We start from the raw sequence: 233,227 nt of genomic DNA, 5'->3' as shown, positions 1-233,227 counted from the left end.
CGTCGTTTGGAAGATTTTTAGGGCTCCCCCTGAAGTATCAGCTGAATCTCTTTAGGGGAGCTCCTCTGCCTTTCAGTGGAGCCAAGCTACCCTTAGCTTCCATGTAATTTGAACACTGCATCCAACACGATCCAAGCTGGACCAGCTAGGACTCAACACCTAACTGTGCAACTGGTTGCTGGACTTCCTCAGTGAGAGGCCACAAGCAGTATGGGTTGGCCACAACACTTTGAGCACCATCACACTAAGCCAGGAGCCCCACAGGGATTTGTGCTCGACCCCCTACTCTTCACCCTGCTGACCCTGACTGCACACCAACATTCAGCACAACCACAGAGTGAAGTTTGCAGATGATACGACTGTGGTGGTCTCATCTCAAACAATGATGGGACAAACTACAGGAAGGTCAGCCATCTGTCCATGTGGTGCAGCAATAACAATCTCCTTTTAAATGTGGATGTTACGTTACAAGTTGTCTTCACCATGTCTACATGCTGCCCTGTGATTGGCTGGTTGTATATTAGTGTTAACAGGTAGTTGAACAGGTGGAGCTGGTGAAGTGGATGGCGAGTGTATGTTATTAGACTGAAGGATCCAAACCTCGGGTCTTTATGAGGAGGCTGATGATTTGGACTGGTTCTGCTGCCACTGGACCTACATTCCTTGCTGAATCAGAACTATTTAGAGTCCATCAAATTACAGTAGAATACATTGAAGACAGATGTCGGTCTTCTCAGGAGTGGACGTCCAGCAAGTTCTGGCCAGCATCAGACCCAAGAGCTGCATCGCAGACTCTTCAGGTCTCAGTTGGTTAAAGAGCAAGGCAAGGCAGTTTATTTGTATAGCACATTTCATTTACAGGACAATTCAAAGTGCTTTACATAAAACAAAGGCATTACAGATATTAAGAAATAGTAAAAGGCATCAACACATAATCACAATAAAATAATAAATTACAATAAAATGATTAAAAGCAAGATAAGTTAAAAAAGTTTCCGTGCAGATTTCATGCATAGACGCATGACAAAAGAAATGTTTTTAACCTGGATTTAAAAATGTCTACATTTGGTGAAAGTTTAATCTCCTCTGGCATCTCCACTTGTTTGCAGCATAACAGCTAAATGCTGCTTCTCTGTTTAGTCTGGACTCTGGTCTGGACTAGTTGACCAGAGTCTTTGGATCTAAGAGCTCTGCTAGGTTTATATTCTCTGAACATATCACATATGTATTCTGGGCCTAAACCATTCTGGGATTTGTAAACAATCAGAAGGGTTTTAAAATCTATTCTGTGACTGACTGGAAGCCAGTGTAAAGATTTCAAAACTGGTGTGATGTGTTCATATCTTTTAGACCTGGTTAAAACTCTAGCAACAGCGTTTTGGATGAGCTGCAGATGTTTAATACTGTTTTTAGGAAGTCCTGTTAAAAGACCTTTACAGTAATCCAGCCTACTGGAGATGAATGCATGGAGGAGTTTCTCTTGGTCTTTCTGGGAGACTAAACTTTTAATTCTGTTGATGTTTCTGAGCTGATAAAAAGCTTCTTAGTGACAGCTTTGATATGGCTGCTGAAAGTCAGGTCTAACTATCAACACTTCAAACTTGGTCGGTGATTTTAAGACCCCGAGTCTCCAGATGTTTACCAATGCTGACCCTCTTCTCTTTGCTACCAAACAGAATAATCTCAGTTTTGTCTTCATTTAATTGTAGAAAATTCTCCTTCATCCAGGTGTTTATTTGCTCCAGACACTGACACATTCAGTCTATTGGACTGCAGTCATCTGGTGACAGAGACACATAAAGTTGTGTATCATCAGCATAACTTTGATAATTAATGCTATAGTTCTGTAATATTTGACCCAAAGGGAGCATATACAAGTTGAACAGAAGAGGTCCAAGGACTGACCCCTGGGGGACTCCACAAGTCATGGCCACTCGCTCGGATTCATAGCTGCCGATCATAACAAAATAACTCCGGCCTTCTAAATAGGACCTGAACCAGTTAAGGACCGCTCCAGAAAGTCCAACCAAGTTTTCCAGCCTGTGCAACAGGATTCTGTCATCTACAGTGTCAAACGCAGCACTGAGATCCAACAGAACCAGGACTGATACTTGACCAGAATCAGTATTCAACCTAATGTCATTTAACACTTTGACCAGAGCTGTTTCAGTGCTGTGATGAGGTCGGAAGCCGGACTGAAATTTATCAAGATTTCCACTTTCATTTAAAAAGGCATGAAGCTGGTGAAATACAACTTTCTCAATAATCTTGGAAATAAAAGAGAGGTTAGAGACAGGTCTATCGTTGTCCATTATAGAGGCATCTAGAGTCCTTTTCTTGAGGAGTGGCTTAATAGCAGCTATCTTTAGTGACTTGGGAAAAATGCCTGATGCCAGTGAGCTGTTAACTATCAGTAGGAGATCACTTTCTACTGAGGTAAAAACTGTTTTTAAAAAGTCAGATGGTATCATGTTCAGAGTGGATGTTGTTGATTTCAAATGCCAAACTGTTTCTTGTAGTATTTTTAAATCAACCATTTTAAATTGCGACATAACATCATAATTATTTCCGGGTTTTAGACACAGACTAGTTTTCTTGTTTGACTGTGTGGAATTAATATTTTGCCTAATTGTTTTAATTTTTTGGCTAAAAAAGTTTGCAAATTGGTTGCATTTCTCAGTGGAAATGGGCTCTGGGCTCATCTGTAAAGGAGGATTTGTAAGTTTTTCAATCATAGCAAACAGAGTGCGAGAATTGTTGACATTCCTGCTAATCATTTCAGATAAATGCAGCTCTCTGGCCTTGCACAGCTCATTGTTATAGTTACGCAGGCTTTGTTTGTACAACTCATAGTGAATTTGAAGTTTATTTTTCCGCCATTTCCGCTCAGTTTTTCTGCATTCTCTTTTTAGGCTGGTAACCAAAGTGGTGTTTCTCCATGGTGTTTTCTGTTTGCTCAAGTTGCTCTTGATTCTTATCGGTGCAACAGCATCCATTACATTCAAGACTTTCAGGTTGAAATGATCCAGGAGTCCATCAACTGACTCTGCACTGGTTGTTGGTAGCATAGCTATGGCCTCCACAAACTTAGCACTTGTTCTTTAATTAATGTACCTCTTCCTAACCGAGGAGCAGGTTGGTTGGACATTCTGAATGATCAGTAAATCAAACAAAATACAAAAATGGTCAGACAAGGCCAAGTCAGTGACCACAACAGAAGAAATATCAACACCCTTTGAAATAACCAGGTCCAGAATGTGACCTTGAATGTGGGTTGGTTCTTTTACATGCTGCCACAAACCAAACATGTTCAATATGGAAGAAAATTCCTTGACATTACCATCCGTCATGTTATCTATGTGAATGTTAAAATCCCCAGTTAAGAGAAATGGTTAAAATCAGTACAGATAACCGACAGTAATTTAAAAAATTCATCAATAAAATTTACACAATGTCCTGGACGTCTGTAAATGATTAGAAATAGGATTTTAGGAATGCCCCTTAAAATAAAACTAAGATATCCAAAAGAAGTAAAATCACCAAAGGAAATTTCTTTACACTGGAATGAATCTTTAAATAAGGCAGCTTCTCCTGCCCCTTTCCTCCCGTTTCGACATTTATTCATAAAACTAAAATGAGGGTGTGCTGTTTCATTAAGAACTGTAGCACTTGTGTCTTCTGTTAACCATGTTTCTGTCAGAAAAAGAAAATCTAAACTGTGAGAAATGATGAAGTCATTAACTAACAGTGACTTGTTGGACAGAGATTTAACATTAAGTACAGCAGCTTTATGAAGTTTACACTGGTCTCTGCTGTATTCTGAGTTATACAAGGTATAGTTAACAGATTAGATCGATTCACCCCACAAGCTGACCGTGTTCGATTCCTTATTTTACTAACTAACACAGGAATCCTACTGGGTCCAGGCTTGATCTCAGAACAGCTGTCAGTAGTAGCAAAATTACAGCAAGGACCCTGAAGACATCATGGCATGTTATCTTTGTTGTGAATTCTGCTGCTGCTCTAGGAACCCCCTGCACACCCTCCCGTGCCCTGCTCTGCCAGGACAGATGATCTAAGAGGAGGATGAGGAGGGGGAGGAGGGGGAGCCCTGTATTTCTTGGTAGATGATGGTCGCTGGGGTTCAGACCGGGATAGAGACATCCTTTGAAGACCTTGGGTGATGTGGAGAAGAGGGTCTGGTGAGGGGGGAGAGCTGGGAGTTGATCGCTTCAACTCCCAACAGTAAAATGCAGGTGTGCACCAAGTAATCTGCATCCAGTTAGATTTGGATGCACACCATCAGGTCTGAATCGCTCCTTACAGTTCCAAAAGATATTGAAGTTATCAATGACCTTTATCCCATGGGTGATACATGCGTTTGATAACCATGTGTTCAAGCCAAGAAGTCTAAGTTTAATTCCTTTACCCGCTGTAGGAATGGGTCCTGCAATGTAAACATGGTGTGCTCCAAACTGACACAGTCTCTCCAACAGCAGAGAAAAGTCTTTCTTCAGGATCTCGGAGCCAGTTTCCTCCTCAGAATATCATAAGACCCCGTGTGGACAATAATCTTCATACCATCTGGATGTAAGGACAGAATTGTCAGCAAGATCTCTGTCAGTTCCCTGACTGATGTATCAAAAAGTGTTAGATTTTCTGTCTTTGCCATCCTCACATGCTGTGTTATAGAGTCCCCAATCAGAATTGTGTCTATTTGTTTTTGTGTGAAGGCGCCAATAGCTTCTCTAGTCCTCCTGTTTGTGGAATTTTGGCCTCTCCTCCTGGTCTGGTCTGGTCTGAGTTTTTATAGATCCTTGCATTACATTTATCAGCATTCATTTTAATATGACTCAACACATCATATTTATTATGCAGTGAGACTTCAGATGGTGGAGTGAGTGCTGGAGCTTTAAATTTCCTGCTGGATTTACCTCTGCGACGAACAACATCAGACCAGGTTCTGGCCGGGGTTGATGACTTTGGGCTGGCACCAACACTGTTCCAGTAGGAGAGATCAGTCTGATGGTCCGGTTTGGGATTTTCCCCAGCTATTCCAGTGTCATTTGAACACATCCAAGGAAGTGTATCAGCCAGGTCTGTAGCGGGAGGCTCCACATCCGACATGCCTTCGCGTATGAAGATTTAACTCAATCCATTTGACAACTCAGTAGCTTGTACAGAAGCTACAACAGAGTCAATAAATTCTTCATTCACACGAGTCTCTTGCAGTGTTTCAGTCCTCCTCTCCAGCTGTGTTATCCTCAAAGAACGTTGCTCACACTCAGTGCAGCTCACTGATACAGCAGGGTTAGGAGACATCATTCCACTGGTTCTCCAATGGCAATCAACTAAATTTATCAAAAATATTTTCGTTCCAGTGATTTATAAGTGACCAGGAGTCCTTGTTCCTAAATTTCTTGCCGGTAAAGATAAGAAAAAAGAAGAAAAAAAAAAAAAGAAGAAAATGCAAGCAGAAAGGAGAGCAAAGCAGGAAGTACTACTACTCATCAGGATGAGTCTGTTTGCTGCTAAGAAGACATCTTGCTGCACAGGGACACAGAAAGCAACCAGGTTTATAGACTTCTCTGAGTGTGTAAGACTATATTACATGTGTGATGTACAAGTGTTATTTGTGTCTGCTTTGCAGGTACATCATGTACAAGTACTACAGGGACTCTTATGGTCTCAGTCACTGAGTGGACCATGAACTCCTCCAAACACCAAAGTATTCTAGAGTTAAAGGTGAGGCCATCTTGGCTGAAACCGTCTCATGCAGCAGGACAATGATCCCAAACACAGCAGCAGATCTACACCACAACCAAGGTGTTGACCTGGTCCAGTCAGAGTCCAAACCTCTTCCAGACTTCTGAAACTGGACAGGCTGGAGGGAGAGAAGGTCACTGTGTGGTCCAGTTAGAGCCCAGACCTCTGGAACCAGACAGGCTGGAAGGAGAAGGAGGTCTCAATGTGGTCCAGCCAGAGACCTGATAGAAAAACTCTGGTGGGAACCTAGAAGAGCTGCAAACATCAATGAACTGAAGCAACATTGGACCAAAATCCAGGAAAAAAGAGAAATTAAATTACTTCAAGTTATTGGTGGTAAAAGAGGTTCTACAAGCCAATGAATCCATTGCTTGGTTTATGTTAGAGAACCTGATACATGGAGGATGTACGTTCTCCTTCACAGGCTGAATGAGATTAGTTGTGACTGATGTTTTTATGATTAAAATAAACAGACATCAGGTTTAATGCCATTTGCAGCATCTTCCCTTCAGAGTACAATGAAAGTGTCAGGGCTAAGGTTAGGGTGTCTAAGGAAGACATCTTCCTACACAGGGACACATAGATAGCTTTTACAACCAGTTTTCTTGACTTCTCAGAGATTGAAAGAGTACATCACATGTGTGACCTGAGTGTTAATAATATGCATGTGTTTATGTTTGCGGCTGCATGCAGATATACCATGACAGGGCTGTTATAGTCCCAGTAGATGGAACAGGAAAGAAGGGTATATTTATTAGTGCCCTCTCCTCGTTAACCACTTACATCGCCTTCTTAATCCTTTCTGACTAATAGCTCGACATGATTGACTGCCTGCTGTTTTAATCTGGACTCTGGAAGTAACTGTATCTCCTCAAGACCTGCAGTCACCAGGCTATCTCCCAGAAATAGCAAGCTAAATATGTCCTGTTTGTGTGGCTGGGTTTACAGTAGCCTAATTCTGCTTCACTCATCTCTTGGAGCAACCGGTAATACTGGGCAGGATAATGATAATAATTACACTTGAGCTACAGGGGGAAAAAAAGTTATTACTCGGGTTTTACTGTATTTCCTTACAGAAGCTTAACGTTCTTACAGAAGCAGAGAGCGGCCATGATTGAAAACATCTTTTAACATGATTATTTCGAGATAACCAGTTACCATCTTTTTATTTCAAGATATCAAGGATTGTTTTCTTAAAATAATCTTTTGATTATTTAAAATTTCCATAAAACAAAGCGGCCTTTCAGGAAAACCATTACCAGGTAGATAACATGCTTGCCTTAACTTTTCTTATAGATTCCAACTAATTGTGACAATATTCAGTGAAATCCCAATTATAGACTGTATATAAAAGATGGGCGGAGCCTCCGTGACATCACCGTAGGTTTCTGAAGAGCTGAATTGAAACTCATTGGCCGGTTCCCATCGTCGCCATTTTGGCAGCATGCTGTCGTTCCTGGAAACTCACAAAATGGGCAAAGAGGTGCAGCTAAGAGGGGGACCAAATTCCGAGCAGCCTGTAGCTAAGAGTTAACCAAGCTAACTCGGAGCTAACAGTAGCTAACCAGCTAAAAGAGATAGGCGGGCTAAAGCTAAGACGCGCTGCTAAAAACCCCATTTGTGCTGCACTCTCCCTTCTTGCCGCGGATATTGGATACCTGCCAATCAAAAGGGCACGCCCCTAATTATGCAGAATTTCAAGAAGTTGGTCTTTTTAACATGGGAGTCTATGGCAATTGACTCTGTTTTTGGAGCCAACCTCTAGTGCAGTGTTCCTCAATCCTGGTCCTCAGGGACCACTGCCCTGCTTGTTTTAGTTCTGTCCAACTCCAGTACACCTGATTCAGATTAACTGAACTGCTTGTCAAGTTCTTTGCAGGCCTGCTAAAGAGCCAATCATTTGAGTCAGGTGTCTTAAAGATGGACACCTCTAAAACATGCAGGGCAGTGGTCCCCGAGGACCAGGATTGAGAAACACTGCTCTAGTGGATGAGGGGTGAACTGCAATTTTTTTTGCACTTTCGCATAGGCTTCACATTCTACAGGCGGCGGTTGCCGCTTGGTGAAACTATGGCTGAGTTGTAGGGTTCCAAAGTGACCTGGATTTTTGGCACATTTAGGACAAATCCCATTCACTCCTATGAAACCAAAAATGGCAGTGTTTTGCAAGTAAGACTTTTGTAGAGAAAAAGTCACAGCACAACATTCCTGATTGAGATGCGCATTTTGACATAACTTTTGTGGGGATAGAGTCAAAACTATGATTTTTTTTTATCTGGACATTTCTAGGTATTATCATGCAGACTGTAATTTTCAGTTGATAGTCCTAGGTCCAGTAAATGTTAGGAAAGTCTGTTAGTAATAAATGAGACATCTTTGGATACATCTATATATACATAGGTGTATATATATATATATATATATATATATATATATATATATATATATATATATATATATATATGGAACTGTGGTGGGAACCTTGAAGAGCTATGCATCAATGAACTGAAGCAACATTGGACCAAAATCCAGGAAAAAAGAGAAATGAATTAAATTACTTCAAGTTATTGGTGGTAAAAGAGGTTCTACAAGCCAATGAATCCATTGCTTGGTTTATGTTAGAGAACCTGATACATGGAGGATGTACGTTCTCCTTCACAGGCTGAATGAGATTAGTTGTGACTGATATTTTTATGATTAAAATGAACAGACATCAGGTTTTGATGCCGTTTGCAGCATCTTCCCTTCAGAGTACAATGAAAGTGTCAGAATGAGTCTCTGCTAAGGAAGACATCTTCCTGCACAGGGACACATAGATAGCTTTTACAACCAGTTTTCTTGACCTCTCAGAGATTGAAAGAGTACATCACATGTGTGACCTGAGTGTTAATAATATGCATGTGTTTATGTTTGCGGCTGCATGCAGATATACCATGACAAGGCTGTTATAGTCCCAGTAGTTGTAACAGGAAAGAAGGGTATATTTATTAGTGCTCTCTCCTTGTTAATCACTTACATCGCCTTCTTAATCCTTTTTGACTAATAGCTCGACATGATTGACAGCCTGCTGTTTTAATCTGGACTCTGGAAGTAACTGTATCTCCTCAAGACCTGCAGTCACCAGGCTATCGCCCAGAAATAGCAAGCTAAATATGTCCTGTTTGTGTGGCTGGGTTTACAGTAGCCTAATTCTGCTTCACTCATCTCTTGGAGCAACCGGTAATACTGGGCAGGATAATGATAATAATTCAACCTGAGCTACAGGGGGAAAAAAAGTTATTACTCGGATTTACTGTATTTCACTACTTTCCCAGTTCTCTAAAATATTGGAAAAACTATTTATAAAGCGATTTGACAGTTTTGGGGAGAAACATCAGCTGCTTAGTGATAGTCAGTTTGGCTTTAGAAATAATAGATTAACATCCTGAGCACTGATTGAGATGGTGGAAGAAATCTCTAAATCTATTGATACAACGAGATATGCACTTGGAATATTTCTTGATCTGAAGAAAGTATTTGGCCCTGTCAATCACAACATATTGGTTAGAAAAATGGATAAATATGGTCTCCGGGGTGTTCTGGACTGGTTAAAGAGCTTTTTACATAACAGGCAAAGATTTGTACAAATAAATCAGTTTAAGTCTGGACTGAAGAATATTACATGTGGGGTACCTCAAGGATCAGTTTTAGGTCCAAAAATGTTTATTATGTATATTAATGATATTTGTAAAGTATCAGATATATTCAGGTTTGTGTTATTTGCAGATGACGCTAATATATTTTGTTCAGGTGTGGAACTGCAGCAACGCTTATAGGTGGTCACAAAGGAACTACACAGACTGAAAACGTAGTTTGATATAAATAAACTTATTAAATTTGAAGAAAACTAGTTTTATGTTGTTTGGAAACCATAAGAGAAATGTTGAAGTAAAATTAATCATTGATGATGCAGATATAGAAAGAGTTAATGAAACTAAATTTATCAGTGTGATCTTAGACCGCAAAATCTGTTGGAAACCACATTAATGATGTTTGGGGGACATTGACATGGAGTATTGCTGGTTGGGAAAAACAACGCACATACTAAACCTGATAGCTCTGCATACCTTACATTGTACATTCATTTTACCATATATGTGTTACTGTGTAGAGGTGTGGGGAAATACATAAATATTGTAAGTGAAAGAACATGTTTGCAATAAACTGAAATGAGTTCTGGTATTTTCTCTTACGTCCATCTGTACCTTGTGAGTCCTGAATTTAGGCTGTACCTCCTCCTCTCATTTCATGGATTCATGGATCCATGGCTGGATGTTAGAAGTAAGTAGAGAAAACTCTGCAAAGTAAAGAGAAACCGTAAATATTAGAGTCTAACAAATGCTGTCTTCTGCATAGGGTTGACTGTCCCAAATAACTGTCCTTAGAGTATGGAGTGGCCAAGAAAAAGCACAAGCCAATCAGACTGAGTGTAAATAGCTTATGTGCATATCCAGCTGAGTCCAGATCCAGACCCACAACTCTGCTACCATCATCAAACCCAATTCATGGCTTCCATGTCTGTTTGTGTGAAGGCTGTCTACGGTAAATTTAGTCCTCTACAGGGGTCTGCTGAGGTCTCCAGGACTCCTCTCTTTAGTGATAGTGTAGGCTTTGGCTGCTGTAGAGGAACCAACAATTAATGCGGCTGGATCAACGGAGTTGTAAATATATGCAGTCCATAACTAAGCAGAAGTACATATACCTTTGTAAAAGGTGCTTTGATAAAAGTCCTCCTGATTGTTAATTACTCAGAAAGTACTGACTTCTTAAATAAAGTATGATCCAGCATGAGTGGTTTGGTATTTACTTTTAATTGTGTGCTGCTTTGTTTTTTGGGGGGGGTTTAAATTCTTTTGACTACTGGGCCCTGGTTGATGCTCTGCCAAGCGCTGGTGAAATGGGAGTGGCCAGGATAATTGGAGTGGTAAGAAATGGCAGAATCCCTCTGCACATTTTAACCCCCACCCCTAGAGCCTGACAGTAGGCTCCTTGAAGCTTGGACGGCTTTATCAAATCGATTCTTCTGATGTGCACGGTCCTAATGATGTGAGCCTGTCTTTGGAGGAAGATGGCGTGGTGAGGTCCTATTACAGAAAGTGAGCAGTTTGGCTAACCGATCCGACTTGTCTGAGCAGCAGCAGGAACAACTTTTGTGCCCTACTGCAGAAATGGGAGAAGATACTTACAAAGCATGACAAGGATTTTGGCCAGACAAGTGCCGTATCACATTGCATCCACACCGGTGAATCTGCACCCATCCATGAGAGGTTTAGAATGCTTTCACGCTCACTTTACAAAGAGATGAAGTCCCTGCCAACAGTTATGTTGGAGAAAGTGGTAATAAAAGAAAGCAGTAGTCCGTGGGCAGCACCCATAGTTCTTGTATGAAAGAAGGATGGGACTTTACATTTCTCTATCGATTACAGAACGCTTTTCTTACCCAACACCTACTGGCACGTTGAGATGAACCCACAGGACCCGGAAAAAACTGTTTGGATGAAACAGATGAAATTGTGATCTTGTATTTAAACTAAGGACTTAAAAAAAATTATTATGCACTGCCTCTAGCACTGCATGACAGCACCTGGGTCCAACTGGACTCACAGCAGTCTGACTACAACTTAATTATGACATCCCATCCTGTTTGAATTCTTGCTTGTGCTGTTCTTACTCTCAGATGTGAGCTGTTTCGGATAAAAGCATCTGCTGAATGATTGTAAAATAGAATAGTAGAATACTCTCCTGGGACCTCATTTATCAACCTGTGCTTAGCAAAGCAAACTACAGGTGGCGTCTGCAGCGCACAAAAACTTTTAGATTTATCAAAGTGTGCGCACACATGTCCTACACCTGTTTCCGTTTATAAATTAGAATCAGCTCTAAAGAGGGCGCACGTATAGCCACATGGTGGCTATAAATGGTCAGGTGGATGCCTGTAATACATATTCATCACATCATTTGCATGATGGCTCAGGAGGGAAAAAGAGCTAAGAAGTGGAACTTTTTGGGGTGTGAGACAGAGATCCTGATGGATCACGTTGACAAACGTAAAAATGTTTAATTGGTAGGCACGGCGTCGGCATTATCTGTGTCAGAAAGGCAGAATAGTGGCAGCAGGTGGCAGATGCTGTCATCGCAATGTCAGAACACAAGACATGCCGGAGGCATCAGAATGTGTGGCTGGATATCTCAGCCGGTAGAGCATCCATCTGCCATCCGGGAGACCGAAGTTTGAATCCCACAGGGGTGAACAGTAACACTTTCCACTTGGGGCCTTAGGCAAGGCGCTACAGCCCACAGTAAATCATTTTGGAGAAAAGCGTCTAAGTGACAGTAATGATGCTGGTAATGTAGTCTTTTGTTTTAATTTATAAAACAAATATGTACAAATACATCTGAGATTGGTAGCAGTTTATTTATTGTTATATAATATCTCTTTATAGTTCCTGGGTGTTCCAGCTGGGTGGGCAGTGCTGCAGCTCTGATTGGAGAGGGTAAGGCCAGAGACTCCACCCAGCACTGCAGCAGCCGTGTCCTCAGAGGAAGTCCTGCAGGTGCAGAGGGATACAATCACCACTATTAACAATGTGGCCAAGGAGCTGCGGGAAATAGAGACCATCTGGACAGAAATTGGGATAACAATTACAAAAGGATTGTGTAAGAATAAATAAATAAAGGAAATCCACCTCTTGTGTGTTTCATAAGCGTTGCATCACTTCTAAATGCGCCAGTCTGTCCCACTCTGCTGGACCTCAGAATAAATGACCAAAGTTTACTTTTTGCATTTTCTTTTACTGACTGGTAAATGTTGGCAGCAGACTCTCCACCTCATCATTTCCTTGATTTTATTCTGGACCGTTGGTGTAGCAGTTACCAGTTTTTCTGAGTGCATGTGCCAGGGTCAGAGTTGCCGTGGAGGTATGAACATTTTCCCGCCAAGTTTGGTTTGTATAAATCCCAAAAGTTGACTTTATTTGGCGTACACCGGTTTTTCTACCTACCTACAGCAGCTTTATAAATGAGGCCCCTGGACTCTAATGTCTAAATCTATCATGACACCCAGGTTTCTTTCAGCCTTGGTTAAGAAGACAGATTTTTAATCTTGTCATGGATGCAGCTGACAAACCTGCAGGAACTGTGTGATGCTGTCATGTCAATATGGAAAAACACCTTTGAGAAAGGTTTCCACCACCTGCTTCCATCTATCACACCAGGATTAAAAAGGTCCGACCCGGTACTAGAAGGTGGTCCTGATGAAGAGGAAGACCCAGTACTAGAAGGTGGTCCTGGTAAAATGGATGAGTGCATATTGTCTCTGATTGGTTGAAGTTTTGGTTTGGCCACCAGGTTAATCTGGAAGCCGTTCAACTGAAGATGGAATTCCTTCATGTCAGACAAACCAGCTACATTCATGCAGAGATCATGGGTTCATCTGGCAGGAATGGCCGGTACTGATGGGTATCGTTTGCAAAGCAATGATGACTGCACCTGGGGAAGTGGTTTATATTGCAGAGAGAAATGACCACAGCATTTTGACACCCTTTTGGAGAAGCACTGGTGTGTGTGTGTGTGTGTGCGTGTGTGTGTGTGTGTGTGTGGCGAGGGTGGGGGGTGACATTTGTCCTTGCTATGGCACACTGAAAGAACACCCTGGGAGATGCTATTTCATAGCTAAGATTTTGAGAAGTATGTCTGTTTTCACTCATTTCAGTATTTGATTTAAACACATGAGACCAAACCTTGAAAATAAAGTTACAACATGTGTTTTTGGTAACTGAACATTGAAACTTGTAAAGATTGTACACTGTATGGGTAAACATGTTCAGCACAGTACAACAGAAATCTAGGGGTGACCACTGTTTCTCTGTGGGATTCTTCTCACCACTGAATTATGGGATGTCACTGGGTTGGACACTTGCATCCAGTCTTTGACATTAGTAGAGCAGAATTTCTTCCAGTGAGACTCAGGGTCATCTCTGGTTTCCTTTGCTGTGTCTACTGAATTACACTCCTGGCACAGTGTGAAGGGAGGATTTTGTTGCCTCCCAACAGCAAACATCCCAACCCACCTCAGAGATCTCCAACCCGCCTGGTGCAGAGTCCAGGATCCTTGCCAGCCAAACATCAGTATGCCCTGTTATTCATTCCACTTAGTGTACTCTCTGACTTTGGCTAGCACCACCTGCTCTAGTTAAAGTTGCTGTGATGATGCTAATCATTAAAAATTTTTTTTATGTCTCCTGCAATCCTGATAATGATGATGATGATATCTATTCATTTACTTCTTAAAAATTTTTTAGCTTCAACTATAAATATTGACACTGAGCATTTCTGCTTCAGTGCTACTCCACTAAACTAGTATAACTAGCATTTAGCAGCCCTGCTTATTTTGTCTAGCATAAGATACATGTTAATGTTAATGTGGTGGAACAAATTTAAATCTGAGGCTCTGAAATCTCATTGGACATGGTAGGTGCCACCTCAGGTGATTGACAGGTAACTGGAGGAAGAGGACAGAAACACCTGCATGGATCACCAGTATCAAAATTGTTTCCCAATTATTCATCATTTTAAAATATTGTCATGTGGCTGCACATTTCTAGAAAACAATTTGCTCTTGAGCAGGTACAACAACTGATGTTATGTAAGGCTATTAACCTGATGTTAGCATGAAGCTGTGTAGCAGTGCTAATCTAGTTCTGTGCTAGCACTGGATTAGTTTTAAGCTAATGTGGGGAAACCAGGACATATTTAGTTTCCAGTGAGTGTATTTAGGGACTACACATCAACTCAGTTCATTAGGATTTTCACATTAGAGCTTGGCTAAGCTAGTGCTACATCATCCAGGTTCATTTAATCATGAGGCTTAAAAATGTGGAGAAATAGATCTTGTAACCAGTGATTTAGTAGAGGAAGATATAAGAATGAAGAGAAAGGGGGCAATGTCTGACTTTTAGTAAAGACAAATGACATAGATCCAATGGAGCATTTTAGCTTAATGCTTTTAAAACTCTGAGCAGGAAATAATAAAGCAAAAATGTTTGACTGGTACACTGAATGTATACAATACTATTTCCAAAAAGGCTGACACTCTAAAATGTAAAAAGAAAACAGTTTATGATATGCAAATATCACAAAGAAAAATCAAAAGTGTGACATTTTACTGTTTTATGAGGAGTTCTAGCTCAGAGGATTGCTGAGGGCAACATATTAAATTTGGGATTTGAGCATCAAATGTCTGAATGTAAGTACTAAATATAAACAGATGGAGAAAAATTATGCAAGTGAATTGGCAAAAGGTCAGCAACACAATTAAGCATAAAAAAATAGCACGTTAAGAAGGGCATCTCTTAAAAGCAGAGGTTCCACAAATTATGGAATTATTCCATAAAAATGTCCCTAAATGTCAAATTTCCAATATTGCATCTTCTGCAGTACAATGTTAACAAGAATCAGATAATCTGATGAAATCTCTGTGTGTATGGGTCATGGCTTTAAATTAAATGCAGTCTTGATTCATGGAAACCGCTGCATGGGATCTGGAACATTTCCAGAAATCATCCTAGAGTCTCAAAAAGGAACCAGCACTTGTAGCTTTTCAGTATTGGTGAATTTTCCGTCATTCACCATGGTTCACCATCTTATCTGTTGTTACATTTTTCTTCCTGTTCAGTTAGACCCCAGACCTTTTTATTTGGGTATTACGACCCCAGCTCAGCTGGAGAAATGGAGGTAGTAACATCAAGATCAAACGATGTGTTTAAGGTCAGTCACTGATTAGTGAAACCCAAAAGAATGAAAAGCACAATCTGGAACCAGGAGTCAACAGAAGCAAACAAAATAAAATGACAAAGGTCAAGTCAACTAATGATGATGACCACAAAATGATGCTGTCACAATAAGACGTTTAAAATGTTAATGTGCTGCTTCCTGTAAAAGTTTTTTTCTGATATCCAGTCTTGGAAAGCCTTGGTTGCATCGTGTTTACAACTCTTCCTCCCAGAAGGAAACTGTGACCTACAAATGCTTTGGAAAACCAGTCATCTCCAAAAGGCCCCTGGTGGTCTCTGGACTCCAGACTGACCCCCTGGGAGTTTCAGTCGCCTCTTTAACAGCTGACATGTTGCTGCTGAGCTGTTCTCACTCGGCTGTTTATCTGCCATGTTGTCTTCATGTGTGGAGTCAGCCCACAGCCCTGCAAACATTCCTTCCTGACTAGCATAGCTCACCATTATTTTTAAAAACAGCCAGCAAGTCGTCCTCAGTGCTTCAGGCTGCGCCTGGAGATCTTTTTACAGGGTTACACATCACATTATTATTTACACTCAACATCATCTTTATTGTGTCTTTGCAGAGATTTTTGGGATATCCCTAGAAGGGAATTAATTCAGTTCAGATTTATATGTAAACTTAGTCTGCCTTTACACCCACCATCCACTTTATCACGTCCACCTTGCTAATGCCAGAGCTGCCTTGGTGGTTTAGATATTCAACAATGTGTTGGAAATGTTCCTCAAGGCAGGATAGATCCATGTTTTCATGATGTTTCCAGCAGATTCTGAGCCTAGCATCTGAATGTGGACTGGAGCTAAAATGGAGACTCATCAGACCAGCAATGTTTCTCCATCTTCTATTGTCCAGTGTTGGTGAGTCTGTGTGAATTGTAGCCTCAGCTTCCTGTTTTTAGCTGACAGGAGGCACCCGGTGTGGTCTTCTGCTGCATCCTGGTCCAGACAACTGCTTCTCGCAGGATATTTTCTCTTCTTCAGACCATTTTCTGGAAACCCTAGATGAAAGGTTGCGGATGAAAATCCCAGTAAATACTCAGACCAACAACCATGCCACGTCTCTTAAATCCCCTTTCTTCCTCTTCTGATGCTCATTTTGAACTTCAGCAAGTCTTTTTCATCATGTCTACATGACTACATGCTGCCGTGTGATTGGCTGGTTGGATATTTGTGTTAACAAGCAGGCGAACAGATGGGGCTGATGCAAAGTAAAAATCTGAATTTTGCAGAAAGGTCCTAACGACCCCTGATGGTCCGCGAACCTCAGCTTGAGAGTCATGTGTCCTAGACAGTACCAAGTAATGTCTCTGCACTTTTTTAAGATACCCGGCTCGAGACTTCACGTGCGGTGAGCTGGAATGTCTGGAGCGCCCCGGTGTCATCGGAGTCTGTCTCTTCGGACACGGAGCTCTGCTTGCCGCTCCATCTCTCTGCCTGGAAGTCGACGGACTCCCGGGTGGCTGCGTCTCTACCGATTCTTTTGTTTCAGACATCAAATGTGTGCTAAAAAGTCGCCAGCTCAGACATGAAAACAGAACCAAGCTGCGCGGAAACGGCGGCAGCGCGCCAGCAGGTGATGGATCTGCTCCGGAAAGCGGGAGAGCATTTCTTGGAAAAGCGAGACGAAACCAAATACGTTGAATTGGAGACAGAAAACGCGAAGACAAGCGGAGGAAAACCGGAGGACGAACTCCGCTTTTGTGGGAGAACCCAAATGTCCAACAGCGGTGGCGCTGGAGCTCTTTGCGCAACGGAGCCAACCAATGAGGTGGAAACGAACGAAGATAAACGTGGAGGAGACACCAAGAACAACGTTCCTCATCCATCCTCGTCATCTTTTCCTCCTTGCGTGAAAAAGCCTGAAGATTGCCTCAAACTGGGAGATAGGAATGCGCGCTCCACGACGCATCCGGACGTCTCCAAAAGAGATGAGGATAAAAACTCGCAAGCAGAGAATTTACAGGATGGAGGTAATTATCTGAGCAGGGGAAGTGAGTCAGATGATTACGAGGAAGAGGATGTTGTCAGTTTGGTGCTTTCTGATGACTCAGGCCCGTGCGTAACGGAGGACGAGTCCCATTACATTACCACGCACGAGATTCAGCTGTCCGAGCTCTCTGACCATGAGGGGGACTACGACCTCGGGGTCGCCTCCTCCTCTACCAGCTGGGATCTCGAGGATGACCACCAGGCATACTCATTTGTTGATTATGCGTTTGAGAGTGATGGAGCGGGGGAGAGGGGGGACGACCGGCCGCCTCCTGACACTCAGGGCGCAGCAGCAGCAGTCAGCACTCTGCATGAAAGTGATCCGGCCAAGTTCACCAGCTCAGATGAGAGCGCGTCAAAGTCCCAGCTGGAGCAGCAGTGTGGTGGCAACAGCGGGGGACAGATCCACCTGTCAATCAGAACCACTTCCAGAGCTATAAATGGCCCTAGCAACATTCAAGAACAGGAAAATATTCTTTATCATGCCAGGCGCTCCGGAGACATGAGCCGCTATGTGTTTAGAGGAGTTGATGGGAAGGCAGAGACATTGTGTGACACGGCGAAGTGCTTCATAGCCGCGCCCGGACGCTTGCACTTTGGCGGCAAATTCAGGGGAAAGGAGGTCACCGAGTATTCCAGTGGTACGTCCAGCGCTGTCAGCGAACTGGACGACGCTGACAAGGAGGTGCGCAACCTGACAGCCAGAGCCTTCAAGAGCCTGGCTTATCCTTACTTTGATGCCATCAATTTCAGCACCTCCAGTGAGTCCTCAGCCTCAGAGCATGGCATAGGCATTAACAGGTGGTCCACGTTTGTAGACCTGAAGTATGGGAAAGTGAATATGTCACAGGGATTAGACCAAAGTCTTGTTTCCTGTCAAAACTCATTTGAAATAGCGAAAAACATAGACAAAAGAGGTTATAAAGGAGTTGCACTGGCAAGCATCAAACCGCCCACCAGCAAGATCTTCACTCTGAATGGCAACCCAAACAAAATACAGCTGATGGGGCAGTTTGGTCAAGGCCCCAGTGGGGTGATCAGGCTCACTGAGACACTTAATTTTCGTTGCAATGTCAATTCGGGTACGTCTGGGAGAGAAAGAGGCACTAACTTTACACAAAACGCTGGGGGATCACGTTCCAGAGATGAAGTTACCAACAGTTTTCTAAGCAGCCAGAGGAGAGGGGTCAGCGAGTCGCCCTTTAAAACCATGGAAGGCACGCACAAGAAAGCCATATTCGCCTCGAGCCTGATCAAAAATGTCATTTCCAAGAAAATGCAGTTTGAACAGGAGCGCAAGATGGAGAGAGGGGAGATCATTGAGCCACATCGGACGTCTTCCTCGTGCTTTACGCACCAGGAGAGCGACGCGCACAGAGCGAAGGGCAGCAGAGAGCTGCAGAGGCAGAGCTCCAGGTTTTCTGAGAGTAGCTCGGACTACGCTATAATGTGCGTGGATGAATTAGGGGACATCGTGGACAGCGGCTCGTGTGATACCAAGAGCGACTCCCGGAGACGAGACGCGAGCGTTCCCGCACCAGAAACTAATTTACAGCCGGTGAATGAAGGTGGAATCGATACTAAAAAAGGCGCATTGGACGCGTCCAAAAGCACGCTGCTTCGGAGCCAAAATAGCGCGTTCAGATGTTGGAGGGACGAGGATCTAGGGTTTCAAAAGGATCATAAAAACGATAGAACTCTGGAGGACAAGCTGCTCTCAGCTCATGACAAAGAGGGAGAGGGGGATCAGTACTCAGCAGCCAGCAGCAAACTGACTAAAATGTCTCATTTGTTTGTGCCAAGTATCCAACTGCTGTCCAGCGACGGAGAAATCGGTCAACAGCTGCAGCGCACAGATTATTCCCAATCTAGAGACGAGAGCGGGATCAAACTGCGCTCTGACAACGCTTTATACATCACAGACTCCAGGCGTTTGGCAACATCGAAATCTCCGGAAATCAAAATAAACCTGAGGAGCGTTAGAGACTATAAAACTGAACCTGTCGGTGTCTCCAAACTGCGCTCTCCTAATTTGCGCCCTAGCGCTCCCAGCTGTATCAGAACAGATGACTTCAAATGCCAAGCGCTGGCTGCGGCCTTAAAGGGTGAGTCTTCGGATAAAGTCCCGCACTTCATGGTTAGAGACATCAGAGATAATAAAGGGAAACTGCAAACGCCGATTCACCAAGTTAGAGATGTGCGCAAGTTAGTTAAAAGTTCATATCACTTTGTTTCTTTGGATAACAACGAAAACAATTCCAACGTTGTCTCAGCTGACCGCCATCCAGAGCAAAAGAAACAAATGCACTACAGGAATCCTAATTCTGTCTCCCCCATAGTGATAAAATGTCAATCTGTGAACACTAACAATGCTGGGAAAGAGTGTGAAAACCTGGATTTAATCAAACAGGAGCCGTTTGACGCAGACAAGTCGTCTCCAGAGGGCGCCAGACTGGCTCCTTCTCAGAGGGGAACAGGGAGAGCCCCGTTAGTTCTGTCCAACAGTCCCTCTGAGGGAAGCAGTGGGGTGGGAACTGAAAGCAAAACAGACTCTAAGAAGCAGGATAAAGTATCAGATCTGACAGAAAAGAAGCCTGAATCAAAGATAACAAACCAAGTGGCTCTGGAGAAGCTCCAGGCTGCTGTGAAAACTATGGAGCAGCTTTATGTGTTTGAGAAAAATGAGTGGAAAAGGAAGCGTGAGCCCCGGCCCCTAGTGGACAGCCACGTGCTGTCGCTGATCTCCAGCGAGGAGCAGGGAGGGTCCGAGGAGGAAGAAGCGAGAGGGTCCAACATGGACAAGGTGGTTAGAAGAGACTCCTACCCAAACACAGACAAGACGCCACCAGCGATAGCAGCTTCTCCCGGCACGGAGAGCTTGCTGAGGCGGGAAGACAGAGAGCTGCTAAAGGCCCTGCAGGTTTCCAGCAGCCGTGATGACAGGCTTCCTGCCAAGTCCATGCAGGCCTTCAACACCACAGGAAGCAAAAACACCTCCAAACCCTCACCAGCTGCAAATATCCGCCAGCAGAACAGCGTCACACAGATGCCTCTCAGCAGCAAAAACTTTGTCCCCAAGTCTCCAAAGCTGCCGGTGTCTCTGAAAATCAGCCAGACCAGGTTAAACGGAAACGGAGGGGCTGAATTTAAAGATGTGGACAGATCTGAGCATCAGTTCTCCAGGTCATCAGCTGACAACGAGAACTACCTAACCATTCCGGTTAAATCACACCCCAGCAACTGCAAACAGCCTCCAGCTGCTGAGAAAACATCTGTGTACATGTTCACCACCCAGTCAGACCCAAACTCTCCTCCTGGACATGATGGGTCTGGCATCAGGGTCCAGGAGGACCAGAACCAGACAAAACGCTCCAGCATTGTGATGGAGACCCGTTCTCCAGAGATTCCCTCTGCTACCATCTATCACTCCTTACCACTGGGGCTGCACACCAGTCAGCCACAGGTGTACTGCTTTTCCCCAGCGATGACTCCAGCTCCCACTCTGGACCCCTTCCAGGCCACCCAGAGGAAGATGCTCTTGGATCCGACCACTGGAAACTACTACCTGGTGGACACTCCAGTGCAGCCAGCTACTAAACGCCTCTTTGACCCAGAGACAGGTCAATATGTTGACGTCCCCATGCCGCAGCCCCCCATGACCCCCGTACCCATGCCCATGTCACCGCTGGCCCTCAGCCCCGGAGCATACGGTCACACCTACATGATCTACCCAGGCTTCATGCCCACACCTTCAGTGATACCTGCCCGGACGCTGGTGCAGTCTCAGGTGTTGTTGGATGCAGATGGTGGTGAGAAGGCTTCTTCTCAGCAGACTGAGGGAATGTACATGGAGACCCCCTTCTACATGGCCACCGGAAAATCTCCCCAGGCTGCTCCAGGTCCTCAGCAGCAGTTTGGCATCAGCAGGCAGACACACGGCTTTTCCGGCATCAAGCAGCCGGTCATCAGCATCACTTCCCAGCAAGGGCCCCGGATCGTCGCCCCACCCTCATTCGATGGGACCACCATGAGCTTCGTGGTAGAGCACAGATGAAGGCCGGCGAACATTTGGACAGGTGAGTCACTCCGACTGTTTCTCTGTTGTCAAGAAAATATCAGCATAAAAATCTGGATAAACTGTTCTTGAGAAAACAAAAATCAGATATCTGGAATCTGACGGTTAATGTGTGACATCTTTGTTTCATTAAAGACATCAGGTCTGAATTTACTCCGTTTATAAATTTCATCATTTTGGGGTTGCATAGAAACCCTCATCTTTCTATTTACATTAAAAATGATCTAATTAAAAATTATTATATATTATCAGTATCACAAGAATTATAATAAACTAGACTGAATTAGATTTTTTCCTCATTGGACTCCAAAGCGTCCTTCAGTTCAATTCAGCTTAATTTATACAGCACTAGTTTACAACAAATTAATCTCAAATCACTTATACAGACAGTCCAGTTCAGTCCAATTCAATGTAGTCCAATTATAATCCAATTAAAATAAATCCATTATGAGCCACATTAGTCCAGTTTATACTAACTGTGTCCATATAATAATGACCCTGCAATGGAAACCAACAAATCAGATCAGATCTTCTCTTTGATTCAATCCTCCATCCTGAGCTGCTCGAGGAGACAGAGGAGAGAAAAACCTCAGAACCAGAACCAGGAAGGAAAACCTCCATCGGAACCAGGACCAGGAAGAACAGCCATTTTCCTGGTCTGGTTAGAGTCGAGGACAGAAAAGAGGGGTCAACAAGCAGCAGAACTCTAATCCAGGGATTCTTGCTGTGAAAGAAAAAGAGAAACACAAATGAATGACAGCAACAGCATCAGATATTTCTACATGGAGAGTAAAGAGAGCAGAGAGGAGCCCAGTTCTATATGTACATATGTGTGTATATATATGTGTGTGTGTGTGTGTGAGTGTGTAAATGCATTAACTAATTTGTGTAATTAATTAATTGTGTAATTAATTGTGTTAATATTTTTAACGCATGACAAGCCCCATACATGCGTCATTCCTGTTATGGCGGCGAGACATGGAGTAGCGTGATGTAAAAGATCAGCCACACCCGAACCCGAACTTTTCCTGCATTTTTTTCTTAAACTCATCCTGCGTTCTACACCAACATGGCTGCTCTCTCTGTTTGTGCAGGAGCTGCTTCCTTCCTCTTTTCTCATGTTGCTCCGTGAATCATGATGGCTGTCGATGATCACCTGATCAGCTTTTCTCTCTTGCTGCGTGTGTTTATGGATCAGCTGAGAAGGAGGAAACTGGCGGTTCATGGTTCCGTCACATTTTTACCCCAAAGTGTTGTTGTTGGTTTTCTTGTCCATTGCAGCACCACCTCTGAGGGAATACACTATTAAAATTAGCTCTTTTAACTAAGTGCAGTGTGAAGGCAAAGTAATCCACCAGAATGTTTCAACCCCCAACTGAACCAAGACCTGAACAGTACTGACTTGTTTTAGGCTAGGGGTGCTTACATAAGTCCGGTCCTGGAGATCTACTATCCTGCACCTTAGACGCATCCCTTTTCCAACACACCTGCATCCAATGAAAGGCTCATTACCAGCCTTTCAGAGCTGAATGGCATGCGGATGAGGGAATTCAGCCATTTGATTCAGGTGTGTTGGAAAAGGGACGCATCTAAAAGCTGCAAGATATTAGATGTCGACAAGCGGACTTGGGTGCTATTTTTACCATTAAAAACATAAAGACAAACAAATTTAGGTTAAAGCAATTGTATGAATTTTTAAATATTCTAGCAACTGTACAGTGCTATAAGAAAACGGTCATTTACTAGGATTTGCCAGACGTTATGAGAAAAAAAGACATAGTATGGTTGTAAAGTTTGCAGTTGACACCTGAGCAAGGGTTAGCACTTACAGGCAAACCAGATGTTTAGAGGGTAATATTGATATAAGATTCCTCATAGGCAAGGTGTTCCCATGTGTGTCTGTGTGAACATGTGTGTGTTGGAGATAAAGGTCAGGCGATGGCTGGTATCTATTATCTGTGTGCACAGAAAAGCTTCAGCTGACGCCGGTTGTCAAGCTTCTGGCTGGCAGGTCAGTATCAGCCAGCTTTTTATAGGAGCTGTCATTTAAAGCCGTTGAGGGTGAGAAGCCAGCTTCGTTACATAAACACAGTATGATGCACAGCAGTAAATAGCTGCAGCTGCACCATGGGCGAACGTTTGGACTTCCCCTTCTCATCTCACAACAAGACCCACATACTGGAGAGCTCAGTTATGTTCATAGAGTAAACAGATCGTGGAGATCATGGAGAAACATACTTTTAAATCGCACAGAGCAGACACAGTTGTCCATCCATCCATCCATCCATCCACCCATCCACCCACCAGTCAGTCAGTCAGTCAGTCAGTCAGTCAGTCAGTCAGTCAGTCAGTCAGTCAGTCAACTTCATCTGTACAGTATTTATATAAGAAACAGAGAGTAGCACAAAGTAAATTTAATGCTATGCAGATGACACCATGTTGTGTTTTTCCATTTCCACCAGACCAGCGTCATGCAGTTTTTCCCAAACTGGGGATCCTGAGATAATTTCAGGGGGTTGCCAGGTCATTGTTTAAAAAAAAAATACAGCTTAAATTTAGGAAATATTTTTGGGATTTTTATTGGTGCTATCAAAATGATTGTGTTAATACAATAATCTGTGGAATTCATCCCTTCATACTTAGTGCCGCAAATTTCCATCAAACTACTTCATGTCTTTGTTTATTATTTATTTATTTATATCTAGTTATTCTATTTTATTTATATATTTGATTTTATTCACTTTTATGTGTGTATTTATTTCTAAAATATTTATTTATTTATTATTACAATTAATTTATTTGTTGTTATTGATTAATCCAGTGTTTCCCTATCCAGGTCCTCCGGACCCCCTGCCCTGCATGTCTTAGACATGTTCCTACTCCAACACACCTGAATCAAATTAATGAACTTCTTCACCAAGTTCTTTGCAGCCTGTTAATGAGCTATTCATTTAATTCAGGTTTTAAAGTAGGGCTACATCTAAAACATGCAGGGCAGGGGGTCCCGAGGACCTGGACTGAGAAACACTGGATTAATCCAATGTTAAATTGTACATTATTCTGTTCCATTAATTTATGTCCTAATTTTTTCCTCTTTATTCATTTTTTTAATTGTAATGAAATTCAGGCATTAAAATGTTAATATGTTAACGCATTAATACATAAGCAACTAAGTTATAACTCATGCCATATTAAAAATCTGATTTGGCATTATCTTGGTAAGAGAAGCAGTTTTTAGGCATGTAGTTGCTTTGTTACACCGTTAACAGAATCCACCAAAAACCACTTTATCCTCCTTATTTATGTAGATTCTGACAGTTTTCCAGCCTTACATTTAGAGGGTGCTGCAGGACAACCCATCTGATATATCACACATTAACCACTCAGTCTTCGTGGGGTCGTGAACACCAGCACATGCTATCTGGGGGTCGTGCCTCAACAAACTTCACTGGCCTGGTGAGCATCTGGTTCTCTTCACATTTTCTTAAACTAAGCAGCATAAACACCAACTGTCTTCTTCTTCTACTGTGAACCAAATCTACGGGATAAATTAGTTTATTTAATTTTGGCACTATTTCACTTTTTTTTTTTTTTTTTTTTTTTTTCCATTAAATATTTTGATTTAATGTCCATTTCTCATTCATGTCAGTGATGTTATGCCTTGTTTGTTGGTATTGTTTAGGGTTTTGAAAGGTGCCTTGAAATAAAATAGATTGTTAATATAATCAAATACAAAAAAAATTAATAAAAAAATAAGCATGAGTATTATAAACAACCAATCTCTTTCACCCCAATTCTAAAATGCTGAAAGGATTGTATATTCTAGTCATTGGGGGATCGCGAAGGTGATAGACTATAAAAAAATTTGAAAAAAAAAGAAAATTGAATCAGGATGATTAAATGAAATAAAATATTAAGTTTAATAGATAATGACACAATGAAACTAGATTAAAATGTTAAAGTAAATTAATTTAGAAATAAAAACATATCTGTTTTTAATTAAAAATGTATTGGGTAAATTTCTGTAATGAATTAATAAATAAATAGATAATTAAATTAATATTTACATGATTCAATTTAATGATGAACAAATTAAAAAGAAGAAAATAGATTAAATTCAGCTAAAACAAGTCTAAGACGGTAGGTCTAAAGCAAACTCCGGTCCTCGAGGGCCGGTATCATGCAAGTTTTCATTGTTTTCATTAATCTAACACACCTGACTGAAATTAATGGGTTATTGTGAAGAAGCTGACAAGAAGCTGTTGGATCCATTTGATTTTATTCAGGTGTGTTAGATCATCGAAACAATGAAAACCTGCAGGATACTGGCCCCCGAAGACCAGAGTTTGACACCCCTGGTCTAAAGTTTGGTTTTAAAACATCAAAGGGGGAGTTCACCACAGGTTTCGTTCATACTTGAGTTATTAGAATACCTCTTCCAAATAAATAAAAATGACCATGTTGCAAACCTTAACAATGGCTTTTGCATGAGAAGGATTTCATAAGTGTAGATAGAAAATACAAAAACTTCCAGTTGGGATCCCAGAGGAACCTTTTTTCTTCCTCAAAGATGAGACAGCACAAGCAAACTCGGGGCCACCACTTTAAATGTCAAGATATGTTAATTTCAAGAAGAGAAACAAAATTAAATCACTGAATAATTTAAATTCTCTTATACAGTTTTGATCATGGTTGCATGTTGATTTAATCACGGTGCATGTGCAGTTTTTTCCACCATGGAACAATCTAAAATGTCTGAGGTTCACTAATGTAAGAAGTTAAAGACAAATCAGCTGTTTGTGTAGGAAGAATGGGTGTTTAGTCCAGTTAAACTTGGTTTCTTTACGCTAAATATCTGTCGATGTTTTCTTTTTATTTCAAATATAATTTCAGTAAGCTCAACATTTAAAAAAGGAAAAATTAATATCAGACCATTTGTCTGAATTTGCTACCACAGTGAGGTTAAAAACCATACTGGTATGAGTACCAGTATGGTCCCCAGTAATAGCTGAGTAGCAGTGGTGTTGTGGTGGTCGGGGGTCCTCCAGATAAAATTCAGCCCCATAAAAGCTTGGGCCAGCCCTGTCTTAGAGCTTTGCATGAACACAACTAAAGCAGCTGACACACCTTCACCGGAGTCCTGAAATGTTCTAGACATGTTCTGGAGCGGAGGCATGTGAGAACACACGTCAAGATAAAATGTCTGGAGCATCATTTCACAGCAAACATTCAGAAGTTCCAGGCACAGCAAGGACCAAACTGTTTCCAGTTTAATCAGTTTAGGATTGAATATGGATGGATGGATGGATGGATGGATGGATGGATGGATGGATGGATGGATGGATGGATATGTAATGAAATTATTCATTAAACTTGTAAAAATCAGCTCGTCCTACTTCATTTTTCAGTTAGAAGGTTTATCGTATGTTCATTTTTAGTAAAAGTTCATTTTCATCTTTGAACACTCAAAAGGTGAGTGTTCAAAGATACAACATATTTTATTAGGTTTGAAATCAATTTTTGTCACAAATCACATCTCTAAAAAATTACCTATTTTAAAAATATTTGACATAGGAAATATACAATGATAGACATGCTGAAATATATTTTTTAACAAATTAAAATAATCAGTCTAGAGATTAAAAAGTTTTTAAAATGCAACACACACAGAGCAAAATGACAAAGAAAGAAAAGAGAATGAAGATAATAAAATGATGGATGAATTTTTATTCAAGGCTAAGTAATAATTTCAAAATACTTAAACTAGTGCCAGTCAAATGTATTTATTAAACTGACGATTCTCTGACAGAGTTTGGTGAACCACAAAGTGGTGAGCAATAAGCCATTCTTACTCAGTCCTTTTATACCCAATTGTGACACCCTTGCCAGTAGTATTTTCTCTACTAATTGTAGAATCTGTCAGAATGTTATTACACATTTGCCAACTTTTTTTTTCTTTAAAGTGTATTACTGACACCCAGTTCTAAATTTGTTTGTATTTAGGTAAAGACTCATTTATTTTTCATTGTGTCTATTAAATATTTATATTAAAATACAGATTTACTTTGCATTTAATAGAACTTCTGGAAACAGGGACTGTAGACATTAAATGTGTTTATTACTAAATTGATGGAAACTCATTGGTCACCTGGTTTTGGTGTTTTAACTGTTGGTGTTGTTCACAAGATGTCTCTGTTTTGTTTTCTTGATTCCCAACAGGTGAGTTTTGAGAAGATCCTGGACTGCTTTGAGTTTCCGCCCCCTCGTCTTCACTGTTTTTCATATTTGTTCATTTGGATGGTGAATTTAATGGTTCAGGTATTTGTATGAAAGAGCTGCTTCACATATTTGAGTTTGTGCAATAATACATTTCTACTTTTGTCACTGGAATGTAAAAAATATTAATTGAATTTAAATGGAGAAAACTTTAGCCATAACTGGTGATTACAATTAGAAATGCAAATATTTCTTACCCAAATGATGTTGTTATTATGTCTTAATGTTTGCACAAATATAGCAAATTATTCGTACAACTAAAGAGTTTATTACCATTTCTGTTGTTATTGCTTTAAAGTAGACAAAAGTCAGTGTTGACAGCATTTGATTTATATGAATGAAAACATTAAAATCATACCATCAACATTTTAAATGAATTAACTCTGAAATGTAAAACGTATAATAAGATTTTGTAGTGTACCATTTTTTTCTACTTTTATCATCAAATCTCTCTGTCAACTTTAGCCTGAATTAAAAATACCAAATATTTAATTATTCAATTTTTAAACCCTTTAAAACGTTATATCACTGTTTTTAAGAAGAAAAATATTTTCCATTTAATAGATTATTAGATATATTTATTTAAATATACTAAAAATGAGTAACAACATTGACTATGAAGGTTATTTTACTTTATCTTTTTGCAGTGTTAGATTTATAATTTACAACCTTCTCGGTTTATTAGAGGACAAAAGAGCTGCTATAAAAACATTACAGATTTTTTTCTATTTTCCCCTATGATCTTTCATTGAAGTTCAGTCCTAATCAAACTAGCAAGTTCATTATTTCGTTTATTTCTACCCTCATTTTAACTGTGGCACCTAAAGGGTTAATCTGTACTGTTTTATAGCAGCATTTGGGAAAAGACTTTTTGTCCTCTAATGGCTCAATATGGTAGTAAATTATTCCCCCATGTCTTGTTGGCCTTTACCAAAAATGTAAATTGGAATTTTAAAGTCAGGTAAATAGAGAGCTGTGATATAAGCGCATAACCCACAGACTGATGTCTTTATGATTTTCCTTCTTTCTGACTAAGAAGTATTATTTTGACTGAGTTGTTTTGTACACTATTTATCTGAATGTGGAACTGCTGGACAGTCCATCCTTCTTTTATTTCATGCAGGTGTTTCTGAATTGTCGTTATGCCTCAGAAAGTATTATTCTCTGTTATATGCCGTAGCTAGTGGGGTACGGTTGGAGCTGTTATTGCAGACTTCTTCCTTTCTCATTGGATGGTGTTGGAAAAACTGCAAAAGTCCTTATGTAAGAATTTGTTTTTCGTTTGGTCTTGAAATGTTTTGCTCTGAAAACGCTCACATGTGGTGACTGTGTTATTTTTTTTAAACTGATTGGAGAATCTTGTGAACTGGCACTGAAAAAAGTCAAAATTCAAAAGTTGTATTAAAAAAAACATCAACATTGGTTGATACAGAAGAAAAATGTAAATGAAAACTTCCTTTTCATTTACATGAAACTTCCTTTCAGCAGGTTATTTGTGCTGGCAGGTCTATCGCTACTGTACCGTGACGGATCATACATCCATCGGCTGCATGCTCATGTTAGCGTGCAACTCAGCTGAATGAGGAGCGAACATGAAATAAATAAGGAATAAAGAATAAATAAAGAAACGTGTAGCAGGAATAACAGAAATGTGGTAAAAGGAGAAAGAAAGGAGGTAGAGGAGGATGTTGAGGTGAAAGCTGACGAGATCTGCAATGCAAACGCTAAGCTAAGCTCAGCTAAGCTAAGCTAAGCTAAGCTTACTGAGAATATTGAGGACGTGATGATGTGTCAACTGAAAGGATCTGGATGAGGTCTCATGAGGCAAAAGTTGCTTTATTCCTGTTGGATAAGAGAACTTAAACAGAATTTCATTGTTGGGCATTTTCATGAAAAAGCATCAAAACAATTTAAAGAAACATGTATGATTAAGTGCACTCAGTTGCTCCTATAGTCTGAATTATTTTCCCTAGCTAGTGGAAACTCTGCTTGGAATGTACCAGAAACACTGAGCGGTGATCACAAAAGTTCAGTAAACCCTGATCTCAGTTGCGTTTCCACAGCAACCGTACACTTAGCTGGTGGACGGCGTATCGGCTGGATCAGGGGTGTCAAACTCTGGTCCTCTAGGGCCGCTATGCTGCAGGTTTTTGTTATTTCCTTGCTCGAGCACACCTGAATAAAATCAAATGGATCCAACAGCTTCTTGTCAGCTTCTTCACAATAACCCCATTAATTTCAGTCAGATGTGTTAGATCAGGGAAACAATGAAACCTGCCCTCGAGGACCGGAGTTTGACACCCCTGGGCTGGATAATAGATAGCAGAGCGTCAAGCTTCAGGGTTGGATCGGTAAGATTGGGACCCCTAAGAAAGGGTACTGAAAAACAAGGGCGATTCGGATTGTTATTGAATAACAAGAAGAATTTAAACAGAAATCAAAAAGGTACTGAAATTTTGTGTGGATTTTTTCCTCCTTACAGGACATTACGTTTATTTCTTAGTCTCTTCTTTCATTGTTATCATCCTTGTTTCTTTCTTTTGTTGTAACCAGCCTTGTTCTTTACACCACATTTCTGTTTTCCTTCTATATGTCACTTTGTTTATATTTGTTCAGGCAGCAGCTCAGACACGATGCCACGCAGCCAATAGATGGAGGGTATGTTCGTGTTTATGGGTGGGTAGATCCATTCAAATATCCATAATATCAATGTCAACTTTGGGATTGATATTATTTAATCAAATGTTGATAATATTGAGATGGATGCCCCGTTTGTATCAATATTATGGACATTTAGATATTAGATAATATTATCTATATCAATAATATCTTATTATCGATATCATAATATTTATATCTGCGATATTGATAATATCGATACCAACATTGGTACAGACATCGATTTATATTTGTTTTATTAAGGCTTAAAAACTGTCAGAATCTTAATAAATAAGGAAGATAGAGTGGGTTTTTGGTGGATTTGGTTAGACATGGCACCTACATGCCGACAATCAGCTTCTCTCACTGAGATAACACAGTTTTTTATAAGTCATGAGTAAGTGACTACAGACCCCTTCTCTGCCAAATAAAACTGCAATAACTTCGTTTCTGCATTGAGAAATTAGTGCATTTGGTTTTCAGATTCATTTCTTTGCATTAAGGCATGAATGTTGACTGGTCTGTTAAAAGGTATCAGCACCGGTATCTACAATGCTAGCCCTTTGTTTACTTGGTGTCGGATCGATATTGTTGCAATATCGTACAGCTCTTACTACCAGGACAAATAACTGAAATGATTTTAATCATTCAACACCTGCTAAACTGGACAATAATTTTCCATTTATACACATGAAAATTAATTTTAACCTGCATGTGTTGGTGGGTTTCATTCGGTCCTCTAATGACGACATTATGGTGGGAACGAAGAGGAACAGGAGCTGATGGTAAAGAGCCACAAAGTCAACAACTGATCTAAATAATTACCACATTTATGGTATTTACATGAATGCCATGCTAGAAATAAACAATTCCCTTCAATTGATCTTCTTTATATCTATTTAATGTGAACCTGTTGTTAACTGACGGGGTGATAACACGTTCACATTTCCAGAACCTTCTTCTGGGGTTTTACAGAACAGTACAGTGGTTGAATGTGTGCAGATTTAGCTGTTTTTGTGTTTTCTTGGAAAATTAGGTAAATGTTTATACTTGTAAATATTTTTTCCACAGTAGGACCCGACGCTGGGACGCTCCGCTGTGTGATTCTGTGACTGTTTACAGAGATTTTTGCATGAACTTTCTGGACAGACAGTAAATATGATGCGAGGGTTGAAGGAAGTAGGGTTGCCATGGAGATGTGGATGTTTGAGGAAGAAAGTGGTGCAGTAGATGGGGACATGCAGGGGATTAAGGATGATGGGAAAATAAACCAATGAAAGCTCTACGTTGTGTTGTTCAAAGCAAAAACCATCACAGCTGAATGTGACTTTTTTATTGAAGGTTTTAGCTTTTTTACTTTGTTTAATGAGGAATGTTTAAGTTTCTCTCTGTGAAGTTGTCAGGTCCTGATCCTGCAATAACATTTACACACACTGTGGTTTGTTCTGTGCTTTACTTTGAATGGAAACCTGTTGTGCAAATGTACAGCGTCATATCAACGTGATGTCAGATGCTGTTAGTGGTTCACTGTGAAAATGAAATAAACTTGGAACAGTTCTGCAAACCTGTTTTATTTGTCCCATAAATTCAGAACAATCTATGGTGTTGATTTGATTTATATTTGCAGTAATTTGGGTTTGTGTACTTTAGTTTTTCTCATGTTTGTTTTACTCAAAGCCCTGCCAGGAAAAACCACAGTGCTGATGGTTGCTTGATGCTGGTTCCAAATATTTCTGGGTCTAATAAGACCTTGAAAAGCACACTTTCTTCATAACTTAAGTTGCTCATTAAGTTGCATTTTTCCCAATGCTGTCATTAACTTGATGCACTCCTTGTTATCAGTATACTTATTACAGAACCTGTCTGGTGTCACCCAAGAAAACCTATTCTATTACTAACACAGAGAAATGAGATTATAAAGTCTTGGCCGCGTGTTATTAATACGTCAACAACTTGCCCAATGTTTACATACTTTTAAAATTTCAAACCATGTGCCTTGAACATATGAATCTAGTGTCTCTTTCGAATTATAACTTGAGCTTTTTCAGTACAAGGAATGTTCCTCCAGGGTTACCATAGAGTAGGCAGACTGTCCCAGATAAAAGACTGAATCCAGGCTACTTTATGGCTCAGTTACTGCGCTGGCAATTATGGTGTGGGCCAGAACTCGTCCAGTCCAGTTCCCAGCTTGACTTGGCAGATATCAGTTGTTGGGTTGAATGTGAATTACAGCCAAGATGTGGTCCTAATACAGGAAGCTTGTCTGGACAAAGATGAACCAGCGTTTATGAAGTAAAATTACTCACTTAATTTTGTATTGTGGCATCTTCCTCGGTTAGGTAAAGCTTCAGAGTTTCATCTCTCACATGCTGCTTCAGATACGTTATGATGATGGATGGATGGTTTCTAACAGAAGCATCACTTTCCTGTTGATAGACGACCATCATCATCATCCTCTGGAGATAAATATTCCCTCCAGAACCAGAGATACTGATAGCTGAGAAAGTTCTTCATCAACAGTGAAAACTTGTGTTAACTTGAGCTGTGAGACATGATTTTGCTGCTTTCTCTGTAATCCTCTCAGCTACCTACGTGCCTGCCATCTAGTGGTGGAAAGTGGGAACAGGTTTAAGTTTTCTGTCTGGACTGGTCCTTCTTACAATTTTTCGACATTGGTGCTTAAAGGGTTAACATACCTACTGATGACATCTGGTGACAAGTAATCTGTAATTTAACGTAAGATTATTAATGAAGCATAATTTTCCACCTTTCTCCAAATGTTGTTTACTTATGGTCCCCCAACTGCTGGAGGTCAAAAACAAGCTTTCAGAATAGCAGTTTACAAATCCTGCACATGGTTTATGGTTGTACTAGTTTACTGGGACGATCAACCCTAGAATAAAACTGAAGCTAGCTCACAGATAGCTCAAAGGATGGTTGGACAATATTTTCCTCTGTTTGTGTGCTTTTCTTCTTCCACAACTCTTACTTCTATCCCTCCCTCCCACCAACTAACAGTTATGGGCTAGAATAAAATTATTATTATTATTATTATTAATAATAATAATAATAATAATAATAATAATAATAAAACAAAACAAGAAAGAAAAAAGAAAAACGTGTTTAGATTTAGAAAAACTTACAAAGTCAAGGACAGTGGTTGTACAATGTGACGCTACACCACCCAGACCCACAGAGGTTTAGAGTGGGTACTTAGTAAAAAAACGCTGTTTGACAATGAATAAATGTGTTGTGATATTAATGCAAAAGTCTTCATTTTCTTGTCTCTTAGCTAACGTTAGTTGCTGCTAGCCTTCATACTGTAGCTTCCAAAATCTGCCATCAGAATCAACATTTGTTGAACTTGATTTTTTATTTATTAAAGACCACTATGGACCACCTGTCTGATTTAAAGAAACAGGATTTATCACCTCACCCTTATGACTCCTGACAGATAACTTTAGCTAGGCTAGGCTCCTCACCCGCCAGAGAGCTGACGTCCTGCAGCAGAGAATTGGAACGCCAGGGTCCCCGCCTTCGATGCTGCCCAGCTTTCATTGCACCTGATGCCCATGGCCCTCCCACAGGCGGTGAATCCGAAAGAGGCGCCCATGTTTCCCTTTCGATCTGAGCCCAAACAGGCCCCATGGGCGAAGACTCGGCCACTTGCCTTCATGCCCCACCTCAAGGCCCGGATCCAGAGGGAAGTTCTGGTGACCAGCGTCCGGGTAAGGGAAACTTGGCTAAATTAAAAGTTTAGCCTCCCAGTGAGACCAGGAGAAACTCCTCCAAGCATCCATCTCCAATAGGCTGGATTACTGTACTGGTCTTTAACAGGACTTCCCAGTAAGACCAGTAAACATCTGCAGCTCATCCAGATGCTGCTGCTGCAATTTTAACCAGGACTAAGAGATGTGAACACATCACACCAGTTATAACATCTTTACACTGGTTTCCAGTTTATACTGGTTTCCAGTCAGTCCCAGAACGGTTTAGGCCCAGAATCCATCTGGGATATGTTCAGAGAATACAGACCTAGCAGAGCTCTGAGATCCACTTTGGTCCACTAGTCCAGGCCAGAGTCCAGACCAGGGTCCAGACCAGAGTCCTGTTGAGAGTCCAGGCCAAAGTCCAAACCAGAGTCCAGGCCAGAGTCCAAACCAGAGTCCGGGCCAGAGCCCAGACCAGAGCCCAGGCCACAGTCCAGACCAGAGTCCAGACCAGAGTCCAGACCAGAGTCTCTACCAGAGTCTCTGGTCTGGACTCTACTCCAGAGTCCAGGCCAGAGTCCAGACCAGTTTCCAGGCCAGAGTCCAGGCCAGCGTCCAGGCCAGAGTTCAGACTAGAGTCCAGACCAGAGTCCAGACCAGAGTCCTGTCGAGAGTCCAGACCAGAGTCCAGACCAGTGTCCAGACCAGAGTCCAGGCCAGAGTCTAGGCCAGAGTCCAGGGCAGAGTCCAGGCCAGAGTCCAGGCCAGCATCCAGACCAGAGTCTGGGCCAGCATCCAGGCCAGAGTCTAGACCAGAGTCCAGGCCAGCATCCAGGCCAGAGTCCAGACCAGAGTCTTGGCTAAACAGGGAGAAGCAGCATTTAAGTGGAACAAACTGGATCGTCGGGCTGTGCAGACTCCACCACGGTCAGGGACTGCAAATTTACCTCTAATATAAAACAACATGAAAAACTTGTAACTGTGAAAATACATTTAATTTCCATGTTTTTTAAAGGATTTAATTTAATTTCATATAAAAACTTTTTAAATACATTTTAAATTCTTTTTATGTTTTAAATTTATCATAACTTCAATTTAATTTAATTTTAAAAAAAAATGTCATACTGCTTAATTTAAGTTTAGTACTGTTATTATTCTGGTGTTTTAATGTATTAACAGAGATGGATTTAAAGCAGAGGAATAATTTTCTAAATGGAATCAGTAAAATATATTTTAAATAAGCTGTTTTATTGGTGATATATGGTTTTAATTACAATTTATACAACTGACTGAATACAAAAATCTTCCATTAAATGCATAATAAAACCAGTTAAAGCAATTTACCATTCTTTGACTTAACTTTTGTACTATTGTAGATTTTGATGATATTTATTGGTAATTTAACCCCTTGATGTCAAATGTCACAAATTTGCAACAAACCAAATAATTCTATCTTTTCATTTGTATTTATTTAATAAAGTTTTTATTCTTATTTATTTATTTTTTTATTTAATATTTAATTGATGTTTATATGAATCCAGTGATTTTCATTGTTGTATTTTTTTCTTTATGCTTGTTATTTTGCTTTTATATGATTGTAAATAAATTCAGACGTTAAATGGTTAATTAAACGTTTTACAAATCAAATCAAATTTTATTTATAAAACACGTTTCATACAAAAGCACCGTGATGTGATCTCCATAAAACACACCTGATCATAATCTTTTTGATATGCACACACACACACACACACTCCACCCCCACAAAGCGGTCTGGTCTGGTCACGTCGGGTCTGCAGAGCCTTCATCTGGCGACGCCTACAGCCGCAGGAGCTGCACCAACGTTGCGTTGTTCATTAAAGAGTAGCTCCAATTCTCATTTTGGCTGAAAAATAATTAATTAGAACTCTAATGTATTAGGGTGTGGATATTTGATAGTGTCTAAATTAGAAATTGGTCTGGACTAACAAAGAAGAGGGGGACGCTATGAGTCTGAAGATTTCAGAGTGTATGGTGTCGATGACTCCGCTGACATTAAGTCAATGCTTCCATCTTCTGATGCAAATCTCCCTCCGCACTAATTGCTTGCAGGGGCAGATTAGCGCTGCTGATGCTGGAATGCATGCTAAGTAAGCAGCCGGTGAGTGTTAAGGGTTTTCTCTGCTGGCCGCGGGCCCACACAGCAGCTGGGTTAAGAGGCGGGGGAGTGGATGCATGATCGTGTTGCAGGGCTCTAACTATATATCCTCACAGGCATTCAGCACATGCGTCTCGATGACGCATTCCATCACACCTCGAGCCATGCCGCTCGCTCACATTCCCCGGCTAATTTGCAGTGTTTCCTGTAAAAATTAACACCCTTTACACGGGTTTACACGCAGTTCCAGGTTGCATATAAATAAAACCCTATTTATCAACACAATCTTTCTTAGTAGATCCTTCATTAAGTATTAATCTCTCAGAGGATCGTAGAAACGTCTCCAGCCATCCTTGTTTATTTATACTTCGCTTCCAAGGCAACAGATTTTGGATCCTCCTCATTTTCATTTTCACTTACAAGAAAACTTGTCTGAAAATGGACTTGGTCATACCAAATACTGACTTTAGACCTCATTAGACTTTTATAAACTGTTCTGGCCTTATTTACTCCATCTCCATCATGGTCATCTTAACTGGGGATCTTAACATTTACATAGATAACATGACGAATGGTGATATCAAGGAAATTTCTTCCATATTGGACATGTTTGGTTTGTGGCAACATGTAAAAGAACCGACCCACATTCGAGGGCACATTCTGGACCTGGTTATTTCAAAGGGTGTTGATATTTCTTCTGTTGTGGTCACTGACTTGGCCTTGTCTGACCATTTTTGTATTTAGTTTGATTTACTGATCACTCAGAATGTCCAACCAACCTGCTCCTCGGTTAGAAAGAGGTGCATTAATGAAAAAACAAGTGTTAAGTTTGTGGAGGCCATAGCTATGCTACCAACAACCAGTGCAGAGTCAGTTGATGGACTCCTGGATCATTTCAATCTGAAGGTCTTGAATGTAATGGATGCTGTTGCACCAATGAGAATCAAGAGCACTTTGATCAAACAAAAAACACCATGGAGAAACACCACTGTGGTCACCAGCCTAAAAAGAGAATGCAGAAAAACTGAGCGGAAATGGCGGAAAAATAAACTTCAAATTCACTATGAGCTGTACAAACAAAGCCTGCGTACCTATAACAATGAGCTGTGCAATGCCAGAGAGCTGCATTTATCTGAAATGATTAGCAGGAATGTCAACAATTCTCGCACTCTGTTTGCTATGATTGAAAAACTTACAAATCCTCCTTTACAGATAAGCCCAGAGCTCATTTCCACTGAGAAATGCAACCAATTTGCCAACTTTTTTAGCCAAAAAATTAAAACAATTAGGCAAAATATTGATTCCACACAGTCACACAAGAAAACTAGTCTGTGTCTAAAACCCGGAAATAATTCGGATGTCATGTCGCAATTTAAAATGGTTGATTTAAAAATCCTACAAGAAACAGTTTGGCATTTGAAATCAACAACATGCACTCTGGACATGACACCATCTGACTTTTTAAAAACAGTTTTTACCTCAGTAGAAAGTGATCTCCTACTGATAGTTAACAGCTCACTGGCATCAGGCATTTTTCCCAAGTCACTAAAGATAGCTGCTATTAAGCCACTCCTAAAGAAAAGGACTCTAGATGCCTCTATAATTGAACAACTATAGACCTGTCTCTAACCTCTCTTTTATTTCCAAGATTATTGAGAAAGTTGTATTTCACCAGCTTAATGACTTTTTAAGTGAAAGTGGAAATCTTGGTAAATTTCAGTCCAGCCTCATCACAGCACTGAAACAGCTCTGGTCAAAGTGTTAAATGACATTAGGTTGAATACTGATTCTGGTCAAGTATCAGTCCTGGTTCTGTTGGATGTCAGTGCTGCGTTTGACACTGTAGATCACAGAATCCTGTCGCACAGGCTGGAAAACTGGGTTGGACTTTCTGGAGCGGTTCTTAACTGGTTCAGGTCCTATTTAGAAGGCCGGAGGTATTTTGTTACGATCGGCAGCTATGAATCTGAGCGAGTGGCCATGACTTGTGGAGTCCCCCAGGGGTCAGTCCTTGGACCTCTTCTGTTCAACTTGTATTTGGGTCAAATATTACAGAACTATAGCATTAATTATCAAAGTTATGCTGATGATATACAACTTTATGTGTCTCTGTCACCAGATGACTGTAGTCCAATAGACTTATTGTGTCAGTGTCTGGAGCAGATAAACACCTGGATGAAGGAGAATTTTCTACAATTAAATGAAGACAAAACTGAGATTATTCTGTTTGGTAGCAAAGAGAAGAGGGTCAGCATTGGTAAACATCTGGAGACTCGGACTCTTAAAATCACCGACCAAGTTCGTAACCTGGGAGTGTTGATAGACTCAGGTCTGACTTTCAGCAGCCACATCAAAGCTTCACTAAGAAGCTTTTTACCAGCTCAGAAACATCAACAGAATTAAAAGTTTAGTCTCCCAGAAAGACCAAGAAAAACTCATCCATGCATTCACCTCCAGTAGGTTGGATTACTGTAATGGTCTTTTAACAGGACTTCCTTAAAAGAGCACTAAACATCTGCAGCTCATCCAAAATGCTGCTGCTAGAGTTTTAACCAGGACTAAGAGATCTGAACACATCACACCAGTTTTGAAATCTTTACACTGGCTTCCAGTCAGTCAAAGAATAGATTTTAAAACCTTTCTGATTGTTTACAAATCCCAGAACGGTTTAGGCCCAGAACACATATGTGATATGTTCAGAAAATATAAACCTAGCAGAGCTCTTAGATCCAAAGACTCTGGTCAACTAGTCCAGACCAGAGTCCAGACTAAACATGGAGAAGCAGCATTTAGCTGTTATGCTGCAAACAAATGGAACAAACTGCCAGTGGAGATTAAACTTTCACCAAATGTAGAAATTTTTAAATCCAAGTTAAAAACATTTCTTTTCTCAAGCGCTTATGCATGAAATCTGCATGTTAACTTTTTAATTTATCTTGCTTTTAATAATTTTAATGTAATTTATTATTTTATTGTGATTATGTGTTGATGCCTTTTACTATTTTTTAATATCTGTAATGCCTTTGTTTTATGTAAAGCACTTTGAATTGTCTTGTACATGAAATGTGCTGTACAAATAAACTGTCTTGCCTTGCCTTGCCTTTGATCAAGTTTTAGGAAAATGCTGCAATCATCTCTGGTTTCCTGGAAACATCTAAAGAAATGAGAAGTGTTTACAGGTTAAAAGCATAGGCTAGGTTCATCTTTACTCCAATACCAGAACTAATGCAAAGCACTTCCACTGTTCCAGATCATTCTACATGTAGGATTTCAGCCAGTGAAACATTTAGGTTTTAGATTTATTGTGTCTGTTTAGACTGATAATCTCAAACATGTTTAATCTTTAATTGAGCTTAATTAAAGGGAAACTATTGAAGGTGCTTGTTCCACCTGGTTGAGACAGTTCCAGTTTCCCTGCAGGCTGGAGAAGAGAAGGATTTTTCTGCAAATGAAAAATAGTTCAGCAGTTTTTAAAAAAGGAATGAAAAGACTGGACATTTCAGAAAAACTTCAGCGAGATAATGGTGCTGTTAATAAATGAGTGATGCTGGTTCAGATAAGGGCAAAGGGAGGAAAGTCTCCGTCAGGAAAAAACAGACATCAGTTGATGAGCAGCAGGTTTTTAATGCAGGATCTGGACCTTCGTTAGCCAATGATCACTCAGAAGAACGTTTGCAGTGATTCAGAAATACGCAAAGACTCATTTTCTACCAGTTTTATTCTCTGATGAATGCTGTGATACATTGGATGGTCCGGATGGATGGAGGTGTGGATGGTCCAGATGGTCCGGATGGATGGAGGTGTGGATGGTCCAGATGGTCCAGGTGGATGGAATTCTGGATGGTACAAGTGGATGGAGTTAAAACCTTTTTTAACATTAATTTAATTTGAGTTTTTAATTTATTCTCAAATTAATATTTTTAGAAATTAAACCAAACTTTGTTTACATTTTTTGTAAATTCTCTCAAGTTAGTGGAGAATGACCCAGCTTTGAAGTAGTTTTCACTGCTGGGGAACTTTGTTGTGATTTAAATGCTTTTTATGTGCCCTGTGCATTTCATTATCTATTTATTTATTCATAATTGTATCCATTATTTAAGATAAATTAAGATCTATGATTTTTTTCAGCTCTGAAATTACATTATGATGTCTTGATTTTGATATATATATATATATGTATATATGTTTCTTTTTTCTGTTTTTTTTTTTTGTTTTGTTTTGTTTTTTGTTCCCTTTACGTGAAGGCTTTCGGCGCTCTTTAGTGACGTCACATATGCGCCAAACTACATCATGTGGAATAGCGGCGTGATGAGATAGTTAGTGTAGTTTTCGTGTGACTGGCTGTGTGCATATCCGGGCTGTTTAGTACAAAAAAAATCTTCTTTAAAAACAGAAAAGAAGTGTTTGTGGTCAGTAAATGCGGCTCGTGAACTCTGCTGAGCAAGCTAACATCACCCAGCTGACACAGCGACATCAGTCATCTATTCACAGATGGCTGATGACAGCGTGAAAAACGAGGCTTCTGCTCAGCAGGGGAATGAAAACGAAGATAAAAATGACGAAGGCGGTGATGGAGAAGTTGAAACCCTGTCCAAGAGGCAGAGGAAGAAGCTTCTGAAGCAGCAGAAGTGGGAGGAAGAGAGGGAGCAGCGAAAGTAAGTAGCGTGTCCCCACTGCTTACATAGGTTGGGTAAATAACAGTCATTTATAGTCCTTATCAGATGACATACAACAACACATTATGTCACACTTTAAGTTTTTATTAAACAATAACCATTTTCACAAGTGGTGTGAGAATCAAAATGTAGCTTCCTATGATAATAAGCGGGGAAGCTGCAGCTAGTCGCTGCTTTTCAAAGGCAGTTATTAACTGATGGTCATCAGGCCCATCACTTCTGTTAAAGCAGGATTGATGTGCGTGAAAGCACAAAGCCAAGGAGGAAAGACATCAGAAATGATCTAATCAATCTTAGAAGAGTGTTTAGTATACTATAAACTGTCTGGATTCCACTGTCCTACAGAGAGAAAGATTAATAAATCGTAAACATTCAAGACAGCTGTCCATCTTTCTAGGAGTGGACGTCCCAGCAGGATCAGCCCAAGACCTGACCCAGTAGCTCCACCTGAGACTCTCCAGGCCTCAGTTAGCATGCCAAATGTTAAAGTTCATGAAAGTCCAGTTAGAAAAAGACTGAACCACTATGTCTTGTTAGAAAAGGTTGCAGGGAAAAGCCTCTTCTCTCTAAAAAGCGAAAAGCTGCACCTGAACAAACCAGCAGACTTCTGGAACCAGGTCCTCTGGACAGACTAGTCCAGAGTGGACATGTTTGGTCCTTAAACGCCTCATAGCAGCTGTCAGCACGGTGGTGGAAGGAGGCACATCCTTCTTTAGCTAACTGTTCACAGATGGTTTGCATAAACCAGTGCTTGTCAGTATTTTTCCTCCGTTGTTTTTTTTTTTAAAATCAGGCGTGTTAGTCAGGAAACTTAAACACATCACGCAGACTGAGAAAAACTGGTAAATAGTATTCTCTAATCCCTGCTAGAGAAATGCCAGTTAACCCTTAAAACTCCAGACCATTTTCTGCTATCTTTATTCCACTCAAACCCTTCTAATCCCAGTATAAACCAGTCTGTAGCAGCTGAAGCTTTTAATTCCAGTATAAACCAGCCTGTAGCAGATGAAGCTTTTAATCCCAGTATAAACCAGTCTGTAGCAGCTGAAGCTTTTAATCCCAGTATAAACCAGTCTGTAGCAGCTGAAGCTTTTAATCCCAGTATAAACCAGTCTGTAGAAGCTGAAGCTTTTAATTCCAGTATAAACCAGTCTGTAGCAGCTGAAGCTTTTTATCCCAGTATAAACCAGCCTGTAGCTGCTGAAGCTTTTAATCCCAGTATAAACCAGTCTGTAGCAGCTGAAGCTTTTAATCCCAGTATAAACCAGTCTGTAGCAGCTGAAGCTTCTAATCTCAGTATAAACCAGTCTGTAGAAGCTGAAGCTTTTAATTCCAGTATAAACCAGTCTGTAGAAGCTGAAGCTTTTAATTCCAGTATAAACCAGTCTGTAGAAGCTGAAGCTTTTAATTCCAGTATAAACCAGTCTGTAGAAGCTGAAGCTTTTAATTCCAGTATAAACCAGTCTGTAGCAGCTGCTTTGTGGCGCCACCGTGCATCAGAAACATCTTCTTGGCTTTATTCCAGCCATAGAGGAGCATTATTTTTCTTCTTTTCAGACACACATAGAACTTTCTGCTCACTGGTTGATCTTTGGCTGCTCCTGATTGGATAGTACCGTCAATCTAAGCTCTCTGATTGGTGGAAAGTCTGTCAGGAAGTGGCTTCATCATCATGTCCAGGTCTAAATAGAGGTCTCTTAGCAACACAGTAGTGATAGTGATCTTTTTATGATGAAATGTGATAAATAATGCTGTTATCATGGATCATTGTGGATTTACCAGATAGAGTCTCTGAATAAAACTACATTTAGTGGCTGGATTGTAAACCTCCTGGACGGGATAGAAATGCTTGGAAAACTTCCGTAAATCACCTAAAGCAGGGCTACTCAATTCGGTCCTACGAGGGCCGCAATCCAGCAGGTTTTCCATGTATCCCTGCACCAACACACCTGAGTCAAATTAATGAGTCATTGTGTAGAACCTGATTGGCTGTTAGAGCCACCTAATTTGACTCAGGTGTGTTGTTGCAGGGATACATGGAAAACCTGCTGGATTGCGGCCCTCGTAGGACCGAATTGAGTAGCCCTGACCTAAAGGGTAGCTATCCATCACAGTTTATCCGCAGAGCTACACACCTACGCTGCTGGTGGTAGAAGATGGACCTTGGGGAGATCTGATGGAGGTTTAGAGTTAAATGAGTTTCCTGTGACATAAGTTCTCTATAAGGAACGTTTCTCCTCTGAACACTTCAAGACAAGTATAAACTAGATGTCTGTCCTGTCTTGACTGCAGGCAGAGAAGAAAGGAGAGGAAGCTGCAGCATCGACAGGAGAGGCAGAATCAGCGGGATCAGGAGGGAAGAGATGGCCAGAGTTCCAGGAAACGTCCACGTCGAGAGGTGACGCCCAGCGCTCTGCGGCTGGTGGTGGACTGCAGCTTCGATGACCTCATGCTTATCAAGGTAAACAACTGCAGGGCAACATGTGCGTTATGGTAGAGAGACTGAAAAAGGACTGGTCTTTTCCTGGTGCACGATGGGAGAAACATAACTCCTCTGCCTCCTCAGGATGTCCGGAAGCTTCACAAACAGATCCAGCGGTGCTATGCTGAGAACAGACGAGCCTCTCATCCGGTTCAGGTCGGTGGTAACACCTTTATGATCAGCATCGCACTCTGAGACCAGGTGTAGATGTGATGCGTGTCTGCTTCCAGTTTTATCTAACGAGCCTGGGAGGACAGCTGAGACAGAGCATGGACGAAAAGGACAGAGGATGGGTCAACTGGAAGGTAAACGACAACATACCCCGTCTTCTCCCGTCGTTTATTCAGCCGGGATGAAAATAAAATGAAGACGTTTACATCAGAGTAATTACAGGATCTGATCCTTAATCATAAGTTATGAGCTTGTAAAACAGACGTTTGGCTTCAGGGCAGCAAACTTTCTCTCAATGTTTAATTTATGATTTATGAAAATCAGACTGTTTTCTGTTCTAATAAAAAACCTGATGTAAAACAAATTAGTCCCAGAAGACATAAATCACGAGTCAGCTCTGCAGCGGAGGGTTACACTTTAGGTTGCAGCCATGTGATTGGCTGGTTAGCTAATGTGGTTGCCATAGTTTCATTTTCGGTAACTCTACCTGTTCTCTGATGCAGTGACTCAGAGAAGTTTGTTTCCAGGTAATAACACAGTGGTGATGCAGCAGGTTATGATGATGAAAAAGTTCCATGTTTTGGCCAATCATGGCATCAGAACAGTTTCAGTTATAAAGCAACGAAATAAAGTAAAAGTGGGATCTTGGGACCAGAGAACAGTGTACAGGTTGAGCAGCAGTGTGATGTGTTGTTTCTCTGCAGGACATCTTCATAAAAACAGAGCATTACAGCCAAGTTGTAGCCAAGGAGGAGCTGGTGTACCTGACCTCCGACTCCCCCAACGTGCTGCAGGAGCTGGACCAAAACAAGGCCTATGTGATCGGAGGCCTGGTGGACCACAACCACCACAAGGTCCGTCCGGCTGCCGCAACCCACTGGTTGCAACAGGTGCTGACTGGGTTGGTTTGAAGTTAACCTGCAGGGATTTTGGTTTGCAGGGAATTACGTTTGAGCGGGCGAAGGAGCTGGGAATCGAACATGCACAGCTTCCTCTGAGCAGCTTTGTCAAAATGAACAGTCGGAAGGTTCTGGCAGTCAACCATGGTGAGGAGCTTTCCATCTTTTTTTCCTTACACAGCCTTAAACCCTTCAGACAAGAGAAAAATGTTCCAAAAAGTAAATATTAAAGTAATATAAAATATTATATATTCATTTATTTACATTAAATCTTTTGACCAACTTCAGTTCTGATAACTAATGAAGAAATGTGCGTTTTTAAATGAATTTTTATTCCTTTAATGACATTTTGGGACTAAAAACTCATGTTTTGAATGATGAACACAAAATCTGAAATATGTTCCATGTATTAAGTGCAAAGTGGGATCTTTTTTTTTTTTTGAAGGATTATTACACTCCTGGATATGTTAATAACTGACAGTAACGTTGGTAGAGAGGTTCTTCAAGTCCTGCAAGATGGAAAGATGCAATTTCAGTAAACTGTTAAATTTAACTTCATTGTGATTTATTCTGAACCAGGAACCTGCTCTAAGAAACATAATTAAATCCAAACACCATATTAGAGCTTGGCCGTATGTAAAAGACTAAATGCTAAAATTTTAGTAGGATCATAAACATATAGTATAAAAATGGTGCATAAATGTCTGAAGGGTAAAAGGTTGCTGCAGAGTGCATTTCACCCCAAATCGCAGATCCATAGCTAAATATTGTCCCACTACCATTAATAAAAATAAAACTAAAGTGTATCAAGGGGTGCACAAGAGTAAAACATTAATAATACAGCGAAGAATGCAGGAGATTTGAGGTTTTGAAGGCCTGTTTTAATCTGTCCTGCAGTGTTTGAGATCATCCTGGCATATCTGGAGAAGGGCAGCTGGCAGGAGGCCTTCTTCACCGTCCTCCCGCAGAGAAAAGGAGCCATGGCCCTACACCAGGAAGGAGCAAACACTCAGGATAAACAAGGCTCCAGTTCTGACTCTGATCCCGAATCAACGGAGCAAACCGGAGCTGAAAACGCTGGACAAAAGGACAACTCCAAATGAAAATGTTGATTTTTCTTTCTTTTTTTATTCCAGCAGAAGTTTCTGTTAAATATTTGTTTTTTCTTCTAGATATTTATTCAAGTTTTATATTGCTCCAGTGGGGGTGTGTTATGGTTTACTGCAGGTTTTGATCTCAGCGTGATACCGTTTAATTTTTTATCCTTATTTTTGCTTTGGACCTGGAGGCTGAAGTTGTCAGAAGTGTGCCAAATGGAACGACCTAAAAGATTTCAAACAGCATAAAGGTGAAGCCTGAACGTGTTTATTCCCACATCCATGTGTTGATTTTATGAATATACAAAAACATTAATTCATGGATTCTTCAGAGAAAATTACAAGAAGTGTTTGTGGAAACAAGGAAGTTTTGTTGGTGAATAAAACTCTGTAAAAACAGCATGGAGGCGGTAAGAAAAAAATTAAAATAGAAATAAAAACTTTTTATAGGAAGTGTATAGATTAAACCGTAAGACTTGAGTTAACTGAGACATAGTGAAAAGATAAGTACTGAAATCCAGGAGTCTTTTTATTGTGGTGAGCTTAGTACAAAAGGTGGATTAGTGGATTCTTTTTCCCCTTTAAACCAAAACTTCTGAACTTTGGCAGATCTAACTGAGATCTCCCCTAACAACGGATAATCCGACATCGTCTTCATCCCGTGTCTTTTGTGAGATCTCTCCAGCCAGTAAAAGTCAGTCAGACGTTGACTCTTGTCTTTCAGCTTTATTTGTATAGCGCCACTTCACAACGTCATCTCATGCCATTGGAAAGGAAAAACTCCCTTTTAACAGGAAGTATAAACCTGTGGTAGAACCCGGCTCGACGAGGGCAGCCATCTGCCTCGACCTGTTCGGGTGGAGAGGAGAGAAAGACCAACAGACATGGCAACTTTTATCCCGGAAGACCTGCTGAAGGCTGTTATGTCCTCTGCGACAAGTGGCAACTTTTTTCCTGTTTTTGAGGCCACGAGAACCAAATGATGCCATTTCTAAGAAGTATTGTGTGATTGGTCGGACGTTTGAGGTGGGTGTGGTATACACACACACTGCTCAAAAAAATAAAGGGAACACGTAACACAAAGTAACTCAAAGTAACTCAAAGTCCATCATACTTTTGTGAAATCAAACTGTCCACTTAGGAAGCAACACTGACTGACAATCAGTTTCACTGCAGGCGGTGACCACAGACCACTTCTTAGTTTTTATGCTTTCTGGCTGATGTTTTGGTCACTTTTGAATGCTGGCGGTGCTTTCACTCTAGTAGTAGCATGAGACGGAGTCTACAACCCACACAAGTGGCTCAGGTAGTGCAGCTCATCCAGGATGGCACATCAATGTGAGTTGTGGCAGAAAGTTTGCTCTGTCCGTCAGCTTAGTGTCCAGAGCGTGGAGGCGCTACCAAGAGACAGGCCATTACATCAGGAGATGTGGAGGAGGCCGTAGGAGGCAACAACCCAGCAGCAGAAACGCTACCTCTTCCTTTGTGCAAGGAGGAACAGGAGGAGCACTGCCAGAGCCCTGCAACATGACCTCCAGCAGGCCACAAATGTGCATGTGTGTCTACTCAAACGGTCAGAAACAGACTCCATGAGGGTGGTATGAAGCCAGACGTCCACAGGTGGGGGTTGTGCTTACAGCCCAACACCGTGCAGGACGTTTGGCATTTGCCAGAGAACATCAAGATTGGCAGCTTCGCCACTGGCACCCTGTGCTCTTCACACATGAAAGCAGGTTCACACTGAGCACATGTGATAGACGTGACAGTGTGGAGACGCGGTGGAGAACGTTCTGCTGTCTGCAACATCCTCCAGCATGACCAATTTGGCAGTGGGTCAGTAATGGTGTGGGGTGGCATTTCTTTGGGGGGCTGCACAGCCCTCCATGTGCTCGCCAGAGGCAGCCTGACTGCCATTAGGTACCGAGATGAGATCCTCAGACCCCTCGTGAGACCATATGCTGGTGTGGTTGTGAGGGATCTAAGCATAGCATTTTTATGATACACACTCAAGTTTTACCATATAAGGTTCTCTGTCCTACAGACTGGATTCACACACGAACATGTCATCTATGCACACGAGCATCCTATATGCAAACTCTATGATTGGAGGACACAGGACTGAGGAATTTTCTTTGTTTAAACCCTATATAAGACAGAACTGTACATCAGGTCTTTAGGTCTTCATTCTGGTTTTGGGACCTCCAGATTTTTCTGCAGAAATCTGTTTTGATGTCTGAACTTTTGTAATAAACTTCTTTTTATTATTCAAGTCAGCATCCAGAGACATTTTTGCCTGAGGTTCAACTTTCCCACATCTCCTTATTCATCAGTTGGCCCTGGGTTCCTCCTAAAGCAAGACAACGCTAGACCTCATGTGGCTGGAGTGGGTCAGCAGTTCCTGCAAGACGAAGGCATTGATGCTATGGACTGGCCCGCCCGTTCCCCAGACCTGAATCCAACTGGGCACATCTGGGACATCATGTCTCACTCCATCCACCACTGACTGTCCAGGAGTTGGCGGATGCTTTAGTCCAGGTCTGGGAGGAGATGCCTCAGGAAACCATCCGCCCCCTCATCAGGAGCATACCCAGACGTTGTAGGAAGGCACATGGAGGCCACACACACTATTGAGCCTCATTTTGACTTGTTTTAAGGACATTACATCGAAGTTGGATCAGCCTGTAGTGTGTTTTTCCACTTTAATTTTGTATGTGACTCCAAATTAATAAATGAATAACTAAGTTAATAAATTTAAATTCCATTTATAATTTTTGTGCGATTTTGTTGTCAGCACAATCAACTATGTAAAGAACAAAGTGTTTAATAAGAATATTTAATTCCTTCAGATCTAGGATGTGTACTTTTAGTGTTCCCTTTATTTTTTGAGCAGTGTACATGATCCTATGTATTTCACTATTATATAGTGTACAATGGCATGAGGTTAGTCTTGGTTGCTCTAGCAACTAAACCCGGAAGTTGTTGTTTCCAAGGTAACGTGTAGACGACAGTAAACTAGAAGAGTTCGCTAGAGATCGTAATGTCTGGGAAAGCGCTGAAAGTGGTGGTTGAAATAAAGCTTCGAGCGGTAAAAAGAGTTTGTTTTTAACCACGAGCTTTTCTCTCGTATGAATTTATTTTTGGCTTCAGCTAAACTGGCATCTTTGCGAGCATGTGGAACAAACGCGCTTTGAGTGTCGCTAAAACTCGGAATGCACCTAATGCACCAAAATTACTTGAATTTAATACATAAATTTAGCCATTTTTGTTCGCCATTTCACCTTTTTCTTGGTCTAACAAGTTAATGTGTGCGGTTACTGGACAGCTGTTGGTCATTTTTAGGACATACACCTCTGGTTTACCGAATGTAATTAAAAGAAAACGAGGAAATAAATTAAGCTAAAAGTCATTTGTGCTACACACACACACACACACACATATCAGCCAGCAGGAGCAGCAGCCACTGAAATGCTGTTAGTGTGGTGAAGGAGAAACTTTGTAATGAGCCAATCAGAGGCAAGAATTATAAGAGCATTTTGCCTTTAAACAGTAGTTAATTAATTTTTAATCCATCAGTCAGGAATGTGGTACACAGCACCAGAAACCAAATCTGAGTCTAAATAATTCTGTACCAGACTGGATGTGACAGCACATCAATGAACCAGCCAGTAATTAATGGGAAAGTGTGTTTATGCCTATTGTCTTAGTGAAGGATGAAGATTTAGTAACTTTACTAGCTCCACCTGTTCAGCTTCTCCTTACCACAACTATCCAACCAGCCAATCACACGGCAGCCTGTAGTCATGCAGTCATGGTGAAGACGATGAAGTTCAAACTGAGCATCGGAATGAGGAAGAAAGGGGATTTAAGAGACTTTGAACATGGCAGGGCTGTTGCTCTTAGTATTTACTGGGATTTCCACCCACAACCATCTGTAGGGTTTCCAGAGAATGGTCTGAAGAAGAGAAAATATCCTGCGAGCAGCAGTTGTTTGGACCAGGATGCAGCAGAAGACCACACCGGGTGCCTCCTGTCAGCTAAGAACAGGAAATTGAGGCTACAATTCACACACACTCACCAACACTGGACAATAGAAGATGGAGAAACGTTGCTGGTCTGATGAGTCTCCATTTCAGCTCCGCATTCAGATGCTAGGCTCAGAATCTGCTGGAAACATCATGAAAACATGGATCCATCCATCTTCTTGGCCCACTTTGTTCCCCTTAGTACCAACATGGCCTGGTTTAACCAGCACAGCCTACCTGAGTATTGTTGCTGACCATGTCCATCCCTTTATGACCACAGTGGAGCATCTTCTGATGCTACTTCCAGCAGGATAATGCACCATGTCACAAAGCTCAGATCATCTTCAATGAGTTCACTGGAACGGCCTCCACAGCCACCAGATCTCAGTCCTACTAGAAGGCAGACCTGGTGAAGTGGTCTATGAGTGGATTTATTTCTGTTACTAAGATGTTTCAGGATGTAATCTGATGGTTCAATCACAAACAGCAGACATGAAAGTAAAACTTCTCTTGAGTCGTACTGAGCAATAACTGCACTCTGATGAGTCTTAACTTTTCTAAATAATAAGTTAAAAGAAAAAAAAAACAACAAACAAACAAGAAGTGGAGGAAAAGTTTCTTTTAAAGGACCACCTGAAAAATCTAAGACTGTTGTCTCTCTCTGCTGGTAGACTGGGGAAACGCAGCTCAACCACAGATCAGATCTGACCTCTACGCCTTCTTTAACTTATACATTCACGTTATGTTTTGCTCCTGTGTTCCAGGTTTCTTGTCCTGGAGTCCATCTGCCAGCCAGAGATGATATCTACATCAGCATGTGCTTCATGGGCCAGTACCGCCACTCTGAAAGTCTCCCCGCCGTCTTTCCTCTGCTGTTTCATGAGAAGATGACCTTTGAAAAGGCACGTTTACCCATTGTCCATGTGGGAGAAAGATAGCTGAGGGCCACATGTTATCACTCATCTCAGAAATTGTACCTGAGTACAGCAAGTCATACATTCATCAATGTTTTCTGTAGATTTTCAGACATGCATTCGATCCTGGAGACATCGCTGTGATGCTCGAGTGTAAGTCAAAGCATTATCACTCAGAAAATGTTTAGATTAAATTAAATTAAATTTAAAAGGTAAATTAATAAGAATTAAAATAAAGTAAAATATTATAAAGTAAATCATATGAAATTAAATGAGTTTGAATTAAAAAATAAAATGTTAAAATAGGTAGATAAATTGAAATAAAAATAAAGTAAAATACAATGTAAAAATAACTTAAAATAAATTAAATAAAATATCAGTAAATTAATGTGAAATAAAGTGAATTAAATTAAAAATAAAATAAATTAGAAAAATATAAAAATATATAATATAATATAATATAATATAATGTAAAATTGAATTTATTACAATTAAAAAAGCATTACAATAAATTAGATTAAATTAAATCAAATTAATTAAATGGAAATTAGATTAAGTTAAATAAAAAAATAAAATAGAATTAAATAAATTAATTAATATGAAATCAGATCAATTTTATTTAAAAATAAATAAATATAAAATTAAGTAAAATGAATTTAAATTCATTTAGAAATTAAATAACGTAAAATTATATAAAATAAATAACTGAAATCAAATACATTTTATTTAAATAATAAAATAAGTAATGTGAAAAAATAAAACAGAATTAAAATCAAATTCAAGTAAAAAGTAAATATATATGAAAGCAAAAGAAATAAAATTATGTAAAATATAAAGTGAAATAAAATAAATAAAATAATGAAGTTAAAAGTTTAGCGTCAGGACATTTACACATGACAATAATGTTAATCTGACTTTTAATCAGACTTAAAATTCACATAAACAGATAACATTTCAGACTGAAACCTTTTCAAATCCCATTCCTGAGATCACCAGTTAACACGGCCCTCACCACCACCACCAGCTTGTAGAACTTCCAGTTCATCGTGGTGCCAGGTCGCTCCGTCCTCAACTGAACTGTACAAACATATTACTAACCTAGTTCAGGTTTAAAGATGTAACGTGACTCTGGAGGCTTTACTGATCCTGTCTGCAGCGCTGTGCTGGATTTAGACTCCGTTAGAGAACTTGACTATAAACAGCCTCATTTTTCATCTGTGAACATGGTTTTTTGGGATGATATTTTTAGATCTGCCAGCTTGTTTCTTCTCCTCAGATGAAACTGTCAGAGCAGAACTGGTGCAGCTGATTCCTCCAGGTACGTTGGTTTAAGACTCCTGCTGTGCTGTGTGCACCTACAGATGTTTATGGCTTTCCATCTTTATACTGTTCTGTTCCGGCTTCTTTAAGACATGCTGCTGCCATGAAGTCTAGATGGCTGATAGTAGTGACTGCTCATGTTCACATCACTAGCATGAAGCAATGGTCAGCTTAGCCCATCATACACCAGAGTGTGTGTAGAAGGGGATTTCTGATGTACAGGAGTACATCTGATGAACCTCATTAGGGGAGATCTCAGAGAAGAGATGGTATGAAGACGATGAGCCGTTGGTAGGGGTTGCCAAAGTTTACTAGTGGGACTTAAAAGGTTTGTAAATCACTTTACTTCAGTTGTTTAGGCTCCTTCTCTGTCAGCTGATTATAGGGTAGGGGCTAAGTTAAGGCTCATGGGGAGGTAAAAGCTGTAGCTGTTTTCTTGTGTTACTTGTCAAGATTGTGGTTGCTAAGCAAGAAGACGACAACGACTTGACTTTTAACTTGAGCTAATTGTCATGACGTGTTTGTTTTGAAATGCCACGAGTTACTTTGAAAGGAAGTTCAGGGATTTTGGAACAGTAAGTACTTCATGCTAATCCACAGAGCATGCTGTGTACATGCCTTCTTAAAACGTTTTTGCCTTGAAGAAACATTGCTTGTGAGTATTGATGAGTAGACTGATCTTATAAGTCTCTTCTGTTTAACGTGTAAGCATGTTTATCTTGTTGTGTGTTTTTCTTGTTAGTTAATGTGGTTAAACTACACCATTTCTGGAGTGTATTTGCTGCATTTATCATAGAACGAGGATATATGCATTATTGATGGCAGCAAGTTTGTTCACTGAAGGTGACCGTATCTTTTTGTTCAGATATTTAGTAAATATTTAGATAAAAAACGTAAATTGCATTTTGTTTGTTTTCAGTTTTACAGAAGAAAATGTTCACTGGACAAAGGACAGAGTAAAGCCTTTGAAATCACTCTCTACGTCTGATGTTCATTGAAGCTGTTAGTTGTCTGTCAAGTTGAGCAAAGGAATGCACGATAAGGACAGAACAATAATGCTTTATCTTCTTCCACCAGGATGTCCCAGTAGTCTTTCAGATGAAGATGACATAGACTGGGCTCCTATTAAAAATCTCAGTCATGATAGAATATAACAGCTGATTGTGGTTTGTTTACACCAAACACATGTAGCAACAAACGTATGTTTCTTGCTTCCAGGAGCAGAATCATGATTTATCATGAAGGGTCTTAGTCTCAACTGCTGTCATCCATCCATACACCAGGAAGTTGTAGACTTCCAGGGTTTTCCGTGTTTTTGTCTGCGTGGCCCTTGTTTTCTTTTCCATACTTTACTCAAATGCCCAACTTTGTAGTTGTGGATTCTAAGAGATGTTTGTGTTTTAATTAAGTGTGACATCATATGTTGTTGCATATGAAGAAAAGAAAGTTTTTTGTATCTAAAGATGGCTTCACATTGTTAAAGACAATCTGTTTCCTCTGTCGTGTCATGTCCTAACAAGCTCACATAATGACATAAGGTAGTATTTTACAGTGGGCGACACTCTGGCCAGCTTTGAAGAAGATGCTCGAAGTTTTTTATTTCCGGAGCCCAAACTTGTTCCGCCGTTCTCTGGAGTGGACCGGGAGGTTCTGATGATGCGAGCGCCTCACTTTCATGTAGGTTAACACACCAAGTGCACAATAATATTTGTTATTCTTGGCAATGTGGATAAAGACAACTTATATGTAGGTTATCACCTTATAAATATACAGTTGCTCCTCCTTTGTTTAACATGTATTAAATTATTATAAAAAAAAAAACTCTGACGTCCTCAAAACAAGGACTTAGTCAAATATGAATTTATTAAAAACTGATGCTTCCTCTCCAGGGTATTGCTCCAAGGTTGGAGTTCTCCACCAAAACAACCATCGTTGAGTGCTCACCTGATGCAGAGGTCACCATTCACCCCAATAAACCCCTGGTAATAAAGAAATGGCTGGAACTGCATGGAGAAATGTTATAAATGGTCCAAACCCTGCAAAACCCCAAAATAGAAAGATGAACAAGCATTTTTCACCTCTCAGATAAAAATAAAGGAAGCCTCTAGTGCAGAAATAGACAGGTTTTTACATGTTTTACATTCTAGTTTTTACAGAAATGCTGTGATATTGCTCCGGTGGGCCTTGATGGGAGCAGAACTTCTGTATTAGGCCAGAACAAATAAATATAATAATAATAATAATAATAATAATAATATTCACAGCAGTCGTATTTTTAAAATTCATGATACTTTAAAAAAAACTGATATTCTGCTCCTCACCAACTGTTAATTTATTGTTTAATGTTGCTGAATTCCCCCGTAAATAATCATTTTCTTATACATGCATACCTACATATGAACAGGAATCCAGAGATAACCTGAATCCCCTGACTCCAGAACAATGCACCGCACATTCAACCCCACAGATCACACAGCGAGCATCCACAGCTGTCCCCGCACCCACGCTGTAACCTCCCACAGCTGTCCCCGCACCCACGCTGTAACCACCTGCAGCTGTCCCCTCACCCACTCTGTAACCACCCGCAGCTGTCCCCGCACCCACGCTGTAACCACCCGCAGCTGTCCCCGCACCCACGCTGTAACCACCTGCAGCTGTCCCCTCACCCACGCTGTAACCACCCGCAGCTGTCCCCGCACCCATGCTGTAACGACCTGCAGCTGTCCCCGCACCCACGCTATAACGACCTGCAGCTGTCCCCGCACCCACGCTGTAACCTCCCACAGCTGTCCCCACACCCACGCTGTAACCACTCGCAGCTGTCCCCGCACCCATGCTGTAACGACCTGCAGCTGTCCCCGCACCCACGCTGTAACCACTCACAGCTGTCCCCTCACCCACGCTGTAACCACCCGCAGCTGTCCCCGCACCCACGCTGTAACCACCTGCAGCTGTCCCCTCACCCACGCTGTAACCACCCGCAGCTGTCCCCGCACCCATGCTGTAACGACCTGCAGCTGTCCCCACACCCACGCTATAACGACCTGCAGCTGTCCCCGCACCCACGCTGTAACCTCCCACAGCTGTCCCCACACCCACGCTGTAACCACTCGCAGCTGTCCCCGCACCCATGCTGTAACGACCTGCAGCTGTCCCCGCACCCACGCTGTAACCACTCACAGCTGTCCCCTCACCCACGCTGTAACCTCCCACAGCTGTCCCCTCACCCACGCTGTAACCACTCGCAGCTGTCCCCGCACCCACGCTGTAACCACCCACAGCTGTCCCCACACCCATGCTGTAACCACCCGCAGCTGTCCCCGCACCCACGCTGTAACCACCCGCAGCTGTCCCCTCACCCACTCTGTAACCACCCGCAGCTGTCCCCGCACCCACGCTGTAACCACTCGCAGCTGTCCCCTCACCCACTCTGTAACCACCCGCAGCTGTCCCCGCACCCACGCTGTAACCACCCGCAGCTGTCCCCGCACCCACGCTGTAACCACCCGCAGCTGTCCCCTCACCCACTCTGTAACCACCCGCAGCTGTCCCCGCACCCACGCTGTAACCACTCGCAGCTGTCCCCGCACCCACGCTGTAACCACCCGCAGCTGTCCCCGCACCCAGGCTGTAACCACCCGCAGCTGTCCCCTCACCCACGCTGTAACCACCCGCAGCTGTCCCCGCACCCACGCTGTAACCACCCGCAGCTGTCCCCTCACCCACGCTGTAACCACCCGCAGCTGTCCCCGCACCCACGCTGTAACCACCCGCAGCTGTCCCCTTACCCACGCTGTAACCACCCGCAGCTGTCCCCTCACCCACGCTGTAACCACCCGCAGCTGTCCCCGCACCCAGGCTGTAACCACCCGCAGCTGTCCCCGCCCGCACCCACGCTGTAACCACCTGCAGCTGTCCCCTCACACACGCTGTAACCTCCCGCAGCTGTCCCCGCACCCACGCTGTAACCACCTGCAGCTGTCCCCTCACCCACGCTGTAACCTCCCGCAGCTGTCCCCGCCCGCACCCACGCTGTAACCACTCACAGCTGTCCCCTCACCCACGCTGTAACCTCCCACAGCTGTCCCCGCACCCACGCTGTAACCACCCGCAGCTGTCCCCGCACCCACGCTGTAACCACCCGCAGCTGTCCCCTCACCCACTCTGTAACCACCCGCAGCTGTCCCCGCACCCACGCTGTAACCACTCGCAGCTGTCCCCGCACCCACGCTGTAACCACCTGCAGCTGTCCCCTCACCCACTCTGTAACCACCCGCAGCTGTCCCCGCACCCACGCTGTAACCACCCGCAGCTGTCCCCTCACCCACGCTGTAACCACCCGCAGCTGTCCCCGCACCCAGGCTGTAACCACCCGCAGCTGTCCCCGCCCGCACCCACGCTGTAACCACCTGCAGCTGTCCCCTCACCCACGCTGTAACCTCCCGCAGCTGTCCCCGCACCCACGCTGTAACCACCTGCAGCTGTCCCCTCACCCACGCTGTAACCTCCCGCAGCTGTCCCCGCCCGCACCCACGCTGCAACCACTCACAGCTGTCCCCTCACCCACGCTGTAACCTCCCACAGCTGTTCCCGCACCCACGCTGTAACCACCCACAGCTGTCCCCTCACCCACGCTGTAACCACCCACAGCTGTCCCCGCACCCACGCTGTAACCATCTACAGCTGTCCCTGCCCACACCCTGTAACCACCTCACACTCAGGCTTTAGATACTTCAGCAAACAAACCGCTTTGATTGACAGGTTTGCTGTCTCTGACATGTTCACTGACACTCTGTAAATGTCAGAATTACAGTAACATATATTATTTTATCTGAGCTGAACTGATTCAGTGAAACACTGAACATGCGTGTAACACGCTACCCAGTCTGAACTATGCTAACAGAAACACTCCAAAACTAACATGATGATGATTAGAAGTAATGATTAGTGCATGTACCAATAAGTTTTATAGACAGACAACAGTGATGAGACTTTGCACAGACCTTTCTTTAATTCATAGTGGTGACAATTTAATGTTTAATTCATTTATTTCGTTTATTTATTTTGTGGCATTTTTAATGCAAAAGTAGTTCTATTAAGATGTGACTTTTTATCTTACAGCTGTACGGTGTGATTCACTGATACATCTGCTGATGACTGTAACTGAGAACGTTAAGAGAACATGAAACCTCCAGCATCTCTATGGGCATTTTGGTCCATTTAGGCTAATTTTTCCTGTCAATTTAGCCATCGTTTTAGCAGTGTTAGTGCACACGGCTTTACAAGGACGTCTCTCTTCACAATGTTAGAATCAAGCTTTAAATTTGCTAATAGCATTTTATGCATAGGCTTGTAAATGGGGCTGATGTAATGGTGATTTAAATATTCATATAAAAATTAACCGTTAACCTCGCATAATTATATTTTGTAATAGCTACTAGATTTTGAAAAAAATGGCTTTAATTTGATTTAATGGAACATTTTTCTTCCAAAGAATTAGGATAACATGAAGAAACCAAAACACCATTTAAAGGATTAAAATTCTTTGAAAAGTCTTGAGCAGGACTGAAGTTTTTAAAGAAAATTTTTGCAGGTAAAATATAAATCACAGGGATATGAAGATCAGTTGTGTTTAGGACAGCCAATGACTAGAGGTGGTTAGAGTCCTACTGCCATATTTCCTCTTCAGAATGTTTAAAGGCATCTGTCCTTTGTTTCCAGAGGCCGGTGATGAAGAAGAGCAAGAAGCGGTCCAGCAGACCCAGAACCAGCTCTCCTCAACAAAACACTTCCAGACCTCTGTCCTACAGTCTCAGATCCCGATCCCTGTCCCCGCTGAGAGCCAGGAACACCCAGGATCTGGCCCGGCTCAGCCTAGACTTCGCAGCTCCCCCACCAGCTGACTGGGACACCAGCATCTCTCAGCCAGTAAGGACACACAGCTTCATCAGACTTCCTATGTTTAAGGATTTGAGCATAATTTCCAGTCAGCAGGTGGCAGAGCAGAGCTGTCAGAGCGTCAGCACTGAGCTTTTCACCTCAGAAGTGATAACCTGATTGTTCTGCATATATAAAAATAAGTACATAGAAACTTTTAACCTTATCTGGACTCAACAAAGTGCTACTGGATATTTGGATTTCTCGGTCATGTTTAAAAGACTTTCATATTAAGCATTAAGTATCACTGATTCACAAAATGCTGAGCGAAAACAGTGTGGTATGTAATTATGTTCAGCTGCAGAAAACAGGGTGTAAAATATAAATGAATGAGAAAACAACAAACAACATCCAGGATTATTCAACAGTTCATGATAACAGAAACACTGCGGCTCCATGAGTTTTTTGGGAGCAGAAATTAACAACATTAACAAATGTGACCCATAGAAAGATTGGATGACAAATTCATAGTAATCCCTCTGTGGGGCAAAATCTGTTTAAATTAATGGAATAGAATTCACTTCAGCTCGGCTTTATTTGTATAAATAAAAATAATAAGTCATCTCAAGGCTCTTTTAAAGACACAGTCCAATTACAATCCAATTAAAACAAATTTATTATATGATCCACATTAGTCCAATTTAACCAGTTCATAAAATAATGACTTCGAAAGAGAGGAGTCCGGTGCAACATGGGACGTCCCCCAGCAGAGAGGAGCCCAGTGCATCATGGGACGTCCTCCAGCAGAGAGGAGCCCAGTGCATCATGGGACGTTCCCCAGCAGAGAGGAGCTCAGTGCATCATGGGACGTCCCCCAGCAGAGAGGAGCCCACTGCAACATGGGACGTCCCCCAGCAGAGAGGAGCCCACTGCAACATGGGACGTCCCCCAGCAGAGAGGAGCCCAGTGCATCATGGGACGTCCCCCAGCAGAGAGGAACCCAGTCCATCATGGGACGTCCCCCAGCAGAGAGGAGCCCACTGCAACATGGGACGTCCCCCAGCAGAGAGGAGCCCAGTGCACTTTATGCTTCTGTCAGTTTGACATTTGTGCTTATTTCTGAATTTCAGGTTTCTCATTGGTTCTAAGAATTGCGTAAGTAGTCTACCTCCTGTCTATGGTCCCACATGGTCCTACGTCATTCACACTATGCATGCTGACTCTGGCATGGAACATCATACAGTGAAAATGTGTCCTGTTGTCAGACCAAAGACCAAAAAGAGCCTCCAGCCTGTTTCTGTGATAGTATAGGGTCAGGCCCAGACTGGCTCATGGGAGGAGCAGGACAATTCGCAGTGACCTTGGCCCTCATCGGCCTGGACCCTCAGTGGCCTGGGTCCTACTTAAAAAGAGGGCTTTACCTTTCTGCTCAGCTCTTTTTTTACCACGACTGATTGAAGTCAACATAATAATCATAATAGATTAGATTTCTATAGCCCTTTTCAAGGCACCCAAAGCATTTTACGTTGTTTCTACTATTCATCCACTTCTCCTTCATACCTAGTGATGCTAAGCTACATGTGTAGCCACAGCTGATCAGGGGCAGACTGACGGAAACATGGTAGCCAATCTGCTCCTACAGCCTCTCCAACCACCACCATACTTTCATACTCATTCATACACCAGCGATGCCAACACTGGACGCAAGGAGGGTTAAGTGTCTTGCCCACTCTTCACTCATGAACAAGACCCCAAGATACTTGAACTCCTCCTCTTGGGGTAGCACCCCATTCCCGACCCGGAGAAAGCACTCCACCCTTTTCCAGCTGAGGATCATAGTCTCAGATTTGGAGGTCATGATTCTCATCCCAACCGCTTCACATTCAACTGCAAATCGCTTCAGTAAGGGCTGGAGATCATGGCCCATAGAAGCCAACAGAACCTCATTATCTACAAAGAGCAGAGACCCAATCCTCAGTCCACCAAACCGGATCCCATCAACACCTCGGCTGCGCCTAGAAATTCTGTCCATAAAAGTTATTAATAGAATTGGTGGTAAAAGGCAGCCTTGGTAGATTTCAACCCTCACTGGAAAATAATCAGACTTACTTCCGGCAATGTGGACCAAGCTCTGTCCCCGACCATACAGGGACTGGACAGCTCGTACAAGGAGGTCTGGTACTTCATACTCCTGGAACACCCCCCCACAGGACATCCTGGGGACATGGTTGAACGCTTTCTCCAAGTCCATAAAACACATGCAGACTGGTTGGGTGAACGCCCATACCCCCTCCAAGAGGGTGTAGAGCTGGTCCACAGCTGGGATCTGTAACGATGTCCACGCGATGCTGCAGAGGCGTGTCAGCCAAGACAGCCCTACAGCATCCAGAGCCTTACGGAACTCTGGGCAGCTCTCGTCACGTGCCGCTTTACATGCAGCCAGCTGCCTCCAGATATCCACAGGCCAAAAAGGCCCAAAAGGACTCCTTCTTCAGCTCAAAGGCATCCTTTGCCGCTGGTGTCCAGGGCCTGAAATTCGTTTTTGTAAAATGGGGGGTATTCCCCCCTTTGGCCACCATCCAGCTCACACTGCACCTGACACCTATTACCCCTCCTGCAGGGGCCCGGCCACCAGACTGACTTGATTGCGACTAGTTTTTGAATGAATGAGTAAAAGATTTATTATTTTTCTCCTGAGAAAAATTGTAACGTTGGGACCTGTAAATAACCAAAAGTTATCTGATAAAATAATTACTGTTTTTTTGTTTGTTTGTTTGTTTTTACAAGAACACATTTAAAAGCTCAAGGCAGATGTTTGAACACAAAATCTACCAAATATTAGATTTTACTACAGAAAAAAAAAGGTACTTGAAAAAAAATTATGGAGAAAGAATAAAATGATGCAGTGATAAAATACATTCAAAACAATAAAATGTTCAAGTAAACAAATTTATAGTTTATCTGAATAGTTCATTTCAAACATTTAAACAGTTTATTTAATAAACGCATAAATACTTCTTCATAATTTGGTTACAGGCTAGCAGCTAGCTGAGGGTCTTCTGCTTGTTGGAGTTTGTTGAACAACTCACTGACACATTACCGTCACCAAGTGGTGGGAAGCTGCATGGCTCTTCTCATGGTTATGGATAACTGATATCGCTTGTGTCTTCAGCTGATAAGTCATGTGGCCCTGCGGTCCTCTCAGTCCACAGGTGCAACCTGAAAGTTTTTTGTGGTTCTTTAGGAGGCAATCGCGGTCCAAGCGTGGTTAAGAATCACTGCTGTAGGTCCTTTGTGCCTGCAGCAATCAGATCATATAGCAGACCTGAAATACATGCAGCACTGTGATCAGTTACCAGCACATATACTTTTTAAAAGCTTTTTGTTACTTTTAACTGTATTGTATATTATTTTATTGTATTTTTTATCTTGTGTTTAGTCATATTTATGTATTATCCTTTTTTATGGTATAAATGTGTTCTATCTATAACAGTATATGATGTAAGACGTGCAATGACCACCTGAATTTGCCAAGGTGGGATAATAAAGTCTACAATGACCTTGTAAATGATGTGATTGCAGCTTTTAAAGCTTGCTGGTTAAATGTGTTTAATGTTGGAAGGTTTTCTTCACAGCATCATGAGGAGTGTGTGTTTGTTTACATGCTAATGACATTATTTTACTTATTTTACTGTGTAAACTGTTCGGAGGGTCCTGCTGAGCCAAACATACTCCCACAGATGGGCTGTTGCCTGAAATTTGGGAATCCCTCTTAAAGTCATACAGCCTTTTATCTGAGGTGAGATAAGGTGACTACATCTTGTTTTTACTGTTGCACTGAATGGTGGTGGTGTATTATACTTATCATGGTAAATTTGGATCTAAATGGTTTATTGACTAAATGGTGTTGTTGTGGAAATTATTTCCATAAACCTCCAGTTGTCTTGTATGTAATTTATTATGCTGCAGCAGGATAACAGGTTCAACAGAGTACAAGGATCTGAAGAAGTTAACAAGAGAGCGTTTTTACTCTACTCAAGGTATCAGCCCATACCCTTCTCAGCCAATCCCTGCGAGTGTTGATCTTGAAAACAGTTCGGAGTAATCTAAACTAACTCTGACTTCAGTAGGACTGCAGCTGGAGTTGGACTATAGCCTTGACCACTGGTTCCCAACTGGTTTTCTTTGAGGACCTCCTTCCTGTAAATACTAAAAAGCCCCCTGCTCCACCCCGTGCTGAAACCATACTGGTTTTAATGCTTTCATTAGTGAGTTTCTCACCATAAAAAATGTATTCTGGCTGAGTTAAAATAACAACATACAGGCTTACTTTTTTTCATTTTTAATAGGGACAAATCGTCTGCGTTGTGGTGATTCTTTGACAGGTTTGATTAATTAAATGTTGCAGGAAAAATCAAGGTTACCAGGATAAACATGAAGTGCTCCCCTGCTGTCGCTCCACCTGCTCACTGACCTCATGAAACCCCAGAACATGGATGAAAATTGACTGGAGACACAAGTTGTCGCCTCATAAGTGGCTTCTTCTTTTTTTGTGTTAAAATATTGTACAGCAGATTTTGATGAGTGCTCGCTCTCTGGTACCACTCTCAGATGAAAATTAACCTTGGAATTAATATGAATCATTGCATTAATATGTAGATAGATGCATATGAGAATAATAAGAAGTGAATTTCCCTGACACGCTTATTGTTGTTTAGCTCAACATAACACCATCCATCCATCCATCCATCCATCTTCTGCCGCTTATCCAGAGCTGGATCGCGGGGGCAGCTGCCTAAGCAGGGAAACCCAGACTGCCCTCTCCCCGGCCACATTCACCAGCTCATCCGGGGGGATCCTGAGGTGCTCCCAGTCCAGTTGAGAGATGTAGTCCGTCCAGCGTGTCCTGGGTCTTCCCCAGGGCCTCTTTCCGATGGGTTGTGCTCGGAACACCTCACCAGGGAGGCATCCAGGAGGCATCCTGACCAGATGCCCAAGCCACCTCATCTGTCTCCTTACGATGTGGAGGAGCAGTGACTCTGATCAGAGCCCCTTCCAGATCACCGAGCTTCTCAACCTATCTCTAAGGGAGAGTCCGGCCACCCTGCGGAGAAAACTCATTTTGGCCGCTTGTATTCGTGATCTTGTTCTTTCGGTCACTACCCACAGCTCATGACCATAGGTGAGGGTGGGAACGTAGATCGACTGGTAAATTGAGAGCCTTGCCTTTTGGTTCAGCTCCCTCTTCACCACGACAGACCGATGCAGAGTCCGCATCACTGCAGATGTGGCACCGATCCGCCTGTCGATCTCCCGCTCCATCCTTCCCTCACTCCTGAACAAGACCCCAAGATACATAAACTCCTCCACTTGGGGCAGGACCTTATTGCCAACCCGGAGAAGGCACTCCACCCTTTTCCGGCTGAGGACTATGGTCTCGGACTTAGAGGTGCTGATTCTAATCCCAGCCGCTTCACACTCGGCTGCGAATCGCTCCAGTGAGAGCTGAAGATCACAGCCCGATGAAGTCAACAGAACCACATCATCCTCAAAGAGCAGAGACCCAATTCTGAGGCCACCAAACCAGATCCCCTCAACACCCTGAACAGAATCGGTGACAAAGGGCAGCCTTGGCGGAGTTCAACCCTCACCGGAAACGACTCTGATTTACTGCCAGCGATGCGGACCAAGCTCTGACAATGGTCGTACAGGGACCAGACAGCTCGTACGAGGGGGTCCGGCACCCCATACTCCCGGAGTACCCCTACAGGAGTCCCTGGGTGACACTGTTGAATGCCTTCTCCAAGGCCACAAAGCAGATGTAGACTGGTTCAGCGAACTCCCATGCCCCTGAAGAGAGTGTAGAGCTGGTCCACTGTTCCACGAAAACCACGCTGCTCTTCCTCAAGCCGAAGTTCGACTATCCGACGGACCCTCCTCTCCAGCACCCCTGAATAGACCTTACCAGGGAGGCTGAGGAGTGTGATAACCCTGTAGTTGGAGCACACCCTCCGGTCCCACTTTTTGAAGAGGGGGACCACCACCCCAGTCTGCCAGTCCAAGGGAACTGTCCCTGATGTCCACGTGATGCCACAGAGGCATGTCAGCCAAGACAGCCCTACAGCATCCAGAGCCTTAAGGAACTCTGTGCGGACCTCATCCACCCCTGGGGCCTTGCCACCGAGGAGCTTTTTAACCACCTCAGTGACCTCAGCCCCAGAAATGGGAGAGCCAACACCAGGGTCCCCAGACTTTGCTTCTTCATCGGAAGGCGTGTTGGTGGGATTGAGAAGGTCTTCCTGTATTCCTTCCACTGCCTCACAATGTCCCGAGTCGAGGTCAGCCTGCTGATACCCATCAGCTGCCTCTGGAGTCCTACAGGCCAAAAAGGCCTGATAGGACTCCTCCTTTAGCTTGACGGCATCCCTCACTGCTGGTGTCCACCAACAAGTTCAGGGGTTACTGCCACGACAGGCACCGATGACCTTGCGGCCACAGCTGCGGCTGGCCGCCTCAACAATAGAGGCACAGAACACCCGGTACATGGTTGAAGCTCTGCCGAAGATGGGAGTTGAAACTCTTTCTGACAGGGGACTCTGCCAGACATTCCCAGCAGACCCTCACAACACCCTTGGGTTTACCAGGCCTGACCGGCATCCTCCCCCACCATCTGAGCCAACTCACCACCAGGTGGTGATCAGTTGACAGCTCCGCCCCTCCCTTCACCCAAATGTCCAAGACATGCGGCGCAAGTCCGTTGATACGACTACAAAGTCGATCACCGAACTGCGGCCTAGAGTGTTCTGGTGCCAAGTGCGCACGTGGGCACTCTTATGCCTGAACAATGTGTTCGTTATGGACAATCCATGACGAGCACAGAAGTCCAAAAACAAAACACCACTAGGATTCAGATCAGGGGGGCCATTCCTCCCAATCACGCCCTCATTAATAAACGAGTCCTGTTGAGTGTTTTGATGAGATAGAGCAAAGAAATGCACTGGACTGGTATGTAATTATGAGTTGAGGTGGCCTGGGCAAGTGTATGACTCCCGGTCTGACTTGCATTCCAGCTCTGCATGGGGGTCGTATCATTTCCATTTTCTGTGATGGCAGCATTAATGCAGAAAAGTTTACTGAGATTTTACAGCAACATGTGCTGTCTTCAAGACCACATCATGCATTTTACTTCAAGATGCAAAACCAGCTTCTGTTTTCATTACAAAGGCAGAACTGAGGAGGAAGGTAGAGGTATAGAAGTGGCATACTGCAGTCCTGACCTGTCCTCAGTGAAGGTTGTTGGAGAATTTTGAAAGGAAAAATGCAGCAACAACTTCCCCAAACTGTTGTACACTTTCAGACATGCTTTGCACAAAGGAAGGGACAGAATAACAATAGGAAAGTCTTATTTTTGGTGTCTTCAATGTTGTGAGAAGGACAACCAACCATGAAACTGTGTTGGAAAGAAAATTCTACTTAAACTTTACTGACAAATGGGAATTAAAGGATGTATTTGTTTTCCTTTTTTTTTTTTTTGTATTTATGTGTTACAAAGACAAAATTATTTGTTTTCTTCATAAAACCAGACAGTCGGATTTAAGGAAGCTGTTTTTCTCGTTTTGTTGTGGAGATCTGTAACAGTCACGTCCTTCCTGCATATGTTTGATCTTTGGGACAAGAGTCAGAGTAAATCCCCAAACCAAATTACCAGTCGAACTTGCACAAAAGTGATATTTTTAATGGTTGTAACTGTACTCAGATCAAATGTCATTGGTATTCCTGGTTAGAGTAAAGCAGAGCTCAGTTTTCAAATAAAATTAAATGTTATTTCTACAGCACTTTTTATACAACAAGTAGCACAAAGTTTTTTCCACCACAAAACAATTTGACAGGGAAAAACACACAAGCCATCGCCTACTCATGTTTATTACAGAACAATTTAGGAAACATACACATAAACATACTTTCCCTTTTTATACACACACACTAAGCACACCCCCCACCAGACCGCAACCAAAAGGCTGCAGTGCAGGGCCCCCAGCCACCCAGACAAGGATGGTCACCATGGCAACAACCATGTAGTCAGAGCAGGCCTGGCTCCCAAGGTGGAGGACCCTCAATAGACAAACACTGAAAATAAAATAAAATAAATAAATAAAATAAATTCAACCTTAAAACATTAACAACTAAAGCTACTTTTTATACTATACATGAAGAGTTCCTAGCAACCATTCACTTGGGTAAAATAGTAATTAAAATGAATAAATAAATGATTAAATACAAACAAATTGGTTTGAAAATAAATAAATACAATAAAAATTTGTCAAAGGCTAAGCAGGTGAAACAGGGCTGTTGTGCAGGCGAGGCTCGCAACTTTGAAACTGGGCCCTCACCTTATATTTTTAGTCAGTTAGTTACCTTCTAGTTTTGCGTCCTCCTTTTCCCAGATGCTGGCTTCGTGGCCTGGAGCCAGTCAGTCTACCTCGCCCTGCTACTCTGCACCGTTTACCAACCCCTCCTCACTTTTGACAAGGTCTTCCTTATCAGGTAAAAATCCCACTTACGTTTGCTGATGCTAATCACTCTTTACAACCAGATAGCATGCCATGACAGATGGTTTAATCTGAAGGTAGAGTTATACTGCTCTGTTGACATGACCCAGCTTAAGACACCTGCGTCACGCCAACCGAGTAGTATAACATTTCATCATTCTCATCGACATAATCCTTGCAGAAAGTGCTCTGTAACCTACAAAGGTTTAGATTTATGTTACCAAAGAGATGCTCATGCTTCTTTTTCTTCATTTTACTGATTTGCATGATGACATTCACCAGCTGACAGAAGAAAATCTGTTCCCAATGGTTTGGTAAGAACCTTTATTTCTCTCTACTTTTACTAAAAACTTGTTTAGTGTGTGGCAGTGCATTTTGCCCCCCTGGTATTTAGTTTATCTGTCATAATTCACTGTAGAACCCATTTGCCCCAACACTGGAAATGACATGGAAGGTTTTCCAGCTGCAAGTCAGAAAACAACCTAGCTGTTAGAATCAATACAACGAATACAATAACGATGGATTACACAGTAATTCATAAGATAAGATAAGATAAGATAAGATAAGATAAGATAAGACATAGTTCATTCATCCCCAACAGGGAATATTCAGGTGTCCAGCAGCATACAGTATTGGCCGTACATAATCGAGCACTCTCACTACCCTACAAAACCACATGACAACAGTAAATAAAATAAATTAAGGTTACTATCAGTAGTAATAAAGTGCACATTAACATGCTTTATTGTGGAGTCTTCTAGTGGCCAGATAAACATTTTCCTGAGCCTCTCGGTCCTGCAGTGTATGGAGAGGAATCACTCACAGCGGCTGCTTCTCTGGACGACCACAGTTCACAGTCCACAAGGTCTCCAACAGAGTCCGCCCTCCTCCCCATCAATAACACTCACTTCCTGACCAGTTTGTGGAGCTGTTTTCGCTCTCTGGTCGTCATGCAGTTCTTCAGCACACAACAGCATAAATACAGCACTGGCGACCACTGCTGATGGAAGAGGTGCAGCATTTTACTGCAGACTTCAAAGTATCTAGGTTTCCTGAGAAAGAAGAGTCTGCTCTGTCCTTTTTTGTATACTGCATCTGCATGCATCAGTCCAGCTTATGACCCAGATATTTGTGAGTCTGGACCACCTCTGTCATGCATACATTTTCCACAGCATGTTCAGCTCCCTCAGAGATGTGTCAAGAGCCCCGTACGCTACACGCTGTTCAGATAAAAATGCTCAGCTAAACATCCAGGCAGCCATCCTGTGAAATGTACAGTCATCGTACCAGCAGGAGGAGGATCTGGTGGACATGTGTGAGAAAACAACCTCATCATCATTGATGAAGGAGAGGCCCAAAGCCTTCCTCCAAAAGGGCCTACTGTTGTTTACATCTGTTATGTAAAAATTAAGTTATACATGATTTAAAAATAAACATACCTCTCAGACATTTGGACGCACATGCTCAGCTAATGAGGTGTGTCGGTTCTGTATATCCACAGAATCAACCTGTTCACTTGCCTTCCAGGTAATATGTTAAATGGACAAAATCACCAGGAAACAGCCTGGGATCCAAAGCTTAAATTATCTTAAAAACGACTAGAGAGGAGGTATTCTTCTTTAAGAGAAAGAGTTACTATTTATAAATCTAACTTGAATCTGACTTTGCTTCTTTAACCTTGGCAGAGGAAGAAGCTGTTGCAGAGGTGCAACTGCATGGAGGACATGTTATGTAACACCACAAACCTTTACCTGCTTTCTTTGGTAGGTTGGAGAATTATCAGAGGATGGTTCCAGCTCCTCAGAGACCCATGCTGGCCCTGTCCCTTCAGAGCTGTGGAGGTCCTACAGAGAACACACCAGGCAGAGCAGGTTTGGCTCTTCTCTGGTTCTGTCTGGAAAACTGATTCCTACCTGTAGTTTACTCTGAGTTTGACTGCTCAGGGCCGAGTCCAGTTCTCACAGAACATGGGAAGAGGTCCATGAACGTGTTCGAGGACTCCTCACGACTCCAAAAGCTGTGCGCCGACTAGTTTACGTAAGTAACACGTTAACGCCTGAAAAGTTATAGTTTGTGATAGGATAAAGGATCAGTAATGCTCGAGGTTAAAGTTACTTCTTCTCTGTGTTTCTAGCATGCAATTTATTAATTTTATGCCTTATGTTTGCTTTTTTTATTGAAATCTGTAATTTTTAAAATTAATTTCATACCTTATTTTAAAACACACCAAGAGATTGTTGGGAGAGAGGAAAAATTATGGGGAAAAAGGTTGAAAATTAAACCAGTAACAGCATCTGGAAGTTTCCACAATTAGCAAACAAACTGGTGACAGGTGAGGGTGTCAGGATTAGGTATAAAACAACTATAAGAGGCGTTATGATTCACCAATTCTTGCTAAACTCCATCAGATTGAAAGAAGTTTGGTATTTCAATATTGTGACTAGATTTGGGGCGTCTCAGTGAAGGAAACCATATTTCCAACCAATGTGTGGGACATCTGAGTTCTAATGCCATAGCGCATCAGAAACATGATCAATATGCCCATTTGAGCGAAGGAGGACCTTGGAAAACCACCTTCCCTCAACACAGTCCACAGCAACACCCAGAAATGGAACCTGAACTTGTTTTACACAAGGTGGGAGCCTTTTATGAACTCATAATACCAATAAAACCAAAACCATTTGTAGAAACCAAAGACAAAGGAAAAAGACCGTGTAGGCCAGGGATGGACAACTCTGGTCTTCAAGGGCCGCTGTCCTGCAGGTTTTAGATGTTTCCTGCTCCAACACACCTGATTCGAAATAGATATCCCCTCAGCAGGTTTGTGTCAAGTTCTGCCAAAACATGTTGATCTGATTCAGTGCAGCAGGAAACATCCAAATTCTGCAGGACTTCGTCCATCCCTGATCTAGGCTGTTATTTGGCATCTGTTGTCACAATCCATGGAGTTCAGACACAGGTGGATGGTGAAACTCAAGACTTTATTATAAAATAAACAAAAGGTGGGGCTAAGAACGGCTACATCAAAACTAGCGACAAACAAAAGTAATTTTTAAACACATGAAGCTCTGGAACATGCTGAGGAGCAAAGATAAACATCTAGAGATTCCAGATTTAAAGATGGCTGCACCCAGTACCACTTGTCCATTGTTGTCTTTAAATTTTTTCTCATATCTTTTGTGTCTGTTAAATTTTTCATGTAATGTTGTAGGAAAATGAATTACCAAGAGTCTGGTTGAGAGAAAGTGTAACAAAGTTTATTAAAGGGAAAATAAAAAAGACAGTTACTTGCCAGTAATGAGTGGTTGTCCTGACTCGTGCGGTCAGGAGAGACTCTACTGGACCAGGAAAAGACAAAAACTTTTATACCTTTCTGTTGACAGTTGGAGGTCATCCTGACCCGTTAAGGTCGAGACAAAGCGGAGCCCGTCTCCCGTCAGGCCTCAGAGCTTGGGCACATAAATCTGAAGTCTGGAATTGACTAAAGTCGTAAACAACCTGTGTTATCTTTGAGGAGTTAAACTATATCAAAGATGTCCATCAGAAAGTACCAGCCTGTACCCACTATCAGAGGTCTGAGGAAAGATGAGGGTCACCACGTTCTCTCAATGGATCTACACATGCTCAAATGGAGAAATGAACAACTGGATAAATGTAAAAAGTAATATAGGAACAATCAATGTGAATTTAATTAAAAGATGAATGAATAAATGTATATAATAAAGAAAGTGATTAATTATTGAGGAGGTAGTGACACAATGAATGAATTAAATATATCATTCAATAATTACTTAAACGTGTCATTAAAATTTTTAAATGATAATTAAATGAATTAATGTTTCATTAAATGTGTCATTAATTAATTAAAAGTGACACAATGAATTAATTAAATACACTGCTGTTCAAAAGTTTGGGGTCACTTCCCTATTGAATCCCATGGCAAAGTGACGCCAAACTTTTGAACGGTAGTGTATATAATTAAATAATTACTTAAATGTCATTAAATAATTAAAATTATAATTAAATACATAGATATGTTATTAAATGTATCATTAATTCATTAAAATACAAATGAATATATGTAATAACATATATAATTTTTTCGCTATTTCATGAATTATTTGACCATTTAATTAATTATTTCATTATTTACCAACTACCTGGTAATGACGTTGCATATTCCCAGCAACTTGGAATTCAGAGACAACTGGAACGCATCAACTCTGAACTCTACAACTCTATAACCACCCCCTCCTGCACCCCACTAAAAAAAATAATAAAATAAAAAAGAGGAAGTTAACTAGTTAAGCTAACAAAACGCTATCTACACCAGAACACGATGTTTCCAAAGCAAAGACAAAGGTCGATGGGTGCAGGCAACACCAAGACAAAAAGAGACAAATGCTCACAACTTGTTTCACAATCTTTATTTTTCAAAAAGAAAAAAATCTACTGAACATCCTGTTACATGTCACATGCGACATCACACACAGGCATGACATGACATGGATAACACACCTCTGCAGAAATTAAAGCAAGTGCAGCAAAATGTCTGCAAACAGGTATAAACACATAAAATGTTTCACTTCCTGGATGATGTTTAGATTAGATTAGATTAGATTAGATTAGATTAGATTAGATTAGATTAGATTAGATTAGATTAGACTTTATTATCTCACAGTGGAGAAATTCACTTGTTACAGCAGCTCTTGTTATAGAATAAAGTACAGAGAGGCAAAATAAGGTGAACATGCATCACAGCAAGAAAGTGCAATAGAAATTATTTACAAGTCTAAGAAAAGCAAAAATATGTACCGTTATAATATAAAGATATATATATATATATATATATGTACATATATATATATATATACATACATACATACATACACACATACATACATACATACATACACACATACATATATATATATATACATACACACACACACACTACATCCATACATAAAATAAAATAAAATATAACAACAACCTCACAGACTATATACATATTTACATGGTGATGGTGGGATATGAAGAATATGATGACATTGATAATGGGGGGTATTGCACAGTAAAATATAAATAAATATTGCACAGTATTATGACTATACAGACAAGTTGTACAGTCTGACAGCAGTGGGGATGAAGGACCTGCGGTAGCGCTCCCTCCTACACTGAGGGTGTCTCAGTCTGCTGCTGAAGGAGCTGCTCAGCCCCCCCACAGTCTGGTGCAGTGGGTGAGAGGTGTTGTCCATGATGGATGTGAGCTTGGCCAACATCCTCCTCTCACCCACCTCTTCCACAGAGTCCAGCCCGCAGCCCAGGACAGAGCTGGCCCTCCTGACCAGCTTGTTCAGTCTCTTCCTGTCCCGGTCGGTGCTGCTCGCTCCCCAGCAGACAACGGCGTAGAGGACAGCAGAGGCTACCACAGAGTCATGTTTATTACATGAACTTTAACCGTCGTCATATGATCTCAGGACTCTTAACTACCTGTGGGCTGGACAAAACTGAAACCAGTTGATCTCAAATTCATACTGAACTCTGTTTGTGTTGTGATTTGCCATTTTCTGTTACTTCACGACCTCCAGAGAATAAATATTTATGATTTTGTCGACCCTCTATTTTTGGTAGCACAGGATTTCTCCACATCTCACCTGCTAAAAGAGAAAGACGAAGCGTTTAAGTGCTCCTAAGTGCAGGATGATGATTTTACAGGAAAACGTTAAATACTGTGGTTGTTTGGTCTCCTATATAGAGGTCTGAGCACTCGTCGCTGTACTCTGTCACTCAGCTTGTAGCTGTGTCCCAGTTCAGGCTCTGAACACTTCGAAGTGCAGTGAAGTTCATCGGTTTTATACGTCACTGTGGCGCCAAGCATTGTTCCATGTGGAAGGAGCCTCCGAATCCACCCTACAAATGCGCACTTCGTTTGGCCTCAAACGAAGGTTGCTGGTGATCCATCCTTCCTGGCCTCTTTTCTCCCAGAATTCTTTGCACACAAGATGGTGGCGAATCAGCAACAAAGCTTCAGAGTATGTGTTTTTTTTTTTTTTTTGTTGTGTTTTTTAACTACACTTCAGTAGAAACGTGACAAAACCAAGTACATTAAAATCATGTTTTTTAAACGGAGGTGCAAAAATTCTGTAATATTTGATATTCGTGGACTTTTTTTGTTTTTGTTCCCCAGTGTTACTCGGTTGGTGTTAAAGTTCGCTAAAGTGTCCTATGATATGCAAACAGTCATTTAATTTTAGCGTTTAAGTGATTTAACGTCTAGTGATGCTGCTAATACTCGTCGGCTAGGTAGGCTGTCCCATTTCATGAACAATAAGCGGACTTCGGATCACGTGGGACTACGTAGTCTGCACACTTTGAAGTGTGTAGACCCTGAATTGGGCACAGATTGTGTTTACGTGAACTATGATGAACAAATGACTCAACATCATTATGTGTGTGTAATATATGATCTGTAAACTGTTTAAACTCATATGTGTGTAATTTTGGGTTCTTGTAAATGTGTTTAAATGTAGAAATTATTCACATAAAATAAATTTACACATCCACAAATTATAAAGATGCACAAAAATTCATATTTTACACACAAATTGGTTGGATGGATGGATGGATGGATAGATAGAAAGATAGATAGATAGCAGCTATAACAATTTCAACTCTACTGGGAAGGCGTTCCACAGGTAAGGAGTGTTTTTAGGAATTTCTGACCATTCCTCCAGAAGGCCTGGCTCTCAGCCTCCGCTCTAATTTATTCCAAAGGTCTTCTACCAGGTTGAGGTTAGGACTCTGTGCAGGCCCACCAGGTTCATCCACACCAGACTCCTCATCTAGGTCTTCATGGACCTGTCATTATGGAACAGGAAAAGGCCATTCCCAGACTGTTCCCACAAAGCTGGGACCATGGAATTGTCCAAAATCTCTCAGAGTTCGTTTCACTGGAACTAAGGGGCCAGCTCCTGAAAAACAACCTCAAACCATAATCCTTCCTCCACCAAACTTTACACTTGGAACAATGCAGTCAAACCAGTACCGTTGTCCTGGCAACCGCCAGACCCAGACTCCTCCATCAGATCACCAGATGGTGAAGCATGATTCGTTCCTCCAGAGAACGGGTCTCTACTGATCCAGAGTCCGGTGGCTGTGTTCTCTCCACTCCTGCATCCCACGCTCTGCATTGCTTCTGGTGATGTACGGCCTGGATGCAGCTGCTGCCGTGGAAACCGATCCATGAAGCTCTCTTCTGTTCCTGAGCTGGTCTGAAGGCCACATGAGGCCGATCTTTGCACCTCAGCATCCGCAGAACCCGCTCAGTCATTTTACGGGGTGACCACTGCATGGCCGAGTTGCTGTCGTTCCCACTCGCCTCCACTTTGTTATGATCCCACCGACAGCTGACTGTGAAATATTTAGGAGGGAGGAAATTTCACGACTGGAATTGTTGCACAGGTGGCATCCTATCACAGTACCCCGCTGGAATCCACTGACCCGTTCCTTCACAGATATTTGGAGAAACAGTCTCAGGGCTTGATTTTATGAACCTGTGGCCATGAAAGTGACTGGAACACCTGATTTAAATTATCTGGATGGGTGAGTGAATACTTTTGGAAATATAGTGAAGGAAGGAAGGAAGAGACTCCTCAGTCTTAGGGATCCTCCTTCCCTCTCTTAGAAAGAAAGTCCAGTAAAATCCAGATGACCCAGGTTTCCACCAGCACTTAAACGCACCACGGCAGTCTAATCCCCCAGTAAACTGATCCATGTGTAAATGTGTAGCCGGTGATTCGTGCACACGTACTGAATGATTTGTAAAATATTAATGTTTGTGCTCAATAATTTTATGGGCTCAATACAAAGCCATAAAGATTCTGTAGCTGTAAATGAAAAGTTTGTGTTTGTAAATGTACAGTGTGTGCAGAATTATTAGGCAAATGAGTATTTTGATCACATCATCCTCTTTATGCATGTTGTTCTACTCCAACTACCAATTAAGCATATCAGGTGATGTGCATCTCTGTAATGAGAAGGGGTGTGGTCTAATGACATCAACACCCTATATCAGGTGTGCATAATTATTAGGCAACTTCCATTCCTTTGGCAAAATGGGTCAGAAGAGAGATTTGACGGATTCTGAAAAGTCAAAAATAGTGAGATGTCTTGCCGAGGGATGCAGCACTCTTAAAATTGCCAAGCTTTTGAGACGTGATCATCGAACAATCAAGCGTTTCATTCAAAATAGTCAACAGGGTCGCAAGAACCGTGTTGAAAAAACAAGGTGCAAAATAACTGCCCATGAACTGAGGAAAATCAAGCGTGAAGCTGCCAAGATGCCATTGGCCACCAGTTTTGCCATATTTCAGAGCTGCAACATCACTGGAGTGCCAGGAAGCACAAGGTGTGCAATACTCAGGGACATGGCCAAGGTAAGGAAGGCTGAGAAACGACCACCACTGAACAAGACACACAAGATAAAACGTCAAGACTGGGCCAAGAAATATCATAAGACTGATTTTTCTAAGGTTTTATGGACTGATGAAATGAGAGTGAGTCTTGATGGGCCAGATGGATGGGCCCGTGGCTGAATCAGTACAGGGCAGAGAGCTCCACTCCGACTCAGACGCCAGCAAGGTGGAGGTGGGATTCTGGTATGGGCTGGTATCATCAAAGATGAGCTTGTGGGACCTTTTCGGGTTGAGGATGGAGTCAAGCTCAACTCCCAGTCCTACTGCCAGTTTCTGGAAGACACCTTCTTCAAGCAGTGGTACAGGAAGAAGTCAGCATCGTTCAAGAAAAACATGATTTTCATGCAGGACAATGCTCCATCACACGATTCCAAGTACTCCACTGCGTGGCTGGCCAGAAAAGGTCTAAAAGAAGAAAAAATAATGACATGGCCTCCTTGTTCACCTGATCTTAACCCCATAGAGAACCTGTGGTCCCTCATCAAATGTGAGATCTACAGGGAGGGAAAACAGTACACCTCTCTGAACAGTGTCTGGGAGGCTGTGGTTGCTGCTGCACGCAATGTTGATCGTTAACAGATCAAGACACTGACAGAATCTATGGATGGCAGGCTTTTGAGTGTCCTCGCAAAGAAAGGTGGTTATATTGGTCACTGATTTGTTTTTGTTTTGTTTTTGAATGCCAGAAATGTATATTTGTAAAATTTGAGTTGTTATATTGGTTTCCCTGGTGAAAATAAATAAGTGAAATGGGTATATATTTGGTTTTTGTTAAGTTGCCTAATAATTATGCACAGTAATAGTTACCTGCACACACAGATATCCTCCTAAGATACTAAAACTAAAAAGAGCCCCACTCCAACTTCCAAAAATATTCAGCTTTGATATTTATGAGTCTTTTGTGTTTATTGCGAACATAGTAGTTGTTCAATAATAAAAATTAATCCTCAAAAATACACCTTGCCTAATAATTCTGCACACCCTGTAATTTGTCATCCTGCAAAAAATCTGCCCGAAAAATTCAAGTTTTTGAAAGTGCAGAAAGGATCTGCATGGTAATAAAAAAGATTTGTATTTGTGGAAAATAATAGAAGTTCTTTTGCAAACATCCTGTCCACAGATGTGAAGCATAAAACTGCGTGCTAAACTCTGAAGTTGCGGTTGCGAAGTTTTATTTACCTCTGATCAGGTTATAGTTTTGTTAATCTATAGCTTTTGAGAACCTACACCAACATCATGCTTTATTCTGTGCGGGCCTTTTAAAATATGGTATCTTACAAACTACTGTATTAGTTAAACTACAAAATGACATAATAATTGCAAATGTTCAGTTTTCTTCTTTGTTACTGTTTGTGTGTCCCAGGGGGCCACCATGTCTGAGGTAGAGGAGGTTTTGGGGAGGAGGTCCACCATGATGAGCTGACATGGAACTGCTGATGAAGGATTGTATGTACATGATGCTATAAATTTCCTCAGTCAACAAACTTACTTAGTATAAAGCTGCATTAATCAGTATTTAACTCATCTGTACTCCTGTCTTCTCACCAACTTTGATGCCAACTTTGGGAAAAGGAAGTGTTATCTTCTCTGTGAAGTCCCCGGACTGTGCAGGTGTTGGGGCTAAAGACGGCTTTTTCCTTTGCAGTGCTTTGATAGGTGTGCACTGACTGTATTACTGACTGGAGCATTAGTATCATTCATATTCAGATAAAACTACTTGAGCTGAAACTCTGTTATATCTCTGTTAGAACACAGCTTGGAGGCAGCGTTGTGGGTTTAGTGTCATCATCTATCAAGCTGACATTGTGGAGTCCTCCGCTAAATCACCCAAAGCCCATTAAAAGCTAATTGGGTCCATGGCGATGCAGCTCTGTGTGAGTTGCTGCTGTATATTAAAGAAACAGCTGAGCTTTGTGACTACGAGGCATTAAACTACGGCTCCATGAGGAACATTGTGATCTGTTGGAGAACCTCTATCCCGGCATAATATAGTTTTTAAAAACAGACCTCAGCATTTCTGCAGACGGTGCAAGAGTTAAACCAGAATATAACAGAAACAGGAGCAAATATTTTACACCCGGAAATGTGTTTTTATATTGTCTAGAAAACAGGATGAGGTAAAACAAATGGATGGAAATACACTAAATGAGGCAAAAAAAAAAAAAAAGTCCCAATTGTAAGCAGCTTAAAATGAATATGTGGTTTGAACCCTCCCTCATGAAATAGCCTCGAGGAATATTTTTCCAGGATCCTTAAAGGACTTTTCAGGACTAGTTCTCCATGATCTTTGAAGGACTTTCCAAAGCTCTTCTTTGGACATCTCTGCCTTTAGTTCTATCCTCCGTCTTGTCAGAACAAGAGAAAAGCCAAGCCTGTGCACCATCAGAGATCAGCACTATGAATTTCATCAACATGACTGGATCCATCTCAGGAGTTTGCTGGACCTGAACCAGTTTACAGAATCATGATGAGTGTTGTTATGAATTCTTCAAGCTAAAAGTTAGAAATGTTCACATATTCATACTTTTTTATTTTGAAGACAGTTTATGCAGTTCCCCTTCCTTTAGATTAGATTAGATTAGATTAGATTAGATTAGATTAGACTTTATTATCTCACAGTGGAGAAATTCACTTGTTACAGCAGCTCTTGTTATAGAATAAAGTGCAGAAAGACAGAATAAGGTGAACATGCATCACAGCAAGAAGGTGCAATATAAATTATTTACAAGACAAAGTCTAAGAAAAGCAAAAATATGTACCATTATAAATATAAAAGATATATATATAGTGTTGTCTCGCTCCTGTGTATGTTTGCACTCTTTAAAATGTCCAATCGGGGTTTAGCATTGTTTAGCTCACTGAGTTTGTATGACTGTTAACCTTCAGATTATTTTCAGCTGACATGTGTACGCTGTATGACTAAGGGTTAAAGTAGCACTGATGAATACTACATGATTGATACTGATATAAATGCATTTTATTTACCATGAAGTGTTTCTTTAGGACACCGTATTTAATTTATACCAGTACACAGGAGCTGCTGGAGCTTATTACATCATTCCTACAGGAAGAAGTATTTGCAGTATTAGATGATGGAGCACAATGAACTGTGATATTACCAACACGAGTCTGATGCCCTCGCCCTATGAACTGTATGGACAGATGTCACATACCTCCAAGGCTTGAAGGTTAACTTCGAGATCTCCCCCAAAGGCAACCTCCAGGGAGGTGATAAGTCCAGGGAGCATTTACCACAGCAGGCTTAGATCTAGAAAACCTACCCTGTACAGATGCTTCAGAAACAATATTATCACTTGCGAGAAATAACACTGAAGTCATTCAACTCACATCTCGCACCTCATTATAGCCACAGAGCCAACCCACAGCAGATCCAATGGTGGACCCATAGCCATCCACATGACCCTAGGATAGACTCTGCAAGGAGCAGAGAGGTGTGTGCCAGAGTTAACATCACCTCATTCGCTAGCCCAGATGATCTCCTGTACAGAAATGTTGAGAGGTAATGGAAACTTGGTGTCTTACCTTTCCGAATTTAGAAAATGGTTGTTTGCTCCCGTGAGGACCAGGATGCTATAAATTTTCTGGAAACGAAAACACAGCAACTGGAAGTTGAAGGAGTCCATTGCTATGCAATCCCCCTCCTGGGGAAAGAGCGCCCAAGCTCAACACATTCAGTCATGGCTCATCTGAGGGCCACAAAGAAGCGACTCAAGAGGGACCCAGTGAAAGCGACAATCTACTCAGCTGAAACCAACAAACTCAAAGTGGGCGATGTCAGCAAGCTTCAACCGAAAGAGGTGGAGCAGTCTGCAGAAGCATGGTATCTTCCCCATCATCTTGTGTGCCACAACAACAAACTACACCTGGTCTTCAGTTGTTCATTTATGCACCAAAATGTCTTCCTACATTGGGGTCCATCGCTGGTAGGTGTTCTCATCCAGTTATGGCAGCACCAGATTGCAGTGAGCGGGGACATTCATACAGTGTTTAATCAAATCTGCCTGATGCCTGAAGACAGACCACTTCCTCACTTTATCTAAAGGGACATGGGCTGCAAAGACCCACCAGATGTGTATGAATGGCAGTCGGTACCATTCGTCACAACCAGCAGTCCATGCTGTGCTATCTTCGCTCTGCAGCAACATGCTCATAACCACCAAGGCAGCCATCCTAAAGTACTACAGTCAGTACAGCAGAGCTTCTACGTCCAAAACTGCTTCGAAAGTTTTCCCCCCATATATACAGCCAAGCAAAGGGTCGACCAGCTGTGTACCCTACTAGCAGAAGGAGGATTCAAACTTGCTGGCAGTGGGCCAGTAATCAATCAACGGTGGTGGCACATCTTCCCACCGAAGCCAGATCTTTAGCTCCAGTGCAGTGGCTGAGCTATACAGACCAACTTAAACCCACCTCAGGCCTGAGATTGAACTGGTAGCACCCTTGGCTATCGATATCAGATCATCAAGCACTTTACGCTGACAAGAAGGACAGCCTATCAAGTGTTAGCTAGTCACTATGACCCTCTAGGGTTCATGGTGCCATTCACAACTCATACCAAAGTGTTAATCCAGCAGCTTTGGTCCAAACAAAGGAGCTGGGATGATCCTGACCTGGCTCCTGCCTTTGAGAAGCCTGGGAAACCTGGGAATGCAAGCTGGAACATGTTAACAGTGTGTCCATCCACCGCTGTTGTTCGCCACGTCCTGCCTAAGAGCAGTAGCTGTGGGAATCAGTGATAATTACCTAATTTCTCAAGCTCAGAATGTATCTTGCAACAGAACAAACTTTTCTGCAGGAAAGGCATGGAGGGCACCTAGTTTAACTCTGTGAGTTCAGATTCATGAAGAAAAAAAGATAATGAACCCATTCTGCAAAGCTGGTCTTTTATTATACCTCCTATTTATTTATTTTTTTAAACCCTCAGAGACCCTCTAGTTTGGCTTGGATTTTAGGGGACTGATTTAACCGGGAATCTAACAGCCGAGCGACCCATTGCAGGCCGCCGTCTCCACTCAGGAGACCCATTTTACCGGGAATCTAACCGCCAAGTGGCAGGTTGGTTCCGTGAACCAAAACTGTGGCAGCCAGCTGCAGCATCATCGGTCTGGTCCTGTGGCTTTGTGACGTAAATCAAAGCCACTTCTTTCTGCTCCACCTTCTCTGTCTCTGGATCTCCGTCCCCTCTTTAGTGGGCAGCATTAAGCTGTTTATTAGAATAACAGAACTCCACATTTCTGAGGGTCAGGCTTCCTGTTAAATCCTTCACTTGCGTCCTCAGCAGACGTCTCCGTCCCTGTCCTCTCTGTCTCCATCCTTTCCATCCCTGTCCTCTCCGTCTCCATCCTCTCCATCCCTGTCCTCTTTGTCTCCATCCTCTCCATCCCTGTCCTCTTTGTCTCCATCCTCCATCCCTGTCCTCTCCGTCTCCATCCTCTCTGTTTCCATCCTCCATTCCTGACCTCTCTGTCTCCATCCTCCCCATCCCTGTCCTCTCTGTCTTCATCCTCGCCGTCCCTGTCCTCTCCGTCTCCCGATCTGGCTCCCAGGACTTTAAATAGTAAACACAAGCCTAAAAAATCAGGACAGCTCCAGACCCACTAAAATAGTCCCAACATGCCACCAGGCTAATGTATGTGTCCATGTTTTACGTTGCAGACAACCAGAAGTGTGACGTTCATGTATGTAGATGCTGGGTAGTAAAATGAAGCTAACACATCGTCCATAAGCTGTAATTCTATCACTTTTTCCAGTTAATGAAGACACCCTGCCTCCATAGACATGTCTGGGCTGATACAGGCCTAACAAAATGAACAAAAGGCTGTGGTTGGAGGTTATAGATTTATTGGGATTCAGTGAGTGAAAATGTCTCAGCAATGTTTTACGTTAACCTTCTGTTAACATCAAATCACTGTGATGCATTTACTTTAACCTTTCCAAGGTGTTCTAGCTTACTAATTCATACAGATGAAAGTCAGCAGAAATTAGTCATATCTGAGCATCCAAACTCATGAAAACACGTGTGTCTTATTGGGTCAAAGCCCTTGGAAAAACATAGATGACATAAATGACTCAAGCTTGTTTGAATTTGTACATTTTTGATTATATAATAAGATATAAGATTCCCCCACATCCCATAAACACACTTTATATCCTCTCATAGTTTGAAATACATCAATAAATGCCGGCGAATTGGCTCCATAAAACAGAAAAAGACATCTTGTTTCACAGTGTTCTTCAGCCTTCGTCTCTCAGGACTCCCCGCGGTAAAAACCAGCCACTAGCATCTCTAACACGTCGCTTCATGCAGCTCAGTGAAAAACTCGTTTGGCACAATTTAAACACACATGTAGATATACGGTGATATTAAAGTACAAGCAGTGCATTATGGGACGTAGATATTCAACAACAGCCACCCAGCAGTGTTACTGTCTAATCAAGAAGCAAATTTGGACTTTTATTAGTTTTTACTGATATTTTGTCTTTTTATTTGCACAATCCGGACCCACACACACTAAAAAGAATATCCACATGTGCACACATTCATTCAAACTAACACTGTTCACATGAGAAAAGGTCTTTTCTTAATCTTGGCACAGTTTGAGTGTCGTAAGGAAGCACTTGAATCTAGTGTTTGTTAGAAAGGTGATGATGATGATGTCTAAGCTGGATAAAGACTGCTATTGCTGATGTCTGAGCTTGGATGGGCTGGTTGGATAGTTTCCCTCCATCCTCCCGGTGCTGATGCATGATGGCAGCTTTTGCTCCTCTGAGCCGGTCCGGACTAGAACTGAGAGGTTTCTGTGAAGGAGATGGCATCTGTCTTGTCGACGGTGAAGCCTCCATTAACATAGGACTTCTTCTCGCATTCCTCGTCGTCCAAAGTTGCTTCCAGAGCGAAAGGGTTGGCGACGTCCACGTCTGATATAAGATCCATCCTCTCGAGTTCCCTATTGGAGAGTTTCTGAACGATGCCGGCTCCGTAAGCGTCGCCCAGAACGTTGATCACCGTACGGAAGCGGTCCCTGAAACAGAGCGGTTACAGTTAATCAGCTTTAAGGTTATTAGGAAAGCTTGGACAGGCAGTGCTGCACGATGCCGATGTGTGCACGTGCATCAGCAATGAGCCTAATTCTAATACAAACAACATCAGTTGCAAACTGGAATACTGAAAACTGGAATAAACTTTATTTCATCTGGGAGAAGTCACATGACCCGGAAGTGATCACATCATCATGAGAAAATCATCCAGAATGAAATGTTTCCAGACTTTGTTTCACATGTGGTTTCAGAAAATAAAAGATGATTTCATGCGTCAGAGAAGGTTTATGTTCCGACCCGTATCTCTAGATACCAAGAATGTTCGTATGAACGCAGTTATTATAAACTGGACTAATGTGGATTTATTTTAATTTTGTTGTGATAAAAAATAAACTGGCTTGAATTGATTATGACTGGAAAGTCCCCTGAGATGATTCTGCTGTGGATACAAATAAAGCTGAATTGAATTAAAGTTGAACTGATAGCTTATAGTTGGTCAACAATTTCCTTCATCTTCAAAAGCTCATTGCTCATTAAAATTAGTTAAACTGTTTACTATAACTACTATTTCTGACCCTAACCCTTTAATGTGCTCTATTTCATACGTAAAGTTTCTGAGACCTATTGGATCACTTTATGGTAAAAACTTGTTGTATAAACGTAATAAATGGTACATATATCCAAATTGTTGCTGTTGATTTTTTCCTTTTCTTTTTAAATTTTATCAAAGGACCAAATAAAAACTTAAAAAAAAGAATATAAATTTCCGCCCAGTATTTCTTGGGTGGGGCGTTCAGGGGTTCCCTGATGGGTGAACACCGAGCCTAACCAGACAAACTTGCATTCATTTACAGCCTTTCTTTTTATCACACTCGTACTTTTAGTGATTGTAGTGACTTCCACAGTCACTATTGAGGCAAAAGGATGGGTTCTGTCTATTTGTTTGACGCGCCGTCCATGTCCGAAATAAAAACGCTCTTCCTCCTGATGCGTTCCTTTATTGAGAATCTTTCTTTATTTGCAGGATGCAGCAATCCACTTGTTTGACTTAACATGTGATCTTTTATAGACTTTACATATACATTGGTCTATCCAGCTCAGCGTGTTAGCGTACAAGTTTTTCCAAATAAGTTTCAGCGGTCAACAAAAATTACGGCTACCCAGCCCTCCTCTCTCTGGCAAAACCACCTGTGACTGACTGACAACTCCATCTTAACCGTTCCTCCCATCACCTACCGCATCCACGTGACCCCATGCTGCGAATCACCATGACAACCAATGTAAACAAATCATCCCCCAGTGCTCATTACTTCAAACATATTTTATGGCTCCTACACACCAGCCCCTTATTATTGAGATATCTCATAATAATTACCTATATTAAACCAAGTTGGAGACATAAAATACATGCAAAAGACAAAGGTGTTCAACAAACCATCATGCAATAGCTCACAATAACCCCGGTAATATTCTAATTAACCTTAGAATCCATCTTCAAATCAAAGAAAAATAAAAGGAGAGAAAAGAAAACTTGTAAAAAGTCCAAAAATCTGCCAACAAAATCTGAACATTTCAAGTCCAAAAGTCTAACTGTGATCAGCCTCCTGCAGCAGACACAGTTTCGTGATAGGCCGATCCACGCAGCTAGTCCGAGTCTTGATACGGACTTGACGAACAAATCCTCTTCGATCCGAAAAAGTCTCCATCACTCGTCCCATTGGCCAAGAGTTTCTAGGTGCAGAACTGTCCATGATGAGAACAAGGTCTCCCACACTGAGGTTCCTCTTCACTCTAGTCCATCGCTGACGCTCCTGCTGTTGCAGTAAGTATTCCTTCACCCATCTTTTCCAAAATAAGTCAGACATATATTGGACTTGTTTCCATCTTCTACGTGTGTACACATCTGTAGGTTGGAATACTCCTGGTGGAAATGATGGTGAAGTCTTTAACAGAAGAAGGTGATTTGGAGTCAAAGCTTCCAGGTCGTTCGGATCCAAGGAGGCTTTAGTGATTGGACGGCTGTTAATGATGGCTTCAACCTCACAAAGTACTGTATGAAGGCCTTCTTCATCCAGGTTTTGTACCTTCATAATAGAATTGAGTACTTTGCGCACTGACCTTATCAGTCGCTCCCAAGTTCCTCCATGATGTGAGCCTGCAGGTGGATTAAAAGTCCATTTAACTCCTTTCTGCAGAAGAACATCATTAACTTTCACCTGATTCCACTGTTCAATAGCAGTTCTCAGCTCACGCTCTGCGCCCACAAAGTTGGTTCCATTGTCAGAGCGTAGCTCACGAATCTGTCCTCTTCTTGCAATGAAGCGTCGGAGTGCATTAATGAAGGAATCGGTATCCAGCGAAGGAGCGACCTCAATGTGAATGGCTCTGATGGCGAGGCAGGTAAAAATAACACCGTACCTCTTCACGAGGCTCCTCCTACTTTTCACTTGAAAAGGTCCAAAGTAGTCAACCCCCGCCCGAGTAAATGGAGGCTCGTCTGGTACAATTCTATCATTGGGCAAGTCTGCCATCTGTTGGTTCACTGGCAGAGCACTTAGACGTCGACATACAACACATTTGGACAGCACCTTCCTTATAGCTGTACTGACCCCAACCATCCAGTACCTTTCCCTCAGCTTAGACAGCATGTGGTTACGACCAGCATGTCCCACCTCTTGATGTACATGTCTAAGCAAAAGTTCTGAGATATGTTGGTCCTTTGCCAGTATTATAGGATGTTTGGTCTCAACAGGCATTGATGATCTACTGAGCCTTCCACCAACTCTCAGGATTCCATCTTGCAACTGTGGGCAGAGCTTACGAAGATGACTGGATTTCATAATGAGCTGTCTTTTCTCCAGGCTGGCTAGTTCCTCAGGAAATCTCTTTCTTTGACAGAACTTGATGATGGCAACCTCAGCCCTGTCCAGTTCTTCCACTGAAATACTCCTAAACACAGCAGTCCTCTTGATGTTGCTTAGCTCTTCTTCCACAAAAGATTTTGGTTGTTCTTTGCTGACCTCAGACTGTGATACGGTCAGTTGTAATTGTCTCCTCCTTCTTATACTGGACAGGAGCAGATCCTTGATCCTTAAAAGCCATGCAACCGATTTCTTAAGGCGTGTCCAGGAGGAAAAGTATTCAATCAGGCAAGTCAAAGGATCTTCTCTGACCGACACAGCAGCCACTGCTGCAACTGTTTTTACCTCAGGGTCATCAGGTGAAAGTTGACTGATATCATCTGGGTCAGCAGGCCACTCACTCACGGACTGTAGAAGATACTGAGGCCCTGACAGCCACATAGCATCCTTCAAAAAGGTGTCCACTTTCACCCCTCTTGAGGCTATATCCGCTGGATTTCTAGCAGTGTCCACATATTTCCATTGTGCCGAAGATGAAACCTTTAGAATCTGCGAGACACGGTTTGCCACGAAGACCTTAAACCGTGAAGTCTCATTCCTGATGTATTTGAGTACAGAAACACTGTCTGTCCAAAACACAGATTTCAGAAGTTCCATTTGCAGCTCCTTCCTGCAGAGCAGATCAACTCGGCTGGCCATGGTTGCAGCAATGAGTTCCATTCTGGGGATGGTTACAGATTTGAGAGGAGCAACACGTGCCTTTCCCATTATAAATGCACAGTATAGCTTTGAGCAGGTGTTTTCAGACAGCAAATAGGTCACTGTTCCATACCCATCTTCACTGGCATCACAGAAATGATGCAACTGGGCCCTCGTGACTTCTCCAAATCCTGCAGGTTTCAGGCATCTACTGACTTCCAGCCTGTCCAGCATATGAAGCTGCTGCAGCCATTTTTGCCATCTTTTGGAGAAGGGCTCTGGTACAATGTCATCCCATCCAAGTTCACTCCTGCATAAGTCTCTTAGGATTTTCTTGGCAGTTAAAACAACAGGGCTCAGCATTCCTAGGGGATCATAGATGGAACTGACTATTGAGAGAATTCCCCTTCTGGTGAGTGGTCTGTCTTTGAGTGCCATCTTGAACTTGAAAGAATCTGATTTTATGCTCCACTCCACACCCAGTACTCTCTCTATGACTGGTGACTCCAGCTCCATATTCAACCCCTCCATGCCTTTTGCTCTGCAACTGTCCGGGATGACTTTCAGCACGCCAGGCCTGTTGCTCATCCACTTTGTTAAAGTGAATCCTCCTTTAGAGCACAGAGAGACCAGTTCCTGATACAGTGAAATGGCTTCATCCTCAGTAGCTACTGACACAAGACAATCATCTACATAAAAACAGTGCAATAATTTGTTCACAGTTTCCTCATTGTAGAGATGTCCAAAGTCCTCTGCACACTTTCTGAGGGAGAAGTTGGCACAACTAGGTGATGATGTTGCCCCAAACAGATGTACTCGCATCCTATATTCAGATGGTGGCTGTTCCATATTACCTTTTGGCCACCAGAGGAACCTCAGCAGGTCTGTGTCATCATGCGGGACCAAAACTTGGTGGAACATGGACTCAATATCTCCCATGATTACAACAGGCTCCTTCCTGAATCGTGTGACCACTCCTATTAAAGAACTAGTAAGATCAGGTCCCTGTAGAAGCTGGGCATTCAAAGAGGTACCTTGATAACTAGCTCCACAGTCAAACACAACCCTGAGTTTTCCTTTGGTGGGATGGTAAACACCGTGGTGTGGTATATACCAAACTTTACCATCACTACGATCCAGCTCTTCTTCAGGCACCTTCTCTGCATACCCTTTAGCCAAAAGTTCATTCATGAATATTTTATATTCTGAATAAAATGGTGCATCCCTTTGAAACCTCCTTTTAAGAAGGCTTAAGCGTTGTTGGACAACCTTCTTGTTATTTGGCATGATGACACGGGCATTCCGTAAAGGTAATGCAATCTGGAAATGACCATCCACGTGTTTGGCAGAATTTGTGACCAATTCCAGAAACCTCTGATCCTCTCTTGACATTCCAGGCTGCTCATCAAATTTGTTTTCAGGAAAGTCATTTTTGAACTGTTGCTGCCAAAGTTCTTCCAGGTTTACAACCGAAACTCGGTTGACTGTTGCATGTGGCTGCTCCTCTCTAACGGTCTTTCCACAGTCTCCTGCAAGCGGTCCATTGACTGTCCAGCCCAGCCTTGTCCTAACGGCATATGGTCCACCATCGACACTGCACACCACTTCTAGTGGCTCCAGGGCCTTGGGAATATTAGTTCCTATCAGGAGTTCTATTCCTGCATTGATTTGAGGCAAGTCTATGTGGTTTAGATGTGGCCATTTCCTTATATCCTCTTCTGTTGTAATATTTCCTGTATGTACAGGCATGGACTCCTGTGTGTACACCTTTGGCAGCTCCAGAAATTCATCTCCTTCAAGTGCTGCAACCTCCAGTCCTAGGATTTGATTGCTGCTCACAACCCTTTCTTGTCCCATGGTTCTAAGGAGAATATTTCCTTTCCTTCCGACAAGGTGTAGTTTGTGCATCAGCCCTTCAGTGCAAAAAACTGCTGTGCTTCCCTGGTCCAAGAAAGCATATGTTGTTATAATTTTGCTTCCTTTCTTTGACTTTACTTGGACTGGCACAATAGGCAGTTTACATTCCTGATCTCCAGCCCCTGTAAGACCACTTGACATCAACATGTTGTCCACATGTGGCTGTGTATTCCTAGCAGTTTGTTCCAAGGGTACACATTCTTTGTGGAGGATAGTGGGATGTTTCCGGCCACACTTGGAACAGGAAATCCTTTTGCGACAATCTTTACTGATGTGTCCTATACACAAACAGCCAAAACAGATGCCATTTTCCTTTAAGAAGGTTATCTTCTTCTCGTGTGCCATTTTTCCCAGCTGTGCACATACATCCAGCAGGTGTCCTCCTCCACAACAAATACACATTTTTCTTCCAGGTTGATTGGTTTCGTTGTCCCTTTTCACAGACTGAAGTTTGTTTTCCACAGGTTGCACAGTGGTGGCGAAGCTAGTCCCTTTGGTTCCTGGTCGAATTTGGGATTTAGGTTTGTTCATTCCTTTAGTTTGTGGTGAAGGTGGAGAATCTTGTATATTACCAAATACAGGATCTGTCAGTATTCTTATTTGTTTTTCAATAAATTCAGCAATATCTGTAAATTTGACTCGTCGTTTGTGTCTTTCCTGCAGTTCACACACATGGCTCCTCCATCGGTCTCTGAATTTATATGGAAGTTTTTTAATGATGTTCACCATGTTGGAGGGCATGTCCAAATCATGCAGATACTGCACATCCTCCATAGCATTACAACACCCTCTAAGGAAGAGACTGTAGTTCTGAAGAGCCTTTACATCCTCTGTTTTTATCAGAGGCCATGAGAGGGCTTTGTCCATATAAGCAGCTGCGACCTTCTGTTCATTGCCGTAATGCTCCTTCAACAGCAATTTTGCTTTGAGATAGCCACGATCTGGGTTGATGTGTTGACAGCTTCTCACCAATTCCTTTGCATGGCCTTTAGTATGTTGCTCCAAAAAATATAAACGATCACAGTTATTGGTTGTGTTGCACTCAACTCCATTCTCAAACGCCTTAATAAAAGAGTGATACTGAAGTGCATCTCCATCAAAAATAGGAATTTCTCTCTTTGGGAGGACAGAGAGGCATTGCTGTTGGATCAAGAGAGCTGTTATTTCATTTTGTTTTCGCATTACTCCAACAACATCATTTTGTGGTTCCAGATCCAGCACATCATTTGCATGAGATGTACGCTGAGTATATTGATCGAGTGAGTTTGGAGGAAATGTTGAATATTGTTGGGGGTGATCACTTGGAGAAAGTTTAGTCCTTGCAGCTACATGCTTGCTTTTCTGCTTTGCTCCAAGTTGCATTTCAGCATTAGCTGCGGTATTTTCCTTTACAGAAAGGAGAGGGATAAATTCATTTGCATCAGCGTTTAGTGGCTGTTTAAACTGTTTCTTTTCTAGGTATGAATTCATTCCATCTGAAACTTTTGATGATCCTTTCCTGCTTATTGTGCTTTGAGTTTTGAGAACGTTGAGTGTTGCCATTTTTTCTGCTATTTCAGTGTCCAATTGTAGCCTTTCCTTTCTTTTACGCAGCCGCTCTTCCTCTTCTTCCAGTGCATGTTTTTCATCCAGTAATTTCTGCTTCATTGTTAAAGCTGCCAACTCAGCTTCAGCCATCAAACGCACAGAAGAAGTTGAAGATCTTGATGAAGAGGTGTTATGACTTCCAACATTTGAAACACTGTCACTTGGCTTAATATCGTCCTCCTTTTCCATAACGGTGTTTGATGAGATATTTGTTTTCTTGATTTCATTTCCTTCAATTAAATCCACTTGCTTTGGTGAAACAGCTGGGTTTTGTTCCCTCTCATTTATCCATTTTATTGTGTCCTTTAGAAATGTATTGCTGTATGTCATGATACTTGAAAACCATTCCTTTTGTTTTATGATTTCTTCCTCAGGTATCAGAGGCAGCAGATCATTGTGTAAATGAGAAGCCTTCTCACACAAGGCCTTTAAATCCACTGTGTACTGTTTTATTTCTCCAAGCTTTTCATTTTGTTTCATGAGTTCTTTAATTTTTGGTATCAGTCCTTTTATTTTGTTTACAACACTTTTGCGGTCATTTTGTAATTTTTCAATTTTATTCAGCAAGGCCTTTTCAGTGAGTTTGCTTTCTCTTTTTTCTCCAAAATCCATATCAGAAGTAAAGGCTGCACCACCTGTTTGACTCATGACTCTTTCTTTTTTCTTTATTGATTTATTTTTTATTATTTTCAATTTTTCATTGAATAATTGCATTCACTGTGTGCAACAACAAACAAAATTCCATTCCACAGAGCGGCATCTTAATTGTCCTTTTAAACATCATCCAAGCAGCACTTTAAAGAGAGAAAGTGCAGACGTCAAGGAACGGAGCCAGCACAAAACATCGAGCATAACCAGCATTCGTTCCATTCAATACCTCCCCAGAGGAACTTAAGCGAATATGAGATGTGGCTTGCTTTTCACACACAGACTTCTACAGGTATGGCTTACCTGCGCTCCTTATGACTGTGTCGGGTGTGGCCGCTTTGCGCGCGGTTTCATTCAGATCCACTGCACTTACTTGGCGTCTTCCTGGTTCCTTTGATATGACGCTGCCTGTGATGATTCTCTCGTTGAATGCCGTTTTTTGTTGACTAAAGATGTAGTGACTTCCACAGTCACTATTGAGGCAAAAGGATGGGTTCTGTCTATTTGTTTGACGCGCCGTCCATGTCCGAAATAAAAACGCTCTTCCTCCTGATGCGTTCCTTTATTGAGAATCTTTCTTTATTTGCAGGATGCAGCAATCCACTTGTTTGACTTAACATGTGATCTTTTATAGACTTTACATATACATTGGTCTATCCAGCTCAGCGTGTTAGCGTACAAGTTTTTCCAAATAAGTTTCAGCGGTCAACAAAAATTACGGCTACCCAGCCCTCCTCTCTCTGGCAAAACCACCTGTGACTGACTGACAACTCCATCTTAACCGTTCCTCCCATCACCTACCGCATCCACGTGACCCCATGCTGCGAATCACCATGACAACCAATGTAAACAAATCATCCCCCAGTGCTCATTACTTCAAACATATTTTATGGCTCCTACAGTGATCTTATCATCTTTCCATTTCTTAGTAACAGATAGTCCATAAAGAGTCCAGCATCAGTTACTGTGGTAATCAGCAGGTTCAAACAGAGCTAACGTCGTCACCCTGGAAACTGACTTCCAGCTTGCTAAGCCACTGATCTTGCTGACATTTCTCTGTCCTTGTGATAAATGACACTGAGAGTTTCTGTACGCTGTAATATCTGGGAGTTTCTACACACGCACGTAGAAACCGTCTCCAACCCATTTTTCATTTTATTAAAGCGAATGTGAAAAAGAGTCAGGAAATATTGCATTCTTATTGTTTTTATCATGAATACCTTCAGCGTCGCTCTGGACGTGTTGTCAGCACAGCAAAAACCAACCAGACGAAACTTCTGGGTCACATGAAACTTGTTAACCGTTTATTCTATTTTTTTCTGAGCAAGCAGAAATTAGGAACGGGATAACGGCTTGTTAGCCATTTTTTCTTTAGTTTAGGAAACAAAAAAAGAAAAAAACTGAACCGCAGACCACCTTTCCCAGTTATTCCAGGGGCTTTCTGATATCATGCAGCCCTTCTTTTATAGAAAAACTACACAACTCACAGCAGCCAATCAACGGCGACAATCAGAGTGACATCACTTGCAGGTAATCCGACCGCTGTTAAGACAATCACCATGGTGACAAGCCCCGCGTTGGGGACTCCTGCTGCTCCAATACTGGCGACTGTCGCTGTTATACTAAAACAAAAAAAGTGCAGAATTACACATACTTCTCAGGATAATTAAGAATAATGTTTATATAAAAATAAAGAAGAGTGAATGATCTGTCAGAGAAATGATCAATTAAATTATCCGCATTACATTGGGCCCGAAATTCCACATGTATTTTATTTTCATGTTTTTTCATTTTCAACACAGCCTCTCGCTACAGTCACAACTCTCCAGAAGTTGTGACTGTAGTGAGATAACTGCCCCTCCCACCACAGGGGTCGGGGGCAACGTCAGCTGGGCGGAGTTCGAAGGTGGAGACCTTCGAGGTTAGTCCTCAGTCTCCTTGGTAAGGTCTATTCAGGTGTCCTGGAGAGGAGGGTTCGTCGGATAGTCGAACCTCAGATTGAGGAGAAGTGTGGTTTTTGTCCTGATTGTGGAACAGTAGACCAGCTCTACACCCTCTTCAGAGTCCTGGAGGGGGCATGGAAGTTCACCCGACCAGCCTACATGTGTTTAGTGGACTTGGAGAAGGGGTTGGACCATGTCCCCCAGGGTATCCTGTGGGTGGTGCTCTGGCTGTATGGAGTGCCGGACCCCCTTGTACGAGGTGTCCGGTCCCTGTACGACCAGTGCCAGCGCTTGGTCCATATTACTGGTGTGTCAGACTGAAAAAATGTCTCTTTTCGTCAACAAGAAAGTAGAATTTTCTATTTTTGTGCTCTAGAGATGTGTAAAGGTGTTGTGTTGGTGGGTAACAGTGATGTACCTGATGGTGACAATCCGGCCCACATCCAGATCAAAGTTGTTCAGCTGGGCGATGAAGATTGCTGCCACCGCCTCGTAGAGTGCTGTGCCGTCCATGTTGATGGTGGCACCCACTGGTAGCACAAAACGGGTGATCCTCTTGTCTATTCGATTGTTCTCTTCGGCACATCGGAAGGTGACAGGTAGGGTAGCGGAGCTGAAGAACATCATCACGACCAGACATTAAACTCCACAAAAGTCCTGGACTTCTATGGTCCAACGTACAGTGGCTTTGATTGACAGTGAGAGGGAAAATGGCTTCATTACTGACCTGGAGGACATCATGAGTGCTGTCACCAGCGCCTGGGCCATTCCCAGTGTGAATGTATACGGGTTCTTTCTCACTATGATGAAGAAGATGAGTGGCAGACAGATGGCACCATGGATAGCTAGACTGGAGAAGGAAAAGATTGTTAGACTAAGTGTTGCAAGCCCTTCCAGATCCTAAAATCTGCCTGAAGTCTGTAAAAACATGACTGATAAAGGAAACAGTATCACAGTAGCACTATGGAAAGCTTTATTAGGCATAAAATCATCAGTGGAAATATAAGACCTAACATATGAGACCCTTTAACTCTTTAAAGCAAAGGAGCCACCCTTGGAGTCCTTATTTCTCTCATTTTATTTAATTTTATTCTAGCATTTTCTTTTTTTCTAGCATTGTCGTTATTTAAATTCTTTGATTTTTTTTTTGTTTGTTTTTAATGTAGTTTTTAATGCTTCTTCTGCACCCTGCTGTGAAGATTTTAAAATCTGACGTCTTTATTTAGCCCTTTGACAAAATGTAAAATATAAAACATGCATATTATTTGCATCTGTGTACCATTTATTACCACGCGAGTGTTGTTGTAGTGCAAAAGATATCCACTAGGGGGCAGAAGACAAGTATCAGACTGTCAACCACTGTTTTGCACAAAGCTTTTACCACTAAATGATGAAATAGGTCTCAGAAACTGTATTAAATATGATACACGTGTTATTAACAGGTTAATAAAAGGAGGTTTTAGACACCATCCCATTTAATCCAGTTTAAATAGAGGTCTTTCACTTACTAGTTATTAGTCCAACTTCTCTAAAGATTTTATGTATAAATTCATAGACGGTCCACAGATTTAGAGGTAAAACTAGACAAGGGTGAAAAAGTAGATTTGTTGTCTTGACCAAATAATTTAGGAGTAATGTCAGAAATACCACTTTAAAACCGAGTAGCTGTATTTTATATTTTATTTATATTTTTTATGTTCCAGGAGAAAAATCCAGACAAACGTCGGTAACCTGTTAGATTCCTGCAGTTTGAGTCTTTAAGCATGTCTGACTTATGTTGCATAGAACAGGGATCTCCAGCTCTAGTCCTTGAGGGCCACAGTCCTGCAGGTTTTAGATGTTTCCTGCTCAAACAGGCTAGTAGATTCACCTTCTAGTTTGCTAGCCAGGTATGTTAGCTGAGCTGTACATATTAGCTAGTCCGTGTGCAACAACACCTGACAGTTGATCGTTGTTGTTTAAGGAAATGGGTGTATTAGGAATTGGAGCCACAACATAAAATTCCAAGTAGCACTACGATCCCATTGCACATTATACAGCTGTACAACACTACACAGGAAAACATTAAGACAATACTAAAGGATTAGCATGCTCTAACCTTAGATGGATGGACAGCTTTAACCACATGTACTTGTTGGGTAGTCACATCTTACTGTATTTCAGGCTTATCCCTGGCAATCAAATACATTCAAAACAGTTCAATTGCATGTTAATAATTTCACATTTCAAATTAGTTTGAAGCTAATCTGTGAAAGAAATGACGCCACTAAGTGAAAAAAGGCTTCTGAGTCGTTGCAGACTTGTCAAAGACCATGAGGGGTTATGTCTGCTTTGAACGAAGGAAATAGGTTAAGAAATTTTAAAGTCGATCCAAAGATCGATCACAATCGTCTTGTTTCAGAAACTGTTTAAATGGAAGGTTCAAGTTCTTCTACAGACTACCAACAGCTTGTGGATGAGATTCAGGTCTGGACTGTTGCCAGATCTCCCCAAAATGATCATAGCAGACTCTTATATGACTACTGAACAAGTTTGGTCTCCATGGACTTATTTAATCACTTTAGCCACCCAAGGTTCAGACCTGAATTTGATCTTGAATCTGTGGAGTAAACTAAAGACCATACTGATAGCAGTGAATCTCATGGGGATATGCAAAGCACTTGTTAGCAATGATACTGTTTGCTGTAACTGCTAACTTTGGATGCTACTTTGCTGAGCTTCACAGAGCTGGAAGGTGACCATGTATATGAGGTCTGACCATGAGTTGTATCTGGTCAGGATGAGCTTAGTATTCTGTGAATAGCTATATTCAGCATTTTAACTTTGGTTTAACTTTGGCTTAGAATCTGCTGAGTTATGTTTCTTTAACACTCATTTAGCACTTCTTATTATGTTGAACTGAATATTTATTTTTCCTCTTCAATCACTTTTCAGTGAACATATGAGAAAAAGGGTGGCTGGGAATCAAACCACTGAAGTTGTGACAGTATTTTTCACATGGGAAGCCAACAGGTGATTCACAAGCTGACTCAAGCTTTTAGACTGAGAAACATGGTAAACTGTTACATGAGAAACAAAGAGTAAAAAAATTTAAGTACATAGTCAGATTGTTGTCTGTTTCTATTGTAAATTTATTTCTCTTGCAAAAGCAGCTAAAGTGACAAGACTTGGATCTACAAACAAATTTCTTGTTTCTTGTATTGCATCGTATTGTATCATAGTATTGTATCGCATCTTATCTTATTGCATCATGTCGTGTCGTGTCATGTTATATCGTATCATATCATATTGCATCACTTTGTATTGTATCCAATCATATCATATTGTATCACATCGTATTGTATCATATCCGATCATATCGTATTGTATCACATTGTATTGTATTACATCATATTGTATTACATTGTATTGTATTATATTGTATTGTATAACATCATATGGTATTTCACATCGTATTGTATTGCATCGTATCGGATCATATTACATGTTAAAGTTTCTAATAGCGTCATATTGTATCGCATTGTATCGCATCATATCACATATCACATCATATTGTATCGCATCACATCGAATCATATCCTGTCACGTTATATCATATTGGATATCACATTGTATGTCATGTCATATCGTATCAAATCCCATCGTGTCACATCATATTGTGTCATATCATATCATATTACATTGCATCGTATCATACTGCATCATACTCTGTCATATCGTATCGCACTATAACATATCACACTGCATCAGACTCTGTAAAGTATAATGTCCATTGCTGTGATTACTGTCTGAAGCTTCCTAATGACTGAATGACCCTCCAACCCTGACATCTGTGGAGGCGATTCTGTACCTTATTTCAGTTTAAAATGGATTAACAGAAATGCTTTTTCATTTTCAGAATATAGCTGCATTTTTTGACTCATAAATAAAATGAATAATAAATAATACAAACGGCATTTTCATTTTTTTCCACCAAGACTGCTCATTTGGTAACTTAATTAAATACAGCTGGCAGCAGCTGCTGCTCCAAGAAGACCACACTTCGTATAAGTGCTTTTGGACGGGGGAGGGGTCTGCGTAGCACCCGCTCCTTGTTGGGATGAGTAAACTACGTTCATTCACCTCAGTCTCTAAATGTCTCCAATAATACCAGAAAAAGTTGCTAGATTTGTCGTTAGTCGTTTTTTTAAGTCACTAGAGGGGTCTGAAAACTCTCTAAATATAGCAAGAAAGTCGCTAAGTTGGCAACATTGGCAGACTGGGGCAGAAGAATTAGAAGAAGAGCGGCCACAGACATGAAAATGAAAAAGCAATGTCCTTTACGTTTTCATTTTGGTTGTGTCATAAAAGGGGAGTTTTGAAGTTGAAAATAAAATGCAGTTTGGATGATCTATTATTAATTTTATTTATGAGTCAAATAATGCACCTATGACCTTGAAATGAAAAAAACCTGCATTTTAATTTTCAAATTTGACATTTCAAATTGAGTTTTGGTACCTTTGCTGGGGATATGTTTGGAAAATTAAATCTTAAATGTACTTTTCTTTATCATTTTTATGAAGTTAGAAAATTAGCAGTCTTGGAGAAGAAAATGAAAATGCAGTTTGTATTATTTATTATTCATTTTATTTATGAGTCAAAAAATGCAGCTATATTCTGAAAATGAAAAAGCATTTCTGTTAATCCATTTTAAATTGAAATAAGGTACAGAATCGCTGCCACAGACATCATTTGTGAAGTTACGTATAAGAATTAACAACAAAGGCACATATAAAGATAAAAGTTTTGATTTAAGGGGTAAAAGTCTAAATGTCAGCTGACATTTTGTTAGATTTAAGCTACCTTAGCACACAGTGGTATATCTTAAGTTTCAAATCCAACAAGCTTTTACTGTGATTTTACTCTGCATTAAGAATAGAACCAGAAAGTGTGAACGCTGTTTAAAATAACCTGAAGTTGTCACACAAACTGTTCGGAACCTTCATCTCACCCTTTGACCCAAGCTGAGGGGATTTACGATAAAGTCTAAAGGTGTCACTTAGATTTAGAGGTATAAGCAAAGCTTTCATTACTGCATCTGCAGGTTGAGCAGTTTTAAATGTCCTTGGCCCTTATCAGTGCCAACCCAGAACCCAGCTTTTACTGTACCACTGGAGGGAGAATCGGCCCAAATGTCAACCATAAATCCCAGTGTCTGGAGCAGGCGGATACAGAATAATGGGGCAGCTTACCCACTCAGCACAGTCACCATATAAAGACCCATCTTCTTGAAGATCTCCCAGTCTTCCACCTCAATGATCTTTGCAGCAATAAGGAACAGGATCCCGACAGGCATGTAGCTGAAAAATCAGAAGTCAGAACTGAAATGATAAGTCAGTTAACAAATAAACCATTTTAAAAGTCAGAATATGACTGCGTGTGTCTAAATTCAGACTTTTTCAAACTAACTATAAATGTTTTTTATGTCCGAGCTTTATGCTACATGACATGTTTTTAGTTTCCTACAAACTCACTTCAACTACAAAATTTCCTGCATTGATGGGAAACCTATTACCAAGAATTAAAGTTGTTTTTTCCTGGTAACAGGACATGATTTAGATCATATATTTTCAACCCTTATGTTTCCCAACAGGGAAGTGTTGCCAAACTAGTAGCAATGCTAAGTAATGCTGTATAAAGTGTTGTCACACCACAATTCTCGTTTATGCTCCCTTTATGTACTTAAATAGGTATGTCTGTGTTAAACATTGTTAACTATCCCATGCGCGCTTTACCTCGGCATGGTGGTTAGATAGCTCATCCAGTAGATGGCACTACAGAGTTCCAGAGTTCACATCCAAGTTGCAGTATCCATTTCAATAGTATACGCAACATGAATAAACATGGCAACAGTGGAGGAAGTCCTGAAAATGTTCAGAAACTCAATCCAATCAATCCTAAATTCTAGTTTATCTTCATAAGATATGATTAAAATTTCTGAATTGCTGAATTCCTTAGGTACCACGTATTTTTAGTTGTCTGCAGTTTATGCTGTGCTGTTTCTACTAACATATTCTTAGAACAGGAGCTCATAGGCTAGTGACCATCTACACTACAAGCCTTTTCATTATGCTGCATTGCATTATGAGTTGCTCTTGGTTAAAAGAAATAAACTTTGTTAAGGTCCATTTGTAGACTTCTTGTCACTGCTTAACATCAGGTGGAGTTCGGATCTGTAGCTCTACTTACCCAAGCGGTCTCAGTTAGTTTGGTTTAAGTCTAATTCATTTAGAAGAAATCACACTGGTCAAGTTAAAACTATAATGTGCTCAAAAAGTTGCATGTTAGTTAAAAATATCCTTACTGTGGTCATAACCTTTTTTAACAGCCTTTATCTGTAAGCCAATATTTCCTACATACCACATAATTATTTGGACCAGTTTCATTGTTGCTTCGTTAACGGCATCAAAGAATTCCAGGAGGATTCGACCCTTTTCTCCCATCTTCCCAATGACGAGGCCAAAAGCAATGCAGAACACGATCAGGCCCAACACGTTGATCCCATCTGAATACGCTCCAACGATTTGATAGTCCTTAGTGATGTTCTGCCAAGAGAAGAAACAAAGATGGGAGTCGGTCAGTTTACCAGGAAGTTGTTTACAACCTCACCAGCTGTCTCTAAAAGCTCCCCTGATGAGCTCAGCAAATATTCTTCACTGGTTTACAGGCATAAACCAGTAGCTGCATTTGACTGGTTGTTGCACACTTACCTCCACTGCTGCCATGATGGTAGTTGTGAGCGGTGCAGCTGTAGTTGTGGTGTTGTTAGCTGAAGCGTTCACCGCCTCCAGTTCTTTGCGATTAGTTTTGTACTAGAAAGAATCAAATCTGAATTACATTTACTTGGCTCCATGCTGCTTTCTCATCAAAGCCTAACATGGAAATAACCGGTCCATTAAGGACTAGAAAGAGAAGTGTTGGTCGTGTAAAATCTCCTACCTGCTGAAAACAGGCCTGCACCAGATTTTCTGGAAACATGTTTCTGTTGATATGAAAAAAACAGAAAGATTTGGGATCAGGACAGGATAATGATGTGCATCACAATCATTATTTTATCCTTTAAAGCCTGACCCAAGAATAAATGGGAAGGAAATTTTTTTATCTGAAGTCTTTAGTTTTCCCTTTAAAAAATGTACATGTATATTTACGGTATTTTACCATGTGATATGTCAAAATTATTGTTGTGCAAAAGGTCTCCACCAGAGTACAGAAACAGGGTTCTGAGCAAAGTTTTTACAATAAAGTAAAAAAGTTCTCAGAAACTCTATGATACGTCATTAAAGGGTAAAGGTTGGACATGGTGAAAATCTCAGAAGGAGCCATTTTTGTTTTTTGTATTGAAGGAGTACTTTGAATAAATCTGAGGAAACTGTCCTTTCGTTCTTATTTATAAGTTCTTATTAAACTGTAAGGGGTGTAGATGCCACTTCCTGTCCCTGTGCTGAGGGCTAAAGCCTCTTTAAGGCCTCCTTTTTATTAATCTGGTAGTTCAGGAAAGAGTGTTGTCAAATTTAATTCTGAATGAAGCCGTGAGAAATGTTAACATAATACTGATCCAAGTCTATATGTGACTTTATCTTTCACATGTCTATTTTAGAGCATCAGGAAGAATTAACACTGTAATATTCCTGAAAGGTTTTCAGTTTCACTTGGAGAAAGAATCACCTGAGTAGGTCTAAGAGTGTGTCTACTGTGGTAACATTGGGAGTTGTTCCAGTTCTGTCAATGTGCTCAGCTTCCTGTGAGACCCCCGGTTTGATAGTCATCACCAAAATAATTCCTGCAAAGAACAACAACACCACTTTATATCACTAAAATGACAATAAACAGCAGGTTTTATGCAGCTGCCTGGCTGGGTATCACCACTAATTTCCTGAATCAATTCAGTTAGATTCAAAACTTGAGAATTCAAGTCTGATTCGAATCAATATTGACTCTTTTTTACAAATATTTATGTAATTTTCTTAAATATTAAACACATTCTCAGTTAACTATTTTTTATAAAACACTGAGCCCGTTCACATGACCATCAAAATCAGATATCTGGGAGTAATCAAATTACTGTAATGATCTGATCTGATGCATCTACGTGCACTTCTGAAATACCATATTCCAAAAGTCGTCAACATTTACCATTTCATTTTCGGATTTATTTTGGAGTACGTAAGTACGCGGTGATGTCACTTCTTCTTATTTTCAAAACATTCTGTGTTTGTTAAACATGGCGGAGCCTACATTCTATGTGTTAGCTGCTAATGTGAAAGCCACGGTCTTAGCGTTAGCTGCTAATGTAAGAGCCCACAGTCTTAGTGTTAGCTTCTAGTGTGACAGCCAAGGTCTTAGCATTAGCTGCTAATGTAAGAGCCCACGGTCTTAGTGTTAGCTTCTAGTGTGACAGCCAAGGTCTTAGCGTTAGCTGCTAATGTGAGAGCCAAGGTCTTAGCGTTAGCTGCTAATGTGAGAGCACACAGTCTTAGCGTTAGCTGCTACTGTGAGATGCACGGGTCTTAGCGTTAGTTGCTAATGTGAGAGCCATGGTCTTAGTATTAGCTGCTAATGTGAGAGCTACGGTCTTAGCGATAGCTGCTAATGTGAAAGCCACGGTCTTAGCATTACCTGCTAATGTAAGAGCCCACGGTCTTAGCGTTAGCTGCTAATGTGAGAGCATCGGTCTTAGCGTTAGCTGCTAATGTAATATGTAATGAGCTGCTAAATAGTTTACAGGTGAATGTAGTTCGATGGTGAATGTAAACGTCTGAATGTGTCATTATCTCAGACGGAGAGGCTGATTTTGGACATAAGCTAAAGGAAATTTTTCAGTTGTGTCTAAATGCTAAAATCTTTTCGAGTATCGGTAAGTCATGAGAGAGGATGCTTACTGTTGACACCGGAAAATGAAATGTATAAAAAAAAAAATCCATCTCCACGTTTCATGAATCAAAATTGAATTAATTACATTTCAATCAATTAAAATCTATTAATCGTTTTCTTTTTCTTTTTTTTTTTAACCCAGCTCTACATTCACTAACATTCACTTTTTTTTACATGGCACCTTTAGACTGACTCCCAAATAATATAACAGCAGGAAAATTTTTGAGAAAAAAAAGATCAACTCACCCAGAATAACTGCGATGATGGTTGTTGAGAAGTAATAGATTACAGCTCTCAGACCAATCTTTCCAGACACTTCAGAGTCCAGGGATGCGACACCTAAAAAAAACAAATGTTAATTTACCCGGTTCAAGTCTAAACCAGTTCCTGTCATATTACTAATTTTTAATCCCCTCTAGTTTTTTTGGGTTAATAATTTCTTGCCTCTTCATACAAACATTCACATGATGGCCTTTCATGTTGTTACAGGTCGGTGTGCCAATCTCTGGATCTTATTATGGAAAATAACATATGAATGTGAGCTTGATACACATCATTAGCTACTACACAAAGCCATCGTATGTAGATCCCATGTGCTGCCACAATAGCTCCACCCAGAACAGGCACTATGAGGGGCCCCAGAGGGCACAAATCAGCCCCTTCCATACAAAAACTAGCCTTTTTATCGTAATTTATATACTTCTGAATATCATTTTCATTTATAATTATTTCACTATTGTTTTTTAACCTGGTACTGAATCATCATAATTAGAATGAGTACCTGTTTTTGATTTTTCTGACCTCTCGAGGTATTAACAAGTTGTATATGGGTGTACGTGTGCGTGTTCTTTAAGTTACTGTTGCTCAGTCTCAGTCTAGCTTCAGTGAATTATTAGTATATTAGTATATATATTCAGACAATAACACATCAGAAAATGGTTCAACAACAACATGAAGAAAGGAACATGTGTCAGGTGTCACCCTGCAAGAATCAACCCCTTCCACCAACTTGGATGATTCCAGCAGTGTGACGAGACCTAGCAAGATGGCAACCATAGCAACCACTGCAACAGCCACTGCAATATCCACAGCTCCATTGCAGCAACCGCTTCAATAACCACAGCTCCACTGCATCAACCACAGCAGCCGCTGCATCAACAACAGCAACCGATGTATCAACCACTGCTTCATGTGTCCCATCTTCTCTTCTGTCTCTGGAGACATGGTCTGCAGTTGGATTAAACTCACTCCGACTCTGATCCAACCCGACTAAGTGCAGTAAGTCACAGTTACATGTCTACTGACAGTATTTCAGTCTGTCAGACTCTTTTCTGCTGCAGATGTTTCCTAGATGTTTTACAGGGTTGAAGTACGTTGCACAAAATGAACCAGGATCAGTCTGGTCGAGCTCCAGGATCCTTTCTCTAAAATGTGAAGTACCTGTGCAGGTGAGTTACTGATGGTTCCTCTAAGGTTCCTCTCTGACTGGATGTAGAAGTTTAAGTGACCAATCATGATGAAAACATCTGTAATGCTCTGTGTGAAATATGATCCATGGTGCTGAACGTATCCTATAATATCTCTGCTTAGGTTCTTATATGAACTGATCTCAGCCTGTCATTTAATTATAAAGTCTGATTATTGGTAGACTACAGGACTAACTTTGCTATTTAGAATAAAAAATGTTGGATTTTCTGCTGATGTGATGGATCACATTTTAATTGTTAACTTAAGTGTTATTTCTCTTTTTTTAACAGTAGAGGAAAACACTTTATTTTGGTAGTATTCCAAACCTAATCTGCTTCGATATGGGCCAAATACTGAATTATTACACTGGAATTTGACCTCTTATAAAGTCAAAGTTTACTTGATAAATAGGGTCTCACAACAATAAATTGCCCATCCTGATACTGGTCCTGGTCTTGTCCTTAAACCGGCTCCACTACATCCACAAATGAAAGGAGGACCTCTTGCTCAGAACTGAACTACATCAGGTTGAGGGAACTTCAGACTACAGCCAGGAACAGTATACTGATGTCTGGAAGGGTGGATTCAGGTGATTTGAGGGGAGGAATTAAACTGTGACACAGAAGAAGGAAGAATAGTACGCTGATGGGAAATCTCAGGGGGAATGGCAGATGGGAAAACAAATCCCAGTTGTTTGGACAGCTTGGAAACTGGTCATGAACAAACAATGGAACAAGATGCCAAGATAGATTTTTATTAATTCTACTGAGATTTCAGAGAATTCAGAGATTTCTGTCAACCCTGTTTTTGTTATTTAAGATAGTGTTAATCTGACTACTTCAGTTTTTTATCAACAACCATTTTATCCTGACAAAAACAAGACAATAACTACATAAAAACTCATTCTCGAGGACAAAAGCTATTACAAAATACACCAACACTAATAAGGATAAGTCAAAATATTTGGCAGAGATCCAATCGGACCTAATTTAATTTTGTGTAAACACTGAATTTGAAGCTCTAATTAAACCACTGCAACAAACACAAACATCTCAGAGAAAGAAAAGAGCCGGCAGGTGGGCACATTTCCATTTTATCTAAAGCAAAACAAGAACTTTTCTAAATCATTTGGAATAATGGTCACTGGTGAAAATAACAGCAAATCTGAAGCAACATTTACCATCCGGAAATCTATGTAAGCATCAGCATGCTGAGGTTAACAGTATCATTAACTACTGATGTTTCTGTCCCCCAGTCATCATGTTAACTTTATTAACTGTAGAGAAAATTAACCATTAATCAGCTGATAACAGCTTAAGAAGTTGGTTGTGTGTGATGGCTGGATGGCAGGACAGCTGATTTTTTTCACTGCTGCTTTCTTTATCATGTCTATTTAGTTGTGGTGCAACATAAGCTATATGTTGATATGCAAATGATTAACTAGAGGGGATGTCTTATCTCCACTCATGGCTAAATGTTTGAGTAGAAATCAGGTCTGTGCGCGGTTTCAGTCAAGCTACATGGAGATTTATGCCTCTAGTCGTGGTGATTGATTGATTTTGTGTTCATACCTAACGCTTTGTAAGTTTCCAGTCATTATCTGGAAACGTCTTTTGTAATGCAGTTGTTGTGTTCACCTTACCTGTTATCATGCTGGAAATGATGAGTGGAAGGATGACCAGCTTCAGCATTCGCATCAGGATCTCTCCCGGGAAGCCAAAATACTGCTTGTCGAGGTGGGAGAGAGATGCATACTCTCTGACTACAACCCCTAAAGTGATCCCTGAAACATCAAGAGAAAGTCAGAAGAGTTTTTATTTATCAAATTTCTCACATAGAAACTGCAAAATAAACAGTCACCTACATTTATCCATAATCTGTGGAGTATTGCAGAATTCAGGTTTTATAGTTTTTTCTTCCAACCATTATTAATCACAATCCAGATATCAGACATGTTTGGCCCAGATCTGGGCTACTTCTGGCACCTATGGCTCAGTTATGACACTGGTAAGTGTTGTGTGACAGGTCTCCTGTGGGCCATATATGGTGGTTAAGTGGCTGAGTTCTGGTAGCCACACTCACATTAAGTCAACGCTATAAATCAAGGCCAAATTTGGGCCAAACATGAGTTCATTGTTAAGTGAGAAACGGAGCATCTCCCTCAGACTCTCCTGTTGCCACCATGGAGTACTTCATAGAAATCACCATCAACCAGGACCTACTTATAAACCTACCAACAACATACCTCCTAATGCTGAAAAAGTTTAAACTGCCAACAACTAATATTAGGTGCTTTCACACCTTTACCAACTTCATCTTCATCAACATTATTTCTTCTGCTGAGAAAATAAATGGCTGCAGAACCGTAATCCTCCCAGTCTGGACAAAAACATCTTAACATTTATAATCTGGATCACCAAGTGGAAATACTTGCAACAAGTTGAAAAAGGTCCATAGCAAAATAAGTTGGTTGTTTCAGGGTCACTGATACAACCAACAAAAAAAGATATCTCTTCATTCATATATCTTCCTCTACTAAACCAGACTGGTTCCAGGACCTACTTTTCCACATTTACATGCTGTAGCTACTTTAAAACCAGCTAACAGCCTTGCTAGCCTCCTGTTAAAATGAATCTGGATCATGTAGAGCTAGCTTAGTCAGCGCTAAGTAACTTGGATACTGAGTTTGTCTTTGAGCATCACATAGTTTATTTTCAGCTCCAATGTGAAAATCTTGATGAACTGAATTGATATGTAGTCCCTAAATACTCTCACTGAAAACTAAATATGACCTGGTGTCCTGGTTAGTTCAAAACTAATCTAGTGCTAGCATAGAAATAGAATAGCACTGCTATGTAGCTTCATGCTAACATCAGGTTAACAGTCACAGAACATTAGTAGTTGTTCTCACACAGTAAGAAAATCTCTTATAGAAATGTGCAGCCAGTTTACTTCAGACTGGTGTATTGATACTGGTGTAGTGATACTGGTGATCCATGCAGTTCTGGAAAGATGTTTCTGTCCTTCTCCAGTGACCTGTCATAAACCTGAGGTGGTACCTGGGGTGTCCAATAACATTTTAGAGCTGGTCATTGTCACCCTACAGCCCTTTGGTTACCCTGATCCATCCTTTAGTCCTACTGCTGTAGGCCAAGGCAGCTGGGGGACGTCCCATGGTGCACTGGGCTCCTCTCTGCTCTCTTTATTCTCCATGTAGAAAGATCTGAAGTTGTTCATTCATTTGTGTTTCTCTTTTTCTTCCTCAGCAGGAATCCCTGGATTAGAGTTTTGCTGCTATTTGACCCCTCTTTCCTGTCCTCTCCACCCCCAACCGGTCCAGGAAGATGGCTGTCCTTCATGGTTCTGGTTCTGATAAAGGTTTTTCTTCCTGGTACTGGTTCTGGTGGAGGTTTTCCTTCCTGGTCCTGGTTCTGATGGAGGTATTCCTTCCTGGTCCTGGTCTTGGACTGTACAGAGTTGATTTTGTGCTGTATAAATAAAGATTAATTGAATTGATAATAATAAAAAAAATAACTTTGTGAGTGGCATTACCACACACCGGTCCCATTTTTATGCTTCAGACTGTGAATAGCTACACTCTGTGATTCTCTGTTCCCAAATAAGAAGATTTAGCTAATTTTTTGCACCTCCAACCCTCTGGAAAAGGAAGTGAAGGATCATCGTCAGCCAAATATCCATCCTGGAATTAGCTGTTGAAACATCCTAGCTGAAGGCGCCATGACGCTGACATGGCCATCTTTTTCATTTTAAATGAGTGAACCTGGTGACCTTTGCTTTTCTTTTCTCTTTGTGTTGTGATCTCTGTCATTCTGTTTGCCTCTGTTGTTCTGATTTACAATTTAAACTACTTGGAAATAAAAATTTCATTATCCTGTGTCATCAGTTTTGATGGATCTGGAACCAAAGGTCATGCATGTTGGACTTTTTTTGTTGTCCACTGGAAGCAATTCCTCGCCACTAATAAAGGTTTTACTGCAGCAGTTCTGGCTGTTGTGTGGTTTTTCCACCGTACGATCCTGCAGCATAAAGATGACTCATTCTTTTTTATATAAGATGGTAAGTTATCAAAAGCACAGAAGACAACTTAAACTAAATGATACGAGGGAAATGGACTGACTAATGTCTCTGGTTTTCTAAAACATGAAAGGCTGCACATCTCTGCAGTTAGTAGGGGGGTTACAGTACATCCACACACATGGACACACAGATTCAAAGATCAACGATGTAAAAGCAGTAAACCAAAATAAAGCCTTGGCTTTCTGCACAGACTGAAAAAAGACTAAAACTAGCTGACTTATTTGTTTGTCTAACTTAAAGTTACCAAACAGATTTTCATGGAAAAAGTCAATTGTAAATAACAGAATTAAATTATTTATAAATATCATCATCTCATATTTTAACCCCAGTAGCAGATAACCAACATGTCAGATGATGAAACTGAGACATTTTATCATGTGATGGAAAATATGAGCTGATACTGAATCTGATGCAGCAACACGTCTGGAAAAAGTTGGAACAGGAGCAACAAAAGGCTGGAAAAGTAACTGGTACAAAGCAGAAACACCTGGAGGAGCATTGGACAACTAGGTTAACTGGCAACAGATCAGTAACATGACTGGGTATGAAAGGAGCATTTCAGAGATGCAGAGTCTCTCAGATGGAAAGATGGACAGAGGTTCACCAATCTGAGACAAACTGGATCTAAAACTGTGGAACAATTTCAGAAAAATGTTCCTCAGACTTTGAAGATCCACCATCTACAGTGTAGAATATAATCAGAAAATTCAGGAGGAATCTCTGTGTGCATGGGACAACGCTGAATGCTGGTGATCTTCTGCATTAAAAGCAGACATGATTCTCTACTGGAAACCACTGCATGGACTCAGGAAGACTCCCAGAAACCACTGTCTGTGAACACAGTTCACCCTGAAATCCACAAATGCAGGTTGTAGCTCCATCATGCAGAGAAGAAGCCAGATGTGAACACGATCCAGAACCAGCACCATCTTCTCTGGACCAAAGCTCATTTAAAATGATCTGAGGCAAAGTGGAAACCTGATTGAAAATGTGAACTAGTTTCTGGAAAGCATGGACAGCGTGTCCTGCAGACTAAAGAGGAGAGGGAGCATCCAGCTTATCAGTGGACAGGTGAAAAGTTGCATCTCTGATACTTCTTTAGGACCGGGGTTGTACAAGATACACCGATTCAATGACTAATGGATTTCTGGTCAGTCCTACAACATGCTGCCATTTTCTTCGTCTGTTCTAGTTTGAAGTCTCTGAGTTTCTCTGCGGAGCTTCCAGCCTGTTATCTTCCAGGCAGAAGGACTCAACAAAAACCACCAGACTGGTTTTCATGGACATGGACCAAAGCAACAGAGGAACATTTTGGCTTTGTGGTTTAAACTGGATATATTTATTTAAAATAGCGAGATGGAACCTGGTAACTGGTCTTTCTTCTTCTGTGGAGGTTTTGTGTCTCTTTATGGTGATTCTGCTTCTGTTTTTGACTGTTTTGCATCTTTGTGTTTGTGTTGCATCATTTATTGGTTGTTTTTAATCTCTGTGGCTCCTTTACTTTAATGTGTCCTTCGTTCTGCCCTCCTTTCTAGTGCATATTGCTTCCATTCGTATGTCAAACTGAGAAATCACACTTTGTTGAGGAAAACTTTTTGAAGGGAATGCAGTCGTATCTTAAAGGGTAAACTCTCTACTATGTTCAACTTAAAGGATTTCAGTGGTTGTTTCAGCAGGATTTATACAGAACTCCTCAAACCTATGATGCACAGCTGCCTGCAGGTCTGAGACGTACCAGGTCTGATTCAGGAAGCTTTGCATCGGTCCTGCTATGTCCATTCATTTAACAGCCTCCATTACCATTATGGTAACAATAACCATCAACCCCCTCACTTTACAGCAGACAACTTCCAGCAGCCCAGTTTTTATGACCAACCATGACATGAGCTGATTTCAAAACAACAGTGACCTGGAGAAGATTTGCTAGATATGAGGCAATCTAGGAAAAAAGCAGCAATGGATGACAGACTTTATGGGTGTAGGATGTAACCTCTGTCCTACACCTGCACTGGGAACAGCCCATTACACAACACTTCCAGGATAAATGAGCCCAACTCTACCACACCAGGACAAATAAATCCCTGAAGCTGAAATGTTTTCAGTCTGTAAAGTCCGAAGCTGGGAAGGAAGGATGTCCAATCAAACAGCTGAACACATAGTTAAATAAGTACTTTAAGCCACCTGTGCTGTACCATCTACATAAAAGGGTCGAGCCTGATCATAAAAATGTGATACTGAAGTTGATCAATTTCATTTCCTTTCATATCACGGCATGTGCTGTCAATTTTATTTAAGTCCATGAATCAGATTAGAGATGAGCTCTCTGTGTGCTGAAGCTGTCGCAGATATGGAGACACATCTTTCATCCTTCCAGCTAGTACAGAATAATGAAAAAAAAGACTGTGATCAGAAACTAAAGATGAACAACAGCTGGTCCCAACTGGTCCCCCTAAAACACAGGAGCAACATATTTTTGGTTTAACGCAACAAATTGATGTGAATCTGATTAAAACTTCATATGAATTATTGAACCTGAACTTCTGTTTGTGTAGGTGGAAGATTTGCTTTTATCGTCCTCTTCATCAGGACCACCTTCTAGCACTGGGTCATCCTCTTTATCAGGACCACCTTCTGGCACCGGGTCATCCTCTTCATCAGGACCACCTTCTAGTACCGGGTCATCCTCTTCATCAGGACCACCTTCTAGTACCGGGTCATCCTCTTCATCAGGACCACCTTCTAGTACCGGGTCGGACCTTTTTAATCCTGGTGTGATAGCTGGAAGCAGGTGGTGGAAACCTTCCTCAGAGGTTTTGCTCCATATTGACATGACAGCATCACACAGTTGCTGCAGGTTTGTCGGCTGCATCCATGATGAGAATCTCCTGTTCCACCACATCCCAAAGCTGCTCTACTGGACTGAGATCTGGTGGCTGTGGACTCTGTTGGAGTCCAGTGAACTCATTGTCATGTTCTAGAAAGCAGGTGGAGATGATCTGAGCTTTGTGACATGGTGCATTATCCTGCTGGAAGTAGCATCAGAAGATGCTCCACTGTGGTCATAAAGGAATGGACATGGTCAGCAACAATACTCAGGTAGGCTGTGGTGGTTAAACTAGACCACGTTGGTACTAAGGGGCCCAACGTGGACCAAGAAGATGGATGGATCCATGTTTTCATGATGTTTCCAGCAGATTCTGAGCCTAGCATCTGAATGTGGAGCTGAAATAGAGACTCATCAGACCAGCAACGTTTCTCCATCTTCTATTGTCCAGTGTTGGTGAGTGTGTGTGAATTGTAGCCTCAGTTTCATGTTCTTAGCTGACAGGAGGCACCCGGTGTGGTCTTCTGCTGCATTCTAGTCCAGACAACTGCTGCTCGATATTTTCTCTTCTTCAGACCATTCTCTGGAAACCCTAGAGATGGTTGTGGGTGAAAATCCCAGTAAATACTCAGACCAACAGCCATGCCACGTTCAAAGCCTCTTAAATCCCCTTTCTTCCTCATTCTGATGCTCAGTTTGAACTTCAGCAAGTCGTCTTCATCATGTCTACATGACTATGCTGCTGTGTGATTGGCTGGTTAACAGGAAGAAGAACAGGTTGAGCTGGTAAAGTGGATGCTGAGTGTAGATGAAAACTTAATAAAAAAAAATACAGATGTTCCTTCCAATCTTTGTGGTAAGCTAACCAGGTCTTGACTCCAGCTCTGTTCCTAACAAACACCTATGTTGACGTCCATCTTTCCATCTACAACATCCTTATTTTAATACACATGAAGAATAAAACACAAGCAGGAAATTTTAATTTAATTTATAAAAACAAAGTAAATATCCTGACAGATACACATATAACATGTATCTGAAGCACCTGTCTGAACCCTCTAGACGCACGAGACATACACACACACACACACACACACACACACACACACACACACACACACACACACACACACACGCACCACCATCAGCTTTCACCTCAGTCTGGTCACGTTTGACTGAGACAAATCCAGAGCCAGGACAGAGGCTTTCTCCATCACCGACCCACACTGACTGCTCAGCTGATGCAGAGCAGGACTGTTTCAGCTCAGACAGACGCAGAAAGCAGCACAGTCATGAATTCTGCAGAATAACGCATTTACATGCATGCGATGAAGGAGCGTGCACATACCGAGCAGCACTGACACAACAGTGGCGATCAGAAGCCAGTTCCTCCTCAGCAAGCCACGGAGGCTGACGCTGCGCCGCTCTTGGTTGCTCATCATCTCCATGCTGGTGTTCAGCTCCACCAAGACAGAAAATAAAAATACGGAACAACGACGTCCCCTGCGAAGAAAAGACTCCTGCGGACTGGATGTGACCAGAGGAGGAGGAGGAGGATGGAGGCTGCCACAGCGAGGGAGGAGGGAGAGCCGCGTTCTTCCTCCTCCTTCATACAAGGTGGAGCTGAAACATGATTTACAGCAGGTGGATGATCCAAGAGGCTTCCACTTCACCCTCTCACTCCTCGTCATTTATCACATCCAATCAAAATTTATTTATAAAGCACTCGTGATGCCAAAGGCAAGCACAAAGAGCTTCACATGGTCTCCATAAAATAATAACGTGCTAAAAAATAATACATTGAATAAAATTAATATAAAATAACCTAAAATAAAATTATATGAAATAAATTAAGTTAAAGTTAAGATAAAAAGGTCTTGAGCCTCTTTTCAAAGCATCATGTTCATTTATCTATTTACTTATTGATAAATCAATTTATTTATTTTGAATAAAAAATATTTATCTATTAATGCTATTAATTGACTTTTATATGTGTGTGTGTGTGTGTGTGTGTATATATATACACACACACTCAAAATATTAAAATAAAGAAAAAAATAAATATTAAAGTATTTATGTTAGGTATTTCTCCTAGGGTGTAACAAACCAATGGTTTGTAAAAAGATGTGATTTCAGGTCATATGAAACATCTGCAGAGGCTCAGAGCGACGCAGTGGGAGCAGTTTAATGCATAAATGTGCAACAGTAAACGTCGTCTCCATAGAGAATGGGGGTGTTTTAACACACACTCTTTTCCTGGTGAGAAGCTTCCACACTTTTTTAAACTTGTGACAGTCCAGCTGCGTCTGCACCAACATGGCTGCTCTAGAGGATCTCTGCTCGTCTCTGTTTGTGCAGCAGTGCTTCCTCCCTCCCCTCTCATGTTCTGTGAATCATGACGGCTGTTGGTGATCAGCTTATTGGCTTTTCTCTCTTGCTGCGTGTTTATGAATCCTCTGAGAAGGGACAAACTAGTAGTTCATTGTTCATACTGTCACATATTTACTCCCAAGTGTTGTTGTTGGCAGGACCTTCTCTAACACAGTAGCTGGCTGGTGGTAGGTAGGGTTTATACTTCAGCTATGCAGGGGCGGGTCTAGAAAAGTTCTGATGGGGGGCCGGGAGCACTGACCAGGCAAAAAGTCTAAAAAAGTGAAGAAAAACTAGTAAAATAAGGAGTTAACGATCTATTTTATCAGCAGGTGTTTACTTTGGGTGATGCTGCTGCAGTACTTTTATCTCTGCTGCACAAACACTCAAACTTCAATGATTAAAGGAAAAAGCTGTTTTTATCCAGATCAGCAGTTTTATCAGTTTTTTCATCAATGCTGGCTGCTTAACTTCAGTCGTCACATCTGCTGGTTTTAGGCCAGAAATTATTACCATGGAGACGGTTGGTAAGATGATGATATATGAAATCTGAATTATGATCTAGAACATGGTAGAGATGATTTAAAACAACATATAGAAGTACATTACATGCTGCATTTACTGACTCTTGGACATCTGAACATTTACCCAAGAGGTCAGTTAATGCTAAATATTTGTAGCATCGGCTCATTCTGGTGATATAATGCAGTAAAAACGGGCAGATTTCAGGCAGTCGTGAATAGTGATTAATTATGATTAATTTGTAAACTCTGATTAAAATTTTTAATCATTTGACAGCCCTAGTAATGATCTATTCTTTTTCCAGAGAATCACTCAGAACATCATTTTATCATCTGATTAATTACTTGAGAAATAATGAGAAAAACACATCTTTTTATAAAACCACTTTTATTTGAGCTGTGAGGTGTTTCATGAGCTGTGAAAAAGAGGTTTGTGCTGCAGACCTCCTGTTTGCTGTTTTTTTTAGTTTCCACTGCCACCTGCTGGTCATCTTTCTACTTCAGATAGCTATAGTCATGTTCTGTAAATAAATAAACATCTAACTAACTGATCGAGTAAATAAATAAATTATAATCAGCAAGCTAAAGTAATGGCTTAAAGTAACAGATTAATAGCTGCAGGTACTGAAGTTTATCACTAAAAATAATAAAAACCCACCAGGAGTTTTTATTTAAACTGGGCCTCTCTTCGCAACTTTATTAGTCTCTGCATATTTACAGGCATTAAAACCCATCCTCACAGTAACATAGAACAACCAACTTATAACAACCAATGACCTTCTTCTTTTATTGTTTATAGGTATGAAATAATACGTAAACCATCCACGGACGGATTTATCCATCCATCCAGGTTGAGAGGCAGCTGCCTGTTTCCAAGTCATTCAAGAGATGTAGTCCTTCCACCGTGTCCTGAGTCTTCCCTGGGCTCTCCTCCTGGTGGGACGTGCTCACTAGGGAAGATGCCTCCTTACCAGTGAGGCATCCTGACCAGCTGTCCGCATAAAACTGCATTGCAAAGCAGTCTACTGGTGACATACGCAGGGAAAACAGGAAATGCGGCACACAAAAACTTCCAGATTTATCAATGCGTGTGCACGCACGTCCCACGCCCGTTTCCTTTCATAAATCAGAATCAACTTTAAAGTTGGTGCACGTGAGGGAGTGCCTTGCCCCGCCCATATGGTGGCTATAAAAGGTCAGGTCAGGCCTGTAATAAATATTATTCATATAATTTCCAGGATGGCTCAGGAGGGGAAAAAAAAGAGGGAAGAAGAGGACTTCTTCGGAATGTGAGACTGAGATCCTGATTGACCATGTTGGAAAACTAGAACAGGTTTTTTCTATAAGGGGACGGCACAGTCATCACCAGGGTCAGAAAGGCAGAGGAAGGCAGCAGATGGAGATGCTGTCAACGCCATGTCAGAGGGAAGACATGCCAGAGAGGAGGATGCAGCTCACTTGTTTCTTTGTTTTCATCTAGAAAATTAACATGTACAGATACATCTGAGACTGGTAGCAGTTTATTTAGTGTTAAATAATATTTCTTTCTAGTTCCTGGGTGTTCCAGCTGGGTGGGCGAGGCTGCAGCTGTGGTTGGAGAGGGTGAGGCCAGAGACTCCACCCTAACTGCAGCAGCTTTGTCCTCAGAGGAAGTCCTGCAGGTGCAGAGGGACACCATCATCACTATTAACCAGGTAGACAAGGAGCTGCAGGAGATAAAGTCCGTCTGGAGGGAAACTGGGACAACACTAAAAAGCTTTGTGGATAAATAAAAACTCCCCCTCTACAAGCCTTTCCAGCACTTTTGTTGTACGCAGTTACTGAAACCGAGTGCTGTTCTGCTTCAGCATACCTGAATAAAACAAATTTGTTATTGACAGAAAATCATCTAAGCTATCAGTGGTTTCCAGCCTGTTTTCCTTGGGGACCCCCTTCATGCATATACTGAAAAGCCGTGGACCCCCTGCCCCACCCCGTGCTGAAGCCATGCTGGTTTTATGGTTTAAAAGGTCAAATTCTCACCATAAATAATGTATTCTGGCTGAGTCCTGTTCTTCCATAAAGCCAAAGTTAAATTGGACCTCAAAGACGCTCTGTGGGGCTTTGTGAATCTTACTTTGCATCTTTCCAGTGAGCTGAGCTGCTGTCTGTCAATCATTTCTGCCTGCGCATCCCGACCGCCCACTCTCCGCCCCCTGATCACCCCACACCTCCCACCCCAACCCTTTGCAGTTTCTGCCATTTTTCAGTTGGGCAGTGGGTGGAGTTACGCAAAAAGTAGGGGTGGAGCTACACTTTAATACCATCTCACTTTCTCTTGTAAATACTGTTTTTTTTTTTGTTTTGTTTTGTTTTTTTTTCCTGAGCACGCGCTCTTAGGAGTATTAATATCGAATGTATTAATATCGAATGTTTCTCTTTATTCATTTTTGCAAATAGCTTTAATATATAACATGTGGTGTATATTGGATTGTGTACAAATGTCTCACATTTCACATAATTTCCTTGATTTGATTCTGTAACATTGGTATCGCAGTTTCCCTTTTTTCCAGATTTTGTGCGTATGGGAGGGTCAGAGTTGTCCTGGAGGAAGGGACATTCTCTCGTCAAGTTTGGTTTTTATACATCCCAAAAGTTGACTATAATTGGCGTACACTGGTTTTTGGACCAGTTTTATAAATGAGGGCCCTGAGCTTTGTAGTTTTAGACTTTTCCGGTGTTCCGGTGCCACCTGCTGGTCAACTTTCTTCCTTCAATGCTTTATTTTGAAGGTTGATACCGGAAGTGCTAACCTCCATCCCACTTCCTGGCTTGACAGAACATGTCAGAGTGAGCCAGCCATTCAGGACTCGCCAGTTCAGTTCAGTCCGCGCCTCTTCTCCACCGATGTGGACATGAGAGGAAGTCTGATGCGCTAACCTGGTACTTCCCGGTGTACAGGCCGCAGCATCTGTCAGAGCGGGACTGTCCGACCGGACCGGAGGCTGCTGCCACCTCTAAACTGGTTTGCTAGCTAGCTAACCCCAACCCCGCTAACTTGACCAGTATAGGAGCCGACGACTGGGGCCTCCGGCTGGTACGACTCGGTTTACGGAGATAACCCCCAGTTTGTTTCCCGGTGTAACATCCTGCTGAGATGGGTGAGTAAACGGCTAACTAACCAAACCGATCTAAGCCCAGTTAGCAAACAAAAACGGTCTCTAACATTTAGCTAAAATACGCGATTCAAGATTTTCCTTCGATGTTTTTATTCCAGCGCCAGTCATACAAAAAGCTGACTGTAACTACATCGTGGAGACATGCGCGTGCATGCGCGTGGCCAGTTCTCGGGTGGGGTAGCCTCCCTGACTCCATCCACCGTCCTTACTCTTGGTTTTCCCTCTGCAATCATTTCGTGTTGTCGCTGGGACTGGTTGGAAGATCCCAGCTGGGGAATGAATGAACACCGCCTGAAATGCAGAGCTGCTGCTGCTGCTGCTGATGATGATGATGGTGAAGATGGCACTCCTCCATCTCCACAGCTGTTACGCAATAAGATCAAGAAGCCCACGTTATGATGCAGTCTATAATGCATGCACTCTCTGTTTCTACTGGTGAACACATACTGGTTACTGGCGCAGGCTGCATCCAGGACCAGTTCCAGTAAAACGTCTCTGAGGTGTTTCTAAGATCTGATCCCTGATGGGCTTATAGGAGGCACTCAGGGATTCAGGAGTGAGTGCATTGCTGACAGTATTAACCAGGTCACTGCAACACCGTCTGCAAACCAGTTTACCAGCACCTGCTCGGCTTAGATGGATCTGAACGCGATCGAGCTTTATGGATCTGGTATCTGTGGGCAGCAGATTGATAAGTAGTGCTTACAATGACGATAAAAGAGGTAAAACTAAACTGATAAAAACTGAAGCCTACTCACGGATTGCATAATATTTGTGTAAAATGTAATGTAAATAAAAACAGAATTTACTAATTTCACAAATAGATATTTTATTCCCAGTAGAAGATCAACAACATCAGAGGATGAAACTGAGAAATTTCACCATCTGATGGAAAATATGAGCTGATAGTGAATCTGATGCAGCAACACGTCTGGGAAAAAGTAGTTCCAGGGTGATGTTCATCATGGTGTAAAAAGTAGTTCCAGGGTGATGTTCGGCATGGTGTAAAAAGTAGTTCCAGGGTGATGTTCGGCACGGTGTAAAAAGTAGTTCCAGGGTGATGTTCGGCACGGTGTAAAAAGTAGTTCCAGGGTTCAGCATGGTGTAGCATCCCCTCTTCTTCTAACAACTGTCTGGAAACGTCTAGGAAGTGAGGAGGGCAGTTGCTGGAGTTTCAGGAGAGGAAAGTTGTCCCATTCTGGTCTGATGTAGGATTCTAGCTGCTCTGCAGTCCTGGACCTTGGTTGTGGATTTCTGCTTCCATGATGTTCCAGATGTTGTGTATTGGTGAAAGGTCTGGACTGCAGGCAGGCCAGTTCAGCCGGACTCTTCTCCAGTGAAGCCATGCTGCTGTGATGGATGCAGGATGTGGTTCAGCATCGTCTTGCTGAAATCTGCAATCCAATAAAGTTCATAGGTTCTATAATTGTCTACAGCTGATTTAGTTCTTATGTTATCAGTTTTAGCGTTAGCCTACCTGACATGTTTCGATGGTAGTCTGATGGTTAATGTATATCCGATGCAGCGTCCTTTACATGTAGTGAAGTATCAGCTTTTGTAGAATCGAAACAGAAACACAGAGTACGAGTTCATGCAAACAGTATCAGACCGATATCCAATACTAGTATCGTTGTCTGTGCATTAAACTACTAGATGAGAACCATACATTTAACTTGAAGTAATATGATTACTCTGATCGTTAGCTTTGGTTATGAGTGGACTTTCCAGAAGATGCAGCTGATGATGCTGTAGTCATGGAAACAGTGTGGCTGAGGATGTGTGCGATGGCCGTGCTTAACGTGATGAAACGTTTGTTTTCAGACAACCTGAGTGAAGCTCTGGAGAAGCTAAAGCTGGCGTCTACAGACAGCACCACCGACAGCACGGAGAGCTGCCTGGACTGCCTGCTCAAGGCGCTCGCCAACAACAGTGAGTACAACCGGGAGGTCTGTCTGGCTGTAGGGGGCGCTCTGGACCCACAAACCAGCTGACTTGTAGTTTGAGGTGGATAGGAGCTGGCATTAGGTGATATCCTGATTATTTTCAGACATTGACCTCATGTGAACAGATTTTTAGCTCGTAACTTATTTTATGGGAAAGGAGCGGACCCACTTCTCCCAGAGTCACCGCCCGGCTGACGGTAAAGGAGCGGACCCACTTCTCCCAGAGTCACCGCCCGGCTGACGGTAAAGGAGCGGACCCACTTCTCCCAGAGTCACCGCCCGGCTGACGGTAAAGGAGCGGACCCACTTCTCCCAGAGTCACCGCCCGGCTGACGTTAAAGGAGCGGACCCACTTCTCCCAGAGTCACCGCCCGGCTGACGTTAAAGGAGCGGACCCACTTCTCCTAGAGTCACCGCCCGGCTGACGTTAAAGGAGCGGACCCACTTCTCCCAGAGTCACCGCCCGGCTGACGTTAAAGGAGCGGACCCACTTCTCCCAGAGTCACCGCCCGGCTGACGGCAAAGGAGCGGACCCACTTCTCCCAGAGTCACCGCCCGGCTGACGGTAAAGGAGCGGACCCACTTCTCCCAGAGTCACCGCCCGGCTGACGTTAAAGGAGCGGACCCACTTCTCCCAGAGTCACCGCCCGGCTGACGGTAAAGGAGCGGACCCACTTCTCCCAGAGTCACCGCCCGGCTGACGTTAAAGGAGCGGACCCACTTCTCCCAGAGTCACCGCCCGGCTGACGGTAAAGGAGCGGACCCACTTCTCCTAGAGTCACCGCCCGGCTGACGGTAAAGGAGCGGACCCACTTCTCCCAGAGTCACCGCCCGGCTGACGGTAAAGGAGCGGACCCACTTCTCCCAGAGTCACCGCCCGGCTGACGTTAAAGGAGCGGACCCACTTCTCCTAGAGTCACCGCCCGGCTGACGGTAAAGGAGCGGACCCACTTCTCCCAGAGTCACCGCCCGGCTGACGGTAAAGGAGCGGACCCACTTCTCCCAGAGTCACCGCTCGGCTGACGGTAAAAGAGCGGACCCAGTCAGTCTCAACCAGGAGACACAGCAACAAGTCCAGAGAAACCAGAGGAAGAGTTTTAATCTGGAACCGCCACTTTTCCCTCAGTGATTAAAGACGAGAATATTCTGAAAAATGTTCATCATGACCAGAAACATTTGTTTCATGGTGGCTGGAAGCAGGTAGAACCAGGTGAAGCTCCTCCTGAGGAGGAGACGGAGACTCGACTTTCAGCAGCCTGAGATCAGAGTTCAAGTTTTTCCTGTTAGTAATTTATTTCACCAGGTTTCCATCCATCAATCAGATCAAATATTCCCTGTTATTAAGAATTAATGAGCATGCAGATGGATGTGAGATTTCATTAAAGGGAACATATTTGAACATTAGTAATTAATTATTTTTATAATGCTGTAACTCTGTTACTAACGCTGTTACTTTTTGCAAGAAGTAACTAGTAACTATAAGTAATTACTTTTGTAAAGTAACATGCCTCACACTGGTGGTGACACACCTGGCTGCTCTCCTAACTTTTTACCTTCCATTTATTAACATGCTGGTTTTTGGGGGACACAGTTTGCCCCTGCAAGGTGCTAAAAGCTAAAACAAAGCTAAACGCGTGGCTGAAAAACGCTGTTTTACTTCTCCTCCTCGGCTCATTTCCATCCGTCCAGTAACATGCATGAAAGGCTTGTCTTCATTGGTTAAGGACACAGTCAGCATTGGTTCCCAGGTCACGTGACTCGGTACTGTGCGCTCCACTGTTTTTATGGCATCAGATGTGACACATTGAACTGGATTTTTGTTTATTCCTTTTGCAGAAGTTTACTCATAGATCCAAAATTGTTTCATCTCAATGTTTTTTTATGACTTAAAAAAAAACCCGTTCCACATTTTCCACTCTCTTATTGGATTTCTGTTGGAGTATGTACGTACAAAATGACATAAAACACAAACTTCCCGTTACTGTTAAAACATCCAGTCTTCCTGAACATGCCGGCACCTGCAGCCTTAGCATTAGCTGCTAATGGGGAAGCTAATAAGCTAAATAGACTAAATGTGAATATTTTACTTTGTTTATACTCCGACTTCCCGCTGCAGCACATCATTGTGTTTTTCCTTTGTGTTCTGCTCACATTGCGACAACTGATGGTAATGACTGATGACGGTGGCTGTAGCAGCTGCTACTCTCTTTATTACAGTCACAGGGGAAGTGAGCCTGCAGCGCCTCCTGTTGGCCACACAATGAAATCCTGATGGTTTATGGAAACCAGTCTGATGAGCATTTTTATGTGTAAGAGTTGCTGCCGAGATTCAGAGCGAAACCCATAGTTTAACATTTCCTGATCAGTAAGTGTATTAGCAACATGGTTGGGAGGGATTTGGACCTTGTTGTATTGACTGTGTTTCCTCTTCCAGACACCGAGACCAGCATGAAAATCCAGGAGATGGGCATCCTTCCCCTGCTTCCTAGCCTGCTAAACCCCCAGTCTTCCTGCACCCCGAAAGTAGCCAACATCATAGCTGAGGTGGCAAAAACTGGTGAGGCAAAAACTGTCTTTCTACCTCTCATCTTTTTATTTTTCCCTCTGTTCTCAAACAGATTATTTTCATGGAAATGGTGAATTCAGATTCTAGTTGAGTCATTCAGACTCAAGCAGCAGCCGTCTGTCGGGGATGTAATTACAGAGACATTTTCCATAATTCCTCTGTGTGGGTGCAGGAAAAGCTTTTAAAGGAGGAAAAAAGCAGATGTGAACAGAAGTCGAGGCGAATAAAGGTTATGATAATGAATGGGTTCTTAGCTCCAACGCTAATGATCAGTCACCAGCAGTTTTCTGAGCCTGGCGTCGACCCGCTGTCATTTATGTGTCACTGCTTCCGGAAATGTCTGCAGGCAGCCAAGTGACACATCCTTGTTTCTGATTTAAAGCTGCATGATGCAACATTTCCATGTTAAACGTGAAGCTGCTGCTAATCACTTTGATGACATTGGATGATGCTGGAGGCTGTTGGTTGTTTTGGTGATGGGAATGTCATCTTGAAGATGATGGAGTTAATATCAGGGATGATGACTGGTTCACATTGAACAAAGTATCATAACTTCACCCATCAATAGTTCAGGTTATTTATGCACCAGTTCACAACAGAGTCATTTTCAAGAGACAATAAGTGAAATTTAAATCCAAGTCATTCTGATTATTATCCAACAAAGACTTTTTTGACGGATCAAAAGCTGCATTATCCCACGACAAATGGCTGGTTCATCATGGCCTCCACCAGCTCATTATAGAACAGAGTCTGTGTGCTGAACTGGTTCTTGATAGCTGGAAATACCTCACATCTGTGTTTTTTTGCGTATTTAACCCGTCCAAATCCTGAAACTGATGGAGGTTACCTCTTGATTCCTTGTAAAGTCGGACAAAAGGAGCAGCTGAGCAAAGGATTTTACAAGAACAGGGGGAGAAAAGTGGTGAACTTCTGGTTGGGATGGAAATAAGTCGCAGCATGACAGAGTTTATTATCCAGTCACTTCGGTGTTTCCTCTATCCAATCACCTTCTTTTGCTGAGATGATGTCACAGTCAGATGTTTTCATTCACCACAGGCTCCCGCAAGTTCTCACATTAGCAGCTAATGCTTAGACAGCGGGCTCTCACATTAGCAGCTAACGTTAAGACAGCGGGCTCTCACATTAGCAGCTAACGTTAAGACAGCGGGCTCTCACATTAGCAGCTAACGTTAAGACAGCGGGCTCTCACATTAGCAGCTAACGTTAAGACGGCGGGCTCTCACATTAGCAGCTAATGCTCAAACAGTGGGCTCTCACATTAGCAGCTAACGTTAAGACAGCGGGCTCTCACATTAGCAGCTAACGTTAAGACAGCGGGCTCTCACATTAGCAGCTAACGTTAAGACAGCGGGCTCTCACATTAGCTGCTAACGTTAAGACAGCGGGCTCTCACATTAGCAGCTAACGTTAAGACAGCGGGCTCTCACATTAGCAGCTAACGTTAAGACAGCGGGCTCTCACATTAGCAGATAACGTTAAGACAGCAAGCTCTCACATTAGCAGCCAACGTTAAGACAGCGGGCTCTCACATTAGCAGCTAATGTTAAGACAGCGGGCTCTCACATTAGCAGCTAACGTTAAGATAGTGGGCTCTCACATTAGCAGCTAACGTTAAGACAGCGGGCTCTCACATTAGCAGCTAACGTTAAGACAGTGGGCTCTCACATTAGCAGCTAACGTTAAGACCGCAAGCTCTCACATTAGCAGCTAACGCTAGGACAGCGGGCTCTCACATTAGCAGCTAACGCTAGGACAGCGGGCTCTCACATTAGCAGCTAACGCTAGGACAGCGGGCTCTCACATTAGCAGCTAACGCTAGGACAGCGGGCTCTCACATTAGCAGCTAATGCTAAGATTGTGGGCTCTCACATTAGCAGCTAACACCAAGACAGCGGGCTCTTACATTAGCAGCTAATGCTAAGACTGTGGGCTTTCACAATAGCAGCCAATTTTTTAGGGCCCATTGATACTCCCTTACGTGCGTAAATAGATACGTCAGTTTCAAACGTTTTCATGCGTTGCCGTCGTCATACTTCCATGCATACTGCCTCCACTAGTGGGCAGTGATGAGATCAGAGCTCACTCCTGCTACTCCATAGCTGATCTCATGTTCACACATGTTTCCGTCAGAGGACAGAGTGCACGTCTCGGGAAAACACGTTGTAAAACCTTTGTAGGTTTTATGAACATCAACACATTATCTGAGATCTGAACTTTCAGAATATTTAGGGCAACTCCGCTAAATGAAACGCTTTCATCTGGGAAACACTATATTGTTCTGGTACTTCAGAAGTGCATATAGATGTGTCAGATCAGGGGTGTTGAGTTTAATTGTTTCTACGATGCATCGCAATGCATACGTGGACGATTCTGCATCGATGCAGCAACGTAACATAATCATAGGATGTAAATATTCTGCTGCCGCTTGCGTGTGGCCTGATCTAGCTGCTGCAACAGCTCCGCAACCTACAAAGATGTAGAAAATACATCAGTATCTCACTGGAAATGCATTCATGGTCTCAGGGAAATCACATAACATTACACATGAAAATGTATAAAAGCCAGTAAGTTACCTCACCAATATTCTCTTTGTTCAGTTACAAATGGACTAGATAACTTACAGGAAAATGTTTTCTGACCATAAAGGTGAACACGATAAAAAATCTTCTTAACTTCCATATTCTGTCTGAATGACTACGGAAAGACTGAAGGGACAAAAGACACTGCTTCACTGGAAGAAATTTTGATAATGTCACATTGTAGTAATGTGTCTTGATTTTTTGGCAAAGGAAAAATAAAGTTTAATTAATAATGAAGTTGAAAATAACTTAATTGTTTACATGTTTATGATGTTTGTCAATATCAGGACATTCAGAGTTTATAATTATATATATTACTGTATTCATTAATGAATAATGTGAGGTAATAAAGAAAACTGAGGATGCAACACGTCGAATCGTTGACAAGATAATCATAACCAGGGAAGATGCTCAGCCCTGGCAAATGGACTCGTGGTTTATAAAGTTATCTAAGAATGACTTGAATATTCAAGAAAATAGGTGGTGTTACACAATTAGCTGTAAATGAATTGATATTGAATCGAATTGGAGTGAATCAAAATCGAATCGAAATAGGTTGTTGTGAATCAAATTGAATCGATTCAGGAAATTAGTGAATCATATGCAGCCCGAGCTAGTAATACATTCTGCTTTATTCTTCTGGTCGGCCTTTATGCTGCTATATCTATTGATACATTCATTTTTCATAATTTTAGCCTCAGAATCTGACAGTTGATCATCATAATAATGATGATGATGATGATGATGATTATAATAATAATCATGTATGCATGGTCACTGGGATTTAAAGGCTTCAACCTCTACAGATAGTTTTACAATATAAACCAGGCAGACCAGGAGCAGTAAAAGATGTCTTGAAGGTAAACGGAAGCTCTGGATTAAACTGGAAATGATGCTTAACATGAGGAAGGAAACAGTCATACGACTCAGGTGAGCCAAGCTGCAGCTCATGCTGACCTGTAACCCGATGCCTGCTCCTCTCTCCAGAGTTCATGCGGACCCCCTGCGTGGACGCCGGCCTCATCCCTCCTCTAATCCAGCTGTTAAACTCCACCGACCAGGAGGTGTTACTGCAGACCGGCCGAGCTCTAGGCAACATCTGTTACGACAGCCGTAAGTAGGAGTTTGCTCTGCTTGGAAAACGCTGAATCAGATGCTTTATCGTCACTATCACAGAGATAATAAAACTAATCTGGATGGGGAGTATTTCAGCTCTGGGCTTGTTAGAGGCGCTGAAGTGGCTGTATGAGTTCAGAATGTCTAAATGTTCATACTGTGCATCCCAACACAGCCGTGCACAAACCAAAAACAGAAGTATGAAAGTTTCTCTGCTTGTCTCAGAAATGGCTTCATGTCTGCTGTTTGAAGGCCGACCTCAGGGAGCAGCTAAAGCCTGATTTCACTGCCAGCTTCTGAGGTTTTAATCACAGCTGTCAGCTCTGCCGCATAGTTTGTCGTCTTGTTGGAAAGCCGGCTGTCTGAGGAATCTGGTGGGATGTGACATTTGTCAGAGTGGACGGGGGGGGCGGGGTCTCAGCAGGCCGGCATGGCTGAGTGTAGAGAAACAGCTGCTTATCTACCTTCAGGACAAGCACGTATGGGATATCTTAGACATAAAAGCTGAGCTTTGTCTAATTTCAGGCCCTCTTAGAGATACTTTAGTGCTTCAGATCATCAAACACATCTTAGTATCAGACAACATGATTAAATAAAAGATTTACTTTATTAAGGAAAACACCAACCTGGCCCTGTCTGAAAAGTTATTTCCCCATAACCTGAAAACTGGCAGTGTTTCCTTTGGCGGCAGCGACTGGGATTGGGCGTTGACCAGCAGGGAGCCTTTCACATAGCGGTGAGGAACGTTGGTCCAGTCTTCTTTGCAGAATTGTTTTAATTCAGCCACATTGGAGGGTTTTCAAGCATGAAAGCTTCGTTTGTGTTCTGGATGCAAGCACAGGTACCACTGGACAGGCTGCAGGGTGATGAACCGAAACCCTTCACTGATGTTTTGCTCCTTTAACCTCTAAAAATCCTGCAAGTTTAGCTAAAAACTGGTTTTAATAGATAGGTGTTGTGGACTAACTATTTACTGGAGCCTTCTTTGTCTTTTTCAAGCACAGTTTAACCATATTTGGACAGAATGTGACTTGGAAGCTTATTGGACAACATGCCATTATTTCCAGAATCACCTCCATATTGATCAGGAGTAGATCTGGCTAATTACAGCATGACCACTTATTGGTAAAGATTTACTGGCTCAGGAGATGTTGCACTTAAAGGTGCACAGATCCATCCCTTCCACACCAAGCGTCACCTCACCCTCAACTGAAGGAAGTAAAGAACGAAGGGAGCAGTCCAGGATGTAGCCGGGATTCTTCAGTGTTCTGTTTCCTAAGTGTTGTGAAGTTGTTGCCCCTCCTTTTAGAATGAATCAGCTGCAAAAAGTTAAGAGTCTGATGATCAATGATGCACCCCAGCACCACTGTCACATGGTTCAGTTCGTCCTTAACAACGTGCATTAGTCCGGGTGGTATACTGCTTCATATAACTGATTTTTAGTTTTTTTCTGATCAGGTTTGTTGGGTTAAACAGTCTAAAAAAGTATTGGGAAGGTTGTGCAGCAGGAAACTGTTTAGGGGGGGGACCTTTTTCACTGCTGCACCACTAAACCTGCAGCAGAAAACTGTGTGAAGGGGGACCTTTTTCACTGCTGCACCACTAAACCTGCAGCAGGAATGTGTTTAAGGGGGGACCTTTTTCACTGCTGCACCACTAAACCTGCAGCAGAAAACTGTGTGAAGGGGGACCTTTTTCACTGCTGCACCACTAAACCTGCAGCAGGAATGTGTTTAAGGGGGGACCTTTTTCACTGCTGCACCACTAAACCTGCAGCAGAAAACTGTGTGAAGGGGGACCTTTTTCACTGCTGCACCACTAAACCTGCAGCAGGAATGTGTTTAAGGGGGGACCTTTTTCACTGCTGCACCACTAAAACCTGCAGCAGGAATGTGTTTAAGGGGGGACCTTTTTCACTGCTGGTGAAAGATGAAAATGAAGCTGCAGCAGACATTGAGGTCGGTGGAGAAAGACGGATTCAGGACTGTTTAAGACACTAAATAACACAAATCCTTTTTTTTTGTACAATAAACATAGATTGTTCTCATCACATCTGCTGCAGTGAATCTTCTGTTAGTGGGAGACGTGGTTAACACCCAGTCATGGATGGATGAAAAGATATGATAAAATACTATAAAACCAGTATAATTTATAAATGCCATGGTTTATAATATTTTTAGTCCTACCACTCAGCACGAGAGGCTGGAACACCTGTGTTGTCCCATAAAACAGAGACGTCTGTCTTTTTTCTTGTAATTTAGTCGAACGTTTCCATGTCCTCAGTGTTTGAGCTGATTCCTCAGTTTTAATACATCCCTCTAGATTAGCCACTGATACCCCCCTGAGTCAGTCGGGTCTGACTAATCTGAGGCTGTCTGCAGGAAAATCCTGCCACTGCCTTCATTCGCTGAATCAGACGCGCTGCTGAGGTGCTGCTGAGGTGTTTCATGGCACCACAAATGAAAGAAATTAGTGGGAGAGCTGATTCTGACTCATGATGTCCTGCCAGACGAAGCCTCCCACAGAGGCAGCCATCATCACCGTGTTTGTTCTTCCTCTACAGAAACAAATTAAAGGGTAAAGCTGTCATGAATGCCAAAGAACGCCGCTCTTCTCAGGACTGTGAACTGCAAACAGAACTTAATAATGAACATTTACTTGTTCCAGCCTTCTTTCTTTTATTAAGCTTCTCATTTTGCTTTTGATTGAGATTTCATGGCTTCAGCAAAGTAATACGTGTCTGTGCAGGAATTTCTTTAGCTTTTTTATTTATTTCTGTTGCACTATTAGAGTAAAATAAAAGGCATGATCTTTAATAGATTTAGAAAATATCTGCTTATCATGTGGTCCGTTTGCCATCTTTGAACTCGGCTTATTGAGGGCTTCGGATCAGCATTGTTCCCATAGTTTATTGCTTTTAACTTATTTTATTCATCATTGGTTTACACATGGCATGCAAAGGTTTGGACACCGCTGGCTGAGATTTCTATTAATGTTAACAATTCATAAGTTAAAGATGGGATGTCCTCCATAAGGCATGAAGGTAAAGATGACAAAGTCTTTTCAACATTTTTAGAAACATCAGTGGGTTATTTATTGATTTATTTGAGTGACAAACAAAAGCAGAACCCTGCAAAAGAATGGGAAGCCCTGGAAATTTGAACTTTTGGGATAAATTTGACTGAGGTCTCACACCTGAACCTGTTACTGTGATGGTTTGTTCACAGAGGTCATTAGGAAAGGTCGGGTGATGCAAATTTTAAAGCTTTGTCCGAGCAATCAGCAGCCATGGGTTCCTCTATGCAACTCTCTGGAAATTAAGATTGAGAACCACAAATCAGGAGGTTCCAAAAACCCTCCACAAAAAGGAGGTTTCACGTAGCTAATTCCGCCGTTCAGAATGTAGATTAAGTACTTGAGAACTGTGGATGTCAGGATAATGTCTGAAAGACCAAGAAAGATTTTAAAAAGAACTGCTTGAAAGATTCCTGGAAAGGCAAATCAAAACCCTCGTAAGTGATTTAAAAAAACCAGTCCTAAACCTGATTCAGTGCAGCTGTAAGAAGTGAAGACACTTTTCGGATGTTTTCAGGCTGTGTAAAAATGACCACATACATTAAAACATTGACATTTTGACAAACTGACTCGTTAATGTAAGCGTAAATAAAAGTGGTCCAAGAATAGACCCAAGAGGGACCCCGACAGAACAATCAAATGAAGAAGATTTAGTGCCATTAATATATACACGCTGCTTTCTACTAGGTAAAACATTTAATCCAGAGAAGAACTTGAGAAAAATTAGAATGAGTTAATCAGGATAAAAGAATATGATGGACCATATCATACGCCTCCTTCTTTAAGTCTTAAAAGATTACACCAACACAGCTGAAACACACAGATTGCAGATTCTGTGGAATATGTTATGACCTTTATCCTGGCGCTTTTCTCCAACATTGGCCATAACTGGGAGGATACCAGTTGGCCGATAATTGTCTGTATTTGTGGTTTCACCAGCTTTATAAATCAGGGTAACAGATGGAACTACTCATTGCATAATTTACTAATAATTCAAATAAGTAATTGGAGAAACAAACATGTCTTCGTGTCATTTGAACAAATATTCATGAAAACACCCGTCCAGCTGTAAAGCACGGGGTCGGCTTAATCATGCTTTGGGGTTGTGTTGCAGCTAGTGGTGAAGGGAGCATTTCACAGGTAGAGGAAAGGATGGATTCAATAAAATTCAAGCACATTATGCACACAAACATAAAATCATCTGTAAAGAAGCTGTAGGTAAAAAGATAAAATGATCCCAAACTCTCTTCAAAATTCACCATGGACTATTTCAAGAGTTGAAAGTTTTACCACAAGCCTCGTCGTCTTCTAGCCCAAACATCACCTCGAATCTGGACAGACGTCAAAAGAGCAGGGCCGTCGAGGAATCTCACAGCCCTGAGAAAAAGCCCTTAAATAATAACAGAAATGCTCTTACTAGGATACTATGGGCTAATTAGAAGGGTTCCCAAACTTTTGCTTCAGGTCTTTTCCATTTCTGTCACAAAAAAATGTAAAAGATGAAAGTTTATTTGACTGAAAATAGAAAGGGAAGGTGTCATCTTCTACTTGCTGAACTGTTAAGAATAACAGAAATTTACCCCATGGTGCCCAAACTTTTGAATGCTACTGTAGTTTCATTAAATTGTTTGATATTTTACTGCTTGTTTAAGATTACTTTCATCTATCCTTTTCAGGTTATTTTGCTTTTTTTCCCCTATGTTTTGTGGTTGATTTGTGTCCTGGCCTCTTTGTTTTGCAGATGAGGGCAGGAGTGCAGTTGACCTGGCAGGAGGGGCTCAAATAGTAGCTGAACACATTAAATCCCTCTACCAAAATACTGAGCCGGAAAATCAGAAGCTCTTGACTGTCTTTTGTGGCATGCTGATGAACTATAGCAATGATAATGGTAATGACCATCTCCCCCCAAAGAAGCATTAACTCATGTCGACTAATCAGCGGATGTGTTTTCTCTGTGCACACATTGACAGGATGGTGCTTCCTGGTTTTAGGCTGATCTGTCTCCTCTTCTTTCTGTCACATTTATGTGCTTTTCCAACTTCACCTCTGAGGTAATCTGACATGATTAATATCTGCTTCCATCCTAGCAGCACTTTCCCCCCACTTGTGAGTGTGCAAATCCCCTCTGAGACTCAGTTGGCAGTCAGTGGGTTGTTAGCCTTTGTGTATACTCAGATATCCCTTTCGTGTACATATGTAGAGTCCCGATAGCTTGAATCCTGATTTTTTTTTTTTTTTTTTTTTGTCTGGAAGCACTAAGAGATTAGTATAAATGATTCAGGATTCGCTTTCTGTGGCTCCCAGTTTCTCCATCTAAATTATTTCGATGATCCATTAACTTTTTCTCTTGCTCTTCAACCCCAAATCAGAAGCTTGGAACTGCATGCAAAATTTAAAGATTGATTCTTACATTTAGTCAGCCAGAGTCAGCTTTATTGTCAGTTCTGCAGCAAGTTCAGGACAAACAGAGAATTGAAATTACGGTTCTCTCAAACCCTGGTGTGATGAAATACAAAAATGAAGCCAATAAACAAAACAAACAAAACAAGTTATATCACTGAGTAAATAAACGGGGGGGGGGCAGGGAGAGAGTTAAGAATCCTGACAGCCTGGTGGACCAAGCTGTCCCTCCAACTGCTGGTCCTGGTCTGCAGGCTCCTTTCTGATGGCAGCAGGCTGAAGAAGCTGTGTGACGGGTGGGTAGGGCCTCTCTCCATGCAGAGGGCTTTACGGGTGAGGAGAGGTGGAGATATTTGCAGGGATGGGAGGGAGGCACCAACGATCTTCTCAGCTGTTCTCACGATGTGTTGGAGGGTCTTCCTGCAGGATGTGGAGCAGGCGCCGTACCACACGGTGATGCCGCTGTTCAGGACGCTCTCCATGGTGCCTCTGTAGAAGGTGCACATGATGGGGGCGGGTCTCTAGCTTTCCTCAGGTTGTGGAGGAAGTAGAGGTGGACCAGTGATGTGGTGGTGATGGTCCAGGAGAGGTCCTCTGTGACGTGCACACCCAGGAACTTGGTGCTGCTCTCTCTCCACCGTAGCACCATTGATGGTCAGAGGTGCATGCCGGGGGCCGTTCTCCTGAAGTCCTCGACCATCTCCTTCGTCTTCTCCACGTTCAGAGAGAGATTGTTGTGTTTGCACCACAAGACCAGGCGGTTCACCTCGCTTCTGTAGTCTGGCTCATCCTGGTTGCTGCTGAGACCCACCACAGTCGTGTCATCTGCTAACTTGAGGAGGTTGGAGCTGTGCGATGGTGTGCAGTCGTGAGTCAGCAGAGTGAAGAGGAGGGGGCTCAGCATACATCCTTGAGGGACCCCGTGTTCAGTTTGGTGATGCTGGATGTGCTCCTGCCGACCTCTCCCGGTCCGGCAGGAAGTCCAGCAGCTAGTTGCACAGTGAGGTGTTAATTCCCAGCTGGTCCAGTTTCAACATGAGCTGTTGGAGGATGATTGTGTTGAACGCCGAACAGAAGTCTATGAACAGCATTTGGACGTAGGAGTCTTTGTGTCCAGACGTGTGAGGGCTGAGTGGAGGGCAGTGGAGACGGCATCGTCAGTCGAGCGGTTGGACCGATATGCAAACTGGAAGGGGTCCAGGGAGGGTGGGAGGACAGACATTCATTTTTCCAGTTGAGACACATGACCTCATTTATGCTCCCTTGATGTACGTAAATAGGTACATCCATTTCAAATGTTGTCAAACATCATTGCCCACACAATCCCATGTGTCCTTTACCTTGGCATGGTTGTTAGGCAAAACATCCAGTAGAGGGCAGTTCAGAGTTCACTCCTGAGTTCTGACCTCAGTTTAATGGGAAACATGGCGATGTCGGAGGAACTCATTACAATATACATTCTCGGAAAGAAACATGAGAAGAGGCAGCTCCGTAGAGAACTATCAGCTACACTGTGCCACTCGTGGTTTCCAGTGGTACTGCTCCATTTGCTACGTCTGGCTACGCATCTGCAAGCTCTCTGAAAATGGACTGAAATATTCATGTAAATGATGCAAAAGAAAGACAAGTCTCTGTCCATACGTGAATATGTATATTAAACATAAAGAGTAAATTAGGCTTTTGGTGTATTTGTAGGACAAATGGGGAAAAAATAGCACCAAAAATCCTTCATCACTCCTCAAGCAGAACCTTTTGATGTGTTGAAAATGTATGAACATCGAATGGATAAAAATGCAAACATTTATGTAAATTAACATATGAAATGATGTAAATGACACATTCTGGGTTCATTCTACCAGCAGTAAAATAAAAATGCAAGAATTTTTTTCCATTTTCCGTACTAGTTCAGCCTTTTCTGAGTTGGGGTTGTAGCATGAAGGCCCATTTCTGCTCTCTTACGTATGTAAATAGCGACGTCCGTTTCAAACATTGTCATGTGTCGCCGTCCTTCCATGCGCGTTTTGCATTGCCGTGGTTGTAAAGTCAATTCCTCCACTAGGGGGCAGTGCTGAGTTCAGAGTTCATTCCTGTGAGCCGATGTTGGTTTTAGACACCGGCTGGCAGCGTTAATGCGTCGCTTTGAAGTTGTTTCGAGCCGCCCAACACGCCCTAAACATTCGCATATAGTCTTTCTTCAAAAGCTAGGGTAACTTCTACAGTTGTGCTCGTCTTCAGTCTTCTTTTTTGCTTTAGTTCCCTTCCTGATTCTTTTCTTCTTCTCTGGTTTGTTTCTTTTGCTGGTCGCATGTCAGCTATTCTGCTTAGCACTGCCCCCACGATTTCCGGTGGTATTGCGCCGTCTTCTGTGTCAAGCGACGGATAGCTAAGCTTCCTGAAAACGGACCAAATTATGCGTAACTGACGCAGAAGATTTCTGTCTATCTGCGCATCCGTCTTCTGCGTCAAGCATAAATCGGACGTAACTCTGGACTGTTTTTGAAGAATGTGTTTAGTTTTGTATTACAAAATGTGAATAAATGCACTTTAGAAGAATTACCAGCTTTTTACCTTCAGACTCTTTATGCCAAACTAGACCAACCGTCCCCTTCGTACTCATTAACCTGCTTCTCTGTGCTTCACAACAGCAACCATAAACCTGTTTTTTAGAAAATATTGCAAACAAACATATCAACTTTGGGTTTATCCTGTCAGCTGCTTTGACATATTTTTTTTATATAAGGATGCAACTGTTTTAAGGTTGAAGTTCAGTGTTGCATAGTTCACATCTGTGTTGTATAGTGTGTCCTTGCAGTCGGGTCTATGTGATGAGGGTTGTTGATGGTTACCCCTAGGTTCCAGCAGAAGTGAAGCGTAGCGGCTGTTCTGCAGCTTTGCGGCTGATCACGGTAACTCTGATGCTGGATTTATGCTCGCGTGAGGTCTGCATACAGTAGAGTCGGCTCAGCTGACACCAGTAACGTGCTCTCGCACTCGAGCTTAAGGTTACGGCGTTCCGCTGCAGTTTCTCTTCCGTGATAACCGCGCAAATTCAGAAAGAAGTTCCACAAATCCGGAAATACATAATCGCAAACCGACCAATCACAAGGGAGTACTTCCTCGTAACTGTGCTACAAGCAGGGGTGCACGCCAGGTCTGGAATAAGCATGTCGAGCCTCCGCGGGGCTTACGTTCTGACGCCGTAACCGACCTTACGCAGATGCGAGTATAGATCCAGCGGAACCTATCGGAGTGTTCCCACCAGGCCTTGTTCAGTGTTTCTGAAGCATCCATGAAGCTTCACGTCCCAGAAATACACGTAAACGCAAAGTGTATCTGGTTGATTTTAAAAATATAACAGTATGTTCAGACTTATACGCCGAAACATCAACATTACTTCATAACCGGCGGGACGGGCGCCAAGCCATTAGATGAGAGAAGGTGTCACATGATTCACCACTGACAACGAAGTGTTTATCTTGGAGGTGGAAAGTCACCGTTATGTACGACACCACATCCTTATTGTAAAAACGTGACTATAAAGCTGGTGAGACACAGGTCGGACTGGCCAAATAACCTGTTGCTGGTTCATTGATCTTTTTAAGCCCATAAGCGCAGCAACTGTCACACCATGATGCAATGCTCGCGTGATGAACTGGAGAATGCAGCCATGACTCTGCAACGCTCCTGATGGGACAGGATGCTGGGTGGAAAGTTCGACGAGGCCGCTACGCTTCCGCCCTCGTTGGAGCCGAGGGGCTGGAGATGAGCTTCAGGGTGTCTGCTGGCACTGGGTGATGGTCGATACTGCTTGGCTTGGTGATGGGAGCTTTCTGGTTGAACTATCTGAATGGATAAGTTGGTGTTCCTCCGTGCTGCTTTCAGTTATGAGCTGATGCATTATAACCAGCAACTATGGGTTTAAAACAAGTTTCATATTTGCCAGTATCATCAATTCTGCCACGAAATGATTTTGATTGATTCAGTTTGTGGCCCAGTGATCAGGATGAGACAGTACCACATGCTGACAGTCATATGTGCCATAATATCAAAGGTAGGACAGTCATTTTGGAGGACTGTTGCATGATTGATGTACCGTTACATCCCTACTGGCTACTATTGCTAGCACCAAATAAAGGTCTCTGTTATGTTGTGAACTGGCACAACAGAAATGAATCAACCTGATTAAAGATAATCTAAATAAAGGCCACCTGCTGTTTGTAAAGGATGTGTCGACAGGCAGTCGTCTCTGTCCACCGTCCCTCATCCGGAGATCTTCGGCTTATTAACACATTACAGAGCTTTTTGTTTTGCTGGTGCCATGCAGAAAAACAGACATATCAGAGGTATTTTCATTTTTCTGATGTCTTCCAGGGTTCAGCTCTTATTTACATTCAGTGGTTTGTAAGTTGGCAGTTTCTCCTTTGTTCTGCTCGACTGCGCTCTCATGATTCTTGCTTCTCTTTTATCAAATGGAAATTATTAAAAATATTGTGCTTTGCTTTTTATGCGCTTCTAATAACTTCACCACAATCTGTCTATCTGTCTGTCTACAATCTTTTTTTTTACAGTCTGGGGAATCTGAAATGTTCGTTTTTACTTGGCTGATCTAATTCTGAATTTTCAAGCTTATTACTCTTTTGTTTTAGATTTCTTTCCTAATTATGTCCCTAAGAAAGGATTGGAATACAGTGTCAGTGTATAATTGAAAGCAAATGATCACAAATACACAGCACGGTAAGAAGGTTTGATCCAGCCCTTATTTCTTTATGTTTGACTTACCAGCAGCTCAAGTTTCTGTTAATATTTTAAAGTAGTCTTTATCAATAGTTCTCCGGCTTTCTGAAGATCTTTTTCTCTCATTTTCAGTCCAGTTCTTGTACCTGACTTAAGAATTTAACCATTAAAAGGCTCCTAACTCAGGGATGAACCAGACTTGTGCCGACACATAACGGACAACTTATCAAAGAACAGGTTTAAACTGGATCTTTGGGATCTTTGTCACAAAGATGCTTCATTTGTTCCCATTTCTTTAGTTTCATGTGTAAAACCAGCAAAGACCAGACAGAAAACAGGATTTCAGCAGCGAGAAGGTAATTCGTGTTAGCTGTTAGCTGGAAACTTGGCTTATCTCAGCATGGAGGCAGAACCTGGACACATGAAGGACAGACGAGTCAGGATTAAAAACTGTCTACAGCAGAGGAACAGGATCTGAAATCCAGCAAAGACCTGAACCAGGACCTAAGAGATGCACCCAGACCTTCAGTGATATACCTCAGCCTTTTCTCCCTGTTTCCCTTCCTTAAGAACGGCTTCTTGGCAGCCACGTTTCCTTGGAGACCATTTCTGATGAGACTCGGACCAACAGTAGATGAAAACGTGGCTGTCAGGAAGCCGTTCTTTAGGAAGGGAAACGAGGAGAAAAGGCTGACGTAGGTCACATGACCCAAGAACTGGACTTAAGATCAGTGGAAACGGGTCTGATGGAAGGACTGATCCTCCCCAGAACCTAGACCTCTACGGGTCTGATGGAAGGAGCTATTCCTGGAAAGTCCTTCAGGGATCCTGGAGAGTTATTCCTGAAAAGTCCTTCAAGGATCCTAGAGAGCTATTCCTGGAAAGTCCTTCAAGGATCCTGGAGGGCTAATTCTGGAAAGTCCTTCATGGATCCTGAAGAGCTATTCCTGGAAAGTCCTTCAAGGATCCTGGAGAGCTATTCTGGAAAGTCCTTCATGGATCCTGAAGAGCTATTCCTGGAAAGTCCTTCAAGGATCCTGGAGAGCTATTCCTGAAGACTACTACTAAAAAGTTGATTTTCAAGCTCATTAGAATTGTAAAAACTCTGTTTTAGCTGTATATGCTCCATTTCTATGTATTTTTCTATAAACCTTTGCCCTTCTTTTCTGTTTCCTGACAGTATATAAAGAAATAAGTGGTGATTCAATGTGCATAAATGATTTTAGCTGTGCCACATTCAGGTGAGACACAGCATGGTGAAAGTGCTGTTTTATACATTAAAAAGGTGCAGCATGATGTTTCTTTCAAACAGAAGAAGATGATTCCGATTCCTGCTGTCACCTGTAGCAACATGTTTTCTGTTTTTAATGGATCATTTATCAGCTCTGCTTTCACTTCATTCTCACTGACATGCTCTGTGTTGAGCATCAGATCCACCGCCTGTCTGCCTCTCTGTTTTATGTCTTTACAGATTCCTTACAAGCCCAGCTGATCAATATGGGAGTGATTCCCACTCTGGTGAAGCTGCTGGGCATCCATTCCCACAACACAGCCCTGACAGAAATGTGTCTAATTGCCTTTGGGAACTTGGCTGAACTGGGTAAGTAGCCAGCCAAAACCTTTCCACATCAGAAGTCTTCCGTCTCATTTTGGGCTGGGTTCAGGATGATGGAAATAAAGCTGTTAGCTTGGCTCCCGCCATGACTTCAGAGCAGGTTCCTGAGTGGTTCCTTTACACTCGGTTGTAGTTTGCTTTCATCAAAACACCATCAACGCTCACTCAACCAGTGTCCATGGTGTTAACGGCATGCTGTCTCCTCTTGCCTGGAGATGAGAACAGCTCTTCAGTACGGAGTGCAATTAGGCTCAAAATGTCCAAAAACTGTTCATGAGTAACTTTAGAAATGTGTGTTAGAATCCACACACAGATGTCAAGCAGTTTGTAACATAACTTTAAAAACATAATAAATAACACTGGAATCCAGTTAAAATCCAGATGTCCCAGCTTTCAACCAGCACTTAAACGCAGCATGTATCTGTGGATCTGTGAGGGAGTGAAAGTCGTGTCAAACTCTGCATGAACATTCTGGTCTAATCCATCCACGTCGAGCTGCGGGTGCTCGTTTAACTAATATGTGAAAGCTTTTTGTTCACGAAAATGATCAAAAAGTCTGCATTTGAAGTATTAATTAGAGCATTTTGTTTGATGGTTTTATTCCACTTTCTTTGTTTTCAGAGTCCAGCAAAGAGCAGTTTGCTACCACCAACATCGCAGAGGAGCTGGTTCGTCTTTTCCAGAAGCAAACGGAGCACGAGAAGAAGGAAATGATCTTCGAGGTTCTGGCTCCACTGGCTGAAAACGGTACTTTCATTCTCATCCTGTTGTTACAGACCGGCTGCAACAACAAAGCAAGGCTGGCAGAAGAGTGGTATTTTACAAAAATATTAATTTCTTAGAGAAAACCAGTAAAGCACGTAAGTAATATGGTAGTATAAGTGATGCATGGATGTAGGGAAATTTATGTGAGAACATAAATCAAAACCAACAGAACATGCTGCCTGCACCGAGCCCAGGTGATCTCCCGCCCAAGCCTGATAGAGTCCAGAGTCCAGGCTGGCGAGGCTTTAAGTAGGAGCCAGAGCACACCGGGCCCAGGTGTGGCTCACACCACTCATCACAAAACGGCCCCCATATAGTTTCCATTGGGAATCTTGTCAACACAAATCCTACATTATGTCTGAAATATTCTGCACTAGCCACCAACTCTACTCCGCAGCCCAGCTACCCGCCGCCTGGAGAAGCACTGTTAAGGATGGCAGGAAAAGGAGATGAGAGGATCACAAGGGGAAGAACCTCAGACAGCAAGGTGCTCCAGACAGAGTCCACCACAATGCTTGAGCCTTCAATGTGCGCCGTCAGTTTGGATCATCATTGGTTTTTCTCATGATTGCAGTCGTTAGCAACAGCTAACAAGCTAATTTTAACCTGAGCTAATGTTTCAGCTTCATCCACCAAGCAATCGTGTTGTAGCAATCTTTCTGATGAAGACCACATAGACTGGGCTCGTATAAAGAATCTAGACCAGAATCTAGACCATGATGGAGTAAAACAGCCAAGCACACGTAGTGGACGCTGTAAAAAAACCATAAAATCCCAACTGCTTTCATCCATCCACACACCACAGGGCTGTAGACTGTACATGCAAACAGGAAATTGTTCCAGATACCAGGAACTGGTCCAGATACCAGGAACCGGTCCAGAAGTTGGTCTGAAGCTGTGAATGGTTCCAGATACCGGGTACCAGTCCAGAAGCCAGTCTGAAGCAGCGGATAGTTCAAGATACCGGGAACCTTCCAGAAGCTGTTCTGTAGCAGCGAATGGTTCCAGATGCCGGGTACCAGTCCAGAAGCCGGTCTGAAGCAGCGGATGGTTCCAGATACTGGGAACCATCCAAAAGGCGGTCTGTAGCAGCGGATGGTCCCAGATACCGGGAACCATCCAGAAGGCGGTCTGTAGCAGCGGATGGTCCCAGATACCGGGAACCATCCACAAGGCGGTCTGTAGCAGCGGATGGTCCCAGATACCGGGAACAATCCAGAAGGCGGTCTGTAGCAGCGGATGGTTCCAGGTACCAGGAACTGAACTGACGGGTTTTTCTCTGACTCCAAGATGAAATCTTTCTTGGATAATGTAGAAGGGTCTCTGACACACATAGAGGAACTTTAAGGTATCTAATCTTGCATCTTCCTGTACATTAGCCATTTTGATTTACATGAACCTGCAACAGTCACGTGATTGAATACAACCAATACTAACATCTATTATTGTCCTCAAGTCTATCATTGTGCCCCCTAGTAGAGTCCTATGGTATTAGACATGGTAGAAAGGCAAGTGCCATGTGAGGGGTTGTGGCTCCGCCTCTCTTTTTACTGAAATGAGCTCATTAGGAAAACTGAGCGACTGCAGGTTAAAGGCTTCAATTACTCAAGTATGTCGGCAGCATCCATCTCTCAGCTGGTGAAGCTTTGCCACTAGGAGGGAGAGAGGAATCAGACTAAGGCAGGAGAATATGAGGAATCACAAGAAAAAAGATGATGTTTGTTCAATAAGATGCGAGGAGGAGAATAAGTAGAACCTGTTTGTTTCCCTGCTGCTTTTCTCTGTAGGTTACACAGAAACTGACACTTCTATGTATTTCTGGTGTTGTATACATCTAGAGACGTCTGGATATCCAGAAATTACACGATAAGATGCTTCAGTGTCGAGATGAAAGCACCTGCTGCAGAGCCTGTTGTTCTCTCGCTGAGTCATGCTTCCCGCTCTAACTGCACAGTCATGGCAGACGGCTCATTGCCGCATCTGCTCCGCTGCTCTTTTCCCAACATATCACTGTGTGTGTTGAGGCAGCATCTTACAGCATTATCACTCCAGGCACCCACAGTGCTGCCAGACTGACGGTCTCCAGGACGACGTCCTACTTAACGCTACTCCAGAGAAGCCTCTTCCTCTCTCTGCTGTTAGTCACACTGCAGGCTGTTCATTAGGCTTGCAGGGGAAAACAACTTCACACCTCCTCTCTGAACAGTTAAGTGTTAAAACGGTGAGAATGATGACGGGGCTGCAGCAGTACACCCGCTCAACCATCAATGCTCCAAATGGAGCTAGACTTTATAAAGAACGCGTGAAACATTTTCTTTCTTCAAACAACCAAAATGATAAAGTCAGACTTTATTTATTATAAGTAGTGAAAATATTTGGTATGAGAGTCTAAATAGGTGGAAGGTTGACAGTATATCCTGATTTAATGTCTGCACATGATTCAGCATCCAGAATATGGTCTTGTTTATAGAACAGATGTCATTTCAACATCTAATTGATCAGGAAGAAAATGTGATTATATGATGTCTTCCTGAATCCAGTCTGACATGGCAGAATTTAAGATATCGACAAACATTTAATCATCATCCACTGAATCAATATAATATAGTGTTGTCATTTGAAACATCCACCTTGGCTGACACAGAAAATAAACCCAAGAGGACATTATCGGAGGAAGAGAGGAGAAGAAAGAACGAAACAGGGCAAGAAATAAGACGAGTCAGCATCAGACTGACCTGTACAGAGAGAAGAGACGGGACGGAGATGATGAGCTGTCGTTAGGGGAGATCTCAGAAAAGAGACGGGATGAAGACGATGCTGGATTAGCATTATCTCTGACTATAGGGGGCGCCAAAGTACAAAAATCGGCCAAACTTCAGTAGTGTGGCTTTCCAGTACAGAAGATTAAACCATGTGCTGAAGTCTGCATCATGACTGTTTAGGATTGCATTTACAGAATAATACACAACATCAGACGTCCACTACTCCTTTATCCTAACTAGAAATATCCACAATAACAATACTGTTGTAACATTATCAAACTTATAGTTGAATAACCATCTAAATAGGAGATAATGAACATAAAATATTGCAAAAAATCCCCAGGATCCACTCCAGAAGATTCAGATTTTATTAGCTGAAATCAAATTATGACGTTTTCACAATGAGATGCCAACATTTCCTTCCTTCAGTATCACAACATTATCATCAATACACCTTACCCAGTCCTGTTCCAGGCTAACTTTAGTCTCATTTATTATTCTGATTAGCTGATCAGAAACCAAATTAGAGCCCACAGCTTCTGGGCATGCCTTCTCGGTGCCAGGTAATAAACGGAGGCAGTCGACTCCAACAGGAGTCCCAAAACCAAGGCACAAACAGGAGGAGCAAAGGATGCAGGATGCTGCTCTGGTTAATAAATAACTAAACTAGCTGGACATCAGCCTTTATCTGACAGTTTCTAAGGAAACAAACACACTAAGGTTCTCTGAATATCATGTGATTCTCAAAGCAGTTCAGTATTAAAATGGACAAAGCTTTATATTATCCATCAAGTGGTCACGGCTCTAATCCCAGAGATAAGATAAATATTCAGTTGGGAGCGGCTTTTAAAGCTGATCGGCAGCTGTTTCTGGTCCTTTTGGCTTAAAAAAACCTTCCTGACTGAGGGAAAAGTATCTGAGTAGCAGCCATGATGGGAGCTGGTCGAATGCTGCAGAAAACAGCTGTTCTGCCTGCTTTAGCACAGGAGCTTTGCTCTTATAGAGGGAAAGAAGCTTCTTTCCAAAACCCAGTTTCACTTCCTACAAGGTGTGTACATATCAGAATATCTGATATGGACCCGATGAAGAGGACGATGTGGACTTGACTGTGTTTTATGTCTCGGTTCTTGGTAAACAGAGCTGACCTTTATGCTGCCTCCACCACTGTGAAAACAGTTTTAAAGGTTGTGTTCAAATATTCTTCAAGCTTGTCCTGAAGTAAAAGTCTCGTGTGAGGGAAGAAGCTCACAGAGTCTGTCTCCATCCTTATAGATCACATCCTCCTCAGTTACAGTTCCAACCATACCACATCAGAAAGGTTTTTCTCAGGATCTTCAGTATTTAAAGGAGATATATAAAAATAAGTCAGATGTAGAAGGTAACAGTTGTTCATCCTCTGGTTGTGTTGAGGTGTACCTGAACATCCACTGTGGGTTTCCTCCTGACAGATGTGATCAAGCTGCAGCTGGTGGAGGCAGGCCTGGTGGAGTGTCTGCTGGAGGTGGTGGCTCAGACCGTGGACGGTGAGCGGGAGGAGGACATCGCCCAGCTCAAGACTGCCTCTGACCTCATGGTTCTCTTGCTTCTCGGAGGTAAACATTCATCCTGTTTAGTGGGATTAGATGAGTCAGCGCTGCAGTCCCAGTTTGTCAGTGTTGGGTTTTACATAACTCCACCGATTCAGAGCAACCTGTGTCCACAGGCACCACATTCACACTCATTTTTACTTGTGTAACATGAATTATAAATTCATTAGTTCTTGAAAAGGTTAGAATATTTTGCCGCTCAGACCCTGCAGCTTGTTGTAGACCACGACGTCATCCTGCACACAGATCAGCCACAGCATGAATGGGATCTACCATGATCGTTCCATCACAGAAAGGCTCCTAACTCACCAGAGTTGTGTCGACACCTAAAAGATAACTTAACATAAAGGCAGTTTAAACTGGATGTTTAGGCCTATTGCACAGACACATAATTTCTTCCCATTTCTTTAGTCTCATTTGTGTTTCCACTAAAGTTTTGTCCACGTAGAGCTAACGTTCTGGCTCCAAATGAAATGAATCACTCTCATTTCATTAACATGTTTCTAACCCATACGTATCTTTCCTGAGCTGATGATGCCGTAGCCCCGCCCTCTCCCTTATCCCACATGCACAAACCCCGCCCACAGCTCCGGGCTGCGTGGACACAGCAGGAGCTACTGAGCATGATACGAAAAAAACAGCAAAATATGGAAAATATGATCCAGTTCCATGGTAATGTCTCCTTTTTAGCTTGATTCTCCACCATCTTCGTCTTCATGTGTTTGTTTATATCGCACAGGTATCTGAGCATGCTCCATGTCGTCTTCTCTGTTTTTGCTGTAATTCTGCAGCAGGGTAACACTTACAGGCCAGGCTGATATAGGACAGGATTTTCACTGGTTTTGTGTGGACACACTCCTGGAAAGGCTTTGTAACAGTGTGATGTGATAGCGATGTGACACCTTCCTTGAATAATGAAGAAGACTATAGAGGACATCCAGCAGGTTGTCTTCTTTCTTCTTGTCATGTGACTTTAAACAACAATGTTTAAACATGAAGCTGTTCCTGCTTTGTTTTGATTGCTGAGTCACACAGAAAGTGATGATTCTTTCCACCAATCAACTGATCGCAGTGTGTCACCCGCCACCCTTTATGGTACGATCAGTAAGACTTGCACCCCAATGGGAGGATCCCCAAAAAGTAGGATGGTTCAGGTCGGATATTCTGATACCTGTTGCAGTTTTTGTTGGTGGAAGCTCATTACAATGCATACCAACCCGTACTGTACAGAACTGGACCCATTGGTAGAAATGTGGCTAAAATGATGTCCTGAAGAAATGGAAGTAAACTTGTCACAGGAAATGAAAGCCCCTGATGTTTTTAAACACCTAATTTAACATCTATGGAATAACTGTGTTTCTGGAAAGTTTCAGTCTGGATTAGATCACATCAGAAGCTGAAACGGCAGCAGTTAAAGCTATAATTGACCCCCTGGTTGGGTCTGACCCTGGTCTGGTCACTGTTGGTCCTCTTGGTTCAACCATAATATTAGTGGTGTGCATTTTTGCTGCCCTTATGATCAGCAGGCTAAATCTGCCGTTCTTGACTATGCTATAAGGCCTTAACGGCTTCACTATAAAAGCTCCTATGAACCGGATTTTCCTCTAGGCTGTCTTGGACGTGGGTGGCATCTTTCTTATGGAGTCTTTGATCTTTGGTTGAGCTGGGTCGGTAGTTTTCATGTTGCTGTGAGCCAAAATTAACGTTAGCTTAGTGCGCCATCAGCTAATACGGTTCCTCATATTAGTTGCACTACTGACATATTTAATCTTTGCTTGACAAGCTTTACAGATAGCGTGGGTCTTGTCCACGATGCTGTTTAAGAGCTTCACAACAGGAGTCATCACATACTGAAACCCAGTCGCTTTACACATATCGCCTGCTGGTGGATGAAGCCGTCGTAACGAGGACCTCACCGTGGTAACAAGGACCTCACCGTGGTAACGAGGACCTCACCGTGGTAACGAGGACCTCACTGTGGCAGTTTGTGACGAAGTCTGAATGACGGCCCTGTCTGTAGTCACCCATACCAGCTTTTCCAATGGCACCCTTTTCTCCTCTTTACAGAGTTTTTGATGTCAGCTCCTCATCGTTGTCTTAGGAACAGTAGTGTAAAGAGTTCTTCTTTGGTGGAGAATTCATCAAACACCATTCTGATGAACGTCATCAGCTGTGATCAGATGTGTCCACTGACCATAGGAAAAATGTGTCAAAAATTTTGACTGGTAGTGTATATATTTCATGTACATCCAATAGCAATACAACTAGACTAAATACATTTTACACATTGATGACATGCTATTTGTAGAACATAGCCCACCGGCATCTTGCGTTGTGGCCGTGGGCGACAGGACGCCTGCGGGCGCCGTGTTGGCTACCCCTGATGTAGACTATATTACTGCAATACTTCTCTAAGAAAGGAGGGGGTTGAAGACTTTTCCACAGTACTGTGTAAATGATTTGTCCAGCACTGAATAATAATTCGGCCTGTGTATAAATATTTAATTACAGCAGAAGCCCAGAACATGGTGAAGTGTAAATATGTGAGCAGGTTTATCTGTTTACTCTCTCGGCAGTTTATATTCCTGAGTTCACAAGCTTCATTAATATCTAATGAAAAAGAATTTAGTGCATCTTATTAACAACCCAGCAATGACTCGCTGTGATGTGGAGCTGCTGTAAACCATGCTCCTTCCTCTTTATAGATGAGTCCATGCAGAAATTGTTTGAGGGAGGAAAGGGAAGCGTCTTCCAGAGGGTTCTGTCCTGGATACCGTCTCACAACCACCAGCTGCAGCTGGCTGGAGCGCTGGCCATCGCCAACTTTGCTCGCAACGGTAAGCTTTGCTCTGCCATGACTGCTTTTTATTAACATGGTTAGATGAGAGACAGTGTTACACACAAAACTGCACCTGCTTGTTAATGTTGCTATGACGACAGAGGCGTTCTCTGCCATAGTCACTCAGAAACAAAGTCAGTTGCATCAGAAAAATTCTTGAACCGTGAGCAGCAGAAGAGTAACACAAAAATTAAATTGATATGGTGCTGCCGTCCTTCATGTAGTTTTTGAGCTAAAAACACTCCTTGTCTCATAAATTGTAGGAAAAAAACAAAAAAATGGGAAATAGAATAGAAATGAAATGAGCCAGCAGTGGGACAAACCTGCACTCTGAGAAAAAACCATGAGACTTATCACACTAATGGTTGTATTGGATGAAAGACAGAAAGAATGCCTACGTTTTAATGTATAACTTGTGTATGTGCAGAAGAAACTGTGGGCATGAAGAAAGTTTGAGAAATTATCTGAATAATTTTCAATGTGTGACATCACATGTATGAGTGTGGCAGCTCTAACGGAGATTTCCAAATTTTCATAAAACTTAAACCACCGTTTTATCAGATCCGTAAAGGATATGAAAGTTTCTTTCTAGATAGTATAAGTTTTATCTTTTGTGTCCCATTTAAACTTTGAATAAAGTTTCTACGTGAATGTTTGTCTTGAGTTATACGACTCCAAAATGGGCTCCATTTTTACTCTTTGGCAAAACCCCATTCATTTCAATGGAAGAAATTTAGCTGCTCTTTTTGAGATTTTCATAAAAACTGTAGTTTTTATGTTTTTATGTAGTCAAAGCACACTTCTCCCAGTCGAGATGCACGTTTTGATATAACTTTCGTTGTGGCTGAATTTAAGCTGTGCAACAAGTTAGACATAGGAAATCGTCACATAAACTGAAGAAGTTTAATATTGTGGAACAAACGCAACTGAATAGTGACACGTGTGCCTTAATGTTTACAGCAAATGTATCAATGCAGGGTGGAGTGAGGTTTATAGTATACTAGTTAAGTTCCTAGTAGAACAGAAAAGTTTATTACCTGTGTGATCAACCTCTGTGAATCTTGGACTGCATTTGCATCTCTGCAGATGGGAACTGCATCCATATGGTGGACACTGGTATCGTCCAGAAGCTTTTGGAGCTGCTGGATCGACATGTTGAGGAGGGCAACGTGACCGTACAGCATGCAGCACTGAGCGCTTTGAGGAACCTGGCTATACCTGGTGAGTCATTCACATCACTAAAGATGGATACCAGTAAAGATGAAGTTTCATCTTAGTGTGCTGCACAGCCCAGAAGAAAACTCTGTTTCAGGAACATGTGATTCGTGGTTGTGCAGCAGGTCTGCAGCTGGGATAATTCTCTCTGACAGTTGGCATTTTCAGACCATAGTGTTAAGGTCTTTATTGTGACATTCTGTCATACTGGTGACTCTATCATGAGCTTATTTCCAGAAGGTGTTTTCTGCGCCATGACAGGTTAAACTGGAGCTAACAAAGCTCCTCCTGACCCGATCCTCTGCCAAAGACATCTTCAATAACAGTATTCTAACATGAATTCCTCTGTAAACACACAAAATGTGGTGTGTCCTTCTGTGTCCGTCCCTGCAGTTGTGAACAAATCCAAGATGCTGTCGGCCGGTGTGGCAGATGTGGTGTTGAAGTTTCTGCAGTCTGAGATGCCTCCAGTTCAGTTTAAACTCCTGGGAACGTTACGCATGCTCATTGATACCCAAGGTAGAGATCTATTTTTGTTTGTAACAGTTCAACAAAATATTTCAATCTGACAGAAAACTTCATCCCGATATAACTAAATGGGCCTGCAGGAATGCTTGCATTCAGTCATGTGACGTTTGCAGGTTTACAACTAAAGTGGTGGTAAAATAAACCAGAATGGTCAATGTTGTTCATGTATCTCTAAAATATGTGGTTTTAATGGGAGACAGTGGGACATTTTTGTCCTCAAATGACTTATTGGGGTAGTAGATTTAAAATTTTATGCTACGCAAAAATTAATAATGCATCAAAGTCAGTACTTTGGGTCATTATTAACATGTCCATGAAAGAAAAAGAGAGACATCAAGTCATCAAGCTGGCATATAAATGGTTAAAATCCTCAGAATCTTTGAATGAAGGGTTGAAGTTGATCAAATTTATGCAGAAAAAAACATGAAATATTCTGTTAAATTATTAGAACATTTTTTTCAAAATGGACTTTTTTGCCCTTTAATGATAAATTAAACTGATTCCTGATGGTGGACTTTGAGTATGTCACAGAACCTCCATGAAAGATTAAATCTGAGAATCAGAGAAATTGCTGCCAGTTCAGTTCCTGGTATCTGGATCCATCTGCTGCTTCAGATCAGTTTCTGGACCAGGTCCTGGTATCTGGAACCATCCGCTGCTTCAGACCGGCTTCTGGACCGGGTCTTGGTATCTGGAACCATCCGCTGCTTCAGACCAGCTGCTGGACCGGGTCCTGATGTCTGGAACCATCTGCTGCTTCAGACCGGCTTCTGGACCGGGTCTTGGTATCTGGAACCATCTGCTGCTTCAGACCAGCTTCTGGACCGGGTCCTGGTTTCTGTCTATTATCTACATTTCTGGAGCTGCTGCTGTCCGGCAGCATCTCCAGGCTGAGAAACCTCTTCACATCTTTTTCTTCCAGCACATCGGCAACGTTGCAAACCAGTTCCACTTTACAGGTTAGGTTTAGGATTAGGTTTAGGGTTATGGTTGATGTATGCGTGATGCCCACTATCATCACGCTAGCTGACAGATATAAACATGCTGACCTTTCTGAACGTGCATCGTGGCTGATTCAGAGAGGACAGGAAGGGGAAAGGTGGTTTGCATTTTGGGGGTGACAAAGGGATGCGAAGTAGGACCACATGGTTGCAGTTTGATGGTGAAAACCTTGTTTCTGAGTCTTAGAGACACAAATATGGTGACAGCTGCTTTGAAAGAGCCGAGGGTCGTTGTTGCCAATAATCCCTCATGCCTGCTGTGTGTGGTTCAGCCGAAGCTGCAGACCAGCTGGGAACCAACGGGAAGCTGGTGGAGAGGCTGGTGGAGTGGTGTGAAGCCAAAGATCACGCCGGAGTGATGGGCGAGTCCAACAGGCTCCTGTCGGCCCTCATCCGACACAGCAAGTCCAAGGTAGGACATGAAGGTGGGGGTGTGGTGGGGGTCCGGAGTCTAAAATGAGGAGTTGAGGCTTGCATGGTCCACATTTGTTTCAGTTTGTTAAGTTTCTTCTTTTTCTGGGTTTTAGGAAGTCGTCAGAACTGTTATCCAAGGAGGAGGAGTCAAGCACTTAGTTACCATGGCAACCAGCGAGCATATGATCATGCAGAACGAAGCACTGGTGGCTTTGGGTCTCATTGCAGGCCTGGATCTGGGTAAGATCAGTGTTTACAGATTACTTTACCTGCAGCTCAGTCACACCTGAGATGCAGCGTGATGCTCGGCATCATTGGAAGGAGTCTGCGATCCAGATCAGTGTTTGAAATGCGTGACACTCTTCCCATGAGCCTCTCTGACATGCTGAAAGAGGGACAAATAGAGGGAGAAAACCATTTCCTCCATGTAAACTAGAACTTTGCCGGACCCCGTCCATGATTCGTCCCTCACGCTGTTTTCTGGTTTCAGTTGCAGCTGAGAAGGATTTTGTGGGAGCCAGCCTGGTGTCAGTGCTTCACAAGCTGCTGTCAGACGAGAGGAGCGCACCTGAGATTAAATACAACTCCATGATCCTCATCTGTGCGCTCATGGGCTCAGGTGAGACGATGATCATGGTTTTATCTCCAGCGTGCTCTTACCAAACGATTTCTGAAGGCTTCACATCTTGAAATCCTGCTTTTAAAGAATTTTCTGTTCTTTAACTGTGAGGTGTCTTTGAAGATGTTTGAAATGAAAATCTGAGACATATAGCCGGAGAAAGAGCAGTAAAGACCTGCAGACTGAAAGCCGGAGAAGTCGGCTCTTTGAAGAGACGAGTAATGAAGACAAAACTTTAATGGATTAGTCTCATTAGGACGGGATAGAAAAAAAAATGGACCTGTCCTTATTAAAATGAGGCAAATACAACATTAAATAAACAACACATGACATGATGGTCCAAGCTCAGGTCAGCCAGTGATTAACAGCTGTCAATCCTCCAGGCGTCCCAGCAAGTTCAGACCCCAGATCTCCATCTCACTCTCCAGGCCTCAGTTAAATGGTAAAGTTCATGGCATTCCAGTTAGAAATAGACTGAACCAGTATGGCTTGTCTGTCGGGGAATTTTTTTTTATACCCCTTTGTTTGAACTGTCTTTGTTTGGAGTGTTGTGTGGCCCTCACCCTTAGACCTTCCTATTCATCCAAAAGAGAAATGAGATAGCCCTTTCCCTAGCATGAACGCGTTTAAGGGGTAAAAATGGGACTCAGCCTTCAGTAAATGCACTGGTCACGCTGCTGTAAGCCCAACCAGTCAGACAGAATTACAGCAGGGAAACATTTAATGTCCATTAGTTAAACATCGGCATCATTAACCAGTTACTGAACGTTGCCTTTACTTCGTGCTGCAAGCTGCTGGTTCTTCTGCAGGAGGTGAAACATGCTGGATGAACTTCCTGTTTCATGAGACGTCCTCCACCATCACACCTGCCTCATGTTTCATCCCACCAGGAGGATTTAATCTGTTAGTTTGGAGAGAAAAAACTTTTCCTGTGCCGTATTTTCCATGAAAACACAGATTCTGATTTGATCACATGGTTCACACATGATCCCACATGGAGAGTCAGGATGACGAGGATCTTTAGGATTAATTAAGCGTAGCGTTTCATACCACGATTAATTGTGGAATTAAGTCATCATGACGTCCCCAATCTGAACAAACCACAAGACTTCTGGAACAATGTCCTCTGGACAGACCAGACCAATATGGACATGTCTGGTCACAAACAGGTCCTAGCAGCTGTCAGCATGGTGGTGGAGGCATGGTGGTCTGGGCTTGTTCTGCAGCCATTGAGTGGACCATGAACTCTGCATGATACCAAAGTATGCTAGAGTCCATCTGTGTGACAGCTGAAGCTCAGCTGGAACTGGATCAACTGACTCTTTCCTTTTCCTCCTTCAGAGCCGCTTCACAAAGAGGTGCAGAGCCTGGCGTTCATCGACGTGGTGGCCAAGCTGACGGCTCACGAAAACAAGGCGGTATCACAACAGGCGTCGCTCACAGAGCAGCGGCTAACCGCCCAGAGCTAAATGACTGTGTCCCCCCCACCCACAATCCTGCCTGACCGACACCTCATGACCGCTGACCCCTTTGTCCCATTGTCATGTGCCAAGGTACCACGTCGCGTTAACTGCCAGCCAGACATCCAGCCACCTCCATCCAACACCCCCGCCCCACGTCTGCTGGGCTTAGACTGATGTGCAATACTCAGCATCTTTTTTTGTCTGTATTCAGATTTTGGGTGTACAAGCCTCTGAAACTGTTCTAGACTCTCCTTTTTGAAAGCCATAAACATGAGATTTATCAGGCGGGTTAGCAGGCAGGCTTAAGTTCAGCCCAAATCCCTCAAAGAAGCGATTAGCAACCATGATCATATTAATATTTGAAGCTACATCAGTCTAAACCTGGTCTCCACCTCTGTTTGTGCATGTTTCCTCTGCCTGGCTCTCAGAGAGCCGAGGCGCCATAAACAGCCTGAGGCAATAGATTAAGAGACGACCATAGCTGTGACACCACCCACCGGTAACCCACCAGTGATAATGTGCACAAGACAACAAATGATTAAAAAAGACAAAAAAATGTTCATGTTGTGATTTTTCTTTATATTTTCTATGAAATAAACATCCATCCATGATGTGCCCAGCCGTGTCCCATGTAGCTGGAGTATAAATTTACTAGAAACTGTGCATGTTTTTGTCTTGTTGAAGCTGTGACACCTTCCCTCTTCTCTACTGACACCTCCAGTCTTGTACACTCCTTTTTTTCTTTTTTAAGACTTGGCTCTTTAGATTTTAACTTTTTTATTCTGCAGTCGTCCAAATAAACACACCCTTCCCCCTCTGATCCAGGACGTGTACAGTAAAAGAAGCCCCCAGCCTCCAGGAATTTCCGACTTATTTCCATCACTCAGAGGAAAAGCCTATTAGGCCGAGAATATACTTGTTTTTATTAAATTTACAAGCTGCAGTACTAGAGGAACCAGCAGGGGGCGGTGTAGGGACCAGTTTGACCAAATGTAAGGTAACAGTGTTGACAGTTAACCAGTAGGGGGCGGTGTAGGGACCAGTTTGACCAGATGGACGGTAACAGGGTCTACAGATAACCAGTAGAGGCAGCGTAGGGACCAGTTTGACCAGGGGGTAGGTTGCTGGGTGGACAGCTTACCAGTAGGGAGCAGTGTTGGGACCAGTTTTACCAGATGGAAGATCACAGGGTGGACAGCTAACCAACAGGGGGCAGCGTTGGGACTAGTTTGACCAGGTGGAAGGTCGCTGGTGTTGACAGAAAATGACAGAAAGTAACCAGGTCCATAATTACCCACACGTATCATTAATTTCTTGCTTTGGCGACTCAGCCGAGACTTACTCACCACTGACGCGGCGTGATTGGTTGAGGGTCCGTACGTAACCATCTACAATATCGCTGGGATCTCAAAATGAACCAACCACTAATCTCTATTTACTCCATGTTTATTTAGAATTTCCCCTACTGGGGACGAATAAAGGTCATATCTTGTTTACTTCCTAGAAATTCAGCATCTCTATGTGGTCTGATTTCTCTACTGCGCCCCCTGGTGGAACCCTCTGGTAACAGAGCCGGTCGGCTACGCTCAGAAAGCAGCTATTTTCCCCGCTTAGAGGCAGATGCAGCGGAAAAGAAGTCCAAAGCTTTTCAGGTTTGCTAGTTGATTTCAGGTCCAGGACTAGGTTGAGAAAAACTGTCTAAAACTGGAAGTGTGCCTTTCCAAAACCGGGATATCATGTTAGATACTGGATGTTTAACCATGAGGAGATGCAGCTTAGCCAGAGCTCTCAGCCTTGGTCCAGGACCACCATACTCCACATTGTGGTCTTGCATTGAGGTCTCCAGGTAGTTTCTCTGCAGACTTTACTGTATGAATGTTTAGAATACACACTTATCAGAATCGGCCAGTCTCCTGACTTCTTAAGAGGACGTTACTTATAATAATGAAACTGCACTGGATGGATCAAGCAGATGTTTCTTCTTCAGATTAAATCTGGTTGCAGCATTACAAGTTGACTGTAAACGTCCCCAAGTCTTTAAACTGTGGACACAGTTCAAGAAACATGAATCAGATGCTATTTTTATTCTTTTAGGTGGGCCTGTTTGTGCAGTAATGTAAAGAAAGAGGTGCCCTTCCAGCTGAAATTAGCACTCCAGTCTCAGAGGACAGGATTTGTCTTCATGTCGGGGACATGTCCGACACCGTTCCGATGCTTGCGGTGCTCCTCGGTCCATCCCGTACTTTGTCTTTTTAGGGATGAATGGTTATTTATCAGACTTGTGATCTACTTAAAGACACTTGCCAGTGGAGATGTATCCATAGTAACTGCGTAAAAATCCTATAAACATAAATGTTTGTTGTAAATGTCACGAATTGTACATTTGGAGGACTCAGCAGATAATTAAAAGATGATAGCTTGTGATGTTTGGTGTCTTTTCTTTCTTCCTGGGTGGGTTTCTGCAGGTTTTTCATCTCCTGCTTTTTACCCATTTTATGAGGTTTAAATCCAGTTCCTGGCAGTCCAGTTTCAGGTCTCTGCACTCTGGACCAGGTTTCTAAGGAAACCCGAAGAGGTAAAAACTGAAACGGTGGTCATGCATTTCATGCTTTAGCTTGTTGCCTTCATTGGGGGTATGATCCTATGAAGTTCTGCACAATAATTTGTTAAAGTGAGTCAGGGGTGTTGGAGCAGGGAAACATCTAAAACCTCATTAAGTAGCCCTGATTTAGACTGTTCCCCCCTCTATGCACTTGGGAAGGAGGTGAAAAAGCTCCTCAAAGAATCCACGTATGTTTACAATTTTAGTTTCAACAAATAAATTAAAAAAAAGGTAAAGATGAATAAAATATAAAAACAAGACATGTCACGTCGATTAGGGGAGACTTTTTATGTCTGGAGGCTGGAAACTGTCAGAATCTTCAGAAATAAGGAGGTCAGCACCCATATGCTGGGGTGCCGAAAAGGGGGGTAAAGGGGAAGGATTCTAGGGGCCCATGACTGACAAGGGGGCCCAGAAGGGCCCTCAATGCAATTGTAATACTAACAAAATTATCTGATACTCAATGATAAACTTAAAATCTTGCAAACATTTTAGTTACAATGCAATGGTTTCTTTGTTTTGGAAACATTTATGAACACCCACCCCCACCTCTATATTTCCCTTAAAAAGTTCAGTCCACCTGCTCCTTCAGCTGCAGAGTAGTGCAACAGACAGACAGCGAGTGGATGCTAAGACAGCAGGATGCCTAAAAAAATCGGGACGTTTAAAAAGAAAAGAAAAAGCTGAGACTGGAGAGAGAACAGAGGGGTCGTCACCCGGTTCTTTAAGAGGCGAAGTGGTCAGTTAGTTTGTCTGATTGTTGTGGAACATCAGCTTGTTTCTTCTAAACTTTGTTCATATAAGCTAGCTCACTTTGCTCCCATGTTAGCTCATATTTCTGAAGAAAACCCTGGATTTTATTAATTTCACAGTTTTAGTCAAATAATCAACACAGGCTAACGATTAGCAAGCTGCTCTGCTAAAAACATCGAACATGTCCAAGTGGCCCCTGAGGAAGGAGGTGAGCAGCTGAGTGTTGAATGAACTGATTTAGGGAGGAAAAAACATATAATAGAAACAATAGAAAATAGTTTGTATTTACTTTAGACTGATTTGAATGGTTCTGAAAATGTTCAGCTATCACTGTAATGTAGGTCAGGTCAGTAGTTTAAGACTCATCCTCCTGCTTTGCAGTAGGAACAGAGCACATTTCTAGTGCAGCAGACTGGGTGACTGTTTCAATCCAATCAGAGAAATATTTTCATTTTCTAAACATCAGAACATTAACTAGCAACAACCATATAGCATCATATATGTTTCCCCCACTAAGCTAATGCTTCACCTGTGAGTCTACAGATCTGGAGATGAATTAGATTTGCATGTGTTGCTACATGAGGGAGACAATGACGTGGAGTATTGGTAGTCAAATCAGTTTCCCTTTACATTGTTGGTGAAATCACTGAAAGCACTTTAAGTAAAACAAAATGGTGAGAGGCCACCAGAAATAACGATTGTGATGCTATTACAAATGACATTACATGATTGGAGATACTATATAATAGAATAGCTGGATAGAATAGAAAGCTGGACTTCAAGGACTTGATAAGTGATCTTGCAGGGAGAAAACTCCACGTTGGGCTCTTGGTGAAAAAGACTAAGCAAGGACAGTGATTGTGAATGAGATTGCAAGAGCTTAACTCAGCAATAGTGCACCTTTACCTCTCCTTGATATCTTATTACACAAAGTTCTACCTTTTAAAATGTGATTATTTAATTTTAAAGACGGCTCCCAGCCATTGTTTGACTGTAAATCTCCACAGTGGTTTGCTTGTGATCGTATTATATTCAGTTCATATAATACAACGTACCGTGAGGTCGCGCTAGTTTTTCTTTCTGCTCCTACCTAATTTATTTTACCATTTGCTTCTGCTTTTATTTGTTTTTATTTATTAATTTCTTTGTTGCCTCTTGTTCAGTGATAATGTTCAATGATAATTCTCACAATACTGTAAATCATAAAAAGTGAGCGGCCATTTTGTTTTTGATGGCGTTTTAGCTGAGATTTGATTTGTTTCTCCACAGATTGTAAATGCATTTCATTTTTGGAAGAGTTTTTTTTTTTTGTATTTAAGTTTTGTATTTCAAGAAATTGATCTTAAGATAATTAAGTATTTTAAAAAAGATGGGTTTTTAAATATAAAGTATCTGTCTTGCAGCAAGTAACTAAATCTAAATGACCTTCGTTGTAATTTTAGTGCTTCCCTACCAAGTAGCCTGACTCATGTCATGTGACTTTTCACAAATATAGATATGATGGTCAAAATATCATTAAAATTGCTAATTTATGTAGTACAGTATCAAAAGTTTCAGAGGGGGTGGGCACTTCAGTTTCTTTTCATGGGGCCCAAAATCTCTGGCAGCACCCCTGCCCATATACCTAAAATCCACTTCTCTCAGAGATGATGCCAAAATTCAGGATTTTTATACTACATGAGTAATAACTAAAAAAATTCCATAGATTAACCTCTTTACATCAATGATACTATTCCTTTATTTACTGTCGCCCACCCCTACGCCCAACTCATGTTCTAGAAAGCAGCTGGAGATGATCTGAGCTTTGTGACATGGTGTATTATCCTGCTGGAAGAGGCATCAGAAGATGCTACACTGTGGTCATAAAGGGATGGACATGGTCAGCAACAATACTCAGGTAGGCTGTGCTGGTTAAACCAGGCCACGTTGGTACTAAGGGGAACAAAGTGGGCCAAGAATATGGATGGATCCATGTTTTCATGATGTTTCCAGCAGATTCTGAGCCTAGCATCTGAATGTGGAGCTAAATGGAGACTCATCAGACCAGCAACGTTTCTCCATCTTCTATTGTCCAGTGTTGGTGAGCCTGTGTGAATTGTAGCCTCAGTTTCCTGTTCTTTGCTGACAGGAGGCACCCGGTGTGGTCTTCTGCTGCATCCTCGTCCAGACAACTGCTGCTCACTGGATATTTTCCTCAGACCATTCTGAAGCCTGAATATGATGTTTGCCAACATTAAAACTGTATTTAATGGGTCACTGACAAACTTGTTACATCACAGGAATAAATGAATACTTCAAATACTAAATGGAAACAAGCAAAAACACAATAAAATTAGCATATTTATTAATTTGACTTAACGTTAAATCCGATCATTTTAACAGGAAGTGACAGGAAATTAGGTGTTTGTGGAATAAAAGGTGATCAACTAAACGTTGGAGAGGCCTGCAGAGGCAGGTCAGAAAAATTAGTTTACAATCAACAGATTTAAAAAAAGTGACAAACTACTTTCGGAAGAACTGAATGTTTTACGGTTAGAAAACCAAATTAAATGTAGAATAAATATTTAGTTTAAAAAGCCAGTTGATCCCATTTTCAGCTCTCAGGTTCCAGACTGAGGAACAAGCTTTACAACAAACCACCGCTTGAAAAAAATACTGGAAATACTTACAAATGCACACTTTCAGCATATTTTCACTTTTTAAAAAACTATTGAAAGAAACATAAAAATCCTTCATGCAACACAAAATTTAACAATATTTCTTTCCGTGTTTATGGTGATCGTTTAGCATCAAAACACGAGTGACAGTTGTGGGAACAAGTGCATAAATGCTAAATATGAAGAACTGAACAGGGTACAAAAAAAAAGGCCCATTTCACCAAATAACCTCTGTTGACCCGTGTTCGAACTTTTCCTAAACTTCATTGAAGTCTTTCAATAAAAACATGAGCTCCTTGCAAACAGTTTGATGTGAAGGACGAGGGACGTACGGCTACATTTTTCTGGTCACTGGTGACTTGAGCACACTTTATGTACATATTTTAAAACAATGGGAAGTTAAGGGTGACTTTGAGGGCCATAATAACTCAAATATTACAACATATATGTAGTGCAATCAGGACTGAGTATACCTCAGGACCAGTGTTGGGTAGCAATGCGTTACTTTTGTCAGTAACTAATACTCTAAATCATTACTCTTTAAATAAAGTAATTCAGTTACGGTGCGTTACTAGCTAAATGACTCCATTTTGGTCAGCAGCTGTGAGCTTCCTGTTACCACGGTAATGAAGCACCACATGGACGATGCCAGAAAATAACTAAATATGTAAATAAAAATATAACAACTAGGAGAAAGATGGAGGCTCAACATGCAGCAAATTTAATTTTTAGATTTTGCTATATCACTTTTCAATTCTATTTTTTTTCCTTTTAGATAATCTGCCAGCCGAACTTAAGGTAGCGTTTAAACTTTACTTCGTGTTTCGTACAAAACTGTAATTGAGTTATAATGAAATTAATGGTAGAATTTTTAATAATGTTCTTTTACAACTAAAAAGTTACTTTTAGGTGTAAATAATTAACATAGTAGCTGAGTTACTTCTTGAATGAAGTAACTAGTAACTGCAACTAGTTGCTTTTTTCAGTAACTAGCACAACACTGCTCAGGACTGCCGTTTGCTTCCACATCTGTAACTGCAGTGAAGATGGCCATGATGACCTGTGCTGGCATGAAATAGGCATCAATGATCAAATCAAAGACTAAATGCTGATGTTTTCATATCAAGTGTGGCAGACATGCTGCAGTTGGTGCCGAGGATTTGTAGCGCAAAGTGGATCTACAGTACGGTGGTGAAATTTTAGCAACGCTAAACGGTCTACTCCATCTCATTATCCACCAACCCTTTCAGTCCATTAGTCCTATAAGTAACTCACCGCTTTCACTTCGGTGCTTGTTGTGTTACTAAATTGGATTAAACTGGATTACAATGAATTCGACTTTATCTAATCAGACAAATTAAACTTGTTTACTTCCTTTTTAAAGTGCCTTGAGATGACAAAAGATCAGGAAATGGTTGGTAGAATCTTTCTTTGTACCATTGGAGGACCTGTTTATTAGCCAATTTTTACAGAAAGTGAATCTGTGGGCTGAGCAGCAGGGCTGAGTCCTGTGACCTGCATATCAAACTGAATGTTATATCTGAGCCTGAACCTCAGAATGTCAACTGTGTCCATGGAAAGCTTTCCAAATCGAATGAGTTAATGGTAGAATCAGTTGTTTGGCAGTGGCAACAGTAAATTTGGCAGAACCCACATACTCAACTCTGCTGCTCGTCCCACGCATGCAGTTCCACCAGGATAAGATTTATTACCAAGAAGTATTTTTACAACAAAGAAATAATCCTCCAAACACTAAAAATGTTTCTTGGCAATAAACCGTAAACCACTGGAAAGCCTGTTTGCCAATTTTTTAAGGAAAATGCATGTGTGGGATGAGCAGCAGGGTTAAGCATGTGGGTGGTGTCCATTACAAACTTGCTAAATCTTTTCTTTCAATGCCAAACAGATGATTCTATTTACTCTTGTTTTGAGCTTTAAGTTTGGTTCATTTTAATGGGCACAACCTACATACTTAACAAAGCTGCTCATCCCACAGATGCATTTCCAGTGGTTCAAGATTTATTGCTAAGCATGTTTACTACAATGACATAATCCACCAAACTGATGATGCTGCTCGTTTTTGCGGGAAAATTGTGCTGCTGCTTGACAGACTAAAGGCTTAAAATTATTTTTTGTCTATTTTTTCGCTAGCAGTGGAAAGGTACTTAAAATCTAAGCAACGGATGCCTCATTTTTTTTTTTTTTCTCAATGGTCTTCGACGGTTTTAGGCAATGAGACATTATTTCATAGTGAAAAATACAGATCTAATATCAAAAAGATGTATCAAAACCCCTACTCTCTACACGCAACTATCAAAACTGGAGCACTGCAATGGTCTGCATGTTGTCCAGATTTAAACATCTTCAGCTTGTTTTAAAATACAGTAATCTCACACAGTGTTATATACAGATTATTTCACAGATTAGTGCCTTGAAGAAAGGTGCTGGTTCAGTGTAGGAAATGGTGACGTGGACAGCGACCTTCTCCCTGACGCTGTGTTCAAAAGAACTGATTTGAAAAGACAAAAGATAGTTATTAACCAAATCCAGTAAGATTCAGCCTTTAATCTTTAAAGACAGATTTCATTAAATGGTAGTTACCTGTTGAAACTGAAATGCAGCCTCAGAATTAAGTAAAGAAGCTGAAAGAGAAGACAGAAGTTTGTTAAACATGGCTCCAACGGTCCTGTGCTCTACGGCTTTACACAGGACAGAAAAAGGGAATCAGGTCATGGTAAATGTGAAATAGGAGCTTTCTGCTGAGGTCTAAACTAAAACAGAAAACAGAGCTGGACAGTGTGCAGGCAGAAAGGAGGAAGAAAAGGCCACAACAGACAGAGCTGTTAAAGTCACATGACTGAAGCTTGCTAATGCAAACCGCCCCAACGCTGCAGCTCTGAAGGAACTAGTGGGAGGATCGGTGACATGCAGTCACGCTGATTTCTGCTGGATCGCTTCATTTCAGTGGCTTCAATCCATTGTTTTACTTCAGAAGTACATTTCTGAGAACATGTTACACATTCAACATGAGGTCATGTTACATAGGAGTTGGCTGAGATGGGATTTTATTTGTTGATTCTACTGTATATCCGTAACGTTAGCATGCAGGGTCCTCAGAATAGTGCTGGGCAGTATTCATAACATTTATGGTGATTTTGGTCATGATGTGAGTTTTTTTTTTGTTCAAACAACATTGGGAACATGGTGCAGCAGGGAGCTGTTTGAAGGGGGATGTTTTTCCACTCCTGCACCACTAAACCTGCAGCAGGAAACAGTTCCAGGGGGACCCTTTTTACTTTTTAACTAATGTTAACAGGACTTTGCACCCAAATGTGCTTTGTATGCCATTGTCCTGCATATTAGCTTCAATGCCAGCTAGCTTAGCTGCTAATTGCTTGGATGTTGTCTGCATAACGGTTCAGTTAGCATGCTAAGGGAATTCCTTTGCGCAAGTTTGTGTTGTAAGATTTATAATTTATTTTTTTTTTTTTGTATACATTTGTGAAAGAACTTAAAACTGTTTACATTCTAACCTACAGCAAACTATTAGCTCTAATTAGCTACAGTAGCTAACACAAACACATGCTAAAACAATGAGAAATGCTGCAGGAAGAGCAAAGAAAGCCATTAGTCCTTGTTTTAAACCTTAATAATTTAGCCTTATGGGCTTTTTTGTGTTTAATTACAAGTGATTCGAACACTGATGAGCATGTAGCTTCTACTTGTTGGTGGCGGTTGCATAATAAGTCACAATGCTGGAATTTCTTGTGTGGCCATTTTAGTAGCTCATTCTTACAATTCTTTACCTCAACAGATATAATTATTGGGGATGTGACACCACATCAGATATCAGTCCACATAAATTTAATGAAAAATGATCCAAACTGAAAATATTAAACATTCTTATTTGGCTCTTTGGTTGGAATTTACATTTTCTTTACCATTTCTTGCTGTTTTTGTTTCATCTGTTATTTCTTTTTATTTCCAGCCTCAGCTGTCAGATTATGAGGCTAAAATGATGTAAAATGAAAGGAAAGTCTGACAGGAAGTGGCTTCATCATCATGTCCAGGTCTAAATAGAGGTCTCTTAGCAACATGGTAGTGATAGTGATCTTTTTATGATGAAATGTGATAAATAATGCTGTCATCATGGATCATTGTGGATTTGCCAGATAGAGTCTGAATAAAACTACATTTAGTGGCTGGATTGTAAACCTTCTGGACAGGATAGAAATGCCTGGGAAACTTCCTTAGATCACCTAAAGCAGGGGTTTTAAACTCCGGTCCTTGAGGGCCAGTATCCTGCAGGTTTTCATTGTTTCCCTGATTTAACACACCTGAATAAAATCAATTGGATCTGACAGCTTCTTGTCAACTTCTTCACAATAACCCATTAATTTCAGTCAGGTGTGTTAGATCAGGGAAACAATGAAAACCTGCAGGATACCGGCTCTCGAGGACCGGACTTTGACACCTGTGACCTAAAGAGTAGCTATCCATCACAGTTTACCCCATGGAGCTACACATTACTGCTCCTGGTAGACCTCGGGAAGATCTGATGGAGGTTTAAGGGCTTTTCGTACTAAAATAAATTTATTTCTCATTTTATGATGTGAAGATTTTAAAGCTGGATAACCAGCTGAAAGTGATTGTGCTCCATCAGCAGGTGATTTAGGCTCAAACTGGATCTGGATCCTGAATTAAATCAACACAAAATCAAATGCTTTGAATCAACATAATAAAATTAATTTGTGATTTTCACCCCAAATAATTATACACTGTGAACTTTTGGACACTTCAAAGTGGGATAAAAAGCCAACAGTTCCACAGCACAATGATCAATACATCACAGATGACCTAATCCATCACACCCACCAGCTACAAGCACACATACATTCTGCACGCGTGTCTCATGAGTGGTAAGCCGGTGGTTTCTTGCTGGAGTGAGGTGGGAGTCGGCGCATGAAGAGAGGGGGGGGCACCCTGATGAAGCATGGAGGAGGAAAAATGAGGGGTGAGGTGAGTTTGAGCACTGATACGGTGGATCAATAACCTTCAGTCCCAACCAGAAGGTGACTGCTAAAAGAAACCCAGACTCCTCGTCATCCTCAGCTTCTAACCAAGTAGGGGGTTTATCATCTAATGAGGCTGCTGCTGCAGCAGACCCACCAAGACTCAAAACAGGAGCAGAATTTGTCATTAATGAGCATGGAAGGAATTTAATCTTTGGCACAAACGTTTTAAGTTTTTAGGAAGTTTTATGATTATTATTGTTTCCTGAATTTAAACCCTGATTCCAGAAGAGTAGGGACACTGCATAAAACCAGAATCCCATCAGGTCATGTTTTATTCCCAGTAGAAGATAAACATCTCAGATGATGAAACTGGTGAAAATATGAGCTGATAGTGAATCTGATGGCAGCAACACATCTGGAAAAAGCCAGAACAGGAGCAAGAAAAGGACAGAGCTTCACCAAACGGTCTAGAGATTGTGTAAAAAAATGTTTCTGAAAGTAAAACTGTGACGACTTTGAAGATTCGCCATCTACAGTTTATAATATCATCTACAGATTCAGAGAATCAGAAGGAATCTCTGTATGCACAGGACAAAGTTGGATGCTGGTGGGCCGGTTGTTCAAAAACTTTAATCCAGATAAAAAAACTATCTGGATTTGGGAATCCCATTTTTTCAGAATGGAGGATCACGTAATCCAGCTTACTTTTATCCCGGTTGTTCAAAGCAACACTGGACTGGATCTCCCTGATCCAGAATCCTGTTTTTTAGGATCACCAAAATCGGGTTTCCAGCGTGTAATTTACGTGGGCTTCTAACTGCGTGAAGAACAGCAGGTAGAAGAGCCGGTATGGGATCACTTTAAGTATTTTTTCTGTTTGCAACAACACAGGAACCATGAACATCCACTTCTTCGTATAATTTTATAACTTCTCATCAGAGCCATAACAAATAAAAACTAATCCACTAACAACTACGTTGTGGATATTTAGGAATGTCTTAAATAAAAAAAAGCAGAATGTCCCTCTCCGTGCGGATGTTAATGATGACCTGAGCCCTGTAATGAGGCCCAACCCTCTGGCTTTCTGTCAAAACCCTAACCCCTAACCCTAACCTAACCTGATGGAATTACTGTATATATGTGTGTTATAGAATTTATTCCATGGGGACAAGACGATGTCATGTTTTATTCTTGTTGTACAATGCTGACTAGGATTAATAGGAGCCTCTGCCTATTCACCCACTTTATCCCTGTAACGGTTAAACAAGTCAGGTGCAAGATGCAAATATAAGCATCTGCACCAAATAAAAAGCTCAGCTGTTAGGTTTTACTGCATGTTCTTCCTGAAATCCACCTTGTAATTCTGCCCTCTGCTGGGACCAGGGTAATCCTGTTTTCTTGGATCAAAGTTATCCGGATCCGACTCAGAAGTTTTGAACAACCCGATCGGTTACGTTTGAACAACCGGGCCTGCATCTCAGTCAGTAACATGACTGGGTATACTAGGAGCATTTCAGAGAGGCAGAGTCTCTCAGAGGGAAAGATGGACGGAGGTTCACCAATCTGAGACAAACTGGATCTAAAAGTGCGGAACATAAAAATGTTCCTCAACATAAACCTGAGCAGAGTTGCTATTTACCCAGCATCCCAAGTCTTCATGGAACCAAGTTTGAATTATGTAATCAGGATCATTATCTGGTGGTCAAGGCCTCTCTTCTGATTGGCTCGACCCAATTAGTTATTTATTTAATAATTAATTTACACCTTTTTTTTTTGGTAATTAATTAGTAATTAATGTGTTAAAGTTCCACCCCTAATATTATATTAGCTATATTGACTATAATTATTAAATTAGGCTATATTATTAGTTTAAGCTATGTTATTATATTAGTATATATTAGCTATATTATTATATTATTAAATTAGCTATATTATTATATTAGCTATGTTATTATATTATTATATTGGCTTTATTATATATTAGCTAGATTAGCTATGTTATTATATTATTATATTGGCTTTATTATATATTACCTATATTAGCACCTGGACTCTGAGTAGGGCTATATTCATGTCACAACCTTCATGCATCACTCTGTTGTTTTTATTCCACTTCGTTTATCCATATGCTTCTTTTTTTCTTTCTTTTCTCAGTTTTTTATACAATATCTTTAAAAAAAACAGAGATATTACTGAAGGCCCGGTCTCTGCACAACATGCACCTTCCTGAGTCTGTAAACGTCCATCTGGGACAATGAGTGGATCTTCTAAAGCCAATCAAGCCACAAGATGAGTGTGTGTACCACACACAACTTGCAAGGAAAACAAGTATCATCCAGGGACCAGAAGGACGATGTTTCGTTACATGTATGATGCTGCTTCTTGAGACTTAATCTCAGAAACACGTACATCTATTTTCCCTGTATAAAATAACTTTGTGCATCAAGATGGTAGCTCTAATTCGTTAAGATGAAGAGAATGACTTATTCAGGCTGCTGACTTGTGAACATGAGGTCTTTTTATCAGGACTCTAGTTAAGCAGTCTCACTCGTGTGTAAATATCTTGCCTGGGATCAGGAATTGTAATATTCCTGTAGAGACGTATTTATTTTACTTATGTCCATCATAATCAAGTATGATGTGAAAACCTGGACAAAGGTTTTCTGAATGAGGATAGTTGTGAGAACAGTGCAAACTGAATAGTTTTTCTCACCAGCTCGCCCTAACAGCCTCGATGTCACTCACTAAATTTTGGGCTAAACAAATCCCAAAAATCTGTGGATGAAAGAAAAAAAAGCAGGGAATGAGATAAAAGACTTGACAATGCTTCCTGACTCGGGTGTTTTTCAGCAACACAAGGAAGGAACCCACCTGCAGGAGAGCCACTCCTATAAAGATCCCAGCCACCAAGGTGAGGTTGTCCTGGAGCCACTTCTCAAACTGTGGCTACGCAAGCCTTTCACATTGATGTAGTCTTTCTGCTCCGAGTCCTGTAACACCACAACCACCAGGTTTCCCTCAGAGTAGGTACACCCACACGGTTATAAACACACAAACCCAAAAGTCCTTCCACATGACTCGCTTTACAGAGGGTTCTGGACTACGTCTCATTACAGGATCCAGTCTGGGCCTTAACAGCATTGAAAAAGATTCTATTTAAAAAGTTAAAGCTCTAAAAGATCTAGAGAAGCAGTGAATAATTACTATCACACAGTAATAACTCATATTACACTGTAATAACTCATAGTAATAGGTACTATTACACAGTAATAACTCATAGTAATAGGTACTATTACACAGTAATAACTCCTATTACACTGTAATAACTCATAGTAATAGGTACTATTACACAATAATAACTCATATTACACAGTAATAGGTACTATTACACAGTAATAACTCACAGTAATAGGTACTATTACACAGTGATAACTCATATTACACTGTAATAACTCATAGTCATAGGTACTATTACACAATAATAACTCATATTACACAGTAATAGGTACTATTACACAGTGAGAACTCATATTACACAGTAATAGGTACTATTACACAGTAATAACTCATATTACACAGTAATAGGTACTATTACACAGTAATAACTCATATTACACAGTAATAAGGTACTATTACACAGTAATAACTCCGATTATATAGTAATAAGGACTATTACACAGTAATAACTCATATTATATAGTAATAGGTACTATTACACAGTAATAACTCATATTACGCTGTAATAAGTCATAGTAATAAGTACTATTACACAGTAATAACTCCTATTCCAGTGAAAGACGTTTTACTTACTGGTTTTGCTCGAACGTCATATCCACACTGAGTGTTGATCACATCCTCCTAGAGACACAAACAATCAGCTGTAAAAATGTTTTAGTTATTCTGACTTGTCATCAAATAAAAAACACGTATTAATCCATTAATCCGGATACAGATCTGTACCCACTTATTCCAGAACCAGATCAAGGCGAGCCGGAGTCCTTCTCATCTGCTACTAGACGAGATCCAGACTACCACCTGGAACTCAGCTGCTACTAGCCGAGATCCAGACCACCACCTGGAACTCAGCTGCTACTAGACGAGATCCAGACCACCACCTGGAACTCAGCTGCTACTAGAACGAGATCCAGACCACCACCTGGAACTCAGCTGCTACTAGCCGAGATCCAGACCACCACCTGGAACTCAGCTGCTACTAGCCGAGATCCAGACCACCACCTGGAACTCAGCTGCTAATAGACGAGATCCAGACCACCACCTGGAACTCAGCTGCTACTAGACGAGATCCAGACCACCACCTGGAGCATCGCCGTTACTTAATTTCTAATTGCTGTATTTTCAAAAGATCATTTCCAAACCGATTTAAGGGGATTTTTGGAGTTTTAGAAAAAAAAAGACCAAGGCGTCATTGAGGAGGACGGCTCACCAGCCTGTAGAGCAGGGGGGTCAAACTCTGGTCCTCGAGGGCCGCCACCCTGCAGGTTTTAGTTGTTGCCTGCTCCAACACAATTGACCAGGTGAATGGGTCCAACAGCATAATGTAAACTTCTCCACAATGATCCGTTCATTTCAGTCAGTGCTGGAGCAGCGACTAAATCCTGCAGGATGGGGGCCCTCGAGGACGAGAGTTTGATCCCCGAGCTGTAAAACATGACATAAAAGTTGCAGACTGTGATTTCTCTTTACTACCACCGTTATTCAGTACCATGACTTGAGCATTACCAGGTCCAGCCCAGGGCAGGACATGCCTCATCCTATTTTCTTGTCTTTATTTTTGCTAGTTGAAATCTGTTTTTGATTTATCACCGTTGGTACTTTCACAAATTTCTCCATGTTCTGCTGGCAGTGCAAACCTAACCCTAGCCCAGTTTGGGAACCACCAATCTAATGTAACACTGGCATTAAAAGTAATCTTATGACTAAGTCCGTCTCTGGTTGGACTTACAGCAGCGTGCAGCAGCATCACTGACCGTTACGTTATACAGACGAGAAAAACCTCAACAACTAGATTAAATGAAAAACTGACGCGGTAAGATCTGGTGCCAGCTGGAATATCTCTGCAGCAGATGAGCAAAACACTAAGAACGTGCATCAAAGTCAGTAAATTCAGATGATGAATCTGATCTGGAGCCATGATCACTGGTGCACCCCCGAAGTAGCTCTGGAAGAGTCTGGGAGAAGGGAATCATACCGCCGGGTCCTTGGTGCAACAGGAAAAGGGAACTCCACACTTTTCGCGGCTGGGATTCCCATCAGTACAGTTAAAATAGATGTTCAGGTTCCAGTCGTCTGCTCCAAATGCACCGCAGCACTCCCACTGAGGGAAGAAGAGGAGAAAAGCAGGTTAGAGAAGAAATCCCAGAAAGTAAGACGTCCCAAGTGGAACTGCCCCCCTCCATTAACACTTCGATTAACCTGATTTAGAGTTAATAATGATCTGATCTGTTTTTGACAGAACTACGTTTTGTTGAACTGAGCAGCAGCCTAGAAATGCTCTGATAGTAACCGTGGTTTACCACCTAGTTTTAATGGGATGTATTTACTAGGCCATCACCTTCAGTCCCCCCAGTACTACCAGTAGGCTACGGTATCCCACTGGTTGGTTTTCCTTAACTAGGCTGTTACTGATTATGAATTGGGTTGAACTCATTTGTCTGTAAAGCCCTGAGATGATGTTGTTGTGAAGTGGCAACATACAAATAAAGTTGAATTGAACTGAACTGAACAGTTATCCAAGAGCCTGAGCCAGGAAACAAAGGGCAGAAAATTCACTTCTTAAAAGTCTTTAGTTTTTATTTTGCCTTTTAACTAAAAGTAAAACATGAAACTATTTATTTAGTAAATTTATTAGTGTGATATGTCAGAATTATTGTACGTCAAAAGGTGTCCACAAGGGAAGAAAACAGGTGTCAGATTGTGAACAGGGTTTGTTTTTTTTCCAAGGTGTTGAAGGTGTTAAAAACATGAGTGGAATGATTCAGGAATTGTGATGAATTAGCTGCATGCTCCAGCTACAACCACAATTATGAAGGTAAACTTCAGACTGTATGTTAGCCATTAGCATGTTAGCTGATGCTAGCTCAACGATACAGTGTTTACTTCTATCACAGTTGCTAGCTACCACTCCAGCCAGTTTGGTCCGAGCTCACCTCCTATAACAGGGTTAGTAGCATCTGAGGGAAATGTATGAAAAGCAGGACAAACATTTTGGAGGCTAAAGCCAGCTGTGTTCCACGTTGGTTGTTGAGGGCCACAATCCTGCAGGTTTTCAAAGTTCCTGCTCCAACACACCTGGCTCAAATTCAGTTTCCTCCTGCAGCCCCCCCTTCCTCTACCACACCTAACCACCTCAGTAAAGCCAAGTTTTCCACCAACGGGACAGTTAGGGTGCGGATATGGTCCTGTAACCTGTAATCTGGTTGTGATTCCACAGCAACCGTTAACTCACCTGAGAGGCGGAGCATCAGCTGGATGCAATAGATGCCTCAGCTACGTAACAGCATGACGCCATCGCAAAATGAAGTAAATTTATTCATTATATATTTTTTAAATTAATCGGCCAATTAATCAGTATCAGAATTTTTTTCTGCCAAATATCGGAATCGGCCTTACTTCTGGACTTCTTGTTTATTTCCTGGATGCAGATGATTTGCTGGAGTCATGCCTCCATCCAGCAGCTCTGTCCTGCTTGTTTCAATGCTGCGCATCCTCCTCTCTGCCGTGTCAACCACGCACACATGCACATGCACGCTTCGCGCACGGCGGCGGCGGTTGAGGAGGCGGCGATGTGGAGAGAATGTAATGGAGCTTAAGTGAATAGTTTATAACTAAATAATAGATGGAGACAGGACATCCCATTCCCCGGGGACACAGTCTCTTATTAACTACAAATCCCAGCAGCCTGTGCAAGCTTTCCTCTCTACGGCAACCGAGAGGAGACATACTTCTTCCTCAACCATCTACTATGGCGCTAAAGCAGGTCCGGCCAGAACAGATCAGGTCTCTGCTGCAGCTGCAGGCTCTGCCTGACTGCTGCCGGGTGTTCTGTTTTACTTCAAACACAACAGATCGACTGATTCCGCTGTCAGAGTCTGTAAACGCAGATGGCGTACAAGATTATATTTTATAACATAGACCTGAGGAAAGCTAATTTACATGAGAACAGGTAGTTAATGAGGTGTTGATGATCCGCAGGGGACTGGCAACCACAGAGCAGAGAGCTAGCTAGCACTTTACAGGGACGACATCACCACTGCTGAGTCTACTGTCTATTTCAGACTCGCAACAAATAAAAGGAAAATTTACTGGAATGTCAAGCTACACATTATTATACACGTTAATGGTTTTTACTCACGTATTCCTGAGTGAAATCGATGAGGTTCTGTAAGTCGATGTCGTCCCTGTAGGCCCGGATGTTGTTGTTGATGAACAGGTTGAGCTGGTCTTTTATCCAGTCCTTAAAGACGAACGCCAGAATTCCCGTCGTCAGCTCCAAGAAGAAAGATGATTCCCAGAAACACGGGGAGAACTGCAGGAGGAGGAGGACAGAAGTCAGACCCTCCTTCAGATTATTCATCCCAGCCCAGCACTGAATGGAACGTACAAACTTCAGTAGAAATGTGTTTTCCCGCAGAGCTCCGATGCACCCAGCGAAGCCCAGGATGAACATCACCCCCCCAACCACCATGAAGAGCCAGACTGGGTCCAGACCCCCCAGATCTGTGATGGATGAGATGTTGGACAGAACCCCCTGGAGAGGAGAGGAAGAACACAAGTCAGGAAAATGCTGCATTATTAGTTTACACTAGAAATCTGGAGGAAAATGTACTGATTTAAGGTCTAGAAACTAGAAAGAAAAGAAATCCTTTTTGTGATTCAAGTTGGTCCTCCAGCCCCTTGTTACTTTAACCTGCTCATTGAGTCGTTCAGAGAGAGAATTCCTCACCTCATAAACCTAATAAATATAAAAAAAGTGCTCACCTTTTCACTCCATGCCCACAGTCCAACTCCAACTAAGGCCATGCCCAGCAGCTGCAAAACACCAGTCACTTCTTATTACTGGGAAGATGTCCAGATTACATGCTGTCAGTGTTCTTGAGAGGAAAACCTCTGGATGTTTAAAACAGGACGACTCTCCACATGCAAGCATTCATTAATCTTACAGCATAATTCCAGGTTTTATCAGAATCTAAGAAGCCACTAAGAAGAGGTCACCATGACCTAAACATCAAACAAGAACGAGTTAAAGAAAATGAATTATGAGTGTTTAAAAGGCTTCATATTAAACCTGCATATCATATGTAACCTTATCATTTATCTTGCTATATGAAGAATGAACAGCATTTTACAGCAGCATACCACGTTTCCACAGGTATGCTGCCTGGAGCCAGAGATGTAGCTGGGACAGAAGAGATGTAGCTGGGATAGAAGAGAGAATAGATGTTAGCTGGGACAGCAGAGATGGAGCTGGGATAGAATAGAGAAGAGATGTAGCTGGAATAGAAGAGATGGGGCTGGGACAGAAGAGATGGAGCTGAGACAGAAGAGATGGAGCTGGGATAGAATGTAGAAGAGATGTAGCTGGAACAGAAGAGATGGAGCTGGAATTAGAATGGAGAAGAGATGTAGCTGGAACAGAAGAGATGGAGCTGGGACAGAAGAGATTGAGCTGGAACTAGGGCTGGGCGATTAATCGATAAATCGATAAATCGAATTTTCCATTTCTGGAGATAATTTTTTTGAAAATCGGGATTTTTTTCATAGTTAGTTAGCAGCAGACTTAGCCCTCCTCCACACCAGAACGCTGTTTGTCTGACAGATTTTCAGTAAAGTGACCCTTCACTCACGCCTGGGATTTAGCTGTGCGTATAACTGCAGTGAGAAATGATGCTCTCTATGAGATGCAGAAATCAACTTAACCCACAAACCCTAGTTAAGAGACAACCTTCATCAGGGGAATTATTTCTGCAGTGGATCCTGTATGATAAGGATCCAGATGGAAAGAGATCACGGATGCATTGTGTCGCATATTTCAATGTAAGATATGAAATCGTTTATATGGTGGAAAAGCTATGACATTATGTGCTTTAGTTTTCCTAGCATTCATCTATATAAACAAATGAATGTTTTTAATAAGTTTATGTTTTGTAAAAGAAAAGGAAAAAAAATCGATTAAAATCGGAAATCGGATTTCGTTATAAAAAATCAGAGATTTTATTTTTTGGCCATATCGCCCAGCCCTAGCTGGAACAGAAGAAATATAGCTGGGATAGAAGAGAGAATAGATGTAGCTGGGACAGCAGAGATGAAGCTGGGATAGAACAGAGAAGAGATGTAGCTGGAATAGAAGAGATGGAGCTGGGACAGAAGAGATGGAGCTGGAATAGAATGGAGAAGAGATGTAGCTGGAACAGAAGAGATGGAGCTGGGACAGAAGAGATTGAGCTGGAACAGAAGAGATGTAGCTGGGATAGAAGAGAGAATAGATGTAGCTGGGACAGCAGAGTTGGAGCTGGGATAGAATAGAGAAGAGATGTAGCTGGAATAGAAGAGATGGAGCTGGGACAGAAGAGATGGAGCTGAGACAGAAGAGATGGAGCTGGGATAGAATGGAGAAGAGATGTAGCTGGAATAGAAGAGATGGAGCTGGGACAGAAGAGATGGAGCTGAGACAGAAGAGATGGAGCTGGGATAGAATGGAGAAGAGATGTAGCTGGAACAGAAGAGATGGAGCTGGGATAGAATGGAGAAGAGATGTGGCTGGAACAGAAGAGATGGAGCTGGGATAGAATGGAGAAGAGATGTAGCTGGAACAGAAGAGATGGAGCTGGAACAGAAGAGATAGAGCTGGGACAGAAGAGATGTAGCTGGAACAGAAGAGATGGACCCGGGACAGAAGGGATAAAGCTGGAACAGAAGAGATGGAGCTGGGACAGAAGAGATAAAGCTGGAACAAAAGAGATGGAACTGGGATAGAACAGAGAAGAGATGTAGCTGGAACAGAAGAGATGGTGCAGAGACAGAAGAGATGGAGCTGGGATAGAATAGAGAAGAGATGTAGCTGGAATAGAAGAGATGGAGCTGGGACAGAAGAGATGGAGCTGAGACAGAAGAGATGGAGCTGGGATAGAATGGAGAAGAGATGTAGCTGGAACAGAAGAGATGGAGCTGGGATAGAATGGAGAAGAGATGTGGCTGGAACAGAAGAGATGGAGCTGGGATAGAATGAAGAGATGGAGCTGGAACAGAAGAGATGGAGCTGGGATAGAAGAGAGAATAGATGTAGCTGGAACAGAAGAGATGGAGCTGGGATAGAATGGAGAAAAGATGGAGCTGGAACAGAAGAGATGGAGCTGGGATAGAAGAGATGGAGCTGGGATAGAAGAGAGAATAGATGTAGCTGGGACAGCAGAGATGGTGCTGGGATAGAATGGAGAAGACATGTAGCTGGAACAGAAGAGATGGAGCTGGGACAGAAGAGATGGAGCTGGGACCGAAGAGATGTAGCTGGAACAGATGAGATGGAGCTGGGACAGAACAGATGGAGCTGGGACAGAAGAGATGGAGCTGAGATAGAAGTTAGTGCGCCGGTTTTCTGTGACGCCAGAACGGAAAAAAAGGGATGTTCAAGTGTGACATCACAGTTTTCATCAGCTTATGTCATGATGGAGAGTGAAATAGAGATGATGGTGAAATCCATGAAAAGATGAAGGGTACGGTGTGTGTTATGATACTGGGTGTGGTGTGCGTTAAGATGGATGCAGGTACAGCGTGTGTTTATGATTGATACTGGGGACGGTGTGTGTTATACTGGGTACGGTGTGTGTTATGATACTGGGTACGGTGTGTGTTATGATGGAGGCTGGGTACGGCGTGTGTTATGATGCTGTGTATGGTGTGTGTTATGGTGCAGGGTATGATGTGTGTTATGATGCAGGGTACGGTGTGTGTTATGATACAGGTATGGTGTTGTGTTGTGATGCTGTGTATGGTGTGTGTTATGGTGCACGGTACGGTGTGTGTTATGATGCAGGGTACGGTGTGTGTTGTGGTGCTGCGTACGGTGTGTGTTATGATGCTGGGTACGGTGTGTGTTATGATGGAGGCTGGGGACGGCGGTGTTATGATGCTGTGTATGGTGTGTGTTATGGTGCAGGGTATGATGTGTGTTATGATGCAGGGTACGGTGTGTGTTATGGTGCAGGGTAAGGTGTGTATTATGATGCAGGGTAAGGTGTGTGTTATGCTGCTGGGTACGATGTGTGTATTATGGTGCAGGGCACCGTGTGTGTTATGATGCTGTGTATGGTGTGTGTTGTGGTGATGCGTACGGTGTGTGTTATGATGCTGGGTACGGTGTGTGTTATGATGCTGTGTATGGTGTGTGTTATGGTGCAGGGTAAGGTGTTGTATTATGATGCAGGGTAAGGTGTGTGTTATGATGCTGGGTACGATGTGGTGTATTATGGTGCAGGGCACCGTGGTGTGTTATGATGCTGTGTATGGTGTGTGTTGTGGTGATGCGTACGGTGTGTGTTATGATGCTGGGTACGGTGTGTTATGATGGAGGCTGGGTACGGTGTGTGTTATAATGCTGTGTATGGTGTGTGTTATGATGCAGAGTACGGTGTGTGTTATGATACTGGGTATGGTGTGTGTTATGATGCTGTGTACGGTGTGTGTTATGATGGATGCTGGGTACGGTGTGTGTTACGGTGTGTGTTATGATGCTGGGTACACTGTGTGGTGTGTGTTACGGTGTGTGTTATGATGCTGGGTACACTGTGTGGTGTTTGTTACGGTGTGTGTTATGATGAAGGGTACGCTGTGTAGTGTGTGTTACGTGTGTGTTCTGGATGTGTCAGCTGCATGAAGCCTGGCCTGAGCTGTCATTACACTGCAGCACAAAAAGCCGATTAGCTGTGCAGCGCGCTCCGCTGCAGCTGCTTTTATCCGGACATTACTGGACGCTAACAGCCGGAATGAAGCGATATGACCCGTCAGGAAGGTTGCAGATAACGGTCCGATGAAGATGATGATGATGATTGGGGCCTCCCTCCTGAACCTACACAATGAACCTAAGGGCTCCTAAAGAGAGCGCGCATAAAAAATAAGTAAACAAACCAAAAGCTCTTACCCAAAACAAGATGTTGAAACCGAAAATGAAGTATTTGATGCAGCAGCTGACTTCCTTGGCCTTTGTAATGATTCCCCGACATGTTTGAGCATCATCGGCGAGTCGGTGTGAGGAGAAACACGGCCTGCTTCAAAGGCTTTGTGCTGGGACCGGAAGGGAAACAGGTTCAGCGCTCCGGGGATGCATTTCTCTCGGTCCGCTCACACGGTTTCCGCTTCAGACCCGCGTCCTAACATGGTGGAAGACCGACGCTCGCGCTCACTGACACTGCGGTAAAAAGTACAGAAGCCTACATTAGCTGGGGCGTTAAAAATATCAAGGACGCTTCCTCCGCTACTCCGGGTAATTTGCGCCCATGAGAGGCGGTGACGCTGTTGGAGATGGTCGTCGATGATTGGCTGAAAGAACACTTGACTGACAGAGATGGGAACCAATCACATCACAAGATTTCCGCAGTACTTCCTGTGTTTTCACCGCAACAGTAATAATAGTGATTTTGAAAATTGTAATAAACAAATATTAATATTACTTAATTTTAATTGTCAAATAATAACACACACATATATATAGAATAGAATATAATAATAATAATAATAAAGTATTTCTATTCTATATATATATATATATATATATATATATATATATATATATATATATATATATATATATGTAGAGAGAGAGAGAGAGAGAGACATATTACCATTAAATTTAATGGGAAAAGGTGTATACTTACTCATTTGTGTATTTTAACTGTATCTACTTCCAGAATTCTAAACTAGTAAATAGATGTGAAAGTTGTATAATCTCTTCTTGGAGCACTCACACTGCACTAAGGTCTGACCAGCAGGCACTTCAGCGGGTGGTGAAAACAGCAGGAAGAATCATTGGGACGACTCTCCCAGAGATCAGCACCATCTATCCCACTCGCTGTTTGGGAAGAGCGCCGTAACATCCTGGGGGGACCAGCACCACCCTGCTCATCAGCTTTTCCACCTGCTGCCCTCAGGGAGAAGGTACAGGGCCATAAAGGCCCAGAACATCCAGACTGGCCAACAGCCTGTATCCTCAGGCTGTGAGATTACTGAACACTGCCCCCCCCCCCCCCCCCCCCCCCCCCCCCCCCCCAAGTGAATTGAATTGAATTGAATTGAATTGAAAACCCATTGTTGCGTCCCACCGGGTTGCAGTTATAGACTGGGTCCAGTAAGGGGCAGTCACCACTTACTGATGGAGAAACCTGTCCAGTCAGAGTCCAGACCTCATCCTGACCGCAGGAACCAGACAGGCTGGAGGGGGAGGAGGTCTCAGTGTGGTCCTGGTTTTTCTTATGAAAACACAAAAAAATGCGTACCCAGCCGGTACTTCATCCATTCTTTATTTACCTGTCCAGGTATAACAACAATAATAACGTCCATCTGATTATTAGTGGACTAGATAAAACTATCTGTGATGAATCGAGCGCTCAGTCTTCTTAATTGATTGATTCATCCTTTTTTTTTTTTTTTTTTTTTTGCTAATGAATATATATTAGCCGTTTTTATCAGTTAGATCCTCACTAACTACTTTTCTTTCTATTTCTGCTTGCACGCCAACTAAAACGTAGCACAAAAAATAAGAAAATTGGTGTTTGGTTGATTATTTCTCCCCTTTCCATTTCACATAACCTACAAATAATACTAACAACATGTGTGACTCTACAAGTAAATGAAATACCATTTATTTGGAAGACGTTTGTGGCCTGATTGACTTTAATTAGCCTACATCAGTGAGGTGTACAGATAAATCGGACCCCTCCTTCTTCCTCCCTTCTTCCAGCACAACCTCCATATGAGACTTGAAACACGCTGATGTGGAGGTGGAGGTGCACAGTGAAACCACATGGGAATGAGCTGGAGTCTGGTAAACTGGAAACTTTTTTTTACTAGTATTATTATCTTCATCCTTTCACTTGTGCACCTTAAAAGCCCATTCCTGCTATACGCCAAATACACATATAGAGCATTTCGTCCGGCTTCTGCGTCCTTTACGGAGGTAATTTAATCTGTTTTCGGGGCTTTGTGGTTGTGTACCATAACGGAGAAAAATTTGTTGTACCACTGAAAACCACAGGGGGAACAGTGTTGAGCTGTATAGCTCACATGTGACCCACCCAGAGAACAAGAAGAAGAAGATGACTTAGAAATTTTTCCTTTTAACTGTGGAAGCCTTCAATCATCCAATCCACCAGGAAACTGCGAACCAGACTGAACACCAACCAACACCAACAGGAGGATGGGGGGGTTGGTCATGTTTTTTGGGAGGTACTAATCATTCATTTAGCTTCTCATTCCACAGAAACATCATCACCAGTTCTACCTGGTTGCAAATATGACTAATCAGGCTTTAAACTGCGTCTAATACAACATCAGCTTGTATTACTGAGGAGAAAAAATAATCCATCAAACACAAAGATTTCTATATTAACATGTGTAGAAAGCAGCTGTAGATTTAGTTCTAATGATCCCAGCTTGGTGTTTTCTTTTTAACCTCATTGCTAGTCTTAACTTGGAACGTGTTGCAGGTCTGAAATGTTTATTTGTTAATGAAATGAAGCAGATGATTCTCAACATGAAATGTGTGTAGTTTACACCGTCTGCAATAAAATCCGTCAAAAGAAATGAAAGATTAGCGGCTGCATGCCCATATCATCCAAACTTTCTGGGAAGTAGAATTGCAATGAGGAAAAAGAGCAGAAAAACTAAAACAAGCTTCATGTGTGGTTTGAACTGAGCAGAGACATGTTAAAGCTGGAGAGGATTAGCCTGGTAAAACACCAGTAGAGGGTCACTTAGAGAGCTCCTGTCAAGGCAGTACAGACTCTGTGTCAGAGCCTCGTGCAGGACCAGACTCCCACTCTCGTCTGTATAGCGCAGCTGGAAGCCCAGCACCTCCAGAGGCTTCGCAGCCAGAACGCCGGACACGTCGAACACGTCGTACCCAGACGAGGGTCGCTGATCCAGAGTCAGCTGTCTCTCCTCCAGGGCCGGACTTTCTTTCAGACTTTCCTGCGACGCGATGACGCTGTGCAGGGTGACGGTCACGCTGAGGGGAAGGGGGTGGAGGGTTTTCCTGAACAGAACCAGCTCTGCGCCCAGCATAGACGGGTTCAGGCTGCTGATGTTAAACCAGATCCATCCTTGTGGGGCGGGACGTGGAGCTGAGTGATCCAAATAATAAAATACAGAATATGTTACAGTTTTCTGGCTCTCTGAATACTGGATTAATTTATTTTAGTTGGAGTGTTTGACTCTTATCAGTCACCTGACTTCCTATTCCCCTCCATGGGAAGGGGCTGGGGTCTCTTAAACCCTTAGAACAAGCTTTTCCACCAGTAACCAGGCCACTTTTAAACTTCACTCATGCTAGGTCTTTAAAATAAACACAGTGATCACTGCTTTTAAAAAGATACAACTGTTCTCAAATTCTTACCATCAACACTTCGAAAGCTTTGCACCAGCATCCCATCTGATCTTCCAAAGTCTTGAGCCTCCAGTGAGTCCAGATGCTGATAAATCCTCCTCATGTAAGGATGCGCTTTGGCCTGATGACTTGCTGACACTTTATTGATATGCAGCATTTCCAGAATAGCTTTGTTGAGCCCTTGGTCGTCCTCTGCATCTCTACGCTGATCCATCAGCAACAAGCCGCTTGCAGAGCATGCCATCAGAAAGAGCAGGGTTATGTCCAAAAACACCCCAAACACCCCTCGGACCATTCTGACCTGAAAATCTTTCCAACCCTGTTTGGTGTGACTGAGGGTCTGGACTTGGTTTCTGCTGCAGCCTCCACCTGGTAGGCTGGTGTGCTGGACTGAGATATGCAGGACCCCAGGGGCTGTCAGGACTTTGTGAACTGGTCCACGTCTGAAGCTGAGGAATGTTTCCTCTCTGACAAACACTCTGCCGTGCAGTGTGTGAGGCACAGCCATGCACCGCTGTGAACGAGCAACCACTGGGCCGACACTTTCACTCCACTATGACTTGAAACAAACAACTACAGACCTAGTATGTGCGATCAGGGTTTAAACTGGACCAGGGCCCCGGCATCTATGCTTTGTTGTTACAACATTTTACCAGGTTTACAGGCAACTCATCCAGATGAGATGAGTTTCAGCATTAAGTCTTTAGAACATTTCAGATTTAACCTCATCATCATCGTCTCTGCGTCACAGATGAAGCCTCATATCTGCAGAGGAAAAGATTTTAAAGAAAGATTCACTGTGTGCTAAGAAAATCCACCCCCCACCATTACACCAGCAGCCGCCTGAAGCGTTGACCCAAGGCAGGATGGATCCATGTTTTCTTTTTTTTTTTTTTTTTTTTTTTTAACTTGTCCTGTCCAGCATCATAGCAGCATAATAATCTGGTTGCTGTATCGTGCTGAACAAATTTGCTCTGCCAAGGGGAGGCCTATGGGTAAGGCTCCTCTTGATAATCTGATTCATTTAATTATTTATTTACTTTGAATCACGGAATCTATGTAATCTTGCTGGACCTGACCGGAGGGGACAGAAAAAGATGGAAAATAGCAAAAAGAGCAAAAGGGAAAGAAGAAAGGAGACAAAAAGATCACAGACAGAAGGAAACGACCCTTCAATCCACACCATCACCACACAATAAACTGTTACACCTGTACATGAACACACCAGAAAATTTCCTACAACTTTTACAAAAACAAAAACAGAAAAACACACAAAAAACAAAAAAAACAAAACAAACAAAAAAAAAAAAAAAACCCAGAGCTGCTAGTCATTAAGAGTTTTTAAATAATAACCAAATCAAAAAGACATATCATGAAAGTAGCATAACAGTGACCAGATACTAACTCACAGGAAAAATAAAAAAAAGAATTATCTCATAGTATATAAACCCACTGGACAACTCAGTGACTGTGACAGCATGCATAGCATGAGGAATAAGGAGTGATCAGTGATGAAGAGTGGTGAGTGAGATCGTGCAAATGTGACCACGCCTCTACGGAGGTCAGAGGCAGACCAGAGCAGCCCAGAGACCCGGGCCCTCAGCAGTAGCCTCGGAGCACCAACCCAAGCTACCCCACCATGAAGACGACTCCAGCCCCACCCGAATGGCGGCAGAGGAGAGCCCCAGCAAGAGCCCCCCACGGTCTTAGAGCACAGGTCCCAGTGGGCCAAGATCGGCAGCCGCCGGGCCTGGCAGGGACCGGCCACCCAGGACAGCCCAAGCGAAGGGCCCTGGGCCCCAGGAGCCCAGAGGTGGCTGCCCCACCCCCCAAAGGCAGAGGGCCCGCAACATGCCTAGGAGGACCAGGCCCCCCCAGACAGCCACCCGGCGTAGTCCAGCACACACCCCGATGTTCCAGCCGCACACCCCGGGAACCAGGGTGCCATCGACCCCCTCCCCCCACTCCCCACCTACTTCAATCTGCACCCCATATAACCCCACACTCACACCCTCCCCTGTGCCGTTCCCACAAGCACTCACCATCACACAGTCACGTCACACATAACCCACCCACCATGCCCCATGGGGGACACCCCAGGCGGACCAGAGGACAGCGAGCCCCAGCAGCCCACCAGCCATCCCGGGACCCAGCCCCTGGGGCAACCACCTCCCCTGCTCACCCCCGGCCACACCCACGGGGAACAGGGGTGTGAAAGGTCCCCAATACCCTCTCCCACCCCACTCCTGACTGTTTATGTTGTGTGTGTTGTTTGCAATTAAAATTGAGGGGCAGTGACCGCAATGAGCCGGGAGCCGGGCCATCTAAGTGGCCCCGCCCGATATGCACCGCATGACATGCCCCCCAGGTGTTGTTTGTGTGTTGTGTTGGTGTTTTGATGTCTTGTTTTCATGATGTTTCCAGCAGATTCTGAGCCTAGCACCTGAATGTGGAGCTGAAATGGAGACTCATCAGACCAGCAACGTTTCTCCATCTTCTATTGTCCAGTGTTGGTGAGTGTGTGTGAATTGTAGCCTCAGTTTCATGTTCTTAGCTGACAGGAGGCACCCGGTGTGGTTTTCTGCTGCATCCTGGTCCAGATAAGTCCCCTTTCTTCCTGATTCTGATGCTCAGATTGAACTTCAGCAAGTCATCTTCACGACGTCTACATGACTACATGCTGCCGTGTGATTGGCTGGTTGGGTATTTAAGTTAACAAGCAGGTGAACAGATGAAGCTGATTGTGGTTGCTGAGTAAACATTGATGTGGATATTGTTTTAGACTTAAGGCCCATTTACTCTCGACACAGAAGACGGATACTCACCAAGTGATCCCAGTGAAGTTCAAGGCCTTGCTCTTCAAGTTCCTGATTGTAGGGCTCGATCGCACCTGAAGCTCGGATTGATGTAAGTGATGGACATCCAAAGCTGGTTTGGATGTCCAACAGCTGATTGGCAGAGAAGAGACAAACAGAAGGAAGGATTGCCACTGCATTGTAGTGGAGTTGGAGCACCCCCACAATTTTGAAGCCTGTGTTGATGGAGGCATTCGCCCCTATTAAGGCCTCAGGGGAAGAACAAGTTATTTATTAAATTATAAATAACACAAAGAGCAAGTTATTTAAATTGTAAATAACATAAAAAGCAAGTCTGTCTGAGCCCGGGCTTTTACCATTTTTCAGCCCTTGATTGTCTCCATTATTTCTTCTCTTGTAATGGGTCGACGTAGAGCCTCAGAGTCGTCCTCTGTCAATTTTGGTAAATTAATTTTCTCCAAATAGACATTTATTGTTTCAGTATCTGTGCATGTGTCGGTATTCAAGTATAACCCTCTATAGAAAGGTGCAAAGCTCCTGATATATGATCAGCTTTATGTGGGAACGGTTTCTCTGGGTCGTTCTCTTTGATTTTTGGTTTATTTGTCTTTTAATCTGAAATGCTAACAGTTTGCTAGCTGTACTCCCATGTTCATAGTAGCGCTGCTTTAAAAATCTTACATTTCTCTGGATATTTTCTGTGAGCACGTCTCCCAGGGCCCTCCTGGCTTCGTTAAGCTGAGTTAAATCATTCGTAGATAATTGCCTCTTATGCTTTAAAGTTCCATCCGTTTGGCTTCTCCAAGTCTCTTTTTGTCCCATGCAAAGGAGATTATCCTTCCCCTCAAAACAACTTTGGCTGCCTCCCACAAAGTCACTGGTGATTAATCATTTGTATCAATAAAGTTAAGATACTGAGCCAGTTCTGTCTTTATATAATCCTGAAAAGTATTATTTAGCAGTGAGACATTGAAACGTCAGCGACCTGCATAAATACACCTCTCTATGTCCTATACCAAACTAATTGGAGCATGATCATTTAAGGTTAAGTTATGTATTTTACCATCCAAAACTCTGTAGGTCTAACTTTTAGGGACAAAAAAATAATCAATCGTCTAATACGAGGAGTGTGGACTTGAGTAAAATGTATGAACCCGGCCTCTTGGATGCATATGCCTCCACATGTCAGCGAGCCTCATATCCCACATCTAGCTGGGCCCCAAAAGTGTGAAGATGATGGTTGTTTTTTATCCATATGGACACAACACAGTTAAAGTCCCCTCCAATCAGAATCTTTCACTTATCTTTATGAACAAAATAGGACTGCTTTTGTTTGAAACGTAAATAAAGACAGGCACACCACAGATGAACAAATCTTCCCTTCAGCGGTTTATGGATGTAAATAAAAGTGTGAGAGCAGAATGGCCAGAAGTACATGCATGATCCTTTCAGCTTCACATGTCCTGAGTCTGGCCGGTGGCTGGCTTGTATGAAGGCTACTGCACATTTAAGATGTTTAAGTTCATTTAGAATTTTTTTTTCCTTTTTATGGGGCTATGTGACATAATGACTAATTACTTTAATCCCTTCCGTTGATACTTATGTGCAAGTTGTCGAACCACATATCTTTAGATCTATGCAGAGATTGTAGCCCTATGGGACCCTGAGATGTGTTGCTATACATGACCCATGTCTTAAAACAGAACATTAACACAAACATATATATACACATATATAAACGTATATGTATACGTTATGTATTTAAATTATAAATTTAATAGAATTTATTCTATAATAAAATAACACAGGTATCGGATCGGTACTCAGAATCGGTAGAAACATAAACTCAGGTATCAGAATCGGTAGAAGATGGTATCGGAACATCCCAAGTTTAAATGAGAGTGAGGGAGTCTGCATTTACATCTTCCAACAATTTCCCTGCAAAGCTCTTGCAGCACCTTTAATGAAAAAAAACAAAACAAAAAACAACAAAACAAAAAAAAAAATCACAACCAGAAGTTGCTTCTTCTTCTGGAAAAACTGCTGAGGACAAAACTTTCCACTTGATCTCGTCTGGTGACGTAGAATTCTACATTAGCTCACGTTCAGGGACAGAAGGTGCCTATTCTGCCTAACGCCCAGCGGCTTTCCCCCATTCATGTGGACGGAGCGAGTACTATTATGAAGTGTTTACTTGAACGAACCACAAAGTCCTCATTAGGAGGAAGGAGGAGGAGCAGATGGCACCAGTACACGGGGCTTTCAGTCATGGGAATTCACTTTCAGACAATTAAACAACTGGATTTTCTTCCTTGTTAAATTAACCAGATTGAACACGAAACTTTCCTTTTATTATTAAACACTTTCTTAGATAAATGGAACAAAGTGCAAATAATAAAAAATAAACAAAAACCACAACCTGAATTTGACTCACTGCAAACCAAGGACCAGACAGGAAATAAAACAAGGCTACAAACAGAAATCTAACAAAAACTGAACTTAACAGAACCAAAACTCTTATGCAATGACATTTTTTAGCAAACTTCAACTTCCTGTTATTCAGCCAATCACACGGCAGCATGTAGTCACATAGGCGTGATGAAGACGACTTGCTGAAGTTCAAACTGAGCATCAGAATTAGAAAGAAAGGGGACTGAAGAGACTTTGAATGTGGCATGGTTGTTGGTCTGAGAATTTACGGGGATTTCCATCCACAACCATCTGTAGGGTTTCCAGAGAATGGTCTGAAGAAGAGAAAATATCCAGAGAGCAGCAGTTGTCTGGACCAGGATGCAGCAGAAGACCACACCGGGTGCCTCCTGTCAGCTAAGAACATGAAACTGAGGCTACAATTCACACACACTCACCAACACTGGACAATAGAAGATGGAGAAACATTGCTGGTCTGATGAGTCTCCATTTCAGCTCCACATTCAGATGCTAAGCTTAGAATCTATTGGAAACATCATGAAAACATCCATCCATCTTCTTGGTCCACTTTGGCCACTTAGTACCAACGTGGTCTGGTTTAACCAGCACAGCCTACCTGAATATTGTTGCTGACCATGTCCATCCCTTTATGACCACAGTGTAGCATCTTCTGAAGCTACTTCCAGCAGGATAATGCACCATGTCACAAAGCTCAGATCATCTCCAGCTGCTTTCTAGAACATGATGATGAGTTCACTGGACTCCAACGGCCTCCACAGCCACCAGATCTCAGTCCAGTAGAGCAGCTTTGGGATGTGGTGGAACAGGAGATTCTCATCATGGATGCAGCCGACAAACCTGCAGCAACTGTGTGATGTTGTCATGTCAATATGGAGCAAAACCTCTGAGGAAGGTTTCCACCACCTGCTTCCATCTATCACACCAGGATTAAAAGGGTCCGACCCGGTACTAAAAGGTGGACCGAAAGAAGAGGACGACCCAGTACTAAAAGGTGGACCTGATGAAGAGGATGCTGAGTTTCTGGGGTTCTGCCCTTTGATGGGAAACTACAGCATGTAATAAACACAGTTTTTGTCTTTTCTGCACTTGTGATGCACAAAGACACAAAACATAATTCTCTCCCTGTAGGTCCTTGTTACATTAACACCATGTCAAGCCTCTTATCTTTGGCGACTTCTGTTCAGTAATGACAAACCTGTCGATAGTTTGGACAAGACTTTGTTCTCAGAATTCTTCCAGGCTGATTACTTATCCACAGCAGCTACAAGGGGAGGCAGGCGTCCTCGGTCTCTGTCCCTCCCTCCTCACTCTCAGAGGTGGAGTTTGAGACTAAGAAGTCGGCCAGAATGTCAATGAGGCAGTCGCTGCTGAAAACAGAGGACAGGACACAGATAGTGGAAGAGGGGAGAGCCAGATGTTCAGGTAGGAACATGTTTCATCTGCACAGATCTTTGCTGGGAACCTTTTTGTCCTACGACATGAAAAGATGTTAACCTGTTTAGTTATTTGTATTTGTACCAACATGTCTTCTATTCACACTACCAACTTCTATTCCTTCTACATCATATGAATCTGTTTCTCCAGGTTTTCAGTTATTGTAGATCCAAAGAAAACAGTCATCTGTCTTCCAAGCGTAGCTACGATAATAGCCTGATACACATTTAAAGAGAAAATTGTCCTAAAACAAGACAAACTTTATTTTCTGCTGCTCTGCAACCTAAACTCTGAACTTCACCCGTTCAACCCTCACTTACATCCTTATTGCTGCAGTCTACAGATATCTGGAAGCATGTTTGAGTCTTTCTGTTGCATATTCTGCTCTCCGCTACTGGATGGCAGCCAAATGTTGGCTAGAAAGCCTTCTTCTTTCTCCCTCTGATGGCTCGTCTTTCTTAGAAAATTGCTGAGTGCTAAGGACCCTGTTATTATTAAGATTAGAAGATGCTGTAACTGGATGCATTCCCAGCTGTGGAGCAGAGGTATTTATTACATGACGCATTGTATTCTCACACAGCTGCATGTTTTGGGTTCATCAAGGGAGGAAGGGTTAGTAACTGTACGTTGTGGGGGAGGAAGGCGGCTATATTATGCTTCAGAAACTCTGATGTTTAGTTTATAGTTGTGGTATGTTATCTATAAGAGCACAGAATTGGTTTTTACCTTTTAACATTAAACTTACCTATTCAGTGTAGCTAACAGCTATGTACTGTATAAAACATAATTCAGAGTGAGCATAAAAAGGCTAATTTGGTTCACAGTACAACCACTAACTGGCTTCTCCTCTACCTAATGGTGTCACAAGGATGCCACTTCCATAAAATTAGCATCACGTGTACTTATTAGAGAAAAAATATGGTTAAAATAAGAGATAGCTTTACTTTTACTACATAATGTAAGTTCACATTTCCCATAATACAATGCAGTGACTTTCACCATGGGCATAAGACTGGCTTTTATCTGCAAGGGGTAAGGGTACAACACAAACTCTGTTAACTGATCATAAAATCTTATGGATGCTCTGAAAGAGGTCCAAGCTGTGGAGATGGATCAGTTTCACCGGCCTGGACAGCAGCTGATGGCATGAACTTTCAGTCCTGTTGTGTACAGCTATGTCCTGCAGTCAAGGCAAAGCCCATTATCTTAATCAGAAACTGCAGTCCACCACAATCTGCAGGACACAAGGATGCAGCACAGTCCAGTTTCTTCCTTTAAATATTAAAAGGTTGCACTGCAGTTTGAAGTAGCTATAGCTTATTTCACATGCCTTAGGCCACTGACAATAACTCCTCCGATCCTTATGGGAAATTATTAAATTGGATTTTATTAGCTTTTAAATTGGCTACATGGTGGTTAGCACCACGGCCTCACAGCAAGAAGGTCGCTGGTTCAAGTCTTGGCTGGGGGTGGAGGTTGGAACAACAGCCTTTCTGTGTGGAGTTTGCATGTTCTCCCCATGTATGCGTGGGTTCTCTCCGGGTTCTCCGGCTTCCTCCCACACAAAGACACAAGGTTAGTTTAACTGGTCACTCTAAATTCAACCTAGGAGTGAATGGTTGTTTGTCTCTCTGTGTTGGCCCTGCCACGGACTGGTTACCTGTCCAGGTGTACCTGCCTCTCACCTGCTAAATGCTGATAGGCTCCAGTTTTCCCGTGACCTGTAATTTGATTAAACAGCACAGAAAATGAATGAACAGCATTTAAACCCCAATTTAAACACACACATACAAAACAAAGTATGTATGTTAGTTCTAGGCCAAGCGACAACCTCCGGCTGTAAAATGTAAAACCTATGCGGAAGTGCAAAAAATTGCAGTTCAACCCTCATCCACTAGGGGCTGGCTCCAAAACAGAGTCAGTCCCCATAGACTCCCATGTTAAAAAGACCAACTTCACAACAGAAATAAACATGTTTAAAGCCTGGTACAAAAATCCATTTTAAGATTAAAAGGTCAAGTTTACCTTCATGACAACTGTGAGGGGGTGAATATTTTTTTTTAAAAATTTGGCATAATTAGGGGCGTGTCCTTTTGATTGACAGGTATCCAATATCTGCGGCAAGAAGGGAGAGTGCAGCACAAACGCGGTTTTTAGCGGGTTAACAATGCACCTTAGCTTTAGCCCACCTACCTCCGTTAGCTGGTTAGCTACTGTTAGCTCCAGGTTAGCTCTTAGCTACAGGCAGCTCGGAGTTTGATGGGTGTCAATCATCCACCCCCACCTTCACAGCCCCTTCTCAGCTCCACCTCTTTGCGCATTTTTGGATTTTCTGGGAATGACGACACGCGTGACTCTGCCAAGATGGCGACGGGGGAACCGCCCAACCACCTTCAATTCAGCTCTTCAGAAAGCTCTTCATGGGTAAACATGGAGGCTCCATCCATCTTTTACATACAGTCTATGGTCTAGGCATAATTTTTTTTCATTATAACCAAGTGATGTTCAACTAAAGCAGCTGGCAAAATTGTCTCCATGACGATGGGTTGCAGTGCAGAAAGAATGTAGTATAAGCCTTAATCCTTTCGAACATTAAACAAATAATCTCAGTACTTACACCCAACCAGGACATAATCAAATATATTTGGGAAAGTGAAAGAACGTTACCATGTGTTGGTGTCCCGGGTACATTGAAAGTTTGATGACTTTGTGGCTTGTTAACGACAACACGTTTGCTCTGACAGGAAAAGATTAATTCAAGTTGGATTTCCCTTGTGCCCAGTTTTTGGGTGATGCTTTGGAGGACATATGTGGGTTGATATGGACAGTCAACATATTTGGTGGTTTTGATTTGATTTGAGGAATAAAGGCAAAATTTTACCCGTCTTGCTTGGTAGATGTCCTGACTTGTAAAATATTTTGTTTCCAGTTTATCATTACAGGCTTAATTGAGATAATCTAAATGGCATCGAGATTAATCTGAAAGTACAAAAAATTATTTTCTCCTGTGTTTTGTTACAACAGCCACAGTTAATACAGTAGCTGGAGAAAGCTAATTAGTGATAAAATTAAAGATAGAGAGAAGGGTGTTAACATTGTTTAATTCACTGATTTGATTTATTTTCTCTATTTGTGCTTATATGCTGCAAAATGTTAAATTACAACATTTAGCATTGTCCCTAATGGCTGCTACGAACGTAGTAGCTAACATCTGCTTGTCTATTAAAGGTGTCATCACCTGGTCTTTTCATGTATTCACTGTCCACAAAGTTTGCTGAAAGGACTCATCATAAAACTATATGTAAAAAAACCAAAGGCTATAAGCTAGCTGTTCACAAATTAGCCACTAGCCAGGGTTCCTAGCCAATTGTGCTGTAATACAGCTAGTAGGCTACAATAGCTAGATTTATGTTCTATTCCCGTTAAAGTCGGCAGATTTTTTATCTGTTCTGAAGATTTCATGGCTCATCAATGCTGTAGCCTACTTGATTGAAAGGACTTGTACACATGGATCCAATGACTAAAGCAAACACATCAAGATCAACTGACTCTGAAATGTCTCTGAAGAGTAAAACGGGTGCGAATCAACTGCAGAGATTGTCGCTACATACCATCCGACACTAATGTTTTGTTTAAGTTTGGATTAGGGAGTGCATTTTGTGCTGCCATGAGTTTACCTTGGGAATGTAAATGTAGTCTGTCATTAGACCTGCTGGCTTTGACATTTAGCAGATGCTCAGCCTTCTCCTGATTGACATGCCAGTAGAAAAAACAGAGACTTATTGGTGAAAGGTAAAGTTGGTGATCTATAACCTACTCTGTGATCCTAACTTTGGGATGTAAAGTCTTGATATACAAAATGACAGGAAACATGTAGGCTTAACTGAATGCGTCTTTCTAATATACCGTATAGCTGCTGTAACATGAGTCTTTACAAAAACAGGAAAAGGGATCAACTGCAAACAGGGACAGGACCCTCAGAGTGCTCCAGGCAGCTTAACATTGGGACCTTTCCCAGCGCTCCCACTTCTCATCTGTAGCCACCCCACTGGGACTCACATCAGTCACTGGGTTATATCCAGATCGTTAAAGGGACACATCACTGGACCCTTTTATGTTTTTACACTGAGAGTAGATACAGGCAATGTGCAGTCATTTAATGTAACACAGTGCTTATCTGCTAAAATGTGGTCTTCTGTGGGCCTTAGCAGGCTGGTCAGCTTTGTTCTGCTCTGCATTTCAAAGACAGAGCTGATGCTGGGAGATAACCTCTGGCTCTGGTTCCAGCTCATCTAAGAGGAGCTGGGTGGTCAGGGCTCCGTCCAGACTAGTAAAGCTCTTCCTTACTAAACCAGATGCAGGATCGTTGCATGGAGCTGGCTTTGAAGCAGTCACCTAAACCCACAGAGGAACACGTCAATCAGCTGATTCCAGCTTAAACACAATATTAGAACCCGGTTACAAGTTTGTAATTTTTGGTGAAGAAGAAAATCACAGACCTTCCTGGTTCTGGTTCTGATGGAAGTTTAGTTTGAGGTCAACAGAAACACAAACAAATAAATAAATACATAAAAATAAATAATGAATGCAGGTACTATAGAGAAGTTATTGTAAATAGACCCAGAAAATCGGATCCCTTGGTTTTCTAAGCTAGGCTATTAGGTTTATATATATGCAGTTCTTCTAAATTGGAGGTGTCTAAGGTAGTCTAAGGTGGACCATATAATGGATTTATTTTTATCGGATTATAACTGGACAAAGCGGTACAGAAAAGGCATGAATGAATTGGACTACACTGAGCTGAACTGAACTGTTTCTGAGTGCCTTAAGATAGCTTTGTTGTGAGCTTTTACTCAACTATCCTGTTTTAAAAGTAGGATCATTGCAGATTTGCTATGAAACTCTTCTGTGGAAGTTGAAAATGGCTGGTTAAATGAAAGATTGTTTGAAGACAAACTACAGTTTAATGAGATGTTGGGTGCAGTTTGTGACTATTTGAAGTCTTGTTTTTGGCACACACGTCCTCGAAAATGATCTTTTTAGTGCCCTAAAACAAGCATTGTTCATGGGAGCAGGCTATAACATGTCCTCAGTCTAGAGGCTGATTATAAGGCGTTTTCTGTGTGGGGTCTGGGGAAGGTGTCCTGGGCAAGTGTTGAAGGAATGTGGCAGGATGACATCTGAAGCCTGCTTTCAGATGCAAAACAGTGAGTGAGATAAGCTAAAACCCTAATGATCCCAGTGGATCAGAAAGATTTAGGGTTTTTAAAGAATACGTTACATATGTTTTTACCTCTTTATTGACTATGAATGAATGTCAGGGGTCACTGACAACATGGTGTCTTTACAAAGATGAATGTTCAGCCTCAGGGAGAGGCCAACACTTGCTCATTATGAACATATTTCCTGGTAAACAGAAGAGTTTTCAGTCAGAGATCTAGAACATGCCTGAAGCTCACCAAAAACTTCCATTACTGCTGTTGTTGGCTTATTACAAAAACAATGAAGACAACTTCATGATCCGGTTTCATAAAACAGCAGTGCTGGTCTATTCCTGTGTTAGGGGGTGTGTTTACCCTGGAAACTATTCATGCCTGTGCATGTAGACACTGTGGTCTAATCTAATGTCTCCTGGTAGAAACAGCAACATGACTGCTGATGGCTGAAATAACCTTTATAAGGCTACACAGTCAAAAACAAATCACAGTTAAAATCCATTAAAATGGACTGGTTTTACAGCTGGGCCAAGGATATGAGGAAATAAGGTTTGAGTCACAGTAAATGTGGATTTTTTAAATGTGTTAAACGGGGAAAGTTTATATATATATATATATAAATAACAGCCAGATGTAGATGGAAATCCATTTTTCTCCTGCTCAATGTTCATATAGGAATTTACACATGTATGTAGTATAAATAGGATTAAGATGAATTTTATTAAGTCACTTGTTCACCTGCTGTTACATAAATATCTAAGCAGCCAAGCATATGGCAGCATGTAGTCATGTAGACATGGTGAAGACTTGCTGGCTGGTGTAGAAATATTTGGTGGTGGTCGGAGAGGCCGTAGGCTCTGATTGGTTGCCATGTTTCTGTCAGTCTGCCCCAGATCAGCTGTGGCTACACATGCAGCTTAGCATCACCAGGTATGAAGGAGGAATGGATGAACAACGGATACAAAGTAAAGCATTTTGGGTGTCTTAAAAAGCGCTGTATAAATCTAATCCATTATTATTATTATTATAAGTTCAGACTGAGCATCAGAATGAGGAAGGAAGGGGATTTAAGAGACTTGTGGCATGGTTGTTGGTCTGAGTATTTACTGGGTTTTCCACCCACAACCATCTGTAGGGTTTCCAGAGAATGGTCTGAAGAAGAGAAAATATCCAGCGAGCAGCAGTTGTCTGGACCAGGATGCAGCAGAAGACCACACCGGGTGCCTCCTGTCAGCTAAGAACAGGAAACTGAGGCTACAATTCACACACACTCACCAACACTGGACAATAGAAGATGGAGAAACGTTGCTGGTCTGATGAGTCTCCATTTCAGCTCCACATTCAGATGCTAAGCTTAGAATCTATTGGAAACATCATGAAAACATCCATCCATCTTCTTGGTCCACTTTGGCCACTTAGTACCAACGTGGCCTGGTTTAACCAGCACAGCCTACCTGAGTATTGTTGCTGACCATGTCCATCCCTTTATGACCACAGTGTAGCATCTTCTGATGCTACTTCCAGCAGGATAATGCACCATGTCACAAAGCTCAGATCATCTCCACCTGCTTTCCAGAACATGACAATGAGTTCACTGGACACCAACGGCCTCCACAGCCACCAGATCTCAGTCCAGTAGAGCAGCTTTGGGATGTGGTGGAACGGGAGATTCTCATCATGGATGCAGCCGACAAACCTGCAGCAACTGTGTGATGCTGTCATGTCAATGTGGCCCAAAACCTCTGAGGAAGGTTTCCACCACCTGCTTCCATCTATCACACCAGGATTAAAAAGGTCCGACCCGGTACTAGAAGGTGGTCCTGATGAAGAGGACGACCAGGTACTAGAAGGCGGTCCTGATGAAGAGGACGATGAGTGTATATATAATCATTTAATTGTAAATAAATGGTTAGGTGATTGCCATGGGATTCAATAAGGAATCCCATGGCAAAGTGACCCCAAACTTTTGAACGGTAGTATATATATATATATATATATGTATATATATATATATATATATATATAGTATGTCAGTACTTTTGTTTGAAGACTTTATAGCAGGAGTATCCAAATGTGGTTTTACATGTTTCCCTACTCCAATACCCCAGATTCAAATTAAATGGCTCTCCTCAGCAGCATGGTGTCAAGTTCCACCCCTACATGTTGACCAATACATCAGTCAATAGTCTGATTCAGGTGTGCTGAAGAAGGAAACATCTAAAACCTGCAGGACAGCAGCCCTGAGGGATCGACTGTAGACACCCCTGCTTTAGGGGTCAACCCCAAAAAATGCTCAATACTAAAATGATGAAAGGAGGGGTACTGATTCCATTAGTAGTTGAGTTGGACATGCATTGGTCCATAAATGGTAGTCCAAGAGTTTTCTGCTTAAATAGCTAAGTCTGACTATAATGCTTGACTTAACCCTACATGGAAACAGTCATGCTGTGGAATTACATGAGCTTATGTTGGCTAATCATACCTGCAAACTCAGAAGTGAGAAACAAACGTAATACAAACATGTAAGTGAAGCATTCTGGTGTACTCTGAGAGGAAAATAAGAAAAAAAAACTATTTCCTTCAGATAAAAAAGAACCTTTACGAAATTTGGATCTGGAAATCCTCACTTTATGGATCTTTATAAAATGCACTGACACCAGGCAGAACCCCCTTTACCTCCGTCCTGACCTCCATCTTTAACCATGTCCATTTACGCCTCAGCCCTGAGTCAAGATGCACCACATAAACCGGGTCTTCTTCCTTAAACATTACTTGACTGTTCCTTTTTTCATCATTGAATTATTGTTAAGGTAGTGAAGATCACGAGTCCGTTTAGGAATGGAAACAAGGTCTTTAGGGGGTCTTTGGCAGGTGCACTTATTTCAGCACAACATCAGCCATGTTAGATGATCATCCAGAGGGTACTGCAATCACTCATTAAAGCAGACACTGATGTGTTTTCATTTCCTTCTTATTTTGCAACAATAACATAAATTAAAATCAGATAATGATACGCTAGTGGTGGAGAGAGCCTTCCCAAAACTGTGGGACACTGTAGGCTTACGTCACCCATCCAGTGATGTTAACTAACACTCTGACAAGCAGACAGAAGTTTCCGTTATAAAGATGTTTTGTTGTAAAGACAATAGCGTGTTTTTTCTGTAAGTCCTGACCCTGAGGAAGATTACCAGTAGCTTATGACCCCTTTATTAACAATAAAAGCTGTTATCAGTGCAAAGTACACACCAAATCAAACACTCTTTGAAGCGATACGAATCACATGCCAGATAACGCACCAAGACTGCCCCCTAGTGGCAGCAAATGCTGCCAAATAAAAAAAAAATGTAGATGTGTCTTCATGTATGCCCAAAATTTGAGTCATTCTGTGTATGATTTTAGTGAAATGAAGGTAACTCACTGTATTCTTATGGTCTGTATGAGGAAGGCTTTTAGTCTGAATGCAGGATGTTAAATATCCTTACTTATCTTGCACCGTATGCTAGTAAAACCGTTTATGGTACAACGACTTCCGCTGCTTTATGTAGCTTCAAATTTGTTTCTAATAAATTTAATCTGTTTTAGGTTTGTTGAGTTGCTTTTTCTGTGATTTTAACAACCATGATGTGCTGCCTGGGTTGTTGATATGACACCCTTTTAAAATTCTTTAACCTGAAATGTTTTTTTTTGTTCACAGTTCCTGACTGATCATGTGATCAACTCATTATGCAAGCAGAAGAAAGACGTCCTTCGCTCTCCTAAAGTCTCTGTCTTGAGGCCCAGCTTCTGTTTGTGCCTGATAATGACGGGCTCACCTGCTCAAACGCTGGCCTTGACGGTGCTTCCGGTGCTTCTGTTGGGATTTACCTGCTCATCTCAAGCTTCCCTTGTGAAAGTCAATAGGGGTTTAAAGGTGAAACGAGGTCATTCAGCCTACCTTCAGGAGGGTGACCTGCAGTTCCATATTCCCATTCAGAAGGATGCGTGCAAGGTGGAAGTAGTGTTAAATGAGCCCATAACTCAAAGAGTGGGAAAACTCGTGCCTCAGGTAATGGAACAACCCACCCACCCACTGAAAACCCATGTATGCTTCAGGCACTTCACCATGGTAGTAAAACAGAGTTGTATAGTCTAAAGGCCAGGATTACACTGTCTGACAGTTAACATGAAGGAAACCATGCAGCATATCCTTAGAGCCGTAGAAATGAGGAGAATTTTTTTAAATAACTGCATTTGAAGAACACAACAAAGAGTTCAAAGGTGAAGTTTTCCTCATAGTTTTAGAGATCCAAGTCCCACCAACCATCTGTGGGAGCGCTGGAGAAAACAAATCAGATCTATTAAGCCCCACATCACAACCTACATGACATAAAAGAATCTGAAGCATCTTGGACACGTTTAGAGGTTTAGTCCACGCCTCGACAAGTCAGAGCTGTTTTGCTGGAGCTACATATTAGGCAGGTAGTTTTAATGATGTGGCTGGTGTGTTTGTTTTGAACACGAAAGCCTTCACGTCAAGTAAAGCGGGGCATTTAGGGGAAGAGGAGTGATGTCTCAATGCTTTGTTTCCCAGGGTAGACAGCCTGTCTCCTCTCTAACAAGCCTCTGCTGACAGATACAGCCAACCGCTCAGGAGTTGCTTTAAAAGTTTACCATTAAAACTTTAACAATTAAACATTCACTTTGCTGGGAGGGAACCCACAAGACATTTTTCCCTCTGCTCATCATTAGTAATAAAGACAGCTGTGGATGAGTTGGTGGTAGCTCAGCCATTTAAACTTCTCATTTCAATTTATTTAGTGTTGGTCGTGTTGTTTCTCATCATGTGAAGATGGTGTTTTATTTAAAGATTCATATTCAGTGATTCAGCTTTATTTGAACCCAACAAAATATGAACTTATTCATTTATTAACTAACTCCACCTAATTTTTCCTTGTTCAGAGTTTATAGATTGTACAATCACTGTAGTAGCTTGACAGATATATGGAGAAAAATGTAAATAGTAGATCTGGGGCCGTGTTTATCAAACTTCTTAGAATTACTCCTAAGAACACCGTTAAGAGTTGACTTACAAGTAAAAAAAATCATCGCTAAAAGCTGCACTTAAAAGTTACTTGTCAGGTGTCTAACTCACACTTTTGGTGAAGTGTAGGACTCAATCTTAAGCGTCGTTCTCAGAGTGGGGTTGTGACGGTTCTAGGTACACGGTTCACTGACGTGACGAATCGCTGATTGGAACCATTTGTCTAAGAATATCGAAATATCTTAGCGAGACATCTCAGCGAATCATTAAATGGACAATGAGAGTGTATATTTTGACAATAACAAAGTTATATCAGGGAAATTTAATTATTTTAGCAAAACGCTGGCAAGCCAATGATAAAAGAAAAGAAAGGGAGGAACTTGCAAACCAACTAAGGCTAGGTTCACACTGCAGGGCATAATGCTCAATTCAGATTTTTTTTTTGTGAAATCAGATCCTTTTGAAAGTCTGTTTACACCTCCAATTAAATGCGACTTGTATGTGATCTCCTGTATGAAGCTTATGTGCACTGAAAGCGTAGAAGACACGACGACGTGACAGTGAGCTTGCGTGTGACATCTTGCAGTAACAGCAGAGTGTTATGTTGCAATTTTAAAGTTATTGTCCAACCATAGCCAGCACATTTTCAATTGCATCGTTTTAAGGAGGAGATTACAAAAGAGGAGAGCCCAATTTTTGGGCATGGCATTTTGTGGAGCAGTGACAGCAACGTCTGTACAGAGAAATGTGGGTACGGAGTTGCAGCCAGGACTGGTGGGAGAGTGATGCGAGCGCCTTTACAAGTAAGGAGTTTATAAACAATGTTGTGTATGACGTGTAGGTCGGATTAATGCGACCTGGCCATTTAGACTGAGGTCGCATGGTAAAAGATCCGATACGTATCAGATTTAGGACCACTTATCCAAGTGGCCTGGGTCACATTTGAAAAAATCGAATCTGTGTCATTCAGACTGTTATGAGGAGATCAGATACAGGTTGCATAGGGGCAAAAAAAATCGGATTTGGGTCATTTCTGCCTGCAGTGTGAACCTAGACTAAATGCATCTAAATTCTGCTATAACTCACCTGACTCAGATTAAATGAATCCAATGAATATTTGCTCTACGGGCAGCTCCTAACCACTTATGACACCTCTGGAGGGCTCTTAAATATTGTGAGGAGTAGGAGTGATTCTTTCCCCCAGTTTCATTATTAACATTAACATTATTAATTTTTTTTTTATTTTGATTTTGATTTAAGGTATTTGATTGCAATTATCTGGCTGATGAAGTAAAGTATGTCCACAATGGCTGCCCTCTTTTAAATGAAGACACAGTCAAGCTTCGCTTATACAGGTAAAACTACAGTAACTAACATCAAATTAATGGATTGTTTTTAAGGGAATGCAATATATTCCACACAAGAAAAATAAATGTTGGGAAAGTGCATGAGTGTAATCTTTGTTTTATATATTATAGGTACTTATTTGATGTGTTTTGACCAGGTTCAGTGAGACAGAGACATACATGGAGGTGTTTTCTCTCCATGTGGACATTATGGAGCCTGAATGCAACATCATAAAGCTGGGACCCAAATCTTTGGAGGTCTCTGAGTTCTACAGCCTCTCTGATCCTGTTGATGGCAACGTGGTGTCTTTCCACTATGAAAGAAAGTCAACTCTGGAATGTAGCATCCACATTGATCGCCATGACAACCAGTTGCCTGCTCATGGCCAGTTGGTCACCGGAGAGCCAGAGAAAGCTACAAAGCGAGGGGACGAGCCAGAGAGCTTCATTCACCTGCGTCAGCAGCTTGGTAACTTATTAAACTCAGAGTTTATTGCTCTACTGGTTGGACCACTGATGCAGGACCAGTCGAGCCTTACATTTAATTCCACCAGAGTTTGCACATACTTATACAGTATCTAAAACTTAGGGAGAGACAACACTAATTTTCCTGATAAATGTTTAACTTTGTAAGTAGCTTATTGGTACCATTTGTTAAAGGTGGAAACAGGAAGACAAATTCTTGTACTTCGTTTCCCTTGTCTGCAGCTGGGCGGCCAGGCTGCTGACAGGCCATTGAGTCATGTGACATTCACGTGTTTAACAGGCCCAAATGGTTAAAACATGTACCGCACAACATATTTAGCAGTTAAAATGAGACACTCATCGAGAACTCATGCTGGAAGGTCCGTAAAAATAAGACCAATTGTCCTTTAACATTTAAGACTTTTCTGTTTGAACTAATTGTAGAAGTTTTACCGTATTTTATTTTATTCTTTTAATTTGTGCATTGCATCTTGGGAACAAGAACTTCTTCTCAAACTTAAACATACCTTAAGTCCTGTGTCCAGAGGCCTGTACGATGAAACGTGGTCAACATACCTGGATATCTCTGCTACCTGAGCTGACTTACCCAGACATTCCTGATAAGAGGTACGATGAAGCTGGTTATCAACTCGGTAATTCAACCCAGGTTTTCCATCTTGATCAGTGCGCGCTCACATAAAAGGGGCGGAGTCTGCAGCATCTTACCAATCACAGACATGGAGAACCCTGCAGAGCAGCGACCTCACCGTGGAGGAGCAGATGGTTATTCTTCACAGATATGAAGAGTTAAACACATCATCCAGACCAGAAGCAACATTGTTGCCGTAGCAACAGCCAGGAAGAAACGCTGACAGAAAAATGCCGACTGCATGAATTCGTCAGATTATACAACATTAATGCGTTGGACAACATAAACTCTATTTCACTTAAATATGGCGCAGACGTTTCGGGCAGAGAGCTGACTTTCCTTTTTATTGAATCCATACAATTAACAATTATTTTTATGGACGTTTTTCTTAGAGTGATCTGTCACATATCGGTTTAGGTTTTTAGCAGGTAACACACAGACCTGTTGTTCATATGTCCAACTTTTTTCCCATGTTTGTTTTTGTAATGCTCTCACCAGCGATGTTCTGATGGCATTAACGGTCGGGAAAATGTACATTTTGACTTCCAAATGGTAAACTGACTAGGTAAAAACTTGATAGACATAGCTTATATATGTGGACCCAGAATAGGTCCTTGTGGCACCTAATGAAAAGAGGACTTTTTATTATCTTCCTTTAAAATAAAAACAGAATCAAATGCATGTGAAATAATCTGATTACGTAATAATTACACGACAAAAAGTGATCAACAATGTGTTCTGTTTCCTCTATTATTTAGATAATAAAGCCAGAGCAATGTGTAAATCCGAAGATTGTCTGAAAGGTTTGAAGCTAGTGAAGTTCACCAAAATACCCTGTGATGCCTTTCTGGTGATGGGGCTGAAGTATCAGCACATAGACCCGCCTTCTCCAGACGTAGACTACATCGCCATCAGACTGGACCTCAAGGACACCAGGAGTGGCAGTATATATCAGGTAATTTAGCAGCTAAGTAATGAACCACGGTGTCTAGGGAAAGATTTAGGCCAATTCTAATGTTATGGAGTAAAAAAAATTAAACACTTATGAATTCCAGTTGGATGGTGGACAGCATGGATGTGTAAAAAGGTAGCTCCCTCACACCAGCTAGAAAAATAAAGAAAAATCTCCACCTTAATCTTGAGAGACTGAGGTGAAATAAGATCCAGAACATTAGAATATGAGTGGGGGCTTGGCTAAAATGAAAAGGAACCCAACGAGCCCACCACGCTTTAAGTCCAAAGCCTAAAGCAAGTCAACCACCAAGGTCTACGGTCACGTTTCCAGCAGTTTACTGTGAAAAAAATGATACTGGGAGAAGAAAACAGTCAAGTATGGAGAACAAAGGATTTTCTTTGACCACGATTATTTGGAGAGGATGCTGTAGCAATGTAAAGTGTATGTAAACATCAAGAAGGCATTAAAGAGAGAAGGAATCCAGTTCCCAACTCCCTTCAACAAGATGCGTGTACACTGGCCAGGCGGAGTGAAGACTGTGTACACGGACGCCATTGATGAGGAAGAAGGTGGGGCCACATCAGGGACTCTGCTCTTGTAGAAAGCTGCTGTCAGCTGAATCACGACGTGGAAATCCAGCAGGAAGGAGACCAGGGAAGGTTGCCAGGCAAGCATGGGCACCGCAGGGGTTTCAGGATGACTGATGACGCACGCTGTGTTTAAACAAATGTGACAGAGATTTACAAACTCCAGTTACAACTAGAAAATACATCTTGCTTTGAAGGGTTACAAACTAGAAATGTTAGTTGTAAGGGAATAGGACATATCTGTGAGGACTATGATGGGTATGGTAACCCTGAGTGGGTCGACTCATCACTAAAAGGGGGCCCTCTCTTTCTGCAAGGGTTTTCCCCTCAAAACAAGAAAGGATGCAGCATAAAAGATGTCATATCGGCTCCTTTTCAAGGAAACCACTGTTCAAATACATAGTTAAAATGTGTTCTAACATTTCTTTTTGTGATGTTACTGGTTTGGGAATGTTAGTCCGGAAGCCTGTGGGTGAGATAATACTGTTGAAGACATTACAGTCATTTATGGATAACAAAACAAAGGAATATAGCTTTTTGTCTTTAATAAGTAAATGGTTTAGGAAAATAGTAACACAAACCCATCTGTTCTCTGGGATGAACTAAAAGCAGTACCAGGGAGATTAATTGCATAGTTCCATAGTTGGAAGTAAACTAAAAAAGAACGAGCAAAGCAAAACAAGCTAATCATATCAGAACAGAAATATAAAGCCGACCAAGCAACAAGACAACAAATCAACGAGACAAAAATGATGATTACTGACCTTCAATATGAGAAACAAGACCAAGATACTTAAAACAAAATTATTATGAATCAGGTCCCAAAGCCATGAGATTGTTAGCTAGACGAATACAAAAACAACAGGTGGAACTCACAGTTACCCAACTAATTGTTTTCAGAGACTACAAGGATTTGTATGCTCAAACAGGGCCCCCAAACCAAGAGGAAATCAAAACATTGATTCATTAGATCTACCCTCAATAGGTACAAAACAAAATGAAAGCAACTGGTAAGTTGAAACCAAATAAGGCACCTGGTAGCGATGGCTTCCAGTCTACACTATTTTTTTCTACATTCAACTGGACTATGGAAAATGAACATATCCCCCCTTCTTGGGGAAGCAGTCATTACAGAACGCCCTAAACCACACAGGGATAAGGAATATTGCAGACCAATGGTTACAGACCAATTTCACTTTTAAATGTTGATTACAAGATTTAAACCTCTATCATTTCAGAAAGACTCCAAACTTCAGACCTGATAGATGAGGACCAAAGTGGGTTGTTAGGGGCAGACAAACACGACAAGATAAAGAGAACACTTCACATCAATTAGTTAATTAGTTCAGATGCACAAAGGCAATTGACAGCGTCAACTGGGAATTTTATATTCAACAAAAGAGAAATTTCTATTCAGCGGAAAATCAATTCAGTGCATTAGGTCTCTTTATTGTAAACCCAAACCAAAGTTCAAATCAATGGATGGCTCACAGAGAGGTTCATTTTGGAGAGAAGGAGGGGACTATTTGCTCTTTATATTGAGCCGTTTGCTGAAATGGTGAGACAAGACGCTCTAATATTAGGAATAAACATCAATGACCAGGTACATACCATCTATTACCAGTCTATTCGCAGATGATGTTATGATATACTTATCTAATCCAGTGGAGTCGTTTGGACATCTAATGCAGATTTTTGGTAGATTTGGTCTGTATTCTGGTTATAGAACAAATATAAAGAAAACTCAAACTTTTATGTTTAACTGTGCTCTGAATCAAGGACTGAAAGAATAAAGAATAAAGTGAAAAGCAAATCCCTCATATACTTAAGATTAATATAACTAAAAAAAACAAAAAACAAAACTACATCGAATGTTATGAATGCAGAAAGCAGTATAAGGACAGACACTGAAGGTGGCCAACCTTTCCGTTAGGATTAAGTGAGAGATTAGGTGTTGTAAAAATGAATATACTGCTACGTCTGTTGTGTTTATTTCTATCTCTGCCAGTAGGTGTTCCACAAACCCAGTTTTATAAATGGGATAAACTTATATCAAAATTTATATGGGAAAGAAATTGACTAGGAATACGTTGTACTAACGTACAGCTACTGAGGACAAAAGGGGGAATGGCACTACCACATTTAAAAGAATACTTTAATGCTGCCCAAATTCCTCGTCTAGAGTATACTGACTATGTTGCCCAGTGGAAAGATGTAGAAATTTCTGCACTTAAATTTCCAATTCAATCAAGTATCGGGGAACTGAGATCCCAGTCTGTGTTAAAGAGGATGTGGACCTAAACCCAATGACATTATTTAACCAGCTAAAACTGTGAAAAGAACTGAGATTACTGAAATGGATAGCTCTATAATGAAAAGCATATTAAGACAAGTGAAGACAAAATACATCCCATAATAAAGACATTCATACTACAGTAATGTTATACCCAAGAGTGTGTCAATTATATAATATAATTGTCTCTTGGAGTCAAACAAAGAGTCATCTCTGTCAGGGCAAAATGGGAATGAGAGCTGGGATTAAGACATCCCAGGGATGTGGTATGATACGTGGGAATCACACTACAACGCCATCACAGAGGTAGTGAGAACCTGCCTGGAAGAACCAGATCAAATGCTTCACTCCAAAATAAAAATAAACCAACAGAAATCACCACCCATGCTGGAGACTCCGTAATAACATGGATTCAGACCAAACACACATTTTCTGGAACTCTGAGAAAATAAAACCATTCTGGAAACTATTCACTCAGCTGTCTATGTACACGAAAACCCCATAGGGTCTTCTATTATATCTGAGATAACCAAAAGAAACTGTGCATGTAAAAGACAGAAATCGATTCTCCTTGTGGCTGCAAAGACAGAACTGGCTCAAGGCTGAAGCACCAGCATACGGACAACGGCTGTGTTGTAGAACATGTCCTAACAACGAAAAGACTTTCAAGCTAAAAAATGAAATAACACTTGGTTCGTACAGAAAACAGGTAAAGGTTATAATTAACTTGGATCTTTGGAAATCTCATTACCACAGGCTTCATTCTTGTTCCATGTCCTTATTTTTCATTTTTATTTGTTACATTTCTGCCAGTTTTCTGTTGTCAAAGTGCAGTTCATACATTTATACTATAATAAAGAGATATAAACAAAACAGTTAACAGTTAAACAGTTAGGTATGGGATTTAATGTATGTGTAATGTACAAGTATCTCATTTTTAAATATTAAAGTTTTACAGGAAATGGCTCTTTTTTCCAAACCATGTAGTCTGAACTTACCTAACAGCAACTTTCTTGTCACTCATGATTTTTAATTATTTTTACACATATATTTTTTATTTTCTTAGGAACAATATATTGATGTGCAACTAAGAAAACCTTTTAAAAATCTTTTAATCACAGTCCGAGCAGTCCTGGATTCCAGTGAGGATAGCTGGTGCGATGCCCAACCAGCCTCCCAAACCGTCCTTCATGTCCATGTTCATCCTGGAAGTCGACCAGTTCATCCTCACGCCGCTCTCCACTGCCACAGTAGACGCTGAAGATGAGGAAACTCCGAAACAGAGACTGGTTTTTAACATCACCAAACCCCCTGCTGACGGCTTCATCACACATCTGTCCGATCATACTCGACCAATCTCCTCCTTTACTTGGCTTGATCTCAATGGTATGCTCATTGGCTACCAGCCTCCCAACTCCTCACACACCCAGCGAAGGAACTATGAGGTAGCATAAGGTCTCTTTTTCTTATGTCTTTGCAGTAAGTAAAGCCAACATTCAGTAAAAATACATTTTCCTTACAGGTGGAACTCGAGGTTCATGATTACTTCTTTGAGAAGAGCCCATCAATGACTGTCCACATGTCAGTAAGGAATGCAGACACCAATGCACCCAGAGTGTCCTGGAACATGGGTAGGCCACAATGCTCACTCTGTAAACACCGTTCAGTTCATGGCTTAGATTTGGTCTTTTTTTCTTCTTCTTTATTTAGAAAAAAATAAAAACAAAGTAAATATTTGTTACAAAAAAAAAAAAAAAAAAAAAACAAGCTTTCAAAGTTCGAAAAGGGTTTTGGAAGAAGTTGAGCATCTAGTCCAAAACCCTTTTTCAATAACAACTTAAATACTGACACTTTCACAGCAGCTCTGCATAATATTACACATTATGTCATATTACAATATGACTTACACAACACACAACGGTACTGCTTACAATAAATCATAACATACAAAGCTTTCAACAGATATCATCATTAGCTTCATATCCTTTAAATATCTCATCTTTTATTGTTTGTTTAAATTTTCCTATTGATCGACATGTTTTTATATCCTTACTACAGCTGGTTTTTTGAACATGTATGTTCCTCTCAGGCTGAATTTACTCTCTCTTACCTGGAAAAGCTTTTTGGATGCTGTTAGGCAACTGATCATTTTTAACTTTTTACATAATTGGAAGAATCTTGCATTTTAACAAGTCTTCAGATTTCAATATTCTCAATTTGATGACCATAGCATTAGGTGGTTTTGTAAGGGTAGAGTTTGTAATTATTCTTATGGCATTTTTTTTTATTATAATTTTTTGTTGTCTTGTATGTGTTCCCTCACACTTCAACACAACAGGTCATGTATGGTATGAAGGAGCAATACAAGGTGAACAATGATGGCTTATTTAAAAAATATTTAACTTTATAAAGACAAATTGTTTCACATATTTTTGAATTAATATAGGTTATATGTTTCTTCCAACTTATTCTTTCATCTATAAATACACCAACTCACTGACTCTCTTTCAAGTTCTATTTCATTTATCACACGTTTCTTATTATTGTTGGTTGGTCTATTCCCATATATCATGTATTTTGTTTTATTTAAATTTAATGTTAATTTATTTACATCAAACTAACTCTTTAGTTTATTGCATTTTACCTAGTCATTTGCGAGTTTTTGGTCTGTAAAACTCCAACGACTAGGCAACTTTTTCACTTTTAAAAATTAATAATAACCTCCAAAAAGCTATAGGTTTGTTATATTATATGATACTGACATGCCAGCAGATTACAAAGAATAATGTGCTGAATGAACATCAGCATGGGTTTAAACCCAGAAGATCTACAACACATGCATTACATGAGTTTATTTACACCAACAACTGAAAATAAGGACTATGTAATAGGTGTTCTAAGACTCAAAGAAAAGCTTTTGACAATGATGTGACATAAATGACATAAATATGAAATTATAGGGGCTAAAATGGTTTAATGTGAGACGAATACAGGAAATATAACCATTACAATTTATAAAATAAAAAAAAAATCAATATTTAAATTTTTTAGATTCAAAACTTCCAGGTCCAATAAATATTACTAACCCTTGTAAAGCATAAACAGATGCAGTTAAACCAGCTGTTCTAGTGGGTCTGATGGTTTACTGGTCCCAGTTTAACATTCTGGCCCACACCAGCAGACAGTAGATCGGACAGAGGATATCATGAAGAAAACATTAAAAATAAAATGTTCACAAGTCTCAAATCGTGAGTCTGAAATCACAGTACACATGACTTATTCGATCTCTGTATACAACTCGTTTATAATGAAGTTTTTACCATAAAGTGATTAAATAGGTCACAGAAACTGTATGAATCAAATATCACACAGAGCTTTTGTTTCTTCTTTTAAATTGTACAGGATGACAAACATGACCTCTTTTTACAAGTTTATTCCTCTTAACACCGCTCTATTTTCCAGGTCTTAGCCTGTTAGAGGGTCAGTCCCGTCCGATAACGTGGGACCAACTCCAGGTCGTGGATAACGACAACCTGAATGCTGTTCGTATGATCACAGTTGATGGTCTGCAGCATGGACGTCTAACTGTCAGAGGTACTGATGGTTTTATATATATATATATGTATATATATCTATATATATTCCATGATGTCACTAAAAAAATGAAAGTAACACATCATCATCAGCATGTAACTGAAAGTCAGTCCCACTTCTAGGACATCATTCTGTCCAGTTAGGAAGTAAAACTGAATGTGAATCTGTTTCAGTTGCTGTTGTACAAATGGTACAGACAACAGGTAGACAAAGGCAGTTAGCAAGACACCCATATAAAGCAATGGTCTTGCAGGTCGAGGCCACAGACCATTTCCCTGTCTTCATCCTTTCTGGTTGGTTTTTGCTCAAGTTAGCATTTAGCCAGTGTCCTCACCAATAGAGGGAACATGAGACGTCTCTGCAGCCCACACAAGATGCTCAGGTAGTGCAGCTCATCCAGGATGGAACATCAATGCTGCTGTTGGTAGAAGGTTTGCTGTGTCTCCCAGCACAGTGTATAGCGCATAGAGGAGATACCAGGAGATGGGCCAGTATACCAGGAGGCGGGCCAGTATAACAGGAAACGGACCAGGATACCAGGAGACGTGGAGGGGGCTGTAGGAGGACAATAATCCAGCAGCAGGACCATTATCTGCTCCTTTGTGCAGGAGCAGCTCTGCATTCCTACTAAATGACCTCCAGCGGCCACTAATGTTCATGATTCTGCTCAGATTGTCAGAAACGGACTTCATGTGGGAGGTATGAGAGCCTCATGTCCACTAATGGAGCCTGTGCTCACAGCCTCGCAGCAGACATCATGTCTCCTTCCATCCATCACACATCCACCACAGACTGTCCAGGGGTTGACCGATAACTGGTCCAGGTCTGGGAGGAGATCCCTCAGGAGAGCATCTGTGGTCTCACTAGGAGTCCTGACGTTGTAGGGAGTGCATTAAGGCTGCCAAGATTAGTCGATTAGTCATGATTATGTTGACTATCAACATAGTTGCTGACTAGTTTTAATAATCAACATAATTTTTTATTTGTTGATGCTTTGTTTTTCTCAGTTTTGTTTGTATCTTCCCCTACCTTGTCTTCCTTTCTGTCCTTGATGCACATGAGCAGTAGTGGCAGTCTGGAAACGTTATACTCAAACTACAGTTTCATGGCAAGCTGGCATTAAAGCTTGAGAGTTTGGGAGGATTTCATGAAAAATTCAAGAGAAGTATGTACAAAACAAAATCTGCAAGGTAGAAAATGCCTCCCATGAAGGTATGATGATGATGCACTAGCAGCTTAAAAGAAGGCATGTTGTGGCTGATTCAGTTTCTGACGAAGAGGGACAGTTGTCTTGGTAAGCTAATTGGCTAGTTACCTGCTAATAATACCATCAACAGTGAGCTACTTACTTGTATTGATAGCTGTAACATTAGCTGTAATGATGGCGATTTCATTACCCTTAGCACACGTATGTCACTTGTTTGCTGTAACATTATAACAACAATGTCATGTTTCTGTAGGAAATGTGATAACGCTATGTTAGTGTTAAAAAAACATTTCTCTGCAATGGACAACTTAAAATAAGTGCCAAAATAATTAGTGATTAGTCGATTATCAAAGTAATTGTTTGTGACAGCCCTGGAGAGCGTACAGGCAGATGGAGGCCATGCCCACTACTGAACCTCATTCATCAGGAGGAATTTCCACAGAAGCTGGGTCAGACTGGGATCTGATCTTTCCACTTTTATTTAGTCTTAACCCAGACCTCTATGGGTAAATGATTCTCATTCTGATGTTATTTTGTTCTCAACATGTAATGAATAAAGATTTTTAACTTGAATATTTCATTCATCAGGATCTAAGTCTTGTCTTTATTGGTTTGAGCAGTTTCACTTAAAAAAACAGGCAAAACAGACTGGAACAAAAGAAATGTAAACATTTTAAGGTTAAATTTGACTTAAAATCTTATTTTAAAAACATTTGCAATCCTACAATTCATTATATTATTAATTTGTAATTTTTTGTTGTAAACTGTAGGAGGAAAGGGCTTCATGTTTACCGTCAATGACATAAAAGCCGGGGTGGTCAGTTATCACCATGACGACAGTGACTCCACCAAGGACTTCATCATCTTCCGCATTACCGACGGCCACCATCAGACCCGACACAAATTCCCCATCAAGATCCTCCCTAAAGACGACAGCCCTCCGTTCCTCATCACTAACATGCTGCTGGAGGTCTCTGAAGGCCGCACAGCCCTGCTGAGGGGCTCCACCCTACAGGCTTCAGACATGGACTCCAGTGATGACTACATCCTCTTTAACCTCACACGTCTCCCACAGGCTGGAGAGGTTATAAAAATCCCAGGGCCAGGACTGATGGGTATGAGGGATTTCTTCTTCTTTTTCTTTTTAGGTCATCATGCTAATAAGAAGCATGCTGTGTTGTGCTGGTTTTACTTCAGGCTATCCGGTCACACACTTTCTCCAGCGGGACCTTACTCAGTCCAAGGTTTATTATAGACACATTGGGAATGAGGTGTTTGATGATTCCTTTGAGGTGGTGCTGTCTGATTTCCACGACCCTCCCAACCTGTCAGAGCCTCAGGTAACAGTAACACACCTTTAAAACACATCCTTTAAGTTCTGATGCTTTATTCCAGATGTCGGATGGATGGATGGATGATGGATGGATGATGGATGAATGGATGGATGGATGGATGGATGGATGGATGGATGGATGGATGGATGGATGATGGATGGATGGATAGATGGATGGATGGATGGATGGATGGATGGATGGATGGATGGATGGATAGATGGATAGATGGATGGATGATGGATATGGATGGATGGACGGATGATGGGTGATGGATGAATGGATGAATGGATGGATGGATGGATGGATGGATGATGGATATGGATGGATGGATGGATGATGGATATGGATGGATGGACGGATGATGGGTGATGGATGGATGGATTATGGATGAATGGATGGATGGATGGATGGATGGATGGATGGATGGATGGATGGATGGATGGATGGATGGATGGATCCAGGTCATGGTATTCCTGTAGGTGCTGACTTCCTGTTTTGGGCACTTCAGAATCCAAAGGTTGCCTTCTACTTCAGTAACCAGGATAAAAGAATTGATATTTGCCTTCTATATTAAAAACATGACAAGTTGGTAGCCTTTGGTCTGTGGAATGTGCTACAGATGCTATAATTTGGTTTATAGTTGGACAAACATTGCTAACTTGGTAAACTGAGTTAATGAAATAACAAGTCCAGCTTTGTCTTCCTCCACGGCCTTAAATCTAGACCATACTGTACCAGTCGATCATTCATGTTTCTGTTTATTAATTGATTCACTGATGTATGTCTATATATTTAGGTTGTGATGGTTCACATTGAACCCGTTCCTGACCAACCCCCAAAGGAGGTTCCTGGATCTAGTCGCTGTCTCGTGGTGAAGGAGACGGAGGTGGTCCATATCACTCGACAGCAGCTCCACTTTGTTGACCAGGTGTCACCGGACAATGAGCTGACATACACGGTTACAACTCCACCTTTCTCCACCAGTCCTCGCAGGTAAGTTTATAACCACCCCCTACACCCTCAGAAAGCATCCTGTCTGATGTTTGTGTTGTTGTCTAAATAATGAGCAGCTCGGATGCAGGACGGTTATTCCTGGTCGACAGCATACCCAGATTCACCAAAGACTCCAACGCACCAGTGCTGAGGCTCTTCACACAAGTAAATCCTCTTCAGTTTTCAGTTAGGGGTGTTGTAAATACACAAGCTGTCTGCTTCACTCATCCAGGTTGTTTCTGTTCTGCTCTCGTTAGCATGCAGTGAACTTCTTGAAAGTAGCCTACATGCCTCCAGTCCTGGACATTGGTCCTTACCCTCAGTATGTCCAGTTTGTTCTCTCTGTAAGCAACCGCCTGGGGAAAACCGTGTCTGGGATCTGCTTTAACATCACTGTGATGCCAGTGGACAACCAGCCACCACAGGTGGAGTACACTTTCTTTCATTCCTGTTGCTTGTATGCAGATACAGAAAGATGACATGCATGCTGTTTCAGGTCATCACCACCCCCCTGACAGTAGACGAGGGAGGGGAGTGCTGGCTGGGCCCTGAACAAATTCTGCTGTCAGATGTGGACTCTGTAGAAGAAGTCTTGCAGGTGGAGCTTCAGAGGGAACCAGAGCATGGAGCTCTGCAGCTTGGTGGCCTTCCACTTAAACCAGGACAGACCCTGATTCTACAAGACCTGAAAAGCCTTAAAGTTAGGTCAGATGTCCTGCCTCATTCCTGATTTCAGATCAAATTTGAAGAATCTACTCAGGCATTTGTTTTTATTCATTCATTAGTTATGTTGGCAGTTTTTATTGATTTTTCTTTTTTTTTTTTATATTGTTTCTGTTTTTACTTAGGAGACCATGTTTTCAGTGCATTAGCAAGAATGTGTTACAACTACATTACCCAATTAGCTTCACATGTTTAACTTCCTGTTAACGCTAATATCCAATCAACCAATCACGCGGTAGCATGTAGTCATGGTGAAGACGACTTGCTGAAGTTCAAACTGAGCATCAGAATGAGGAAGAAAGGGATTTATCTGGACCAGAATGCAGCAGAAGACCACCCCGGGTGCCTCCTGTCAGCTAAGAACAGGAAACTGAGGCTACAGTTCACACAGACTCACCAACACTGGACAATAGAAGACGGAGAAACGTTGCTGGTCTGATGAGTCTCCATTTCAGCTCCACATTCAGATGCTATGCTCAGAATCTGCTGGAAACATCATGAAAACATGGATCCATCCATCTTCTTGGCCCACTTTGGGCCCCTTAGTACCACCGTGGTCTGGTTTAACCAGCACAGCCTACCTGAATATTGTTGCTGACCATGTCCATCCTGTTATGACCACAGTGTAGCATCTTCTGATGCTACTTCCAGCAGGATAATGCACCATGTCACAGAGCTCAGATCATCTCCACCTGCTTTCTAGAAGGCAGTCCTGATGAAGAGGAGGACCCGGTACTAGAAGGCGGTCCTGATGAAGAGGACAACCCAGTATTAGAAGGCGGCCCTGATGAAGAGGAGGACTCGGTACTAGAAGGTGGACCTAGTGAAGAGGGTGACCCAGTATTAGAAGGTGAACCTGATGAAGAGGATGACCCGGTACTAGAAGGCGGTCCTGATGAAGAGGAGGACCCGGTACTAGAAGGTGGACCCTAATGAAGAGGAGGACTCTGTACTAGAAGGTGGTTCTGGTGAAGTGTAACCAGTGTGTGAACATCATGTGGTGAAAATTTCTTGACGCGTTTTAATAATTGCTGTTTTTGTTTTGTGAGCTTAAGGAATCAAAACATCCATGAGTACTTGAACTGAACCGTCTCTTGATGGTTAAGTTGAATTATTTTGTTCCTGCAGGTACAGCCATGACAGCTCAGAAACTACAGAGGACAGCATTGAATTCACTGCGACAGACGGCACCAATTCAATCAGCTTCACTCTAATAGTGAAGGTAGCTGTGGATTGTTGAATTTATAACCAATGAAAATTGGGAATGGGGAATTTACTCTCCTTGCTTTGCCTTTTTCCAGGTCACGCCCGTCAATGATGAGATCCCAGTGATGGGCTCAGGTTTGAAACCACTTCTCAGGTGTGCAGAGGGACAAGAAATGCTAATCACAGCAGAGTATATCTATGCTACTGATGCTGACAGCGACAACAGCAGCCTGGTATTCCTGATCGCCCGGCAGCCTTATCATGGCGTGGTGCAGCGCAACGGTGTTGTAGTTGATCGCTTCATCCAGGCAGACGTCACTGCCGGGATCATCTCCTACAGGCACACAGGTGAAAACCTGGATGGTGTGGATTTATAAGGGTTAAGTAGGAGACTGTAAGTTAGCCTCTCTGATTGGCATAACAAGTTATTAAATTAGGTTTCTTTACTGTTGTTTGAGAGAGGAAATGTTTTTAATGGTGGTCTAAATTCTGCCTGCTGGTAATTCATGTGTCTACTCGTGGATTATCTGTTATCGCAGATGTGAGTGAACACAGGAGAGGGTAACGATTAGCATCTCAAAGCTGGTGATTCACTGGGTTAGCCACTACCTTGGGTGGCCATTAGTGTGGACAAGCAGGACCTTTGCATAAAGAGGCTTAAGTTACTAGCACGTCAAAGATGAATGGATCAGTTGTTTGACTTCCTTTTTAATTAGTGGCAGAATGGGCCATACTCTGCGGCCACCTACTTTAGGATGATGACTCATAATGTTTGTAAAACTAAAAGCCAGTAAACAACCAGGGGCGTGACTTCCAGTCTGAACGAAGGTCTTACCGTGGTAGAATTCAGTCGTGCATGGTGATGGAGTCCAATTCAAAACAGTGAAGAATGACTTCTTTTTGTCTGCTTGTGGTTTTAGGACTGGAGATCGGACTAACTCCTCGCCATGACACCATCACCTTTGTCATTTCTGATGGGGAGACGGAGAGCTCTGCTTTGTGCTGCAGTGGAGGGAATCTGATCCGGAACAGAGGCTCAGCCCGGCTACGGGACAGCCTGCCGCTATACGACCTCCACGTCACAGTGTTTCCTGTTGACAACCAACCACCTTCACTCACAACAGGTCAGTAAACAATTTAGATCTAGAAAAATTAGGAGATGATGGCCACTTTTACCCATATCCTCCAATTCACCAGAACCACCCCCTAGTATCAGGTGGTCGTCTTCATCAGGACCACCTTCTAGTACCAGGTGGTCCACTTCATCAGGACCACCTTCTAGCACCAGGTGGTCCTCTTCATCAGGACCATCTTCTAGCACCAGGTGGTCCACTTCATCAGGTCCACCTTCTGTGCTGATTAAACCTGGCCATGTTGCTACTAAGGGGTCCAAAGTGGGCCAAGAAGATGGATGGATCCATGTTTTCATGATGTTTCCAGCAGATTCTGAGCCTAGCATCTGAATGTTGAGCTGCAGTGGAGACTCATCAGACCAGCAACGTTTTTCCATCTTCTATTGTTCAGTGTTGGTGAGTCTGTGTGAATTGTAGCCTCATTTTCCAGTTCTTAGTTGACAGGAGGCACCCGGTGTTGTCTTCTGCTGCATCCTGGTCTAGATAAATCCTTTTTCTTTCTTCATTCTGGTGCTCATTTTGAATTTCAGCAAGTCGTCTTCACCACGTCTACATGACTACATGCTGCCATGTGATTGGCTGCTTAGATATTAGCATAAACAAACAGGTGGAGCTGATGAAGTCAATGTAAAGAGCATTGCAATTTAAAAATAGTTTCCTACATTTTGAATATTCAAAATGATTTTAAAAAACATTATAGTGTAATGTTTTGGCTTGTTTATAGGGGACATGTTTACGGTGGATGAAGGTGGGTCTGCACCAATAACCAGGTCTCATTTGAAACCCTCTGACGTGGACACAGCCCTCTTCGAGCTGGTGTTCAGTCTCATTTCTCCTCCCCAGTTTGGCTACATAGAAAATATCCTTCCGACTCCTGGGTTTGAGAAAAGCAACACTGGCATTAGCATCGGTGAGTGTTATGATCAACTTTTATCCTCAAACGAGTGAAACAGAAGGTGGCTTCATGTTTGCTTCCTTTCCCCACAGCTTCTTTCTCATACAGAGACATCATTGAGGGTCATGTTAACTATGTCCAGTCCCAACACCAGAGGATGGAGCCCACAGCCGACCAGTTCATGCTCCGCGTGTCTGATGGCAAGCACAGCTCAGCCCACGTCCCCTTCTACATCATTATTAACCCAACAAATGATGAAATCCCAGAGTTTGTGGCTCGCAACATCACAGTGAGTTTTTACCGTCTCAGTCCCACTGATGAAAACCATGATGACGAGACGTTCCCTTCAGATTTGGTTCCAGGATGTGGTCATAAACTTACTGCCTTCCCTGTGTGATGAGGTACGTGAAGGAGAAACCAAGCAGCTGGACTCCTCGGTGTTGAACGCGTTGGATCTGGACGTCCCCAAGAATGACCTTCGTTTCACAGTGGTCCAACCTCCTCAGCACGGGAGGATTGTTGACCACAGAGGTGGAAACCTGATCACTAAGAGACAAGAAGTCAGTGTGGGGTCTCCAGTGGTCCACTTCACCGTGACAGACCTCATGAACGGTATGTTTTACACCAATAAAGCATCATTTAACTTCTGTAGAAATTGGCTCAGGTGATTCACGTTAGCTGTTAGCTGGAAACTTGGCTTATCTCAGCATGGAGACAGAAACTGGACACATACAGAAGAGTCAGGACTACAAACTGTCTACAGAGAAACAGGATCTTAGATCCAGCAAAGACCTGAACCAAAACCTGAGAGATGCATCTGGACCTTCAGTCTACTGTTGGTCAAAGCCTCATCAGAAATGGTCTCTATGGACAAGTGGCTGTCAAGAAGCCATTCTTCAGGAAGAGAAACAAAGGAGAAAAGGCTGAGGTATGTCACATGACCCAAGAACTGGATCCTCCCCAGAACCCGGAACTCTAAGGGTCTGATGGAGGGATGTATCCCCCCCCCCCCCCCCCCCCCCCCCCTAGAACCTGGACCTCAACATTATTGAAGCAGTGTGGGATCATCTGAACAGAAAACGGAACAAAAGATAGAAACATTCAAAGAAGAGTTTTGGAAAGTCCTTCAAGGATCCTGGAGAACTGTTCCTGGAATATCCGTCATGGATTTAACTCTGTTGAAAAGTGTGGGTGGTGTTAGGAATCAGGAATGAAGATGTCTGAGATGAAATAGTATTAAAAGTGTTGGACAAGCAACAAAACATGATCCATGTGATTAAATGAATGACTTTTCTTTTAAATCAAATGAAGATTTAAAGTATAAACATGATCTTTGTGCACCAGGTATGGACCTGATGTACATGCATGACGACTCTGAGAACATGGAGGATAGTTTTACCCTCCAGCTGACTGATGGCAGACATCAGCTCCACAGACAGGTGATGGTTAAAGTGCTGCCGGTGAATGATGAAGAGCCACGCGTCATCAGGTTAGACAGACATCTTTCAGTCATCAAGCAACCGAGTGTTGAACAGACAAGTGACTCGTGTTGTTGCGTTGGCCTTCAGGAACAACGGATTGGAGGTGGATCCAGGAGAATCAAGGATTATATCCAGTGTTACACTGTTCACACAGGACACAGATACACCCTCCTCTCAGATCGTGTACATATTCCAGAATGTTCCCACCCAAGGACTGCTTCAGATAAAGGTTGGTCAGAACATTTTCTCTTGATTCAACTTACTACACTGTCAGTTCATTAGAGGTCAGAAAAATCCCCTTCCACAAACAGCTAGAAAAGGATTTTAGATGAATATTTTTTCACTTTTTTTTCAAATTGCGTGATCACCTGGATGTAAGAGATGTCTGCAGCCGCTCAGTCAGCGACAACAGTCTGCCCTAGAACTTGTGTGGACTTTTGACTTGTGTATGTTTGATGTTACCATAGTTAGCTTAGGTTAGCTTTGATAGCTTAGTTCTTTTGTTTGTACTGTGGAGTTCCAGCAGTATTGAAATTACTTGGTTTTGTGTTCATTTTCTGACTGTTAGTCTTCTTGTTTAGTAGAGATTTTGTAAATCCCTAGTGGCTTCTCCTTTAGTTGATTTAGTTTGTCTGGTTAGTATGGAGTTGTGATAGAGCAGGGGTGTCCAGCTCCGGTCCTCGAGGGCCGCAATCCTGCAGGTTTTTGATGTGTCCCTGCTCCAAAACCACCTGACTCAAATTAACAAGTAATTGTGCAAAACATAATTGGCTGTTGGATCCATTTCATTTGAGTCAGGTGTTTTGAAGCAAGAAACATTGAAAACCTGCAGGATAGCGGACCTCGAGGACAGACTTTGGACACCCCGGTGATAGAGAGTGTTATTGTTGTAGTGTTTGATTAGGTTTTGTATTCATCTTTACAGAGCTAAGACATTAAGTTTTTGGTGCTCCTTCATTTTCTTTGTACGTACCTCCAGCTCTGAAGGCCAGCTTCGTTTCTGTGGTATCGCAGTTAGGGCCTGACCAATATGGATTTTTTAAGGCCGATACAGATTCCGATATTTGGCAGAAAAAATTTCCGTTTACTGATTAATCAGCCGATTAAATAAATAAATAAATAAATAAAAAATATATATATATAAAATTATATATATATATAATGAATAAATTAACTTCATTTTCGGTTCATTAACGCTTACACCACCACTTTAAAACAGAAGAATTTCCAAAAACATGCAACAAAGCATTACATAACTGGGAAATTAAAATACATAACCTTAAAAAAGTCAATCAATAAATTAATTGTATTAATGAATGATGAATTAATTAAATATGTCTTGTTTTGAAATATATCATGGCATATGTCATATATGAACCAAAATAAAAACCAGATATACTTTTATCAAATGTCAAAAAAATATCATCTTTGATAGAATTGTATTTTATATATAATGGTCACAAATGGTCTGGCACTAATTGTAACACATAGTCGTTCTGACAAAGTAAAACTAAGGGAGACGTGACATCATGACTGTGGCTGAAGACAGACTGTAATATTGATAATGTTAAGTTTTCGGTGCTGCAGTGAATAAACCTCCTCCTGCATTCATATCTCTCCTCCTAAAATATGCCTCAACCTGCAGCTGACGGACTAGTGAACGCTCATTCTGTACTCTCAGATATTTTGTACACTTACGTTATTTGTGCAGTTGCTGGCTACTTAGCTAATGCTATGCTAGGTTGGGATAATAGTGATGTTATTGCTAACATAGATGGATGGTATGACGGGCCATTTTTTAGGAATAACTTAACCACACGATATGTGTGAACTGCCAACATCAGCTGGTTCTTTATTGCATTTTCTTGGTGTGCTAATACGGCTACAAGTCAACGTTAATATGCTCTAACATTTTACATGCACATCCTGTTCCGGTGCTTCACACTTAACAATAAGAGTACCGCTTACAGCAGTTAGTCAAAACATTACAACGGGGAGCTCCTTAAGCTAATTTAGCTCAACTTTAGCAATGCAGCGTAAATAAAAAGCTGACTGGCACAACGAAGCATGCGTCACTCGTCATTACACACAGCAAACAGAGTTAAACTGAAACTAGAGACATGCTGAGTCATTAATTGTACAGCATTATTATAAAGTTACCTGTCAGCAAGCTTCACTCAGCCCACTGCTTCAATGTAACCTGGCTAGCTATTATTGTGTTGCAGTACCTATGAGTCCAGTAGAGGGCAGACCATTTACGTTACTGGATTGCCTGTTTTAGGTAGAGGAAGTCTGACAGTGACTTGTGTGTAAATGTGCTGCAAATGGTTCAGTAAAAGAGGTCATTAAACACAGTCCACACGTGGACCTTGGATTTGTATGAGGATGCAACAGTTTTGTTCCTTTTAACTGGCTGTTTTTGAGTTGCCTAGGCAAATATTTAGTTGTTTCCATGCTACAGCTAGCTTCAGGTTTAGCTCCCTTCACTTTACAAAGCAGCTAGCAGCAGTTAGATTCAGGTTTAGCCCCCTTCACTTTACCCTGCAGCTAGCAGCAACCAGCTTCGGACTTAACCCTGCTCACTTTACATAGCAGCTTGCAGCAGTCAGCTTCATGTTTAGCTCCCTTCGCTTTACCAAGCAGCTAGCAGCAACTAGCTTCAGGGTTAGCTCCCTTCACTTTACCCAGTAGCTAGCAGCAGCTAGCTTCAGGTGTAGCTCCCTTCACTTTACCCAGCAGCTAACAGCAGCTAGCTTTAGATTTAACTCCCTTCACTTTACATAGCAGCTAGCAGCAGGTAGCTTCAGGCTTGGCTCCCTCCAGTTTACATAGCAGCTAGCAGCAGTTAGCTTCAGGTTTAGCTCCCTTCTCTTTACCCAGTAGCTAGCATCAGCTAGCTTCAGATTAAACTCCCTTCACTTTACATAGCAGCTAGCAGCAGTTAGCTTCATGCTTGGCTTCCTTTACTTTACCCAGCAGCTAGCTTCAGGCTTAGCCTCCTTCATTTTTCCCAGCAGCTAGCTGTAGCTAGCTTCATGGTTAGCTCCCTTCACTTTACCCAGCAGCTAACAGCAGCTAGCTTTAGATTTAACTCCCTTCACTTTACATAGCAGCTAGCAGCAGGTAGCTTCAGGCTTGGCTCCCTCCAGTTTACATAGCAGCTAGCAGCAGCTAGCTTTAGGATTATTGCCCTTCATTTTACCCAGCAGCTAGCTGCAGCTAACTTTGGGTTTAGCTCCCTTCACTTTACCCAGCAGTGGTGAAGCAGACATGGGACTCTGCTGGAACTATCAGAGCTGTGCAGTGTTTATTGCTAAAGCTGCCAAAAACGTTCACCGCTAAACAGGAAGTTCCTCACAGCGACTTCCTCTGTTCTGACATTCCCCACTTCCTTCCCTCCCTGTCTGACTCCTGCTCTGTATGTCTCTCTCTCTCTAGCTTGACCATTCTTACAGAAGCTGCATTGTTCTTTTACCACACCATGCAGAGACCACCATGTCTCTGCACAATGACACATAACTCCTCCAAACAAAACATTGACTTTTAAAAAAAAGCTGTCGACTTTGCACGCCGTTTCGACTAATCAATTAGTCATGCACATCCCTAACCTTTACTTTTGTTGTTTCCTACTTTAGAGGCTACTCTTTCAGCCTCTGTGTGGATGGCAAGTGTTCTCAATGTCTTCCAAAAACTGTATTGTCCAAGCCTTAGTTTTTTTTAGTTGATGTTTCTGTTTATTAGAAAATTCAAAAATCATAAAAGCTGGGTCTTGCTGGATAATATCCATACATTTTAATGGCAGGTGAACTAAAAAGGCTTTTACTGTATAAAATGCTGGTTTTTCAGTGGATTTCATACAGCTATAGTAAGTACTGTGCAGCCACCTACTTATTAAGATCACCTGTAGTTCATTACTCTCTCAGCTCATTACTCCAAAGGTTAACATAAATGGTTCCCACACATACCCCACATAGCTAAACCCAGTATAAGGATGGTTAAGACATCTAATTACCTGAAAGCTAATTTCTTAGAACTGAACCATCTGTAATTAGTAGTTAATTTGTCCTGCTATAATTTAAAGACTGAAATGATATAAAGCTGGTGCTTCCAACTGTGGCTAAATATGTCTCAGGAAGGCCAGAAGTGGGTGTCACTGACAGCCGGGAGGAATTGTACCCAGGAAACGGTGGACATGAACCTCCTGCGCTACGTTCATACCGACCTCCATGCTGCTAAGACACAGGACTTCTTCGTCTTCCACGTGATGGATGGAAAGAATCGATCACCTCCACAACACTTTCACATCTCTGTCCGAGAGCTGAATAAAGGTACTGTTTTTCATTCAGTCTGAAGTTCCTCATGTGGCAGGTTTGTCCTACTGGATAAACATCATGCTCGCCAGGTCACATAACCTGGTTAATCACATGATTAGCAGCGCTGCATCTGGGACATGTAAACTGGTAAAGTCAGCACATATAATCAACACGCTGGTGACAGAAGATTTGCTTTTAAAGGGCCAGATGATGGTGGCTACATGAGAACTGGGTAATGACCTGGGACAGGTTCATAAACACTGACTCTGAGTCAGTCTAGGAATTCTTTCACTCTCAGGACGTACGAGCTCAGGCCTCAGGGTGTCCTCATGTGTTTCCAGTCACAGTGTGAACTTTCATTTCTCTGTGGTTTCCAGGAAACATTGCTCTCTTTGTGAAGCCAGTGAACATCAGCCGTGGGGATCGCGTGGTTCTCACCACCGATGTGCTGCTGGCCACAGACGGCACAGACAAACCGGAGGAACTTCTGTACATCATCACCCACCCACCGGCTCACGGACACGTAGAATACGTCAAACATCCTGGGCTGGTCATCTCCACCTTCAGCCAGATGGACATAGCAGCTAACCTTGTAGCTTACGTTCATGACAACCGAGCGAGTACAGAAATGGAGACCTTTCAGTGAGTCCAACAGCCTGTCCAAGACACATTAATTCATGGTTTTATTCTTACTGTTAAGTTGTTGTCTCCTTAGATACAACCTGGACACGAAGTGGGTTTTAGACCTGAACAAAGACCTCCTGCAGCACAGTGTGTTTAATGTTCCAACTATATGGAGCTAAACTGGGATCAAAATGAATCTCCCCAATTTTAGTTTGGACTGCATTTCAGGGCATCAGAAAACACGGATGTTGAGGGCTGAAGGAACGTTTTTAATCACTGCCTTAAAAAAAAATAGTCAGAACCACCATGTATGAGAAATGTATTAAACCAGGGGTGTCTAGCTTAGTTTTGTTCAGGGTGCCACATTTTAACTCCAGTAGGACGGACCAGTAAAATAGCAGCAAGATCATCTATAAGTAACCAATACTCCTCACAGGGAAAACTATGTTTTAGTACAAAGAAGTACAACCTCATCTGGGTGTTTATATTTAGTGACATTTAAAAAAATATTTAATGTTTCTAGCGGTGGGACGATAATGCGTTAATTACGATTAGTTAATTGCCAAAGAAATGAACACGTTAAAAAAATGAACACATTTAATTGCAGTTTGTCTTCGAAACAACGTGGTTGTCAGCACATGGCTTCTGGTACGATTATAGCGATGCACACATCAGAGCTGGGCTCTAAATTTAGCGAGTTTGCAGACCCCTCTATCGATTCTGTTTTTTTAAAAAACAAATAGTGACAAATCTAGAAACGTTCTCTGGTGATATTGGAGACTTTTGGAGACTGACGTGAAAGCATGCAAAGTTTACTTCTTCTCAATGAGCAGCGCTTCCTCAGGCCCCTCCCCTTTCCTCAGGCCCCTCCCCCACCATTAGCTTCCAGCTCCAGATCGGAAGACATTCCCCTCGGCTCCAGGACCAGACTGCAAGCTGCTGCTGGTTTATCCCGTCCTGGCTTACCGTAACATATTAATGCCTGTTAATGAAGCATGTGGAGGAAAACATGTAGAAAGTTAAAGTTCTGTAACGTGTTATAGACTCTTAACCAGAGAACAGCTGGAGCTGCTGGTTAAAGGACTTAAAATGACTCTTTAACTTTAGCTCTGATCATTTTGGACCAGGGATCTTTTCCATTTCTTTTCTACTGTTTGGAATCGGAATTGAAATTAAATTAAATGCATTTTCCAGACATTACTAGAGCTGAGTTTTATTGTTAATATTATTGTTTGTGTCTATTATTTGATTCAGTTGTCCACTAAAATAATGTTTGGGGTGTCCCGATCCAATATTGATGGATAAGCAGACAAGCTGCTAATAACAGCAAGAACACACTGCGCTATACTTGAATTTTCTTTTACCAGGCAACAGATAACCACACAAATTCATCAAGAACCTCCAGAACCTGACCAATCACAAGGGAGTATGTCTGTGTAACTGCACTGCAAGCAGGGGTGCATGTCAGGTCTGGAAGAGGTGTGTGTTGAGCCTTCGCGGAGCTACATGGAGCTTATGGCGGTGATGCCGTAACCGAACATACGCTTTTATAAATCCAGCTTAACGCAGCTGAAAACCTGACGTCCACCTTGGTGGAGATAATAAATCTCATGCCTCCTTGGTGATCTCGAGCTCCAGATCTCCTCGTGGGAGGAAACCATTTCTGAGGAAAACAGGTTCTGGTCTCCATATTGACCTCTTATCAGCAATAACCCACCTATCACCATAGTTTCAGTGTCTACAAACATGTTCTAGATGTAAAACACAGCTTACTGTGATAATGTTGACAGATGATGAAGGATTTATAATTAATTTTGGTCGTTCATGTGACTGCTCATCCCTGAGGTTACAACATACATGTACTATTCCACCGTGACTGAGAGGTCTGTGGTAGTGGGACATTAGTAAAAAAAAAAACCACACCAAGTTCCTGCTGCAAAGCAAATATTATTTTGACTTCACCAATGATTCTAGGCTTGCCTGTTCCTTTCCTTTTAAAGGAACAGAAAAGCCCTACAAGCAGTACAGATATAAAACGGTCCTGTGCATCCTTTGGATCTCAGGCTCTAACTAGTATAGCTAACTATTCTTTACTAGTGTTTACTTTGATCTCATTGGGCCTAACACCCAGTCTGATATATGTTTTTACAGGTTTGTTGTAAGCAACGGTGAAAGCAGCCGAAACGGAAGTTTTGAGGTTCGGGTAGAGATGGTGGATCGTGTCCTGCCCTCTCTGACCTCCAACAAAGGCCTAACAGTCCCCCAAGGCTCTGCTGTGATCCTAGATCCTGACTGCTTGTCCGTGTCGGATCCTGACACTCCACCAAATGCCCTGACCTTTGTCCTCCAGCAGCCTCCACAGTACGGAAAACTGGTTGTAGCTGGTACCGCACTGGTAACTGGCTCAAACTTCACCCAGAGAGATATAAAGGAGCTGGAGGTGGCATATATACATGACGGGGGGCCATCACAGATCGACCGGTTTGGCTTCACTGCTTCAGACAGCACCAGTCGAGGTTTCCTGCTGGATGGGAAGTTACAGATAGAACCCGTGTTCTTCACTATTCAGGTGAGTAAAAACAGGTTGAGTTTTTAAATGATAAAGGTTATGCTACATGACTCGTATCCATCAGTCTTAGTTCTGTGAGCCAACAGAATGAAAAGGATACTCATCATTTTGGTGCTTTTTCTGAATTTCTGCACATTAAATTTAGGTGACTTTTACAATAAATTACAAGCAAGTCCCTCACTCCAGTTCCGTGCAAGAGGTGACCCAGATAGCAGACATGTTTGGGCCAAATCCGGGCCACTTCTGGCACTTAAGGTTCAGTTACAGTACAGGCAAGTGTTGTGGGCCAGAGGTAGATCAGATGCCAGCTGCCAGCCTGGCTGGGAACATGGCAAGTCTCCTGTGCGCATATGTTGTCCAGATGTCAGTTATTGGCCTGGATGTGGATTACGGCAAGGATTTCATGGGCCAGAAGTGGTCTTAATATGAGAAGCCTTCCTTGTGGCAGTTTCCTTGTGGGCCACATGTGGTGGCTTGCATTACACCAGAGCTTTGGGAAGAGCCTTTGTCGGGCGTGCACCATGACTTTGCACATCATGTGCACGTGCATATACATTAGTGTACGTATCACGGTCAAAAATATTCCATATGGGGCTGCACGGTGGTGTGGTGGTTAGCACCGCAGCCTCACAGCAAGAAGGTCACCGGTTCGAATCTTGGCTGGGGGAGGTTCAAACCTTGAGGACGGTGGCCTTTCTGTGTGGAGTTTGCATGTTCTCCCTGTGTATGCGTGGGTTCCCTCCGGGTTCTCTGGCTTCCTCCCACCGTCCAAAGACATGCGTGATAGGTTAATTGGTTATTCTAAATTCTCCCTAGGAGAGAGTGTGTGTGTGAATGGTTGTTTGTCTATCTGTGTTGGCCCTGCGACAGACTGGTGACCTGTCCAGGGTGTACCCTGCCTCTCACCTGTTAAATGCTGGGATAGGCTCCAGCTCACCCGTGACCCGTAATGGAATAAGTGGTCAAGATAATGGATGGATGGATGGATATTCCATATGTAAAAAACATCCAATGAAGAAACATTTACAGTGTGTGCAGAATTATTAGGCAAATGAGTATTTTGATCACATCATCCTCTTTATGCATGTTGTTCTACTCCAACCGGTACAGGCTTGAAAGCCTACTACCAATTAAGCATATCAGGTGATGTGCATCTCTGTAATGAGAAGGGGTGTGGTCTAATGACATCACCACCCTATATCAGGTGTGCATAATTATTAGGCAACTTCCATTCCTTTGGCAAAATGGGTCAGAAGAGAGATTTGACTGACTCTGAAAAGTCAAAAATAGTGAGATGTCTTGCAGAGGGATGCAGCACTCTTAAAATTGCCAAGCTTTTGAGGCGTGATCATCGAACAATCAAGCATTTCATTCAAAATAGTCAACAGGGTCGCAAGGAGCGTGTTGAAAAAACAAGGTGCAAAATAACTGCCCATGAACTGAGGAAAATCAAGCGTGAAGCTGCCAAGATGCCATTGGCCACCAGTTTTGCCATATTTCAGAGCTGCAACATCACTGGAGAGCCAAGAAGCACAAGGTGTGCAATACTCAGGGACATGGCCAAGGTAAGGAAGGCTGAAAAACGACCACCACTGAACAAGACACACAAGATAAAACGTCAAGACTGGGCCAATAAAAATATCATAAGACTGATTTTTCTAAGGTTTTATGGACTGATGAAATGAGAGTGAGTCTTGATGGGCCAGATGGATGGGCCTGTGGCTGAATCAGTACAGGGCAGAGAGCTCCACTCCAACTCAGACGCCAGCAAGGTGGAGGTGGGATACTGGTATGGGCTGGTATCATCAAAGGTGAACTTGTGGGACCTTTTCGGGTTGAGGATGGAGTCAAGCTCAACTCCCAGTCCTACTGCCAGTTTCTGGAAGACACCTTCTTCAAGCAGTGGTACAGGAAGAAGTAAGCATCGTTCAAGAATAACACGATTTTTAAGCAGGACAATGCTCCATCACACGCATCCAAGTACTCCACTGCGTGGCTGGCCAGAAAAGGTCTAAAAGAAGAAAAATAATGACATGGCCTCCTTGTTCACCTGATCTTAACCCCATAGAGAACCTGTGGTCCCTCATCAAATGTGAGATTTACAGGGAGGGAAAACAGTACACCTCTCTGAACAGTGTCTGGGAGGCTGTGGTTGCTGCTGCACGCAATGTTGATCGTGAACAAATCAAGACACTGACAGAATCTATGGATGGCAGGCTTTTGAGTGTCCTCGCAAAGAAAGGTGGTTATATTGGTCACTGATTTGTTTTTGTTTTGTTTTTGAATGCCAGAAATGTATATTTGTAAAATGTGAGTTGTTATATTGGTTTCCCTGGTGAAAATAAATAAGTGAAATGGGTATATATTTGGTTTTTGTTAAGTTGCCTAATAATTATGCACAGTAATAGTCACCTGCACACACAGATGTCCTCCTAAGATACTAAAACTAAAAAAGCCCCACTCCAACTTCCAAAAATATTCAGCTTTGATATTTATGAGTCTTTTGTGTTCATTGCGAACATAGTTGTTGTTCTATAATAAAATTAATCCTCAAAAATACAACTTGCCTAATAATTCTGCACACCCTGTAGTAGTATTCACTGGCACTGATGATCTAATTCTTTTCAAATTATAGAGATTAAAATTTACGATTTTACTAAATTTTTTACATGATTTTAAAAGATAAATTCAAGCCCAAGGTAACACTATGATATTTGCGTTAATCTACGATCTGTTGCTCCTCCCCTTTTAAAAACACATGTGGGCTTGACCTTACTGTTGTGGGTTTTGAAAATATGCAGTTTTTTTTTTCTTTATTTAATAAAATTGAATTTAACAAAACTTACTGAGCCACTAATCAGTACAGGTCATTGCTGAAGTCAGTCTTTCTAAACATTCCACATCAGAATTTACCTTAGTGAAATTTACAGAATCATCTGCATAAAGCTGGGAATTCATGTGTTGGCAAATAATAAGTAATTAAAATATAATGAGAATAATACAGGTTCAAGAATGGAGCCCTGAGGAACTCCAACCTGTCTAAAAAAGGAGATTTGATACCACTGACTGTCACATGAGTTCGGTTTAGTTTCAATATGTTTCATCCAGAAAATTGCTTGTCCTGAAAGATTTAATTTGGTTAGCCGGGATAATAGAATTTGTTGGTCAACCGTATCAAATGCTCTCTTTAAATCAAGAAAAAGGTTTATTTCTGTTTCTAATGTGATACTGATGTGAAATTGTTTCTGCTTGTTTCATGCTCCATATACATGTGGAAATAGGTATGTCTGTGTCAAATGTTGTCAGATGTCCCTGGCCACATACTCCCATGCATCCTTTACATTGGCATGGTTGTTAGGAGGTCATGATATTGTAGATTCTCAGAAAGAGACATAACAAGAAGCAGCATAGCAGACAGCGGTGGCTGGAGCAACCATTAATACATAACAGCTTTTTCTTCTTTTGTTCCTTTCACTAGTCATACATGAGTTATACGGTGCAACACTTCCCTGTGGTTTCCATGATCCGCACAGGCTCTCTGAAAATGGAAATATGCAAGTAAAGGACACAAAAGCTGGACAGAGGACTGTCGGTGAATGTGTATTTAGCATAGAGGATAAATGAGGTTTAAGAGTGGTCTTAATATTTGGGCTCATCAGCAGAAGCAACACAAGTTAACAGCTCAAAGGCCATTTTCCATCATTTTTGCTTGTTTGGAGTTAACTAAGTCCTGATTAATTTAGTTGGGTGTAATTTCAGATCAAACCTTTGGATAAATCTTCTCCTGAGGTCATGAAGCTGCTGCCGCTTTGGAAAGCTGAGCTTTTAGCCGATGGTCGGTATGGGATCTTCCTGTCATCTCGAGAACTGAAGGCTGAAGATGGTGACAGCCGAGACGAGGAGCTTATTTTCTGTATCGTTCGTCCACCTTATTTTGGCTACCTTGAAAACTTGACCACAGGTCAGGATGAATTCAGTTTCCATCTATATTGAAGCTGATTTTGAGATGAGAAAAGAAAAAAACAGCCTTCCCTGTTTACTCTGCAGGTAGTTTCGTATCGCAGCGTTTCACTCAGTCGGAGCTTAACAAAAGAACGATCGTCTACATCATCAATCCGGATCGGGAGTCTTACTCAGACAGCCTGGAATTCAGAGTATCTGATCCTCTGGGCAACATGGGGGCCTCTCATGTGTAAGAATCCACAACCGTCTTTGCTTTTTATGGTAATTTAGAGTTGAACCTTGTCATTGGTTGCACCTTGTTTTTGCAGACTTAAATTGCAGTGGTCCGGTGTGGAGTTCTCTCAGCCAGAGTCTTCTGCATGTGAAGAGAAGGGAACCATCTTGCTGGACATCATCCGAAAGGGAAACCTCGCAGAGTCATCCTACATCACTGTCAAGGTCGAACACTTGCTACCGATACTGAAGATCAGCATCTAATGTTGTTTAAGACTCGTAGTTTCTTAGGATTGGCATATGCATGTTGATCACAGTTACCTTATATATTTTGCATTTATGTGAAGTAATGTTTGTGCACATCCTCAGAAATTAACACTACACGTTCTCAAGCTGTAATATGAGAGTAACCAGTAGGGGGCAGTGTAGGGATCAGTTTGACAAATCGTAGTCTATTTAGGGGACTTATTAGCCATCTAATCTGAAAAGTGTCCAGTAAAATAAGCCCCCTACGCAAACCCAAAACCCCATGAACTTCTAACATGTTTCCATCACTTTGAAGAATAACCCTGTTAGGCCAAGAACATACTTGCTTTTAATCACTTGTTGACCAAGTCTTAAATTACCTGCATCTCTATAATATATGAATTTCTCGGTTGCCATACTCGTCGCTAACACCGTGGCTGTTTTAGGGTCCTTACAGACCAGCTACAATACTGCTGCTGTTTTTCTACCATGATCTCAAAATTAACCAAATACCAACCTCCTCTATTGCCACCATGTTTACACCATACAAATTCAGCAACTCTTTTTTGGCGTTCTCTACTGCGCCCCCTTATATTCTGGTAACACCCAACGTAAACAAGAAAATATGTAAATAATTACTCTTGTAATTATGGAGCTGGTGGGCTACACTAATGCAAGGTTCAAAAGCAAGTATGTTCTAGGCCTTAGACTGCAGTTCGACAGACTTGTCATGCCTCAGTAACCTGATACTCTGATGAACATAAGACTTGTTTCTGGAGCCTTCTTCTTTAGCTCTTCTCTATTTTTATCCAGGTAAAGGAGGGCACTGCCACAGCTGGAAGAGATTTTGTCATAAACCCTTCGTCTCTCATTCAATTTGATCCAGGTAATTTCTTGTTATTACAGTTTTAATATGTGAGATTTGAAGGGTATTAAATGTTGAAAATGATATTAAGCTCAGCTGTCCTGTAAAATAAACATACAAAGTTTGGTACGTACCAGAGTTTTGAGGTCAGGATTGGTTTTAAACCATACTTTATCATAAATTATAAAGAGTCTTATAAAGCACTTTAAAACCATACCAGAGCTGCACAATACAACCAAACCATAAGAGACCCAGGCTGATGATAAATACCGAAGATACAAATATTCACAGAAGAAATAAAAGACAACTTAAAAGTCAGTCAGTGTCACTGTCACACAGGAAAGTAGAAGCCATTGAAGTGAAGGGTTAGTGTTCCGTCACCAGTCAGGTTTACGGCCACGCCACCGCACTGAGACTGCTCTAGTTCAGCTCTTTAGTGACATCAGCCTGAACATAGTTAGTGGCAACATTTCAGTCCTGGTACAACCGGATCCAACTAGAACAGGGCTGTCAAACTTAAATACACAGCAGGCCAAAACGAAAAAACTGGAACAAGTTGAGGTCCGGACTGGTTCAATGTTTATTAAAACCTTTTTTAAAACGATCTTATTGCACACATTGAACCTGGAACTAACAGAGCCCGTCACTTATTGCCTATAAAACAACATTAATCATTAAATAAATGAAAAAAGTTAAAATCCATTGCATTTACTTCTTATGGCTCTATATGAATTTTTCTTTTTCAGAGTAATTTTAAGTGAAAATATTTTCTACAGAACAGCCAAAAATAATTTCCTTATTTGAAAAATCAAATGTCTTGTAATAGCAAGAGAAGAGAAATGCAACAATTAAACTGGACTGAAGGTCAGTTTTCCACAAGTACACACTCATATATATAAGAAATATACTGTATATATATATATACATATCATAGTTTGTAGTGAAAGTTATTATGCAATATGAAATTAGATGAGTAAATTTACTGTCATCATAAACTGTGGTTCATATTTAACATTTCTACTTGTGGAGCCGTAGTTTCCTGTCCAGATGTTTGTATCTGTCATGGTCTTTGTTTGTTTCCTTACGTTGTATTCTTTCTTTCCAGCCTCACTGTCTCCACACAGACACTCAGCTTTATGCTTTACATCTATATACTCTTGTTTTTTTGGAGAGAGGAGTAGTTGACAATTGTGAGCAGCTCTGTCAGGCTTTTAGAGAACGAGTGAGGTACTCGCTTGCAGGTTGTGATTGATGCCCCATTGCACTGGCAGTGCATTGTGGGACTTGTAGTATTATAGTGATGCATGCTTTCTATCAGCGGGCCAGCTCTGATAGTGATTAGACATGATCATGCGGGCCAAAGATAATTCATTCACGGGCCACAAATCTACATAACCATTTCACCAGGAGACAACAGTCCAATTTAAACATGATCACATGCACTTATCACATAAAAGACTGGATATGCCAGAACTTCCTCCAGTTAAATGAAGACAAAACTGAAGAAAAGGGTTTGGAGTCAAGGAAGAAAGATTAAAAGTCAGCACTGAAATTATGTTAAAAACCAACAACCTGAACAGGAATCTGGAAGTAGTCCTGGGCTCAGACCTGAATCTCAGCAGCAAATGAAGATGGTTGTGAAGTCGGCCTGTTATCACTTAAAGAACGTCTGGAGGACTAAAGGACTGATGACTCAGCAGGATTTCTGCAGTTATCTTTAGTAGACTAGACTACTGGAACCCTGTCCTTACAGGTCTCCTTAAAGTCCATCACACAGCTGCAGTAAGTCCAGAAACCTGCTGCTCCAGTCTTCACTGAGACTACAGTAGGAACATGGATCATATACTCCAGTCCTCACTAAGAGCATAAACGTGGATCATCGAACTCCAGTCCTCACTAAGGCTAGGAACGTGGATCACAGACCTCCAGTGATCTGATCTTTACCTTCTGTCTGGTTGCTGTTAGTTTACAAAGCACTGTTTTGGGCCAAAATCCATTCAGGATCTTCTGGTTTGTCATAAACCAACCAGATCCCCCAAGTCATCAGGGTCAAGTCTACTTTCTGTTCCCAGGATCAGAACTAAACATGAATGAAGAAAAAACATGTTGTGGGGACAGTAGCGCCACTTGGCATCAGGTATAAAGTGAATAGAAGGGGTCCAAGAATGAAGCCTTGTGGTACCCCCAGGGGGAGAGCAGCAGAGGTCGAGGTGATATTTTATCAAAGAAATGCGTATTTTGAAATTTATTTTGACTAATGATATTTTCCAATGGCTGGAGTTCTGTGTTACACTCTACAACAATGTCTGGTGTAATTAATTATTACTGTCCATGTAGGAGTGGCAAAGCGAAGGTGGCAGGCTGGGATCATTCAAGACCACATTGAGGAGGTTGATGAAACGTTTGAGGTGCTGCTGGTCTCTCCTGAAGCCACAATTATTGGCAGGATCAGTAAGGCTGAAGTGACCATCAAAGACTCAGGAAAAGGTTAAAAATTATGCAGATGAGTATCTCTCATTTCTTGCCATGTTTTTATAAAAACCTCATGCTGACCTTTTGAAACTCGATCACTTCAGGGCAGTGCAGGCTTAACCAGGATCATCAGACTCCTCTTCTGGGAGGAAAAGAGATTCGATTGGACACGTATCCTCAACACGGATCCATTAAGCTGGAGAAACTCCCCCTTGACACAGAATCTGTCCCATGGACCCGAGGAGATGGCATCTCCAGCCCACCTGCAGAGCTCCCAAAAAAGATCAGAGTTTTGGGCAATCCTAAATCTGTACAACCATCCTTCCTTTGTGCTATAACTTTGCTTTATCGACTTTAGACCTCTGTATAAACCGTTTCTCTGTTTTTCAGATTGCTCCTTCATCTGTGTTTCACAATGGGACAGATGTAGTTTACACAGTAAGTCGCTGCAGTACCCGACAGCAGCCGGATATTTCTGAAGGTTGAAGACATCTTTAATCCCATTCTTTCTTCCATTCCAGTATCACGGAATCATGCAGATGAAAGTGGAGGACGAGACCTTGCCATCCAGGAGGGGCAGAAAGGCAAACATAAAGGTGGTTAACAGGGGGGCATTTACTGATACAAAACCAGATCCTCCAAAGATCCCAAAACCACAAAACACTAGACTTGTTGAAGGGGTGAGTACAAATATCATGGCTACTTGGAAATTGTGTCAATGAGATGATTTTAAATTAAATACATTCGGCCATTTGTTCACCAGCTGCTGCAAACTACAAGTTTACCAGCCTATTTTTGAGATGTTACTCAGTTACGTAATAAAACATCAAACATCTACTGTCAGAGCATTATTTGCTCATTCTTCAGAACTACAAAAGCTAATAAAGCAAAAAACTTTCCAATTCTAGGGTTCCACGAACGCAGCATCAATTGACATTTAAGTACGGCAGAGATAACAAGAAAAGAGGATAGATGAAACTTTACCCTTTAAATCTGACAGCTCATTGAATGACAAAATATTTGATTCTTTTTTAATCTGTGACTTCAAATACTCCCGTTTATACTTAGAGTGGAGATTTTTTTTCTTGATAATACAATGTTGTTAAAATATTTATTAATTCACAGTGTATATTTTGAGAAATTAATGTTTTATCTGCAGTCGACAGCAGCCAGTGCAGTCTAACTTTATAGAATCATGGAGAATTTCTACAGAACTAACCAGGCTAACTGCTATGCTAACAGAGAAAATGTTGCTAAACTAAACTAACTAAACTAAATAACTGTCTGATATAAAGTGACGCAATGTGAAAGTACAACGTGGCGTTCACTTGAAGTGCTATAAAATTTTTGAGATTTGAGCTGTTTTAGATGGTTAAGGTTGACTTTTCTGTTGTCTCTGTAGCAGTTAGCTTAGCTCAGCTGTCAGATTTCCTGCAGTTTACTGCAAGTAAAGAATTGGTGATCATAAATAGAAGAGTTCATATCACCCTACTTAATAAATTTGATTAAACGCTTAATAATCCCAATTTTTTTTTCCCCCAGATTTTTTTTTTTTTTTTTTTGTAAATCAGTGTTAGCTATTGTCTTTGTTAAGAAGTGGATGTTTAGTCGTTCCTTTGCTAACCAGTATTAACATGTCAGTCTACTTTAAGAGTGTTGATGGGACCAATTAGGCTTTTTTGTCTTTTTTGATTAAATGTAATGAGTATCCTTTTGTTGTTATTGTTTTCCATTGTAGGTAGAGCCTCTTTGAAATGTAGGTTAAATAAAGCCTCTTTCACTTTGGTTATTTGACTTACCACCGTTAGATGCTTTAAACCAAACAAACTGTTTAATTTTACTTCATTATTATAGTATTTCTCATGTATTATTATTGATTATCCTGGAAAAGGCTGTTTACCTTCAATTTGCAGCAGCACAAATAAACACATTAATTGTTTTGGCTACAGGTGACAGGTGATAGCTCTATCCCTAAGCCCTGTGTGCCAGAGCTAATGGGACTCCTGCATTTCAACCAAACCACAAATCAACTCTTTCACTGCAACGGTGTCACCTGGAAACCCTGGAAACCAACTCATCAGGTAACACATCATTATTTATTTGAGATGAAGATCCCATTTTCCCACAAATGTCAGCATGTCTCCGCATTTCCTCAGATGGTGAGTGCTCAGATGTGTCCTCGGGGTTGGACCTTTCATCAAGGCCTTTGCTTCATTCTCAGCACTGAGCACAAGGTCACATGGAGCGCAGCTAACAGGGCCTGCAGGGAAAAGTACAGTCCAACATTCTGCATGTTCTCATGAAAACACAGATTACACGCATGATGAACAGATGTAATCAGAATGTCCGAGTCAGGATGCATGGGCATGCATGCTTGGATTAGTTGTTTGTCATATGAAAGCTGTGTCACTTCATATTTATGCTATCTGTTATGTATGCCTGGAAAAAGAAAACAACCTTTCTGTTTTTTCTCTTTCTTCGGGATTTTAGATATAAGGGCTCTCTTGCAAGTGTTCGCTCTAAAACCAACATGGACTGGTTGTGGGACTTCAGTGGGAGAAAGCCGTTCTGGATAGGTGGGTGTTCAGTTCAGTTATCTGATAATCGTCTCTCAACTTTAACAATAAAACAATAAAAAAAATTTATGTAAGTCCTTTGTTTGAATACAAAATCAAGCTTTCATCATGCAATATCATCTTGGGCATAAGTGCACACGATTATTCAGTACTTAGTTGAGCCAAAGAGCTGGACAAATCTTTCTAACTCATTCTGACGAGTAGAAGAGTTAAGCTAAGTGCCGAAATGCTCCTTAAACAACTGAGTCTTTAGCTTGCTCTTAAAAGTGGATAAGGACTCTGTGGATCGGACGAAGTTTGGTAGATCGTTCCACCACTGGGAAACAACAGAGGAAAAGAGTCTAGCTACTGACTTGCGCCACGTTGTGGTGGGAGCACTAGGTGGTTTTCGCTGGCAGAGCGTAACTGTGGAGAGGGAGTGTAGCTCTGGATTAAGGAGTGACAGTGAATTGGTTACTGATGGTAGCGACCTTTTCAGTGAAGTAGGAAGCAAACATTTCTGCAGTCAACACACTGGGTGGTTGAGCAGGTGGTGGAGATAGAAGAGAGTTAAACGCCATGAACAGTAGTCATGTGTTGGGAGCATTGCGGCTCTTGTTCTGATAAAAGGCTATCTTGGCAGCCTTTAGGCTGGATGTGAAAAAAGTTTTTGCCAGTACTCAGACAAGTCAGTGTGCTCTTTTGATTTGCGCCACTTTCTTTCTGCAGCCCTGAGTCCGGCTCTGTAATCCCTTAGAACCTCTGGGAGGTTTTTGTCCCTTAGCAGTTCAGAAAGGGGCAGACAGGAAATCTGACATGGGAGCAGCATAAAAGCTTCCAGCAATAAAAAAAAAAGCCTCTGTGCAGATCTGTGCTGCTAAACCATGTAAACATTCTGTCATTAATTGGTCAGGGTGTCATGGACAACAAGACATTTATCCTGGAAGTGAAGAATCTTGGGATTCTCCAGTTCTCCTGGGATTTCATAACCTCACGAACCCAGCTAGGTGGACTGCACCTGACACGCTCCTAGTGTGGATTGACACACCATGGAGGTCAGAACAAAACTGTGGTGTGGCCAGATCGTGGCACACACGCACCCGGTGGAAATTGGACGTAAGCGTATCCAGTGGGACAAGCTTCATTTAGAGTTGTGTACTCCTCAGGCTTGTGCCAGGTCTCAGTAAGGCACATTAGATCAGGTCCAGCCTCCAAGATGTGGTCATGGACCAGAACCGCTTTGTTTGTAACCGACTGAGTGTTAAATAGTTCCACTTTGACGTTAGTAAGGGGCGTAGATTTTTGGAGCGCACGCAGAATGCTGAGATCCACTTCGGGTTTTCCACACTGCTTTCTTTGTCAGTGCTCCAACACAGCATCATCAGGAACAGTGCTGACAGGGTTCTGATGACGTCTCCACTGAGCAACAGGGCGAGACGCCGACCAGAGCAATGGAATGGAGCTCCTACTCATGGAATAAACGAATCCATGGCGAGAACCTCTATGGACATAGTGAGGCCGCCGTAGAAGTCTTAGCTGTTTAATAGCAGAGGTGTCCAGTGACATTGATCCGGTTTTGAGTCTAGATCAGTAATCATTATCAGAGGCATGACGAGGTCCAGAAGCAACACCGACAAAGAAAGTTCACTAGAAACCTCACCCTGCCGACCATGGCAACAGCACAGGGCCTCGGGTAAGTGCTGAAAAGTCGCACCACATGATGATCTATTGTCAATATTCAGCAAATCCTTAGTGCACCTGACTTTTGTCTCTGTTGAAATAGTGCCTTTGCTGGCACAGAGTCCTTAACTGCAACACAGAACAGTTTAGAGCTATTAAAACACCAAAAAGCAGTGGAGAAGCAGCAAACAACCAACGCCAGCGACCTCTCCCAACCTCCTCTTCTTCTCTATTCACGGATTTATCTCTGATATATGAGGCTCTTCTTAGAATAGTTTCAACTTATTTGTCTTGTCTTTGACAAAGGACCAATAACCATTACAACCTGTGTGTTTTTATCATTTAAATGTTTCCAAAGTCCAGTACTGAACTGGGAAAATGTGCTTTAAGTTTTGCCTTCTCTACCACTTGAACACCTTACTAACTGAACTAATAAGGACAATGGAGCTCATTTAATTTCAAGCTTTGATTTTTTAATCTTTTAAACTGTGCCTGTCTTTTTATTGGCTGCTGAATTATTTTAGTGGACACATCTTGGATTAACATGTCCCTTTGGTCACATTATTTTCAGTCTTTTCCATAATTTTCTGTCCAGGCCTGTTTCACGAGTTTATTTTTTAAAAAAAATTCTGCTGAAGCAATGTCTGACTTTCATTGGTTAAATTTCATTGAATTTTTATTCATTATTACTTTTGTCAGATTCAAGTTATTTCTGTGACCATTGTGAGTTTTTCTTTCATTAACCGAAGGGTACCAACAATTTTGTCCACGTCTGTACAAAACATGCAATTTGTTTTCACTTCTGAGAGGCTTTTCTGTTCTAGTCACAATGCATTCCTTCTGTGTCACATGGTTTTGGTAGCCTATCAGCCTATCAGATGCTGTGTTTTGATATTTTTCAGGTTTAACACAAGTTCTTGAGTATTATGTTCTAAATTAAATAATTTTATTATAATTTGTAATCTAATTATTTTTAACATTGAAATAATTGCTTTTAATGAGACTGAAAGAAATATTTTAAAAATAAAGAATAATAAATAAGAATAAAACAAATATTTAAAAATATTTGTTTTGTTCTTATTTTTATTTATTTTACTCAGCAATATATTTTATCATTATTTTATAAGCATTTCTCTCGAGTATTTATGTCTGAGTTTTATTTGTTTTCTATATAGTAATATAAATGCACACTGTACAATTGTGTGATATTCCTGGACAAAGTATCGGTATCAGTACTGGTATCAATATCGGTGTCAGTATCGGTATGAGTACTGGTATCAGTATCAATATTGGTATCAGTACTGGTATCAGTATTGGTATCAGTACTAGTATCAGTACTGATATCAGTATCGGTATGTGTATCAGTATTGGTATTGGTGTGAAAGGTTTATAAATGAGTGATATGGAAAGCAGCTGATCTGCTGCTTGTTTAATGTCCCCCCTCCAACAATTGCACCACATTCCCAATGTTGTTTATTTTTAACCGGTGTTTGTGGTGTAGAGCAAATTTCAGTTTGAACAAAAGTTCAAACTGGTTTGTTATGAACTGGGATGCTTAGCGCACATCCATTGTTTTGGGTTTTAATGATGTCAACGGTGCTCGTTTCCCATCACAGTTCATGTCCAAAGCTAGTTTCAAAAATGTGTCTCAAAGCGTTTTTTTTCCTCAGATAAAAATGACAGATTTCTCCTTTACCGTTCAAGGCCTGAATGACCGGGAGGGCCGCGGACGCTGGGAGTGGGCAGGCGGCGAACCCGTCACCTACACCAACTGGAGAACGGTGCCACCCAGGTCCAAGATGAAGGGAAGCAAGAAGTGCGTCCTGGTGTGGAGACGGGCCAAGTGGCAAATCAGAGACTGTGCGAGCGGGAGAGGTCATGGCTTTGTGTGCTCGGTAAAAACCACACCACAGTGAGCTGAGGATGGAGCCGCAACACCAGACAGCTTCCCAGAAAGGACCAAAAAGAACTCTGCTTTAGCTGTAATTTATAAGGATTCTCATACTGAATAACCTGTAACAGAGTATTTAAGTGACCTTGTTTACATCTTATTTACTCTAACCACTGGAAGTATTATCACCCATGTAAGCTGAAAAGAAATGTAAGGAAGTATTTAGCTGCTTTTGCAGCGACTAACAGTGGATTATGGTCATGTTTGGGATAATGTTATGTTGGGGGGTGGTTTTCACAGATTCTGCAACGCAACATCCAACATCGTGTGAAATCGATGAATTTAATTTATATTTTGCATATTTTATATGTTTTTAAATCAGTTTGTGTTTAATCTCTTTAACTCCGGCAGCAGTGGTACACTGTATGGAAGTGGTGGAGCTGGTTTTTATGTATTCAGGTGATAAATAATGATTTAAAAAAATGTCTGTGTGTATTTTGCTTTTTGGGAATTTGCAGATAAGAGCAAATTTATTAAATAAAAATGTGCAAACTCACATAAAAAATTAAGATTTTGTTAACTTGACTGAGTTTTACTGGAATGATGTGAATTTGTAGACGTTAGATGAAGCTAAGAAATCTGAGTTTGCTGGAAGATGAAAGACAAGAGAAACTTCATGAATCTTCTTTTTATTTCCACCTACATGATGATTCTAGTCCAGCTTCCTGAAAGTCCCTCATGAAGAGTAAATAGTTGCTACTTTGCAGCAGGACGTTGCTGTGGACGTGGGATGAACTAATGTCCCTGAATGCTGCAGGAAGTTGCTGTGGACGTGGAATGAACGGATGTCCCTGAATGCAGCAGGAATTTGGTGTGGAGGTGGGATGAACTGATGTCCCTGAACACAGCAGGACGTTGCTGTGGATGTGGTTTTAGCTAAAATAATGCCAAACCACCAACATCTCTGTTAAGCCTGGTACACACATAACGATTTTTTTAATCTTATGAGATTTTTTATCTGGTCGAGACCTCACACGTGAAGATAAAAAAAATCAGTTTTGATCGTACTGTGCGGTATGCTCCAAAAGAGTAATCACAGAACAACACACACATAATGATGCCGTCCCACAACTCATCTACAATCTAGTCCTCCGAACCCCACAAACATCGAAA

General features: G+C 41.9%; 8 protein-coding genes across 12 annotated transcripts; 5 read left to right on the top strand and 3 right to left on the bottom strand.

Annotated features, from left to right (window-relative positions):
- The first annotated feature begins 17,118 nt into the window (after positions 1-17,118).
- c5h4orf54 (chromosome 5 C4orf54 homolog) lies at positions 17,119-28,392 on the top strand. The gene is made up of 2 exons (XM_041984463.1): positions 17,119-21,658; positions 27,877-28,392. The coding sequence occupies exon 1, from the start codon at positions 17,119-17,121 to the stop codon at positions 21,634-21,636; it is 4,518 nt and encodes a 1,505-aa protein (XP_041840397.1). The 3' UTR covers positions 21,637-21,658; positions 27,877-28,392.
- Positions 28,393-40,710: 12,318 nt separating this feature from the next.
- On the top strand, positions 40,711-46,040 carry trmt10a (tRNA methyltransferase 10A). The gene is made up of 7 exons (XM_041984528.1): positions 40,711-41,093; positions 43,407-43,575; positions 43,681-43,752; positions 43,827-43,901; positions 44,472-44,621; positions 44,708-44,813; positions 45,564-46,040. Exons 1-7 carry the CDS (start codon positions 40,930-40,932, stop codon positions 45,767-45,769), a joined length of 942 nt encoding a protein of 313 aa, XP_041840462.1. The 5' UTR covers positions 40,711-40,929; the 3' UTR covers positions 45,770-46,040.
- A 537-nt stretch (positions 46,041-46,577) lies between these two features.
- spata6l (spermatogenesis associated 6-like) lies at positions 46,578-76,409 on the top strand. 4 transcript variants are annotated; one of them, XM_041984524.1, is made up of 10 exons: positions 46,578-46,789; positions 50,550-50,687; positions 50,804-50,852; positions 51,976-52,017; positions 53,572-53,696; positions 53,909-54,001; positions 57,741-57,947; positions 68,213-68,316; positions 68,389-68,482; positions 76,286-76,409. In XM_041984524.1, exons 2-10 carry the CDS (start codon positions 50,601-50,603, stop codon positions 76,343-76,345), a joined length of 861 nt encoding a protein of 286 aa, XP_041840458.1. In that variant the 5' UTR covers positions 46,578-46,789; positions 50,550-50,600; the 3' UTR covers positions 76,346-76,409. The 4 variants fall into 4 exon arrangements, with proteins under 4 accessions (XP_041840458.1, XP_041840456.1, XP_041840455.1 ...); XM_041984522.1 differs by lacking the exon at positions 46,578-46,789 and adding an exon at positions 48,763-48,848 and having other exon boundaries at positions 68,401-68,482; XM_041984521.1 differs by lacking the exon at positions 46,578-46,789 and adding an exon at positions 48,763-48,848.
- A 4,441-nt stretch (positions 76,410-80,850) lies between these two features.
- slc1a1 (solute carrier family 1 member 1) lies at positions 80,851-110,540 on the bottom strand. Its single transcript, XM_041986381.1, has 12 exons — positions 110,284-110,540; positions 103,656-103,796; positions 100,793-100,885; positions 99,341-99,455; positions 98,615-98,657; positions 98,386-98,487; positions 98,036-98,220; positions 96,868-96,975; positions 92,364-92,486; positions 92,055-92,249; positions 91,181-91,315; positions 80,851-81,965 (listed from the first exon to the last, which is right to left on the bottom strand). Exons 1-12 carry the CDS (start codon positions 110,381-110,383, stop codon positions 81,725-81,727), a joined length of 1,581 nt encoding a protein of 526 aa, XP_041842315.1. The 5' UTR covers positions 110,384-110,540; the 3' UTR covers positions 80,851-81,724.
- A 4,089-nt stretch (positions 110,541-114,629) lies between these two features.
- On the top strand, positions 114,630-148,847 carry rap1gds1 (RAP1, GTP-GDP dissociation stimulator 1). 2 transcript variants are annotated; one of them, XM_041985754.1, is made up of 15 exons: positions 114,630-114,966; positions 116,806-116,913; positions 119,362-119,484; positions 123,081-123,206; positions 128,026-128,172; positions 134,890-135,018; positions 135,655-135,780; positions 140,009-140,152; positions 142,852-142,983; positions 144,072-144,206; positions 144,594-144,719; positions 146,002-146,141; positions 146,257-146,383; positions 146,634-146,762; positions 148,104-148,847. In XM_041985754.1, the coding sequence occupies exons 1-15, from the start codon at positions 114,963-114,965 to the stop codon at positions 148,229-148,231; spliced, it is 1,824 nt and encodes a 607-aa protein (XP_041841688.1). In that variant the 5' UTR covers positions 114,630-114,962; the 3' UTR covers positions 148,232-148,847. The 2 variants fall into 2 exon arrangements, with proteins under 2 accessions (XP_041841688.1, XP_041841689.1); XM_041985755.1 differs by lacking the exon at positions 128,026-128,172 and having other exon boundaries at positions 114,631-114,966.
- A 13,114-nt stretch (positions 148,848-161,961) lies between these two features.
- Positions 161,962-171,801, bottom strand: tspan5a (tetraspanin 5a). The gene is given in 10 exon segments (XM_041986439.1): positions 161,962-162,027; positions 162,124-162,204; positions 162,207-162,242; positions 163,063-163,110; positions 164,462-164,587; positions 166,625-166,798; positions 166,874-167,020; positions 167,251-167,301; positions 171,407-171,463; positions 171,465-171,801. Coding segments are annotated over 10 exon segments (810 nt in total). The 5' UTR covers positions 171,489-171,801.
- Positions 171,802-174,186: 2,385 nt separating this feature from the next.
- LOC121639402 lies at positions 174,187-175,164 on the bottom strand. The gene is made up of 2 exons (XM_041984600.1): positions 174,875-175,164; positions 174,187-174,602 (listed from the first exon to the last, which is right to left on the bottom strand). Exons 1-2 carry the CDS (start codon positions 175,158-175,160, stop codon positions 174,187-174,189), a joined length of 702 nt encoding a protein of 233 aa, XP_041840534.1. The 5' UTR covers positions 175,161-175,164.
- Positions 175,165-181,503: 6,339 nt separating this feature from the next.
- On the top strand, positions 181,504-232,619 carry frem1a (Fras1 related extracellular matrix 1a). The gene is made up of 37 exons (XM_041986657.1): positions 181,504-181,554; positions 190,477-190,827; positions 193,063-193,157; positions 193,307-193,617; positions 195,021-195,217; positions 199,219-199,542; positions 199,620-199,728; positions 201,560-201,691; positions 203,669-204,013; positions 204,096-204,238; positions 205,029-205,225; positions 205,303-205,390; positions 205,483-205,650; positions 205,722-205,930; positions 207,077-207,170; positions 207,250-207,502; positions 208,075-208,278; positions 209,012-209,197; positions 209,275-209,471; positions 209,584-209,794; positions 210,527-210,671; positions 210,751-210,892; positions 214,796-214,991; positions 215,354-215,618; positions 217,752-218,169; positions 221,929-222,130; positions 222,217-222,361; positions 222,441-222,570; positions 223,405-223,477; positions 225,794-225,943; positions 226,033-226,238; positions 226,319-226,366; positions 226,450-226,608; positions 227,878-228,009; positions 228,085-228,200; positions 228,419-228,504; positions 231,868-232,619. Exons 2-37 carry the CDS (start codon positions 190,582-190,584, stop codon positions 232,077-232,079), a joined length of 6,534 nt encoding a protein of 2,177 aa, XP_041842591.1. The 5' UTR covers positions 181,504-181,554; positions 190,477-190,581; the 3' UTR covers positions 232,080-232,619.
- Positions 232,620-233,227: the final 608 nt, after the last annotated feature.

This window comes from Melanotaenia boesemani, chromosome 5 (assembly GCF_017639745.1).
Source record: "Melanotaenia boesemani isolate fMelBoe1 chromosome 5, fMelBoe1.pri, whole genome shotgun sequence".
Lineage (NCBI taxonomy): Eukaryota > Metazoa > Chordata > Actinopteri > Atheriniformes > Melanotaeniidae > Melanotaenia > Melanotaenia boesemani.
The sequence above is the reverse complement of the archived record's forward strand: the minus strand, read 5'-3'. Positions and strand labels throughout refer to the sequence as shown.

What these genes read in the sequence shown, in the direction of transcription:
- frem1a (XM_041986657.1), top strand. Translation starts at nt 190,582, where the DNA reads ATGACGGGCTCACCTGCTCAAACGCTGGCCTTGACGGTGCTTCCGGTG. An exon ending in TGGACAACCAGCCACCACAG is followed by an intron (nt 205,651 to 205,721) that starts GTGGAGTACACT and finishes ATGCTGTTTCAG; the next exon opens with GTCATCACCACCCCCCTGAC. An exon ending in CCTTGAAAACTTGACCACAG is followed by an intron (nt 222,131 to 222,216) that starts GTCAGGATGAAT and finishes TTTACTCTGCAG; the next exon opens with GTAGTTTCGTATCGCAGCGT.
- slc1a1 (XM_041986381.1), bottom strand. Translation starts at nt 110,383, where the DNA reads ATGGAGATGATGAGCAACCAAGAGCGGCGCAGCGTCAGCCTCCGTGGC. An exon ending in TGCAGGCCTGTTTTCAGCAG is followed by an intron (nt 98,488 to 98,614) that starts GTAGGAGATTTT and finishes GATTCTTTCTAG; the next exon opens with TACAAAACTAATCGCAAAGA. An exon ending in GTCGCCGTTGATTGGCTGCT is followed by an intron (nt 81,966 to 91,180) that starts GTGAGTTGTGTA and finishes GCTCTGTTTCAG; the next exon opens with GGACCGCTTCCGTACGGTGA.
- rap1gds1 (XM_041985754.1), top strand. An exon ending in GGCTCCACTGGCTGAAAACG is followed by an intron (nt 135,781 to 140,008) that starts GTACTTTCATTC and finishes TCCTCCTGACAG; the next exon opens with ATGTGATCAAGCTGCAGCTG. An exon ending in CATTGCAGGCCTGGATCTGG is followed by an intron (nt 146,384 to 146,633) that starts GTAAGATCAGTG and finishes TTCTGGTTTCAG; the next exon opens with TTGCAGCTGAGAAGGATTTT.
- spata6l (XM_041984521.1), top strand. Translation starts at nt 48,801, where the DNA reads ATGTCTGGGAAAGCGCTGAAAGTGGTGGTTGAAATAAAGCTTCGAGCG. An exon ending in TTGAAATAAAGCTTCGAGCG is followed by an intron (nt 48,849 to 50,549) that starts GTAAAAAGAGTT and finishes CCTGTGTTCCAG; the next exon opens with GTTTCTTGTCCTGGAGTCCA. An exon ending in TGCGAGCGCCTCACTTTCAT is followed by an intron (nt 53,697 to 53,908) that starts GTAGGTTAACAC and finishes CTTCCTCTCCAG; the next exon opens with GGTATTGCTCCAAGGTTGGA.
- trmt10a (XM_041984528.1), top strand. Translation starts at nt 40,930, where the DNA reads ATGGCTGATGACAGCGTGAAAAACGAGGCTTCTGCTCAGCAGGGGAAT. An exon ending in GAAGAGAGGGAGCAGCGAAA is followed by an intron (nt 41,094 to 43,406) that starts GTAAGTAGCGTG and finishes TCTTGACTGCAG; the next exon opens with GCAGAGAAGAAAGGAGAGGA. An exon ending in GGTTCTGGCAGTCAACCATG is followed by an intron (nt 44,814 to 45,563) that starts GTGAGGAGCTTT and finishes TCTGTCCTGCAG; the next exon opens with TGTTTGAGATCATCCTGGCA.
- c5h4orf54 (XM_041984463.1), top strand. Translation starts at nt 17,119, where the DNA reads ATGAAAACAGAACCAAGCTGCGCGGAAACGGCGGCAGCGCGCCAGCAG.
- LOC121639402 (XM_041984600.1), bottom strand. Translation starts at nt 175,160, where the DNA reads ATGGTCCGAGGGGTGTTTGGGGTGTTTTTGGACATAACCCTGCTCTTT. An exon ending in AAGCTTTCGAAGTGTTGATG is followed by an intron (nt 174,603 to 174,874) that starts GTAAGAATTTGA and finishes TGGATCACTCAG; the next exon opens with CTCCACGTCCCGCCCCACAA.